Here is a 213,979-nt window from a genome sequence, read left to right on the forward strand (position 1 = left end):
GCTGCCAGTGCCTGCACTGAGCTGTGCCCATCATCTCCCCGAGAGGGAAACTTCCAGCCTGAGCTAATGGCTTCAACTTTCACCAGGACATGCAGTCCAGCATTTCAACATTTCCATCCAGAAACGTGGTTGAAATGCATTTCCTTGAGGTGTCCAGTGCTCTGGGGGACTTGGCTTTACTCCTAAAACCTTACTTGGCTCTTACTCTTCCAACAGTCTTGTTTAGTAACCCTTTTTCTGTACCCCCTGCAGAGCCCCATAAATTGGAGTGGCCATCTCCGTGAAGAGGTTGAGCACCTTCTGTGGTATCCCCAGTGTAGTCAGTATCAGACCCCCATGGGATGGAGGGGAGTGGACATTTTTCTCTGGATGGAAGTGAAGGGATAATTTCTGCATGTACCCATTAAGATAAAGAGGCTATTGACTTACAAATAAAGTGGCTGGTCTGGGTGCCTAAGGCAGTCTCTGATCAGGTAACTTAGATTGGGTACAAACTTCTCAGCACCCTTTGTTCCCTCACTTCTCTCTATGCATCCTATCCTAAAATCCAGGTCATAAAGCTGAAAGTAGTTCTAGGTCCTACTTCCTGTTTCAAACCCCTTGTGTTTTATGCAATTGCAAAGCCATACATTGGTCTCCCTATCTCTGCAGGTCAAGGCCTGCAGGATTGTTTGACATCTTTGTCAGCAACATGGACAGTGGGATTGAGTGCTCTCACCAACCCCTATTGTGCAGTTGACATGCTGGAGGGAAGTGAACACATCCAGAGGGAGCTGAGCAGGCTTAAGAGCTGGGCCTGTGCAAACCTCATGAAGTTCAACAAAGCCAAGTGCAAGATCCTGCATGTGGGTCAAGAAAGGCACAAGCAGAAATACAGATTGGAGGAGGAACAGATCAAGAGCACCCCTGAGGAGAAGGACTTGGGGCCGCTGCTGGATGCAGAGTTCAGCGTGAAATGACAAAGGGCACCTCCAGCCGAGAAGGCCACTTGTGTCCTGGACTGTATCAAAAAAAGTGTGGGCAGCAGGGTGAGGGAGGGGATTCTCTCCCTCTGCTCTGCCCTGCTCTGCCCTGCTCTGCTCTGCTCTCCTCTCCTCTGCTTTAGTGAGACTCCACCTGGAGTGCTGTGTCCAGGTCTGGGGCTCCCAATTCAAGAAAGATGGGAACCTATTAGAGCATGTTCAGAGGAGGGTCACTAATTTCTCAACAGGGCTGCATGCCCCTCCTATGAAAACAGACTGAGAGATTTGGGTCTGGAAGAGAAGGCCCTGGTGAGACCATATAGCACCTTCCAGTACCTAGAGGAAGCTGCAATAGAGCTGGAGAGGGACTTTCACAAGTGCATGAAGTACAGGACAAGGGGGATTGGCTCTAAGCTAAAGGAGGGCAGGTTTACATTAGATATCAGGAAGAATTTTTTTTTACTGTGAGGGTGGTGAGGCACAGAGTGACAGAGTGCCCAGAGAAGCTGTGGACTCCCCATCCCTGGAAGTGTTCCAGGTCAGGTTGGATGGGGCTCTTAGAAACCTGGTCTAGTGGAAGATGCCCCTGCCCATGGCAGGGAGATAGGAGCTAAATGATCTTTAAGGTTCCTTCCAAACCAAACCATTCTGTGATTCTATGGTTATGAAGAAAAGATTTTGTATTTATGTAACTATATACTTCAGCTGGTGCTGTCTCACTTTCATGATGACCTCGGTCACACTGTTACTCTAACATGCCAAATTTATGCAGAAGTGGAAGTCAGATGCAGTTCTAAAAGCATTTTAGGACCACTTAATTAATTGAGCCTCTCAGCACTCTTTATATAAGAGGCAGAGGTTAAGTGAATTTCTAGAGGTCAATTAGCAAGTGAGCTGCATAGCAAGGATCAGAACAGAAACTCCTGCTTTAGCAGGAACCATTTAGTTGCAAGTCAGAAGTATGTCCCTTCCCCATACAAGCTGGAGAGGTGAACTGCAGACAAAGTATAGGGCAAGGCAAGAGGCAAATGAACTGTGAAATGCACTGTGTTCCATCTTTTGTATTGCCATACATTTCAATCTAGAAAAAAGTCTAGTGATTTCTTTGAAGATGGGAGGCTGGAAGAGTGATGGCACAGGTCCTTTCTACCTAGAAAGTATTTTCTTCCTCTGAGGTTTTACTATATCCTCTATGTAGGATCAGTCATATGAAGATATGAAATTTAGTGTAGTGCCTTGATGTATAATGGTGTGTGGTCCATCCATTCAGCCTGCCAGCTCTTCCAAATCTCACAGGAGCTTCTGGCCTTTGCTATTGGGTGCATTTCCAAAACCAGACAACTGAAAAACCCTGGACTGTGCATAGGTGCTTGTCAGAGGCCAGTCACAGACAAGGCTCTGACTAGCTACAGTCAAGCTTAACTGCTTTGGGGTGATACAAATATCCCTGTGCCCCATTCATCCTTCTGCCCCTCGCAGCCACCCCTCCACTCCCCAGTCATGCAGGAAAACATCAGCACCAAGGCTCCTTCCCCCATTACCATCCATCAGGACACGGAGCAGAGCTGCCTGTGGCACTTTTAGGGCTGGGAGAGCTGTGTGTTAACATGTTGCAAACTGCATCCAGGGCCTGGAAATGCTTCAGCTTTCAGTGTTGGTGTTAGCAAGACGAGCTGTGATGGCTGCTGGGGAGCCCTTGTGTCCCTGGTGCTGCGTGTGCAGTGCCTCCAGGGAGGCTGCTATACCATGCTGGTCCCACAGCTTGGCTGCTGAGGAAGTGCCTCAAGCTCCGTGGATCTTCTCAATAGAGCTTGCCTTGACTGTTCAGCATTACGAGAACCACCCAGTGATTTCTTACTAAGAAAATGTGTCCCTAGACCAGTTTGTGGATAGGCAAAAATCCTACCCATGGATGAGGAGGTGGGAGGGAAGCAAGGGAGTGCTGGTGTATAGCAATCATCTCAGCAGATGGGAATTGGTCTTTTCTACATCTCTGTAGACTTCATACTGTTGGTTAGCGGAGCAGCTTTCAGACTTGCCAGAAGAGTTTATTTCCCTGACAGCTATTATTTGTCTCTACATACAGGAATAAAACAAGGCAGAAACATCTGCTCTCACAAATGAATGTGATGAATTGCACAGCCATCCAAAGGCTTTTCTCATGTGTTTGGTCACACCTCATTTGTTTTTAGTCTTATCTGTACTCCCGCCCTGCACAGCGAGCATTCACCTCTGTGCCCACAGGAATAAGGTGAGGACAGGAGGGGCAGACAGGCTGCCTCAGTGGCACAGCCTTTATGCCCCTCCTCTCTTCCCTGAGACCATTCAAGTTCTGATGCTGTGAATCTTTGGGATGGATGCATAGATTGTTAGAAAACAGGGAAAAGGCCGATGGTGCCTGCCAGGTTTGTTCTAGAGGTGTGTGGGAAGGCAAACCAAAGCCATCCCTCAAGAGCTCCCCACAACCCTCCCTCATGGGAGCTGGGGGGGCTGCAGTTCCCACCTAGACTGTGTTGGGCATCGGCTCCTGGGCTGAGGCAGGGTCATGAACCTTAGTAATTGGGCTGTCATCCCAGCAAGATGGGTCCATCATCAGCATGCCCCAAATTCCTTGGGTGCTAAACACGCACTGGAGGTTGGGCCATGGAGATCAAACAATTAAGAAGAGTGAGTCCCTGTATCTGTGCCCAAACACCCACAGAGAGCAAAGTGCTGGGGTCCCCAAAATGTGTCAGTGCAAAAACAGAGAGGATGCAGAGAGGGTTTGTTCACCTGGTGCTCAAGGCACCAATGTCTGTCCCAAAACCAGCTCAGGCCTGAAGGTTCCTGACACAAGCAAACATGAGGTGATTTGAGAGTGTGACATTCAGATGGGGGCCTTTGTACCAGGGACAGGCCAGACCTGGCCCCGATCCGGCTCGGGGCATGAGGGTGAGGTGTCTGTCCTGGCATTTACCTGCTAATCCAAGCCCTGCCTTTGGACCCCATCTGTATGTATTTCAGTGTTCACAGCACATAGTGATGACCGTTTCCCCAACCTAACACCCAGGGCCAGAAGCACTGCATCTCACAGGATCCAAGCCCCGAACCTTCCTCTTCCCCAGCGTGTGTCCCACAACTCCCCATCAGCTGTATCACCAGGCACGGGGTGAAGTAACATTTTATTCAAGCCAGCCCTTCCCTTTGCAGGCTGGGCGTTTACACGGCAGGAGAGGCGGCGGGGCGAGGCAGGACAGGCGGGCAGACACCCAGGGAGCCCCTCCGGGCTCAGCCGCACTTGCCCAGGCACTCGAGGAGCTCCATGCGGATGGCGATGCGCACATGCCAGCCCAGCGGGATCAGGCGGATGTAGCGCGCCACGATGGGCGGCCGCAGCAGGTTCTGCACCGAGGACGAGCGGTCAGAGTTGCCATAGAAAACCTGTGAAAGGAGGGGTGGGGGGTTAGGGAGCTGGAAGTCCTGTCCCATGAGTTTGGGGTGCCGGTGGAGAGCAGAGGAGGAGGCCCCTTCCCCTCCACCCTCAAAAGATTTTAAGATTAGCCAGACGTAGACAAATTTTGTCACACTGATGCAGTTTTCTAAGTAGGCCATTTCCCCCATCTGTCCTGCACTTTTTATGGCTAGACCAGAAAATCTTATCCCATTCTCATCCCATTCTCTCTCATTTGCCTTCCTGTACCAAGGCACTGCTTGTTTGGAATGAGCATGGTTGACTGGCTCTTTGAAGTTCATGAGCCAGGCTCCTACACAAGCCAATATAGATGAAAAAATATATTTGAGGGCCCTTTCCCCATTCCTTGGCCTGGTTGTCACATCTGCTACCATGACCTGTTTTTTTGGGAAAGCTCAGCATCTCCCCAGAGCTGCAGGAACTTCAGCAAAGCCAGCAGAGCCTCCTATGCTAGAACAGGGCCATTCCCACAGATGGGCATTGAGGATATCTGGGAGGCAGCAGCTGTGACATCTCCCAGCCCAGCTGGATTGCACAAGGATCAGAGGCCACTCTGTAGTATCTCCCCAGTGCAATTTTTTGTTTCAAATCAACCAGTAAGAAGTGCAGCATGAGAATGGTTTGGTGGGTTATGACTTAACTAGTTGCAGATTTGGTGTGAGGAGTTTTTCTGCACCGGGATCACGCACTATCCCTGGACATGGCAATAAAAGAAGTCCCCATGCAGTGCTGAAGCATGGCTGGGGCTGTGAGGCCACAGCTCAGAAAGGGGTTTTGTCATGGAGATGCTGCCTCCTCTGCAATGCCAGCTAATGCCTCTGAGCTTAATCTGGACTCCAGTATGACCTTTAGAAAATATAAGTAATGCATTTTGTCCTTCTGCACTGGTCAGCATGACACACTCTCACCTCAGGGGGACTGGCCCCTCTCTGTGCTGCTTCCTGACGCAGAGTGAGCACCAAGACCCATCCACCCTGCCGCTCCCACAGGATCCCCCTTTAGATGCACCTTCCTCTGAGACCTGTTGTCACCGAACATGCCACCCTTCCACCAGGGGCCAAAGAGCAAAGGTCACTGACCCGGTTGTTCCCGGTTTGGTCCTTGTAGTACACCCAGTTGAGGTTTTCGTCGGTGCGGTACTGTACACTGTACTTGGTCATCCACTCGTCAGCGTCACAGCGCCCTTGTGTCAGGATCCCCGAAATCACCTTCACCTCCTTCAGGTCGATCTGCAGCCACTGGGCAGTGTCCTGGTACTTGGAGAGCCACGCACACCTGGGGGGACACCACCAGCCCCGCTCTGTCCTCCACCGTGCCCTCCCAGGCCGAGCCTCCTGCCCCCACATGGCCAGGGATCCCCAGCCCCACACCCACAGCCCCCAGGACTCCTCAGGGAGGCATTTTTGAACTCACCCAAAGCCTTGGCCGTTGAGGCGGGCCTTGCTGGCTGTCCAGGAGGAGTACCAGCCCGTGTACTGCTCAGGGTTGGAGCAGCTGATCTGGTCTGGGGAGACGGCACCAGACTCAAAGCCCAGGGGCTTGTGGTAGGGACACTCTGCAGAACAAGGGAAAAAACACTTAACGGACAGAAGTGGCTCTGTTTTCTAGGTGTGTTTGCACACATACTGTGAACACCTCCTGGGCTTTCATTGCTCTCTCTTCTCCTGATTAGGATGCTGGGAATGCTCTTACCCCAGACCATAACCTCCCCTGGGACCATAGGGTCTTCATTTCTAACCTTCACTTGTGTTAATTTCTAGATCATCTTTCTCTCTCAAACTTACTAGACTTGTTCTGACAGCAAAATTTTGGGGGAAAGGCTTTATTCAGATGTTGCAGTCTGAATCTCCCTTTTATAAGCATGTGGAAGAAGAGCCTGACTGGATGCATCAACCTGGATCCAGCCTCCAGGCTATCAGCTTTTGCCTGGTTCTTGAGTAATGCTGGGCACTTCTTTTCTTCCTGGGCTTTACCTCCTTCTGCCTCTCCAAGGGCTGTCTTGATTTATGGCTCTGCTTGCATGGCAGAATTGCTGAACTAGCTCTGGGTTATCCCTCCACAAGCATTTTCTGCCATGGGAACCATCTTTGTGTCTGGAGGTGGCCTTCCCTTGTGGAAAACTTGCAGGTGCTCTGGTGCCAGTGAGGTGTCATGCTCAGCCCTGCTGAGGGCTCAGGGATTCCCATCTCAGTTTTTGACTGCAGATGTTCAGGGTAACAATCCTGCCCCCACAACTGTCTTCTGCAATAATGAGAAATTCAACACGACTACCACTGGCTCCAAAACTACTGGAGAAAGAAACACTCATTCATCATTAAAACTTTCTGTGGTGGGTCACCACACAGTGCTCTGGAAGGCAAGGCTTCAGTGATGCTGAGCACCTTCATGCTACCTGGACCTAGTTGCAGGTCTTTTTGTTATCATCTTTTTTCTATGTGAGCAGGCTATCATTGCGTATCAGGCTACACAGAATGAAGGCATTCAAGTGTCACATAGGGATTGCCTAGGCAATCATTTATAGTCAAACATGGGCAGCATTTTCTGATTTGCAGCCTGTGGAACCTCTGGAGTCCCCAAAGGTAATTTTGTCTCTTTCTCCACTTCAGTGTAGTCTGTTTCATGGGTCTCAGCAATAAAGGAGCAAGCAAAACTCTGTGCAGCTTCACTCGTGGGCAAGAGGTTTCCTTGCCTTATCCATGCGTGAGCAACCACCGTGGTGCCTCGTGTTAAAAACAATCAACATATGGGGAGCATCAGTGGATGCCCAGAACCTGGCATGACTTGTGGCCTCCCCAGTGCAACTCCCCAGCACTGCAGCCATGTGGTCAATGTCTCATTAGCAAGCCATACTAGGTCAATATTGCATGCATCAATATCTCATTAACATATCTTGCTCAGCTGGAACCTCATTAACATGTTTTTCCCCATGAAAACATATAGCCACTGTCCCGCCTTCCTCCAGGCATGGAAACATCATGCTTTTCCACCATGTTAAAAGCCTTGCTTCCCTTGTGCAAGAGTGTGGCCCTGTGTGTTTACTATTTGTCAGGCTTATCTCAAACACCACCCAACTTTACTTTTAGCAACACTAATCCGCAGACCACACAACCGTAATGCAATTAGCAGGTCACCTTCTGGTGAGTCCGTTTGTGCCATGCACAGGGACCTGCCGAAACAGACGCCTGGTGCCTGCCCAGCCAAAGCACTTGAACCACTGAACGCTGTTACTGCCAAGCCACAGAAAAGTCATGCAGTGTTTGTGAGGGTAGCTGCTCCCTTTGGCCATGCCAGCTCTGCATGGCTGCTTTGCAAACTGTCTGGGGGCAGCAAGGAATGCCAGACCACACCACATTGGCTGGGCTGGGCTGGGCAAGGGGAATGCAAAGCCCCTCTCTGGGGACAGTGACAGCTGGGAGATACAGTGGAAATGTTCCTCATTCAGGAGAACAAGGGAACTGTCTTCATTACTCAGCTACATAATGTAAATGTGAGAAACACCCCCTCATACCTGGCCTGGCCAGGAAACCCAGTACCACTCCTTGCCCACATGTTCCTTGGCCATGGACAAATCAACCAAACCGGCCACCTTCCCTTCCCTTCCCTTCCCTTCCCTTCCCTTCCCTTCCCTTCCCTTCCCTTCCCTTCCCTTCCCTTCCCTTCCCTTCCCTTCCCTTCCCTTCCCTTCCCTTCCCTTCCCTTCCCTTCCCTTCCCTTCCCTTCCCTTCCCTTCCCTTCCCTTCCCTTCCCTTCCCTTCCCTTCCCTTCCCTTCCCTTCCCTTCCCTTCCCTTCCCTTCCCTTCCCTTCCCATTCTGCAAAGAAAGAATAAACTGTTTTTCTTGATCCCTGGAGAGTCTAGAAGATGTCACAGGCTAAACTGCAGCAAGGGAGAATGAGCCTACGTGGTACAAAAGGTTTCCTGCAGCAAATCCTACATATGGCAGTAGCTGCTCCAGCCAGTTTCTGGCAGCACCAGCAGCAAGAGCTCCAGGGGGAGAGAGACAAATGCCCACTGTCACTGACCAGCATGGGCCACCCTAGGTGACCTCCCCAGGCAGGGGGGCTGCCTCTGCCTGATGGTGCAGGGTCATCCCCTCACCTCACAGTGGTTCAGCTCCACCAGCCCCATCAGCAGCTGGATTTGGAATGTGCCAGCTCTGCAATGCCAGGTGCAAAGGGGAAGTTCCCAAAGGGCACCCGACAAACACAGCTCAAGGCTCCCTCCATTACCTGGCATGCACTCTAAGCCGTTAGTCTCGCTGGACCACACTGAATTAGGGCCTCCTTGGCAATCACATTTGCAAGCCTTGCTGTGCCACAGCTCCAGTCTCTCATCCTAAAGGAAAGGTAAAAAACAAGTGATAAATCAACATAGTCATCAACAATAGTGTCACAAGGCCAAATCTGAATTCTGAACCTTAGACAAATGCTTGTGCCTGTCTGGACTGCTGCACCTTGTCTGAGCCACTTTCCTGTTGCCACCTTAGCATGAAGCACAGAACAACCTGGATCCCTTTGGATTCAGAAGTCAGAGCATGTGCCTGAGCTTGAAGGCCCAGGTGCCATCCCTCCTTCTGCCCCAAGGCACCAGGTCTGGGCAGTGTCAGACCCCAAACATTTACCTGGCAGCTGAACTATCCAGAGAGACTTACCTCTCCTGGGGAGAGGGCCATCACAGCTGGGCAGTGGGCGTGGAGGCAAGGAGAGAGAGAGAGAAATCAGAAACAAAGATGCTGTAGGCAAACATCAGGAAATACAATCAACATTTACTCTTGAGATAGAGACAAGTAAATAGAGGAAGGACTGATGAATCTACCACATTTCCACAAGCTGATTGCTAGGAGAAGGCAGGAGAACATGGGCAGGAGCAGGGCACTGCATGTGCTCACGTCTGTGCTACTCCTCCACTGGGTTTTCCTTCAGACACCTTTGGCATCTCTTCTTCCTGATCAGATACACCTCAATCACCCTGAGGCAAAACACATGGTGGACCCCTCAGTCTGCTTTACAGCTAATTTTGCCCATATCCATTTTTTCTGTCCTTCTGCTCCACACTTTCCCTGTCACATCTTCCCCTTAAAACATTTAAGCCGATGAACTTCAAGGGTGAAATCCTAGCCTGGTGCCGCTGCAGATCCCAAGTGTCTTTGGAGGACATAGGGCACCTCACAAGGTTCTTGGCCTGAGATCACTCCCTCTGGATGTGATGAAGAAAAAAGAAATGTAAATAGGCCTTCCTAATCTGTTTTACAGATGAGATTCCCTTTTTTCTTTCTTAGGGAAAACCAGTAATTGTGGCTAAGGAGGAAGAGACGCTATTTTTGCAACATCTGACCTGTTTTATCTCCTGCCTTTTACTGAGCAATGGATTTTTTATGAGGCTTTTTCCTTAATGAAAAGGCTCTTCTTGCTTAAGTCCAAAGCAGAGTATGTTAATAGCTTTTAGACTGGTAGAATATCTCCCAAACAGCTATGAAAATAAAATAATAAAAAAATAATCCCATGACTGCTGATAACTCATCAACACAAGTCCAATGTCAAACATCAGGTTTTCAAAGATGTAGGGAATCTACAAGTCAGTAAGGAAAAAGTGATTGAGCAGGTAAAAGCAGGAGCCATGAGAAACCTGCCATCCCCAGAGGTTTTGTGAATACGAAAAGACAATTTTTTCACCAAATGAATTAGACTCTGAATTATTCACTGAAATCTAGTTATGATTTATTCATTCATACAGTGCCACTTTGCTGAGCCTAGGAAGCTCCAACTAATGCTGGGAATTTACATCTTACATTACTATAGCAAGTTCCATCTCAAAAGACTCACAAACACAGAGCGATTATAATCAGCTGAAATATAAACTATATACAAAGCTCTGTTTATTACTGAAATGCAACTTCTCCTTGGGTGTGAAAATGAGTCCAAATGTATCAAGAGTCTAAAAGAAAAACCTCCAAAATCAAAATTATAAAGATTTTTTTTAAATTCCTCTCTCTAGCACAGGGATTGTCTCCTGTGCTTCATTGTCCCAGAGTAGCATTTCTGGCATCAGAAACTTACCACATTAACCCACAGCACTGGCCCTGGCAGGAGAATTAAATGCCAATCTACAATAAAAAAATTGTGGCTTCTAGTCAGGCCCAAGAGGGAGGGAGGGATCACCCAGAGCCCAGCATGATCAGGAGGAAAACATGCTTGTACATCTCCGGACATCTTGGAAAGTGTAGACTGGGGGCCCCACACAGCATTGCACTACAGCTTTCCCAGCACAAAATTACCAAGGCAAGCCCTGGGACCCCATTTTGCAATCAGAAAACTAAGGAAGAGGGGCAAACCCAAAGCCACCCCTGTGCTGTGCCACGTGGGGCAAAGAGGTTTGACTTAAACTTGTATGAAGGTGATTTAAGTTAATGCTGTCTGTCAATACAAGAGAAATCAGGATTTTATCACTTACCAAAACCGGACCATCTTTGCCAATATAAGTAATGCAGTGCCTGCCTCTCCTGCCTGCCCTGTGCTGTTTGATGCCAATGCTGGAGAGGCATTGGTATCTGGGGCATGACACCCAGGCTGGCAGGTGTCTCTTCTGCCACCCTGGCCCACAGAGTGGTGTCCTTTCCCAGCAGGACAGGCGCCCTGCTCCAGGACCGCCAGCTGCAAGGGCTTCCTTTTCCTGACATCTGGGGTGGTCCCCCAGCCATCACAGCCTGCTATGTGTTCCCATTGCCCAGCAGTCCCTGGCTCACAGGGCTGCAGCCTTGCCTCCTTCCATCTGCTTAACCACTTTATTTTCATGTTTAGAAAACTGATTTTTGTGGAGAAAACTTTTGTGGGTTTTTGGGTTTTTCTTACGGTGGTTTAATGTACTTTAGCCTGGAAAAGGGGCTGAAAAGGCTTCTTCTGGATCATCAAGTCCAGCCATTAACCTAAGGAAGTTATGTTCCATGACTGTAGTGTGGTAAGGCCTGTTCTTGAGCCACTGCATGCCTGGGGTGGGGAAAGGGGATGTGAGTTACCAGGATGGTGTAGGATATTGTTTTGTGACCATGCTGAGCCCTTCAATAGACCTCCTGACTCCCTCCCTTTGAAAGCCAAGATCCAAACTTAATATGCCCTTGACACATGCAGCTGGAAACTCAACAGCTGTGAATGAAACAACAGGCAAAAAATGAATAGATTTCAGGTGGGTGGATGTATGTTAGCAACAATTCAAGCACCAGGAATAAATCCTCTTCCCCAGGTGACCCAGCATTTTGTGGGTGGCTGCATTCAGCCAGTGGTGCCTGCTCCTGAGCTTCGAGAGTGGCTTTGAGAGCTTTTAGCCTCATCTGCCAGGGGACACCACTGCAAATCTAGAAAGGGTGTGAATTTCAGGCACAAACCTCCTTTTTTCAATGCAATGTTTTATTAGGTCAGTCCCACAGCACACAGTGGTGCAAAGGCAGTGCCAGGGCACAGGTGCTGGCATGCTGCCCCTCTGGCTGTCACAGTTGGGCTGGGCACCTCCACTCCTCACTGCATAACTTGCTGATTTAAACACCTCAAACAGGAGTTCAGCTTCCCCTTTTCCAGCCAGGAGAGGTGAACTGCTGAGGGCTCCCTCCCACAAGGGGCTCAGCCATCCAACTACGGTACAGGGGAGCAGCAGGCTTGGCATGGGGTAAGCATAGCAGTGGGTGGCCAAATGCCCTGCCTGGGCAGTGTAGCCTGATAACCCCTGGCCCTGGGAGAGGCAAGCAAATGAAAGATGCCCTTGCCTGCAGTTGGCCACAAAACATAGTAATTGACATATTGGTGTGTTTACAGCTGTGACAGACCCTGTCCTACAAAGGAAATGAAGAGGAAAGCTGGCTGCCAATAGTCTAAAAATGTGATGGGCAGCATGCTTTCATAGCGAGCATGTTTGCCTTCAAGGAAGGTTACAAAGATAAATGGTAATTGCAGGTCAGACAGAACGAATTGCTGCAATTCAAGGGAGAGTCATAAGGCCTGCGTGGCTGCCAGGGGCTGTTGTTTTAAAAGCACAGGACTGACAAAAACCCCAAAACATTAAAAAGGAAAGAGCTCTATTTACAGCCCCCCCCGGACTTTCAGCAAATCATCAGTTCAGTGAAATAAATTATTATCTGGGTTTGCAAGAGGCAGGGAGATAAGGCATACACCTTTCCTGTCCCTTCATCCCACCTGCAGTGTGGTGTGTCCAGAACACTGCCATGCACAAATGCTATCCCACAGCACAGGATTTAGGGACCAGCGCTTGGGACAAGATCCAGGGGATGATTTTGTTCCAGGGAACCTGTGCCGGTGAGGTTGGGCTGGAGCCCAGGTCCTGAGATGTCTCCACTTGGCACTTGCTGCTGAGCAGGATGAAGGGGAATGATACTCCAGGAACTGGTCCAGGTTTGGGGCAGAAAGAAAAGAGCTGGCAGAGGTAGCCCTGGGGTGCCAGGATGGGGTGTCCTGAGATGGAAGTTGGATAAAGCAGCAGCCACAGCTTAGGGCTACTTGGGAAAAGGGGCAATCAATAGCATGGAAACTCAGCTGCTGGCATTTTAATGACAGGAACAGGTAGCTGTGTTTCTCAGAAAAATTGTAATCATTAGGAATGTGGTTAAACAAGAGAAAGAAAGGAGGAAGACAAGTGTGGGCAGAAGTAACACTGCCAAAGGCTCTGAACAATACAGTAGCCCTGAGGAATCACATTCACTATCCTGACCATAAAGTCACAGCAGCAAGTCATCTTTTAGTGTAGGAATTAATGACAGATATACAAGTATGAGAAAGCACATTTTAAATATGAAAAGAAAGAAATAAAATATAACACAGAATAAATGTCAGTTGTTCAATTTACTGGAGTAAGTTCACATAAACTTGATCATTGCAGGAAAACTATGTGGAAAATGTTAATCTCTTTATTTATTTACTTTATTATACTGGTGTCCTAGAAGCTTCAGCTAAAAAATAGTTGATTTTTTTGTCTCATCTCTGTAAGCAACATCTCAGTTTAACAGTGCTCAGAGAGGTAAAATTACTTTCTCTCCTACCAGTGGAGAGCAATGCCTCCATGATGCAGCAGTGCACAACAAGCAGTCCTGGGCACAGTGGCTCCTTTTGCAGATAGTCACCTGCTTCCCTTCTGGACCTGTGGGCTATGGGGTAGGAGAAAGGAAAACATCTGAAACCCCCCAAAAATACGACTGGAACTGCAGAAAAGCTCCAAAAGGTCACAAACCCGAAAAGCATGGCTGGAATGGGTGGCACTGGTTTTATCATGCTTTCTGAAAGGCTCTCTTTTCCCTGAGCCCCACATTAGGTAGCATCAGGAAGCAGAGTTAGGTAACATCCTCTAAGCAATACAGAGGGTTGAGACACTGAAAAAAGCATTGCAGTGCCTCTGTGCCCATTGGGTGCTAGTTTGTATCTTGCTGTATTATTAACTTAGGCTATTTTTACATCCCAGCCCTGAAAGTCGTGCCAGGCGACTGAGGTGACTCACATCAGGTTGCACCAGCCTCTGGAAGAAGGTGCATTTCGGGAAGCTGCCACATTTGTAGCATTCTCCCCATCTCTCCTTGCCCCTGTGCCAGAGGCAATGGTCCCAGGGGTCCCTGCTGCAGCTGTGGCCGGTCCCCAGGTCCCCTTGGCAAGCACAGCCCCCCTGCCCACACGCTTCGTGATTGCCTTTGTTGATTTTCCCCCGGGGCTTTTTCCATGGCCATGCTAGGCAGGCTCCATGGAGCCGTGTGTTGTGCAAACAGCACCTCTATTTCTAAAAAGCGTGGGCTTTAAATGGCCCGTGGGAGCTGTGCCAGCAGGCAGAGACCTCCAGGACAGTGCAGATCTGTGTCCACCCAAAGACAACGGGAAGCCAGGCTGGTCTGGTGAAAGCAGGGTGCCCATCCAACACCTAAAGTCACACTGGGCCAAATGCTCAGCCTGTTTCTCCTGTAGACTGTGGGCGGTAGATTATTTCTCCTGTAGATGACATTGTGGCCCCAGCAGCAGCCAGCAGGGCACCACCACCCCGGCACACATCAGCCTGCGAGCACTGATCTCTGCTGATCGCTGGCAGCCTCGGTCAGAGCCAGAAAATGAGGGCAAGAGGACATCAAGCTGCAAAGGGGAGGTCTCATGCTTCGTGTTAAGCTTCTCTCTCAGGCTTTTAATTGGCTGTTCTTTTCCTCCCTAGTTTCGTGGGGGATTCTTCACAGTTGTATTATTTTAATTTCTGTTTCATTTTCTTTATTTGAATGATTTTCATTAGGTTTTCCTTTTCATTCTTTTGTATTGTTGTTCATTTAATATTTACTGGTATTTATTTGAAGGCAATAAAAAACATACTGAGGTAATCACAATTGCATCTGTTTAATTAATAAATCCATAATTCGTAATTTCTCTTTTTTCATAATGTTTCCACTATTTTTAAAATGTTGTGACAATATTTGAAAAAAGCAAAATTAATTTGAAAAAACCCCCACAAATCTACCTTTCCTCCTTTTTTTCTTAAGAGATGTGTAATTAATTGTCTTTTTTCCCAAAGCACTCCTTAGAAACGTTCGGCATTTTCTGACCTTATTGACATGTTTGTTCCCTCCTGCTTGGAACTACGCAGAACATTGCCTGCATAGTAATTTCATTAGATGCACTGATTACGCCAAAGGGCAGCACTACTAAATATGTTATTTACTGTGATCCAAAGGCATGTTTTCGCCTTTAATTTTTTTTTTTTTTTTTGGGGGGGGGGGGGTGATGGAGGGGGGCTCTTGATTTTTTTTTTTTTTTCAAAGCTAAAAAAAAAACAGGTGAAAAAAGAGAAATGGCCTGTCTTGAATCGCTGAGGTGTGCTTGTCCCTGCAGGTGCAGCGAGCGCGGCCGGAGCAGCGCGGGGCGGGCGCGTCCGTGTCACCCCTGGCCACCTGCGGGGGCCCGGCAGCTGCCGCGGCTCTGGCGGCAGGAGCCCTCCTGCTGCACCATATGCTGCTGCTGCCGCCGCTGTGCCGTGTCCCCAGCGAACACAAGCCCGGCCAAGGCGCGGGTGCTCCTCTAAGCCACTTGCTCTGCCAGGGAAAATAAGCTAAGCAGCTTATCATGGCATCAGTGCACGTAGCTCCCAGGGCTGACCTGGCGGCACCTTCCTGCTGGGAGAGGCAGCAGTGTGAGGGGAAACCTGGGCTGCTCTCTTTTTATCCTCAAGAGAACACTTAGACCGCGAGGCAGAGAAAGCCAGTAAATTAAGAAATACAATAAATTACGAAAATAAATTAAATACCGAAGGAGTGATGCCTGGAAAGTGATCTTGCAACCCATTTTTCACTGCAAGCTCTCCAAAAATATCCTGATGTGTGGGTGTCTATTAAAAGCAAACTGTGTCTGGAATTCAGAGCAAGGTAGATGAACTTATTCCAAGGACTAATTGCAATTATGCCACCCATAGGGGAAAAAATGCTGGAGTCTGTATAAAAAACACTCTTCCTAGAAGCTCAGGCACCAGTAACCTTCTGAAGTGAAACAAAGGAGAGTGAAGAGATAAGGTACAAGGAGAACGTACAAATATTTGCTGGGAGATTAAAAGAAAGACCTATTAATTAGGCAGAGCTGGGTACAGCCAAACATAACAAGATGAAATGAAGGCATGGCTAGTTGAGGAGCACTTATTTTCCTACCCATGAAATTTGGTAGAGCAAATTATTCAATGGAAACAGAGAAAGATAGAAAAAAACAGACATACAAAAACACTGGGAATTCAACACCCACAGGAGAAAAGCTGGACTGTCTGATTAATCTGTTCCTCACCCTGACAGATCATACTTGATTCACACATTCATGTCGGTAGACACTGCCCACCACTTACCAAGAGCAACCCTCAGCCTCATTTAAGAAAAAAGTAGCTTTACCATTGGCTTTGATGAAGCCAGAAATTTAAATATGAACCAGGAAATTATCTCCTTGTTCTCCACAGTTGCGTAAATTAAAATAGAAGAAGATTATGACCCTAAATTTTCTGGCTCCTTCTAGCTCCTTCTTACCTACTTTTGTTTTCTGAAAAATGAATATGAGAAAGCCTCAAAATTGGTAAATACCTTTCCCATTTTCTAGACTTATGAATTGCTTTTTGTTCCAAAAATATCTTTGGAAGTCTTTTCCAGGCCAAAATACCTTGAAAGGCCTTTTTAAAAAAGGCAATCTTCATCAGCAAGGTCTTGCTGCTAGAGAAAATGATCAGTTTTTGATTAATCAGGAGTTTTGATTAATGAAGAACCATTCTTTCATGTTATACTGTACCTCATTTTTCAAATCAGCATTATTATCTACACACTGGCTCAGCTGCACTACAATTTTCTTTGCAAATTCATATTTTGACAAATTATATGGCAATTTTTTTACACTGCAATTATTTTTTTTTTGAAACAGAGTTTTACTACTGAATATTCATAGAGCTGTAAGAATGCTGCTCCCTCATGTACATAAATTACACATCTCCTCCACATTTTGCCTTCCCCCGAATTATGATGTTTCCATGAGAATGTAGAGAAGAGCTTGCTCTGTACCCCACAGCCCCTGGCAGAAGAAAGTGTGGCTGAAACAGGGAACACAAAGAAGGATAACTGAAAGCGCCTCTCAGGAGGCAAAGTGCGTACCTTTGTACCAGAAAAGAAGAGACAGCAGGACGCTCCCCATCTTGAACTGCATCTTTTCCTTCCTCTGTTGTGAATAGCTCCTTAGTGTGCTGCTTGGCTTGATGGGAAGGCATGAGATTAACCTAAGCGCTGCCTAAGCACCTTACTCTCCTCCATTCCCATGATTTTATCAAGCACCATCAAGCCAACCACACAATTGTTACTGTCAAACTCCATCCTAGGGGCTGTGCCATCTGTAACAGTTTTTCAAAGGACACAGGTACTGAGGTACTGATACTCTGAGTGTGAATCTGATTGTACATGCAGACATATGTTCAAATAAACCAGGATATACCTATATATAAACCACATATACTCACCCTACAGAAATGCAGATGCCTAATGCTTGTAGAAGATGTATAGTATATATTGTCTGTTGTATATAGCATGTATTCATTATCTTCCACCCCAAATATATACCTCAACGCTAGCAATGTCTTTCCTAGCAATAGTTGTGTGTAGAAATCTGCCCTGGCCTTACTGCTCTTCCAGTCACCTAATTGCACAGGGCTGAAAACTGCAATTAGTAGATAAAAAAAGCCCAGCATTTTTCAGTTGTTTACTTGCTAGGCTGCAAAAATCTCTAACCAAAAATGTAAACCTCTCTTTGCTAACAGATCTACCTGCAGTATTCTCTCAACTAGCCTACATCAAAGATTTGATTTTAGAATGACTGATTCAAGACAAAAACAGACTGCTAGCGATTCCAGGGGATCTTGCACCTGTTCCTCCAATCTCTGTTGATTATGTGAAATTAGCAGTGAATTTTTAATGGAGGTTTTTGAAAGCAATTGCTTCAGAAGCAGCTTGCTTTGTTTCAAGAGATCTCAGATTTTATGCACTGGGAATAGATTAAGGCACTGCTTAGACTGCATAGGCTGCTGTTGAGTTAAGCCAGTCGTGGCTCTACTCTTCTGGTTTATATTCATTCAAAAATGCTGTGCAAACAAGGATGATGGCTTTTCAAAAACAGCCCCCTGGACAGGATTTATCTCACTTGCTTTTGGATACCCACAAATTTGGAATGCCCTGTAAATTTGCTGTCATCCCACAGCAATCCCACTGCAGTCACACCTCCAGCATCAACACATCCCAGACTCACCAGGATATGTGACATGGATGAGAAGAGTCTCCTGCCAGGGGGGCTCACTGCTTTGCTCAGCCTCAAGGAGTTTAGCCTCCTCAGCCCAACAATTTTCCCACTTCACCCTACCTACATGGAGAGGAGGGCTGTCACAGGCAGACCCCTGTGGCACGGACACGTGCCACAGGCAGAGATATGGCCATTCTGCTTCATGGACCAGGGCCATCTCACCCCAAACACTGGGGGAAAATCAAAGCATGGTAGGGCGAGCAGGTGGGGCAGCTCATCCCAGGCACCAGGAAGGGGGTCATTTTTCTAAGGGCAGGGGGCTGCTCCTGATTTTTTTGCCAGAGGCCTCATGCTCATATGCTCTTCCCATCTTGGGGCAGTGGGACCCACCAGAAAGTCCAGCCAGGAAGTAAAGAAATATGAGACCCATTAAGGGTACCAGGGCAGGCTCTGCGCATCTGCTGCAGAGCAGCTTCTCCCTTCATGCTCTACACGGTATCCTCTTTATCTTGTTCAGTCTAAAATGGACTGCCACAGAGACAGAGACTTCCAGAGCTGTTGAAGACACTATTCCCTATCTATTCCCTCTGCACTGATGAGCAGTTGGTATCTAAATCTCATGGGTTTGAAAATCCCAGCTTAAAAATCCTGAAATACCTTCATCCACATATCTCTTGGAAAACCAGGCCTAAGCTTCAGCCTCTCACCTTATGGTCTTGTAAGGACAGGTCACAGGGAAGGAGAGCTACTCACACAAAGAGAAATCACCTACCATGTTTTAAAGAAAAACAAAACCAAATTCTCTCCCATCACCACATGCAGTTTTAAATTAGCTTGGTTTATGGTCAACCCCACCCTTCACATTTTGATTTTGTGTAAGAAATGCACAGTAGCTCAGGGAACGTGTTCAGAAATAGCACAGCTCTTATCAAAGAATATTTTGTCCAAAGGGATACTCTTAAGACTGGTGGCTGCCCAGTTATAAAACTACCTCCACACAGAAGGAACGGCAGCTTTTGTTTAAAAAATTGTCTGTAGCATTCAAAAAACCAAACTGTTTCACATGAAGATTAGAAGAGCATTAAAGTCTCTATATAAATAACATGCCGTTCAGACAATCTATGTCTAATGGTGTTGATAGTCCTTAATTTTAATAACTGTAAACAGCAAAACCACGCTGCCACTGCAGACAGCATTGCTAAATGAATCAACTAGTTAATTCCTAGCAAGCACAGAAATATTTTCAGGTACAGAAGAAAAAGAAAAAAAAAAAAAGGCCAGTACATAACACAGCACCAGAAATTGCTACATTTGCCCTGTATAAAAAAGAAAAATACCATTTCAAAAAGGATAGAGATTAATTTGGCATTGATTGCAGAACCAAACTGAGACTAGTAAAAATGGCCCAAATTAAGACAGTTTGGTAACATTCCCACTGCTATGTAAAAGAGGAACTGCCTGGGCTCTTTTATCCATATGTTTTCTCCAGCTCTAGCTCATGTCCCATTGGCCCTAAAACATTTGGCTATGTTTTCATAGCCCTCAGGAATCTTGGTGTGTTTTCTTCTGCCAGATTGTGGGAAAAAACACAGAGATCACCCTGCACGGTGGAGATGCTTTTAGTCTGACTGGCAGCATGTGTGTGTGGCCTCGGAGGGGAAGCAGGAGGCAAAGGTACTCGTGTGAGAGAGAAGTGCAACTCCACGTAGCAGTGTCATGTTTCTCCCCAAGTCAGAGTGCCAGACGGCTCAATCGGAGCAGCACGCACAGATCCATGTGTCTGGAAGCGGAACACACACGACGAGCAGTGTCTCAGCAGCAATGTGTGACTGGCACACTTCTGTTCTAGCACAGTAAGAAAATGTAGAAAAAACACATTTATACATGTTTGTGTGAACCACGGACATCTCTCAGAAGCAGGACACTGATGTGCAGAAAGGGCAAGACTGTTGATGTTTTTAGAGCCTGAGTCAGGAGCTGTATCCCCTTCTAATGGACGGAGCTGCAGCAGACTACACACACATTTAAGATATGGCTCTCAGAATAAAACATTCTTTCTACAAGTCTGAAGCGTGATCTTAAGTCATCTTCTGAAAAGGAGATTTTTTCCTAAATGTAAGAAAACATGAGGCAGACCCAGTGCTGGCCACTAGGCCCAGGCCCATCCCCTGTGACTCATGCACTTGGGGGTGCTGTGGCTGTTGACGGCAGGATAGCCATCATGGAATCACCATCCCTATTAGATGGGATGTACCTACACCAAAGGCTTGCATATACCACATTAGGAAAAGTCTAGCTGTGTCTGACTCAGCTTTGAGCCTGTATCCTGGGAGCAGCCAGTCTGAGGAAGACAGCTTACCCCAGATGGGGACCACATTGCTTTGGCTTCACCTCCTGTGGGCTGCGCACACACTGCTGAGCAAACAGGCAGAGGGAGGCCAGACCTGAGTACTTCTGCACAGGCCCTTAGTATCTGTATGGAATTAACGTTACAGCTTTAGCCTGCCAGGTCTCACTGTGGGATGTACGGCTGCTTTCCACCCAGAAAAGCTTTTGCAACCTGGCCCAGGTATCCTTGCATTGGTATGCAATCTCCATCTGCAATCTCTAACTGCAGCTTGCCCATACCCCAGAGTGTTTTTTTAGCGAGTCCAAGCACTGACAAAGATTAATAGTTTTCTCAATATGATGATGATTAAGGTAAGTTTCTTCATAAGTCTCTGATTAAAGTAAGTTAAGCCAATGTTTTCTCTTTAATCTTTAAGATAGGTAAATCACACCTTCCCACTCTCATCCTTCAAAGATACTCAAGAGCTGACTCCGGGTCAGTGGAGCTTAGGGACTATTCTCCTCCTCCGGCAGAGACGTCTTAGCCCCAGCACTCGGCAGGGCTCCCACGCACAGACATGCCGTGCCAGCAGCCATGCCCAGAGGTTACCCTTTTCTAAAGCGTTGCATGTGCAAAATGAGACAACATGTTATAATTCAAAAGTTAAACTGCTCCGAGGCAAGCTGAGATGGCTTTTTCTTTCCCAGTTAATAAATACGATATGCACACTTCAGGGAAAAACAAGAATGCAGTTAACTGTGCTTGCTAGCTGTGTGCTGTGAAAACCGCCGGGCTTTCCCCAGCGCTCAAACACCTCTCCAAACAGAGATGAAAGGACCCATGCTCCAGTCTATCCCGGTAAGATTCCTTGGGGATGCATGGGGCTGCAGACTTCGCCACTGCCTTTGTTCCGCTCCGCTTGGGAGGAGGGACGGGCTGCTGCTTCTCCCCTCTGCTCTCTGTGGTCTCCTCGGTTACCCCTCCGACGGACCATGGTAAGGTGGGGATTCCCCTCCTGCGCTGGCAGGGAAAGGCTCCTCTTGCAGGCGGGCGCTCCCAGGCAAGGCTGCAGCCCGTGGAAGGGATCCCGTGTGACAGGGTCTCCCACTTGAGGCGCCTTTCCGCTTCCCTGGAAACAGTGCTCCGCCCCTGCCGCACGCAGGGCCCGCGCCTTCCGTAACTGCTTATGAGGTTCCCCGTCTTGTGGGCGAAGCAGCTAAACCGAAACTCATCGCGGTAAAAGAAATCATGAAAACCTCAGCGTGAGCCGAGGAAAGAAAAAGACTATTTTGGCGCTGGTTCCACTGGGGCTCGAACCCAGGACCTTCTGCGTGTAAAGCAGACGTGATAACCACTACACTATGGAACCGCCACACTCACCTCCTCGCGCTGTAATGCCCCTATTGACGAGATCTGACCGCGCCTCCCTCCCTGGCTGAGGAGGGAAATCTGGTATTTTCTCTTTAATTGCTGGTTGATTAAAATCAAGTGTAGTAATTAAAAATTACCCTAATGCGTTTTCAGCCCTTCTGATAACTACAGAGGGGCGTGACGGGGGTAAATCAGGTCCAGGTAAGGCTCCTGTGCCGCGGTGTGTTGGGGCAGCGCGGGGCCCCGCTCTGCCCGGCCGCACACGGCGCACAGGAGTGGGTAACGACCCTGGGCGGTGCGGGCCATGGTACAGGGGAGCGCTCCCTTCCCCTGCAAGCACTGAGCCCACGGAACGTGTTCGGTAAATCTTTGCATTCAGCTCCCAACGCCATTGCCACTAACCCCGCTTCGGGAAGGGCTGGCAGCCTTCCTGCGCATCCCACTGCTCCTGAGATAAGCTCGGCCGCTCTGTTCCCCCAGAGCTGGGCTGGAGTGTCACGTTAGGTTGGCCCAAGTGTGGGAAGGGCGGGCTGAGCTCCGGGAGAGCTGCAGCAACACCGCCGCTGCTCCGGGGGAGCCCGGCTGCGCGGATTTCCTCTAAACCGGCCATGGGAAGCGCCTCGCTGCTTACTGCGGGGCGCTTTACCTCTCTTCTTAGCGGGGGAGGGACGTGTAGGTGATTTCCTCGGTACAGGCGGCTGTTTGAAGAACATGAGGCAGTGAGAGGCGGCAGCGCCCGGCTCTTCCCGACCCCCGGAGAGGACGGACAGCTTCCCTCCCGTGTGAGGAGCCCGGGGGCGGCTCACGCTGCGGTCCGCGCCGCCGGCAGGGGGCGCCCCGCGCTCGCCCACCGCCTCAGGCCCCGCTCGGGCCGGGGGCCTGTGCGGGAAACACCTCCGTGAGTTTTGGGTATCCATCCATCCATCCATCCATCCATCCATCCATCCACCCACCCACCACACCCATCCATCCACCCATCCATCCATGGACCTTGTCACCCCTCACACCCCACAGTAATTGCCGTCTTCCCTCTGCTGTGCTTTACCCGCTGTTTGGCACTACTTGCTCTACCTCAGTCCTCACCATACTGCACTTCGCCTCACATCTCAAAGGGAGTGGCTTGTAGGATCACAAAATAAGGCACCTGTACTGTGTTTGCAAGGGAAAAGCTACAAACAGAAGTTATTATTTGGAATATAAAGGTAAGTTTGGGAGAGTTCAGAAGTGTGGTGCTTGTAAGCCAAACAGTGTATTGTTTGTAGCTAAATAGCATAGTTGACATGACTTTTGAAATTAATAATATTTTGCTGAAGCAGCAGATTTGTTTACTCTAAGTAGAAAATGTTGTCCTTTTTTCATTAAAATTAGTTTAACAAGTATTAGATGAAAATAGAGATGAAGATGATTATTTCCAAAGACTTGATGACCCCTTACCACGTATGTGGTTGCACTTAGTAGTTGGTAGATTCCATTATTTTAAAAACAATTTAAAACATTTTTCAAATCCTTTTACACACTGATCATTAGTGTGTGAGTCAAATCTGTGTGCTCTCCTGACCTGGAGAGCCTGATTTGTCCTGGAGAGCCTCATTTAGAGGCTTTACCCCTTTGGCACAGTCTGGTAGGCCTGAGGCATCAGGATGTAGGGTTTGCACTGTGTGCGGAGCTTCTGGCTCACCAGACCAACAAAATGCACATCAAGCTTTTGTTAGGCAATTCTTATGCCCATTCCTTTCTCCTCATACTGCTTTACTAAGATCTGTCAAACCCTGAGTGCTGTAGATAGATAGCTATCATTTCTATAAGCTGCAAGTGGAGGTTGAAGCTAGCGTCAGGGAGACTGAGTTGTGCAAATTAGGTCATTAGTCATTGCTTCCCAGAATAATCTGCATTCATCTGATAATTTGGGAAACTTTCTTTTAAAAAAATTGTTCTCATTTTTCACAGAGAGTATCCTGGTTGTTTCATAGTGTTCTGGTCTAGTTTCTTGGTCTTTGGGAGCTTTGAGGCCCTACCACTGCCTTTTTTTCATATTTCTGATTTGGTGTGCTTTTTGCCAAGGATGCTAGTTTTGATGTCTTTTATTCACCTTCTCACCCAGAATTGTCAGTGGGGGGACATTTCTTTTTGTGTTCACACAAATTAACCTACTTCTAATGTGTGAGCACAGATTTCTGTCATCTCACTGACTGAGTCAGAGTTTAAATTTGTTCTGGACATTAATTTCTCTCTTCATATTTTTGTATTAGTTTTGTTGGGGTTTGTTTTTTTTTTTTTTTTTTTTTTTTTTTTGTTTGTTTGTTTGTTTGGTGTTTGTTTGGGTTTTTTTTCTTTGATTTGCCATCCAAGTTTCTCAGTCAGGGATTTTTCCCCTGGCTAGTACTTTAAAATACTTTGCTGGGTCATATAAAAATACTTCTTCAAGCTTGGTAGGGCAAGAGGGAAACCATGGTCAGAGCTTAGAAGGAGCACATTCCCCTTCAACTATGATTATCGTCATCCTTTTTGAAAAATATCAGTTACATCACTTTGTAGTGGGTGCTTCTGAGAAATAAGCCTGAAGCAGAATTTGAATTATGTATGTGGAATGCCTGCATGAAGACTTGCTTGGGAGGTTAATGTTTCCAAAGTATTTGGAAAACAGACTATGTGCTATTACATCAAGAAGGGCTGCTTTTAGAGGGATGCCCTGATTTCTACACTAGCACCATCACTGGGTTTTTTCTTGTCATGCTAGACTGCTCAATCATATATTGTCAAGATTTTCTGGCCTACTTTCTGTTGCAGCTGTTGATGCGAAAAGTCTATTCAGCATATTAAGAGTGTGTGTGATACATGACTGCTGAGCAAAAAAGCAGTTGTATGTGTGACCTTGTTGATGGGGTTCTCTTTGCCCTTTGTAGAAAGGAAAATGGTGTTGTCTCCCTGGACTTGAACAGGAAAGGTTAATTTGGAAAGGACATTCGTGTTTCCTCAAGTTGCATGTTATTGTGATCCCCACAAGTAACTGGAGAGGTGGCTCAGTCCAGCAACACTGACTCTATCAGGCTGCTTGGTCATGTCAGATCACTGAGACAGAAAACATGTCCTAAAGAACCTAACTGCTAAGGTTATCCCTCTCCTACTGATCTTGGATGAGATGTTTCTGATGGATTTATTGGAAATTGGAGCAAACCTCTTGTTTTGCAGAGATCTTGGTAAATGCCAATATAGATGAGCTTATCAGGTACAGTAAATGTTTATAAATAATGTGTATCCCAAGAGTGCAGTGGAAAGAGGTTGTGATGTATTTTTGCTTGCATGCATTTTGGCAGAGCAGTGTGATCATACATAAAAGATTAGCCGCTGTAACTCAGATCAGGGAGAGTGCATCCTGCCAGAAAAAACAAACATCAAAACTGTTCTGGGTCATGCAGAGTAATTGTGCTTGGTATGCTTTCCATTTACTGTCTTGTCTCGCAGGACAGGAACAACTTTGAAAGTGGAAGCTTGTGTCTGGGACTCCAGAATCTCAGAGGACTAGCTCAGTCAATCAAATGCCTTCTGCTTTGCTGGTTTGGCATTTTAAATATCTTTTGCACCTTAATAAAAGTCTGTTTCAAAAGGGAATTTGATCACTCTGTCCTTCAGAAGGATGGTTGATGCCTTCAGAACTGTCACCACACTGATGGCAAAAAATTTCTGAAAATAGCATGTTGTGGTATTATTAGACCTTTGGGGAGGGGCAGGAGGATGAAGATATTACTTTGTCTCTATTCTCAGAAATCTTTTTGTTTCTATCCAGTCCTGGTGGGGCTCCATCACCTGGAGAGGCTTCAGAGCAAGGGCGCAGTGATCTTCACCCTGTGCATGTGCACATGGAGCTTTCTCCCAGCTCATTTCACACAGCTTTATGGCCTGTGTCCTCTTCATTCCCGCAGGCCCTGCCCTGACCCCACAGAAATGGCTGCCGTGCTCTGTTCCATCACTGCACAGCAGCAAGCGACACCTCCCTGGCTTTTGGAGTGGGGCAAAGGTGGCCTGATGAGCATAATGTGCTGATGAGGACTGGGCCCAAGGCTGTAGTGGTGATATGACACTATCATGCTTCTACAGACACCTCCTAGTTTCCAGTGGTTTGGCAGGGAGTATGTTCGCGTCTCTGTGCTATCCATACACTGCCAGTGGAGCAGATTCCTCAGGGGCTGTTGTGTGAGCAGTGGGCAGTAACAAATCACCATGATGGCTCTGCCCCTTCCCTGGGCATCCTGTGCAGTTCCTGAGGGTCGGCATGGCCAGGAGTTGGGTCAGAGCTGTGGGACATGCTGCTGGGGGTCAAGATTTGATTTCAAATCATGGCTTTCTGACTGCAGCAAGGCTGCCGTGTTCTCAGCTTCTCCAGTCCCTCCCCAGCAGTCACAAAGATGAGCCAAAACATGAACTGAGCCCCCGGAATTCCAGTCACACATTTATGGGGAGAACATTGGCATGTATGAAGAAATGAAGGCATCAGCACAGTGCTTCCCAACACAAGATCTGAGTGTTTCATACTTGTGCCATTATCTGGGTTTGACTGAGTGATTTGGAGGGCACTTATATCACTTGCATGCAGGTGAAATGCCTTGTAGTAAATTCAGTATTTCTTTCCTTAAGGGCTTTCATAACCATGCCAGTCACGTCAGATAACCAAATAACCTGGACAGCCTTCTGTTTTTTTCTGGTGTGCTAGATCTGCTAAAATGCAAATCATTGCCTCAACACAGCAGAAAGGCCAAAAGAGATCATGTGACTTCAGATGCGAGGCAGATAACTTCAGCCCATCCCTTCCTCTGCCTGAGATTCAGGAGGCATGGTGACAAAACAGCTCTTCAACACGGAAACAGCACAGCTGGAGGGCTGCAGCCATGAGCTTTCACATCAGGCTGGACGATGAAAGCAGCATTTCCCCCTGACTGTTTCTGAAGAGCAGCATTCAAGAAATTTCCCCTCGGGAAGCTGTATAAATAGGTGGAGAGCAAGTGCATTGCAGCTCCTGAGCTCCAGCGCCCCAGAGAGAATTGGAGCACCTGTTCTGCAGAGCTGCGCCCCTCAGGGGTTGCTTTCTCTTAAAAAAAAAGAATCTCCTAAAGGTACTTATGTACAAAAAATCTCGGTATTGCTGAAGCAGAAGGAAAAAAAGGTAATATCTTTTGGTGGGATATATGTGTGTGTATATATATATATTTAGCTCAGTTTTAAAGAGCAGATTGACAAAATGACAGATGTATGTGGCATTATTTATGATTTTACCATGAGTAGAATCACTGTGCTTCAAACTTCAATGTTTGACCTGGACAGAATCGGTTATCCAGAACTTCTGAGTACAGATGAGATCAAATAGGTTTGAGACTACTGTATTTCATGTATTTTTTGTTTTAGGAAATATAATTTTTATTATATTTTGAACCTTGTTCTGATGCTTAAATTTTATGAAAACCACACTGAAGCATGAATTTACTTTTAAACTGGCTCAGATTTCAACACATTTATTCCGAAGATTTACTTTTTCAGGATGTCATTAAGACCCTGCTCGTTAACTGCAGGACAGTATCTGATACAGCTTTTTGCTTAAAGGGTGTTAACTTTTATGTTTCAATTGGGTTCAGTTCACTAGAACCAAAATTGCTTCAGGATTTTCAGTTTTCCCCGTGTTGCCTAAAGGAATCTCCCCCTAGAGGCGTTTAACATTTCTGGAAAGTGATATGATGGGTTTGCTTATTCTACAAGGTGAAGAAGAATGTGTACCCCATTTGTCCACTTGTATTTGCTACTCTTCCTCTTTTTTAAAAAAATCTGCCTAAAGTCTTGCTGCACAAAAAAAAGAGGTTGCTTGCTTTGTTTGTTTATTTTCTAAACAACAACAACAAAATCAAAATGTAAATTACCTTTTATTGATTATAAATAACATGAACTGGTATTCTCCCACCATTTTTTCTACAGATTCTCTTTGGGTTTTCTTTCAGTTCCTGAGCTCAGGGATTGCTTGAATTATCTACATGTTCACACCTTTGCTACTCTTGCTTTTATTTCTTTTTGCAGTGCATTTTTTAGCTCAGGCATATGAGTCCACCTTAAATCTTCATCCTATTCTCTTTCATATTTTGCTGGCTTTCTGGTATCTTGCTAACATTTGGCCAGCACTCAACCCACCACATGCATCCTATTCCTTATTGATTCCTGGCCCCAACAGAGGTCTATCAATATGGCCACTTAGAGCAATCATTCCATCAGCTCTATACTGAGCTTAGCCTTGCTTCTCTGAGCAGGATGAAGAAATTATCTGTTGAGAAAAAGCCTTTCTCATTTCTGACTTTCACATATCACTGAAAATCACTTAATAGAAATGTTAGTTTGTTCCATGGATGTAAAATGATGGAGACCTAATCACATATTGATTTGTCTATGTTTGATGTTCTCATATCAACGCCGTGGCAGATCAGATTCGGTGTTGGTGTCAAAATTACAGCTCCAGTGCCATAGCCAGGTTCCATTTCACTCTGCTAGTTGACAGTAACCGCTTCATCCTATTTTCTGCAGGGTGGGTCTTTTAGCTAATGAAATCTTCAACTCATCTCCAGATTCCCATCCTTGACAACCCCAACAAGACAGTTCGGGACACCTGTCCTTCTGCAGGTCCTGGCCTGAGTGTTGTGATTTAATGTCTGGGTTCTCTTCTCTAGGGTATTTTAGTCTTTCCAGCTTCATTCCCTCAGCAATGCACAGAAGCAAATCCCTCACAAAAGCATGTTATGGCATTTCTACATTCTCTGCAGTCCTAGTTTCCAAAGGTAAACAATTCTAAAGGAAATCTGTGAGTCACAGTAAAATAAAAAAAAATTATAGCAAGATGGCATCAATAGAAAGCCTCTGTCTTTAGAAGCATTCATCCATCCATCTGATCTTTATAAAGAAAACTGTCTCTATCTCATCACCTCTCCATGTACATGTGCCTCCTAAGACATGTTATGGAAGGAGATCATAGCTACCTGTTCACAAATATGGTTGAGAGAAGGGGTGAGTAGCGAAAGGAGACACATTGCTCATCAACAGCAAAGGAGAGAGCTGTTGAAACAACTTCTAGGGGAAGTAGCATGATTATGGAAACCCCATCCCAACAAAAATAAAAGGAGGAGCCTTTCTTATTAAAGGTAGGAAACAAATGTAAAGACAGAGGAGTAAGAACTTAAATCCTAGTGGGTCTTATTCGTATGGCTCCCATATCCTCAGGTTTAACTTAGTTTACGCTTGTCTGCCAGTAGCACAGCTCAAATAATTTTAAAAGATAAGGTGTGCTTTAAAGGATGGCTCTCTGCCCAAAGACCCCGTTGTCTGATTTCATTAAAAATCAGCCATAAATCTTTACAAGATTCCCATTTTTCTTGAGGCTGAGGCAGCCTGGTCTTTATGTGACTAACCAACTGGAGACATGATTGATTTGGGGCAGCAACTATTACATCCGGACCAAACGATGCTGAGCCATATTCTCAGCAAATCAGGCTCTTAACAGTTCGGGTTCTCAGCCCTAAATTTCGGAGCACTTGCTGTGTGTAACCTTCAGTGACTCCTGTCCAGGAAAGCGCAGTATGTGCCACTCTGACTTAGCTTTGTGCACGTCCATTGGCATGATTGCAAAGACATATTATTTTGCTTCAGTGGATGGGTTGTGTTTTCAGTGCCTGTCTATCACAAAACTGCCTTTTTTGCTAAACTGAGAGAAATCTAGCAATTTTTTGAAGTTATGTCTAAACGTGGGGGAGATCACTGACTTGTAGAACTTGAATGCCTGCTTTTTATTCAACATGACAGATTCTCTCTTAAAGGTGAATCAGTGGTATAATATCCAGAATATTAACACAGCATTATATTTCAAATTCTCAGCAAGCCACCTTGTGTCTCTTGCAATACCTTGGTAAAAGCCCGGCTTTTCATTTCAGCAGCCAACTTTTGGGTGGAATTTTGTAATGGCAAATGATTCTTCACCAGATACTGCTACACTGTGTAATAAGTAGGTCACAGAAAAAACTCACCTGGCCTGGAGTCTGGGCATGCAGGTTGGCAGTGAGGATGGCTCCATGGCCACTTGAGAAGTTGTCATGAAAAGGTAGTTGAATGTTTGCTCTGTCCATTTTAGAATGCACATATTTGGGACTGAAGTTGATGATTATTCCCCTGGACTTGCTCTTTGATGGCCAGATTTGGCCTTTTTCAGAGGTTTAATGATAGGATATACCTATACAAGTTTTCCTTCAAGCTCTGAATGTATGTTTGAATCTTCATTTACTGCTGTAACAATAACATTTCTGTCCCTAAGCCTCTATCTTTTAATTTCTTTTCTCAAGGAGGTTCTAGAAGTCCATGAGTTTAGAGGTATGTGGAGGAGATTGGTCATGACTGGGAGGAAAGCTGAAGTCGTGGAAAGCAGGGTATGCTCACAATTCAGCCCCCCATTTCTTGGGTCAGCCCGTTGTTTGCTGTGGTTTGGAGGGAGCCCTGAGAGGTGTGATGGTTGTGTTTGGGGCTCCCATTGCCCACTTGCTGGGCACAGGCTGACCTGCCCTTTAATCGAGAGTCGTGCTGCAGTAGAACTAGATTGTAAGATCTATCTTGCCCTTAGTGCCAGTCTTCAGATCACAATTCAAGTAATGGCTGACTTGTTTGAGATGGAGTAATGAAGGCTTGAGATTTTCTTAAGAGGGAAAGTGAGGAGCTCGTAACTAGGAGTGCAAGAATTGTTTGGAGAGAAGACAAATTTGAACTGTTAGCAATATCAATGCTGTATTTGATGCTGCCAAAACCAGTGATTGGCTAAAACTAATGTAAGAGCACTTTTTTTGGATTTCATAACTCCTTCAGAAGGAAGTAAAGCAGTCCATTGTGGGGAAAAAATCTTAAAATCTTTCTATCCTGAAATAATTACTGACTCATAAGGAGTCACCCAGCTCAAGTGTAGGATACCCTTGTTTTGTGGGACCCTGAAAAAAAGCCCCAGAACTGCAGAGTTGTGTTATATTAACATGACAGGACAGGATATAATATATAATAATAAATGTCGAAATCTGCACATACAGACCCACAACTATAAGTGTTTTCTAATTATTGAATTGGAAAATAACCTAGTTATGCATTCATGGGGTTTTTTTTCTTTTGTATCCTTCATTTATTTTGATTTCTCTAGTAAAGCCAAAGGAAAATAATAACTAAGCATTCATTTTATGCTGATGAATTTCTTCTTTGTTTTAAAACTCAAGTTAAAAGAAAAGGAATATCAATGAAACAAAACAACAGATAAAATAATTTAGATGTCAGATGTATCCCTGGAGACAGAGAGAGAGGGGTCAGCGTGATCATGTAAGAAATCTTTAGCTAAAACAAAGTTCAGTATCTAAGAGCATCAGTGAATTTCTTGTTGCTTAGAAATGGATCCATTTTGTGTCTCAGAGGAATCGTATTCATTTGAATTTGTTGATTAGGGAGTGTATTGCATTAGCAAATTATACTATTTAGTGAAGAGCTGAGCACGTGCTAGGAGAAAAACCCAAAAGAAAAACCCTTCACTTCAAAATGTGTTTTGTTCATCAACAAAATATTTTCCTTGGATTTTTTTTCAGTAGAAATGCAACAGAAAATTGGATGTTTTATTTAAATGAAATCTGATAATGAAGTGATTTGTTATGGTACTGTCCTGGTAAATTTGGTGGTGGTGATATTGAGCAATAGTGACAAATGGGGTGGTAAGGCAACTTTTCAAATCAATGTAGTGTTAGGAGGATTGAGGGTTGGGGTTTTTTAGCAGTACTCTCACATGTAATTTAAAATCTTTAAAATTCTGCAGTTCCAATTTACAAATCATAAGAATGAAGAGTAATGTTTCTCAACACTCCCTTGTCCCTAGTAGTAAGGCTTTAAATAGTTACTCTTCATATAGGAAATCACTGCTGCATGTTAACATTAAGCTAACATGTAAGAGTAGGCTGTATTAATTACTAAGTTAATTTCTCTTGAGTGTAAGTTGATAGTAATCAGATGTGGGAAAAAAACCCCTAATGTGGTCTAGTTTAGGTAGGATATGCTGTACAATAATTTGTTATGTGCTGAGGGTACTTCAGATTCTGTGTTGTCAAGCACCATTTTTTCCTCGCAATCTCATCCCTGTTAGGAGTACTAGGAAGAGCCCAGGAGCCCAAAGAAGTACAGCCCTCATCACTGAAGGAAGAACACAGGAAATGTGTGTAATGCAAACAGCTGAGAGAAACATGCTTTGTACCAGCAGCAATTAAAACGGATGGGCAGCATCATTGCAACCATGGGGTGCAGCAGCTCTGTAGCTGACAGAAGGTCAGAGAATGGTGAGTGTTGCCTTTGTCTTCAGGGCAAGTGGTTGTTCTCTCTCTAACACCAGAAGAGGATTGCAAGGTAATGTTTCCCACTGCCCTCTCCTCCCCCACCAGTCCTGTTGTCAAAATACTTGTTCAGGGAAAATTATGTTCTACTTATTTTCTTTATAAAACTGTGCATAGCTTTTAGATGAGGTCTAAAAGCTGAGGTCAGGAAGCAGCTTTAGACCACTTCGAACATTGACAGATTGGGTTGTAAAAGATTGACAGCATCTGGGACAGAAGCTAAATTTCAGAGGTGTCTGCTTGCTCTGTCAGTGGCAAAGCTTAGGGGGTAAGGTATTGAGTGGGACCTTTTATGGCTTTTCACACGATTCCTGGGCAAACCGCCCCAATTTCCCTGCTGTTGTGTGACCCCAATTATGAAACAAGTGTAATAAAGCAGAGCTATTACTATTGCTTCAAAATCAGTTTTCTGGCCTACCAAGTGCCTGGCCAGACACTTACTGAGGCTGTCAGCTGAAAGTCTCCACAGGACCTGGTTAAATGTTCAGTTAAACTAATGGATCATCACTGTCCTTTTAATCGCACCCCACCTTGGTATGAACTCTTTGCATGGGCAGGTGGGTTCCCAGACCTTTGTTCAGACCCTTTGTGTTCTCTTTCAAGATTTTTCATTAAAGCACAGTTTATTGGTCAGCAGAGTGCCATTTTACATGGTACTGTGCATAGTCTTAGGACATTATTATGCTGAACAGCCATGGTTGTAAAGGAAGGCTCTTTTTGGCTACCAAGCCAGGTCGGGAGTCACAGGAAGCTGGTGACTAAGAAGCAGGAGCACTTAGTCATGGCTACAGGAATGCCAGCTGTCTGGTTTGAGAGCTCTGTGTATGCTGCTACACAGCAGCATCAGTGCTGTATCAGAGCAGTGAAAGTAGAATGGAATCATCTGGAGTCCCAGACCTACCTGTAACTGGGAGGCAGCTCTTCCTCTTTGGGTTTGCATGCTATGCCTACATGTGCTTTGCAGGACCTTGGGGATGTGCTGCTTGGGAATATTTCTGAGTGTGTAAAAGCTTGGAGTGGGCATGAGGAGCTGTACTCTTTCTTGATCAACAACTATCAACACACATTGATGTGGGGCTTAGGATTTTGTGTGCTTGCTGGACTGTGTTTTGTCTTCTGGAGTTGCTGGGTAGTTTCCCTTCTGCTCTTCAACAGTAGTCAAGTGATGCTGAACCATCATTCTATCTGCAGCCTGAGGCTGTCCATTTCTCTAATGCATTAATAACATGAAATTAACAGATACTTGGTGTAGAGACCTTCTGGAACCGATAACAATTTCTTTTAGAGGTGCAGTTTAGCCTAGTGTGAAAATCATGTTCTGATTCAGTCCTGAGAATAACAGTGCTGTAATAAGTACAATTTTAAAAAACATAAGACAGGAAACATTCTGTTAGATTTGCAACATTAACCACAGTGATTGATATGTATCTGTCTTATGTGATAGCAATGGAGCTGTGCCATGTTAAGTGCTCAGGACCATTAAGCAACCCAGGGGGCTTTAATGAGAAGTTTAATGGCTCTGATGCTGGAAATCCGTTTCTGTGCTGGTGATTGTGCTTTGCCCCTTAGGTACTCTTCTAAACAGAAATGTTGGTGATAGCCTGGCTGTAATGTCTCAGGCTTTCAGGTCTGTAGTGGTGAGGACTTCCAGAAAGGACAGAAAATAAGAGAGATCTCAGAGTTTTTGTGGGGTCTGAAGGATGCTGTTAGTCATATAAGGATTGCATTTCCTTCAGGCAGAAGGATTTTCTAGGATGGAAGCAATATTTATAGAATGGCAGCCTTTCTGGATTTTGGTCTTGCCTAGACTTGAAAATTTTACCACTTTAACTATACTGTATACTCATTAATGGTAAATTAAGCAAACAATATATTGTTATGGCATCTGTAAGCATTTTTATGAAAATGTTTCCTTAATGTTATACTCTTTTAATAGAATCACTTTCCCATTAATATTTGTCCTTACCTGCATAACTATCAGTAAGAAAAAAATCATTCTCACTCAGGTTCTACTCATCCTAGTATAAAAATTCCTGGTATTTGCGATGAGTTGCAATAATTGACTGGTGTAAACTGTTGTCCCTGTAGGACAGAGCTTTTCTTTACTGTTCTGCTGTGCAGGACAGTGCCCACCCCAGGATCTCTTTCTGCCACCTGATGTTTCTCTGCTTAACAGATTTTATCTGAGCAGTTAAAGGAATGTGATCTCTTTGTGCTATGAATGAGGCCTACAGGCAGCAGGCTCTTTCCTCCAGGCTGCAGTCTTGATGATTTGTCCTTCAGTGAAGTTTCCGGCAGTTTTCCAGACCATAGTAGACACAACTTCCTAAAGTGCTGAGTGGAATGCATATTCAGCACATAGTCTAATATGGTCTTCTGGCATGTTCTGTTGAGTTTTTGGGGTAAGTGTTCTTTTGTTAACCAAGCTAGCTAAAACTATACCTCCTTGCCTTTTGGCTTGTCTATTTAAGCAACATGTTCTACCCTTCAATACCATTTGTTAAATTTTAATTCTAGGATTTGAGTTTTGCTGGCTTGCTGATGCAGCTCTGCAGGTAAAAACTTTCTGGTAGAAGAGGCTGTTGCAAATACTATTATGCAGTTGTTCATATCACAGTTGCAAAATCAAGTCCTTTTTACTGCAGCTTGATAAAGAAATACATTGTTGATAGGCCAAACTCTTCTTCCTTTCTTTACCTTCCCAAAACCCATATAGTGCGCATCAGCTGAACATGACTGACTTCTTACCTGGGTACTGTCTTCAAGACAATTGAATGGGGAAGGCTACTAACTACTTAGGCCTGAGCAAGTCAGCTAGCTTGGAATCTGTGTTGGAAGACAGAAACAGTGAAGACATGTATTTTTTTCAGTCTGGGTTTCATCTTATTGTTGACTGTGCACAACGGACTGAATTTATCATCTGATTGCAAAATTCTGCAAAGGCAGCATGCACATTTCCCTTGTAGATTACCCTGCACCCAAGTGTACTCCACTGCTTTCTGTTTTGACAGTCATTAGAGCTGCAATCCTGATCCAGAAGTGGTACCGCTTCACCATGGCCCGGCTGGAGATGAGGCGCCGCTATTCTCTCAGTATCTTCCAGTCAATTGAATATGCTGATGAGCAGGATCAGCTACAGGTTCGTAACCTTCCATCCTTCCTGCACAAGCAGTTATGTTATCCCCAGGAATGTGGTTGCACAAACAGAATGGGTGTGTGGTGATTACTTCTACAAAGCTGGGTCTTGATTAATAAAAGTGTTTCCCTGCCTGACACATGAACTAAGTTGTGTGTACTCATACACAGACATACAGATGAATGTAACTACACAGGCATCAGGACACCATTCTACCCATACAGCATTTCTAGGGTATAGATTTCTGTATAGCAGCTCTGTTAGCCAGGAATTGCAGGTCTTTTACAGATCACGATGGGTAATCTTAACTGTCTGTGAGGCAATATATGTGCAACAGAGATATCAGTGTTTCAGCGTGTCAGCTCAGGCTTCCTTTAGGGTCAATATAGGAAACTTGGAACTTAAAGGCCTGTTGGCCTTTGTGTTCATCCTAGCATCTGTGTCTAAAGTCAGTTCACTGCATTGTAGCAGTTGTTTCTATTGACTATGAAGTCTAGGCAAATAGTCTGGGTGGTAGGCAAGATGAATTACATCCAGAAACATCAGCAGCACTGAAACAGCCCTGGAACATTTTATGTTTTTATGAAGTGTCAGCTGTGAATTCATAGCAAAAAAGGAAAGGGAGGTATTTTTGTAGTAGGATGCAAATTGTGTCACTATTGCATGTTCATACTATGGGAATATACAGTAGTGACTTATATCCCCCTAAATGTGAAATTGCAAATAATTAAGGAAAAAAGATGTTAATGCTTGTTGGATTACCTAAACTGATCAGTGTGTTTGTTCTTTTCTTTTTCTTACTCAGCTGTCCAACTTTTTTACATTCATGCTGGATCATTGTAATCATCCTGACTCAGGTAACAATAAAAATAAAAGTAATGTGGAGATTGTGCTTGAAAAACTCGATGTGAGGAAAATTAATCTTCAATGTGATATTTGCAGCCTTTGCCACATGCTGAGGTTTGATGTCCCAAATACTGTAATATGAATTTGATCCTCTAAGTGCTGACACTGCTCACTATCTACTTAGTGAGTCAGAGCAGTCAGTAAGTCCGAACAGGTGTCTGTTGTCCTTATGAGAATATTCTGAGGTGCTCAGAGTGCCTTCTTGTATATTACTGCCCTTCCTACAGAATCCAATTTTCACAGCTTTCTGTGCATGTTTTCTTAAACTATGAGATGTGATTATTCGGAAAGATTGTGTTGGTTTAAGGCAGGTATAATCAAGGAGGTTGCTCTTTCTCCCCCACCAACTACCACCTCTGGCAGTTCTGGACCACTTTTTCATTTAATTTGTCTCAGATTTCACTGCAACATTATCAGTATGTGAATGATAAAAAAGGAAATAAATTTAAACTGCTGGAGATAAGTCTTTAGAAACCATCTCAATTAAGCTTCAGTTATTCAAGGAATAACCTTTAATTTTTGAAGTATTTTGGGATCCTTGGACATACCTTACTTTTGAGGTCAAGCTCAACAGAAGGACAGACAGAAAGTGATTCCTAAGTCCAGAAAACAAACATGACTTCCCTGAACAATTTCAGAATAGATCTAATCCCAGCAGAGTTAAAAATGAGGCTGTCCCCTTCTTATTGCATTACAAGAGAATGCCTTTTCTCTTTCATCTGCTCTAGCCATGGGTTATTCCAATTAAAATTTGCACAAGATACTTTGATAGCAAGATAAAACCACCATCAAAACCTAAAGTGGTTCAGTGTTCTAATGACAACCGGTAGAAATTGCAGTTTTTCTCTCTTAAATACTTTAGAGTGCCTAATGCTCTCTGTGCTCTGCAGAAAAATAAATTACATTTGAGCCTTGCTCCAAAGTCAAGGCAGATGATACAGTAGTCCTCCCTTTGATTTTCTCTTCCCATTACTGCCATACTCTGTGAAAAAAACCTGCTTTAGTCATTTAACTTCCTGGGAAGGAACTGGCAAACTCAAAGAAAATCAGATACTGCTCACTTCATCTACTTCTTCATGCTGATAGTGCACCTCTGTTCAGCTTTTCCACCTGAATGGGAAAGAGAACAGTAGGGCTAGGTCTGAGATTTGGCAAAATATCTTTAATCTCTATTTTTATTATACTAATAAAATGGAATTTTACAGCTGCTTGTTGTAGATATGATTTATCCACCTGTAGTAACTGTGCCTACTGACAGAAGGAATAAAGGTGAGGTGTCTCAAGTGACTTCCTAGGGCTCAGGACATTGCAGAGCTGTTCATGTGCAGGTGGAGATCCCAGCCTCAGCTGTGCACAGGTAGGGAGATGGAGGGTCCTGTGGGCTGGCCCTCATCACCACTGCACAAGTGACCTGTTTCTTCGTCTTGTAGATATTAGGATTTGCAGATGTGGTTAAGGCTGAAACACATGATAAAGTGTAATGGTTTATGGTTAAGTGTCCCTTTGTCTTCCTGGATTAAATCTTCCGTCTTTTAGGACTGACATTGTTAAGACTTGATAATTGCACCAAAGGCTTTATTTTTGTCTGGGTTTGTTCCTCTATTCTAACACCATGTGTTACAGATGTAACACCATGTTTACAAATGAAACAGAATAATTCTGGTGTATGTTTAATAAAGAGATGGCCAAGGCTGCCTATGCAAAGGAGCTGACTTAGATTTTTTTTTCAGGAATTGCATATCAAATGTGTATTGTGTGGGTTGTAGTTATTTTGTCCAGCTGCTGGCTGTGTGCATTCTTTAAAGTTGATTGCTTGCCCCTGGAAGTGACCTTTGCAGCAATCATGTTAGCCCCACTGATGTAAGTAAAATCAGTGCTGAATAGAGGGATTCTTAAAAAACTGCTCCCACTTCTGCTGAATCACCATCTTAAGATGTGAACCACAGTGAATGTAAACATAACAACCGGAGACTTCAAACTGACTTTGCTATTCTCAAGCATTTTCTAAAACCTGCAATTCTCTGGCTTTTTCTTTTTTTTTTTTCCATCAGTGTGTGCTCACTTAAATTAGAATGATAGCACATGGTTCAAAAGCTGCCTCCAAGAAGACAGTAGATAATATTCTTACCAAAGAATAGGTTGACTGTTCTCCTCAGTATGTGATAAGAAAGTTACCTGAAAATTTTGTGATCCGTGGTTTTCCTTACATTATAAACTATTCAGCCTCCACATTAATCTTGTTACTTTCCTCTTTTTAATGTTTTTTACAGATTATGTTTTTCAAAGAAAGAAAGCAGCTGCCATCTCATTAACACAGTAGTGCTTTTGATGTGATTGTTTATCTGTTACACCCTAAAGCTTTTTTCATCCTCTCATTCTCCTTAAGATGTCAGTGTAGTTTGTGATTGGGATATTACATAGCTGAGTGTCTTGTTCTGCTTCTTATTAAAAGCTACTTTGCAAGGGTTTGTGGAAAATAAGAATAAAGCCCTTTTCTACCTTACACTTTTCTCCCTCATTTCCTGAAAATATCTTCCTACCTTCTCAGCTTTCAATGGAAAGTTCTCTGGTCAGAGAAAGCTGGAAACTGCTTTTCCAGCAGAAGATGACCCATTTACTCACTCTTTTATGGGCACATTGAGGGTGAGAAGACTGCAGACACATGCTGAGAAAAGTGGTGGGACTAGGAATCTAAACCTGTTCCTCTCAAGGTCACCAGGGCACCTCCTGGAGCCTTCCTTCAAAGGGGAACAAAAAAAAAAAGTGTTGTTTTCTGCAGTTTCACTCCCCATGATGCCTCCCTTACAGCTTTAACACCCTTCCAAGATGTTTTGCACAGAGTGATTCTTGCAGTGGGGAATAAGTTATAGCTGCTTGCAGTTTGTAGGACCAGGAATGGGGTGAAGAAAGAAATGTTTGAAGCATTTTAGAAACCTTCTTCCTCTTTGTAGACTCAATGTCCATTTGGCTTTGACCTGAGGGCTGTGGATCAGTATCTGGCTTATGTAAGAGCATTTCTGAGGAGTCAGAGATGTTCTCAAGTACCCCAGTGGTCAGGCTGAAGGCACACAGATGGTGGCAGAACAGAGAAGTGATTTCAGAGCTGCAGAAGTAGCTGATTCCCAATTACCCCAATAGTGAGTGCATCCTTGGCAGTGGCAGCTTTGACTTGCCATGAAAAACTCCCATGACAAGGTGATCTAGGCAGAAGAATCAGGTCTTTGGGCTTTCTATGGCCAAATTGACTCCACTGAGCTCTGGGTGTTTGTGTTTAACATGGAATATGGCTGTTGGGTAATTGTTTGGGTTTTGTTAATAGTGAAGGCTCAACTCCCTGAACCTGGGCTAGACATCTGGTGTCAGAGTACAAAGCAGGTCATTGCCTGTGCTCCCTCTAGTGAGTGAAGAGATGCAGATGCTGGCAGAGGATGTTTCATTCTGTTTTGACACGTGTGCCTGAACCAGGCATGCCAAGACTTTTCATCCCTGTCTTTCATTATGAACTCAAAGAGCTTTGACAGCTTCGACTAGAACAGCAAAATGTGAGGGGGTGCTGCATCCTTCAGAATCAGTCCTGCATGGGGCATGTGGTGAGCTGGGGTACTTGCTGGACAGTGTGGCGATTCCCCAGGCTGCATTTGGTCATCCATTACTGACTGTTCAGAGATGGAACAGTCATGCTGTGCAGGAAGAAGCCTTAAAATCCAGCTGAATGACAGTCTGAGGAGCCATAAGCACACTTCAAGGGTAATGGCCGTGACTGCTTTTGCCAACTCATCCAGAAGTAGAAAATGGAGTGTACTTTGCAGAGATATGCCCTACAGGAGAGGATTGGGTTTCCTGACCTGAACATGTGCCAAAATGGAAGTGAGTCTGTGAGGAAGGCAAGTTCATGTTGAGAGGTAAAGTGATGGATGGATGGGCTACTGCGTGCTGGAAGGGAAGGCAGGAGTAGGAGCAGGCATGGGCAGGTGTCTGCCTGCCTTGACACGCCGAGAAGATCACAGAGTCTGAAGGAGTCAAGTCAGATGGGGACAGCTGGTTAGAACAGGCAAGAAAGGAGGCATTTGGGTGGTCTGAGGAGTTGGTTCTGCAGTTGCCCACTTCTTGGGAAGCAAGGTGCCGAGGGAGATACTGTCCAGAGGCCAGCTGCTGAGCTGGAGCAAGAATTGGTGCAAATGTTCTTGTCTGATCACTATGTGAGAATCAGCAACTTCACTCCATGGTGACACTCTGGTGTCCAGACAGACAAAGCTGTAACTGTGGTGGAAGACTGCAAATCAAACTGCACTTGGTGAAAACAGTGAACCCTGAGCACCTTGCTGTTACTTGATGCCTTAATCCATTTAAATGGCTGAGTATAACGTTGCATTAGCACTGAATGTGCTAATCAGCTCACAGCTGAAGTGCTGATAGTAAAAGGGGCTTTTTAAAATCCAGATTACTTTTTTATCTATTTATTTCATTAATACGTATTTTATCCAGTTGCAGGACAAGTTGGCCTTTATGAATCTCGTAATTTATGAGGCCATGTGCTGGTTTTGGCTACTGTTAGTTTTGAGTCACAGCTACAGGTCAGCTGTAAATCAGCAATATATAATACAGCTCCACAGCTGTAAATAATACATTTTTATTTGCAGTTGCAGGAAATCATAGTTACAGAAAACTTAACTGTAGCCCAGCAAAAAGTGTTTACAACAAACATCTCCCAAGAGCAGCTCTTCAACAGCATCTGCTAGAACACTTTCATTTAGGGCCTGGTTCTCTCTTTTAGAATAATATATGACCAAGACAATCTGCAAGGAAAAAAAACCCACTGAAATCTGCTGATCAGTCACTTACATTTCGAATATTGGATTGAAGCAATTAGCAGTGCTCCTGCTTTCTCCATGTTCCAGGAAAATTAGAAGCTATGCTCTACTTTCACCACTCTGCTTTTGTTTACTTTATTTCATCCAGTAGTTTTATGGCAGCCACCCAAGAGCTGGCATTGTTTCCTAGCTCTATCAGAAAGGAGTGAATAAATGGAATTTTGTTGGTCACTTTTAAAATAATCACTGAGGCCTGCTGGTATTTAGGCAAAAAATTTTAAGTAGAAAATAAAAGCAATAGAGTGAATCTTCAGAACCTGTGTTAAAAGTGTAATATCAAACTTTAAACAGATGGTTAAATGAACACCATGATCATTAAATGATCAGACATGACTTTTGTGTCTCCTTGTATCTGGGGGAAGGAGAAGGAAATTTGTACCAGGTGATGGTTCTCGTTACCTGTGAGAGATTGCTCCATAACTTCAGTGGAAAATGTTTTGCACCCTGACCACACTACCAGCAGCTGGCAAAGAGTTTTTGCCTGGTTTTAACTTTGGTTTGGTCTTTTTTTCCTTGTTCTGGTTGATTAGTTGATTTGTTTTAATATTGTGGAACAATCTGGGAAGACCTGGTGCTTTTCCACTTTAGGAGGCAGGAGTCAGCCACTGTAATACCGCAGCAGTTGAAGCAGTTATGTTCAACCAGTTTTGGCCATGCTGTTACAGCTCTATGGGGGGCTGGTGGAGTTTCCACACTTTTGTTTTCCTTCTATCTTGTTCCAGTTTCTCAAATTTTCACCAGCCCTAGTGCTCCTCAGGTGGTGGATGAAGACTTATGTTTAAAAGAACTTGAAAAGAAGATTGATGTTCCAGACTCCTATTATGGACCACGACTCTCCTTCCCCCTTACTGTTGAAGATGCCAATGCTCTCCTTCATGCTTTCAGGAATGAACAGGTAATTTGCAACCAGGTTTGTTTTTTGTTTTTTTTTTTTCCTTTTTTTAACTTTTTTTACATCTGTCAAGTTGTAGTTCCACAATCCAATGTAAGGTTAAACTGGTGCCCAAAGAGATATTTCACCCTTCTTTTACATCTCATTACTTTTTCCTGCTAGCCCAGTGTGATCATAAATGTGCATGGTAAGCTGCCTTGGGAAATTGATCTGGCTGTAAGCTAACACAGTAAAATCAAAAGCAGACAGTTCTCAGACAGATGAGTTCCCACATTTGATTCACTACTTTGCTGCACGACCACCAGGCCCGGCACTGGGAAGGAGGCAGGACTAATGAAATGAAATGGGAGCCCTTAGCAGCTGCAAGGCAGGGGTTCTCAGTGAGAGTGCAGGACTGGGGAAAGTGTACTGAGCTAAAACAGAAACTAATTATCATATTTTTATGGGTTCAAAGTGTTCATTGTTTTGTCCTCTGTCTTTTCTCCCCCACCTCATTCTTTTAGAGGAATTGAGGTGTAAGGGTTAATCACCTCATTGCAGGGTGCAAGACTCCACCATAACAGTGGAGTGACTATAAAGCATTGGTAATGTAGCAGAACAGCATGATGGCACAAAGCTCTGGAGCTCAGGCTGCAGCTTCCAAGGCACTGAAGAGGCTGTTCCTCATTCTCTATATTCCTGAGCAAGCCCTTTTGTTGCCCACAAGATGAGGGTGGAGCAGGGAGGCATTAAATGGCACAGCTTTGTTTGAACTTGTGCTTAACAATATGCTGTATAAAAGGGGCAAGGGTCGACGTGCTTTTTAATTTACTAAATAGGAATATTTTTCTCCAGTAATTTTCTGTGGAGGCTGATTGTAAAAGTACCAAATATAAAGCACATGATAAATGAGCCAACCCAGACTTCACCTTACTGTCCACTCTCCCTTCATTTACTATGACTGGCATTTTATTAGGGAAATGGTTATATGTAATTGGCCTTTTTGTTTGCTTAAAAACATGAATCTTGAAAAAGTCATTCTGTAGCCCATCTATCTCCTCTAGCAAAATTCCTCAAATCTCTGTTGGAATTCAAAGTTTTAAAAATCACCAACTGACAAAACTGTCGTAAAAAACATTAGGAGAGAAGACCAGAAGCTTCAATGTTGCATTGTTACAACTTCTTCACTGTGAACAGGAAGATAATCCTTACCAAGGCAGCCCTTACTGGAGTTTTCTTGTCACTGTTTTTTGCAATTTGCTGAAATGTCATTTATGGCCTTTGGGGTTGTTTTGCTATTTTTTGTTGACTTTTGTTTTGGAGGTTGTGGGATTTATTTTTTTTGTTGTTGTTGTTGTTTGTTTTTTACTCACACCTAGAACGACATCCTTTTTATTATTTTTCCCAGTTACTTTAAACAGATGGCCTTATGCAAGGATTCTGAGTGCTGTATCTTATCTCTTCTGAAAAAACAGGGAGAGTAGAAACAGTACAGTATAAATAAAGTGGGAAAATCTGTAAAACAAGTTCAGTGAGGGCTCCACGTCCATTCACTGGGAAACAAATGCAAAGCCATGAACACTCCTAATTCTCAGCACTAGGCCATACAGCCTGTACTCATGTCTGGAGCTCTGCAGTATAAATAACCTTGACAGTACATATCTGATATTAATAAAGCAGACAGACCTATTGCTAATTTAAAGAAGTCTTCCTTTTCTTCCTGCTATTTCTTCTCACAGCTGCTTCATGCCCGCTATGTACTGCAGCTGCTAAGTGAAACCAGGAGGGTTCTCAAGGAGATGCCAAATATCACCCATCTTTCAACTTCCTACTCCAAGGACATAACTGTCTGTGGTAAGGTGCTAGAGAAGATAACTGCTTTGGGCTATGGGTTGATATTCTAAGTGGCTAGAGAATGATGCTGACATTTCCAAATTTTGCCATTAGAAGAAAGTTCTCCATGCCCTTTAAATTTTATTTATTTTTATTTATTTTATCCCACAAATGCATAAAATGGAGCAAACAAAAAATAAAGTCCCTGAGTCATAGTAAGTATATTTTAAGAAATTCCCTCACCTCCTCCTTCCTGTTCTTGTTTAACATTTCTGAATGAGTCAGTATTAATTCAGCTAACACTACAGTGCAGCTTAAATACTCCTGCACTTCCACCTCTAAAATGCCACCAAGTATTTTGATCACTGGCTGTTTCTCCTCTCACTGAGAAAAAGACCTTACTCAGTAATGATTTTAATCATAATTTACTTCATAATGATTTTAATGAGGGTTTAATATGGGTTCCAAAAAAGACCTTTCATTGACAGCATGACTATCTAGAATAAACTGAAATGATAAAACCCCTCATTTCTAGGGAGACCCAAGAGGATGGATAAATCTTTATACAACCAACAAATTAGTCTCACAGAATGATCTGTCACACAATAAAGAACTAAAAGCTCTTTGCCCATCTATTTTGTTATACTTTTGTAAATTATGGATAATGGGATGCAATATCCTGACTTGACACAGAATGCAGTAGCTGCAAAACAGAACAATAACGGTGACATAACTCTTGACATCTATCAGTGTGTGCTGTGTGTAATGGTAAAGTGGTATAAGGGAAGTACTGTGAGACATGCAAAATAAATAATGTTTTTTTGAGGAGTGGTTATGGACTTACTTTGATTGCTAGGAAAGGCTTTGTTTAAATGAGGTTTTGTTTAAACAAAAATTCATTAACCAAGCCAACAAGACCCCTTTCTAAACCAAGGAAACACAGATTCATGCTTGTTCACAGCACAACATTTTCTCATTAAATAAACATTCCTCTTCATGTTTGTGTTGCATTTGCACTATGTAAGCAGCATCAAAAGGGATCCCTCTCCTGTACTGAAACTAAAAGCTTTTGTTACCAGAAGGAGCCTCTGCAGAAGACTGATAACCCATTTTAAAGCATGATCAGTCCAAAATGTTGATTTCTTTAAGGTATCACTCTCCATTTCTTAGAATTCCAAATTCATAATGCAGATTAAATATACACCTGAAATGTTTGCATCCACATATGTGATAAATATTTGTCATAGTTTGAAAGGTCCCTTAGAACAAAGTCAGCAGGCTCTTAATTAATCAAAAGTTGCACAGAAAACATACACATACAAAAGTCACTTCTCTTTTCCTAGTCATTGGTGGTAAAAGCATATTATCACAAGATGGGTTTTGAAACTATTCTGCAGCTTTGTCTCACAGACATGAGAAGGTTGGCTCTCCATGAAATGCAGCCAGGTGCACAGGGGATTTGTGCTGCACTGATGCTTTGTGTTGGGGTGAAATCCTCCTGCCTGTTCCAAACAAACCTCTCAAAAAGAGCCCAGTCAGTCATTCCTGTGGCCTTAGCATTGAGGCACACAGGTGTGGACAGTTCTTGAAACTCTCCATCACTTCCTGCTGGTAGTAATTAAAACCTGTCCCTGTTCAGTTGTGCAGTATAAAAAGGGCTACTTTGGTAAATTTAAGTCCATTAGTATGTAGAAGTCTATTATATTTCAAAATGTCTTTTAGTGGCATTTTCTAAATTTATGTACATAAGGAAAACATGGGCAAAAACTTGTTAGGTCCAACTAATTCCAGTTTTATAATTCCAGTTTTTTCCTCCTCTGTGAGAAATTTTTTTTTAAAATATGTTTTTGTTTCCTGTAGGAGATTTGCATGGAAACCTGGATGATCTTTTGCTGATATTCTATAAGGTAAGTGGGTACTCTGTGATGTAGCTTTTTCACCTTATGAATTTTTATTAAGAACAAATATTACGTGTGACAGATTTATCACCTTTAGAACTGCTCATGTGCTGTGCATAGACCACACACACAAATCCTGGAACAATCTGATGTCTTTGTCAGAGCTTTTCCTTCTTCATAGCCTCCTGCTTACTGTGAAGGAGAAAGAAGAGATGATTATTTTTCTGAATGCTGAACTGCGGCATGAGACAAAACTTAAGAGGACTCCTTACAAAGTCTCCAAAGCTCTGCCACTGTTTAAAGTTCCACACTGACTGAAGTCTGCTAAAATCAGGAGCTAGATGAGTTCCTGATGTAACACTACACCATGGATAATTTTTACACTCAAGAAAAAATGTGGAAGCTTTCATTTATGCCTTCCACTGATACCTGCAGGTTTTTTGGTTTGTTTTGGGTTGGTTTGGGGTTTTTTGTTGTTTGGTTTGGGTTGTGTTTTGTTTTGTTTTGTTTGCGTTTGTTGTTGGGGTTGTTTTTGTTTTTAACAGGAAACAAGAAAGAGTGGTGCTTAAAAGCTTTTTAAGCCTTGGAAGCAATCACATGGTCTGCACAAAATAGAAGTACTTTAGGCACCCTTTATATATCCTTTTTATCATGCTAAAAAAGCATAACTCTGTTTTACTGATGTGTAAAACAAATTAAGCTCCAGGCTATCTTTTCCACAATTGTATGTTTAACTGAAGATGCAGGAAATGTTGTGTGTTTAGTTTCACATTTATCTTCAGGATGAATCACCACCTTTGACTGAGCAGGTACACTCTTTGATTTGAGCTTTCCGGGGGGAAAGGGTTTGTCTCAGATCCTTACACATTCGTCTGCACTGAATGGAGACTGAAGTGAGCTAAACCAGGTGTTTAAATGATGTCATTCTCCCCCTGCTTCCAGCTTTGTTACACTTCATCTGACACTTGTTGAATGTAAATGTGGTTGTTTTGCCCAAGTGCACACCTGAAGTCTGTTGAAGTACAGTTAAAGTATAATAAACCTTTTTATAGGAGTCCTACTTTTCTTACTAATCAACTGTCTTTAACTAGTCCTTGGCTTGCAGTCTTTTAGTTGTTTAGCTCTCTTTTTAAAGCTGGAATAAGAGTATGATACATATTGGTTTCCTACACAGAACCTGGAATGGGAAATATAACTATTTGGGAGATAAATGCTCAGACATAATTATATTTACAACTGCAGTCAGCCTGCATTTTATTTTTTTGGAGTAAACAGATGCCAATTCTTACCTCCACCCCCACTCTAATGGATGCTATAAAGAAAAAAAAAAAAGCAACTCTCATCCTGACTTCAGTAAATTCAGAGCCAAAACTCCCACTGACTTCAGACTAGAGATACCATCCAGTTGTTCAGTTGTTCTCTGTTAAACTTCTAGGGGAGTCCCTTCCATCAAACCAAATAAAATGGGCAAATGTTTTGTCATTTCAAAGTAGTTGAGAATATAGAGAGCATATGATAGAGCTGATTAGTTATTTAGAAGCAAATTAAATGACACTATTTTCTGTCTCCTCTGAGCAGTTTACCCAGTTGAGCAGTGAATCCATTTGGCTTCTGGGATCCATTTGTTTTCTCCTTCCCAAACTCTGTTTCAGTTGGAAGGGATTTCATCCTCCGAGTTGGTACAAACTACTTTGAACGAGAGGATGCAGTCCTAAACAATGCTATGGGAGTGATCTCGGTCTGCACAGGGCTGTGCAGAGCTGAAATGGGTTCTGGAGGCCTGCAAGCAGACCAGGCTCGTCACTTCCACAAACCACTCTCAGCAAACACACAGAACTGGCAATCTGCAGCATATTGATACACTGATACGGCTGGTTTATAATCCTTACACCTGGTTTGGCTGAAGCTAAGACACTTTTTTTTCCTCAATAACCAGTTTGTAAGCCAGTCCCTGCATTAATCTTTATTAAATTACAGCGTTTCCTGATATTCCTTGAAACACTTGAATTTTAAATTATGTGTTGCTAAGTTAGATTGTTAAAGGGATGCTATAGATAGAAATAGCCTGAAGCAGTAGAAAATGCCAAAAACAAACGGAAGTTAATTAATCACTAACCCAGGAGATACAGTAATGATGCCCAGCAGCAAGTTGCTAATCATTAGAGGGCCTTGTTTGCCTCTCTGACATGTCAGAGGCTGCAACAGCCTTTAATTTAGTTTTGCTCCCATTGTTGGTTGAAACCACAGAGGAGCAAAGTGGATGAGTGTGGAACAAAACTATAATGTCACATTGAAGTTGGAAGTCCAAAACAAACTTGTTTAAAACTCAACTGGTGTGTAACCTTTTCCAAAAGAAGGGTGGTAGAATCTGGAGTGCTCCAATAGATGTGTCTTTCCATGAGGACTGCAGTTAGAGTGGTTGTGTGTACACTCACAATCTGCTGGTGAATTCACATGCCCATTGGTTTTAAGGCAAAGCTTTTATCTATCTATCTATCTATCTATCTATCTATCTATCTATCTATCTATCTATCTATCTATCTTTTCCAGAAACTGCTGCTGAGTTTCTGCTGTCTGTTCCACTACTGAAATCCCTCCTCTCCTTTTTAAAGTCACTTCAACCCACTCCATTAGAAGAGTCTCATACATTGCCACTCCTGTGAGCACAGAGCGAGCACAGGCCCCTTCTAAGTTAGCTTGGAAAAGGGTTCAGGACAGGCTGTAGCAAAATCCAAGGAAGCTGAATTTACAGCAGCCAGGCTGGAGAGACCAGGGTTCAGTACTGCATCCTAACATGAAAGCATGGGACACTGATTGGGACAAAAAAAGGTATTCTCATAAGGATTCAAATTATACATGTCATCGAGTCCCTGGCCACATTTATTGCATCCTGCAATAAACCCACTAAGGCAGAATAGCAGCAATGCCATAGGAACACAAGAAAGGCTTGACACTGACACCGTGGATATATTCAAGAAGTGGAATGTCTTGCAATGCTGCCAAACTTTTTAAGAGTGGCTTCCACAGGTATAATGTAATTTTATAGATGTTCTATTGATATTTCTTGTGCATATCAATTGAGAAAACAGAGGTTTCCCTTTTCTGGCAAGTCAAAGTTGAAATACTATTTCTGATACTCATGACTGGAAATGATGAAGCTACATATAGGTGGTGCTATATTATCTGTAAGCTGATAGCACCCGTTGATGTGTTGGTAATTAATCAAATAAAACATACCATCAGTTCAAAATACTTGTTTTCAGTAAGTCACAATTTATAATAAAGCATTTCTCTGTATCTTCAGAAAAAAAAAAAGGGTAAGAAATACTTGTATATATAACCTCTCAGGTTTGTGAGCTTTCAAGTATATCTTGGCTTTTCATGAGTAAAATTCAAGTAGTGCTTTCAGGATTAAAGCAACTGAAATCAAACTCTTCCAAGTTCTGTCTTAAAGATTTTATATTCTCTGGACTCTAGTCCTTCTCAGGAGTTTTGGAAGCATACACTGCAAACGATGTAAATATATGAAATCCATACAAAGTTGCATCTGAAGATAATTTTTCATGTATTTCTTATCTTCCATTCAAACTGAATTATTCCCTTCTGTTTGCAAGTGCATAATTTCCTGGCAACAGTTGCAATAACAAGAACATATATTTTACTACAAGACTGATGTTCCTTTTGGTATCTTTCAATTTAATTGAATAGGTAGAGGAAAGGATTAGAGATGGCATTGTAAGAACAGCCAGAGAGGTCCTCTTTTCTCTAATGGCTTAGGTTGTCTCATAGGAAGGGTTTTAGTCTAAGCAGTGGAAATAAAGAAATGCTGCATTTTAGATCTCTGTATTATGCAGGATTTTTTTCAGAATTTCTAGCAATGGGATCTCATTTAAATGCTATTTCCTTTATTACAGTAGCATAGTAGCCTCTCTAAATGCCCCCCCCCCCTTTTTTTTTTCTTTCTGCAGAATGGTCTGCCTTCAGAACAAAACCGCTATGTCTTTAATGGTGATTTTGTCGACAGAGGGAAAAATTCTATGGAAATACTTATAATCCTATTTGCATTTCTTCTTATCTATCCCAATGATTTACACTTGAATAGAGGAAACCATGAAGACTACATCATGAACCTGAGGTAGATTTTGGGGGTGGGACAGATAATATCTGGCTTATCACTAGAAATATTTGAGCTTTTGAATGCTACTTTAGCCACTGTGACACCCTAAAACACAAATAATGTTTTATTAAGTAGTCAAGTGTGGCCTTGCCTTTTCAGTGTGTGTGGGGGGGGAAGGAACATCCTCACTACAGACACACAATTGAATGAGAATCATGTCTTGTCTCTGATCTAATCATAATCCAGTGAAGTCAGAGGGTTTAGTGCAGCTTCAAGAGTATCAAAACTGGGGAAGGATGGATAGACGTATGATATTTTAGTTAAAGCACATATATAGCAAAATCTGATTAGTTAACTTTGAACTAAGATTTCACTTCTCTAACACAAGGGGCCTGTCAATATCCTACCTTCTACTCAGAGGAGCTTATTTATTTGGAGGTGACAGTGCAGGAAAGGAGACACCCTGTTCTCTAACATTGACATTTGCACTCAGCTGTGCAGTGCAGCGCTGGCTGTAGTCAAAGTGTGACTTGGAGACAAAAAGCATCTCAGAGATGTGATCCTCAGTCCTACTCCCTACAATTCTAAGCTGCCCCAGAAAATCTTTGTGTGACTGACTGGTGGGTAACCTGCTGTAACCTTGGATCATTTGATGTGTGCACACAGGATGTATTGTTGTTTTCACACAGCCTCTGTGTTACCACCTGGGTCAGAGGCCCATAGGCAAGTCCTACTAATGATCCACAAAAGAGAATCAGTTCACATAATAGTTACTTTTTCAGCACTTAATTGAAAGAACCCCAACAAACAACAAATGTAAACCAAGATCAGTTACTTAATCTACAAGGTAGGAAAATTCCTCCCCAAAGTAGCAGAAAATTTTAACTAAGTCTGTGATGGTATGGAGTATACAGATGTATTCCTGTCTATCACTCTTGGCTTTGCATTTTGAATAGCAGTGCTGCACATCAGTAAATTTGAAAGCTGAGTTGTGAAAATGATGCTTGATGAAGGATATCTTGATGTTAAAAGAATGAGGTATAAAATCCTTGTCCCTTGTGGGGGAAAAGACATGACAGTTGGATGAGGCTCTGAGCAATCTGATCTAGTGGAAGGTGTCCCTGCCCATGGCAGGGGGCTGAAATGAGATGATCTTTAAGGCCTCTTCCAAACCATACCATTCTATGATATGATTCTCTGATGATATGATATTTAAGACAAAAACTCTCTGAAGGTTTTGTGGGAATTTTTGCCCATCGTTTGGTTCCTTTGGAGTCTCTCTCTCTGGTATCTAAAAGGTAGAGCTGGCAAAAAGGCCTCCTATTAGGAGTACCTCCAGTATTGGGCTGGATTCTGTTCCCTCTGTTATTTACAAGAAACCTGTTTAACTCAATTGTCAAGAGAGAGTGGAGAAAAGCACATTTCAGCTGAGGTGAGATGGAATGACAGGTGAGAAAGGGGGTAGAAAACTCCAGGAAAACACCATAGCACAGGAAACCATGCAGAAGGGGCACAGTGAAAACCAGTTCATGATGCTGTCCTGTTTTCAGATACGGCTTCACAAAAGAAGTTTCGAAAAAGTACAAGGTAAGATTTCTCCTCCTTCTCCTATTTTTTTTGTAGTCTTGCACATGTAAAATTAAACCTGTGTAAACAAGAAAACTTCAAACCAGTTTATTTAGGTGTAGCAGGTATTTATTTAGTGATGTAGGTGAAATGATTTTGGCCTATCAGTAGAATAACTGACAAAACAATTTTAAGTGCTAGTATCTTATGCCCAGAGATCTATGGGATGAAATAAGTAACATCCATAAGACCAATCAAGAACACAAAAGAGGTGAACATGAAAGAAAAAACTAAACACTATAGAGACAATCAAACGGCCCTAAAGTCAGAACATGGTTGTCAGGGCTGCAGTTCAGGATATCACCTGAACAAAACTGTTCTTAAAAACTGTGCCAGACAATTCAGCAAAATCTTGAACTTAGAACCAACAGAATCTTCCAGAAATAGAATCTAATGTAAGGGTATATTTTACAGGACCATTGGAAACAGATTTTGTGTCTTCTGCGAGATGTTTTTAGCTGGCTTCCCCTTGCCACTATAATTGATAGCAAAGTTCTTATCCTACATGGGGGGATTTCAGACACCACAGATTTGGATTTCCTGAATGCACTTGAGAGAAATAAGGTAAGAGATCATATTCATATGAGGGTAATTTTGTTTTCTTTTTAAAATTTTGTGGTATAAATGCTACAATCAGGTTGTTTGCATTAGGAAAGGACATGGCAGCAGTATAAGGCATGTAAGAAAAATAATAGTCCAATTTTTCTTCAGAATAAGGGCTTAGGAAGGAAGATTGCAGAAGGTGTTGAGAGCCAGTTGTCTGGCTCTCTGCATAACTTGAGTCTTTTGACCTTAAAATAGCTAAAGCCACTTTAGATGCCTCCTCCTGCAGTGATGACACATTAGCCAGAAAGTAGGAAAACTACTTGATTCTTGGACATTTCCTTTAAACACTTTAGAATTCAATCTAGCCACATATTTCCAGCACTGCCTTTTTTCCTGGGGCTGTGCTTCTGCCATCTGTTGTGTGGGGGAAGTTCTCCACCTGTGAGGTGCTCCCTTGGCAGCAGCTGAGAGTTGTACATGTGGGAGAGCCTTTCCAGAAGGATCAAAATTCAAGAACTGGTCTTGATAAAACAGAATCTATTGCTTTTGGGGGATTTAGAAGACAGAAATGTTCATGTTTTTTTTCTGAAATGATGAGCAAACACAGATTTTTCAAATCAGCGGAAAATGGTGTGGGATTTGGTCTCAATTTGGATAACTAAATCAAGATGTCTGTTTGTGATCAGGGTGCTAAGACTCCTTACAGGCAATGGAGATCCAGGAGATCAGGTGAAGATCATCACTTAGGTACATGTCTCCAGGGCTGTTCAAGGAAGTGCCCCATTGGCCAGGCATGTCCCCTCTGGCCTTTGCCTGCCTCCAAAGAGTCTTCTCTTTAGGTGCCCTCCACCAGTCCCCTTTAGGCCAAATATGTGTCTGCCCCCCTCCACTAATTCACAGACATAGTGGAGCATCTCAGATGGCATAGGAGACCAATGTTAGAGCAACTTAGTGTAGCCTGTCATCAATGTCTATGGAATTTAGAGCTATTTTTGTCATCCTCATATTTTCTAAAGCAAAAATAAATGCTTTGCAGGACAGTCAGTTGTGTTTCTTTTTTAAAAGTATGAAAAAGAGCATGATAACTTCTGATGATTGGAGTCTGGGCTCTGTTGGCTGCACCACTGCACACTAAAACTGAGTGCCTGATCACTGATACAGGTGTCCTAACCATGAGCTGAGTTCTGCCCGTCCTTTCAACAGGGCTCAGCTCTGCGTGTTTCTGATGCAGCATCTGTGAAATGCAGAGTTCACAGGCCAAAGTTGCTGCCACAGGAGAATGTTGCTAATGAGACATGTGTGGGCCACAACCCAGGGCAGTGTCACTCAAGGCCAAGTGATGTATCTTAATTGGTACAGCTGGCAGCTGACAGGTTTGAAATACTGGTCAGTGCACTGGTGAATAACCCCGTGTTGTGCATTTTGTTTTGAATTAGTCCTTTTCTTTGTTAAAGAATAAAATCTGGGGATCTGTGGGCAGTATATGTTTTATTGGTGGGTGGTTTTTGGTTTTTTTTTTGGTCTGGGTTTTTTTGTTTTGCTTTGGGTTTTTTGGATTGGTTGGTTGGTTTGGTTTTGAGGTTTATTTTGGCTTTGTTCTGGAAATAAGCTAGTATGAGATAATTTCAAATGAGAAGACATTCCCTGGAGAAGAATCCACATTAATGGTCATTCATGGAACCATGGTGTACCGCTCCAAAAAAGCAAATGCCCATGCATGTTGGAGGAGTTTGATTTAACAGTGTAAGGCCTGATGTAATATTCCATCAGTTTCAGTACTGTCTTCCTGATTCTTGGTTTAATTTAGCCAAACTAACCAACAGCGTGGTGCTGTGTCAGAGAAGAAGTGAATGGAGTCTCACCTTCAGTACAATATGAATATATAGTTTGTTTCCAGGGAAGCTGGACACTGAAGTTTCTTCCCTGAGCCCAGGCTCTACTTCCTGCATAGTGAGACCTAAAGACTGACTATGTTTGGAATGATCATGTGTGTCTGGATAAGAATATGAAAGAGTGTGGTTACTGATAGGTATAAAGCAAAATTTCTGCAAGCGCCAAATACCTGCAGCTTCTCCCAAACCTGTGAATTCAGGACATTATGAGAGTTAACATTAGTTGAACTCTCAAGGAATTTTCCTGAGTACGGGAAACATGAGCTGATGTGCTTTTCAGCCAATATCTCTGTATCAACTTCTGTTCTTGTGATGGTAACTTTTTTTTTTTTAAGTTGAAATCTTTGATGCGGCCACCGAAGTCAGTGAGAGACAGACAGGACCAAACGAAGAAGAAAATTCCCACAACCAAACCCAGTAAACACATTGCCAACCAGCATGTTGCAGGGAAGACTCAACACATCTCTTCATCGGGCTTCACTGAGCCTTCAGGCTCAAATTTGCCTCCAGACCCCGCCCTGAAGGAATGGAAACAAGTAGGTGAAACCAAAGATGCATTGATAACAACCCCTCCGGCGCAAACTCAGCAGATGTTCTGTTCAGGCACTGTGTTTATGAGTCTGAGGGAACTGTCTCTTGACAGGAAAACAGTCACTCTAAGGAATATATTAGATACCTATTCGTTTTGTTGGATGCATTTTGTAGACCTGGTAACAAAAGCTTGGGATTTTCTACCTTCCAAGTAAAATTCACCCAGTATTTTCTTGCCTTAGCCCTTAGGAGGAGGAAACTGCTCAGTAGGAAATGGGTTTGCCTGCCCTCATGTGGTTGGATCTGTTGGTACATAAATGCTTGTTGGTTTAAACAGGTCAGACTGCAATTGTTGGTGAGATAAAGCCTTTTTTTGGCTGTGCTTTTGGCAGCTGAATGCTGATATAGCCCAAAAAAGCCACCCAGCTCCTGAGACCTACAGGCAGATTACTCAGAAGTGTGAATATTTTGTCCTCTGGCTGTTCATCTTGAATATCAGAGCCAATATAGAGCCTTTGTTATACTGTCATTTAATAAATTGTGACAATTTGGAAAGCTTAATTTCTCTGAAAATCTGATGTCCCAAGATACCTATCTGACCTACTAACTAACATAATGGGCACAAGCAAGGCTCCTCTTTCACCCCCAAATCTGACACTGCCCCAGCTAATCAAGCATCCACTAAGCCATGCTCACAAACATAAAGTGGAATGTGTTAGTGCAAAACTTTCCCAGAAAAGTTTAAACAAACACATTTTGAATAATTTCTGCTACTGACTAGAATGAAACCATGATAATTCATCTTCATGTCTGAACTCTGCTAAAATGCTAATATGTAAAATGTTGATTTGAAACACAATCTAACTGAAAACAATAAATCCAAAGGCAACTCTTGTCATGTTTAGAGCTGGTACTCCCAAGCTTAGGTAAAACCACTGACCAGTATGGTTATCCAGTCTGTGCTGGGAAATAGAAATTGCCTCTCCTACCTACATGTGAAGAAGGCTGCTTTTATTCTCTTTGAAATAGTCCAGGTACTGTTCCTGATGCACCTGCCCAAGTCTGAAAACCTCAGCTGTGAAAGGAGGTACATTGCTGAAATGATATTTATTCTGAAACAAAAATTTTCATCCGAAATCTAGATTATGTTTCTTAAAAAGTAGAACAAAAGTCTCAAGGCAAAAAAATACACTCCTGAAAGGAAGGAAAAACCCCAAGATCTACGTGTTAGCTCAGATGTGTTTTCTCCCTGTCCTGTGGGGCTTTTGCTGGGCCCAGGACTTTACACAGCCATAGCCTATCAGTCTTCCCCTACTATCAGTCCTCACTTGCTTGAGTTTGCTATTTATAGATCCTTGACATTCTGTGGAGTGATCCAAGAAGCCAAAATGGCTGTACACCAAACAAGTCTCGAGGAGGAGGCTGTTACTTTGGTCCTGATGTCACTGCCAAGCTGTTTGAGAGGTATAATCTGAAGATGCTCATCAGGTCTCATGAATTTAAGCCAGAAGGTTATGAGATCAGTCATGATGGGAAGGTAAGATGCTTCCATGTACAGTAGAATTCTCCTGTGAATTTCACAGGAACATCCACAGTAGATTCGTCTGCAAAATTTCTTGTAAAAAAAAGAGTCACTTTGTTAAACTGGGTTTGGGGGAATTTTGTCCTAGATAGGTGTTACAACAAATTACTGAGTTCCGAGTAACAAAATTCTTTACAGCTTTAGGGAGTGGGGACCAATTTATTACTTACATGAAAACAAATGGACATCAACAAAATCCCTGACAAGAATTGTGTGTAAATACTGTTCAAGAGATGCTCTCAGGCTCTGGAAACCTTTAACTTACTGATTTCTCTTCTGGCCCTGATTTCTAACATGCTCTATTAGGAAGCCGACAAGAATCCTGAAAACCAGGTCTCTCTTAAAAAGCGGTTTCTGTTAAACCTCACTGCTCTCTGAAGTCTGACAGGTCAAAACTAAAGGTCCAGAGCTCTGACTCAAAAGGCAAGAGCAATTTGGTGAATGACACAGTTCAATTTGGTGAATGACACAGTTTTACATGTAGACACATAATTTTGTAACCTGGAATTTTTTTCTCATATAAGTTTCAGAAATAAGTGTCAAGAAGAGCTGTTCTGGCCCATGCAGTTTCTTTGTTTCCTATGGCAGGTTATCACCATATTCTCTGCCTCTAACTATTACGAAGAGGGCAGTAACCGGGGCGCTTACATCAAGCTGAATCCCGAGCTGACCCCTCGGTTTGTGCAGTACCAGGTCAGCAAGTTCACACGCAGGCAGAATCTCCGCGAGAGGTAAAGCTCTGTGCTGCATGCAGTGAGCGTGGGCTCACCTCACATGTACCTGCAAATCTAGAGCTTGATTGAGTAACTGAATAGGCATCCATTTTCATTGATTCTCACTGGTTTTCTATTTTACAGTTTAAAAATTAATGCAGTAGACAGAACATGTTCTAAGTGCTTAACTTGGTTTCCTGAGAAACTCCCAAAGGTAATGAGGTGAGGTAAGCAGGTAGAACAGACTATTGTCAGGGACTCATAAGTGGCCTGCACCTGTCTGCTTGAAGGCTGCAGTGTTAATCTGGACAAATCCTGTTATGAATTGAGTCTCAAAGTTTATCATGACAGCTTTGCCATGCCTACTAGTGTGGTCAGATTACTAAAGGAAAGCAGCTTAGAATTACCTGCATAAACTCAATTATCTCATAAACTCAGATTATTCTTATTGAGCATTGTTGGTTTGGTTTGGGGTTTTTTTCCCCCTGAATGTTGTCTTACATGTTTTAGTGCATTTTTGGTCATCCTACTTAAACATACTTGACCCTAAACATACTACATGTTAAAGGATATAAGAATTTTATAATGAGTGTTGAAAAGCATAAAATGCTAGAGGATTTTAATCCTTTAATAATCTGCTGATTTTTTTTTTTCCTCCTAGGGTGGGTACAATTGAATCATCTGCCTTAAAGTCCTTACGAGAGAAGATTTATGCTCACAGGTCTGAACTCACCAGTGCTTTTGCACAATATGATGTAAATGGCACAGGTACTACTTCCTCTCCCCAGTTGCCACCACGGGAAAAACAGTTTCCATGTGTGTGGGAGGCAAAGGGGACAAACCCCACGGAGGTGAGGCCTGCCTGCCCGCCAGTGTCAGGCTGAGGGCAGCAGAGGCTGGTTCACCTTGCTCTTCATGCCTGCAGGGGAGGATAGGCCTTGGGAAGGGCTTAGCTCCAAACAACTTGAGGGGATGAAGCTTGAAGTAGGAAAAAGAAAACTGAAAGACAGGGGCAAATTAAGAATGATGTTTGCTGTTGGGTAGAGAGTTTGAGCAGGCAAGTCCAGTTTCAGAAGCTCAAAGGTCACCACCACCTTCATGTAGGAGCATCTTAGGAATGTGTCGGACAGGGAACTGGGGTCTCAGGTGAGGAGGGGGGAATGGGTCTCCTTCTGAGTCTGGGAGGTACCTCCAGCAGACACAGACTCACCCCTCAGCTGAAGAGAAGTCAGTGCTAAGTTAATATATTTATGTAGATGCAAGAAGTTGATTTCTGCCACAAATACAACTTTTCCTTGTGATGACTCCTCACTTGACTATGTCCTTACAAGGGCACTCAATAACATGATGTTGTTTCTTTGGCCACTGAACAGCTGTTTCACATATTTCTGTCTGGCTGAGTTTTCAGCCACATGTCACTCTAATTGCAGCTCAGCTGAAACCTGAAGTGGCATAAAACTCTTCATGGCATAATCTGGCTTTCTCAAAAGGTGTTAAAACATCCTGAACATCATAACAGCATCACAACTTTGTGGCTGGAAGGGACCCGTGGTAATGCCTAGTCCAACCCCATTTTGTTATGAGGGCTTTTATCCCAGGGTTCAGAGAAAATCCTTGTGTTTTGTAACCCTTTGTGCTGGTGACTGATGTGTGCTGTGTCCTGTACTTTTAACCATGACCTGACCCCTTCTGGCAGGCAGGATTTCTGTCAATGACTGGGCTGCAGCAATGGAGTCTGTCCTGCAGCTGGAACTGCCCTGGAGGATGCTGCGCTCCCAGTTAGCACAGATGAACCCAGATGGAGAAGTTGACTTCATGTCATGTTTTTATGATTTGAAAATGGATCAACCTATAAAAGAGGTAAAGAGGAAAACACCTCCTTGCAATTCTTGGAGGACCAACTTTTGGTGCTAATTGAAGCCCAAGACAGTGGTTTGGCCCATCAAGTAGACATCTACATCTGAACTAGTTGCTGAGCTTCCTTTTATAGTCACTGGAGGAAAATGAGCACTGCTAGGGTACGAATCATCATTCCCTGCTAAGGTAGATGCTTAAAATAGGTTGGATGAATCACATGCTAGAACTGCTTCTTACTTTCTCTTGGCTCTCGAGGGCGTTTAGATAACGGAGCTGAGGAGATGTGACAAATCCTGCCCAGAGCACTCAACCCTTACTATTTGAAATGAGCTTTTCAAACAAGATCCAGAGGCAGTTAAGGCCTCTGTGGGAGGAAGTCACATTTGTAGAGGGACTTTTAGATGTTTATAATGGTATCTGAGGTCACTTCTACAGAGCGGAGTTGTTGTTACCAAATAGCTGCACAGTGCTTTGGTACGGAGGTATCCAAAACTTTCCTGAACAGCAGGATCCATTCCCATCTGCACAGTGAGTGCTTTGTATGAGTGTATGGTCTGCACCATCTTCCCTAGGTTGTCCAAGACTATTTTCACAAATAATTACTGAAGGTAGGAGGTGTGAAGGGCTCCTTTCCCCCTTGCCCTGCCATCTGAAAGTAACAGGTTTTATCTGATTATTCCTTAGGGCAAGACACAGAAGTGTCATTCCAGAGAACTTAAGGATAAAGCTTTTTTTTTTTTTTTAACATTTGACGACTTAAACTGGGAAAATGGAAATTCGATAGTAGATATTCTGTAGGTTAAATTAGCTCCAACCAAGGTCTGAATAGCTTCTTGTATGTGATTTCAAAACCAGGCTCAGCCAGCTTTGACAGAAACACTGTGCAGATACAGAAAGGACCTGGAGATCATCTTTAACATCATTGACAAAGATCACTCAGGTAAGTCCAGGTAGCTTCACTGTGTCAGCTCTAGGGAGACTATACCAGTTATCTTTTCCCCACTGTCTTTCCTCCTTAAGGCTTCTAAATATAGAGGAACCAGAGGTGATGTCATTTCTCCAGTTTAGTGGAAACTATTTTAAGCAGTCAGGCTGCAACCATATAAGGGACGGTGCACAGAGCTTAAGAAAAGATTCTCGCACATCCCAGCTCCAGTATTGGCTTCACTCTTTGGGGTCTTTTTCTCCCTTTAACTCTGTCTTACTCTTTACTGCTTTCTCAATTCCACTGTCAAAAGCATTCAATCATTACCTGAAGTAAGTATGTGCTTCAATCATGAAAGCACTAACCCCATGGTAGGCAGGTAACTTTGTTGCAGTGAAGGAGTGTGCATGTGTGTGTTTATGCAGGAAAGGGAAACAACACTGCAAAAAGCCGTCTATTGTCTGTCTCCTTTAGGTTTGATTTCTCTTGAGGAATTCAGCCAGACATGGAGACTCTTTACTTCTCACCTGGGCATTGATGTACAGGATGACTCCATTGACAAGTTAGTCCTCAGCATAGACTACAACAAAGATGGCCACATTGACTTCAATGAATTTTTAGAGGCCTTTCACGTTGTTCACAGACTTGAGAAAAAGGCAACCTCATGAAAAGGCAGAACTTCTTGTGGGTTGTCTTGGAAGCTCAGCTTGCTGTCATTAGTCATAAAAGGGCTGCTGGATAGGGTCACTGTGCAAGCCTTTATTTAGCCCTTCCTGGATGATCTGTACCTGCTAATAATGGGACAGAGATGAAAACCCACTCTTACAGTATTACTGTGTCACTGCCACACACTGCCAGGACCTTACAATTCACCCCCTCCTCTTGGCGGCATCTCCCCCATCAATCTAATCCCTGAACATTGCCAAGGTCATGCCTACAGCTGTGCAGGAAGAGAGACTTTGGTATGTGTCTGTCAGCAGTCCTAGGTGACAGCTGAGAGCATTGATAACCACAAGGAACATATCAGACCCACCCTGATGGAACAGGCACAAGAGAGGCTGGCTGTGGGGTGTCCATTGCAGGAGAGGAAAACAGGGAAGAAGCATCTTGTTAAAACAGGTAGTCCTGCATTTAATCTTGCTCTTTGCATGATGCAGAGAAATTAAATCATTCCAGGTCAATCTCTTATCCTTCCAAAAGTTTACAGGCACAACTTAGAGGATCTTGGTTGAAAGGTTTTTACACTTGCACTAGATTTCCTCTTGCCTCTGGTTACTTTTCTCCACATTTGTTGGGATTTGGAGCTCTGAAACAATCATAACTGTTTCTGAGATGGAGCCAGGCTCTTCACAGTGGTTCCCAACAATAGGACAAGAGGCAATGGGCAGAAACTGATGCACAGGAAGTCCCACCTGAAAATGAGGAAGAACTTTTTTCCTGTGCAGTGACCGAGCACTGGAACAGAATGCTCACAGAGGGTGTGGAGTCTCCCTCACTGGAAATATTCAAGAACCATCTGGATGTAGTCCAGATGTGTGATGCTGTGTGTTATGGGATGACCCTCTCTGAGCAGGGGGGTTGGACCAGATGATTCATTGTGGTCTCTTCCGACATGACCCACTCTGGGATTCGGTGATTCCATGATAACCCACCACTTTAATGAAGGCTAAATCCACAGCATGTTAATGCAACACATGATAGATCACAAAATAAAGCTTTAGCTTTCTGAGCAATGCCTAAGTGGAGTGTCTCTCTGCCTGTGTTTTGGTACCCTGCCCTGATCACCATAGAACACTCTTCCTGAAGATGAACTGGGTTTCTTAAAAACAGAGATGAGTAAGAATACAAGAGTAAACATATTTTGATACTATCAAATCTAAATATTCTTGCATATAGTTAAACATAAATTCTTTACCAAGAAAAGGAAACTTGAGATATTCTGAAATTGAGTTTTTGGAAGGCAGCAAGATGGAAGACTTGTACTCACATTCCTGTCTCCTTTCCCTGACTGCAAGTCAGTATTCCCATTCCTGCCAGCATTACCCTGTCAATTCCCAAGGGGGAGAAGTCAGGAGATCTGGACCTAATTCTCTTGCATCTTACACTCTGAAAGCAACATCATGTCAGGAGCTTTTTGGTAACTGTATTACCTCATTCAGCCTCAGTAAATCCAATGCACATAAAGTGCTTTTTTCAGTAGAAAAAGTTCCAACCTACTCCCTCTTTAAATTTTAATAGCTGAAGATGAGCTAAGTAAAGCAGCTCGGTTTCATTTAATAGAAGTGTTGAAAATACAAAAAAAGCATCCTTCCAAGTTTATCATCCCAGAATGCAACAGCAGCCCAAGCTTAAGGCACTGTTGTCTCTCTTAAATCTTATTTTTTACTATTAAATACAGAACACTTTTCCAGAAGTATTTTGTAACTTGACAGATGAATGAACAAACATGCACATTCTTATTGCTACTGCCTTGGAGGAGGGGAAAGAAAAATCTTTAATAGTACAAACAAAATTTACAGTAACACTTTAATGGCACTGGTAATACATAATGTATATTTTTAGCATGCAGTTATTCTGATCTATGCACTGTGATGATCAGGCCCACCTTATTCCAGTGGAGTGACAAAAAGGCTCCACTTACAATGGCCAAACACCGCTGTGTGCTGGGATCTTGCTTCCCACTGTTGGCTTCCATGTGGTGGGTGTGAAGTGACAAGGTGGAATACTGCAGCTCTGGAGTCCCCCTTTGCCACCTGCCCCAGGAAAGAGGACAAAGCCAGGCTGTACAATGAGACACAGGAGCTCTGAAGGATGGCTGGCAGCCTCCAGCGTGGATGGCCCTCACTAAGGACACATCCCTGAACGTGGCATGAAGGGGACTGGCCTCGAGGCATCACTTCCTGGGAGGGGATGCCAAGGTACAGTCACAGCACAGCTTCACTTGGCAGGCAGTGAGAGCCTTTTGGGGGATGCAGGACTGAGGTATGAGAGGAGCTGAATCCTTGAGCCAAAAAAGCAAACACCATCCTGTCAGCTGCTGGTGGCACAAAGTACCCCCTGACCCCTGACAGAAGGAGGGTGGCACAGGGAGTAACTGTGAAACATTAATGCTGGGAATAAATGCCACTTGAGACTGAAACTGGGAGTGGGAAAAAGCCCTGCTGCTTGTACTTAAATCCAAACAGTTCGAGCTGAAGCTCTTCTGTAACCCCCATCCTCAATCCCTTTTTTTTCAGTTATGATTCTATGCAGTAGCTACTTAATATTCCAGATGTGAGTGGTCCTTTAAGCAGCACCTGAATCATTCTGCAGACGACTGCCAAACTCTCACCCTTACAGCTACAGATGCTACCACTGGTATCATCTCTCTCCTGCTTTCTGGGCAACTCTGCTCCTACCTGCTGACCACTCCAAAAAGTGTCCAAGGCTGGACTTGGACTGACTCCAGCTCCTGCTTCACTGAAGGCCCTGGCTACTGCCAGAGGGTGACAAATTCCCACAGTGTCCTATGCCCACAGGGGGCAGGCCAGCTGTTTCACTACCCCACAGAAAGTGGCTGCCCCTTTGCAGGGCAGCTAAGGACTCTGTGGCTCACCTGCACCTTCCAGGAACAAGCAGGACCCTTTCCTTGAGAAAGGAGACTACAATTAGCAGGAGAGAAGCCAGACAAACTTTGTACTCCACCCATTCAGTTTTCACAGCTACCTGTGGGACCAGCAGCTGAGGGAGATCAATGCTGCTTTTGATCTGTTTGACAAACCCTTCCCTGTTGGCAGGAGGGAGAAGGCAACAGTGTGAGCAGGGGGGACACTGGCCTGGGGGAGCAGGGTTGGGGCCAGCATGTGCCATGAGCTCTGAGCTGGACACAGATCCTTGTTCTGCCACTTCCTGCCCCCAGTCCCTTGCCTGTCTCCAGGCGCACCCAACTGCCCCCAGCACTGTGTAGGTGCTTCTGACCCCACAGCTGCAAACTGCTTGGGGCAGCAGGGCCCATCAGGCTGGCATGAGCAGCTCCCAGATGAGTCTATTTTAAATCACTAATGCCCTTGTTTCTGAGGCACAGGACCGGTCTGTTCACCTTTGCTTTCCATAAATGATTTTCCAGGGACTGGGAGCTGGCAGAGTCATCCTCTGCTGGTTCCCCAGGGAGGCTGCACAGCCAAGGAGAGCCTCTGCCCATTAGCTCAGCCCTGCACGAACTGCAGAGTCGTCCTGTATTTTATCTGGGAACACACCCTGGCCACTGCCAGCGCCAGCTCTGCTTTGCAGCAGCCTCACACACACAGGGGATCCTCAACAAAGCAGGGGGTCTGTGTAAAACCTTATTTGCATAATTGGGTTTGCATTGCAAGGCAGCTCTCCAGTTGCAATGGTTCTTCACTCCGACAGTAACACAGCAGCAAGGTGCAGCTGTGCCTGACCCTGCAAGTAACACAAGTTTGCCTTCCACTGGCCTTGTGTTTGGGTACCACCCTTCACCACCAGATACCTAAACTGTTCAAATTACCACATAAATACTTTCCAATTGCCTGCATTCCACGTGGTAATCCATTGTGACATCCTGAATATACCATAACCTAGGTCATACTATGAACTCGATATTAAAGATACCAATGACACTCCCATTTAAAAACAAAGAAGTGTTAAGGGGTGTCCAGGTATGTTAGGCCACACATTTCATTGCTTTAGACTTCAATGCAGACGCTGCATGGAAAACCAGCATCAGCTTTCTTGATTCTGAAAACAAATTCTCACAGTAGGTAAAAAAAAATATATATATTAAAAGTCTGAGCAAAAAGTCATCTTGCATCTCTCTCAATCTAGGATTCAAGAAGAAAAGCAAAAATAACTGCTACTACGTATTGTATGATACTGGGTAGAATAAAAAAAAATCACCTTGCTCTTGTGCTTATGCTCTGCACTGTAACATCTGCTTAAACTAGACAAAGGGTTTTACTTCCTTTTACTGGGAAACAAGCCAAGTGAGCTCTCACAATACATATGAAAAGTTAAAAAACCCAAACCAAACCAACCAACCAAAGGCAAACCCTTACAAAACAGGCACCATGCCAATAAAATAACTTTCACACCCAAGTGCTAATTGTACCTGAACTGTCACTTTATATTGGCCCTTGCACAGGCCCACAGTTCCCATGGTGGTTAACACAGAGCTCCTGGTCCTCTGGACTACCAAACTCCTCTGGTCTCTGAAAAACCATTAAATCACCTCACATTAAGGCCTCCCACACCTACACTCTCTTGAGCCAGGTCCCAGATGCTGCTACAGCAGCAGTGACTGTGCAGAGGGAGAGCAGGCAGGGTGTCATGGCCTTTGGAGCTCAGACCTTCTGGGACCATGAGGGCTGGCAAGTGAGACAGGACAATACTTCTACTGGAAGCAAAAACCTCACTCTCAAAAGCACCACACACTGTTGTTAAAATAAACCAAAACAAACCAAAACAAATTCTATACAAATGGCACCGTTGTTTTGAAAGAGTGGAGGGGAGGCTCACAGAAACAGCTTATCAGGCTTATATATAACTGAGAAAGTACTTATTTTTACAGGCCTATCTGCTCTTTTCCCCTCTACCTGGAAAGCCTAAATTGCTCTGATCCTTTCTGCTCACATGGCAGCAGTGCTACTCAGGCAGCCTGTCTGTGGCCATGGGATGCTGAAGCTACTGCCACTTTCCTAAGCTGTTAGCCAGATGCTGACATGTGGCTGGTGGCAATGCCAGCAGCACAGGCACAAGGAAAACTACAGCCAATGCCTGGGGTAAGGCAGGGTTTTCCTCTCCAGAGGCTGCCTACCTCTGTTTTCAGTTTCAGGCAATGGAGTCATTTCCATGCAGGATGTGCCTACTCCCTACAGCATCTCAGAGCTTCCAACTGACAGCATTAACCTGGGAACTGTCTGCAGGGATATTTCCAGGCAGCCCAACCCCTAATTACATAAGACCAGTGTGACTTCAAACTAAAAAGAAGAAAAAGAAGAAATGGAAAAGAAAAAAAGAAAAAAAAAAACCCACACCAAAACAAAACAAAGAGAAACATCAAAGCCTTCCATAAACTCATGCTACATTGGAAAAGCCACAATTATGTGATTCTTAATTCTGAGGCTGTTTGCAAGGGAAATGATCAGGAGACTTAGAAAGGGTGCTCAAGTGGAAGAGGTTTATCTTGCTCCATTCAGAGGAAAGGATTACAGGCATAAAACTGTCAGTCACACTGGAGAAGCTAGAGTCTTGAGATTTTGCCTCCAATGTCTTGGGGATGCAGGGAAGGAAGCTATTCAGATTAAAGACAGACACGGCTTCCTGACAGAGGCTATCCTCTCAAATTAGTGGATATTGTAGGACGTTTGTTCCTACTGGCATTAGCCCTGCACTGACTAGGTGCAAATGAGAAGAGATTCAGCAAAAAAGTGAATTAAAAATATCACTACGTTATTTCCAGTTATTCTTACTCCTCCAATTTACATTTCCCTGGATGTTTCACACTGTGCATTAGTGATTCACAATGATGTACATTTACACACAGCAGGAGAAAAATTAATGAATTCCATCACTTCCCTTATTTGTGAGACTCTGAGCCTGAGATGCAGTTCCCTCATTTTATTATGCCTTTTGATCACCACAGAGTAATCTGTTTTCCCCTTGGCAGAACTGTATAATTCTTGCTAATTTAATATGAATTACATTTATGCACTTTGGGCAGGATAACCCTCATTATTTTTTATTTCTTGCACACTCTCCTAAAACCAGGCCAAACTCCAGCTCCCTGTCCCCAGCAGGACGTGTGCACGAAGCACCCCTAGCAGTGCCAGGTGTTGAGGGAGTGCATGACACACACACAGGCAGCAACCAACCAAGGAGTTTGTGACAGGGAACTGGGGAGGAAGAGCCTCTGAGCCTTCCCTCCCGTGTGAGGCATCACCTACTGCATTGCACAGCCTGTGCTGGGCAGGAAATCATGTAAATAAATAATTATGGCTTTTGTTAGGTAAGTCATGGTGCCATAGGCTCCGCTGGGAGCACTGTCATAAAAAAAGTGGCAAATTCCTGTGGCCGCATCTTTCTCCAAGATACTACCAGTAGCTCCAAATGATTTCTGTAAAGACACAAGCAAAGATGTAGAGCAAGTTAGGCATGCATGCTTATTTATTGGAAAAAACCCACCATACTACGACTTTTTATTTGTGCTTAATACTGAAAGCAATTCTCTTGCCCCTCATGAAAACCTTAATCAGGATTACTATAGGGCCCACATGACTTAGCTGGATCAGTGCAAGTAAAAGAAGAACATATGGGTTTCTGTCCTTTGGGGCGAATGGGTGGGATTACTCAAATAGTGGTAATAGAAATGCCTTGATAAAGCAGGACTTCACTTCAATCTGCCCTTGTATTTCAGGGCTTGTTAGCCACTACAGTTTTATTCCCTTTAAATCCCCCATGATTCTTACATTAGTTTTCCTAAATATATTTCCAGAAGATACTTAAGGGATTTGGTCTGTCTTTGTTGGAGAAAGAGACAGGACAAAATTAAGTTCATCACACACATTAGAAAAAGAACAGGGGATAATTTTTAAAGTAGGAGGTTTTTCCCCACTGCCCTTTGAGCTCACCAGCTCCTGCAGAAACAGGTCATTGGCCATGTGCACGATTCTGTCCACGTGGATGATGCCCCCGATGCTGTTCACCTCGATGTCGGAGAGGAACGTCAGGACGAGAATAGCTTCCACCAGGAGCTGCCGGTACTCGGGCTGGGGGACGTGGTTCAGCACCGACTCCACGTGCACTGCAAACTTGATTTCGCACGGGGTCATCTGGCAAGTTGGAGTGGAAATGGAAAGACAAACTGACAAATCCAAAAGACTAGCTCCTCACATCCTGCCAGCACTGAGACATATGCTCCTCTCCGCACGTGGGGGCAGACTGAGTGAAGCGAACAAAACGTTTGCGCAGCTTTAGCACTCACAGAAAGTTTTCGTGTTGCTAGACCTGATTCTGCAAACCGTTACACAACATCCAGAAGCCTGCTCCAGCCCTGTCACACACACATCTCACTGACATACAGTGCTGCTGATGCTTAGCTGGCACATTAACTCTTCGCTCCTCAGGCTGTGGTCTCACACACTCTGCCTTGTACATCTCTTTCTGGCATTGCAGGTGAGTTGCAAAGCCAAACTTACTGCTGAGATTTAAAAACAACCACCTGCTTAAAGGGGTGATTTTTAAATAACCCCTGAGCTTTGCCATGCAGGAATATCACTATTCTGTTTGCAGAGCAGCTTAATTTGCACTGACAAAGCTCTGTGGATGTTATGCTGCCTTAGGAAGTTTGTGCTTATTTTATTCAATTGCTTTAAACAGAAAAATTAGATACTGTCCAGGTCTGACAGGCTAAAAATAGAAGTCTCTTTATCTACACAACAGAGATAAATAAAGCTCTCCTTTCTGAATCCGACCCCCCCACAAACCCCAATATTTAAATTTGGCAGAAAATTCCAGCTCCTCTCTTCAGCTATTACCACAGTGCCTCAGAAAAGAAGGAAGCCAGAGACAAATCTGAGGGAAACAGTCAGGAAAACAGTCTTGGGCACACAAGCACCACCCTTGCACTGATGGATTACTGTTCACAAGAGTTGGTTTTATATAGATGTGAATTCAGAATTTGCCAGAGCACCTAAAGACAGAATCCAGCTAAGAAAAAAGTGCAAGAAAATATTACGGATTTAAAGTGTCAAAGCTTTGGTTAGAAACAATCATCCTCAACTGGTATTTACTTTTGAGATTGTGAAGCCAAAATGCTGTTGCAGCATATTAAAAAAAGTAAGTGGCAAGCAACATGTCTGCTTTATTCCAGTAAGTCTGTGCTGCCTCACCTTCTCCCCAAAGGGAAAACCTGTCCCAGGCCCGCCTAGCAGGAATTCACCTCCACAGACCCAGGAAAGCAGGCAGAGGTGCTGGGGCAAGGTCAAGATGTTCTAAAAGTAAAACCAAGGATCTGTAACAGAGGCCCTGCTGCATCTTACACTGTCAAACCAAACATTCAGACATGTGGCTAGAAAATCGTGGGCATTTTACTGTACCTCTCTGGTGGTTGAAGAAGGAAGGACATACCCATCAATGGACAGACCATGGCACTGAAACATTTCAAGAGTGAACAGAAATTACAGTTCTTGCAAGTCAATCTGAGGGTTCTCTGCTCTAAGCCAATATGTAACAACTTTCAGTTAGGGGGAAAAAAAAGCAAAGCAAAACCCCCCAAATGACACAAAAAGCCCTGTTCAAAAATATTATTTTATCCTTCCTGAAGAAGTTATTATGTAACTGGCAAAGATTAGAAATAGCCTGACATGACACACCAGTGCATGCTGTGCTCCAGCCCAGCTAACGAAGCAGAGCACTTCAGGAGCCACTACAGAAAAGGCACACAAAGGAGGGAAACAAATCAATGGGAGCATTCTTCTGGAAGGGATTTGGAAATAAAAGATAACACAAAAGCAAGACAACAGACCACAAAAGCAAAAATCTTTTTTTCATTTTTGCTAGAACAACATTTCGTTATGTGTTTCAGATCCAGGACACCACACCTCAGGATGTCAACCACTGGGGGAGAGAAATAACAAGTGGTATAAAGAAAACAGAGACAAAACCTAAATGGTGAGAAAGCAGGTTAAGGAGGGACACATCTGGGTACGTGAGGTATAGAATAGAAACACACCAAGAAGTGGAGACAGATTTTATGAACAGTCCAAAGAGATTTTAAGAATTAAATATTGAAGACAAGCACAATTCATTTTAACGGCCAGAAAAAACACACAATTACTTCCAGCTATTACATTAGGTTAGAAGTGATCCTCACTCGACTGGAAGATCCTATTAGTAAATAGCCAAGAGGTCATATATGATTTGTCTTGGCTGACATCAACACTAACAGCTTCAGTGTAAGGGATTTTAGAAGGACAAACCAGCCTAAATTGGTGATGCACTCTTTTCCTAACTAAGCAAGCATGAACAGCTCAGTGCTGCAAAGTGCCAGATGCTGGCCTGTATCCAGCAAAGCAGAAAAACAGGTGCATAATCACTTTGAAATAAGTTAAAATTTTTAATTCCCCTCTCCTTCTTCCTGGAGAGTTGCGCTTTATTTTTTTTTTTTTTCATACCCCTGATATCCAAGGTGCTGGCAAGGACATACTTTTCACTTAAAACCAAACTAAGAAACAAAAAAGGTTACAAATACCATACAGCTCAGAAGAGCCAGCAAGAGGTCTCAAAGCATTCTGGAAGAGTTAGAGCAGTTTCCTACTTCATTTCTCACAGTCTTTTTGACCTGGAGCACAGAACTGCATTGCACTGCAGTGCCCTTTAGGTGCACTGACAATGTGCATTAGGCCAGAGGATGCACAACAGGCAGTGGTGGAACAGAATCATTCAGCCAAAATTCAGCATTGGTGGTTTCAGAGAAAAACACACTCTCAAAGAAACACATAAACTTGTGTTACTGGAGCCCTTTTATGTCCAAGAGACACCCTTCTTCCAGTGACTCTGGTTTCCACCTGTCTGCCAACTTCCACTCCTGGCAAGATGCCACCCCTGGACCACCACCTGCCTGAGTTCCAGCTTGCTTCTTCCTCCACAGCGGTCAGCTTACCTTCTGAAGGATCTTCCACACTTTCTCATAAAAGCCAACAGGAACTCTGTTGATAGCACCATCCAGCCTCCTCCTGCGCAGCCACTGTCCCTTCCTGTCACCCCAGCTCATGTCTCCGCTGGAGCCAGTCGGAGAAGTACTGGTGGGAGATGATGGAGTACTGCCTCTCTGTGAGGACATTAAAGCTTTGGTTAGTTACTTTCTACCACCCCAAGTGCCACTCCTGGCCAATACATTTCTGTTATAATGCTACCTCAGAACCAGGGAAAAAATACAGGCCTTGGTGTCATACAGGATGATGGGATAGGCTTGATCCTTCATCCCCAACAAGCTTTGCAACAAGCTTCATTTCTCAAGTACTTCCATCACTTCTCAACAAAACTAGCAAGCAGTTCACCATGGCATAACCCAGTGAACCTCACTGCTTGCTTTAAGGCAACACTCGACTATTTTAAGAAGCACGAGCTGCTTCCAGGGCAATGTCACTGGTGTGCAAGGTGGGGGGATCTGAAGGTAGGTCTGACTCACTTGGACATGGGGCTCAGTCTTGTACAAGTATCAAAGGGTTCATAAGTCTAGCAAGAGAGTCCCTCATGCAAAAGCTCCACTGAAGTAGAGTAGATTAAAAATTGACTTAATGAAGCCACGAAATCATCATGCCTGCCTCTCTGTAAGTATTAGTGTTATTTCCTTTATCACCCTTGTCGCTCTATTATTTTACTCTACCAGGTCTGGATACTAAATTAAGCAGCAAATCATTTTCAAAATTGGGGCAATACCACCATATTGCTGTTGTGATTCCCACACGTGCAGTCTGCCCATCCCTTGCACTCCCAGACTCTGCTTTTCTGTGTTCTCCTTCCTTTTTGATACCTGTTACTTTCAGCCCAGGAAGGACTTCACTAAAAGTGCCATCTTAAATCCCCTTATCTCCAAGTAAGAAACCACCTGAGCAGTGTAATGGGGCAGGAGGAAAATGACTGCAAACTGCATGTTTGGAAAGCACAGGCCTATAGACTCTACATAGCCAAGCTCTGCAAAAAAAATCCCCAGCAAACAGTCCATTTCCACTGCTACTAGTGTTCATGAGGCACACGTGGTGTTCCAATGCTTGCTGTTCCTTTCCACTGCAAACTCACCATGACAGACAGAACTTCATGCTCTGCAGCTGCTTTTAGGGCATTTGGGAGGTGTGCCATTGACAGTAAGATGCAGACAGTGAGAGCTTAACAAGAGCTACAGTTCTGTCTTGAAAGAAGATGACTTCTTGAAAAGATACCCATGCAACCCCTATCTCATCAACTGGAAGCTATTCTGGGTTCCTCACTGTCAAGAGGCATTACTACATTACTTTTACATGCTGAAGACACCTGTAACAATCCACTATCAAGTAGCTACATCTGCTACAGCTGTTTATCTGCTACAACTGCTTAGGTTCAAAAGAACTAAGTGGATCAAAATACGAGATTCAACTTCTACTATGACATTACTAATGAGAATTGATTCCCAATGGAGACATGGCAAAGAGGAAGGGTTTCAAAACAAGGTTTTAGGCAGGAGAAGACAGAGGAGGTGTCTAGAGCCAAGACCCTTGCACACAAACACACAGAAGGTGAAGCGCATGTGCAGAGCTACAGACAGTGTTTTACCGTGGAAGCAAACATGCTGCTGGACATGGAGTGCCCTTCATGAAAGAACTAGGAAACAAAACCAAACACCAAGGTCAGACAGCCAGGAGAACAGAACACAGATATCATTAGGTAACACAATGGTGCAAAGACAAGAAATATGGAATAACCTCAGGTATTCAGGGAAAAACTGCAGCAACCCCTGGCCTCTTGCAGTGTTGCACTTCAGCTGATACCAGCTCAGCTGCTGCTGATTCCCAGGGTCACCATGAGGTAGAGCCTGCCGTGCCTGGAGCCTGTTTGGCAGCCCATACAATCCATAGAGCTCCCAGCATGGCCAGCACAAGCCACCAGATTAAGATGCAGGCAAAAGCTTCCCTGTGACTCGGGGCTGAGGTGAACACTGCTTCCATTCCCCATTTGTTGCAATGCCACCAGCTTCTCTTTGCATGAGGTCACCTTGCTGGAGAGACAGCAGGCTGCCAACTGGATGGGCAGCACTAAACAAAAAGCTGCGAGGCAAATTTTTTGCTGAACTGTGGATGCAGCATCTCAGACTTTAGGCACTTTCCTCTAACTGCCCACCCCAAATCATGCCTTCACAATCAGTGTTAATGGTTCTGACTCAAGAAAGAACAGCCACAAAAGAGGGACCTGTAGCTGCTCAACACTCCAGATGCTAGTACCAGTAGTTGAAATATTCCTTGTAACAACAAAGTGTATCCTGCACCGCACCACCCCACCCAACCCCCTGCAAAGTGACATTACATTAGCTGCCAGTCAATTATTTAGAGAATGCAGTGAGATGTGGCAGGAAGCAGCAGGAAAGACCAAGGGGGAGGGGGGTACAAAAATAAACTCAGGCAAGTCCTCCTCTGTGCAAACCACCAAGTTTCCGTGGAATGTGAAAGCAACAAAAGAACTATGTTTCTAATGTCAAGAGGTCCAAGTACTCCAGCTCAGGCCCACCTCTGTATTTCAAACAAAATAATGCTGCCATCTAGTGCCTTGTCTCTCCTCCTTCCTGGAAAGGCCCCGAATCCAGACATCCCAGTTTGACTGGGAGCCCTGCTCAGACTGACCTCCAAGGCCACCTCAGGGCCAGTGCAGGACAGTCGGCAGCACCTTCACAGCCTCCCCCTCACCCACCATGATGCTCTGGCAGTGGCACAGCTCAAACACAGCAGCCAGGTCTCACAAGAGGCATCATGTGTTCCTCAGGGATCTCTGCTTCCTTGCCTTACCATGTCCCACGAAGAATCATTAACCGATCTTTACTGCCACAAGCAAATGCTTCATGTTAAGACCACGTAAAAATGCCACTCCTTTCTGAAGGTTTATTCAATCTGTTTCATCAATCAAAGGAAAACATCAAATATTTCCTTACATGAGGCTGCTCAAAGCCCCATCCAATCTGACCTTATACATTTCCAGGGACAGGGCATCCGCAGCTTCACTGGGCAATCTGTTCCACTGCCTCTCCCCCTTTATGGTAAAAAAAGTCTCCTTGTATCTAACCTAAACCCACCCTTCCAGTTTAAAACTTTTGTCCCTTATCCTGTCACTACAGGCCTTGGAAAAAAGCATCTCTTCATCTTTCCTTTAAGCCTCCTTTATATATTGCAAGGCTGCAAAGAGGTCTCTTGGAGCCCTCTCTCTCTAGTTTGAATAACCCATGAGGAAAAATAGAACCAATCTTACAAATGTATTTTATTTGACCACTACCTTCCTATTTATTTAAAGCAAAAAAAAAAATTACTAATAGAAACACGAAGTAGAGAAATCAAACCTCTCATAACAAAACCATCAGTCACATTCATTCAGAGTATTTTGGTTGTGTTTTCTGTGATGTCTCCATATACTCAGTTAAAATTAATTTAAAGTATTGAACTTGAATATATATGTATAAATTCTAGCAGTAATCATCCTCCATTCCTGAAGAAACAGAACTGGAAGAAAACAAAACAAGATTCCTTTTCCACATGTACCTTTTCCAAAAGGCATGTGGTCCGGTTTTGCAACTTGGGCCAAGTACAAGAACAAACACTGCATAAGAGCTTCTCTTTGTACATCTGACTTTTCCTTAGCTAAACATGATAGAAGAGCTGTTTTTACAGTGGACGCCATGAATGCATTACAGTTTGTTTAAGTTCTTCTGCATTCAGCATGTAAAACTAGAACAAAAGAGGAAGAACGCTTTTGGAGGAAACATCCCTTAACTGCCTTCTATTTAGTGATCTGTTTTAAAATCAAATCAACTTTGGAAATTTCTGTTATTTAGCAAGAATAAAATGTAACATAACACAGTTCCAGAACAGCTGTACTTTCTGGTGAGCATTGACAGAAAACCCTCACCTGCTTCATCTCACTCTTCAATTTAGTAATACCACTTCTTTCTGTTTTGGTTGCTCCAGAATGCCCCATCTCATGAATAGAAATTGCAGGGCTGGATGAAGAGGAATCTACAGGTCGCACTGGACAGAAGCAAATGGACATTTTTAACATTCTAGGGGTAAAAAAATAGATGAAATTGTATCTAAGAAGCTAAACACAAATCATTTCAGAAATGTGCAATGCTCTTGGTGACAGCATCCTTTCACAGGATCACATCAAGAGTTCAAACCTGGTTATATCAATTAAGGGGCTTAAATCCATTCTTGGCTATCAGAAACTGATTTTCCAAGACAGTGAGCAATTGTAAATTTAGTAAGAATTGCAAAGAGACTCTGAGGGTCTACAGAGGAGCCCAGGAGACAGCTGATGTGCCAGTGAGGAATATGTGGGCATCAAAGACATGCTTCTTGAAGGCAGGTTAGATATGACCTTTTAATGGCTTTTGTTCCGGTTCCATAAAAATTCTTCATTTTAAAAGTTTGCCTTCATATTACTGAACACTTGATACAATCTTATTTCAGTGCAGGATAGCTTCCATCATATGTTTTTTGTTTATTTCACAGCAGACATACACATGTACTGGTCACCCATGATTAATACATTATCTAGACCTTAATTTCACATGCAGAAAGAATAGATCCCCACTTATAAGACAATCTAACTTAACACATAAAAGTGAACAACTTACAGCTTCTTTCCACTCCAAACTCTTTCCCACTCAGAATATGATGTAGGAGACTTTTCATATCAAAGGGGCTTAGATTCATCAAGCTCTCTGAAGCTTCTTCACCTAGTTAAACAAAATAAACCAAAACACAATGACAAATGTCTCTGGGAAGACAACAAACTATAAAGCCAGCTAAGGAAACTGTGAATGAAGTCCAATCACATTTAACTCCTTGGTTAGCCCTTCCTTTAAAAAAATTAATATGTAATCACATTTCAAAGAAAATGTATTTCAGGACAAAACAACAAACACTCCATGGAAACAACACTATTTGCATTAATCTTTGTTATGTCATAGGTTATGCAAAATTTCACTGAAGCTCATGATAAGAAAGCAGTTGATCCCTTATAGAACAAGATCACTTGCAAAGATATTACAGCCATCTCCCAACAGGAAATGACATGAGGATCTAAATTCCCGAGACAGAGTTATTCTGTAAAGAATATCCTCTGATATTCTTTGAATAACTGGGTGCTGGGGGGAGAGAAATCTTTAATTAAGTCCAAAAAAAGTGATTTTCCAGGTTTGTAACTGCACATATAAACTAAGAGGTAATAAAAGGATTTTACACACATAACTGAGAAGATGAAGGGTGAAGGAGAAATGATACCATAAGTACCCTTACAATAAAACTGCTTCCTACCTGAGCATTTCAGGCTTCGTGCCAGCTCCGTGGCCATCACCTGGATTATCAGACCAATGCGGAGCCGGAGCATCTCCACAAACAGACTGGGCTGTGACCGGACGTACATGGCCAAGTACATAATGATTTCCTGCAAGGACAAATCCATTAAGGCACCCATCAGACTGGGTCTTCATGGCTTTGAAGCAATCTCAGAGCAAACACTGGCACAGCACCAGGCACAGTCCAAGAAGCCTTTTTGCACAGGCTGCATACCTGTGTCAGGACTGCAATACTGATGTCTTGGCCACTGGCTTCATAAATGAGATCTGTGAGCTCCTCAGGTGGCAGTGGGCTGCAAGAAGACAAAGGCAGCAGTGACTCACCACAACCAGCTACTAAATTCTTCAGCAAGCACTGGCATCAAATCACCCAGAAGAAAGGCACCTACAATTCTACCCGGGTGGCTGCAAATGCTTTTGAGGGCAAGGAGTAAGGTTTAAAAGAAGATTATAGCAGCAGAATGGTACCAGCAGGAAGATGAAGGGCAGCCTGTGCCTGAGGCACAGCTCCAACTTACGTGGTAATGATTTTCTCGCGGGGTTCTGGTGGCAAGCCCACTGTAAGCTGTTTGTGGTGTGACAGAAGGTCTGTGCATGCCTATCATAAGGGGACAAAAAGCAAGAGACCTTTCTCTGAGTCACGTGGAAATGAATTAAATTAATTCAATTTCTTTAGCAATTTTAAATGCATTTCTATTAATTACCAGACATAAAAATCCAGCAGAAGGTTGTTAAATAGTTTCCAAAGATCTCCTGAGGTCAACAGGGCTATGAGAGTTTGCCCAGGCTGAAAGTGGCCTGTTTTCCTGCTCAGTGAAGTCAGCAGCATAATGATTAGATCAGGAACTCTAGTGGGGCTGGCAGATCAACAAAGGCTTTCATCCTTTCTCATACGATAAACTTTTGTTCTTTATTTAAGACAACCCTATTTTTAATCAATGAAAAGTTTGGCAACATTAGTTTAAAAAATCCTGTGTACTAATATATGTCCTAAAACAAACACTCAGCATACTGCAACACAGTCCTGATACATTCTGAAATAGCTACTGTCCTCAGTACCACAGTGTTTACTCTTTTGTATCGACCTCCTTTAAATGTGGGTGTTCAGTTTACCTGTTTTAGTGTCCTGAATAAAAAAAAAAGTCACAGAACAGCGTTTCTCTGGTTTTGAAGAGTCTATTTTCACTCCCTTAACATGGAAGAAAACAGATCATCCCTATTCTCCTCCTCCCTAATTCTTTGTCAACCTTCTCAAGTTAACATCCATGGCTTTTTGTGAGCATGTCTGTACTGCTTGTCCATGGTGTCTTGAGAAGGGAAGTTGTGCTAAATAATGTACCATGCACAATGACTATCACAAACTGCTCCCCACAGACAGGATTGTCACTAAAATAAGGCATTCTTATTTATGTCTCTATCCAGAGAGCCTTGAAAGTGGCCAGGAATTACAGAAAGAGCTCCTCAGAAATATGTAGGGGATTACTAAAAAATGAAACAAATACTTTTAGAGTCCTAGAGAGGAAACCTTTTTGTAATGATGAAAATCATATCTGTACTCTTAACAGTGGATTTTTCTTGTTACCACTTAATGGTCATGGATATTTAAATGGTTCCAAACATCCATTCACAAGGCAGACTGTCCACCCAAGGGGACGGAAATGGGCAGAACATGTTTTTTTCATCATCACCAGCACCCTGACATAGCAGTACTCCAAAAGTGCTCATACCATCACAACAGCAACAATACCAGTGACAACTGCAGCTTTCAAAGCACACAATTAAACTTCTCCATTTAAAAGAGATGAAATGAAGCCTTCACAACTATTTACAGTGTGACATTCTCCGTCCAAGCCAGCATTAGCACAGTTTGCAGCACAGATGAAAGATAAAGACGTAGTAAGACTCTAGATCAGAAAAACAACTATTATTAAATTAAAAACGCTGCACTATGTATGTTGTAAAGTAAAACCAGAAGAAGGGCAAGCACAAACCCCAACAGAAAACTGGTAGCTTTATCTCTGTTTCCAGGCAGGAAGTTGAACCAGGATTATTTGTATTTCATACCTCAGCCAGGACTTCAACTCTCTTTTTGAGTATGCCAGAAATGTAACGGATTAAGCCCCACTCCTGATTGAGGCCTGCCTTTCTGTAGAGCTCATTGAGGAGGCAGTGAACAGTGACACCATACTGTCCATCCAGCTCTGTGTCCCAGTCAGCACCTCTGCCACAAAACAAACAGGAGGTAATTGTCATCAGGCAAGACGCTAAACTTTACCACATGGCTAGATTTTGACTGCCTTGCTCACATTGGTGACGTTTGGTCCCATACCAAATGGGACATCTGTGCCTTCACCACAGATGGATTATATGTGGACAAAATCCTCTTGATACCAGAAACTTTCACACTAATTTGAGCACTCACTCAGCTGCGAGCCAGTGACTTGAAAAGGAACAACCTGAAGGATTTCCCACTAGACTTTAAATTGAGCGAGTGCTCATCCAGCAAACATGGACAGTTTACTGGAGGAACACTCCATGTGGTGCTTTTTCAGAGCAGAGTTCAACAATATCTTCAGTACTGCTGAAGACTTCACCCATTTTTCAGATCCTTCAGGGGAATTTTTTAGCCTTTTCTCTTTCTTAGGTTTAACTAAACTTCTGTGTTGCTTATGCCATTACTGAAAAAAGCAAAGGGGATTTCTGTTCCTCTCCTGGTTTTGAAATTCACTGCACTATGGCTTCTCTTTGGTAATGTTTTGAAGTGTCACAGAATGACTTTTCAACTCCTGCTGACAAGAATCCACCAGAAGTCCACCTGCCTGCCCAACTGAGTCTCCCTCGGTGAAATTACTGGTGTTAGATGCAGTTAAACAACAAAACATTTTTTTTAATAGGATTTCCTTTACTCTTTAAGAGAGGAGGCTAAACATATTGCTTGGGAAATCAAGAAGATCAAAGAAGAGGTCCTCACAGGACACAGACTAAAATAAACAAAAATGCAGTCTTCGTAGCAGTAGGGAAGACCATCTGTGACTAACACACACTTGTCTTTGCACCAAAAGCTAACTGCCTGACAGGTTCCAGCAGTATTGTCCTACACAGGAAAAAAAAAAAAACAACTCAATAAACACACTTCAGAAGATGATTCTGTTGTTTGTATTTGCATTTTGTTCCCATCAAACCAATTTAAAAAGCAGGAGGTGGGTCTAGACTGCTTTCAAGAATGTTTTAAAAAGTACCAAATTTTAGCCAGTTTTATAATTAAATATGCAAAGGGATTAGAGGAAAAATAGCGAACACTCATTAAAATTGCATTTTGCCTTTAGTTTAAAAATGACAAGATGAATTTTCCCTCTACTTTCATTCTTGTGTATGAAAATCACACCAAATCTTTGTGAACTTTGGAGTGCCACAAATAGAGCAGGGTGTTTTTTCATTCATGGAAAGGATTTTTGCATCTAATTTGTGAGCCCTGGAGACTTCATGTATTTGCAGCTGTGTGCCAATCAACTCTAAAATTTGTACAAGTCTTCTTGTGTATCCAAATAATTCCTGTAATCAAACTAACCAAAAGTATGCTTATTAAAGCACAAAATAATTCCACTGTCCTCTCAAAACACAACCTGACCAATGGAAGAATAATCAGATAGCTGTGACCAAACTTAAACATGCTGAAGTTCATACTCAGGCAACTTACTTGAGTATATGCAAGATATACAAGATATCTGCTTGATCATGGAGTGTCGGACATTCCTTAAGCTGATGAACGAGCTTCCTGCAATCCAAATCACCATGAGCATCTTTAGGTAAGTGCAAAACATTTTCACAGTCCTGATAACAAAGATGGATGAAAAATCAAAAGACATGACCTTGAAAAAAGTAGAACTGTAACTCCCTGCAACTTCAAACTTCCCATTAAAAAATCACAACAGACTTGCAACAAAGCTCTGCACTTGAAATACAGACACATCACTTAGTTCTTGCCAGGATACTGCAGGCACAGAAAGGAGACTAGTCCCAAGAAACACAAACCCCAGAATGGAACCTTATATCTACTTTTTTTTTTTTTTTTGACAAAACAAAGAAATTGAATTATCTGCATGCTTCTCCTGTCGCATCTTATATTACTTGTAAAGAGAAAAGCAGAGAGATACTATCCTTTATTTCATTGAAATAATTTAGAGCTTTTTGAGTTCCATCTCTAACCTGTATATAAGTGGCGCTTTATGAATGCAAATATTGCCATTATAAATTTTCCAAGCTTATGAAAGTAAAATGATAACTAATCAGATGATGTAACCCTATGGTGAATTCTTGGATGAAAAAAAGTTTTGTTTAACAAGATGTTCAGCAATTTATATAATCCTAAAATACCATTTCCACAAACAGAGCCTTCTGCAGAGCAGAATCCTTCAGGAGGCTGGATACAAACTCCTTTAGCCATTCTCAGCAGCTGGTCATATATACCAAGACAAAACAACCCCATCTTTATGGGACACGATTTATCCCATCTTGAGACGGGATTTGGCTGGTGCCTTAAAGGACATTCACACATTCCCTCTTTCCCCAGATGTTACTATAAATAGCATTTCTTGGAAAACATCTCTAAAGGCTTTGAACATCCCGTCCCTCTCCTTGTGTTCAGCTAGAACTAAAGATGATGACTTAACTTTTGGCTTTCAAAAATAAAGCAACTTTTATGTTCTTTTCTGTTTTGCGCATGCAATTAAAAACGTTCCACTTGATAGTGTCTCTTTGAGTAAAAAACCTTCATCCAGCCAAAAAAATAATTTCCAAAACAAGGGAGTGCCTTAGACAGAATGGCTTGTCTCTGAAGAAAAATGAGACCTGGCATAGCGTTTGGAAGGAAAACACGAGGAAAGGCTACAAGCATTGCATCCTAAAACCACAAACAGCATAAAAATTCCCACACCTTACCTTTGTCTCAAAGAAATGAGGATTATCGACGAGATTCAAAGACTTTCGGTGTGTGTTCAGAACTTTAGTGGGAAGAGACATAGACATGGCTGGAAAGCAAAGTCACCAGGACAGAAAGAAAAAAAAAGTCTGTTTCAGTAACATGACAATCAAAAACGCCTCCATGAACCAGCTTGACAAGGTAAAAACAACAGAAATACCTCCAAGAGTCAAAATACAGAGGCAGGATTCTGAGATGGCTGTGCACAGAACTCTGAGACAAGCTCATGGTCTGAACCTTATCTCCTTGCAGGTTTGCTCTAAGAGTTTCTGAGATCAGCATGTCAAAGGTTCAGGGGCTACATGCTCAACTGATACCTCTTATTTGGCCCATTACTCCAAAATCCTGCAGCCCAGTGACCTGACCCTGCCAAGTGTTTTAAACATTTCAACAGGAAGTGAGTGGAGGAAATGGCCTAACTGGTAAGATTTCATAATTAAAATTATAATGCTAAATGCAGGTTAATGCTCTGTTAACTTCATAGGCTGAATTCAGCGGAGGATCAGAAGATGTGGCACGTGAAAGACGGCAGGAAAGACTAACAGAAAAGCTTGGAAGTTACTTTACACTGAAGTTAAGGGAAGTCTTCCATGGACCAGGGCATTTAATACTACATATCTACATATAAAACAATTCATATGTTGGAACCTATTTACAAATTCAGCCAAAGTCTTATTTTGGTGTATATCCTCCAATCAGGCTATCAGGAATGTAGCATGATTAGAAAGACAGTACTCCCTCTCTACTCCATTTGTTCTTACAAATTTAGAAAGTACATGTGAATATTTACGCTTTTCTTGTATTGAAACATTTCATTTCACAGCAAATTTATTAAAATAAAAAAGAACATTTTGCCTGCCTATATACAAGCAAAGACAAAACAATTAATTAACTAATTTGGGTTCTCAAATTCTATCCAACTAAGCATCTGTAGCAGCTTCCAAAACATTAACGTTGATTAAATGTTACATTTCATTGCAGGTTTTCTGTGTATACACCATGACATTCGATACAGTGGGAATATGACAGCAACAGCTTCAGTCATTCTTACTTGTTAAGAAATTTCTTATTTTTTCTCTATAGAGAAATAACTATGGCATAAGTATGTCAAAAGGTACAATTTTTAAATACTTGAACTTACCCCTGGTAGCAGCCAAACCAGGTTTTGTAATTATGATCAGCAAATAAACAATAGGGAGAAATACCTGGAACTTCCAAGCCCTTTGTCTTGGCCATTATTGACAGTATCTCTTCTGTGGAATGGTTTGCACTGAACACAGGTGGTTGACTCGTTGTCTTTGAAGTTGGAGGCAGGTATGACTTCAGTGCTGTGCTCTGCAGGACATCATTTATATACTGATCCAGCTCATCCTGGCTATCTAGTGCAACATACATTAAAAAAAAAAAAAAGGTTTCTTAAAGGTAAAAATTACTATTTCTCATCATCACTTTCTTATTCAAACACACCACCATATTCTTGCTTATTTATAACGGCACTTTTGGTGTCACAGAAACTGACACCAAAAAGGCTTAAAAATCTCTTCCTTACACTATTCTTGCATATTTTGTTTTGGAAACCAAAGAAAAAAAAATTTTTGACGCTGAAAACAGATTTAGAAGCTAGCTTTGCCTTTGAAGGAATCAAAAGGGCTTTTATCTTGCTGGTAGATCATAGAACACAGCTGGACTTAATGTTTGTAAAAGTCTCTTCCAATATCATTCTAAGACTCTATCATCTCTTCCACCCAAGTTCTTGTCCAAGACTTTTCACACTCCTCTTCCCTCTAACCTCTTCCACACCTCCCACCTGCTGACTCTCTAGACTCAGCTTTGTTGTAGCAGTACCAGTCAATACCATACTACAAATGCAGGAAGAACACACATGAATTCATTCTCCAAACTGATTCATGCAGGTCCTGTCCTCAGGTGGATGCAGGAGAAAACCAAATGACCATCAGCTGTGCACAGAACAGACAGACTGCACTGTAGGCAAACCCTGGCTCTGCTAATACAACTTGAGAGAGAAAAAAATACCAAGTGAAAAAACACTACTACCTTTTTCACAGAAATCTGCTGGGTAGTCTCCATATTCACTGTCAGGACTATTACACTCGTCATTACGGTCATCAAACAGTTTCAGGTCACAGTCTGGATCCAGGAAGCTCAGATATGTATGGAAAGAGGTGGTAAGAAATTCTGATAGCTTGCCTATCTTCACCCTGCAAAAGGGGACATGGGCCAAAGAGCATTAACATCCACTATTCTGATACTGATCAGTGCTCGCTTAGCTTTCAACACCTCCTCCGAAATTTATGAAACCTGCTGTTCAATCCACCTTTGGTAACTATAAAGTCACAGAAACTGACACCAAAAAATAAAAACAACAGTTGCAGATCCATTTGGGTACTTACTGCTCTAGGTACTAATTGATTTTAACTGTGTTATGGTAACAGGCCTAGGTCAAAGCCTAATTATGCAAGGTGTTGTATGTTCATGTGAAGAGAGAACCTGAACAAAGACCTGTGCTCCAAGGATAAGGTATAAGAAACTGGGGGCCCATGGGGCTATGCTTTGGATTTGTGCTAGAAACAGTGCTGACAACACAGGGATGTATTAGTTACTGTTAAGCAGGGCTTACACAGCATCCCAGCCTTTTCTGCTTCTCACCTCACCCCACCAGCACAGGCTGGGGGTGCACAAAGAGCTGGGAGAGGACACAGCTGACCCCTGCTGACCACAGGGACATTCCATACCACAGGGTGTCATGCTCAGCATATAAAGCTGGGGGAAGAAGGTTAAATAGGAAGATGTTCAGGGATACAGGGATTTGTCTTCCCAAGCCTCAGTTACATTTGATGGAGTCCAGCTTTCTTGAAGACAGATGAACTGCCTGCCCATGGAAAGTGGTGAATGAATTTCCCATTTTGCTTTGCCTGCATGTGAGGTTTTTGCTCTACTTACTAAACTCTCTTTGTCACAACCCATGAGTTTTCCCACTTGTATTCTTCCAATTCTCTCCCCGATCCCACAAAGGGGAGGGTGGGTGAGTGGCCATGTGGGACTGAGTTGTTGACTGGAGTTAAACCACGACAATATTTGATTGTCAAAGGAAGATACTGATTGAGAGAGTAAGTAGAAAAAGAATAGGGAGGTACTGCGGCATCCTACTTTACACATAGATGAACAGAACACACCAGCTTACAAGTACTACATGCAATCAATGTTTAAATCAGGTCCAGCAACTGTGAAAGTAATTTATTTTTTAATAACAGAAGCTCAGCCAGAGTCAGGATTTCATATTTCCCAAGATTTGATGTTTGTTTTCTTTATCCATTAATGGCAGTCAGTGATGGTCAATTTTTGGGAGACAGATCTTTTCTGTTGCACCTGAGGTCCAGTCACTGTACGACTGCCACAAAATAATTAAAGCTGAAACTTCCTTCTCTGCAGAATTCTAGTACAATGTCTGCGCACTACCACAAGTTCAAAACTGAGACTTTTATAGGATTTAATTTTAAAAATCATGGAGATAATAATGTGGTGATTCTGACATTACCTCGCACCTCCAAAATAACCATCTTCCAATTTTCTTATTGTGGCAAGAACTGCTGGATGAATGTCAGTACCATCATCAACTAAAAAAGAATAATGAAAGAATTGAAGCTCACCAACACATTCTTAAATTATCACATCCAAATACAGTGAATTACTGGGTATTGTCTACAATGTAAATCAGGCAAATTTAAAGCAGAACCCACAACTGCTATCAATATTTGCTTATTCAAAAATCCCAGACAAATAAAAAAAACACAACCCCTAGACAATTCTAAGGACAACACCAACCTGCCCAAGACAAGTTCCAAAGGGATTTCTATGAAATCTCTCTAGACAGAAATAGCATGGAGATGATGGGGTGATGGAAGCATATGAACAGGGAGTAAAACCAAAATTAAATATTACCATGCCATTGAAATCCAGCATACACATGAGAAAAATACTTGTACTTCTGATGTTAGGAAGTCCTGCTACCTGTTTCCTCCCAAAGCAACGTTACCTATTCTCCTGCAGTGATCTACTCTGCTTGAAACTGAGAAAATTAAGTTTACCAAGCATTGTGTGGGTGATGGGAAATGTCAAGGTTGGTCTCCCTGTCATCCTCCAGCAAGAAGTGAGGTAAGCCAGCTCTGTCTTGAGCATCTCCACAATCATCTGATTGTCTAGAGCCAGATAGAAGTGATGCTGGTCAGTAAACTAGAGAAGAGAAAAACACAACATAGGGGGAGTTGTCAGTGCTTTTCTATTTTCTATTTCTTCCCTTAAATCATTCACAAAAGCCATATGAGCTAGTCCTGACAACAACACAAACAACCTGAATTAACCTAACAAGGCCTCAGACTGTGAAAAAAAAAATCCCTCCTTGTGCAAGAGTCCATTTTCTTATGCCTGTAAACTGACCATCAAAGCTATACAAACAAAACCTAGACAATCACAGCCATGAAGCAGAATCTTCCCAACAACCAATTACACTGATCTATGATCTGGAAGATGGACGTACTCTAAATGTGGGAAAAAAAGCTAACAGCAGTAACAAAAGCAATAAACAGGTTTAAGTGCACACTGGGGACCAGAAGCCATTTACTGTATGTCTCTTGGGAAAGCCAAGCAGAATACAGAAAAGCTGGCAGTTACTGAGGAAAAAAGGTACGTGAAATGTGCAATGGCAAAGTGCTGCTCCCACTGAGCAGGAAGCCAAGAACCACAGTATTATGGCTACTTAGGAGCTGGAACCAAAGCTGTTCAAATAATAGAAAGTTTGTCTAAGCAGCCACAATAAAAGTTAAGGAAGCCTTGGGGAGGGTAAGTGCATAAAGAACATGGAAGTTCAAGCTGACAAATTCCAGAGAAATTTCTTTACAGAAGGAATCATGAACTTGCCAAAACAACCCTTGAGCCACTTGCAATTAGCTTCGGTAATTCAAGAAGAACAAGTCCCAGAAACCCAGAGACAAGGAAACACACTGCCTGTCTTTAAAAAGGAAGAGCCACTTAAAAAGTCAGGCCAATATCAGTGCATGAAAGCAATGCAAAACTAAGCCTATTTGAGACAGCCAAGGTAATTACAAAATTATAAAGTAAGGTGGTCAAAAACCAATCTCAACAGATTAGTCCAATTTCCTTCTTTGGAGCAACCAGATGGTAAGTATAAGAAAATGGCTGACACCTGCCAGCTTCTGCAAATTTTCGCACTAGTGAACTGAACAAAAACATCCTAGGAAGCAGAACTAGTTTAAAAATTGTTGTCAAAAGGTAGTTACTAACGATTTTTCAGAATTACTGTATCTGAATGAAATCAGCTTTTGCCCCACACCTAATCAATGTTTTCACTAGAAAAGAGAATGAAATACAAATGACAAAATCTCAAAATTTGTGGACACTAGTCAAGATCAACAAGATGACTTAACTGCTAACCTTAGAAAGGTGACATTAAATATTAACTCCATCCACCCCCCCACCCCCCCCCCCCAAAAAAAAAGTCAGGGGAAGTGTCTGGCTTCAAAGTACAATGGAAAGTGTTATGCAGGCCTTAGTAAAACATGAAATAAGCAGGAACTGTCACTGTGTAGCTAATATAAATACAAATGCCATTTTGGAATATCCTAATAAGTAAGTCCTTATTTGATACATGACAAGATTTTAGCGGGAATACTGGGTCCTACTTACATAGTAAGATGTGAACTAAGAGGTATTTTGAAAAAAATCACATCTCTAAGGAATTTTTCCCTTATTTGCAAAAGTGAAGCAACACAACTAACATTTCATAAAGCTGCTCGTGATCGACTGACATGGGGAAGAACAAGAAAGGGTCTACATTTTTTGCAGTAAATCTGGTTTGTTTGGACATTATGAAGCAGTGCAGAGGCCTTCTACAGAGTCCACTGAATGGCTTCAGCTGGAGTTTAAAAACTTCATTAGTCTAACATCTGTTTAGAAGGGTGGATGCATGCTTTATCCTGCATCAGCAGTACATGATTGGAGCAGGTGACCCCCTGGCCATCTAAGTACCAACTGCTAGAATAATTCTATTGAAGTAAGTGTGTTGCATTTCATTAAATGTATAAATAGGAGCCATTGATTCTGTGAGGATCCAAACTTCAAGCAACACTGAAAAAACATGCTAAAGAGAAAGGAAAGAAAAGAAAGAAAAGACATCCATTTCTACTGACCCTTTGAACAATAATATGAAAAGATCACACCTTTACCTCCTAGAGGTTACAGTATTTACCACTCTTACATGGTACTCATTTTTTCATCAAAGCAATCAGTAGAAAGATATATTAAGTGATCCATTTCTGCAGAAACTATTTCATTAATTAGAATGTTGGTGTGGGCAGAGATCAGTAACAGCTTTGCACTATTGATTTGCTGTGTCCTCCTAAGCCAGAAGCCAAAGAAACTGGACTCTGTATGACTGAAAAGAGATTTATCAGCAGTTCTACCATGCTGATCATTCCATGTTCCTAAAAACCCTACAAAGTAAAGCACATCTGCTGTGTCAGCCCTGTTCTACCTAAGGTACAATGACAGCAGGGAAAAGCAAAGTGCTTCACTAATGATTCACCATTAAGAAAGGAGTGATTTTCCTGCCAGCTTTACATGCTTACCTGAGGGGTAAAAGCAAATATTTGATTTCTGATCACATAGAGCTTGGAGGTGCCCAACACTCCAATGTGCCGGTGTGGCCGGCCACTCAATTTCATCTTCTTGTTCCGGCCTGGAAAGGAAAGAGAAAGAAAAGAATCTCAGCTAACATTTTCTGTGTTGTAGTCCAAAATGACCACTTTTAGACAGGAAAATTTACACTGCTAATACCAGTAAGGCAGAAAACCAGTAACAGAGTGTGAGGCTACAAACTCGTTTTGTAGCAAGGAGCAATATGATACCCAGAGTCCTTCAAAGGCCTGATTAAAAATTAAAATTATGGCTTCACTGACCATGGATTTGGTCTTGTAATTATAGTAATTGCTCAGCACCCAAAGCTTCCACACCAAGAAGGGCAGGAGATGTGATATTACAAAAACAAGGCTAACAACATAACCCAGAAATTCCAGTGTTTTCAAATATAAGATCTTAAAAACTCACGCCTGCAGGCTAAATCAACACACAAAATATATCCAAATACAAAGACAGATTTTCACCAGGCTTTAATAAGCTTCACTTTTTTCAGTGGAGCTTATTAGCAAATGATCCACACTACAACCTTTGCACCAGCAGCCAGGAGCTGACTTGAATCTTCCTGACAAGGACTAAGAACCAAACAACCATGTGCCTGAAAAAATACTACTGTGAACATTCCCAAAGAAGTCACTGTTAAAAACAATCTACAAATCATCCTACTCACAGCCCCCACTAGTGAAAGAATGCTATTATGAATTATAATAAAATAAATGTAAGCCTCAGCAGAGGCCTGCAAATGTTTCATTTTCTTAAAGAACTTTGAAATGAAGAGCCAGATACTTTCACAGAAGCAATACTTACAATTTCTCTGTGTAAAGGGTCTACTTTCTAAAATTTATCTGAAGGCCCCATCACTTTGAAGGATTCAAAAAAAAAAAAAAAGCTCCCTTATTAAAACAAAAAAACAAGCCTTACAAACAAAAACCACCACAACAAAAAAATCTACACCCCCATGAGCAGCCTCAGCATTTTGTGTAACCAAATTGCCATGGGAACATGATCCAGACAGACAGAGAAGCAGGATACAGCTTCCCTTGTCCACACAGCAAAGGAATCTACCAGTGCTGAGTCATCCCATCTCAATTTTACTTTATAGCAGTATCCACAATTTTGAATCATGAGTTGCTGGCATGCCTGAAGAAGTAAAACTAAGTTAAATTAGGAATACGTGTAACAAACTTTCCACCAAGGCCCAAATAATTCCAGCAAGGATCATCAAGAACCAGTTATAAAAAGACTTAACAACTAGAACCAGTCAGAGCTTTGGGGTATTTACTTCAGTCAGTTCAGGCTGAGGAAAACAGGATTTGAGAGCCATTGCTAGGGAACTTCAATGTATTTAAAATCCTGTGTTTAGAAAAGCCCTAAAGGCTTCTGGGTTTGCAACAGAGACAGAGAACTTCAGCAGCTTATCTCAGCTCCAGCTTGGAAGGAACTTTAGCAGGAACCTGACAGCCCAAAGATGCTCTGATAGCAGCAGAGTTTCCCCGATTTGGAGCAGAAAACTTCCCAGACTGCCTGCTGGGAAGATAAAAATCATACTGCCCAGTTTCCAGACTCAAATGACTTCTTGAAGGGAAAATATTCGCTTTTTTTTCTTCTGTGTTTTTCCAGGCATTTTTTTTCAAAAACCAGTTTCTCTGTGGGAGTAGTTTCTGGAGGACAAAAGAAGAGTCAGTTTTCGTCCAGCTCCAAGGGCACAGGGAAACTTGTATTTTTGCCACCATTTCTAACGAGGTAGTTTTTCCTCCCCGTTTGAGTCCCTTATTCAAGACAAAAGTTCTAAGTTGGTTAAACTTCTTAAAAAACTACCTTGCCTGGCAGTAGAGAGGCTTCCATGTTGAAATACTTACCCAGCATGGTGTAGAGGTTGCTGAGGATGCGAGCTGGCTGCACTCTGAGTGGATGGATGTCAGTAATGCTCTGAACATTGATTCCACGGTCTTGCAAGAGATTCTTAATTTGATTCGATTCTGCCAAGACAGTTACTGTGTAACAGAAAACAAAAACACAAGTAAAAATCAATAATCTACTCTTTTTAACTGATTATCTACTGTCACCTCTCAGCAAATGCATTTAGCTACCTAAAAAGACACAAAGTCCTTTTTTCTTAATTTATGGATTCATGACATCAAAAGGGATTGTAACAGGGCACCTGACGGATTAATTCTCTGTTTCTCAGTATTTCTTGCCATTCCTGTCCACTTTGGACAACAGCGGTGGCCAGAGGAGTCCTCTGAGGTCTCTACTCAAACCTCCTGCTCAAAGCAGGGTCAGAGCTGCTGAGGTTAAAGCAGGTTCTTGGGGACTTCATCAGTTGCTTCTGATTTCTTTGAGTACCACTAGTTTGGATCACAGAGTCTCTTTAGCAGAGAGTCTCTTTTAGGGCTTTCCCCCCATAGAACAAAGTGAACATGACTTGAAAATCTTTGGTATTTGAACACAGCACGCTGTAACAATGCAGCCAAGTCACTGGAGAACAGCAGCTGTCACTTGTATAGCAACAAAAGTTTCAGAGGACACAGAATGGCAGAGGTAGGGAGAAAAAAAAATCCCTAATGAGAGGAATTTACAATCCAGGCCCAGAACCCATCTCTTGTCCCACTTGAGGTTTTGCCCATGATAAATGGCTTATTGATTTGGAACTAATAAATCAGTATTCTTTGTACTGTGAATGCTTGCCAAAGAATGCCAAAAATAAGCAAGCACTTCTATTTCTACTGGAAATGAAACACTTCAGAATAATGAAATGCTACTCCCACAAGGCACCAACAGGGGGTAAACAAGCACCAGCCCAGGTCACAGGATCCTTGACAAAGGCTGCTACTGATATATGAGCTGGTTGCTCCATCAGAGCAGCCCAGGCCCTGGAAAAGTCTTTAAGACCTGATCTGTGGTGTTTGCTCTCTACTTAATTTCTGGTTTTGGCTGTTCTTGCACGAACTAAAGAGGCCAATCCCTGCAGCAGCCAAAAGCTGGTAACTCTGGCTGCCTCACTTCTGTGTACAGGGATCCTCTGCACTCAGTGCTCCCTGGTTCCTCTGAAAAGGGACTACATGAAACCTGATTAACCTGATCCATCTCCTGTCAGTCCTGCTTCTGCTTTCTAGAAGCCGCCAAGATTTTCCTTTTCACTACAAGATTAAGTTTGCCACCCTCCAATTCCAGACAAGTCTTAAAATTTTAACATTTTTTTTAAGTGTCTTAAACCTGATCTTCCCTCCTGAAAAATGGCAGTTAGGCAAACAAGCACTTTCTCCTTCTCACAGTGTCATCAAAGCATCTGTGTCCCATGCAAAAAAAAATCCACATTATTTTTAAACACATCTTTCATCTCTCCTGAAGGGAGAAGGGACTTTGCCACTACATGATTCAATCCACACAGAATGTCCACAAAATTCCCTCACCTTGTACCACAACATCAGGTTTAAATCCAGTGGAAAATCTCCTGTTTAGGGGATCGATTTCACCTGCAGCAAGAAATCCCTAGAACAAATGCAAAAGAAAGAAAAAAGTAAGGAAACAAAGAGAATTTAAGCTAAAGGTTTCCGACATATAGAATAAATCCTAACCAATTTTCACAGTTTTTTCAGGACAGCAGGACTTAAAGCCTGGTTTATCTACCCTTTCCACTAAGTAGTACATTCAGTAAAAACAATGGCTGCAATAGTTTTTGGAACAACAAGAAAATGGTTCTGAATGACAATCTGTGTTCAGAATTCCTATTTCAGCGTTACAGCAACTGACATAATTTCACTAGGAAAGCAACTTTTTCTGTAGCTCTACAGAGATATTTGTGCTTCCTTTAACTAGTCTGACTTTAATGTGTCTGACTAGTAGATACATCATGTCATAGAGCAAAGAATAGCCTAGTAAAGCTGAAATGGCCCAAAATCCTGGCTCTGGAACAGCCAAGTCAGCCTGGGCATACTCCTCTATTCTAACCATATATCCAGACCATGTTACAACTTAGCTTGATTAGAAACAGACAACTGCATAGCTATATTTAAAAAAAAAAAAAAAAAAGGTCCTGAAAGCTCAGAGTCAGCCTTTCACGGTTCATGTACGTGTTTCTACTGGAAAACACACTGTCCTCTACCTGTCAACCAAACTGTACTTTAAACCCAAGCCATCTCAAACAAAATGAAATACAAGTTTATCTACTATGCAAGAAATAATTACCTCTGCTAACAGGCAGCTCAGGACATACAATGATTGGCCCCAAAGATGTGGCAACTTTCCCACTGGGACACGATCCACTGAATGAGGATTTTCATACTCCTCATCCACCTGAAAACAAATACGTAAGGAAGAAAATTTACCCTAAAGTTGTGAAGAACAATCAATAACATGTGAGTATTTGAAGACACACAGTCTAACACCAACCCTTTCAAGCCTGCCTTTACTACTGACACAGAGATGTCGTGGTTTCACTTTTAAGGCTACACATTTTCTGGGACAAGAACTATACTTTCTTTTTGTATCTCTTCCCACCCCTTCAAAGCTGGAGCATGGATGGGGACTCCACATGCAGTTATAGCTTTAGTATTAGCTCTTCCACTTTCTCACCATGCCTTTGCTGCCTTCCCTCTGGGCTGCTCCCAGGTAACTGGGTGTCTGCTGTCCAACCCTTTCCAAGATGACACTTTAACTTCATTGATGTCTACCCAGCTTTCTGGAGCAAAGGTGCTTTCTAATATTAAGATTATTCCACCTTTCCTTCGTTAGCAAGGATGGTCAATAGAAAAATTAAGAGTAGACTTACTAATTTAGAGAAACTGCCTTAGTTTTGCAGTGTACACATCCACTTGAGGGCAGGGCAAAAACCCTCCCTGATTACATCATCAGGCAGCCATTTCATATTTCTTTTATAGACAGACAAAATCTACCCTGTTTATGTGGCATGTTTTTCAGATCATTATCATCATATCAAAATTCACAAGAAGGCTCTGGACTCTTACACGCTTGTTCCCACTAGGAAGGCAATTCAGTTTCCACCTCAGATCTGCGAGCAAGGCATCAGCTGTCGGCTGAGCAACTCAGACCAACCCAGGAGGCTCCACACCCTTAGGGAGTGAGGGCTGAGAAGTCTGGAGTGGGAGAAGAAGTTGGCAGGAAGGGATACAAAGGCAAATAGCATGGAAGAGCACATAAGCTCGTCTGAATTTCTCTGTCACAATGGGAGAATGAGATAAACAGTAACAGCAAAGGTGGGGAAAAAAGAAAATACCCAAACAAACCGAACAGAAATCCCAGCCCAAACCCTAATCCATTTGAAACATGTCTCCCATACATGCTCTTGAAAAGGGCAGCACAATCAACCAACAGATCGGACAGGCAGGACAGTCAATGCTTTATTTCTTCTTTGAGCTTCAGTTCCTAAGTCAGTATCAACACTTCTTAAATATATGTCTTACTCTAAGGATGTAAAGTTTTAGATCTGCTGTAATATTTCCACAGACACTCAAATTTACAAGTAAAAAATGTGCCCATTTGGAAGCCTAAAGTTTACCATTTCTCAGCAGGAGCTGTGAGAGGTCTCCTACTTTTTAAAATAATGTGCTATAGTCTTTTTTATTGTTGGTTTAGATTCATCAGACACAGGAAAATTGCAAGACTGACATTCCTCTCGCTCTCTCTGCTTTGCATACTGAAGTGGATGCTGCATTTTCCCAATACCTTTTCTGGAGGGACTGCGTAGAGTTCAGGCATTAGCACCAATCCATTCTTCTCTCTAATGAGTATTCCTTCCAGAGCCTCTCTGTATTCTTGTACCTGGAATTATTTTTAAAAGAGAGTGAGAATTCACACTACAGTCAGCAAAACTGAAAGAATAAAGTACTTTTGAATGGTACTTTTTACTAAAAGTTCATATATTTTAAAAAAAAAAAAAAAAGGTGGAGGGATCATGATTTGCTGATGGAAGAACACTGTGTAAATTATCAGAGACTGTTCCAGCATCTCAGTGTTATCCGAAACATGAACCCTTGTCTTCAATCTGTAACACACTGCTGCAGTACAAAACTTCCAATATATTCCTATTGAGAAGTCACTGGAACAGATCCTACAGAGAGTTTTCAATGGATGACGGTGCAGTGACACAGACATCAGACAGCCAGTATCTGTCAGAGTGTAAGGTGTTTAAATTGTTAGCTGTATGCCATGAACATTTGTCTGTGGCTTGCTGAATTCTGCTTTGCAGGATTGGGAAATCAGTTTCTCTTAACTGATTTGATTAAAATATTGTCACATAGAAAGGTTAAAATAGATTTAAATGTTTAAAAAAACCTACGTTCACTGAACAGCAAATCCTCTTGTTCTTGTGGTATTAGCCAACGTATTAGGAATAGGAATAGCAGACTCATAAGAACATGTAATCCTTTTTTTTTCTTTTTTTTTTTTTAACCAGATTCCCTAGTTTGTTCCATTTATTAACTATCCATTCCAAGTTTTTACTTAGAGGGAGACTTTTCAAGCACTACCAGCATCTGCCTCAGAGATTTTTTTTTGCTATTCTGCTATTCTGAATACAGTGGACCACTCAAAGTAAGGTACCCACAGGTTCACATACACTGACATTTTCAGTATCCTGTCACGTTCCACTTTTTTTGAGTCCTCAGAGTGCTTATTTTTCTAGCAAAACCATTTGTTGTCAGCAGTAATTGGGGCTAGACACTCACCTGAGTGTCTCAGTGACTCATTCAGCTATGTTTAAACAGTGGAAACTGGGATCAATTGCCCTGACTACGCCCTAGAACAGTCCATCTGCATACCATAAAAAACAATCAGGTACATAATGTCCCAGATAATCCAACTAAGGTCTAGAGATTGCTTCAGGAGGTGGTTATTTTATTGGCAGGATGAAGTTTCAGTAAACTTTCTGCTATTCCCCCTCACAAAATAATGGTATTTCTCTCTTCACCAGACTACTTTAACTGTGTTCAAGAAAACATTTCATGTGTGTAGTGTCAGGAGGAATTTTCACTTGGTTTACAACATCTGATACAGAAAGAGGGCTCTTTGGTCTGAAATTCTCTGAATTGTTTCTGATGACATTTCAATTTTTTATCGAGTTTAGCAATCTCCTATCCGTCTGCGTATTAGGCATTTTTAAAACGCTTATTTTTTAATTAATTTCTTTCAAGCTACCAATCTGCAGAACTTCCGGTATGAATGCATTTAGTTCTGGCTACTTGCTGCTCTTTAATTCACCAACACTCCCCAGGTGCCACCATAACCTTTGGAGGGCTACAGTCAATTTTGTTCCACTGACCACTGGATGTCTGGCACAGTAATGATATGAAATGACTTAGGGAATCACTGAAAATTAAACTGCCCCACATAAGCCAATCCCAAATCTCTCTGAATGTACAAAAACACTGAAAGTACTACGAATCTTGCTCTCAGCAGCCAAGCCAGAGAGGTTGGGAAAAAGAAGCTTGTCTCATCCTGAAGTGATTGTGAAAGGGGCATCAAGGTTGGTGAAAAGACAAAACCAGGTAAATACCCTGTTCAGCCCAGTTTTACCACCCCAGCTAACAGAGCCACTCAACCTGGCAGGGAGAGGGCAGCCAGGCCCCAGTGTGCACAACCCTGCTGCCTCTACCACGTCATGAACTGCCCAGGAAGGTGAAATTGGCTGAAGAGTATTCCACTCTGCTAATGGGGTATCCAAATAAAACCCAAAACAAACACAGAACAAAGTTACAAAATACTGTGGGTAAATGGTTTTGCAATTTGAAAGCAATTTCTTCTTTCCTCACCTGGATTTTGTCCTCATTGAATACTCCATCAATTAGGAAGTATGTCCAGAATACTGGCCACTCACATTCAATATTCTCAAAGAGCTTGAGCTCAGCAGGATCATAGTGCAACCTGCTTGGATCCTAAAAAATTCAAACACACTCAGTCACAGTGCTAAATTAGTCACTTATATTCCAATCATAATGGTAACCTATTTTATACAAATTAAAACATGGAAACCAGTAAACCCACCAGAAACAGTTTCCATGCAGTCTCCTGACTTCTTTACAGCATTCACTCTCAAACTCATTTAAAGGCTCTCTAGACAAATCGATCCTTCCTAGTCTCAAGAGCTAAGTTTCACCCAAATGATTTTGGCTCTGCCTCAGTTGTAAGATATTTTGGGATGTTACAGAGATACCACTTCATCTTAGACACTAAAAGAATACCTAAGGGTTCTTACAGAATTATGAATTAAATTCTGTCCTTAATAACTGTTTTTAAAACCTTTAGCCTCCCTTTCCAGGGTGGATACCTGGATTACCCCCAAATCCATTAACATGTCTTAGCAGTGATGGAGAACTTCACCCCTTCATAAATAAATTTAAAAAATTTTAAAAATTTTGTAAATAAAACAAAATATGTCTATAAAGAAGAGATAAAATTCTTCCCATGTGCTTACTGAAAAGATACATCATAAATATCCATCAGAAGTACCTCTCTGGGTGTCTTGTAACCATCTCGGAGAAAGCGACAGCAGCCATAGCGGCCCTGTAAAAACACACAACGTTGTAGGAAATTTCCCATACACTTCTTCCTCACAGACTAACATCAGCATAAAGGCATAAAGTGCTGAGTTTTACAGGTACCTAGGGACCTTCCTCCCTCTCTTCATGCACAAGTCTCGCAACCCTCGTTTAATTAGGATTTTTGGATTTGAAAGAGGTTCTGCTTCTCTCTTTGGAAAACAAAGTAAATCCTTACCTGCAATTTGGATATGATCTCACTCTTGGTTACATTAACAAGGTTTACATCCTCTACTGCAAAAGCTGGGTAAGAAATAATAGACAGGAGGCCAGCATCTATCTCCTTTGATGTGGATGCCCTTGGCAACATGGAGTACAGAATAGACTGAGCAAAACAAGAACAGGAGAGAGGGATGTAAAACAATTTGCCTACTTCAAAAAACTATATCAAGTGCAAATGAGACTACCCTATTTGCAAACTGAGAAGCCTGTGCAGCTATTTTTAACTGAGTCTGAATGAGAATGCTTCACACTGCTCAGTTTCACATGATCCACTAGAAACAGGGTGAGCAGTATAGCCTGAAGCATCCTTATTACTTTACATTCTTGGCTTAGTTAATCAACATTTAATTTAAAAACACAGGAGAGAGGGTGTTAGGTTTTCCCCTAGTAAAGCAAAGGGCAGACTAATTTTTACCTGACAGTGTTCCACTTCATCAGGAAGAACATGGATCACTGATTTGTGTCCTCCATGAGCTCCAAAAAGATCTAGTTCATCAATTGCTTCCAAAGCAGCCTTCGAAGAAAACCAAACCACAACCCGAAATCAATAAATACATTTTAAACCAAGTATACACCCTAGCACCTGTGCTCAACCTCTGAAAGAAATTACACAAGACAGCAGTTTGCCCCACCGATATTTTTTTCATTTTTAAAGGGAAGCTTGAAAATTTTAGAAAAAGTACCTATTTCTGGTTTTCAACTAGTAGGATTGAGGATTGATGTACTGGTGGTCCTTCCTACAATTTAAAGGCAATGCAAAAAAATTGGGAGCTGGGTTTCCACCGAGACATCATCTAAAGATTGACGTACTTAGTAAAAAATGCTTGACCTGTCCTATATTCCAAAATAGCCTCTTATATCAGTGTGGGACCAAGACCAGCAGTCTCTCCCTCTTGCAGTGCACACAAGATCTAACAAATCCTGCTGAAAGGCAAATACACCTTTGACCTTAATGATATTTGTCCTCTGTCTGTCTCTCAGATACCATGTAGTGAGGTAATTGTCAATGGCACATTTACATTTATGGCCTTCTGAGCTTCATTTAGTATCTCTGTGGCCTCGTGCTATGAGGGAATCAGAAATATCCACTTTCTTTTAAGTATATCTTCATTTATTTTTTTCTCTAAAAAATTTTCTCTAAACTAATTGTAGAAAATTTCTTAAACTGATGTTCTGCTTTTTTTTAGAATTTACATCTGACTTAATCTTACCATGACAACATCACATATGACACAGAGGCTGAAGAATTAAGGAGGAGGGAAAGAAAACCAGAGGCCACTTTTTAAGACTGCATCTCACTGAAACTGTCAGATTCATGGTTCAATTAACCTGGTATCCTCCCTGCAATCCCTGGAACAACTGTGCTGAGGTCCTTCAATGAGAGCCATTATCTCAAAGATTTTACACTAAAAAATACTCACACCTAAACAAAAATGCTTATACCATCAGCTAACTATTGCAGTGGCCAAGAAGACCATACAAAGGAAGCCATCAGGTTTGTCAGTGCCCTTAAGCGTAACACAGCAGCCATGAAGGAGGTGTCAGGAAGACATTCTCACTTTGGCCATCCCTACGGAGCTCGCGTTCAGTTCAGGGATTCCTTGGTTTGTCTTATCACCACGTTCCCAAATTCCATAATCCTGCAACAACATCATCAACAAAAAAAAGGCATGATTATATACAAAGCAATGTTTTTCCCCTGTGTCACAACAAACCCCCACCCCTACATGAAATTAATTATTTGCCTTCAGAAAAAAAAAAGGGGGGGGGGGGGGGGGGGACAGGCTCCAAGTCTAAAAAGAGACCCTTCCCATGTTTGGAAAGTAGTACATAAAATACACCCCAGCAGGATCATGTATACGGTCACGAAACACTGCCTTCACAGAACACACAAAGGCCTTTATCCCTCCTCCTGTGCATGTTTCTACCCATGTCCCTTCAACTGGGTTTGCTAACAACCTGGCCTTTCTAGAAAGGCCCACATGGCTTATAATTAGACCAAGAAATATTACTGATTATCAATAAAAGCCCCCCATTATTATGATAGAACAAGTATACCTCACCCATGCAGCAGTAAATCCTCCACAGCCCTCTCAACATCTCCAAAGATACTGCTTGCAATGTAAAGTACTGACAGGTTCTGATATCTTCTCGTGATAAAAACAAGTCCTTGTTTTGCTTCTCCAGCAATAAATAATTTTCCACCCACACGTGGGCAGTGTTCACATGATTTACATATAAGTAACTACTTACAGCAACTTTGTAGGCAGCTTCTATGTAAAAAACAAGATTCTGGATAAAGGTAACTTCATCAAGAGTAAAGATAATACGTAGCCCTGATCAAAGGAAGGAAAGAGAATAATTATATTGTATCAGAACCGCAAAATTTACCCTTCAGTGAGTTTCATGGTTTTGTTTATTTGCTACCAACCCCTGCCCACTGAAATCCCAGGAAAAACTCATACTGATTTCCAAAGGTCAGGCAGGAAGCCTCAATACTTGCTACTGACAAAATACTTCAGACCCCACCAATACAGGCTGTTTCAAAGACCAACCAAAAACCACCTCTGTGAGAGTGACACTCAGACCATGGGTAGGAAGCAGAGGCACCTGAGCCAGCTCTGGCTCTCCAGGGCACTGCATACCAATTCCTGCAGCTCCCCAGCCCTCTGCCTGCTTAGTGCTCTACCTAGGAACCTTTAAGATGAACAAGCGCCCGCTCTGCAGGGATCAATTGCAAGGAGCTTCAAGGATAGAAAAACATGTAAGGAAACAAATCTTTATCCTCACAGGAGGGGTACAATTAAGAAGAACACAAGATAAAATAGCATCAGTAAGAGAAGAAACACTGATGGCACAAGTGCACCTGACCTGACGCTGCCACTCTTTGAAGAAACGTGGTTGTCCCCTATGATGTCCTTAAACATGAGACTTCTCTGACATGACTCTAAATATCTCATGTATTTGATGCCTTGATTTTTGGCATAGACACTGACAGTTACTATAAACATGAAATTCCAAGTAAGGCATATCTCTTTTCCAGAGAAACATGACTTGTTTCCGACTAATAATTATGTAAAGACCTTTGAAGCTGGTTACAACTTATTTTTGATTTTTAAATAAAAGTTGGAATAGAAAAGGCTGCAACAAAAGGCAAAAAATACCTTCTGCTTACCTGATGCAGTCATCTGTGCCAAGAAGAGCAGGTAGAGGGAAGTTGCGTCCACTTGTAGATGCCCCCACTGGTCATCCCCAACCACGGTGGCACAAGTTGCAGAGTTGTACTTGGCATGAAGGCAGTCTTTGGTACTCTGAGTGCATTTGAACTTCTCTACCTTATCTACCTAAAAAAACATCACAAATCTCAAATCTGAGACATTTTGGAAGAAATTCTCCAAGCGATTTCAGAATTAACAACTTTTCCTAGGTGAGGAGAATCTTGAGGTCTTAATCCTGTTACCTCACTCAGTTTTGATTGGTCAGAGGGCTTAAACACAACCCTAACTTTAGACTCCAGTTAAATCCACATCTCTACAGGAAAGAATACGATTAAATTACATTGTTGAGTTCAGATCTAAACTACAGCCACACATCTTAATGAAAATCAGTCTGCAAAGATTTTCACATCTTAGTGAAAATCAACTCTGATTTGCTACAAGCACAATCTCAAAATGTTACTTGGACAAGAAGTGGAAGAAAGGTCACTGTTTTGCTCAAGAGTTGAGAAGACTCCCCACACCATCATCTGTACACACACAAAGTAAGTCACAGAAGACACAAGAACTATACATTTCAATGAAATGCTTTGCAAGTACAACATCTACTAATGCAACTCAGATCTACGGCATTACCTGTCTCATCATGCACTGCAAGAGTCCCCGCATCAGCTTCACAACATTCTGCAGAAACAAAACAGACCAGTGACACTTTCAGCCTCATCAGCTCTTGCAAACATTCAAAAGTGGTAAATTTCACACCCTCTACTAATGTCCTGCCAAAGGTAAAAAAGAATGTGTATTTGTCCAAAATGTTTTGCATGCTTTTTTTTTTTTAAATACACTGATCAGATTTTATTCCTTCATCCCTGTCTAGGAGAAGTCTTTTCCCAAAGGTCCTCTCTAAACAGTGGAACAACTCTCTGTTGTTCTTCTACCCAGCCAAAGGAAGTAAGAAGAATGTCTTGTAAGAATATTAATACTAATAATAATTTTTTGAGTGACAGATCTAGGGAACATCGTTAAGTGACTTCAAGACATTGACATGACTACAAAACCTGTAGAGCCTCTTCCACTCTTTATACAGTACAACAAAAATCAAGTGACTAGTAGAGAAAGGGCCATAAGTGTGAACGTAGAGAAGTGCAAGCTTGTGCATTAAATAATCAACCCCACCTTTTCACCCCAAAAGTATAGCCTCAAAATATGACCACCCAAACTGAGCCAAGGTTATTGTGTCACCATGGACCTCCCTGGTTTGAGCAGGACATACCAGCAGAAAATTTACCCAGTGATTCAAAACAACAGCAGAACAACAACAGTCCCTCCCTTCCCATTTAACCCACCTCTGTCTACACTCTCATTTCTCATACTCACATTCCCAGCTGCAGATTTTAGTATTTAACTGTGTGAGCTATGTCCCAATTCTCCAATACACATTGTATCAGTCTGGAGATCATTACCTTTTCTGCTATGACCAAACATGCCTATACATCATGTACAACCTCCATGCACATTCCAAAAACTTCTACTTTAAGTGGCTTACTTCTCTTTACAGGGAAGAATGATCTAGCTGCAAGATCCAAGCAGCCTAGGCCTGATTTTCTGCTCCGTAACACACCTCAGGAGAGACCTCAAGGTTTAATCAGAGAGAGGTTCGTAAATCAGGGCATAAAATCTCTCAGAAGCCTAATTTTCAATAATTAGCCAACCAATGAAAGTTTAACTTCTACAAATTTTTGTTTCGTATGTAGTTAAATTCAGATGTTAGTCTCTCTGCCACCCAGCTCTTCAAATCCTCCTTACTAGGAGGTTGCCTGGGATACTGCACACCACACTCTGCATGGATATTGCTGTCTTTGGAACAAGACACATCCTCCAAGCTGGGACAACCCTGCCAGACCCCAGACACAGCAGCAGTGCCAATGCACTCTCCAAAAACACTACAGTAAAGAAAACCCAAACAGTGAAAGTGGTTTGTGCTGAGCCTTGACTCACCTGCTCGAGCTCGTAGGCTTTGGCTTTATCCTCGTCCCGGTCCGCATTCTTCCGATACGCCATTCCCAGCCCCCACACGGCCAGGATGCTGTAGATGTTGTCCCGGACCCAGGCATCCTTATGGTTCACCCCAGCAGAGAGCAGCCCTGTCACTGGGTTCTACCCACGACACAAGGAATAAAAAACAAACATCACCACTAAAGATGGTTTCTAAGATGGTTTCATCTAAACTAAAGATGATTTCATGCTAAGTGCACGCTGTGGCTGCTCGTGATTTCACAACAGAAGTGAGATTCCATCCTTCCTTCCCAGACTCATGCAAGTGAAATGCAAAATTTATTTGAATGCTTCAGGTTGTAAAGGTTACAGCATCCAGCTGGACATCCTCATCCACACAGGATTAGTAGCCAAGTCACTGAGTGAAATTCAGAATACATCAAGGAAATGGAAATTTAAATTTTACATATTTATGAGGAAAAGAAGGTACTGAGTTAACACTAGAAATTGAGTGTGGGATATATGCTCCTTTATGTAACTGGTCTGTGGCATAACCATGAGAAAGTAAAAAACTACTAGTGATCTTCTAGCAGATTAAAAGAAGTATTTCTATATATCTGCCCACTGGGTTTATGACAGGTAAATGAATGCAATGCCTTTTTTATACCCTCCTTAGGAAAATGTACAGGAAAAAAAATCTGAAGGTGTTGAAAAGCAGCACTGTCTAAAAAGCAGAGCACTGAGTAGTCTCCTGCATCCCAAATACTCCAATAATTTTTCACTGCATTATTAATTCCCATCACTTGACTATCCTTAATTTTTTTTAGACCATCTTTCTTGGCTGTACACTCCTGACTAACAAAAAAATGAGACAAAGAAGTAAAATGCCAATAGAACTTTCAATCCAATCAAGCCTTTACAGAAATTTCAGTCAATGAAGACCAGCTGGTGGGGCTGGTGTGACAAGTGGCAAAAATTACAATAGTAAAGACTATACTTTTACAAAAGTTTAAGAGGATACATCCACCAATTCTTCATTTCTCCCACACACTGGTTCGCTCAACTCACTATTTTTAAAAAAGTTCTTTTGAGGGGGAGGGGCTTTAGTTACAATCTCCTGGTCTCTGCATGTGACCACTGAGCAGCACAGGGGTGGCAGCCTGACAGACATGACCCGGCACAGTCAGCCCTATTGTTATGGTTTAATACAGCAATGCTTAGTGGCTCACTCAGAGCAGAAATGAAGTTCTGCTGCACAAGCCCCGCCTCAGCAAGGTCTTCACAAACCAAGTAACAGCTGAAGGACCCCTACTCACCTGTTTGATGGGGAAAGTAGCACATATGAATGCCAACAGCTTAAAAAACTTATAGATCTTGATCTTTTGATCTTGAAAAGTCAAACAAGGAGTAACAGAAGTCCCAATTCAGCACTGTTCCCACATGTCAAAACCCAGGGTCTTAAAATGCAGACTGCGTGCTCCCAGCATTTGTAGAGGACACTTTGTCTCCCTCCCTCCAATGCAGGACAACAAATGTCTACTCACCTGTAGCCCTGGCTTGATATAGATCACTCTGCTGTCTAAGAAATGATCATTTTGGTTTATTTTTCCCTACTCTCCATTCTGGGCTAGCTGCCATTTGAAAAATAAAAATGTCTCTGTGTACCAAAATGGAAATCCCAGAGAAATGGCCCATCCAAGACCTTAAAATTCAGTTCCCTATTCAGTTCCCAGGGAAGGACTTGCCAACCTCAAGACATTTTATTCAACACATCCACAGGCAGCTATCACCATTTCACCACCTTTCATTCCTCTACAAGTTGGTCCCAGCTTTTGGAGCGCACCGGGGCTGACTCTCATGGACTGAAAACACATTAATGTCTTTCCTCATGCACATTCAGGATGTCAGCAGAACAATGTAATAAACTATTTCAAGTGGTTTTGTTTCAGCTTTCTTAGAAGTGTTTTCTCTTAAAAACTACAATTACTTTCTTCTCTTACCTGCTGACACCATATGAAACCTACAACACTAACAAGGCGCTAAAGAACCCACAGAAACACTGAGTACACTTAATCCCACTGATGTCAAAGGGATTTCAGCTAAGCTAAAACATTCCATCTATGCAGTGATGGCTAATTAGACTAGCAGGTCTCATCCTGCAAATCACACTGCACATAAGATCCACGGAGCAAGTATTTTATCAGCACCATGGGCTGCCAGCTGAGAGCACTGCAACAGAAAGCTGATTGCTGGAGTAAGACTTTGAACTGTTGTATCATGCCCAAACCTATTCCTAAATATATAGGTCAATCTGGAGACAAAAAAGGCCCCCTAACAACCCAAACTACAAAACACACCAGTTCCTACAGGGCAGCAGGTGTCAATAAGAACTTCAGCAGGACCGGCACAAAACCAGTGGGGCTCTAACAAGAGCAGCAAAGCAAGCAATTTAGCATCTTGCTGAAATGTGCAAATTAAACAGATTGTCTCATAGATCTGTCAAGTGAAAACTGAGGTAAGCTCTAGCAAAGCTTGTAGATTTGCTTGTGGAACCAGATGTAACATGATGTGAGTGAGTCTTGGGGACAGTCTCGTACAGGGCCAGGAGTTGGACTTGATGATTCTTGTGAGTCCCTTCCAATGTGATTCTATAATACAGTTGGGGTTACCCATAAACGTATGAGCTTTCCTTATCAGTTCCACATGCTTTTCACTCATACTACCACAGCAATCCTTAAAATGTACATAGATGTTAAGTTTTACTCTTCCCAATCTTAAGATTCATATTTTTTCTTACGTCATTCAATGTGACAGGTGTAATAAACACCTGAGAAATCTTCCTGGTGGTGCTTTTCAATGTCTCCTCTGCTTCAGCACAAAAGCATCCCTCTGACCCCTGTCTCTGGGGTGCATGCAACAGATGGCAGGCCCCCACAGACAGGAGCCAGTAGTCTGGTCTTATCCTCCTTTTACAACAGGATGGTAACTATCACTGCGCATGCTACAAGGACTGGCAAGGACAACACAGCATCTGCAAAACAGGAAAAGATTTGCTACTGGCCTGATCCTGCAAGGTGCCACAGAGAAAACTGTCAGCCCTGGTGCAGTCGAACCTGCCCTTTGCACACATCTGCCGGTAGCACAGATTCCCTGCATTAAAAATTGCCTCTAAAAATCACATTGACTTAGAGTGATTGGAATGAGCACAAGCTCAATTGCTGCTACTGAGAAACCTAGCTGCTGGTGTGTTAAGCACCTGATGAAAGCCCAGTGCTCTGCACACACTCGGTGCTGCCCTTGCTGCACCTCACAGAGGTGAGGGTGTCACTGCCCTCTGTCAGAGCATAGCAGATGATGTGACAAGGCTGCATTTCTGCAGCTGTGCCTGTGAGGTGCAGGGTCACAGTCACACATCACCCCTCTGCTGTGCAGAGGCACCTCAGAAGCATTTTGAACACCCTCGTGGTTCTTCTGCCAGGCTGCTCCTGGGCAAACCCATGGCTAAAATCCACCTCCCTGGCTCCTTCCTGAGGGCACTAAGAAGGCACCAGCAGCAGTGAAGCAGCCCCATCCAAACCCATCCAGCCACCGACCTTCTGCTCCCAAGAAAGACACAGCTGCATGTGGCCAAAAGACAACCTTCCTAACTTGCCCAAGTAAGCACTCTTCACCTGGCTGAACACAACATTTTCAATCTATTGCAGTGAAAAAAACCAGAAAGACTATAAATATAGAAAAAAAATCTAGAAACGTGCCTTCAGCATCTCTCTGGGTCCTCTTGAGATACCACTGATTACCTGCCTTGCCACTAGGCTGTGACTTGCTTTCCACACAAAAAAGAAAACTTACCTCCTTTCCCCACACCTCTGAATTTCCCCAGACATTGAGCCCTTAGTGGAAAAGGCAATACACAGTCATGAACACTCAATCCATTGCTTTAAATACCAACTACAAAATTCTGGGTCACCATCATGAGTCCCTGTATTACCATTTACTCTACCCTTTTCTACTATTGTTAAATATTAATTTCATCAAGGCTTTAATGGGGCATGTTTGAGCTCTGAATCTTGAGAGGTTCCATGTCTCTCCTAATGGACGCTGCGATCAGCATCCTCATCTTATAAACAAGGAAATTAAGGCAGGCAGTGGAAGCCAAAGTGACTTGCCCAAGGTCATCTTGCTGACAAAAGACAGAGATAGGAACACAACTAAAAGCTTCTCCTGTGCCCTAGCACAGCAAGAGCCTAAAATTACCTTCTCACACCACATATACCAGTTCTTGAATTTGTTTCTACTGAGTCTACAATAATTAGTACACAAACACCAATTTACAGGTGTTTGGACCGTGTGCTCAAAACAATGGCTAGTGACAAAAATCTTACTGACAAAGTGCATTTGGGTCCCAGCCTCTTCTTTCACTACTTACCCGTTTCTCCCAACTCTCACCAACAAAGCATATTTGGTAACCGATCTGCAAAAAAGCCCTACTGCTCATCTTTATATACTGTACTGTTTTAACCAAACCATCACACTGCTGAACACCTTCCGAGTCCTCAGTGCCCACCTGGGTGAAGCAACCACACTAAGCAGAGAGCACTGCGCTGTCGAAAAAAACAACAAACCCTGCTATTTTCGGTCTTTCTCTGCTCTCCCGTGCAGGCAGCCCCGCCTGACGCCCCGGGGCCTCAGCAGTGCGGACAGCGGGAGAACAGACTGGAAGCTCTGGGACGTGCCCCGCCGCACACAGGGACCCGCACCGCGCTGTGCTGACAGACACGGCACAAAGTCCTGCCCGGAGCTCTTATGTCACCGCGGCGGAATGCTGCTGTCACCATGAACGTGTGTATATAGTGTGCATATATACAGTGTGCGCACGACGCGTGGGTGTGTACCGTATGGCCATGAAGACACTGTATACACACTATTGTGATTTACAAGCTCAGACTCGCTGTGTTTTCCACACGATCTCCAAGGTGCACTTCCACAAGCGCACCCAGGACCCGCACCGCCTCAGCACTCCCCGCGCTGCCCCGCAGCCGGGGACATGCGGACAGGAGGCCGTGCGCCGGCCGGAGGAGGGATGTTCGAGTTCCTCCTGCAGCCCCCGGCCCCGGCAGGCGCCCCACGGCCCCGGCACGGCCCCACCGCGCCCGGCGCCCTCAGCCCCGAGCAGACGTCCCGGGGCGGCGGCAGCTCCTCACCTGGTGGCAGAGGATGGTCCGCTGGACCAGGCGGGCGTAGCCGTCCAGGCGCACCCCCGAGTTGCTGCGGCTCCTCATGGCCCCGAGGCCGGCCCGGCTACCCAGCCCAGCCGCGCTCGGGGCGGCGGCATCCGGAGATGGCGGCGGCCTCTCCCCGCCCTCACGGCGGGGCGGGGCGGGGCGGGGCGGGCAGCGGCCTCCGCCCTCAGGCACCGCCGCGACACGGGGACGCCGGAGCACGGGGAGCTGCCTAACGTGACAAAAGCCCGGCTGCATTTGAAAACAATAGTGTCGATTTTTTACAACCTCTTCGTAAAATAAAGCTGAGAATGCCAGAATACTTGTTGGAAGCTTTTCTTTCCCCCAGCCTTAAAAAAACCCACCGTTTTGAGATCTGGTCAAATAAAAGCAGGGAGCAGATGTTGCGGAGTAGCTGAAGGTGCGGTACTCACTCTAAATTCGGAAAGAATTTTTTTCCCTTTTTTTTTTGTTTGCTTGTTTGGGATTTTTCGTTTGTTTGATTGTTTGTTTCTAAATTGTAGCATTATCAGAGTTAGTGTTTTAACTTTGCCTTGCTGCTCTTCCTTCACTGACTGTAACTGACAGTCGTGGTTGACAAAGCAGCCTTCACAGACCTGTTCGTTCCTTCGGGGCGGTCGGACAACACCTCCGTGGGTCCTGCACAGCAGTGGAAAAAGACAGAGCTCGGAGATTCATCATCTCCCTCTGCCAGAGCCGTGCGCTGCAATCTGCGCCGTGCCAAAACAGGGACCAGCTCACTCCTCCCGGAACTCCGCACCGGCCTCCCCCTCCAGGACACTGCTTTTTAGAGACACTGCACTTAGGGACCAAGTTTGCTGAGCGGGGTGGTGCCAGCTGAACAAGGTAGGTTGCTGTGTATCTTTGACTAAGCCTAAAACCTCCTTATAGATTTCCTAGAGTTAGCTTCGCACCACAAACTAATGCACAGAATTTTAGGTTGTGCTCTGGGAAGGTGTTGCAGCTTTCCCCGAGCTCTGGGTGTCCTGGCTAAACAAAATCCAAGAGACCGAAAAGGGTACTGGAACCAATTTTACTGTTTTAACCAATCTAAAAACACGTTTTCAGCTAGTCTGAGGATGAGCTAAAATATTATGCTGGTGTAAGTGCAAACTTTTACTACGGTATGTGCATGCTGTTAAGTGGCAAAGTCAGAAAGGATTCCTCTCCCCTAGGAATGTATAAAATAAAAACTATTTCAACAATCCTAACATATTTTAGTGTGCAAAAATAAAAACAAAAATAAAACTCCAAGCAGGTCAGTGGAGTATGTGTATTCATAAGGAATTTAATTACTGAAGCCAAACTCAGCTATGTGTTTTTGCTTACAGCATTCCTGCGGGACCAGCGTCAGCAGACTAGAGGGCAGGCATTGACTAGACTAACTTACCATCAGGGTTTTCTCTGCTAAAATCCAGACCTGTTAGAACCATGCAAGGTAAAATATGCAGCAGACAATAAATGCAAAAGCTGAGTCAGCTTTTTCTCCAAGAGGTTAGGTACTGTTGATTCTGTAATCTGAAGAATTGTAACACAGCCCAGTATTACCGACACATTTATCTAAAAGGCAAAGTTTACATATTTGTGTTGTACTTGCTGCAAATTTATTACTTTTTTTTACAGTTGAAAATATAAATATAAGAACATTAAATAAATTTACAAGAAACACTGTAAAGGCAATTAGCCAAATAGTTAAAGCATTCACAGAAATGTATTCCAGCTACTAGCATTCCATGATGGGCTTTTACCAACATACAGCTAAAACCCTGTGGATAAACACAACGAATACTTTAAATTCCCACCTTAAAAGCATAGTCAAGAGTAATCTTGGATGTAAGTGACTGAAAGAACCCACAGAACCATGGAATACAGAACCACAATGGGGTTTGAGTACTGAAGAGGTTCAATTGCTAACTCCAACAGAGCCCCAAGATAAGAGGCATGTAACTCATGCTTTTTGTTAAAAAGAGTGTTTTCAGGGTGCCCCACTGAGCCCTCCCCACTGGGAAGGCAAAGCCCTTGCTCCCCCTCAGCATGCACCTGCTTCATGCAGCCCTCTTTACAGGGCCTGGTACGCTGCAGTCTGGCACCAGTTTGCCCTATTTTGCTTTGGGAGTGTCCAGCTTTTGCCCAAGAATGCAAATTGGAAATCAGTGGCCACAGCTGCACGTGTGTGCGGAAGAAGAGGTAAAACCAGGGCTTAGGCCAATTTCCATCCAGGAGGAACAGCTGTTCAGCTGTTGTACATGGAGAGCCAAAATCCATTCTTTTCAGGTAATTATCACAAGAGGAATGAAATTTTGCTTCAGCAATTACTAAGCTAGTGCCTCAGTATTTGGTTTGCTAACCAAGAGCCAAAGCACAAGCAGAAATACTCATTAGAATAGCTCAAAAGCTGCCCCTTAAAAACAGCCATGCAATGAAACAAGCAATTACTCAGCTACTAAATATAGCAGCTATCATTTATTATTTCTATTTTTTCTTCCACTTGCCTCCCCCCCCCTCCTTCCAAACTTCTCTGCTTTCATCATTGCAAATGAGAAATGGCAGTCTCTCACCCACTCAAGATAAATACTGACCCTGGTGAAATCAATGGCAAAAACTGATGAGTTCGCTCAAGCCACCAACACAACTTAGTTGTACTTAATAACCTACTGACTACTTTATTTAATATTCCATTCACAGCACTCTACTTGAATTGTACCAAATTTCTATCCCTCTATGGTGTACTAAAAGGTAGCTAAAGGTTCAAGACCAATTGTGTTTGTTATTTACAGTTCTGCATCTAGTGGATATATTCAAACCACTCTAAGTAATCCACTTACTGGACAAATTAACTTTTGTATCATTCTATGTTGAAGGTAATTAATTAAAGAAAAAAGCAAACTTACAATAGATGTTACAAAAATACCAATTATTTTTCTATACATAAGTATATTTAAATTTATATTACAAGAAATAAATATAAAAGTATCATTGAGATGCTTAAAGGTTGATATTTTCTGCTTATGTACATCACTGCAGAGTTTGCTACTAAAACGTACAAAAAGATGAAGACAGTGTAGCTAACATTTTTAAAGTTAACATCGTTTGTATGCACAAGTTGCAACTTTCTACATTTTTACAATACTACTAAGAATTATATCCAGATAAACTTAATTGTAATGAAAAAAGTCTAAATAAAAATTTGTTTAAATGTAAAAAAAACCTTAAAAAACTTCACTCTGATGAAGAAACAAAATGGAAGTGTGCCAGCTGTTATCTGACATCCAAGACCTTGTCAAAATAGTAGCTTCCTGTTCTTTTTTTTTTTTTTTTTTTTTTTTTTTTTTTTTTTTTTTAATAATTGTCTTTGTCAATCCATTGCATGGCTGCCTTGAAGTTCCAGTACCATATATTAAATAAAACCAGTTCTTGGTCTGCTCACATTATGTAAAACTGCTAAAGTAAAACTCTACTTCACACTGTAAACCAGTGTGCTGTTTAAAAGGAAATCACATTTTCTCCATAGAATTTAGGCTTCCTCTCTTTGAAGTCCTTCTGAGCGAGATTTGGTTTTCTTGGCTGCCAGTATCATCCTTGTCTTGCAAAACAAGTTGTTTGCCTGAAAAGTCATGGAGACACACATCACCATTCTGTACACTGAAACAAACACCATTCTTCTCACTGGAAAGATGGCCTGTTGAAAGAAAAAAGTGCATCCGCTATCAGAATGGTTCAGAATCAAGCCTCTCATGCTTTTTAGGTCACTGTAGGAAGTTCACACACTCTCACTTTTCCCGTGCAACAATTATAAAATGTGTATTTTTGGTAAATATTCTATATAGATTTCTTTTTCTGTGTAAAATCCTAATACTTGAGAGATGTTAATCACCTTCCAGTCCTGAATTTGGAATAGCATTTCAGTAGAAGCAGTGAGGCTAAAACCATAAAATGTTTACAGCTCAGTTTATTTATGACATAGGTCTTAATTTCGGGAGCATTTTTTCTTTTGGACGTCACTTTTTAAAATGAAGTGTTGCAATGTTATTTTCAAGTTCCAGCTTTGAGCGGAGAACAATGAGATGCAGCAAATTAGAAGGTCCCATGTTCCTATCTAACAGCAGTCCTTTGGAGGCATTAGCTCAGGTCTTCTGGGATTCCAAACTGCCCCATGTTTGGAAGATTAGGTGTAAGGAATTGCCTCCAAGACCTTTGCTGGGAGTTATCCAAGCATAGGTTTAGCCTCTACTTATGGAAGTCCTAAGGACCCAAAAGAATTATTTAGTCAAATTATGCAGGCAAGGTATCATACAACCCTCTTGACAGGAATGGAGGATGTGGTATGAGGTTCACAACATTCAAAACAGACAATGAAATAGGAAATGAGGTGGGTCACCCAAGATATCCATGTTTGTAAGCGCACGGGAACCAGGTTTTAGGGAAGTTCTTTCAGCTGCTTTTGTCTGAGAAGCTTTTGGCACAGGACACACAGACACTCACACTGGAAAGGTCTGATTAGTTGAATACAGTAGGACAGAACTGGAGCACATCCAACAGAATCGGAATCACTCAATGGTTTGGATTATCAATTTAGCATCTCATTCTAAAATACCCAAAATAACAAAACTTCTTCCAGAAAGCCACAACAGGCTCATTCACTCGGTTGCTACAACAAACAAGTTCAATAGAACATTTCTGCTATCTTTCTTTCTCTTGAGAAAAGCAGTCAAAATGCTTTTGTAGCTATGTATAAGCATGTCAGATGTTGCCGGGAGAGATGGCTTGTTCATCAGAGCAATTAACATAATAGGGAAAAAAGAACCCTACAAGAGATGCAGGCTTTTGTGCCTGAAAATTTCTCTCTTCTACCTAAAAATATTGCCTTACTTTGTATTTAATGATAGTGAGTGTTACTGGATTCTGGTTCTCAACTGATCTGTTAGATAAAATGTATGTTAATTATTACATTATGTGGTGTCCAAACAGGGAGATTTTACAAAGGAATGTAAAAAACCCACAAAAACTCAATTTGGAAAGCTGTTCAGGGCATGTCCAAATGCCATCTCCTGAAGTGTTGTGATTTCTCTCCAATATGCAGTTAGTACACTCAAAGGAACACTAACCTCTAACCCACATATGAATTCCATAGCTTTTACACTGTACATCTGAGAGGTTATCTGCTGATATAATCCCGTTGATTATGTGCTGTCTTCTGACAGCACAGGCCAAGAAATGAGGACAACACAGCCTCTCCAAGCATGTTCAACAACTATATAATAAGCATTCTAGTTGATGATATGATGTCTTAGCCTCAACTCTTGATCAGTTGGGAAAAATACCTCAGGCACACAGGAGTAATGTCTTCTGAGTTTTTCTGGACTTAGGGTTTTATATATTACAGATTTGTAAGTTATTTTTCCTTGAAAAGTTGACTGTTTTTACTGAGAGCTCAAATCAGCAGCATGACATGTGCCCTGCCAGAGTGTGAAGAATTAGATTATGTTCAATGAAAAAAGAACAGTTTTCAATCAGTACATTCATTCAATGGTGATTCATATCTAGTTTTCTGAATGGACAAATAAGCCACAGCAAATTGCAACTCAAATTGAGTGCAGTGCTACTTACACCTGCATTTCAGCTTCTCAGAACAGAGCAGAGGCCAGCAGTGCAGAGGACAGTACTACATTAGAACAGGAACGATGGAGAATTTTACTTCTGAAGAAATACTATTTTGCATTATACTTACCATTTCCATTTGCATGGACTGAATAATCGTTATTCATTAGCAGTGTTGTAGAGTTAGTGGAGTTACTGTTTGATTGTAAGGAATTGGAAGAACTGGATACTCCTTGATTTACAGTTTGCTTCTTTAAACCATTGGTAGCAGTTCTGCTCCAGTCTAAAACAGAAAATAACACAACTCATACAAGCACTATATAAAAATATAGTTAATAATGCAACTGGATTGATATAAAACCAAGGCTTTACACACTTCTTGCAATATTCTAGACACAATTATATTCTCCTAAGAATTTAATGACCCTTGATGTTTGAAATTATTTAAATCTAGTTCCTTTTCTTTTGTCCCTTTTTAAAACACAAGCAGCCAACTGTCATAGTTTTTACAGCTGCAGACCAGAAAAATAACTGAAGTCCAGTTGATTTTCTGAGTGAAAGTGTATAAAAAGAATTTCGCTTTAGGAGAGGACAACTACTTAGTAACAAAATAGCGAAGTAATTAATGTCTTTTTTGGTTTAAACCATGCTTCGCTTTGTTTTTTTGGAAGTCACTGGTAAAACTATGGCTGACCCAGAAGCTGGAACAAATCTTACCGTTTCTAACTGACCAAAAGTCCTCTGCAAAGACATGCCTTTACCCTGCAGTGGAAGAGGTCATCTCTTAGCAGATAACAGCTTAAGGCAACAGCATGTAAACATGCAAGAGCTGCATCAGCTACCACCTTTAAAGAGCATAATGGAGGTTTACTGTATCTTGGATAATAAATTAGAACTGTAACTACAGCAACATGAGCAATTGCTTTTTTTTTTCTTGTAATTATTACAAAATACCAGGAACTTAACACTAAATATAAATATTCAGAAGTTAAAAAAAAAAAAATTACCAGAGTTTTCAGCCAGCCTGAATTTCCCACAACAAAGATACCTTCTCCACTGTTTACGGACATTCTCCTTTGTTACACAATAGAAGATGAAAATGAAGAACCCTGCAAAACAGTAACATAAAAGACTGTTGCAAAATTCACTTTTACTACTTCCTAATGAACAATGTCTTGGTTTTCTTTCACGTCTTTTAAATTTCTAATAAAAAGTAGTGACACCTTTCTTTGCGGAAAAAGTTAACAACTCTGAACACTGCAGAGCACTTTTTCCTTAGATTAGAGGAATCATACGCACAAAAGAAAAAACAACAAATACAAACAAATGCACAAAGTGCATAAAGTTTCCTTCTATCAAATAGAAAGGGGAAAATTCTGTTGATATTGAAATTTACTTAATGCTTTTAGAAAAGAATTCAAAGCAATGTCTAGAGAGAGGTGTGATACCACACTGTCAGACCATGAAGGTTTTTAGCACACTGTGTGACATTGTTACATCTTTTATTAGCAGCTAACCTGTTGCCACCAATGCTTCAGAGTTTTGAGCACTCATACAAAGAGAAAAAACTCATATCTAAAATAATAACAATAATTTTACCACAATTTCAAGTATTTTCTAAAAGGAATGGTGCTCATCCCATCTCCTACCAGTGCCACATTACAGTTTCTTTGTCTACTTCTCATTTACTACTAAGTGACACAGGGTGGCATCTAACTTTTCATCACAGCTGCCCCCCTTTAAGAGAAAGTGGCACTCAGTCTTTGCACAGTTTCCAATTGCAATGGGAAACAGTTGTATTAGGCTTAGAATGAAGAGTAAATAATAGTAAATCAACACAGCAAATAGGGGAGAGCTGCATACACTGAGCTGCAATTTTCATTGCGTTACTCTCTCTGAGAAAACAGCCAACCAGTCATCTTAAGTGCCATTTAAGCAGAAGTTTGGATCCAAAATTCAAAATCCCCTTCAGAAGGGGAATTCAGGTATATTTAGGACACTGTGGACAGTTACAATTGTTCCTGTTTATATAAAAGTCTTTGAAGCAATTCTGCTTTTGGATATGTCCAGTAGCACCCTGGCCTTTATAAAACTTTGTTTTCATATCTACTTCCCATATGTTCTTAAGTATTATGTAGGCCATGCTTAAGGGTTGGGTCACTAACTTATAGATGTTGCAGCCTTGCCTGTCTCAATGACCGCTTGCTGAATGTCAAACCTCCCCAGAACCCTTAGGGGAACTGAAGAAATGATACAGTTTTCACTACATTAATTGCCTTATAACATGAACACTTAGAATAACTGCCTATTCAAAACTCATCTGTTTTTTGTTAGGAAAACAGTCACTTTCAGGGATATCTGGTCAGCATACACTTTTAAAATGACAGTATTTATAAATATACTATACCTATATAAATAGTATCTAGTTTTTCCTGTACCTTATCATACAAAACTTCAATTTAAGATTACTGTAAAGCAGTATCATCTTATCTCTAATATAATTAACATGTTACTGCACATATCAAAGTTAAATTTTTATTGCTGAATCCAGAAAATGACATTTCAAAATGTTTGATTTGTTACATTATACACAGGGAGCTGTAACACGGAGGACAAACTTACCCTGCAAAGTGTTGAAAATGGTAAAGAGGTAAGTAAATACCTCATTTACTGTGAAGAAAGCAAACCCCCAAGTAATTCCCAACAAGAATGTGAGGCCAGCAACACTCCTAAGGTCTTGGATACTGGTTTTCCTTTGAGCACCGAGTTGCTTCTTCTTTTTGATACGACAGAGCTGGATCAGCACAACAATGAACATGCTGATATTGATCAGGAATATCAGGCAAAAGTATCCCACAGCAGTAATATAGAAGACAATTCTATTTTTGATCCAGCAGCTAAAACAAAAGAACAGTCTGTCAACCATTATCAGAAACACAAAATTAAGTGAAATAAACATGAGACAAACTTGTAGTTTGTTGCACATGTACACCATTTTTGCCTTTTTGCAAAAAAAGTTGGGGTTTTTTAGTCAAAGGATGTGAGCCTTCATATATGCAATAACCCTAAAACACATGAGGTGCTGTAGAGTTATACTATTTCAAAGCACTACTATAGCTTCCTTCCCTTTCCCCTTTTTACTTTAAATAAAAGCTACTTGTAGGACCTCCCTCCACCCCCCACCCTCATCTCCCTGCAAAGCACCTCCCTTTAACTCACAATTCATCAGGTCCATTTATTGAAACCTTTCCCGTAGTTATAAGTCCATAATTATCCGGTGATACTGCCAACACAATGGACACAACTACTGCTGGTAACCCTAAAAGATTATGAGCAAACACATACATAAAAATCCTAACATAGACAGTATTATGAGGACTTGAAATTATTATATCTTTTTACACTATCTACAACTTGTTTCTGAAATTTGGCTGTTGAATTCTGCTGACTACTAGCTGTCTGAAAAATTGCAGCGTTCAAACTGCTCAGGAGTACAACTTGCAAAGAAACAAGAGGAGTCCTCCACAGCCAGCTCCAAAACTTTCTGAATAAACCAACAAATACCATCAGTCTTCAAACTGATTCAAAATATCTCTTACAAGATAACTGATTTTCTTTCTTACATATGTTTTAAGAAACAAATGGGAGATAAAAATCAGAATCTCTTCGCCTTCTATTCAGTTAGATATGTTTTTGCTGCTTTTTGTTAGCAGCAGTGCTAGTCCAGAACTGGAATATATATACTTACTGGCATTCAATCTCAAAATAATGGAAGCATGGACATTCAAAATTGGTTCTATTGTACTAGCACAAGAAAAATTTATTATCCCTTTGCATTGCAGAAACTTCAGTTCTGCAGCTGGGAGGACTCCATGCCTCAGTAAGGTGGAACATATAACATTTAATGATTGCCTGATTTTCCTTTCTGACCTGTGTCACATTCACTGAAATACTTGATAAGAGGAATTATCTATTTAGCATAAAAAAGGAAAAAAAAATACATACCCCAGCCAACAACACAAAATTTAAGAATGTATTTCCGTACATAGGTGTTAAAGACTTTCACGAGGGCCAGATACATGTGGAAAGCCTCCAGGCCCATCCAGGTGAAGGAAACCAAGAGGAAATAGTGAAGAAATACTGCAACTGCAATGCATAGGCCTCGTGTATCATACAGCGCAATCCATGAGTCAAGGAGAAAAACTAGGTTGAGTAGAAGTAATGCAGCACACAGCTGAATGAGTATTTTGGAGGGGTAATCTCTCCGGATTTTCCTAAGAAAAAAGCAAATTCATGAGATGACATCAGCTGTCTGTGGATCCCTGGCTTCCTCTCTTGCAGTCCTTGGCATTTAGAAATGCCAATAAAACAGAATTTTATGTTTTCATTCATATACAATGCTTCCAGTGTTGCATTCATACATGGACAGAATAATTTACAACATACTTCCAAATTAACCATCTGTATATATAAAGTCTTTTAGAAAAGGCTACATAAATACAAACAGTAACTTGGAAGTGTTTAGTACCACATTTTCGGGTTTTTTTACATTGGATGTTGGACTTCTTGTTACATTGCTACCCAAACCCAAAATGGGTCTGTTCTTTATTGCTAAATTAGATCAAGCTTTTCACTGGGCGTCTAAAGCCTTGATAGAGACAAGTCACAGTCTTAGAATAATGAGAGAATAAAGAAAGAATACAAATGCTTTTGAAAATGTTAGAATTCTATACTGCTTTTTTGTATGTTGTATCTTAAATGCATTCCTTCACACCTCTATTATGATAATCCATTATAAAATACTTCACAGTGCTACTTCTTCACTTCTTACTGCCCAGAGCCTCATGATAATTAACTTGTTCATAAGATTAACATTTCTGAAGACTGAATCAACACCCTCCTGTTCAATTGGCCAAATCTGTGCCTTATTTGTGGAAACAGAATCCGTAACTGTTGAAAAGGATTTCTCAGTGAAGACTGTAATCAATCAAAATGAGTAATAACGGGAGCTCAGCTGAATGGGTACTTACTCAAAGGCTATGTAGGTTACAAGAGTAACAGAAAGAAAAATTGCAGAGAGGCCACAGCCTATATATGATATAAAAGTCAGTACCAATTCTTGTGTGGGATTCAAAGGAGTATTTCCATACAAGTCCTAAACAGAAACAGAAGTTATTTTCAGAGAACAGGTTTATTTAACGGAAAAACATAAAAGACCCACCAAAATAAATCAAAATGCATCTTTCTCTCTATGCTTATAACCAAAAAAAAAGGACTCCATTCTTCGTATCATGGTTTTATAAAAGTTAAGATAAAAAAAAAAGCCAATCTAGTCTTGTAAAGAGCAGGGACCTGGGAACCATGATCCTTATGGGTCCTTCCAACTTGAGATATTATTTTATAATTGTATTACTCTAATTGCGAAAACCCACTTGATTAAAAACCTGTTTTAAATATGATTTTCTAAATTTTATTTCCTAGGGTATAAACAGCTGCCTAAATGTAAAAGCTGCACTTAAAGAATGTTTTTTTCCTCCAGTGGAACCCAGGGACTCCCATTCAACAAGGAGTTTAAGCATGTGACTAATTGTATGGCTATCTGCACTAACACTAAAGCAAATAGAACCTGAGTATTACTTATTAGGTTCTGTGAGCTTATTGGGTCTTCACTTGCTTAAGACAATTTAAGATTAAATGTGTTCTTGAACAAGGATAAGATTGCATAATTTTTAAAATAATTACCATCAAAACTGCAAAACTCGTGAGATGGTTGCATGAACAGACTGTTTCATTTACTCTACTTTCTTTAACCATGCAACCTTCGTATGACCAGCCTCCATGTCCACCTGTCAAAAAAAGCAGCTTTGTTATTCATAAAAGGCTTCATTTATATTAGCTGAATTAACATAGCATCTTGGGTGTTCTCAAGTACTTACCATTTTTATTAAAGTCCCAAAAAACACATCTAACAGTTGAATTATCCTGTTTAGGAGTAAAAAGAAAAAAAAAAAAAACTTACTAAACTGTGAGTTTAAGATCAAATGATTTATGAATGATCAACAAAATTCAGGCAAGAATAAACACTGTATACAGAAAATATGCCTGTTTTACATTAGACAAAATTAATTTAGGTGCATAAAAGGGCTAATATTGCAAACCTCATGCAAAAATACACTGAACAAATTTGAAGTCACCAGACAGGAGCTAGCTCTTGTGCTAATGCAAAGATTCTGTTCCTGGTATCCTGATAGAACCTTTTGAATTCTCATTCTGTGTCTTCCCACACCATACAAATTCTTGGGATTTCTCTTTCTTCCAGACTCTGTAACTTTTGAAGTCATGACCACACAGAAAAGGAAAAATCTTTTCATCTGCAACTATTTGATCACTTCCTACATCACAATGTTAAACATTTACACATAGACTTCCTCACACACATGCAAATTCTATAAATACCAGCAGCAATGCACTATGTTGTTATAAATACTAATACTTCTACAGTTATATCTCAAAACAAGTAAAGATGCCACCAAGCCAGCTCCTGAAAAAAGCTCCAGGTGCCTTAGTGGAATCCCTAAATTTCTCAGGTTATAATTGTTCAGTATTTTAAACTCTCTTAAGATACGAGATAGAAGACTTTAATCCTTGATGTTTGTTTCAGAAAGAGATAGTGTATAAGAATCCTAATACTTCCAGATGTTTCAGTTCCCGTAAGAAAAGACATTATTTTCTGGCCATGCAACACCCACAAAAGTCGTAACTGCACCATCCACCATAGCAACCCACACTGTCAGTCATCCCTCTAAGAGTTTTTATTCTTTGTAGAATAAAACAGAAAGGTAAGTAGGAAAGATAAAAACTGGATGAATTTCTGATAAAGCAAAAATACCTTACACTACTTGAGAACCAAAATTTATACCAGTGGTAAATAAGCAAACAGGAGTGTTTTTTAATGTCTGGGTGGAGGCGAAATGTCCACCCCAATAAAGCAGAACAAGCTGAGCTGTATTCTTATTAAAAGTTTCCACTACAACAACTTCAGTGGAGGCAGCAAAACTGTACTTTAAGTCTGCCAAAATATAAATTTTACCTGATTAGGCTTGATATTCTGCAAAATCACAGTAACATTTGCCGTTAAGTTGCTAATTGTGAGGTTAGCAACGCTAGATGATATAACACTGCTGATTAAAGATGCATTCTTCAAGGACAGATCCTGGAATGATAAAAAAAGCACCAGATTTTTAAATCCTAAAGGAAACAATACTAGAGTATAGCACCCACAAGTGCTATTGTGGGTGCTATACTTTGTGTAATACGTGCTACACATTTATTATGTGGCGCATGCACTGGACAAAAACAATTACTTTTTAATTCAGAAGTTTTAAAACGTGTTTTGTGGGGAAAAAATCTATTCATATTTTGCTCCAAGTTTGAACTTAAAATCCTTATGAACACTGGGACAAAAAAGTACCTGGAACACAGTGGTCTTTTTAAAGAAGTTGAATATAATTCTAGAAGCCAAGTCCAACTCTTCAGTGGGTACATTTTTCAGCAATGATGAAGGAAGTGTAATTGATCCAAGATTATTTAAATTCTGAATTGTCTGAACTCCTAGAGAGATCTGAAAAATAAACACCAGGATTATGCTTTGTTTCAGTTTCCAAATAAATAAATTATGTCTTATTTTCAGTTTAAAACTTCAAAATAAATACCTTTTTAATTACTGTCACAAACCCACTGCTGCTCTCATTCCTCTCCTGCTCCAATGCATAAATACAGGTCTGCCTACCATTGAAAATAATCTGGCTATAACCATTTCCTTACAGGGACATAACACACCACTGTGTGTTTTGTTTTGATTTAGAAAAGGTGAGGAGCGAAAACCCAGATAGCCCTATGTAACTGTAACTGTGTAGAGAGATCAACATTTCACAGCATGAAAGCCTGCACAGGCAAAAAATTTTTAGACCCTGTACGAAGTATGTCAGAATTCAGAAAAGTGTAAATAGCCATTATTTGTCAGTACATTTTTAAGTTCAGTAGGCTAAGTTTATGTTCTTAGATAAGAACTTTTTGATCATCTAGCAAAAATTACAAAAATAAACCGGATAAGCTACAATTCAGGTACCTCAAGAGCTTAGTGACCTAATATTGTACAAAAAGGGATCTGAACTTTCACCCATTTTATGCGCTGAACATCTTATGTGCTGTGCTCACAGACCAGGGAGATTTGTTTAGTACAAAATCTCTCAACATTCCTGTTGTACATTAGTCCTTTACATACAAATATCATCACTTCAGAGTTCCTGGGCGATGTGAAACATTAGCAGTGCTGCAGTAAGAAATTATCTGAGTATTGAAAGAATGGCTGTAATAAGAATAGCAGTGTGAACTCCCCAAAGTGCCCTAACATTGTGGTTTAACTCATCTGCTTAGACCAGCGCACTCCAAAATATTTTGCTCATGCATCCCCTGAAAGTTTTCGAGCATGAATCGCAATATATACCTACCCATACGTTACATGTATGAATGAGTGTACTAATATATTATGCAAATTATAAAATATTTTAAAAATTAAGGAGATTAAAAATTATTTTTAAAATGTATTTTTATTTATTAATCATATAAATAACATTTTCCTAAACTGCAATGGACTGTCACATGCACACCCTGGGGTACTCAAACCCCACTTTGGAGATCATGGGTGTAGACAGCCATTAAAGGAATCCCAAATCATTCCACAAAAGCAGTCCTGTTGCTCTAGTTTGAAGGAGATGATACTTATTGAAAATTTTCAGTGTTTCATTGCCAGTGCCATGAAATAAAAAAACATTCCTTGGCAAATATCTGTATGTCAGCACTACCACCTCCTAGTCATCTCACATTCATGCACTATATATTGCCAAGAAATAGAAAATGTTAAACATTTATATAATTTTCAGTAACACAGAAAAGTTCCAGTACTACGTATGGCTTACGATACATTAAGCTATTTTCTTTGAGGAGGCAGAATGTGTCAAAATTGGTCCAAAACTTTCCATCTCTCCTTGCTTAAGCCTCCAAGGCTGGTATTGTCCATTATTTTCTCTGTCAGGAGGGAGGTTTTGAATGAGATAAAGGGGATCCAACCAAACTTTCTAAGCACTTCTTTCTTGGTGAGATGCCATTAGTGACAAATGGCTGAACATCATTATCCAAGCAAAATACGTAATAGTTCTTTCCTGGAACCCTCTACAATTATTTCCTTTTAACAGACGATGTCATCTGGCAAAACTCCTTGAAAAATTTCAGCACTGTCATGGTGGTTGAATAAGTGACTCATAATTCAGGGGGCTTGAGGGAAAGTTATTCTGCCAAGCACTTTGTCCATTCTAATGTTCTAGCTGTACCCTCTCCAACAGCTTATTAGTTCTGCCAGTTTCTGCTAAATCAGCTCTCCTATTTACACCTATTTACACAGTTGAAAATTAAAGGAAAAACTGTGAAGGGCTTAAAGAAAAGTCTGAAACTAACATGAAGTAAAGATCCTAAAACTGACATAAAGAAAAAAACTCATGTTCCTATAAATATAAAACCATAAACACTTTAAAATACATGCTTGACAATTTGTAGGTATTGTAAGTATTTTGTAACCTGGAGATCAGGTGAGTCCCGGACAGCAAAGGACATTTCGCTGGAGCGGATTCTGTTGGTTTTGACAACTGCCAGAGCCAAGGAAGGGGAGGCAAATACAGCAGGTGATGTTGATAAGTTTAGTTTTAAGCCAATATAGTCCACCAGCTTTATAATTCTGTAAGGAAAAAGTGTATTTAGTATTACCAAGCACATACATCCAAAATGCTCAAGCAAGTTATGGTTATGAAGCAATAATCCAAGTTTAGTGCAAAATGCTCGTTCATTATGGTGTCAACAAAAATACCCCAACGTTTTCCATGGCATTATATTGTATTATAGTAGAGTTGGTAACATTAGAATGACAGTCCTTCCATTTTGAATAACTACATTAAAGAACAAGAAATATTCTTCTGAATTATGATTATGAGAAAGTGAAATTTGCTGAAGCCAATTTATCAAAACAGTAAATACAACACTTCAGTAATCAATTGCCAAAATGACCTACCTGTTAGAAATACGTGGTGATAATGGCTGAGAAGCAGTGAGGATACTGCTCACCTCACTAACCATCCTTTTTACATCTTTTGGCTCTATTTTTCCAGCTGCTAAATCTTTTTCTATTTTGGACACAATTTGCTCAGCTGTGGCGATACTAATGGTGGTGTGTACAGAAGTTATATTTGTGGTAGCTGAAAGGGTTTTTCCTGTGACAAATGAAAAATTAAACATTGTGTTCAACAAATGATGTAAGCTTGAAAAAGCAGAAAAATTAAACAGCTGTCTTGATTAAAAACTTGTATCACTACTCATAAAGTTTCTCAACAAGTTATGTAATTCCTCCCTATCAGCTACTTTGCAGATCGGTAATTTAAATCTCATGAAAACATAAAGCAAGGTTTCAAACTGCCAACACTAATTTCACATTTTACTGATTTCAAGGTTCTCACATCAGACCATTAATATATCAAATAACCTATAATTTTGAATTTTTAGCCACTGAATGCCTGAATATAGAGTAAAATCAAGATAGTGTCAGAAATTTGAGAAGAAGCTTGTCAAGACATTTACAAGTTTCATAAGAAAATACCTAGCCACTAAGAATATTCCCAGTCAATAACAATATTTTAAGGATGATTCAACAATTACTGTGCAATATTTTAAATATTAAGTTAGTTTTAAAAAAAAATCTACCTTGCTGCCTGACTGGATTTTTTTCTGTCCAAAAGACATTTGTTCTAATGAGGATTGCGCACTGTATCTACCTAGGACAGTTATAAACAACGGTGTAGGGTGAGGTATCACTCACCATGCCCAAAGGCATCAGAATGTATTTTAAAATACATGCACATCAAGTGAAAGTTGTCTCAGGGTTTTCACACAGAATAAAAACACAAAATCATTTAGCCTGGAAAAGCTCTAAGATCATCAAGTTCAGCCTTTGACTAAATATCACCTTGTAAACTAGACCAGAGCAACGAGTGCCATGTCCAGTCGTTTCTTGAACATCTCTGGAGATGGTGACTCCACCACATCCCTGGGCAGCCCATTCCAATGCTTAACAACGTTTTCAGATCAGAAATTCTTCCTGACGTCCAACAACCTCCCCGGCACAGCCTGTGGCCATTCACTCCTACCTTGTCACTAGCTGCCTGGGAAAAGAGTCCAACCCCCACCTGGCTACAATCTCCTTTCAGGGAGCTGTATAGAGTGATAAGGTCACCTCTGAGACTCCTCTTCTCCAGACCCTTCCCCAGTTCCATTGCCCTTCTCTGGACTCACTCCAGCACCTCAATGTCTTTCTTGTAGTAAGGGGTCCAGAAATGGACACAAGGTGTGAGATGTGGCCTCACCAGTACCAAGTACAGGGAACAATCACTGCCCTGGTCCTGCTGGCCACACTATTGCTGATCCAGACCAGGTTACCACTGGCCTTCTTGGACACCTCGGCACACCCTAGCTCATGTTAGGCCACTGTCAGCCAGCACTACCAGGTCCTTTTCCTTCAGACAGTTTTCAGACACTATTCCCTAAGCCTGGACTGTTCCGCGGGGTTGCTGTGACCCAAGTGCAGGACTCAGCACTTGGCCTTGTTGAGCCTCTTACACAGTTGGCCTTGGTCCACAGATCCAGCCTGTCCAGATCCCTCTGCACAACCTTCTTACCCTCCAGCAGATCAACACTCCCATCCAAAGTAAGTCACAATAATTCCAAGGTCACCTCTCATATAGATAACATTGTTTAATGAAGTTTAAAAGCAAATCCAATATATAGAATTCAAACAAAACAAATTATTTACTTATCATATTTACCTGGGGCCCCATGGCCATCAGCAGTAGAATGAGGACGAGAAGCTGAGACAGAATGGTTGACAGGACTAACAGTGGGGGTCAAAGATATTGTGAAAGGAGTAAGGGGAACAATAGGTACTGTACTAACATTTTTGAGACCAGCTATAGGTTGGCTTGCAGCAGGGGGAATTTGTGCAGCAGATTCGGTGATAGCCTCAAAGTGGCGATTTACAATTGGAAGCTTGTGAGGCTCAGAAGAAGAAAGTGAAGAATGTTTAGTGAAACCTACAGAAGGAGAAAGTATCGTGGAAGTCTTGTTAAGGTGTGCAGCATCAGATTTAATTGAGAAAGCAGCATTAGTGACAGATTTTGTAACAAGTATGGGAACAGTGATGGATTTATTGGAAGTTATGGAAGAAAAAGTTGGCATGGTAGGCTGAGCAACAGACTCGGAAGAGGAATGTGTAGTGGTAACACTGGTGGAAGGCATAGAATTTTCTGAGAGAGGGTTTGTAAGGAGAGATGTGGAAAGAGTTCCAGAAAAATAAATTTCTGTTAATGGTGGGCTCAGTGGTCTGATTGTGGGGCTTTGTTTAGCAGAAAGTATAGTGGGGGTAATTAAAGAACTAGATTTGAGGGAAGTCTTTTTAGGGAGAGAAGGAGAATGAGAGGAAGGAACCCATATAAGATGAGGTGGCACTTGTATAGAACTGTAAAAGAAAAAGTACAAAAATCCATGTTAAGTTTAACATTTTTTTCTATTTTAAAGAAAACAAGTTATAATAGAAGAATATATATAAATTATATGTACATACTACTAATAACGTATATTTTAAAATCAATCAGATTGGATGCTGGAATATTTAGACAGTTCTTACATTCTATTTTGCTGTAGTTGTTAACTAGCAAGTCCATAAACAAATATTACTAATGCCTTTGCTTCCTGTTCTGAAGGTGAGCTGTTGTTGAACACAAAAGCTAGATGCATCATGGAAAAAATGAAAAAAAAAAAAAAAAAAGGATAAGAAGGGAGGGAAGGGAAAGAGGGAGGAAAGAGGAGGGAGCTACATGGGGAAAATGCCTGTCAGCTTTTTCTTGTGGAGTCCTTTCCGGCTACTACACTGAAGCATGGAAGTTGACTCTAGCCACGTATTAAAAAATTCAAGAAATAAGCAAGTCAAATTTTGTATTTATACTTACTACATTTGTAATTCTTCAGCAGTCAAGGAACAATACTTCAGTGATGAACAGCAGCACCGATCTGAGATGACAAAGCAGCATTATCCTTAAGCATAACAACAGCTAATACCATTAAGTAGAATATTTAACCATGTGTATTATGTCTTTAAACAACAGTATATACTGCATAATTTATTTTGAAGTTTGCTCTCAAATTAGTTTTGCAAAACCAAGTAACTCTTGACCAGTCAGAATATTGTCATACCCCCAGATTTTTGTTCAATGCCTGACAAGTTCAGATTTTTTTTTTTAATTTTTTTTTTTTTTTTTTTTAAATTTTAAACAAACCAAAATGCAACACTACAGCTTTGGAGACAGAGACAAAATGGTATGAGCCAGTACTCCATCCTGTCACAATATCACTAAGAAAGCTTGGCTGCTTAACAACCCTTTCAATTCAGATTAACATTTCAGCAAGACATTTATGCTCTCAGCTTATTTTACAGCTAGTCCTTTCAAAGTGTGCTCTATTAAGGTAGCCAGCAATTTTATACCAAAATGTTTTTAAAAGTTATTTCTATCACATACATCCCCAAAAATCAGAAGGCTGCATTTTAATGTATTTATATTGCTCAAAACTGAAAATATTTTGATCTAAAAGCAATTATCTTGTCTTTTTAGCTACTTGAAGACCACATGTAAAGACAAAAAATTTTGATGAGACTGCGTTTAAGACATAACTTACCAAGTTGACTTAATTTTGCTTTTTCTGTTAAACTGCTTATATTCTCTCTCTCAGCCAGCTTCATTATGAAATTGCAGCGTGTACTATAATAAGAAGAAAAAAACTTAAGACTCAAGAAACAGAGCTGCCGCATCTTTATAACACATGGAACTAACATCAAATGCTAAAAGAAAGCACATTAAAACAACTGTTAAATGTGAAAGCCCATTTTTCCTAGGCTCTGTCAGATTTGGGCATATTTTTAATGCATGTAAACCACTATGCCAGGTTGATTAGAAGCATCAGTTCATGGCACTTACCGTCCCTTATCTCTACTATGTCAATTCTTAAATGGGGTCCTCCCTGATCACCAGTCTCCACTGTTAGTGTAAATATGCCAGTGTTTATGGAACCTCCATCATCTGAGGAAGCCAGCATTCTCTCTTGAAGAGAGAACTTGAGTGACCCATTCAAGCCTGTAACTCCATCTTTACAACTACAGTTTGCAGACTTGAAGCCCTGCCTAAACTAGGGAACCTCCAGTAAAAATTTTTCATATTCAGCAAATGCAAACATACAGATGAATGAAAAAGTTTCTTTCCAGCTTATAAGAATGAAAAGATTACCCTAGTGACTGCCAGTATATGACGTGAAGGTGTGATCTGACTACTTTCTGTCTATTTTATTTGAGTGTTTTGGACTTTTCTTTCATTCTAATCTAGTAAGATAAAGTCCAGATTCAAGTACTTGGTGAAATGAAGTTTCACATTTTGTTTTACAATAGTGTTTCCAAGCTGATAATTTTAAAGGACAATTTAATGGTGAGTAGCAATTAAACTGAGAGACATCATCAATGTTTCAGGGTTTCCAGGAGCACCTGTCTGGAGGAGCTTTGCCATTCTGATAATCCATGGTTTCCAGACTGAACTGGTTACTTCCTCAGGCTCCCCCTACCCCAAGGATAGTTGGTTTCCCAAGCTGAAGAACAACAGCCTGGGATGTCTCAAGCAAATCCCTCATAGAGACTGCATTGCATTCACAAGTTCTGGAATTCTGGTGCTCCCAGTTACGTGACTCAGGTAATACCAAGATGCAGAAGGAATATGGCAGAGAAGCCTGGGCTACAGCATTAGACTAATGAGAAGCAATACATTTGGGTTAAATGAAACCAACAAATTCTAGAACTTTTTTTTCAAAATCACTAATGCCAGGACAATAAAGAAATCAGCATTCCTTTGTTAACCTATATATATTTCTCCAGCCCGTTTCTTGAACTTCTGAGCTTCCTAGAGAATTTGTCTTTTTCTTCTGTTACACAGCCATGCATACGTCACATATCACAAGACAATATATGTATGAGCTTTTAAATATTTTGTCTTTAAAATTTTAAAAACAAACCTCTGGTTTTCTGCACTGCATTCCATAACAGACGACTGCAATGAGAAATGAAAACAGAAAAAATTGGTTCATAAGGAGAAATCAGGACTGACGCTTTATTACAAGCAAGTTGGAAGAAGGTCTTCCAAACAGTAAAACAGTCAATAATCTTACCTCACTTATTGCTCGCAAGGTTTTGTTGAACTCTGAAATGCTTTAAAATAGAGTATTACTGTTATGTAGGATTTTTAGTTATGTTTCTAAAAACAATTACAACAATTTAATAAAAAAATCACAGAGAAAAAATATTTTTCCAGTTAATCATTGAATTTTTTAAGTCAGGCCAGTTCTAATACTGTAAAACTTCAGAGCATTAAACATTTGAAGAGCTGACTCACTACACAAACTAAAATTAAACCTCTGCCATCACATTTGAACATCAACCCCATTGTAAATGTTATTTAAAAGAGCAAAAGATAAATCTTAATGTTGCCTTTTGCCAAGCATTACTTGGAATAGAATTCTAAATTTATACTCAAAGCCACAGAAATAGAACGAGTAAGAAATACAGATTTATTCTACAAACAAGATTTTTTTGGCCAACCACATCTTTTTGATTTTCAGGGCAAGTTTGGGAAATATTCACTCTTTCAAACCTCTCCTTAAAAAGACCAGGAAAGAAAAAAACTACACCAAAATAAAACCATAGATATGACTTCAAGAATATTTATTGAAGAACATGCAGCTAGGAAAGTCCTGCCAGACAGGCTGAATAATTTCCCACCAGACAGGCTGAATCCTTAAATTATAGCAAACATTTGGTGTACCATTTTTTAAAAGAAACTCCAGTAGTACATTAACTAACAGTACTCTAACCAGTATGAACTTTATGTTAAAGAGCAAGAACTTACAACTTGTGAAATTTTTAATGTGCAGGAATAACACAAAGTCTGCTCAACACATGGAAAGTTTTGCTTCATCTTTTTCAAATATAAAAAAATTTCCAAGCCTTATTCAGAATTACTTACCTCAGTTCTTGTGGGGTATGTGCTGGAATTTCAATTAACTTTTTGACTTGATTGTGGGTGGTTATGTTATTAATCTGTTAGGAAAAAAGATCCCCCAGCTAAGTACAACCAGTAATTTTTAGCCTTTAAAGAAAATTGTTCATTTCACACATTTTATTAGGCTGAAATTACAAAGATAAGAAGCACGTTTTCTCATTAATACACTGCAACAAGTATTTACCATCACATTGTTGTCACAATTTATGGAAGGAACTGTTGATCTAGTATAGACCAAACCCCAAAATCTTTGTGAAAGATAGGGGCAAAAGCACAGTGAACTCACCATGTCCTACACTGGAAAAAGAGGAACTTGGCTTAGTTTGCAACAAAGACAGCTTAGTCCAGACACGGAATGAATTTTTTAACTCTAAGTGCAACTATGGGACAAGCTCCATAAATGACATAAATAATAGATGGCAGAATACTGGCAGTGAGAAGTCAAGAACTGTAGTGAAAGACATGACAGAACTGAGCAAAGTAAGTATGATCCAGCATTAGGGTCTGGGGATACACTGAGGTTTATCTAAGGACCCTTTCTCTATATATATTCTTATGCTCTTCTGGTTACTAGCATTACTGGTTATTTTTACATTTTGTGCAAGCAGCAAGGGCCACAAAGAAAAACATCAGCAGTAGCTCTTCTCTGTGGTTACACTGCTGACTACTCTCATGCTTTCAGGGACTAGCATGTGAAATCTCAGGCTGAGGACTGACAGGGATGTGTCGGATAAAGATACAAAGTCCTTCTTTTTTTCCTCCCCTCAGTTTCCATCTGTAACAATTAAATATTCTCAGCCTCATAGTGTTATCTAGGTATTGGATAATCTACGTGGTCCTTGCCATGCATGACACTGTCCTCCTAAACCTCTCTTGTTGTATAAATGGACACACTCATGTCACATAAGCCTACTGCAAAATTAATAACTCAGTAACCACAAGCCAAAAAAAGATAAAATGATCGTGCAAAAGCATAATTGAAAAAATACACAAAAAAGCATAGAATTATTTATGAGAATCTCAACATGAATTATTCCAGGACATAATCCAACTTTAATTATGCCCAAATAGTTGCCATCTAATGATGCTCATCTTCCAAAGGCAAGTGCCTAAATTAATCTCTAAAGGAAGATCCTGTGTGCCTTAATGTAAATTTTTGAGATTACCCAGGGCTTCCCCCTCCTTTCCGTGGCTGTGTAGAGAATTCAGGTCCTTACTGTAGGAATTTTAATTAGCTGGAATTTTAAAATTTAGCTGGGAAGCAGCTGTTTAAAACAGAGCTGTTCCATCCACTGCAAACAGTATCGTGTACTGCAAACACAGTAAGACTCATGTTATTTATTTTAAGTGTAGACAATGAAACTCACTTCAATCTTCGTTACAATAAAGTTTTAAAAGAGAGAATACTTACTATTTCTACATTTAGTGATGCATTACTTTCTTCACTTGCCCGAAGTTTTACCTTGCCCACATAGAACACTAAAACCAAAAGTAAAAAAAGTTAGGAAAATCAATGCTGAAACACAGAATGTAAAATTTTTTGAGAATTGAAAAATGTACTGCCTTGTGTTTTGATACAAGGGAAATAAGAACACTTGCACTAGCTTATCTAGTTTTGCAATTCTTCTTCCATCTTTTCACCTCTTTCAACAAATGAACCAGTCCAATAGCTTCATTATTTTTTATATATTTAATTTTGATGGCCATCCCTAAATTCCTTCTAGGTAATCTTTTCCCAAAACAGAAAAACTGTACTTCACATAACTATAAATAGAACTCCATAGCTTACTTGTTTCTTGGGCTTTTTTTACAACTCTTATTCGCAATTGTGTGCCTTTGATGAGAAACCAAAGATCAAAAGTACAAGAGTCGAAACACTTCTTAACCTCCCCACTTTTAATATTTATTGAATTCATATAAAGTCTTCCTAAATTTACAAGGAAATTTATTACAGACCTAGCTTTTACATGGCAACTAAACACTGCTTCATTACTCAGAGTATAAAATAGTTGAACAAGATTTTTATTTTAAAAAAGGGAAAAGAAAACCACTAACCTGAATAATTACAGGTGTGTGTTACGTTGCATACAATGGTTTCTCCTGCTATAGATTTTTTGGGGAAAAAACCAAACAACTACTGAGTAAAAAAGTTAAACTTAAATCCAATATTATCATATGCATTTACAATCATGCCAGTGTTTGAAATGTAAATGTCTATACATTCTGGAAGTATTCGACATACTGTCCAGGCTTCACCTCTCTACAGCACTTACCATGACATTTTCCAAGACTTAGCATTCAGGAATATGCTGCCTTTGATTAATTAATTTCTCCAACTGTTTTGACAGAAGACTTACAATGCAAGTGGTCTCAATTATTTTTTTTTAAATTTAAACAGAAACAGAAATCAGCATATAATTGATAAGATCTTTAATTATCACAGAATTCAATCACTAGGCAGCATATTATCTGCTTCTGAGGATCCTACTATGGCTCCATATGATAGCATGAAGCTAAAACTGTTCTACCTGATGGAATTCAAGCTATGATGACAGCAACCATGTACATATTTATCTAGTACAACATGCCTTCATTTAGTCACAGCAAGCTTTTGGCTGCTCCATATTTTCCATATTTTTAACACAACATACACTCCGGAGAAATAACATTGATCTTAAATTAGTGTACTTCAAACAGATGACTCTGTTGTATAAATTCAAAATAAAGCACTGGAAAGGTATTTGCATCCAAGACAAAACTCCTACACTTGTTCATTAAAACAACTTTCCTCACTTAAGCAGATGGATTGGTCTCCATTAACAGAAAAAAAGCAAATCCTATTTTTTCTGCTGTTATCATTAGTTAGTACCAAATGAGAAGGGGATTTTTTTTTTTAACTTTCTCTGTGGTGCAAACATTTGACTGTAAAAGTTTGATGCTTTATTGATTTTATCACTATCAACAAACAACCCACCAGATATTACAGATGATAAGCTGGTGGCAATATTCAAATTATTAGGAAAAAAAATTCAGACAGCAGTTTAGAATCAAATAAATTTGATGGTTGGACTTGATTATCTTAGAGCTCTTTTCCAACCTTAACAATTCTATAACCCTAAATTTGCCTTCCCTTTCGTTGGCAGTGAAATAGTTACAAACCTTGTATATACTGCTTTTTTAAAACAATCCTTAAAAAACAAAATGCTCATAAGTACCTGATAAACAATAATCAAATGTCAATATAACAATAAAATGTCAAAATTATTTACTACATAGACAGCAACTTATAAAAACCCAACAGAAAATCCGAAAGTGCCATAAAAGATTAATATCAGCTCCTTTTATCTTACAGAGCACCCATTTGTGTGCCCCCTAGTCTTAAGATCTCTGCATGCCGTCAAAATGCACAAAATAGATTAGCAGTGTGGAGGATATAAGACTGATCAAAAATCACTAGGGCTTCCAGCCCCCCAAGGGCATCAGATAACACAGCTGCAATGTTTCTGCAGGTCATGTTCACAGTCAAATTATACTTGTCATTAAGGCTTCAAGCCAGTTTTTCTTCCACTTGCATTAACTCAGGGCCAATGTATTACAACGGGGCTACTGAGCTTCTATAATAATTTATAATATTTAAAAATAAGTAACTTATAATTTAAAAATAAAATTCAGTCTATTCCTGGTCCTACTGGACCTGTCCTGAGGTCAAATACAATGACTGCATTCAGTTTGCTGCAATCTACTAAAAGGCATGAAGATTTTTTTTTTTAAGCAAACATGGTCCCCGAGACTGTGTTTCTTACATTTTTGTGGTAACCTACTGTTCTGACTTACAAAATAACCAAACTGTTCTGTATGTTGCCATCTAGAAAAGCACTGCAGAATTAGTCCTTCTACCAGACCTCACCTTAATGTCAGGTAAGGCAGACTGTTAATATAACACACCACAATACCAAGTAAAAAGCATATTAAAAAAATTTGGGAGAAGACTTCCCTAAACACTTAAAATTTGAGATGCACAAAAATGTATCAATGGTGATAGATGAAACCTACCTGGTGTCATGGTGGAGTAATAATCAGTTGTTGTAAGGGCTTCTGTTAAAAAAAAAAAAAAAGTCAAAAGTTTTTACATTTTAACTTAAAAAACCCCATGAAATACATGTCACAAAAAATTTTTCTTATTTCTATTTCAGACTCTGTCTTTCCAGAAAAAGTGTAAACACCTGACACTTTATAAGAAAATGAAGTTACTTGCAGTGTGGGAAATGCAAAGGCAGCAAGTGGAGTAAGATCCATCCAATGTTTGTACCCCCACCTGGACCAGAGACTCCTGGCTCCCTATTGTTCAGAGGAGAAAGTGGTGCTTCTAAGGTGATTCCTATTTATCCTATTCTACATAGGCAGTTCAGCATAGGAGGAATCCTGTTCTAAAAATGTGTTTTTCAATCAACAGTGAAGAACAGCAGGACGTCCAGCTCCTATACAGGCATGGAGGAATCCATACTCATATGGAATGAACCTACTCCTTGTTTCATATAGGAAAATTAGGAAAGGAAGGGTTAACAAGTTCTTCTGACTGAGTCTTTTCTGATCCTATTTGACAAGTCCTTGCAAGAACATATGTGTCTTCAAGAAATGGGGTGTAGATTTTAGTTCTGTAAAATAGCTTAAACAGTATCAGAAAGCACGGAAAACATTCTATATACAAATCCCCCTATATACTTCTAAAAAATATATCGGCCCTATTTGGGCTTCAGTAAGCGATACAATATTTTGAATGAAAAAGAAAGGTTTACAGCTAAGTTAAGTGCACCTCAGAGCCCTAATCATGCAGGCTTAAAATACAGATTGCAGATAAATACAGATTTAAAAACCATGTAAGAAAATAATTTGGAATAAACATATCTCAGTTACTAAAAAAAAAACCAAAAGACCAACAAACATGAATGCAACAAACATCACCCTTGAAACCTTTCTCTCTTCATGCAAATTCTCACCTGTACTTAGTGTAGTCTCCTCTGAAGACATATCTGAAATAGAAAAATTCATAACAGTAAAATCTATAAAAACAAAATAAAACAAAAAAGTCCAAAAGTCTAAAGGCAGCAGAATCTAAATAAAAGAAACATTAATAACATCTTGCCCAAAGAATTAATAGGATAGGTGATAAAAGTAACAACAGATAATTCTAGGGATAAAAAAGATAAAAGAAGTTAAAATTGTATTAATAAAGTATTTTACTTCTGTGAATTTTTGAGAAAAAAATATCAAGCCTGCAAGATTTTACACATGAACTGAATATTAATTTTCTAAATTTCATTTTAAGAATAACTGCAAAGCTTGTTAGGAGTGTTCACATTATTTCAATACTAATAATTGAAATAACATTCACATTATTTCAAAAATCTGAGTATCTGAATACAATCAGCTGGGAAATCAGATTTTCCTCAGATAAGTTCCTTTTGCTGGTTTCATTCTTTCAGGAGATGCAGATGAATTTTTGCATATCCAACTGCAATAACTGCTTAACCCCAAGGACCTTTTCCTGCATGAACTCACAACATTCATAATCACAGATGACACACTGGGTTTGGCAAACTGTCTCTCCAAAAAAGCTGGTTTTGTCAATAACCATATATAAATAAAATAGAGTAATGATGCTAAGTTTTTTTCAGCTACATCAAAAGGAAAAAAACATAAAATTAAATTAACACAATAGATGAAAATTTAAAGGGCTGTTCTTAGTAAGAATATTTTAGGTGTCAGCAGAGGAAAACAAAATGGTTAGAAGACCACTTTGTATCACTTCAATATGACAACTTAGTGACTTATTTTAAATGGACCAGAGCAGATTCACAGTAGAGGAAGAAATTTTGTGAGGCAACTAACAAAGAGTCAAAATATGAGCAGAGTGAAATAATACAAATTGGAAAAATCAGTAAAGTCCTGATTTTCTTACTAAAAATTGTTGTTGCAGCTGATTCTTCTGAATCTGTGAATTTTATTTCAGATTAAAAAAAACAAACCAAAAGACCATTATGAAGTTTCAGACACATACATTATCATCCTCAGCACGTTTTTCCTACATTATAAAAAGTTTACTGCATTGACCAGAAGAGGGCAACACCTGCTCTTTCAGAACAACAATTCCAGGTTGACAAAAAAGGCAGATGTAACAATCTCTGGTTAAAAAACAAACAAAAAAATGATCACAATTTTTATGCACTCAAATAGAATTCGATGCAAGACAATTTTTTCGAGACATATTGTACAGTTTGAATTGTATAATGTTACAAAACCACAACTTTATTATGTTAAAAATCCAAGATATGTGCCACACTAGCCTCAAAGCTACAAGCTTATCCTGAGTGTTTTGCTAATTCTGAGAATGGGAATCAAGCATAAACAACAAGATCGCTCTAGCTGGGTATGAAGAACTCTTCTCAGACTTTTTATAATAACAGTGAAACTTGCCACTTAAAATTTATCCCATTCATATGTATTCTCTTTTCTATGCTGTAAAAAGCAGCAACAAATAAAAACCTAATTAATTTCAAGCCTGAACCTCTGATCCTAACAGGAACTAGCCAACTACTTATATAGAAAACACTATCTATTAGATTTTTACATTGTTACAGTCAGTATTTTGATCAAAAAGAAAATAGGAAAATTGATATCTTGTTCACATAGCAACTTTAAAGTTGACCCTTTCAGTCACTGGGTGGTTTTTGATACTGTCAGAGACAAGACAAGTTATAGGTCACACTTATCACAGAAATATAATCTAAAGAACAGCTGGATGTAAACATGAAGCACTATAGAAAAAATATACTTAAGGTATTTCAACATAAAAGGTCAAAAGTCATCCTATAATGTTACTTACAATACACTAATTTTACTGTAAAGCCTTTCCTACTGCTGCAGAAGACTTAAATCAGAGATACCAAAAGTCCCTGAAGAAAAACGGATTTTTTTATTACAAGTAGTAAACAAGAATTTTCTGAAATGCTAAACACTCATGAATTCCTTGCTCCAGAAAGACTATTTTGCTTGCCTTACTGAAAACTAGCAATAGCTTCTTTCCAAAGGATAAATGTGAATATGATTTCTGTAAAGAAGGGAGAATCCGAATCATCTCAGTGACTTTATTTTCATTTTCTCCAGAAAATTACTGATGCTACTTGCACCACAAACTTAGCTAATAAGCTACAAGGATGATATGGAAAATTAATTTGCAAATGTTTGCATATGCTTAACTATCTCCAAGAATTAAAAAGTAACAGCAGCAACAATCTTACTACACACTTTCTAAAACAGAAGAACAATGGGGCAAAATCCCACAGAATCCCAACATACCTGTTATTTTTCTGCTAGGCAGCGTAGCAGTAGTTTCAACTGAAAAATAAGAAAATTTTTTAGGACCAGAAGATTTTATATATATTTGTACACACGCATATGCATACACAACACTTTTTTAAACATGACCATTTTAGATGTGGTACTCACCTCACTTCAAAATGGTTTGCAAAACTACTTTGCATTCATTGAGAAATATGTGTTGAGACTTTTTGAAAGCTGGAAGTTGAACTCTTTTGAGTTCAGTTTTTTCCTCAGTTTATCGTTTTTTACTTATGGAAGATACAGATTAGGCCATGAGCTTTGCCACTTCTCTTCCATTGCCAGTGTCTTCAGAAGCCTATTCAGCACATTTGCTTGAGTGAAGATGAAGAGGACTAAAATAGCAGCAACTAAAATGTAACATGTATATGAACATCATGATGTGCATGCACATGTCCAAGAGCTGCACCACCAAAGAACATCTAAACAGTGAAAGATCAGGCCACCAGAAATGAAGCAGCTCAGGGGAACATGGGCTGGGATGAAAAGATGAGCTATTTCCAGCTCAATGGGCCCGTGAAACATCTCCAGGGACACCCAGGGAGAGATGCAACACACAGATGGGCTCTTGATCAAGAGGTGGATCTGACAATAGAAGCCATCACACTCATGAAACGTGACATCATCAAGTGAGCCAAGTGACTAAAGCCTCCCTGGAATAAAGATAGTGGTTGGGCTATCAATGAGGAGGCCCAGCAGATCGATTAAATCACACCACTGCAGTGAACCTGCAAGTTTAAGGCAAGTGCTTCCTGTGGTGGGGGAAAAGTAGCAGACAGCTCCAAATGTTCACTGCGGCCTGTCATCATTCAAAACACTATCCTGGACCTTGAAAAACAAGCAGCAACACAGCATCACCTATACTTAAAGCACTGTTACTATTTCACCACCTTTAATAGATGAGACCCTATCTGGGCAAGGAGAAAGAAAAACTCTTTTTAAGTCAGTGAACCTGTGGTGGGACACTATGCATAATCATGATTCAAGCCCAAGGGTAGCAGAAGAAGAGAGAGATTCTCGCCAAATGGCTGGAGTAGGTGGGACAGTTTCTCCACAGGTAATGCCTTGTTATCTGGCCAGTCCATCACTGCCATGTCACACTGGTGGGTACTAAACTGTGCCAGACACCCAGACCCTTGGAGACCTTGTTGTTGTCCAGGTTGCTGTAGATTACCTCCACCACTGCCAGTGCCCTCAGATACTGACACCTTCCTTCTTCCATCACTGGTGGTCCACTTGCACCTGTAGTCTACACCATCATCCTCAGACTGAATCCAGTCATGCAAGCTCAAATCTCTGTGGGACCTCCAGTAACCAATCACTTGGAGACAACACAGAGGAAAGTGGTCTGAGGGAACAAATTCCTAGGTAGCAAGGTATGCAGGAGAATTTGGGCAGGTGCCTAGAGCAGTATTCACCTCTGATGGTATGGGAGTTTACACGCAAACAGCCAAGGAATCCAGGTGAGAAGGCAGACCTTGTAGGAAGGATGTCTTGCTTACACCCAGACAGAGACTTTTGGTACTGTGTTGGGTCCTGGCATACACCTACCAGACCTGTGTCCCACACCCTGGAAGGGGCAACAGGATCTCTGGATCTAAGGAAAAACAAATGCATGCTGCAGCTGAAACAGAGACTCATGGGGGAGCTATGGAAGTAGAGGTTGACCCAGTAAGGGAACGAGGAAGAAGATGCTTCGGAGAGCGTGCAGGAAGACAACTCAGAAGAGGCAGCCTTGTTCTGCAGGAGGACAGCCACAAGAATAGGAGAGGGAAATGATAGAAATCATAAATGAGACAGAAATTAACCGGTCCTTGTTCCTGAACAAGGTATGAGATGCACAAAGATGACTGCTGCCAGCCAGGTAAGCAGACTGCTGCCTGGATATCCCAATGCTGGGATACTGGGACCAATGATCTGAAGTCAGAGACAACATGAGAGCTTGACAAGATGAAAAGTGTCAATTCATTTTTGAGGAATGTCATACACTGCATCAAGCTAAAAGCAGCAACTCTGAAATATGGCAGGATGAATACATGGAAATCGGATTAATTGCACTACAATTTTTTTAGGAGATTTCCATGAAACTGTTAGTTTTAGTTAATTTACATCCTGGGTAGAAATTTTGTTATGTAGAAGAAAGAGAGAACCAATATTCTAGTAAAAAATATTTATAATACATATCCATTAAGTTAAAGCATAAGTAAAAATCCACACCTTTATACATATCAGCCTACTGAATTTAAACTCCCTCAGTAAAGATAAAATAAAGTTACATCAAACATCTCTTTTGAGACAACTAGGATTCTGCCTACAGAGAAATAAAATTGCTCTTTCTGACCAATTAGAACTGTATGAACTTGATAGATCATGAAAATATGGATATAACCCTAATTTTTATAGTAATGTTTCAGGAAAATTAGAACTTCTCACTGTGTGTTAAGTCCAGATAAAACATATATTTACATATTCCTGTAAGGCACGTGTTCTGGAGCTCTTATGTAAAAGTGCTGTTACTTTAACATTGTAAAGTGATTACGAATTACAGATGCTATAAAATTATTTTCTTACCACCTAGTTTAGGCTGGGGAAGACCCTTAATATAATACCAAGACAATACCAACTTTAATATGCAGAACTGAAGCAGTAGTCAGATAAAACTATTCTGTATTGTTTAAACAGTACATAAATTTTAAGGCAGAATAGGGTGAATAAAGATAATTGATTGAACTTCTGGTTAGAGAAGGAAGCATCCTTCCACAGGTGGGCAATCTGACTTGCCTACCACAGAAAGTGAATTCTATCTTCAAAAGTTTAGCTCTTACTAATCCTGTCTTAATCAGTGCAAAAGCCCTTACCTCCAAAAAAAGCTCTGGAGGAAATTAAAATCTCAAAAGGAACTCACCTGAATATGCAGCATCTCAGAGCAAACACTACCACACTGCTTCTTCTGCCCATTTAAAAAATAAAATCTGTACAGGGAATCTAACTTTAAGATCTTTCTCACAAACTCTTGTGGATTCAGTGGAGAAAGTCTTGCTGCATGCAAGCTGCCTTTTGCATCCTCCATATCTCTTCAAGCACATAGTGAATTTTTGAGAATACAAGTAGTACCCTGAGGTAGGTACAAAAATTGTTCATTAACATACTTAGTTTTGTAGGTTAGTAAAAAGACAGTGACCCGTAAAAATGCCAAATGCTTTTAATAGCACACCTAGCAGTACAGGGAGTAAACCAAGCTAAACATGAGCCGTGATCATGGAGCTGGCAAATGCAGCAACTGATGATGGCATGCATAATCTGAGAGGTACTTTTTTTATGGACACCAGTCTAACCATGACTTCTCTTACAGCACAATAGTCATATACCTACAGTTGCTAGAAATTATCGATGAATATGAGATTTGTCATTTGTCAAGATCCACCTTTAAGTTCATTAACCAAGTCTTTAATCTGAATCACCTTTGCATACAGAAAGGAGGAATGAGGAGAAATATATAATTTATTTGTTAACCCTCCTCCTTTGTTGTGTTTAAGAACAAGAATAAAAAGTGAATAGATTTATTTGGAGAAGGATTAGAGTTCAATCTAAAATATCCCTAAAGTTGGCATGTAAAAAGAAAAGTAAAGTAACTGAAGATGTAATAGTTTCAAGCTAACAGAAAATATATTGCCTTAGGTTGTTTATTATTGATAAGAGCATGAAAACCCTTACATATATGAAACATTCATTTATTTGCTCTATGGATTTTCATTTGCACATTTGCAACACTGTTAGTTTAGGATCACCAAATCAATATACCTAACCTAACATAATACATATCCTATTCCAAAACAAAGGATTACACATTGTAGTAACCCTTTGCTACATTTTCTCTAATAGAAAACACTCTTGGAGATTCAAACAGTAATTAAATAGGCAGTAATATTCTTTGCTTTTGTTGCAAGGGAGGTAGAATAGGCCCCCACATGATTTCTTTTCTGAGGGAAAAGACAACTTGATTAAATGAGATAAGGACTGGTTTCTGTTACTAACATGCATCATTAGAAACAAAAGCAGCAAGTCCCTTACTGTCTTCATATCACTTTGCACTGTTCTGACACAAATAGCTGGCTAAGCCACAACCTGGGTGTAGGAAAACAGAGAAGAGATGAAGCAGGGGGCACAGTGGAACTTGGGAATCAAGATATCTCAGCCTTGGCTGGATACAGGCCATGGTGCAGAGAATGCAGATATGAAAAATAACTAGGAAGAGAGTTGTATATGTTAACTATAAAGGTCTTTAAAACCGTGTAATTTTGTAAAAGCTGCCAAAATAATGCAAACCATAAGCTGTCTGCAGTTTGTGGGAAAAATCTTGTGACTGTTTAGGGCTGTGGCCCATTTTGAGCTGTAACAAGTATTAACACTGTACTGTGAGAATAGCTGACTTCAATTCCTTTTACCCTGACTTCAATGACTTCAATAGCTTCAACTTAGACTTCAATAAACTTTAACTTCAACTCCAACTCCAACCTATTTTCACTTAAGCTTTGACTTAAGGCTCTCTGCTTGGATTACTTTTGCGGCCCCTCTTTGAAGTCCCGTCCCTCAGTTACGTGCCACTTGGGAATCCCATCTGTATTCCACAGGTATGAAACCTGTTTAGCAGCTCTCACCACAGCCCCATACCACAGCTGCAAAAATTGTGACAATCTTCATTCCCCAATGACTTTGTCTGACAATGGGAACCAGGGTAACTTCAGCAGCTCTAGACTGGCAGGAACCTAAACCTACTAATACTGCTTAAGGTTAGGTGCACAAGCTGATCTAGTTCTGAGAGAGACTAGTACTTGGCCCTGTCTAAAAAAATAGCCTTGTGCTTACAGCATTCCTTAGCATAACAGCTTTTAAATCTCAGGCTACTGAATCTTTTAGGATGGGATGATCTCCACATGTCCTGCTGAAGCTGTTGCACCAAGCAAAGCAGAATTGAAAATTAATTCAGTGAAAGGGAAAGAAAGGCAGAAAGTGGCTTTGTAACACAGTGGTCAAGATGGGACACATGGTTCTGCTGCCTGCAGCAAAAGCACTGTCACTTAAAGTATGCCATTTGTACAGTAGTTCAGGCACAGGATAGAGAAAAAGCCCTTAAAGCATGAGAGGTGCACAGTGTTCTATCTCCAAGTGTGATAATGATAAAAGATCCTTTTCTTCTCCCTACCTTCAATCTAACTTATGAGCAGTACACTCTTTCTTAATTTTTTTGGAAAGGCAACACCCTGTCTGATTCACCTGTCTTCAGGCAACCTGATCCGTGAGAAGCAGTTCAGTTTTTCCAGGGTGGAGAAGTGAGAAGCATCTGGAACCTGGCTGCTTGTCCAATAACAATTTGGTGCAAGAACGACATTACTGGCAGCAGTTTCTTGTCCCTCTGTCTCAGGGGAATAGTGCTGCTGCTAATTCTGTTTTACCTAACACTTCATGATCTCCTTTAAATCTTTGCAGAAAGCATCCCCTGAGCAAGCCTGAGACTGGGCAAGCAACTATTGGGCTTTCTTAGGAGGAGAAAGAGTCTGAAATTTAGTGAACTCGAGTCTCCCCATAGACACTCACCCTGCCCAGCCTGTGCCCTTGGTGAGGAGGGGCAGGGGACAGCACAGAGAAAAGGGCTGTGCCAGCTGGCCCCTGTCTCAGGAAACACCTGAGAGAAGGCAAAGGCATCTGCCTTCTAGTCAGCTCCAGACACCAGACAGGCACGGAATGCTAAGGAGCAGAAACAGCCCTGCTAATCTGTAGAAGTACAGAACAGCATTCCTGGCAGAGAAACATACATTTATGGACTTACATGTGTAGGGCCTAGAGGAGAGATTTATGGAATGAAGTGACTAAAATTTTACTTACATTAATTGAGAAACATGCCAAAAATAAAAAGTTTGTATTAACACCCAGGACTCTTCTTTCAAAGCACAGGTAGTCTTGACTGTGTTCAGCTCTCACAAACAGATCAACAGCAAATGGAAGGATCCCAAGGGACATGGCTATGATATTTGGTCTCCTGAAGTCACAGTACTTGGCTGCCACCACAGAATGACAAGAGACAACCACAACCACATATTGCTGCTAAGATCAGTTTTGACTTACACATAAAAAAAAATACAAAGACATTTATAAAAATTAGATTTTCTAAATAAGAAATTACAGCACACTTACAGTCCTGAAAGTTTTTTTACCAAAAATTCAACTGATTCAGTCAGCGGAAATGATTTGTATTAAGAATTCCCACAAGAAAAGCCAAATCCAATCTTTTAATTCCAAACAGATACCCAGTATCACTTTCCGGTTTATGTAATTGCAAGCATTTAAGACTTAAAAAGTCTATTCCACATTGCAATTTTTAAGTCTATGCATATCCTCATCTAAACATTTTTACAGGCAACTGTTACCTGTTTGTTACAGCAGTCAGCAGAACTGTGCAGCAACCACTGCACTCCATCTGCATTCAGTGAAATAAAGATGCCCAGCAGTGATGCCTTTTACAAGACTTGCTCATGAGCAAAACTGAGTAGCTCAAACACCAAAATTTCAAAATGGTGTTGTTCTACAACCAAATTATTTGCAGAAACAGGGACTGAAAATATGACATTCATTCTCCTAATCAAATTAAATCCATAGTTTCCATGGAGAGATTGGGTCCCTTTAACATTTGACGAACCTTTAAGCTGAATAAATGTTCTGCCAAAATGAACCATTCTGTCACACAAGGCATTAAAAACAATAACACATAAAAATCCTCCACAAGTTAACAGTTGTTAGTTAATTGCACACTGAAAACATTAGCCTACCTTGACTTTCTACATAAGGTAGATTTTGAGGCACATTGTATGTAAGTTTAGAGGATAAAACTCAACTGCAATCTTAGTTTTATGTTTTGGTGTCCCCTGTATCTGCTCTGACTCCCTGTGGCAGCACCATGGAAGAAAGGATGAATTATCACTGGCCACTAGACAGAAACAAATGTCAGAACTTGTTCACATCAGCTCAGTCACTTGGGCCAGTTCATTTTAGTATCCTTAACAAAAAAATTTAGTCTCAGTATTTTTTAGCTCAGCTTTGACGTTTCACTCTTTGTAAGAAATTAGGTTATTAATACAGTTTTTATCTGTTTGTGGAAGGCTGTACATTACATACAGAGGTGAATCTAATTACCACTTCTCTGGAAGGCTGATTTCCAAAAAGCCACTTTGTTTGGTATCACAGGAGAGGGAGGGAACAAGAGCAAAGAAAGGGAAGGTCAAACACATATTCTGGTAATAGGTACAAAGTAAAGAGGCACATGACTCATCAAGAAGGCACTCCAGAGTTAGGTATTTTTTCCCATCACATTTCCTTCAAGAGCTTCCAGAGGTCTCTTTAGTAGTCTGTCCTTACAGTTTTAGGGAAAAAAAATGGCATTGGGGCAATTAATTTACTTTTTCATCTTCTGCTTTCATGATCCACTCAGTCAACAAAGTAACACATACCAAGGCTTGGTACCAACAGACTGGGATGCAGACTGGATGAGTGGATGAGTGACAGCTGCATTTCCACTTCCTGAGGATGTAAAGCCTTGAGACTCCACCCTCCCTCCCAGGAAAGGTGATCCTGCCATCTGAGGGAAATCTTTAAATGGGATTACATGGGCCTAAAACCTACCTTCTGCTGTCCACATCTGCACACTAGAATAAAACCCCAAACTGAAGTTCTCCTCTTCCTTGAGAATGCAGAGGCAAAATAGTCACTCTGAGCAGGGCACTTCCCATTTTCCCCATCAGCATTAAATCGCTCTATACCCAGAAGTGTGGAAATCCCCTCCAGTAACACCAGTAGCAGGGGCTCAGCACTATTCAAAGTCAAAAGAGTATGTGAAAAAGAGAAGGCAACATCTTAATCTTGAAGGTTGGACAGGACAGTTTATAGAAATCAAAAATGCCACAATATACTGACTGAATTTTAATTAGGATAAAAAGCAACTAAAAGCAACAGGCCAGAAGTTACAGCACCAGTATCACAAATGAGACAGCAGTGCTTTATCATCAGTGATACTACTTACAGTTATGCCCCTTACAGTTAAATCATCTATTTATTCATTGAAATTTGTTAAAGATATCCCATCATATCTATGCTCCTTGTATAAGTGCACAGCGTAACAGTTTGGATATTTGTATTTGGATTAAGAAAGTTACTGTTTAATGTGTAACTGAAATGATTAATGTTTAAACAGTGCATTTCACTGTGAAGTTATTACTGAAGTCAACTTTAAAAAATCACACGTAAAAATGACAGCTGAAGAGCTGGTGCTTAAAAGTGAATAAAGTTTCTTTTCAAGGATTTAGTGCTTTAAACTCATTTACTTTCTTGTGTATTTGTTCTCTTAAATCACCCCAAACTTTAGATTACTTAGTAGACTTTTTTCTTGGATTATACAGAGACAAGAGTGATATCATTCATATTGTCCACATTAAAGTAGCTACAGAGGAATCATTCATCAAGGAGCAAGATAAAAAAACTTTCCAAGGTTAGAATATGGAATAGTAAGCACATCTTTCTTCACTTACGTATTTTGAAACACCAGGAGGTGATCTGTAAAGTGAGAGACATTCAACCCGCACTCTTCTCTCTGTATCATAGCTGTTATGCTACTTCTCACTCTTAGCAAGAGGGGAATTATCAAAGAAACATGAAGAATGTACAAGGAAGGCCAGCAATGCACCAAGTGCATGGCCTCCTTCCCTCTCTGGCCCTGCCTGCAGTATTTACACCTGCTCAGCATGCACTGGCCACACCAAGCAGGAGGACAAGAAGACTGTCACTGGAAGAAGCAAGGTTTTCATCTTTAACTCAGATCTAAAAGTTCACTACTGAGTGTAGCCCTGATTTTTCAGTCTTCTGATGTTTACATTTTGTACTGGAGTTTTCACACCCATTGTAACATAAACAAAGAGTGATGTTTTGTAAATTATGCATTCCTTCCTGGGGGAAGGACAAATTGATGGATTTCTAGGTTGACCAGTGAGGTCAAAGAGATGTCAACCTAGTCCCCCAAACCCTGATCAAACTCCAAAGACTACATAAGTCAAAAACCCAAATGAACTTCCTTCTTTCTTGTTCTCACAACTTGACAGTGTGAGTGTGATCTTTTCATGTCCGTCTGGCAACAACTGAGAACTATTAGTCCAAGAAATGTGATCAGCCTCATCACAAAGTGAGAAGCAGTCAGATATGTGCTTTTTTGCACTTATGCAAATCTTCAGATGCATGAAATATGTAACTACTGCAAAGGTAATCCCAGCCACTTCTGGGGACTGAGCCACTCAGTTAAGTTGAGCAGCATACCTTTAAATGCTGTGCATGTGTGGGAATCTTACCCCAATCAGGATTTTGATCCTCATTAGACCTCAAATGGTTAAGGAAAAAAAAATTTGTTAATTCAAAAAATTTTCTCAGAAATAAATTATAAAACCTAAAGTAAAAGAATCAGAAGAGTCAACAAAAAGAAAGGCAGGAAAAGAGATGCTAAGTAAATCTAGACTTATTAATACAACGAATCACTGCCAATGAGACACCAATTGGACAACAGCTACAGGGTATTCTCTTGCTTGAACTCAATTTCTCTGAAAAGAAAATCTTGGTTTGGTTTGATTCAAAGGTTTCTATGGATCTTTTTCAGGTCAGAGGGGAATTTTGAGAAATGTGTGAGAAACCATTTCATCATTTTAATAAACGTGACATTACTGATACTCTCAAAGAAGAAATTGGATCCTCCTATAATTTTTGCAGATGTAGACCCTACCAGCTGAACATGTTGTCTTGCACCAGCAAAGCAGTGAAAAGTTGCACTCATTGAAATTCTGGCCCAGCAAATGTGCAGAATGAAAACCAGCAGTGCTTTCCTCTGATTTATTCCCTGAATAGGAGAGGTGTAAATAAATTATTTTAAAATGACATTGATACATGCTTTAATACTCCAAGGAGTTTCAGTTGGATGCATCCCGCTCTCATATTACAAAAGTTGATAGAAAAGTTGAAGTAAGTTGAAAGTCTTTAAAGGACTGATGCTATACCTTTTTATTTGGATAAAAACTGGGAAAAGCTCCAGGTCCTCACATGAGCTCATCAAGAATTTATCCAGAAATGATTAATAGACTAAGACTTTGTAAAATCTGGAAGAGAAATGCTAGACACACTCAGATCAACTTTTTGACTGAATTACTATTTCAAAAGCAATGCAGCGCAACTTACCACACTGTAAAGAGTTATCCTCTTCTACTGTTGTGTTATAGGTCCAATCCTCCTTTCTCCAGCGTATAACACCACTATCCTGGCAGTCCTTAGATTGTGTTATGTTTGCCTTGTCCCACATTCTGAACAGGTACAGCTCCCCAGTCATACCCTGGCGAGGTGACGCAGCTGGACCTTGCAGCTTTGAACATCCAAGTAAAAACTGGCCTTTTCCAGGCAAATTAACTTTCCCATTTAGTTTCTTGCGTAATTTTTCTGTTCCATTTATGAATACCTTCATCTCCTCATTGTCACTTTTCCACTGGATACATATTTGGTTCCAAATGTTTTTACGAAGTCTTATTGTAGAATTTAATTGTTTTCCAAACAACCATATCTTCAATTTACCATGATCTCCTGTAAGTCCAAGATCATACTTATTTGCAGAGAGATTGGTGTGAAGAGTTTTTTCAGCATATACGTATGCTGTCCATGGACTATTTGAGGAATACAGCTTGAGGTGCACACAGACAAGGAATTCTCTCAAAGGATGCAGAGAAATTCTTGAAGACATACTCCAAGGATCTTGACATGGAGTCCTAAAGACAGCTTTGTATCGCCCTAGGAAATCCTCCTGATCTAAATAAAGAAAAGATGATTAGTAAAACGATTTAGTCTTAAAATAGATCTTTTATACAAAAGTTACCCTTCCATATAGTACTGTTTCTAGGCATTTTCTGAGGAGATTTCAAAACAACACATTAAGAAACAATCTTGCAACCTACTTCTTTGGATTTATTTTTGTGGTGAGGAAGTGACAAATTTGGAGGCAGTCAATAAATCCTAGCTGCTCATGAAAGCTTTGACATGAAACTTATGCACAAGACCAAGGATGACCATGTAGAATCACAAAATCAATCAGGCTGGAAAAGACCTCCAAGATCATCAAGCCCAACTGTCAACCCAGCACTGCCAAGTCCACCACTAAATCATGTCCCCAAGTGCCACATCTACACATCTTTTGAGCACCTTCAGGGATGGACTCAACCACTTCCCTCCACAGCTTGGCACAATACTTAGCAACCCTTTCCACAAAGAAATGTTTCCTACTATCCAATCCAAACCTCCCTCAATGCAACTTGAGACCATTTCCTCTTGTTCTGTCCCTGGTTACTTGGGAGAAGAGGCTGAGCCCCATTTTGCTAGAACCTCCCTTAAGGTAGAGAGCAATGGGGTCTCCCACAAGCCTTCTTTTCTCCTGGCTAAACAATCCCAGGTCCCTCAGCTGCTTGTCAGAGGACTTGTACTCCAGACCCTTCACCAGCTCTGTTGCCCTTCTCTGGACTCGCTGCAGCACCTCAATGTCTTTCTTGAAATGAGGAGCCCAAAACAGAACACTAGATTTGAGATGTGCCCTCACCAGTGCTGAGCACAGGGGGACAATCACTGCCCTGCTCCTGCTGGCCACACTATTGCGGACACAGGCCAGGTGCCATTGGCCTCCTTGGCCACCTGGGCACACCCTGGCTCAGGTTCAGCAGCTGTCAATCAACACCTCCAGATCCTTTTCTGCCATGCAGTTTTCCAGCCACTTTTCCCCAGGCCTTTAGTACTGCATGGGGTTGTTGTGACCCAAGTGCAGGACACAGCACTTGGTGTTGCTGAACCTCGTACAATTGAGGCTTCATTCTGCTCCTCATCCCTGTCTTCCAGCTCAGGGGCCTGGGTATTCTGAGACTAAGGCAAAGAAAGCATGAAGTGCACCAGCCTTTTCCTCACCCTTTGTCACTGCATTTCCCACTTCATCCAATAAAGGCTGGAGATTCTCCTTAGCCGTTTTGATGCTAATGTATTTATAGAAACATTTTTGACTTTTATGGCAGTTGCCAGATTAAATTTTAGTTGGGTTTTGGCCCTTCTGATTTTCTCCCTGCCTAAACTTAAGGCATCCTTGTAATCCTCCTGAGTTTCCTGCCCCTTCTTCCAAAGGTCATAAACTCTTCTTTCCTGAGTTCCAGCCAAAGATCTCTCTTCAGCCAGGCTGGTCATCTTCCCCATTGGCTCATTTTTCAGCAGGGGATGACCTGCTCCTGCCCCTTTAAGAATTCTTCCTTGAAGAAGAATGTCCGGCCTTCCTGGACTCCTTTGCCCTTCAGGGCTGCTTCTCAAGGGACGCCATCAACCAGTGCCCTAAACATGCCGAAGTTTTCCTTCCAGAAGTCCAAGGTAGCAGCTCTGCTGACTCCCCTCCTAAAGTCTCAAAAAAATCGAAAGCTAATCATTTTGTGATTGCTGAGGCCTCCAACCACCACATCATCCACCAACCCTCTCTGTTCCTAAACAGCAGGTCCAACAGGCACCTTCCCTATAAAACAAGTCGCTCCAGACAATGCCCCAAACACTGAACCTTGATCATAACTGTTCAGTTCTTGTAGATGCCTCGTTTCCTTCCTTGTCCCGGTACAGAAAAGGACAGGCATTTGTAGTTATAGATGTAAACTGTTAAGAGCTGACTCTTATTTTGTGGAATTTTGCACACTTCAATCACATAATCATTATCATGGTTGCTTGCTTTATGGTGCACACAGCAGCAACAAAATAAGAAAAAGTTCCTTTGGAACATGAAATGGAACAACAGAAAAATGAAACAGCCTGTCAGATGTTCAGCCGGTGCAAGAGAACACATTACTGACACCTTTAAGGAGGTAATTATGTATCAATATATGCAGAGCTTTTACGTAGGCTCCAGAGGATGTATGGGATTAATCATGTTTGGTCAAGGTTGGAAAGCAGGAAAAGATCGCTCAACATAGGAAAAAAACCTTTTCCATTAGCTCCTCTGTAAGAAGACAAACTTCCAGGCAACTTGGATCAGGATTTTTTTTCCAGGGTAGGTTATGCTCATAGTCCTAGTTAGCTGTCAAGATCACAGCCAGTTCTTTAGTAATGTTCTCATGCAACCGGAGAACCAGCTTTCAATCAGGCCAGTTCTGACAAATTTTCTGTCTTTTGACCCCCAGGCTCTCAAATTTTTTGTTGCTATTTTTCAATAGCAACAAGGAAAAACAAGGTGAATGTTCCTAACTTCCATGCGCAACTTGATAGGAACAAGCCACCAGAAATGTTTGAAACAGGAAATACATCAATCCAGTTTCATGGAAAGTCATTGATACCTATTCTTGTTGCATCCTATAAATTCCAGACTCTTTGTGATGCTTACTAGCAGAAGCTTGCAGGCATTTTTCACAGCCTGGAATCACTACTGAAGTTCAGCATATGTGATAGAAGTGCCATGCAAGGCCACAGACAAAACAAAACCTCTCTGGGTACAGGCTAAAATTAGTTGAAAATCCTAACTAGCAGACAGTGGATTTTGAATGGTGAGTTAATACTTAGATTGGTTCTAAATAACAAAGGAGAAGAAAGAAATACTTAACCCAACAGCAAGCCTCCCCTGCTTAAGCCTGCAGCATAAATTCTCTCATTCAGTTTGGCCACTTGTCAGAGTCTGAAAGCAAAATCTGGGATACTCAGCTATGAACACATCAGCATGGAAAACTAATTTTTAAAATTACTTAAAAGATGGATGAGGAAGACTGGATGGGAGGGGAAAGTGTCACAGAATAGGAGATTTTTCAAAATGGTAAGCTCATACTTACCTTTTAAAGTAAAATTAAAACAGATCTCCACCTTACAGCATGGACAGATCACAAGGAAACTAATTTTATAGGGGAAATAGCCAGCTAGTTACATGCCAACACTGGTGACACAGTCTTACCAAACAAAAAAAAAAAAATTGCTCAAGTCTTTCATTATTAAGTAGAATTTTTGCTGAAAGTTTTGAAAGACTTGATGGAGCAGCTGTTCCTCAGACAGTATATGTCAGAAGTATACTTATGTGACTCATATAGACTCCAAAATTCCTGTAAGCAATCTTGAGCATGCAGAGATGGCCAGTTGACTGGTAAAGGAAGTTTCCTGACACAGCTTCAGAATTGGAAGTCACTGTTAACTACCCAAATTGACAGACTGGAATTCCACTCCTGAGCAAAAATACTAATCAAAACTTCAAGTATCATCAGCAGACTTGGTTTTGGAAATGAACAAATTCTGAGAGAGGCTTGATTTCATGTTAAGCATTAAATCAGTGTTGATATGCCAATAGTGGATTAAAGGGGTGCTAAAGTCTATTACATTCTTAATGGGAGTTATCACTTCAAGGGAGCCAGAGTGGACACAAACTTATAGATGAAAACAATTGTAAAACAGGTAGCCAACAGGTAGAAATTATGCAAAATGAAATGAATCTGTTGATGATTCTCCTGGTCTTTATATAATCCAAAAAGACTGCTGTTGATCAATATGCAAGGCCTGAAGAATTAATTTAAACTAAGAAAAGTTTTTCCACTTTTCCAAGGTCTAGCCTTCTGGAAACTGGAAAGCTGGCCCACTTTGCTCTAAACATAAAAAATGCCAAAAAGGGATGCCAAAATTAAAAGAATAGATACCAATACTATCTGAATTGTTACAAGAAAGGCTGGAGATTTTAATATGCTTTATCTACCCAGAGAATGCTGAAAAAGCAGAAAGAAAATCATAATCATTGTCAGAAAATGCACTTTGTTGTTCCAAGTGAGTGCAGTACAGCATTACGTTAGAAATTAATTATCAGTATTAGCTTGACTAAGTCTCCTTGACATGTGGGTGGATACACTGTAAGCAGAAGATGACATTACAGTAAAGCCTTTGGAAGATCTGTTAGGGTTTTCTCCAGCAATGGTGGCTGGGACCCACATTGGACCATGGAACTGAGGAGCTGGAACTGCCTGTGCTCTAACAGAGGCATTCCTGTAGTCTCCTTGCATCCAGACAATACAACACATTCAGAAAAGTAGCCATGAACACACCTTTATCACCACAGCACAGAAAAGGGACCATAGTGGAAAGTGCTTCCAACAGCTCCAGAGTAAGAAAAAAACAGGAAAAAATAAATAACTAATTTAAAAAATCAAAAACCCCCAAAATTTGGAGTGAAGGAAATTCCATTCAATAGTAATATGGGCCAACTTTTCAATGTTTTTTGCTCTACTTGGGCACATAAACCTTTTCGGAAATGCAAATTTTTTCTTCTTACTACACTTATCACTAAGAGATGCAAAACCTGGGGGTTTTTCCCTCACTAAAACTAAAAGCATGTACTTAATAAGCATGTTCTCTTAAGCCCTAAAAGAAATTCTGAAATGTGTGCACATACTTCCAAATGTTTAAAATCAACTTTCTTAGAATGACAACATAAACCAAAAATGCATCTCTTTCTTTTTTCTACACATTTTTAGACAGAATTAATTGGTATCTTTACAAGAGATAGCAACTGTAGGTACTAAGAATTAGACCTACAGGAACAGATTCTCTCAGTACATAACCAGCGTTATTTTCCTTATATTACTAACAACCACTGGATCAGTACAGTTGAGCATTAATACAGTCAAGTATTCTCTTGAAAAAAAATAGTCACAAACTTACGGGTCTGCACAATCTGGCTTTTAACTAGTAACAATAGTTATTAACTTCCTTGCAAGTGTTTGCCCCCTGTCACACATTTGGCTGGCTACAGTCCATTCAAATGACATCAAAAGACTCTCATACACTCACATATTCCATCTAGAGCTCATGACTGTTTTTTATAGAAGTCTAAAACTCTAAACCTTCTACATGTGGGTCACTTGATTCTGTTGAATATTTTGAAAATCTGAAGCTAAGAACTGTTTCCCCAAAATCAATTTCATCCCTCCTGTTCATTCATAGTTCTATTTGTTTAGCTGGAGATAAACAACATCACATTATCCAGAATCCTGAGCATCAAAAAGAACACGGGAAATTCTTTTCTCTTCATATTTTTTGGAGAGCACAAACATACTTTGGCACCTCAGATGAGGAGAGAACTGAGTAGAGATGCTGCTGTCAGTACTAACTGCTGACAGCCTAAAATCAAAGAACCTCAATAAAACAGGGGGAAAATGTAAACACACTCTTGTGTCAGTTTAGCTTTCCTTGATGATTATTGACAGTTGTAAGTAATACAAAGGTGAAAAGTGAAATCCCTCTTTGCTTGCTTCCTCAGAACTTTAGATACAGTTGAATTTTCCCTGGAAAAACTCTTCCATGGCGTCTGTCCATCTGCTGAGCAGCTCTGTCCTTTTCACTATTTAAAGTACAAGCGGTTAACACCACTCCATCTTAGTAGCAGGTTTATCACCTGAATCTCAGATTCTGTCCCAATAGAAACATTTTGTAAAAGTTACTGTATCTAGAGAATTGGAGTCAAAACTAGCCTAGTCTGTAACCTATGAAACCTCACTGGCTGTACAACGTCGTTAAGCAGGCATACTTAAATTTAAAAAAAATCAGGCAGTAAATCTGAACTGCAAGAAGTTCTCACCTTGAGTAAAATAACATGCCATGACACAGAAAGCAGCTTCTGAAACTAGCCATTAAGTATACAGCAAAAAAACCTCCACATTTTTAATACACTAAGCACACTATTAACACAATAAATGCATTACACACTATTGACATAAGGAAGCTTTATGAATGACAAGCACTATTATCTTTATTAGCTGAGGTCCAGAGCAGGAACAGACTAACCATCAGTTTACAGAACAGCCATGAAAAAACAGAAGTTGTTTTACCTCACTTTATTCTACTTAACCTCACACAGAAGTTATCATCATGTCAGTTTATCCACAAGAACCTTATGAATTTATTTTTCATTTACTGTTACATAAAGTGCATAAACTGCCAAGTTCAAATATCTCATTTCTGTTACATGTTTTGGACCTTACTACCTTTTCCTTAGGCATACTCAGATCCATAACCAAGATCAATGCAGGAGATGTTCTACACACACAAGCCCTAAATAGAGCAAAGCTCAAAGGATCTTGTGGTGTTTTTGTAAGAGCAGTGTAAAGGATGTAACAGCATGCTCTGAAAATAGTAACACCTCCAGCTCAAAAAAACCCCAGCAATAAAATAATTTGTCTTGTTATTAAAAACTGTGTTTTGGTTCTCTCCTCATCCACAGCCTAGAAGAAGTTACTACCAAAGACTTTTATGAAATCATAAAAAGCATCCAAAATGGAAAGCACCAACTGTTTCATTTCTTGTTAATGAGTTTTTCCTCTTGATTTCAAGAGGCAAAAACTTGCCTGTTTGAATATATTCAAAAGTCCTATTCATCAAGACTAATGTTATTTATTTGGAATACCAACACTAGACAAATTGGGAAAAAATTCTCTTACCTTTGCTAGCTGTAGCCAAGAACAACTGAAGTAGAAGGACTGCTTGAACAATCCTGAATCTCAAGAAAATGTCCTGTATTCTGCCAACACAGCAGTGCTGTTTTCCCCAGGCAACCATTCTAGAAGAAACAGATAAATAAATAAACCACAACGACTAGAAAATGTGTAGGTGTGTGAACACTATGACAAAATATGTTTCCAACATGAACATAAATCTTCTCAACCCTTTTATACTATTGGGTATATATTGCACAGAAATGCAATATGGATACTCTGTTTATTGCCAAGACACAAGTAAGAAAGATATCTGCTGAAAGGAAAAAAAAATAACCCAAAACCAAAAAAACCCCTATCCAAGCTCTAATTCTCCAAAGACTGCAAATACATCAGACCATGGCCATGACTCCTTGCACAAATAAGACTTTCAGCATTGGAAAAACAAACAAACAACCCTCCTCCAAAAGATTTGCACACAACAACAACAAAAAACCCAATCAAAATCTGACACAGCAAGCATGGAGAGGTTATCCAAAAGCTTTAATAATCTCAGTAAGTACACAAGAAAGCATCTCTTCAGTCCACTGCTCACACATTCTCTCATGTGACACTTTAACAGCAACACTGTGAACTAAGTAAGAAGCAAGATTTTGATTCCCAATCTTCATCTCATTATCAAAGCAAGAAGCTACTGGGGAAAAAAAAAAGACAAATGCCACAAATCACTGTGGGCAGCAAGTTCATAAACATAATGAAAACCTGGTTTGCCCACCTTTCTTCCTAGTGATGATTGTTTAATGTGAACAATAGGACAAAAAGAAAATGTGTAGGAAAAAGAATTTGCCTCCTATTGTAAGAGATATCATTCTGTGAAGTAATTCTTTTAAGATCTTTCCAAAAAAAGGTGCATCTGAGTATTTTGCACGCTGAAAGAAACAGGTGCTTTTTGCACACAATTATTCTTACATAAAAAAGTTTAGATACATAGTGGCAAGTGATTCTGTAGCTGACTCTTGAAACATGCAAAGCAGTAAACTTTACATATTGAATATTTTCCACGTATCAGCTTTAGGGTAGTTCAGAGCATTCTGTCTGACACCGGAAGTTTAACTTGGCCATCACAAGTTGGGTGCATTGGTTAGCACTCACACTGCTTACAAACTGCATTGTACTCCTGCTCCTGCTGTGTCAGGCTGCAGTAGCTTCCCTTCTTTTCAGGCATCATTAAATGGTGAACTCTTCACAGAGTTTTAAATGTTTTCAAGGTTAGGGCTAAAACCTAATTTGTCTGAAAGCATTCACACAAATCTAAATATTTTTTAATTAACAATGGTTACTATGGGCTGAACTCTGCAAGGGAAGTGCCACAGGAATAAACTAAGAAACAGTGAAGTTGTTGAGTAATTGTAACTTCAGAAACTGATTAAACATACACGCAAATAAATTATAACCATAAAACAACACAGAAAGGATAAAGCAAAGGCTTTTTAAAAGTTAATAGCACTGCAACATTGTTGCCTGTGTCTTCAAGAATTATGCAACATGCAATATTTCTAAGAAATAAAAAAAGCTGTCAAAATAAATCATATTCTAAAACAAAGGTCGTATCTAATATACAAAATCCTATGCAGGCACAGATCAAAACCAAACAAAAACAAGTTTAAAAAGGCAAGAAATATCAGTGGTGGGCTAGCTTTCTAAAGATCTCCAGGAAACAGGTTCAAACCTCAGCTCGCTTCTGTGAACACCTAAAAATTATGTATTAATAAAGTTGTTCCATCAGCAACCTAAGTAGCAGAATTAAATTAATTAACCTAAGAACCTGATAATGAAAATTGTTGTGCTTAAATATATCTGACAACTTCAAGGACTGTGCATTTACAATGTCATTTCCTAGGGTTAAAAGAAACACTCATCCAAGAACTTTTCCTTTCTTTGCTTACTTACGTTTCCCAGTCTAGTCTCAAATTAGGTCACCTCCCAGCAAAACCAAGCTGTAGATTATATCTATAATATATCTATAATATCTATTCTTCCCTTTTATGGGGAAATCTTTTGTACACTAAACCATCCATCCATAGTGATCTACTTAGACAACAAAACAAACACAGCTTCCAGCATCCCTTTTCTCTACTACCTAGACACCAAGATTTGAAATGTGAATGGGATGGAGACCAAAAATACTCAGTGGCATCCACAAGTGTAGCCATTGATGCTGGCAAGGAACGAGGCAAGCTGCTTGCTTTGTGTCACAGATGATGGTGATTCAGAACACTCCTACATTCCCTGCTTTTGGTTTTCTCCTTAAGCCTCAGTCCTGCAAACACATAGACACGAAATGAGCTGACTAGGACAGATGTTTACTCCTGAACCACCAAGCATGCCTTCTATTTTGTTTGGCAGAGCTCATTAGACAATGATGTTAGTGTCCCATCCCCCAGAAATAAAAATGCATTACAAAAGTCTAAATTTGAGTACAGGAGCCAAGAAATTCCTGGTACTGACTGCAGCCCTGTCTGAGCACTCTGTAGCCCTGAGGAGTTTGAATGGACCTTCCTCCAACTCTGGCATTTCAGAGTGAGCTTTGCTAATATTTGTCCAGTGTTTAAACAAAAGGCTGTAATAAATACTTTCTGTACATTCAGGTTTTTATCTCATGTGGGTTTTTTTGACATTGCTCTCACTTCCACAGATGGGCCTAGCAAGACGAGTAGGGACAGAGTCAAAGCTTCTTGTTGACTGAACACAGTCACATCAAGAACTCAAAAACTATTCAAAGCTATGAATGAAAATTAATGATCCCAGGAAAAGCAATAAAATCCAGATAGCAGAAAACTGAGTAAATGTATAAAGTGAAATACTGACATGGTCACAGCTCAACAGACTTTTTGCAAGACTTTGGACAGTTACACTAGTTCAAGATTTGTTCCCATGTCCAGATAAAATATACAATTAAAAGAGCTGGGAAAATAACATTTGTGTTCCTTTTTGTAACAATGTTGTTTAGACACTACCAAAGAAAAACATGCTGCTATCTTTGGTATATATATATATATATAAAACATTTGGCCATTATGTTCTACTTAAACTTATTTAAGCCCTTTTCTGTATTAGAATCCTAAATCTTTACTCTTAATGATCCTGAACAGTAATATAATTGCAGATATATAGCTGTGGACATTACAGAATTAGGCATAAGGGATTCTTTCTGTTTGTTATTCATTTGCTCATGTGTTCAAATGAACATTTGTATTGTTCTTCATAATAGATGAATACGGCGTGACTCAGGGAGCCCAGCAAAATTATGCACAGTTTTTGCAGCAGGATGAAAAATTTTCACATGAATATCAAGCAAATCTAATGAGTTACAACAGCTACTGAGCCACCCAAGTGTGGAAAAGAATTCTATGCACAGACTACAGGTAAAGATGTAACCAGCTGACTTCACTCTCTCAGTTACAACTAAATGGGTTCTATTCACAAAGAGCTAAGTGTCTGAAATAGATGACAATATAAAATATTTCTTTATGGTCAGCAGAAAAAAATAAAATCCAGAAAACAGAAATTAAAAGCTCAGTCATAAATCTGTTATGTCCTGTTTGAAGACATGTCCATGAAGACCGTCTTATTTTGACCAACGACAACCTTGTACCCAGGTCTCACAACACTTGACACTATCTTATTAATTTGAAAGTCAAATTATAATTGACAGTGCTTTTCTTAAAACAAATAAACAAACATACTTTGAAAAACTGGATTTTTTTTTTGTCTGTTGTGTTATACATGTTGCAGTTCTGCATTAATATCGCACTCTTTGCAAATTAAAGAATTAGTGGAAACAAAGACAGGAAGATGGTATAAAAAAGGAGTCTGTATTCCTATCATTGATAATAATTAGCTCATGCCCTACTATTTTACTTTACAACTTTCCAAGTGTGCACTCATAGGTGACATACCAAGACAATTAGCACTTACCTTCAGCAACTGCTTGCCTTGTAGTACAGCAGATATATTTTCATAGGATTAAAGATGAAGAAAGTGCAAAACATAAGTACAGCAGCTGGGTTCTGTAACGTATTTTGCTAAATCACTTTAGGAAAAATTTCACATCCAAATTTCACAACTCCTGTTGAAAATACATATTTACTGGCAGTCTCTAACATTTAATAAACTATTAGTTCTTTTACGCTAAGTTTTAGCCAGAGCAGGTTCTCACTGCCAATGCATGAACAGCTGGTAACAGAAACTTATGTTGGAAACCACGGCCCAAAGCAATCATTCATTTACTTCCAACCATGCTGTCTACTGCTGCACCTCAAACTGCTTTGTTCAAGCCACACTTATTTCATCCATAGTCTTTGGGTCTCATTCTGTCTGCTGTATTCATCCCCGGCTAAGATTTTGGATTTCAATAAAAATATTTCCCAAATTTATAGAAGCTACTGCTGAAGAGGAAGATAATAATGCATAGGAAGCTTCTGGCTGCACTTCTGTGACTTTCTGCTTTATTCAAGTCTATACCAGGTGATAAAATGCTGAAATGAGGAAGAGAAACACATCATACTGCCCAGGTATGAAAACTTTTTGATGTCTTTCCTTTCAGAAATATAAGACTGTAGACTTCTTCCATCAATTCCTTATATTTTCCAGACTAGAACCAAAACACAGTAAAGTTTCAACGTTATTTTTAAATTTTGGCTGAAGCAACTTAGATGTAATAGGGAGGACGCTTATGTTGGAAACTCTTGTGTCACAGTAAATCTTGGCACATACAGAATTTACTGACTTAACAGCAGAAGTAGCACCATTGAGTTTAAAATGTTGTTCCATGGGGGGTTTTTAATGTGTTTTTCCAGAGGACAGTAATAGGATTATTACTGTCTGATAATAATTTGTTTTTCATTAATTTTCTCCAATGTTAATCATATCTGTAAAAACTACATTCTATATAGTCACCATGTTCATATATGTCACTTTATGTGAAATACCAGCTTTTTCTAAGACTGTAATTGTAGTGTGTTCAAGTTCAAGGACCTTCCTCCTGACATAAATCTTCACTGCTTTCAAAGATACTAAATATTTTTCTTTTTAATAAGTTGGCTTACAGAGAGCAACAAGCCACTTAAGCACAGACATCAGTCATCTGCAAAATTCATAGCTGGTTGATTGAGTTCTTCAGAGAACTGGAGGATGAACTCTCTGAGAAATCCATTCTTTTGTTTAGCATTAGAAGGACTTTTTAATACATTTCATTTTATAAAGGCACAGGTGTGCAAGCCAAGGTCTGCCTTCAGTTCAACTCACAGATTTCCCCTTAGATTCATGTAAAAGTGCACACTTAATCACTTAGTCCTGTGTAAGTGGATTCTGCAGTGGAACATGCTATTGGATGGCCCTCCATTATGGACCTCAAGGACAAAAAAACCTGCACTTTGGTACTTAATTCTCTTGTACAGCAACTTGGGCTCTATCTAGTGCAAAAACAGGACAGGGGACAACCACAAGCAAGTTTTGAACCCTCTTACCCAGACTGGAAACGTTTCACCTCCTCATATCCAACTGCCACCTGGGACATAAGCAAGAGGTCTTTCTCCAGCTCTCGCAAAAGTTTTACACTATCCAGGAAATCCTTTTCTGCATGGTGTATTCCCTCAAGAGCACAGTTTTACCCACACTCTCTATTAATTCTAGAGCAAACTAAAAAGCCCTTCACTGACAATGCCTGAGCAGGTTTCCTCTTAAAAGAGTTTACAAAGTACTGATGAAGCACGACAAGCAGAGATGCAATAAAAGTAGTTATGTTTGCCACAAGTCTGATTATTTCAACTTCAGACAAGTTGTTCACATTTTCCTTAATATTTTTGGGGGGTATGGAAGTATGTAGGTTTAATGGAGGGGGGGTGGGGGGAACAACAAGATGTGTTCTGCAGAGTAGAAGACCACACAAAGGTTGGCACATCAGAAAAGATTAAAAGAACACTACACGTGCACCTTGAGCCATATAAAACCATGAGAAAGGGTATACAGAGATATAAGCACAAAAAAGTACACAAAAAGTTTTCAAAAACCATTGTATTCAGCTATAGGATTGAATTTGACACAGAGAGAAAGAGGGAAGGACAAAGACTTTTCAAAACCTCGAATATTCATATCAGTAAACAATGTAAGCAAGCTGTGAGGAGTCAGGTGAGCACCAGCCACGCCAAAAGAAGATTGTCCAGCTCATGCTTTCAATTTTCCTACTTTTCAAAAAATAAATAAAAAAAGGAAAGTTCTGAAAGTTTCATCTTACTGTAAGTGGAGGAAAATAGAAAATAAATACTTGTTTCTGCTCAGTTTACACTTTTCTTCCCCACTCTCCTTTCCAAGCTCTCTTGGCTTGAATAGCAACACCCTAAAAAAGAAATTATACTGTGATTTCATCGTAAGCTTCACTTGATGGACTTAACAGGTCTCTTGGATCTTGCACTTGGACCTGTTAAAATTTCTCTGGAAGCTAAGAAGCACAATATTTGGTGGAGGTTTTAGGTTGAAAGAGGAGGGATGGGGGGTGGGGCTGGTTTATAACAGTCCCTCAGACTCTTTCAGTCAACAGCCCAGCGACCAAAACGAATAGTTTGTACCACAGAAACAAAACTCATCAGTTTGGAAAGATGGCTCCACTGAAGGAAGCTTCTTCCAAAGTCCCACTAAAACTCTGATAAAGAACACAGCATCACCACCCTACACAGCCTAAGGAAATACAGTCCTGTGGGCACTTCAGTCTCCACATGGGGTAAATTTAGAGAACTTCTATTAAGACATTCTAGGAAACAGCGTTATGCCCAAACAGCATTCTGGGCCTCCTTTAGCACTTCTCCTCCTCAGGGTACACTGTAAGTGTCTGCAGAGGAGCAGATCCCATGTTAGACTACTACAACTGAAACAAGAGAGTCAATAGCAAACGCTCATAAACACTTGAAAGCCATCACACAGGTGAGTAGGTGACTTGAAAGAAACTTCAGAAAAGTTTATTTAAATATGAAACATTCCTGTGTGCATTCCCACAAATGTATCAGCTCAAAAACTCTACTTTGTACAGCTACACTCCACATGGCTTTTTTCACCAACACCACCTCTATAAAAGAGCGATTGCCCTTCACAGAAATAAACCACAATCACCACGTTGCTGACTTGCTGAAATATAATTGAGGGTGAAAAAAGAACACATTTTTAATTCAGCTTATGTGAACACATGGACTATGCTATGACTGAGTAATGGAGGAACAAAGTCACTTCAAAACATGAAGCCCATCAGAAACCCATTCAGTCAGCTTGTCCATAATTAATTTGGTGTAAAAGAAACAAAGGTGTTTGAAGTCTGGTTGGGAACTTTGAACTTAAACATGGAATTTAGCAGTATTCACAATCAGGCATGCCCAGATGTCTAATAAATCCAGGCAGAGAGCACAGTCCATTTTTTTCCTAAAGAAACGGACTTACTAAGAGAATATTTTGACCACTAAAAGCATCAGTAAAAGATGATGAGTTTTGTTGTGTGTGTGCACAATAACATTTCCAAAATTATCATAATCACATCACTCCTTGTCTTTGTAATTCTGCCATTTCTAAAAGTGTCACATCTTGTCAAACATGACAATTTCTGGCAAACCTTCTGATGGATCTCTGAGACCTTTACTCCTCAATGATTCCTTTAAGGAACACCATAAATGAGAAGACAGTGCTTAACTTATGAGGGGTTGTTCTTTTTTGGAAACCAAGACATCACTCGAGATACTCATGCAAATTTCAGAAAACAGAAATACTGTGATAAATTCTAGTAATTTCCTATAAATTCTACAGATTGAAAAAGTATTTTTTGTAGATTGAGGAACTTTATGAAGTATTTATTTTCTATGTACTGTCTCAGTTAAGTATAACTGACATTCTACAGTTTTCTCTTAAAATAAACAAAAATAAGCTAATCATGCCACTAACTATACTTTTTCAATGACTGTTAAGAACACCATATTTAAGCAGCCAGCAGAAGAGGACCCAGAGCAGAACAATAAAATCACATTTTTGTAAGGCACTAGCTGAAAAACAGCTGTTGTGGCAAACACTACTTATATTTCTGTGCTACAGAACTCATCAATAAAAGAAAGACAGAAAACACCAGGTCTGGGACTTGAACTGCCAGACACACTTCTAAAATCTCATATCAGTTCCACTGCATAACACCTGCAATAAAACTGTCCTCAATCTGATGTAGGTAGTACTCACAGGTTGAATACCTGTGGCATACAAAATATTCAGCTCACAGCGGAAGACAAATCCATGTGACTCATGCAGGGAGGAGTTTGAGATGGATTTTTTTTGTCTTTGGTTTTGTCAGCTACAAAAGACCCTTTGTCCATCCTGGACAACAATACATTTCAAAGGTATTTTGACACAAAAGGAATTCAAGACTCCCAGGTAATTGAGTCCTATTAACTACCATACAGTTATGCAAGCCTATCTTTTTCACAGAGCAATTATAGAGCCTTTCCAAATTGTACCTCCACCAGGAATTCATGACTGGAAAGAGTAAGACCCTCGTAATCATGAGCACCTGTCCACCAAATGAAACTATCAACTCCATTCATGTTCACAAGCTGAGTAGCACTAACAACAAATTAATATTCTCTAAATCCTTGCATCTAGAAAAGAGCAAAGCTTTTAACTGAACCTAGATGTATGAAACCACTAGTAGACTTACCATTTATCATAAAGCTAACATTTCAGGCCAAGTAACATGACTTACTAATGCTAATTCTTACGTTGAAGTCTATGAGATTACTTGCATGAGCTACCCTTACTTTGGCCTTCAAATAATCTAATCTAATATTCCACTAAAAAACATAAAACTCAAATGTAGTGGTCAGTGTTAAAGTTAAACTGCATGTGCCAAGGCCAGTGATCATGTTACATACTAAGAACTAAAAATTGTCCAAATTTAACAAGAGTTATACTCCCATGAACTCCCAAACTTTCCCAATCTGCCAACACTCTACAGTTACTAGTGGAAGACCTGACTAAAAGCACTCACAGCACAAAAACTGTATAAACTGAGTAACTAATTTGAGATTGGGAATTCAGTCCTTCATCTCTCTCCAACTGGCCCTAATATGAGCCAGTTTCTGTTGGTGTATTAGAAACAGAAGTTTAACATTAAATTTGGAAGGCACTGAGGAAAAAAGAGCATGCTAACAAACTCCATTTGATCTACAGAATTACCTTAAGATACAAAAGTAATATTAATAAAGACACCAACAACACTAGTTCACTCGGTACCATAGTAGAAATGACATAACATTATCTTAGGGTAAGCAGACAATTTTGTGGCCCCAGTTTGTTATCTGAGCAAATTTTGTTTATGTGCAATTTCTTTCCTGCATCTTCTTTCACAGCATTCCGCTTCAGAGATTTGTCTTCATCATTAAATTATAAGTGTGCGTCCTCAGTGAGGACAAGTACTTGAAAATCCTCCTAAGCAAAGACATGTTTTTTGTTCTTTAGTTTAATTCAACAAACACACTACTGGTCACTTAGCAGAGCAACAAATTTTGCTTGTTTCCCCCATGGAAACAGTTACAGAAGTCTGCTTTCCACTTGGGAATACTCTTAAGGTAGAAAGCTTATGAACAGGAATATCAGCTTGTGCAGCTCTCTTCTAGTGATGATGTACACTGTTTGCCTATGCAAGCAAAAGGGAGGAACATGTACCGAGCAGACACACATAACACCAGATTTACTTTTTCAGTACAAGTGACAGAACTGAAGACACAACTAATGTGCTTTGGGATTGATATGTCTTAGATCTGGAGGTTGTAAACTCTATTTTGGTTCGTGTTGAAGCCCATTCCAACACACCTCCAGCATTACTCTAACTGATTTGAGCAGGGAGGTTGGCCCAGATGACCCACTGTGGTTCCTCCCAACTTTACCAATTCTGTGACTTCATGTAAGTCAAAACCAGCCTAGGCTCGTACAGTCACACATTTAATTTGCTGGATAAGCACACCTTGAGTTAGTTTACAAACGTTTATTCCCTGCTTCCACATAAATCGATGCAAGAAAATAACACAGTAAAAGCAACAGAGTTCAGTTCTGTTACAAACACTACCCATGAATGACGAAAACTATGTACTTCCAAAGCAAAAATAAATCCAGTCAAGAAAGGATGCTTCCAGTACACTTAGCCAGGGAACATGACCAAAAAACCCAAACAAACAAAAAACCCCAAAAACAAAAACAAACAAACAAAAAACCTCTACTCGAAATAATTATTGTGCACAAAAGGTGACTCTAAAGACATCACTTTCAGCGATACAAATTTTCTTGCAGAATGTATGTGAAAGAAGCAGGGTAAACTTTTATCAGCACCCGTTCCCACAGAAAACGGGTGTGAGAACAAACCCCGACCCGCTTTAGCAAGACTGTCCCAACGGGACACCACCCTGTCTCTTGGTCTAAACTGCATTCAAACCCCACCAACGCCTCTACCAGAATCAGTCACTTTTTGGGCCAATTTAAGCACGTTACTAAATGTTTCTCGCCGTGGACTGATGAAGCACTTGACGCTGGAAAGCTGAAGGAGAGCTCTCCACCCGCAGCCCCGAGAGCGGTACCTGGTGCGCAGCGCGGCGCCGCTCAGGACGCAGCCCGGCCGCGCTGCCCGAGCCCCTCACGGCGGCCTCGCCCCGCACCGGCCCGGCTCGAGTCCCAACGGGCCCGGCCCCGCCGCGGGACCTCCGCCTCGGCCCCCCGGGCCGCGCTCCCCCGGCAGGGCGAGATCCGCAGGGCCGCTCCAGGGGAGGGGATCCGTGACTAAGCGGGAGCCGCGGGACTCGCCCGCGGAGGTCAGAGCTCCCTGACCGGCGCTCCTCCGCCCGCCCCCGCGGGACCTTCCCGCCCCAACCTCCCTCGTCCCTGCAGGAAGAGTCGGCGGGAAAGCCCATCTCGAGGGAGCCGCGCACCTCTGCCGCCCGGCCCCGCGGAGCCGCTCACCTCCACCCGGCTCAGAGCGACTACCATTCCCGCAGCTGCCGGGATGCCGGTCCCTCCCGCCCTCCGGAATCCCCCGCCTCCAGCCGCCTCTGCTCCCGCGGGCCCGCAGCCGCTCACCTGGCGCCGGGCGGCCGCCCGTCCCGTCCGTGCTGTCCCGGCCGTCTGCCCCGTCCGTGCTGTCCCGGCCGTCTGCCCCGTCCGTGCTGTCCCCGCCGTCTGCCCCGTCCGTGCTGTCCCCGCCGTCTAGCCCCGTCCGTCCCACCCCGCCGCGCCGCTCGCTCAGCACTGGGCACAGCAGGCGCGCCGGCGGCCCCGGCAGCTGGGATGGGCAGGGGCCGGGGGGCGGAGGCAGGCGAGGGAGGTGCTGCGAAAAGCCGAGGGAAGCCGGCGCGGGGCCCCAGCCCCTCCCGCCCGGCGGCCCCGCGGGTGCGGGCGCGGTCCCGGGGCTGCGGCAGCGCCCGCGGCGTGAGGCGGGCCCGGCGCGGGCTGCAGGCGGCGAGCAGCGCCGGCTGCGCTGGGACGAGGCTTGGGGACACTTGGTGGCTGCACGCAACCGACTCGGGGGAAGGAGCTATCGCTGCGAATAAACTGTTTCACGTTCCTTGGAGAGCAACGTGTTCAGAGTTAAACCAGCCTTCTCTCTTGTAAAGTTTACCTCACCTTTAAAACAGACTTAACTACATTAAGCCCTAATGTTAACACAGACTTTGCACATTTAGCAGCCCTCATTGCATTTCGATGAGATTCATACCTTCAGTCCGTTCAGATTATTGGTAGTGTAAATGAGCTTCACTATTACCACGGCAGAAAGCTGAAGCTGTGGCACTCCTCTAACACTTTTCAATAGCTTGGAATGAAGCACGTTCTGAAACGGCAGGATTTTCAATGACTCATTTTATACGAAACGTTTAAGAACTGTTCCTTGCATGTAGGCTGGAGGTTTGGTACCTAGGCACTGCTGAAAAGACAAAAAAGCCTGGCTCCAGGGCATAGCTGGGGAAAGCACATCCAGAGGGAAAGGCTGGAGCTTTAAGCAACAACTCTTCTCAGTATAACTGAAAAGATAAGACAGGGACAAATTGTAGGAATTCCACAAACAGCAGGTCGTCCTGAGGATGCAAGGTGTGATGAGTGCACTTGATGAGCATAGTTTTGTAGAGAAATACTTGCAAAGAATTGCGAAGAAATGGGGGTAGATGAAGAGGCTTGTTTCGTTTTGCTTAGACCAGTGGTGTCTTCGGATACTTTGGAGCTGGCATCTAGTCGAACACCAGGCCAGTGCTTTTAAAATTCTTCACACAGAAAAAAAAAAAACAAACAAACAACAAAACAGGAGGCATTTGTCTTTCTCTGCCTTGCTTAGTGGAATATCTTTCACTTCCTCAAAGGCTTAAGGACCACAAACTCTGTTCTCTTCCTAGCTTAAATTATGGTGAGAATTACAACCACTTCTGATCTGGATGTCTGAGGTCAATGAGGAAGAAAAGAAAAATTGTCCTGAAGTTAGTGTGATGCATCACCTAAGGGTGTGATGCATAAGAATATCATTTGCCTATGAAAAAGACTTGCCTAGTGATTCTACACAGCAGTGCTCTTTTGACACATCCACAGAGAGTGCACTTTACCAATGTGACTTAGTGAGGTCTCCTCAGAAAGCTTAAAAGGTTCAACGAGGCTGGAAATTGAACCCCAGCTTACTCCTGGATACCTTACCCATTGGTAGTGCAGAGTTAGGAAGCTTTCTGTGTTGCTTGTTGTGTGAATAGTTACTGGTGTACAGACAAACGGAAGTCTGTCTCTGTCTATCCAACACCTCTGACAAATGATGCAATGTTTTGGGTAAAAATCAGCCAGCTGCTGAATTTTCAAGCACTAAAATGTAATTGCAAGCAAGGGATTTACCTCAAAATACTTATTCTCTTTCCACTCAGACCAAGTTAATTAACTAGGAGAAATTATTGTGCAATTTATGAAAGGAAAACACTCAATTTATATTTCTGTTTATTTATACTGTGTACTGCATACAGCTGGGTGGTGTCCAGTAACACACAGAGAAACTAAACCAAATTGATTTGTCATGACCTAAAAACTAAGTAAAGAACTTAATTCCCAGTGTATTTGTATTGCTCTGCTTAACTGCCATCTATGCCATCTATGCAGTTCTAGGACAGCATTGGATCTGGGCAGTGTTGCATGGAAGCCAAAGGCCAAAGCCAAAGGAAGCCAAAGGGAAACTCCTATGTTCTTATGAAGAAAACAGAGATTTGAGCTGGTCTGAGGAGCAAGCATGGATAATTGAGTAACAAAGAACTTTTCAATCCCACTAGTTTTTTCATGTTTTTGAGAAAATGGAAAAAAAAAAAAAAGGTTACGTTAATTTAGATTGCTCAATGCCTCGTTTATTGTGCTTGTGCAATACTGAACACTGGTTTAGTATGAACAGCAGGTGATAAATGCAGGTTTAAGAAAATGATACTTCCTTGACGAGAAGGAGTCTAATCTTCCCTCCTCAAACAAAATGATCATATGAAAGCATCTTAAATATTTTTTTTTTCTGGATCTGGAAGACCACAAACTGGTGTTGATATCCAGTTTGGCCGTGCATTCTTCTAGTGGGAAAATACTGGATTTCAAGGGTTTAACAAATTGAAGCATTTTATTTTCACCTATGTTCAACAAGACTGAACGTAGAAACCCCAACAACAACTCCAACAAGTCAGTGACGAAATTCCAATTAACTCAATCTTTACCAGAATTTCACATTATTCTTTCTAAATGGTTTGGGACTTATTATTATTATTATTATTATTATTATTATTATTATTATTACTACTACTACTACTACTACTGCTGCTGCTGCTTTCAACTCTTTCTCTGTTTATGTTTGTGAATGTATACATGTTTCCTAGGGAAACAAGACATTACTGTGACAGGTTGCAGCATAAATTTCATGTTTATAATTTACATATCCAAATGGAATTTGTTCTAATAATATAATTCATGTCTTGGTAGGAAAAAAAATATGTAACTGACAAGAGAAAGAGGAGAAGGGAGGTAGTGGGAGAAGTGAGTAAGTTTTCATTTATGCTGTGAAAGTTTGAAGCTGTTGTTTGACAAAGATGCTTGACAGGGCTTCACTATTTTTTTAGTGGGCAGGATTGGGAGGTTGCTTTACCCTGTGATGTGTATATGCCTGAGCCCAGGGAGCATAAATTTAGGGGACTGACTATTTCAATGAATCACATAATATAATACCTCTTACGTCAAATCTAATTGGCCTAAAAACAAAGCAAAAGAGACAATTTCCATGGCTTTTGATTTTGTGGGGTTCTGTCTTCTTCTCTACCATGTGATACGTTTCTGTGAACTCCAGAAACTGATTTGAGGTACAAATAGTGGTTAAAATGGTTACATTTCTCTGTTTCATATAAATAAATATAGTCCTTCCCAAAAATCACTATTCTATAAAATCATGTACTAGTTATGAATCACATAAATTACAGATCTTTAGATAAAAAATATGTTAGGGTTTTTGTTTTAACTGATGTTAGCACTGGAGATTGAATAAAATTACCTATGAGTCCTTTGGTCTATTTTTTGCATCCAGCATTACAAAGATATAAACAAGTGAGCAATTTTAGGGTAAGGAAGTGATACAGACTAGCTGTGATGCTGAAAGGATTTAAATGTATCAAGGGAGGAGGATCTAAAGCCTAATCTTAAAACTGCACCTATTAGGCACAAAGTTGAGAGCTTGATTTGTGAAAAACAGCTGCCTCTCACAGAAGTTTGTGCCTGACCAATAAATCTGTATCCTACAAAGGAGTCCTTGGAGTAGATACACTTATCTAACATTCTAATAGAATAACTACTTATTAATATTCTTTTGTCAGAAAGTAGCATATAGGTGTGGGTACCATGAGCACAGTGTTTGCTGAATGTTAACTGAGCCAATATATATAAGAAATCTCTTAGATATGTAATCAGTAAATAAGGAGGTTTAGTCTATCCAGCTGTAATTTTACATATGTTGTCAAATACTAAGTACAAAACCTAGGGTAAGATTTCCTCTTGACTGTAGTAGTTTCTTCATTAGAAAAGGGGAAAAAAAAAAAAACAACAACAACAACAAAAAAAAAAAAAACCAACCAAAAAACCAAATAAACACCCAAACCAAACAGAAGAAACAACAACAACAACAAAAATCTAGTATCTTCCTTACTGAAGGTCCAGGAAGGGTTTTAAAATGGTAATAATAGAAACAACTGTGTCTCTGATTAACTTCTAGGCCTCAACTCTCCCATGAAATATGCATTTCTCTACTTGTGTCATTACTGATGACAAGTGATATTTATGTTCACCATGTTACTTGGCACTGCTGAATTCCATGTTGCAGGCTGTCCTGCTTGCAAACACACAGCCATGTCCTGCCAGACTGTATTCCAGCTAAGTGTCCCTATTGCATTTACATTCCAAAATAGGGCAAAGGTGGAGGAAATTTGTTAGGTATGGAGGCCAAAAGAAATGAGAAATCTTTGATACTGTTTTCTTTGACAGAATTTCATGTACCTTACATGACGAGGGAATGATTATATGTAGCAGCAGGATGAACATTCTGTTCTGTTGGGTGATGAGGCCTTCAATACTTCTCCCTCTACAAATGTTATCATGCAACACTCCATTCTGTGGAATTGAGAGCCTTCATTATTACCTGCTGGACTAAAAAGTGAAAAGTGCACAAACTGAAGTGCAAGAAATGCCATTTAAACATAAGAAAGATATTTTATGGTGAGAGTTATTTAACACTGAAGCAGGTTGCCCAGAGAGTGGAGTCTCTACCCTTGGAGATGATCAGAAGTCCGAATATGGTCCTTGGCAACTGCTGCAGTAGCCCCTGCTCTGAGCAAGAGTTTGGACTGGACCATCTCCAGAGGTCCCCTCCAGCCTCAGCTGGTCTGTCACACTGTGAGAAGAACTTCTGCTAACGCTCTGCTTTCCCTTGGAATAAAATACACTTTTGGCCAAGCAAAAGACAATGATCCTCAAATTGTGAAAAACTTGAGAGTGATGAAAGGCTCACATACCCAAAAGCCCAGTCCAAGGTGCTAATCAGCATTATGGGAAACTACAAGGAAGGGTTGCCAAGGAAAGCAATTCTGAAGAGAACACCTGGAAAGGACAATTAAACCTTTCAATTCTCTATTTATGGCACTCACTCTCTTTAAATTGTACTGACATTTATATTTCCATTAAATAAACATTTTAAAGGAGTTGTAACTTGTCCATAAAAAGTAAGTCTATGTGGATCTTGGCAGGCAAATTCTCATTCTGGGAACATTTCATATTTTTGCTTTTCTTTTTTTTTTTTAACTTATAAAAAAAAAAAAAGCTCTGTTAACCTCTGAAAATTGACACTGACTCTAATGGTTCCACATTAAATGGTCTTGTGTAGAGACTTTTATCATAGCATGAACTGTTAAAATAAAGCCAAGGAGGTTACTATACCCTGTTGATTCCTACATCTGTATAACTGGTAAAGCAACATAGAAGGATCTTTTCTTTGGTCACGGAACACTTTTCCAGTGTATGGTCTGCAGTGTGTATCTTTCACGTACTAGGGAAGGGATTTTAGCTTTCATGCCAAGTCCTTTCACCCCTGACAACACTTTTTTTTCTTCTTTTCCTGAGAGGAAAATTTGTGTTCATAGTTGTCCTGTCTTAACTCTGTTCTTGGCTTTGCTATATCTTTTAAACAAAGTATGTATATCTCAGCTGCAAAATAAGAGATGGATGGTGTAAGATGCCATCATGTTTTGAGGGACACAATCTGCTTTTGGTGTATCAAAGGAGAGATTTCCTTCTCCAGTTTAACTCTATAATTCACTCCCTTGTTTTGCAGTGTTGATCTCTGCCCACTTCACTGTAAGTGACTGAATCAGAGAGTGTGGGGAGACCTTTGGAAACTGTTTCAGTACTTCTCAAAAACCTTTCTGCTGAATTTTCAACTTCCTTTTCAACGTTGTCCATTTCTCAATCTTTTGCTAGTTTGGAAGAAAGTCGTTCTTAAAAGGTCAGCTAATCCACCCTGCCTTTGATTTTACACCAGCATAGATCTGTTTAACGAAGTTTCTTTTTAATAATGCTAAAATTCTTGGGAGGAAAAACAGAGCTTGAAAAACCTTTTTCAGAAGAGACCTTCCTCCCTCGCTCTGTCTCGCTCGCTCGCTCGCTCTGCAGTGCAGGATTATTTACACATGGAAGTCACAAACCTGACTGTTAATACTGGAATTCTGCAGAGGATTAAGACAAAAGAAAAATCTAATTTTCCAAACACTTCAGTGTATGCAGATTTTGCAATTAATGATTTCTGAGTTGAAGACTGGAATTTCAAGTTCTATTAAGTGGCAGCCTCTGGGACAGGCTATATGCAGCTAGACAAACTACTACAGGCAGACTGTTTCAACAAGCCTTGCATGTGTTTGGAGGCAGATGCTCTGTATGGTAGGAGCCATCACATAGCAAATGGCTTGTCTTCACCTGGGATGCATTGAAAACACTCGTGGTGTGTCTGATGGAAATGGACAGTAAAATGGTAGACGGCAATTAGATTCTTCATCTATAGAAGAGAGGTAGTATTCAACATTTTTCTGTATATATCTGTTGTTTGATACTAAAATTCTTTTTATGTAGTCTTTTAAAGTGTTAACAGTGATGCTAACATGTGGTGGTGTCAGAAATCTTTGTCTAAGTGTACCATTAGAGTTATAATAAACCTTAGCACTGCCATTAGTTGTGATTTGACTGACATCCTGAATGCTCTGTGCAGAAAATCCACTTCTACTTAAGTAATATAATTATCAATATTAAATATTAAACAAACTATAATTGAGATAAAAAAGAAGATAATAAAGCCTCAAGTACCAGAAAATTAATGGTTTTCTTAGTCTTCTATGCCTGTCTCATCAAATAGTTTGGAATGTATTTTTATAAGTTGTAAGTCTTTCACAAAACTTGTTTTTATTTTTTAAAAAATAGATTTTCCAACTGGAATTACTCAATTGAAAAAAACATGTTTTTATAATAGAAGTATTACATTTTGTGTCATTGGGTAACCTTGTTTTGCCAGGGTTACCTTTCTGTAGTCCCTAAACTTGTCTGTGAGGTTTATTTTGGGGGAAGGAAAGTTGTTTCCTTGGTGTTTTTTTTTTTCTTGTGAATTATCTTTTATCAACTTCAGACTTAGGCTGGCTCTGCCACAAGTTTGGATGTTACATAATTTTCTAAAATATATTACCTCCAGTATTAAATTAAAATTTATCAAGGTCCTGAATGTTTACATTATTCAGTGTAAACAGTTCCCAAATAATAGCATTTGTATTTCAAGTATAGTTCATTCCTGTTCAAAAGGTCTGAAGAAAGTTTACACAATGTTTGTTTTGAGGACATAGGTATTATTTGAGTGATTAATTGGTCCTGTGGAAATCTTCTGAACATAGATGAAACATATTCTTTGTATTTGTCTTTTGGATGTCGAATTGGACCTAGCCCTGTCTTTTGGAAAGACCATGACTTTATTTTTAGCATCTTCTCTGTGTGATAAATTATTTTCTCTTAATTATCTCATCCTTTGGTCACTGTACTGATTATGGGTTAATTTTTGCAAATACACAAAATGCCCATTACTAATGTTGACCGAAATTTGTCCTGCCTTTCAGTAAAGGCCCTATGATGGACCCTTCTACCTCCAGCAAAGTATTTAGCAGAGACTTCTTAATTCCAATTTTTATTAATCTCTTTGCCAAAGAATCACTAAGGTCTTGAGAGGAGCTTTATTTAGTACTCTTTTTTTTTCAGAAAGGTCTATTCAAATGGAAATGGATTGGAGATGCAGCTGATTATATTGGGTTCTTGGGTCAGAAAATGATCATGGCCATGGCCACAAAAGTAAATAAACAAATAAAAGGGACAAAAGACAACTATGTTACATGTCAGAAAATAATATTGCCAAGCAAAGTCAATGACCAGCTGAGATCATTATGTCAGCTGACACCTGGAACTTGCTTCAGTAAGAAGTAGTTTTGCTGAGCTTGGCAAGGGAAAGTTGCTTGAAGCAGACCAGGATGGATCTAACAATGGTCCTCAGTTCTCCACAAATACTGTGGAATAAAAGGATAGTATAATGAAAAAATATGCAAGAATATGGATGTCTGTATTCATACCATAGAATCTAATTTTTTTTCCTCAATCATTGTGTTTGGCCTTACATTTCCAATTATTTTTAAATTCATTGCACACTGAGATTCATATACAGTCTTTGGGGACCACATATGACATTTCATGAGGCCTGGTCTTGGCAGTTTTCCACAGGTAGTATAAGGGCTAGCCTTATACCTTCTGATGACTTCAGGAAAATTGTATTTGCAGTCTTTGGGCAATGCAGTCTTGGGTACCTTGCATCTTTTTTATCTTCTAAATTTTTACTTAGCCACTTATTAGCTGTGGTTTCTTTGTGTGCTGGTTTGTACATTTTTCATTTTATTCAATGATTTAGTACATTAAAATATTAACCCACAGAAATATTTTAATTTCAAAATAATTAGTCATATTAAATTAATGACTGGTTCTCCAAAATATTCTCAGCTTTATGATATCTTCAAAGACTTGTCTTCAAGATTTGTCTTTCATGGTATTAAAATATTTCAAGCTGAACAGATTGACTGCAAATGTATGACATCTGTGAGGTAATTTCTGGATCTCTTGGTTCCAGACATTGTATCAGGCATAGGAAGTGTAATAATGACTAAAGTCACTAAGGACAAGATAAACCAGAAGCCACAGAGAGCATCTGGCACATGTTTCTCTCTGCCCCGTCTGCAGAGTTCTCAAGTTCCATATTTTGCGGCAGTGTAGAATTAGAGCATTGTCTGAGCTGCACTAAAAACATTTAAGAAGTGGCAGTATATTGTAAAGAAAAACAGTTATTGTTGCTTATAAAATGGAACAGAAACTGTCCTGGAGCACATGGTGGGTTGGCCTTCTCCAGCTGCCAGGCATCCACACAGCTGCTTTCTCGTTCTGCCCCCCCCGCGGCAGGACAGGAGGAGAAATACCATGGAAAAGCTCATGGTCAAGATAAAGGCAAAGACATCGGTTACCAATTACCATCACAGGCAAAACAGACTCAACTTGTGCTGGGAAAATTGAGTTTATTGCCAAGTAACATTGAGTTGGATGGTGAGAAACAAAGGAAAAAACTGAAATATCTTCCTCCCGCCCCCAGTTTTTTCCAGGCTCAAATTCACTTCTTCATTCCTGATTCATCTCCATTTTCCTCCCAAGTAGTGCTTGGAATAGGGCATGGGACTCATGGGCTCTTCAGGACAGTTCTTTGCTGATGCATCCTCCTCACACCTTTCTCTGCTCCAGTGTGGGTCCTCTCCTTGGGCTACAGTCCTTCAGGATAAACCTGCTTCAACACTGGTCCACCAAAGGATGCAGTTCCCATCAGAACCCTCTCCAGTCTGGGCTTCCATGGATATTCCTGCCTCCACTGGTGGCAGTGTGGATATCTGCTCCACCATGACATTCTCCATGGGCTGCAGGGGCAGGCTGCAGATCGTCATGATCCTCACCGGGGCTGCAGGGCAATCTCATCTTCAGCGCCTAGAGCACCTCCTCTCCTCCTTTTTTGCAGTCCTTTGCTGTCTGCCGAGCTGTTGTCTCACTGGTTTTCCTCATTCCTCACAGTGCTGTGTGGCATTTTGCCCTTTCTTACACACTTTTCCCCAGAACTGCCACCACATTGGCTGTGGGGTCAGCCTTGCCTTGTGGTGGGTTGGTTGGAGCTCTCTGGAACTGTCGAGGTCTGGCACGGGGCAACTCTGGCTCCTCCTCACACAGGCCATCCACGGCCCCCTTTGCCACTAAAACCTCTCCACCAACACACAAAGCATTGCGTTAAAGTTTAGTGTTGTTTTTCAGACTGTGGTAAATCAGAGTTTTCTGACTTACCCTGTGGAGTTAAGTTGTGACAGTTTGAAAACAGCTTTAAATGAGCACAGACCCCCAGAAGTTGTCTAGTGAGAGACTGACACTTTGGAGTACAGACTGTCTCCCAATGCCACAAGATGTTGCTGAGACAACAGATTTATTTGTGGCTCATGTGGCAGTTGCGCACTGCCCTGGTAATAAAGTTCCACCATTGACTAATGAAGTATTTTCACAAATTATGTAAGTTAAAAAAGCATGATTGGCACATCGTAACTTGATTATTTTGCCAAGAAAATATGTCAAATTCCTGTAGTTACATTTTGTATGAAGAAAAATACAAAATAAAGTTTTACACAGAGCCAGAAAAAATGGCCATTTTGCAGCAAATCTGATAAAAATGTATTTCTCAATTTAGTCAGCTATCTCAAATTCCATTTACTTTAAATATGCTGAGACTTCAAATTTCTTTTATGCGTGCTGATTCCCCAACGTTCCGTTAAAGATATAATTATGGCTTAAAAGATACAGCCATTGAAATATGAAGATGTTGTAAGAATACAGGAAATGTAGATTCCTTAAGCCTTGGTAACTCATCTAATCCTGGTAGCAGATGTTTCAGTTCTGTCTTCAAGCTATTGTGATGTTCCTGGTGGGACAAAAGGAGACTTCAAGACTTCCTGTATGACTGGAATTTATTTTCACAGTCGAAAGCTGGAAACCAAAAATCTTGAAAGTGCTTATCTGAAGATACAAATAACATGAAAACAGAAAAGTAATTTTCTGAGAAAAAATGGAACTTGCTGCCTGGATTCTTTTTCTGACTTGTTTTGCAATATTGTTGCTCTTGACTTGTAAATACCTCTCCATTTATAATGTATATTTATATAATATATAGCGTGTAATATGTAATTAATGTATGAAAATATGATAATATAGCAAAATGTCTCTATCAGTCTGAAGAATATGTTTTTAATGCCTAATTCTCTTCTCAGTTTGCTTTTATAAAAATGTAAATTTATTCTGAGTTGAAACCATGAAGCATCTATCATTCCTTCTGTGAGGTATGTATGGTATTTAATATCTATACGAATTTATCTTATCTTTTAATCATGTGTATATGTGAATAATAAATTATAATCATCAATGTGATTAAAAATCCATTTTGGCTTTATTTAGCACCATAAAAGCAGAAATTCATCAACTTTTTCTGAAATGTAAAAATAAATTTAGTTTGATTACATATGTAGCCAACAGTGTATTCACCAAACTTGAATTGAGAAGTACCCTTGAGTGATTGTTCTCAGCAATAAATTTTTCTGAAAACATTTACTTTGGTATGAAAAGGACTTTTTAATTTGCTTTTGAATTCTTTTCAATTATTAACTCACTATGATTCAAAGGATGTAAAGGAGAGTGTCTGATTGTTGAGTAATGGTATTCAGTCTGTTTGGACAAATCCATTATCCTTGCAGCAGTTTTAAATATTGCTGGTGAAAGAAGGAAGCAAATTCATCTGCCTATTATCACTGTGTGGGCTAAACATCCAAGTCTTCACTAGCTGAGATCCATTGAACTTTCATATCTTTGCTGACTTCATTGTCAGTGTAAACTGGATTACCATGCCAAATACTTACATGCATTGATACTTTCAGGTACACTATTAACAGAGACCTTAAGGGCCAGAGCAGGAAAATGAAAATTATTTTATGGATCTCAGTAAAGTATTTAACTGTTCATGGTTCATTTTATTTTCAGGTAGAACAGGTATATGATGCTCAGTCCTTTGTTAGGCAAATCAGGGCCTGATGATTCTTCTCAAAAACTGAAGCAAATCTGGCATGACGCTTGGCTAGATGTTATGCTCACCCCTCTTCATCCTCATCCACTGAAAAACGAGCTAAAGATTTGGAATTTGCTATCAGACATGACTGAGTGAAAGCTTTTTCACAGCTGCTGGTTTCTTGCAGGCTCTAGATATTTTCCAACAGTGTTCTCCTCAAGGAAAAGGCAGCAGCTACTCTGCAGTCCATAACACAGGTTATAGCATGGGTACAGTAAGTGATTTTATCAGCATTACTAGGAACCGCTCTGCTCAAACAATTTTAATCTGAAAGATGCTCACATTTCCTTATAATTTACAACCCCAGTGTATTTTACTCTATCCTTGAAACATGAAAAATATTTCCTTGCTGTTTGCATACATTGATAACCAACTACCATATGAGTTTCAACTGCTCTGCACCTTAGTCAGGCCCCACATTTTTTGACTGACTGCAGTTTGGAGAGGAAGATGAAGCATTTCCTAGAGTTGCATAAATATCCCTTTGACACACATGATTTTCAGAAATTCTGTTGGAGATTGAATTACAACAGTTTGAATTGCAAGTGAAATGGGTGGAGCTGGGATAGGAGTAAAGATGACCTGGTTTCTTTCTAGCGACTTGCTCACAGTAGATTAATGTATCTTGGCATCATTCAAAGTGTAGAAGAGAAAAATCTCCTCTTTTTGGTTCTGGCAGGTTCAGACAAGATCTTGTAACAGAGGCACAAGAGAGCAAAAAGCTGAATGAGAAGCTGCCCAAGATACTTCCTGGACATAAAGAGATGTGGGAAATGCAGTACCTACAGGTATTGTTGCTCAGAATTTATTTCAGTTTAGGACTAGAAAAGGACATGAAATATGTCATAATGTCAAATCACCAGAACAAAAAAGGAAAGGATGATTCTTACTCCAAAGACACAGAGCTACATGGAAGCAGGATTTACAGAAAATTCACGAGGGTAACAGAGGGATCATTTCTTCCTCCTGTCTCCTAGCCCTGTGTTTTGGTGCAAGAGAATTATTCTTCATCTATCAAATGTATTTCTGAGTGAACAAACCGAGTTTTCCTAAAAAAAAAAAAAAAAAAAAAAAGTACTTATTTGGTTTTTGTTCATTAAAAATCTGCTGCTGTCCTATGCCAAAATTTGTCATAGATTGAGTCAGAAGTTTGGCAGCTCTTTCTGATCTGTCCCCCTGAATATTCTCTCCATTGTTAAATTATTTGAGCAATAATGAAATAGAGAGGTGGGAGCTAATACTGTTGCTTTCAACAACACTTTGAATGAGAATCAGAGATAATGGCATTTTTACAGATAACTGAATAAATGAGGATTAATAGAAACATAGGTGTAAGAATTAAATAATTGAGAATCTCAACTGGTTTGGATGGAGAACACTCTCATAAAATGCACTACAAAAATGTAATAACCATTTAAAATAATGATTGTCAAAGATAAAACACATTTTTAACTACAATGACTGGAAATTCATCCAGGTTTATTGAGTTATTCCAGATGCCCAACTTAGGTACTGTGGTCTCCCAAAAGAGCAGTGGGAAAGTGTAAAGGGTGAAGGTTCTCACAAAGTCTTTTACAGGGAAAAGTAAGCAATGAGAAGCCATTACCATTAAGGACTGTATAGGAAATCTCTGGGGGTAAATTCATTAAGAAGGGCAGGCGTAAATTCCCCAGGCATAGCTGCTCCCTATTCATGGATATTCAGGCTGATCATGCTTGCTGTAGAGTCCTTTGTCAATGGATGCTAACCAAAAACTACAGGATTTTCAAATGCAAAATTGAATTTTGAATGGCCCCAATGTTATTGCTCCACAACAAATAACTGTGAAAGTGTCAAATATACCTGAGCTTCCTCAGCAATAAATAGAAATATCTGATAATAAAGAAGGCAATTATAAAGCAATTCAGTCACATCATGTGTGAAGCAGAAGCCAGTGTTTGCTGCTGCAGTTTCCTGTGACATCTTAGACAGACTATAGCAAGTGTACCACATCCTCCACTTTTCTCAGTGGATCCTCCTCCCCTTTTCAGGCCATGTCCTGCTTTGTACCAGCACAGCTACTAATGTGTCCACCCAGCCAGCTGGTGTTGTCTGCAAGGGTAGCTCTGACCCAGGTTTGTGCCTCAGCCCACGGCATGAGAGACCACTCAGGATACTCCTGTGTGAAGAGTGGGGAATGGCTCTGGGGTAGGAGCTGGGAGCAGCAGGGATGGGTGTGATGCAGGGTCACTCCTTTCAGAGGCAGTCTCAGCCTGAAATGTTCATGGCAGCGCTGTGTCAGTTAACGCAAAAATTTCCTGTTCTAAATTTAGTGAAAGGGGTGATGCCCGATACCGCTGTGTGGTAACTGCTAGCAAATATTTAACACCAAACGTCAGCCAGTTAGGTGTTTGTTGTTATAGATTCAAATTTTTTTGAGGGTTCAGTCATAGAAACAGACATTCTTTGCAAGCTAATGGCACTTGTTTTCATCTTGTTGTTTTTGAAACTGTATTATGTCTTTCTCAGGACCTGGTGTTTATTTCCCAATATTCAGAATACAGACTTTTTGTATGGAGATTCAGGAGTCATTGAAAGGTGACAAAATTCCCACTCTCATCTGTATGCCATGTATTTTTATCCCAAAGAGACAGCGCCCAAGCTGCAAACCCTGTAAATCACTATTGGGTGCTTAGAAACTTTGCCATCTGCATGGGAGGAGAAGTTGGGCAGGACCTGGTGCCTGAGTAGAACAAGTTTACTAATATCTGGACATCCAAAAAATAGAACAAGAGTACATTTTGTGCACAGTGTCTAGATCATGGGTAGTTAAAAAGAAGCTGCTTACCACATCACAGTTTTTTTAATCACATCTCTTTCTGCTTAACATATTTTTTTTCTGTGACAAGGTGGCATCTGAGAGGGTTTTCATTCATTTGACTTCCGTAAAACAAAAGGGGAAGGAGAAAATACATGTTGTTCAGGCTTCCTGCCTGAAGACATTTGGGTCTTTATTTGATTCCTTAAGTCAGTGGCCCACAGTAAGGTTACAAATCAGTTACAACCTTCCATGTCACAATAAGAGGCTGGAACTATATATTGTTAGGTTAGTAGGTAGAATAGATAAAATTTAAAATTATTTGTGATAAAAGCATGGGAAAATTCATGATAATCTGAGTCTGTCTTTCAGTTTGTGGACATGGACATAAGAAAAATGTTGTCTCCCATTTCTAACGGATCTATTGAATTTTAGTTTAGTTTCTTAGGGATCTGTTGAAAATGTTTTAATTAATTCACGGTAAAATCCCTTCAAATCACACATGTTTGTCTATACATGTTAGTGCCCTCTTTTCTTTACGTATCACAATGCACTTTTTGTCCTTTACAAGACAGAGACTGTTTCCAGGAGCTCATTGTATGTGTTGATGCCTTGAATCCTGATAAATCTGGTCTGTACCCATAGAACTCTCCCCACTGTATTCGGGTGGGGATTTTAATTCTGTGTGGATTCTGCTTCTTGCTAAAGTGAGACATGACTGGTTAGGAAACTTCCGTGAAGCCTATTTTTATAGTATCTGAATCATCCCATGTACTTGGGAAGGTAAAGAGCAATGTTAGTAATGTATTTTCTCATGTACAGCCCTGCCCATGCAGTATGTACACAAGAAATCAAAAGCAGAAAGGATTAAAGACAAAGAGCCACTGGGATAAGAAAAACAGGTTTGGGCAAATCAGGGGCAAGGAGGCTACTGGAGATAAGAAGGTTCTGGAAGAAAGTTCCCCTTTACTCCCATGTTTGCTGTCCATAAAGTACTGAATGTTGTGAGAAAAAGTACTGCAACCTAGTGTATTTTTCCATGGGCATCTATTGTCTGTTTAGGCAGAAGCACAGCACTGGGAAGCCACTCAGTCCCCTCTGAGAAGAGGTACACATCCAAGATGAGGTTGTCAGCACACGGATTGATGCCAAGTTCCAGGAGCAACAAGATCTTACCTACATGTTTTAAGACCATGGTCAAGGGTGGCGGGCCTGAACACAGTAATCCAACGAGCGCCTCGTGAAGGAAGATTTACCATGGGACTGGAACTGTTTCCAAAGTTTCACCAAAATCATATCAAACTTCAGCATAAGGCCATGTAAATACCTATTCTTACACAGAAGGATTCTTACACAGAAGATCTACAGTCACTATAAACTCGACTATTCTTAAATAATGGGATCTTAATATTTTGATGATTTCCTCGCCTTCTAAATTAAAGTTTTTAAAAAGTCCAATTTTCAAGCTTTTTTTTAAAATAACTAGTGACTGTTCCGAAGGATTGTGAAACTAACTGCGATCTGCACAAAATACCAGTCAGTTTATTTCCAGTGTATTCCAATTATGACATCTTCTTGGCTTAGTGATATCTAATGGTGCCAAGATAACTGCTAACATTTTTTGAATAATTGGATGATTTCACAGTAGTATCTAAAGTCATCTGATTTTTCTTGGACAGCAGCCCAAGATTTTTCAAGTGACAAAATAATGACTTAACTGCAGATGTAATGTATATTGCCTGCTTAGAGATTGTATTCAAAAAAACGTATTAAACCCCACCATCTTTAATTACTTACAGAGTTTTTAGGAGACTGAGGAAGTTGCGTTACACAGAAGATAAGGTCCACTCCATCCCCCAGTAGAATTAATTTCTTAAACAATAGGTCCCAGGTATTTCTGTGATCACTTGTGCTCCCTTGTGATCACTATTACTTAAGGAAAAGGACTATGATTCTGATCCACAGATGAAGCAGAACTGGTTTTCAGTGTAAGAGTTGTGAGAATGTTGAACAAGTCAAGTTCTTTTGGCATTTTTGCCTGGTAGACCAGATAGTCTTCTAAAATAAAATGGGCAAGGTAAGCACCACGGCAATTCTTGCAGGGGCAAATAACATATTCTGCTGAATACTGATCTGACTTTTCAGCTCTGTGTGCCTGATTTCAGGCATCTGTACAAAGGTGGGTCTTTGAAATAGCAAATGCTCACTCTTACCAATGACCTTCTCCCACACAAAAACCCCAGGCTGTTTGACTTAGACATTTAAACCAGATGTGAATGCCGAAGTCTATTCTGTTTTAGGAATATAACTTTGGAAATTCTGAAAATTGATTTTTTTTCACCCTTGGTTTTAGGATTTTCATGATTTTAGGACTGAAAGGAGTTAAATTATCCAGCCCATAGAAGGACATTTTATTTCCATCACCTCATCAGGTACACATGAGAGGGGGATAAGTCATGTGAGCTACCTGGATGTTATTTAAAGTCAGCAATAAATAATGGTGAAACCATTAGATATTTTAAAGGCCTCTATTTGATGTGGCATTGTAACGAAAGCTTTAGGAAAAAAAAAGGAAACTTTTTTTAACCTCTTCAATCAATAAAAAAATAAAGGATGGTAAGGTTGGACCTATGCTTCCTGTAAGATAGAGTACTCCAAAATAATTGTTTCAGTTACCTAACTACATGTACACATTGTTTAATAAATCAATCATCTTCAATATAAAATAATAGTTTTATAAGATTTTTATTTACTTCACTATTTTAAGAAATCACTCAATTATCATAGTATTTAAAATTATTTTTTGGCACGTTAATTGTATTTAAATTTTTGTCTAAATGCACCTTGACATAATTCAACATTAATGAAAATAGCAGAAGAAACTTAATAAAAGATCTTTGATACTTTCTCTTCTGAGCACCACCAGCAGTTCCAGGTTCAGAGGGGCCTACTAAAGATGGGGTGGTTCAGAACAGGCAATTCTTTTAAGAGTTTTAAATTGTATCTTTGCTTTCTATAATTTAGGAATAATAGCCATAATTTCATGTGATTGACATTTTGGTAAAATAAGAAAATCATATAATTCCTTTTGGAAATATTACATGTAGTGCATCTTTCTTGATGTCCGCAAAAGTTCCCAAGAACATAAAAGCAAGGGAAGTATTTCATGGCTTGTTATGATCACATTGGTGAAGTAGTAGGGAAAGTGATTGTCTGATTTGGAAGTTATGTAATTTAACCTAGATCCCAGCATGCCAGAATGTCTGAATTCTAAGGGCTGCAGCTTTCTACTCAATAAAACAGGAGTTGCTAAAATACAGTTTATATTTCCTAATGAGTTACCAGCAGCATCCATTATGAACAGTAAAAAGTTTATAGAAAGAACTTTCCATTCCTGAAACTAAGCAAATTGGGTTTGCAATCTAATTCGGTTAAAGTAAAGCATCCCATAATTACCAAAGGAAAATATTTTCAGAGACTTTGTAGTGTTTTCTGGTTACATCAGAATACGGAAATAAAAGCTGTGAGCCAACATAAAAATATTGATACAAAAATGTTGCAATATGAAGGAGAAACTATTATGAGATCACAGACACTATAATTATCAAATCATATTTACAACTCAAATGTGTCAACTTCAGTTCTTGTTTCTCTAAAGCTATTAAAATTTCCACGTCACAAACGCAGCTGCAAAACTCTAGCCCTTCAATGATTTTAGGAGAGTGAGACTCCAGCTGCTCTGTTAAACTGGATATTTTACCCCACAACTTTGGAAATAAAATATATAGTCAATGTTCAACTTCAATTATCTTGATGAAACCATTTCGTTTGGAAAGAGAAACTGTATAAGAGCAGAGCTCCTGAAATTTTTAGCATTGGTGTATCCATCTTTCCATTATAAATCCTTACTTTGAAGTGTTTTTTTAGTATACTGTAACATTTGGCAGAGAAACTTTAAGAGCTGAGGAGAGGGGTTTTTTAATAAAAAAAATGTAAAATTAATTTGACTGTTCTATGTTACAGGACACAGTAAAAGAAATTAAGTCTGTCATTTCTGTATCCCCCAAGCTGATCACCTTAAAAAGAGCCCTGTTTTCAATATGTTATAAATCTCTGTCATATGGGCTAAGATATTTAAGGTTTATAGACAATGAAGAAGGATAAATGACAAGACTAAAAGAGAATTACATTTGTAATAAGCAGCTATTTCCTGTATTTGTAATGAATAAATGGACGAATTTATTCAACATGTAGCCGTGATTCAAAGTGAATCAACATTTGATAAGGGCCCAGAGTCAGTGTATCATATCTCAGCTAGGAACATGTTTTCCAAAGCTGCAGCAGTCTCTGGGATGCATTAAGGAGTGGCAGAGCAGAGCTTGCCACTGGACGCAGCAGCTGCATCTCATTCCGTTTTCCTTGGCGGGCGCAGCTGCTGCCTTCGCGAAGGCAGCCTGAGGGTGTGGTGTCCCAGGCCCTGACACTGCGGCCAGCCCACACGCTCCCCAAACAAATGAGGCCTTTTCAACACCTACTTAGCATCAGCCAGAGCCCTCCCTGGTGGCCTCGTGGCCAGAATCCCACACATTCATCGCTGGGTCTGGGCTTCACTTCTGCTCCGGGACAGGTCACAAAGACTCACCAACCAGTGTCCAGCCACAGGGAGAGATGGACCAGCTCTGGAGCAAAGCTGAAAATTGGTTCATAAAACACTACACAGCTGTAGAGTGGCACTCAGGAGTGGCTGGAAGCCAGTCCACCATGTGCTGCATGATTGCTGCTGCCAACACCAGCACAACAGTAGGAAACCACAGCCAAGGCAACGGGGAAGGAAGGGACAGCGCATCAGCCACAGCATGGCCACAGGTCGGCTGGATGAATGGGAAACAGCCAGCTTCTCATCCCACCTTTCCAGATAGCCTCAGGAAAGAAACTTGGTGTACTTTTGTCTGTATTAACTGCAAAAAAAAGCCTGTGGAAATGAGAATGGAATAATCATCAATGGTATTTGTTTGGTTGAAGAAATCTGAAGACTAGACTTTTTGCTTTTAAGCCTTTTAAGTTGTTACTCTAAGTTATTATGTGACAGAGCATTGTTATCAGCACAGTGTAAACATATAAACAATGAGATATCCTGTGGCTAAGTAGACAGCAACAATAGATTACTGCAATGAAAAATTACTTGTAATAAAGAAGTCAAAGCCCAAACTCACCACTATTCAAGAAGTTTCAAATCCATAATGGATCAGAAACTGAGTGTTGAGAAAAATTGTCAAAAGTAAACAATTTGTGCCAAGATCTGAGGATCAGTCCTTTCTACAGATTTATTTTTTCTCTTTACCAGATTGGCCAAAAATGGAAGAGGATAGCCCTCAAAAACGTTGTGTAAACAAATTCTTCCAGTGTTTCTTCAGGAACATACATAAATGTGACATTTCAGGAAGAAATATTGTAAGAAACCCAATACTTCAACCTAAAGTATCCCAAGTCTACAACACTTTTATTCCATTAAGACAGGCATTTAGCTTACAATTTTAAAGAAACGAATCACCTCTGTTTTTAGGCCAGCACAAGGAAATGAAAAGCTAACATAGTGTAAGCGAGTTGGGGATATAGGAAATTAAATACCATTCTGGTTCCAAGAAAACCCAAACACCATTCCAGCTTAGTACTGGCAGATTTATTTTAAAATTCTCTCTGGAGAGGTGGTGGGAAATCCTTTCACCTTGGGCAGGCCACCCAGTAACTGGCTTTGTGCTATCACTGGTCTTATCATGTGACCTTAACCTATATCTTTCTGGTCTTTCTTTGCCAGTTTTGCTTACCTTTCATGCTTTCTTATCTAAAGTTACAGCTCAAATGTTTCCCTGGCACTGTTCTCATTCACCAGGCAGTATCTTTTGTTAATCACTAGTTAAACTGAGGGTAGGTGGTCATCAGCTGGTGCTTGAACTTGGGGACGATGTTTAGTCCAGCAGACTTTAGGCAGTCAGCTGCACTCCTGGTCAGACCAGAATGTAGCTCCTTCCCCAGCTGGGATGGCTCACACTCCCACTGTACTAAGCCAACTGGGTTGAGATAACTGCTGAACACACAGGATGCTGCTCTTACTGTTGGGTCCACCTGGGAGGTTCTCACTCTTATGAGATTTATGAGGCCACATTTATGGCCAAAAAACCTTCTTCCTACTGTGAATAATTCACAAAGGTAGGAAGGCACCTACCTACAGGTTCACCACGATCACCACAAACGTATTTTGCTCTCTTTAATCCTGTGCCAAAGAGCTTAGGAAATAAATTTCAGGTTGTTCTGGGGGTTTTTTTCAAAGTATATCTCATTTGACTATTGGCTCTTCACTATTAATGGTGATTAATGATTAGTCACATATGTGTAACAGCCTTTTCCAGTTGACTGCCCAGATGTCTGAGAGCTTTAAAGCAGTAGAAAAAATGGAGGAGGATTATTAAATACTGATTAATCAAGAAAAGTGCATTCTCAAGTTTCTTGTTGCTATGTGTTAGATTATATTTGAACAGGTACTCTGTAAAACAGGACACTGTGAATCAGAATATACCTGCAGTCACATTCTACTGTAAAAGAAGTTTTGGTGACAGCTGAAGTTACTTAAAAGTGTATTTTCAGAATTTTACTCTATGTAAAAATTGTGTGTGTTTTGTAACACACCAAAACCCGTGCTCTTTGTCTTTCCATCTGAGTGTGCACAGCTTCTTTGGGTGTTCCCAATTTTGACTAAATGACTTGCTCATGTTGATTATATAATGACACATATTTCCAAGGCTGTGTTTGGGTGCAGGTGCTACGGTCAACTCCTTGTGTTTTGATTCTCAAGAGGATCTTCAGAAAATGAAGCATCTGTGGCTACATTTATAATTATAAATCATGCAATGAGATCATTGCAGACCTCTTTGTTTTCATAATAACATCATGTAACATTTTAAAGCACACAGATTGTATACTGGAAACAATATTTAACAGGAAACATCCAAAGGTAAAGTGCTCAGAACATTTCTAAGGCACTTATTTTTATATACTTGGAGGTAGTTCTAAAGCCCTCACTTCTTTTTTAAAGCAAGCGCTTCAGAGATTTTTTCCAACACTCTTGAAAAAAGTATACAAACTGTACTGTGAACAAAAGCAATGCCTAAACTATGCAGTTGTAGAAGAGTCCTTATACAATAAGCAAAGCTAAAGCATGAAAAACATGCACCCTATTCTGTAATAAAAATCACCTTTTATTAGCATTACTAGCTTTTTTCCTTATGAAGGAAGTGGCAGTTGGTACACAGTCTGTTTGCTCTACATGATATGAATGGAAATAATAAGCCAGTGGCTAAATATTTACTTATTACATTCTTCTCCTATATGCTATTCACCAAGTCATGCGACTTGCAGTTTTGCATAGGAAGATGATCAATGATTAACTACAGGTTGCAACAAATTCCCTGGGCAATCCCACAGAGATTTCTGCAAAATGGCTACTGTTTATTAAGGTGGATACACACAAAATATTATGTCCTCCTTTTTAGGTGAATTCATATGTATCCAGATTATTGGGGGTTCTTGCATGTTTTTTTCTGTTCTGTATTATTTGGTAGATATTGTGAAAGAAACTTGGTGGTCAGTGTGTCAGAACATCCAAAATATTCACAAAATCATTTAAAAAGTAGAAATACCTTTTCATTATCCCCAAAATATTTCAGTCAAAACAAGTAATTGTTTAGGCTTGCAGTATCCTGAAAAATATCTGATTTTCTTGAGCAAACATTTCCCACAAATACTTCACTCATCCATACTATTTTGTATGGAAAACAAACAAACAGCAGTTTTAGCTCATATTTCATGCCCTAGAGGGTGGGAACAGCTGATAAAGGAAAAGGTGTGACTCTGCAGCATGACTCACGTTGTAGGGAGTCCTGAGTGCCGCGCAGTGATCACCTCGATTGAATTTCTGTATGCGAGGACTGTTCTGCCACTAACTGCACCTCTGGGAGGCATGGCGGTGGTGAGAGCGAAGGGGAAAGGACGGAAACATGTCTTAAGATAATTTGGAGAGGAATGGGAGTCCAGCACAGGCAGGTGACAGTGTTGCCCAGAACAGGGACAGAATTTTGTCCTCTGCATTCTTTGCATTCTAGCTGGCTTCACTGTGCCGCTCAGCCTGTGGGGAAAAGATGAATGTGTTCTGCATTATCAGGCAGGGAAAAGGTCTCTGCTGAGCCAGAAAGGAATAGAATAGAATCATAGAGTATCCTGAGTTGAGAAGTTTGGCCACATCTTTTCCTGACTACATCCTGTCCAGAACTTCATTTGCTATTAAGGATATGCAGGCCAAAAACTTATCGCAATGAATCTCTCAGCTACCCGAACTCAGTGTCATGGTCTGTGGACCACTTTCCCTTGGCACATCTAGGAGTAAATCATCGTCATCTTTTTCAGAAAGTGATCCGTGGGAAAGCTGAAACTTTTATTTGCTTCATGTCTGCATGCATGCTTCACTCACTGATGCCCGTGTAACTCTTTATATGTGACTGTACTGTACCATGTATACCAGAGAACATTCCTTCTGAAACCCAACTAACTCCTTCTTTTCTTAATTTTGCCTTTATTTAAAAGTCAAGGTAAAATGCAGCAACATGTTTGCAGACATTTTTCATATGAAAATGAAACACCTTTCATCTACTTCTTTACATGCCTCCACATTTTAATATACCACACTAAAGCACCTCTGATCTTATTTCTGAAGAGATTGTTCCATGTCTACTCTCATCACAGCAGTCCCTGTGCCACAACCGCAAATCAGCTAGTGATGGCAAAGGTGAATCTGAAAGGAGTATTTTGCTTCCTCATTGATTTCTGCATTACTTGTCATATCACTCTCAGGAAAGAAAGGATGCTAAAAATACCTTGAGTTAAAAAATAATTATTTTAAAGGCTACAGGAAGAAAGCAAGTCACTGACTGTCATGTAGAGTTCTAGGTATTTATCTGGTTCACTGAGTCACGGAGTTAATGGACGTAAAAGATAGCTCATCACGTCTGCACTGCTGCAAGTGTGAAACTATTTTTATACTACTTTCTTCAGTGCTTAAATCCACTCTTATATTAGTATTTTCTATTTATACTTACTTTCTTTAAGTACATTGATTTTTGCATTTCAGCACACCACAAAGACCCCTATCATTATTATGGTACTGACTAAGCATGAAAAAAAGCCTCAGAGTTCCAAGTTTAGAGGTTATGAAGTAAAGCCTCAAAATGCCATGTAGAATTGTAGATAATTATCTGAGAGATTCACTGAGTCATAGACTTATTAATGCATTTAGCCCCCCTCAGTATACTGAGAATGCTGTTGGTGTTTAAAATACTGTTTTACTTTCATTGATTATAAAATCACACAAAACATCCACCTTCTGGCAATCAGTACCTACACTCCCCTGTGAAATTATCTGCCTCTTCAGATTATGAAACTGCTGCCATGAATTTTCTAGTAAGCTCTAACAACTGAATTTCTTTTATCAGTAGTTTTTCTTCCATGATGTTTCCAGTTCAGTTACCGAGAACAATAAGGGTATGCAGTCTGTGTGTTTTTTCTAATGTTTGCATTGGATGATTCCAAAAACAATTTACAAATTGCTTGACACCAACTGAAAAGTTAGGCCTTAAAGATGACTCAGTTTGCAATCACAACTCATTAGTAGGATTCCAGGGAGACAAACTATCGTAGGAAAATATTTGTGTGTCCACATGAAGTTTTCCACTTGGAAAATATTGAATTTTTAGTGTTTTGCAGAATAGCTCCTCAAGGTTTCTGCTGACAGCTCCAGCCCTCACTGAGGTGTGTTATGCAGTCATTGTGCTGTTCTAATTAGAAGTCATCACAGTTTGTAAAGAATAAATTTTTCATTTTTATTCACATTATATCTGTATTTTTTCTTCTTAAATAAAAACATTTGGTTCATAACCTCATAGTGACTAGTTAAACATCTGGGCTGTGTTTCTAATAACACAACTTATTTGAAGTTGATGCATAGTACACCAGATTTAGTCAGTGAAAAACAGGATTAGCACTTGCTGGAGTTAAGTTAGTCTATAATTTCAACTGGTGTTTTCCTCAAGATCAAAATTAGATAGTCCTTAATTCTTTCATATCTGTGCAAAGAATTAAACTGCACAGAAGTCTCTGAAGTAATTAATTTTGTCCTGTAATGGTCAAGAGGTTCAGTCTATCAGAAAGGTGACTTTAACTTCATCATTTGTTTTGTAACTACGCACAGAAGGGGCACGAGGCTGAAGGACAAACACGCCGAGTGCTTATCTGGGAAATAACTGCACCCTTGAATGACCTCCTCTCCAGCTAAACCTTGTGCTGGGAAGCATTGTCCCATCTTCTTATGAGTGCAAGTGTCCCTGCCATGGGCATCTGTTGTACAAGCTGGCAGTGAAGTCTTGCAGATGTGCATTTCTGCTGAGAACATCTAAGTTTAGAATGGAGCAGTGGAACACCAGTCAGGAGGTAAGCTCAGGGTTACTTCTCCTTACTTATTCCCCTTTCCTGCAATCCAAGGCCTGTGAACAATCAAAGGGATATCTCATCTTCCAGAGAGGACTTCCCATCTCCTGTTCCTCGTCTTGCTGGAGAAATCTCCAGTATTCGGCAAAGATATATCCTTGCAGCTCACAGATGCACAACCTTGCACCTAGGATATATTTACACAGTGTGCCTTTCCTTGGGAACTGGAATATAGAAAAGGTGTCCCTAGAATAATGCATATTAGTTTCTCCTTTTTCCCTTTATAGTTTCTCCCTATATTACTAAACCCAGGAAGATAAATTACTGTATAATGATTTGCAAATGGGTTGGTGTATTCATTCTCATACTTTATTCTGTTTTTAAACCCCAAATTTAAAAAAGAAAAAGGAAAAAAAAAAAGAAAAAAACCCCCCCAAAACCAAAGAATAAGTAGCATTTTCTAAACAATTGGGGAAATCAGATAAATACTAATATTTTGGTGGATACATTGTCAGAAACATACAGACTACTATTTGGTCAATAGCTACTGCTACTTAGTTTTAGCAATAGCACATTTAAATCAATAGCTCCTTTTTAATATTTTATGTCCTCCTACCATTAGCCTGTTCTCGTGTCCCTTTTTCATTGCTAATCAAAGCTATTGGCAATGACCTTGACATTTTTCTAGGTTTTTAGTGGCTCAGGTTTCACTTAAATTAACAATCATGGGATCACTTTTTTGTTGATTTACAACTCACCTACATTTTAAGAACTTCGGTTGCATTTTGTTATTCCACTTGCAAGCAATTCTATGACTTTTTATTTGAGAAACAAGGCTTAAATTAAAATGCTTTTGACATTTCTGTTTTCATTTTATATAGTATCCAGGATGCATCAAACTGACTTCTTATACATACCTGACTACATTTTATGACTGCAGATTGCCAAAAAAATTATTTCAATATTCCATTATAATAATCCACCCAGTCTATTGTCCCTTTGGGGCCCCAATTTGGGTTTGCAGGGGGTTTTTAAAGGATATTTGGAACATTTTCTTGTTTCACAGTTATTCTGTAGCTGTTGTAGAAGGTATAGAAATTCAGTGATAAGTTTTTCTGTGTTTCATTAAAAGTGGAACATGCTTTTAGCTCAAAAATTCTAATTTTTAAGAGCAGAGTTACTGCACAGTAAACTACATCTCAAGCATTTCCTTCTGTATTGAGAGCAGCACCTGGTCATATTCTCTGTGACACAGAAAAGCACACAGCATGCCATTATTTAAATTAGGCAGGTGAGGTTAATAAACAAGGGTCTAAAACTGAAGTCACACAGCAATTAAATAAGCATCAATCCAACACTGGTTTTTCACACAGACTACTTTCCTGTAAATGGTGTTTTAGCAATTATCTTATCAGTTGCTACTAGCTCAGCAGTGATTTATATAATTCTGCCTGTGTAGTTGGGCTGGTGTGAGATTATATCCATTGAAATGAACGTAGCAGTTGCATTAAATAGCTCATTTACTTTTCAATGAGTCACAGGAAATACTTAAACCAGTTTACCTTGTACTAGCAAAAGCTTTGTACCCAAAGTTAAAAGAAGAGTCTGATCTGATCCAAAGCTTGCTGAAGTCCTTTAAATCTTTCCATTAACTACAATCAGTTTCTTATATATATGTATAATATGTATATAATATGTGCAAGTCCTCTCCTTCTGTAATTTCTCCTGTCTGCAATAACTCCTGAAGTTTTTAATGTGTGTCTCTCTCATTGGGGTTTTCAGCTCCTACACGGATCTTGGCTGAGAGCTCAAGGTATACATGTGGTCAATCTTCCTGTGTGCTCGGGGCTGCACCTGTGCAAACGAAGTCCAGAGGGGTCTTTCAAAGGAGGCTTGGCTGGAGGAAATCTCCCTAATATTATGCAGTGCTTTAGCAAGACACTGAACAAAGCAGAGGGAAACATGGGTACTGTTTGCATGAAGTTTGTGTAGGCTCAGGAGGGACAGACCAAGTACCTGGATAGGAGATCCTGGGGGTTTCTAAGTAAATCACAAAGCAAACCACTTGATTTCAAATTATTTCAAAGCTCAAGAAAACAGCTGAGATGCAAATGGTGGCTATGAGAGCATTGCTGCAGGAGAGAACAGGAAGTTTGCTTTGACCCATTTTTCAAAGGGATCTACTTCAGGTTTTGATATGAGCCACAAGGCCCATCAATATTTCCTCTTTTATGGAAGCTGCTGTACAGCAGTACACTTTCTCCTGCAACTCTCTGCCTCAAAGCAGAGTCTTCCTCATGTCAGAGTTCATCTCCTTCACTTCTGCTGGGAAATGGGTGGAAGGCTCTGGGCAGTGCCTGACCAGCTGCAGCTATTGCAGCCCAAGAGATACAGGGGTTACAGAGCTAGACAAGTGCCTGGACTCTCAGTGGGGAGACCCAGTTGTTGCTGTGTGTCAGACTGAGGAGACCCTGAAGAAAAAGTCAGCACAGAAGCCTTCTGGATCTTTTGCAGCTAGAATATCGATGAGCAATACCTGGTCTGTGCCTCAGTAATGAGACTGGTAGCAATCCAGAAATGTTCCCACCAGGTGTGATCACACTGTCTATGCAATGCTCTCCCTCAGCTGTCCCAAACTTCAAACTTCAAAGGGCACTCTTCCTCTCTTTTCTTCACCTCTGTCTTTCGTAAACCTTTTAGGCTGCATGGTCTGCTTGGTTTCGATGAACGGATGCTTTTATTTGCATCTTTGGTTAACTTAACATGTATTTAGAGTGATTTCAAAATGACTGAATAAAAACAAAGCATTCTCCACCCAAATACTCTGTGAAAATATGAACCGCAGCACCTTAACAGTGCTGTAATATGCACCTCCTGTGCATCAGAGAATAACAGCATGTTCTACACAGGGGCCAGGGCATGAGGAAATGCCTAGTGATTATTGAGTAACAGGGAAGGTGCTCTGCCAGGCTAGAGACATTGGGAGCCATGGCTGACTCCACAGAGCAATCAAACCACGTCTTCTAGAGGCACTTCTGAGACAGGATTCATAACGGCTCCCAATTAGCAGAAACCTGTGTTTGACCTTGGCAACAGCAATAGAAGTTTCAGTGTTAAAAAGACACTTTGTTTCATGGAGGACAGGGGTGAGGAGTGTTTTTTATTTGCTGGTTGTTTTTTATAATTTGAGTATAACAAATTGTGGAACCAGGGAGAGGACATTTCCAGTGAGAGTGTTTTTGGAGGCTGGACTGTAATTTTATACTGGTTCAGAAGAATATTGGTGTAGAAACAAATGATTGTAGGGAAACAAACAAACAAAAAATTTAGCAACAACAGCAACAAAAACCAGCAACAACAAAAAAACACCCAAAACCAAAAACCCCTAACACTCAACAAAACAAACAAACAAACAAAAAAGCGCCTTTCCCTGGTGGTTTTTTTACCTGTTTTTTTTTTTGCATTTGAAGTTCAATGTATGCATAGGTGTTTAGATTTTCTGGGGAGAGGCTCAAGAAATATAATACTATGTCCATTCAGCACTCTGAGGATCACATAGGTAGAGTAAGGTTATTCCCAGAAGATCAGCTCTGTTCTAGGAAAATCAGGGGTACTCTTGAAGCATAAGTACAACTTACTCTTTGCTGAGACAGTTGAGAAAGATACAGAAGAATGGAGGTAGAAGAAAGGAAAAAGCAGCTGGAAGAGGGACTTCATGGCCATGGTATGAGAATTTAATGACCCAAGAACCCAGGGGGTCATTTGACTTTGGAAGATTCTGCCTCTAGACTTTCCATAAGGGCTGTTTGTGTTAAGGCATATCTTGTAGTCTTTGACAGTTTATTGAAAAGCATAAAGTAGCAAAAGAGCACCAGATGTCTGCTTCACTATCATGCTGCTGGAGAATGACCTTCTATTTTCAACACTCACATCAAGAATGAGTTTCAGATTACAGCCAGACTGAGGAAGATCTATTACAAAAAAAAAAAAAAAGAGAGAGAGAGAGAGAGAGAGAGAAAAGACTTGCAAGGAAAGGAAAACTGATTTATTCATGGATGTGGTTGAACCACTGAAAAACCTGCATTAGATTAACCACAGATGTTAAGAAATTTACCCCATCTGTTTCAATTTTGTTAGTATCAAATATTTGACTGTAAATAAGTTCTGTAAAGCTGCCTCTGTAAGGATTGCAGACCTCAGCTCTGCCTTCGGTATGCCTGGAGGTTTTACATCACCTCCGGTTTACTCTGCAGCCACAGACCTGAACGAAGAGATTCCTCAATGCTATATGCCACTGTTCTCTTTCCTATGAAACAAGTGCTTAGTTGTTTGGTGTGAACGCTGAGATGGTTGGGTTGAGCAGTCTCAGTCCCTTAAAAGGGGGATGTCACCAAAGTTCTACTGCATTGGTAATATTTTGGTTGATGTTGAAAATTTCCTTGGATACTACATCAGTGGGCTCTACAGAACATGCTCCAGAAAAAGAAAGAAACCAAATATTTGCACATGCTGGAAAGAGAGTGAGTCAGCAACTGAGTGAGAACATTAATCAAAACTCAACAATGAGCAACATTGTGATGAGTCTTGCTTCATTCACCAGAAATTTCTCCCAAAATTTAAGAAGTGGATTTACCAGGAAATTCTTTTGCTCAAAAGAAGCGCAAAAAATAGGTGGTATAAAATTGTTATTATATTAAACTGTAGTTTTATTCAAAAGACTAGAAGGAAAACTCCTCATTCACTCCTGCGACCTCACTTGGCTGTATGATGCTACGGAGGGAGGTTAATTAGCTAAAAAGACTCTTGGGCCATGTTATAACTCCTGCCTGGAAAACTGTTGCTGTCCATAAAAACAGAAAGAAGGCAGTGAATGGAATTAGGGACAGACAAGCCAGGAGAATTATTTTTTAAAGAATTTCAAGAGTTTAGACTAATCAAACAACTCAGCTTTCATGGTTATCTGGGTAGTCATTTTGATACCCTGCCACGTTGCACATGCAAACTAGTAAAACTGATATATTCTGTTGATAAAATAAAGCCATCAGTCACACAGTTGTGTGTCCAAAAAACAGACAAACAACATTGTTTGAAAATTAGCCGGTGTCAGAAATTACACAGCCTTCTGTATCAATAGCATTCTGGAAGAAGTCCAGACCTGTCAACACGGAAACATGCAATATGATTTAATAACTGCAGCAAAAAAAGTTTGTGTCCAAACCATCTGTAATGAAGATGGAAAACTGTTGGTGTTCCCATACAGAATATAACATGTTTAGTTTGCATGTGATTTTATCCTGAAAACATGTATTGTTATTGCGAAATCCATTAGCAAATGTTTGCTAAAGAGGGAGAACATTGTTAATATTTTTACTGTTTATTCACTGAAAATTTCTGGACAATGGTCCTACTTGACTGACCTGATCTCCTTCTCTGACAAGGTGATGAGCTTTGCAGAGAAGGGAGAAGCTGAGAACGTTGTCTACCTGGACGTTAGCAAAGCCTTCGACACAATTTCCCACAGCAATCTCCAGAGGAAACTGACTGCTCATGGCCTGGTTGTGTTCTTGGCTGGGTAAAAAACTGGCTGGATGGTGGAGCCCAGATTGGTGGTGTATGGAACAAAATCCAGCTGGTGGTCGGGCACTAGTGGTGTTCCCCAGGGCTCAGTACTGGGGCCAGTCCTGTTTAATATCTTCATTGATGACCTGGATGAGAGGATCAAGGGCACCCTCAGTCAGTTTGCAGATGACACCAAGCTGGTTGTATGTGTTGATCTGCTGGAGGGTAGAAAGGCTCTGCAGAGGGATCTGGACAGCCTGGATTGATGGGATGAGGAAAATTGTGTGAGGTAAAACAAGGCCAGGTTCTGAGTCCTGCACTTGGATCACAACAACCCCAGGCAGTGCTACAGGGAGACAAGAGAGGCTGGAAAGCTGCCCTGGAAGAAAGGGGTTGGGGGTGCTGAACATGAGCCAGCTGTGCCCAGGTGGCCAAGAAGGCCAAAGGTACCTGGCCTGTGTCAGCAAAAGTGTGGCCAGCAGGACCGGGGCAGTGATTGTCCCGCTGTACTGGGTACACCAGTACAGGGCCACACCTAGAGAACTGTGTTCAGTTCTGGACCTCTCATTTCAGAAAGGACATTAGGGGCTGGAGCATGTCCAGAGAAGGGCAAAAGAGCTGGGGAAGGGTCTGGAGCACAAGTCCTGTGAGGAACAGCCGATGGAGCTGGGATTGTTTAGCCTGGAGAAGAGGGTTGGGATGAGGCTTTGTCTCTCTCTACAACTGCCTGAAAGGAGGTTCTAGCAAAGTGGAGGTCGGCCTCTTCTCCCAGGTAACATGCCTTGGAGTGAGAAGAAATAGACTCAAGTTGTGCCATGGGAGATTTAGATTGGATATTAGGAAAAATTTCTGCATGGAAAGGTTTGTCAAGCATGGGACCAGGTTGTACAGGGAAGTGGTTGAGTCACCATCCCTAGAGGTATTTAAAGGATATGTAGATGTGGCACCTGGAGACTTGGTTTAGGGGTGGAACTGGAAGTGCTGAGTGCTCAATGATCACGTTTTCATTCAGCGGCTTAAAAGTGCTTGTTTTATATTTGAGAAAAATAAGAGTCTTCTTCTAGAGTGGGCAATTGTTTTTGCAGCTTATGGGTGAACTTTGCACAAAATCAAGTCTGGAATGGCCCCACACACATCAGAGTAAGCACTCGGTGCTACAGTACTTACTTAGTTTATCTGGAACAGTATCAGTCTTTCTTGTACTTAATTCATTGACTTAAACCCAACTAAAGTGTTTTATCTGAATTAGTATATTGTGTCTGATCAAATGTCACTACTGGTGCCTTCTAGTTAACAAGAAATAAATGGAATTATATTCCAAAATTATTGTGAGGAAATGTTTCAGATAAAGGAAATAAAAAGTTGGGAAATAATTGCTATTTCCTATATTAATTTAGCATCTTTTGGAAGCCCCAGCTATGTGGTAATGATGTAAAGTGACTATTGATCCATCCTATATTTCTGGCAAACTTGACCATTATACAACATTTGGAGAACTACTTCATTATAATAAGGAGATTTTTGCCCTAGCACCTCTCTTTCACAGACATTTCCAAACACAAGACAGATTTTTGTTGTTTTTGTTGTTATTTTGTTTTGTTTTATTTTGAAGCATGGATAGTTTTTTATTGTTATGTTGTGTTTTGGTTCGGTTTGGAGAGGCTATGTTTGGCTGTTCCTCCTTTTCATCAAAACCAGAGCAGCCAAAATGACTCGTTCAAACTTGTAAAAGCAAAATGTACAGCATAGACAATTTTTGGTGTCCTGTTACTTTTGATCTAAAGGGGGAGATTAGAGGCTTGTAACAGAGTAAATCAGATGTCACCAACCTTTTGCAAGCAGCTGAAATGCTGTTACCTAAATCCCCGTCTCCAGGAGAAACCATCAGAGGCTGTGGCATATTTTCCTGGGGCTTCCATCCATGCTCCTGGGATGAGCTGCTCCCTGCACTCACCCACACTCACTCACTGCCATTCCTGGGAGCCACAGGAGACTTCTGCTCATGACTCATGCGCAAAGCCTCCTTTCCCCTCCACCTTATGTGGTACATGGAATTCTTCTCACAGGAGGATTTCTGATGCACAGCTAAGAAGGGACAGCTGCTCCTGATGAATTTCACCTCCTCCAGCACCTTCTCTCCTCTGAAACATCAGAGGAGGACTCTGACGATCTCTGGAAGTCTTCTTTGCACATTTCCAGAAATTTGATACAGTTTATTTTCTTACAAGAAAAGGGAAGGGAAGGGAAGGGAAGGGAAGGGAAGGGAAGGGAAGGGAAGGGAAGGGAAGGGAAGGGAAGGGAAGGGAAGGGAAGGGAAGGGAAGGGAAGGGAAGGGAAGGGAAGGGAAGGGAAGGGAAGGGAAGGGAAGGGAAGGGAAGGGAAGGGAAGGGAAGGGAAGGGAAGGGAAGGGAAGGGAAGGGAAGGGAAGGGAAGGGAAGGGAAGGGAAGGGAAGGGAAGGGAAGGGAAGGGAACACAGAAGGGTGGGTGTGAACATGTAACTTCAGAAAACCCTGTTAAATTTGCTGCTATTAATGGGCTTTGAACCCTATGGGACTGGAACATCAACAGCCAAATAATTTTGTGAAGTGCATCTTTAATAAGAAGTTGTTGTTGCAATGGCTTTATAGGGGGAAAAATAAGTGATTTGGAAAATAAGAGTGACACTGTTTCAAGTTGTTTGTTCCACCAACTGTTTTATTTTACCCAAGGAACTCTCCAAATATTTCAGCCTTGGCTAGTAAAAGTAGCTGTTGAAAAAATACTAGCAGAGCTTTGGGGAACAATGAACCGAGCTTTTTGGCACAGCAGAGAATGGATAGCATTCTGGGAGGTGTTTTCTGCTTCCCTTTATGGAGTTCATCACTATGGTAATTATGCTTGTTGATACCAGTAAAGGGTGGCAGCTCTGATGAGGGAATAGTTTGTATTTGGTTATTTAGGCTGTGCCTTCCAGTGAGAGAACACAGTGAACTAAAAGGAGAGCAATAAAGCAAGAGAAGACATAAAAACTATGTAAGGGGGGAAAAAATTCCACAAATATTTCACTGTGTAAGGAAGTAGCAAAAAATTCCCATATTCTCATCAGAATAGATAGATCTTTATGTTGAGTATTATCAAAATGGGATACAAAATTTAAAAAGAAACTACAAGCAAACAGTTTTTAGTAATGGCAAAATCAGATATGTTATCTTTAGATATAGCTAGTATTTTGCTTCCCCATCATAGGTGCTACTACATTTTCATTTTGATCCTCTGAAAATATGTATGAATGAAATAGAGATCCACAACATATCTAGTACTGATTTTTTCCAGCCTTTTTCAGGCATTTGTAGATGTGAAACTCTGTTAGCCTAAAGCTATGTTGGAGGTTTATGGAGCAGAAATAACCAAGAAGCTAAGAGGACTTTTCTCCGTGGTAACCCAGATATTAAAATGGAATGATTTAGACCATTTGTATGTGGAATGTGCCCTCTGCCACAAGCCAATATGCATTAACACGGTGAAAAAGCACTGATAGAACTTTTGTTGGTGTTGCAAAGAAAAGCGTGTGAGAATTAATGGGACAGTATTTTCAGCAGACACAGAACTGACAAGGTAAAAACACTTCTTCTTTCCTCTGATAAGCACAGCCCTGTCTGTAACCCCTTAATGGAAATCAAATTGCACACTCCAAGACCCTTTGAATCCTGAGATGAGGACCACCACAGACTTCTCAGTATCTCCATAAATGCACCTTTCTGACAGTCATGTCTTATTCTGTGCTCTGGATTACAATGCCAGACATAACAACTGAAAAAATTCTGTAATGGTTCCAAAATGCCAATTTCTGTCTTCTTTTAGTAGCATGACAAATGTAAAAATTAGGCAACACTATAAATAATTGCATGGAAGCCTTTTCCACGCCAATCTCATAAGCCCTGTCGTAAGTATCCTCCCAGGATTTTCCTTTCCACACTTGCCTTCTCCATTAATTCACAAATTCATAAACAGCAGGGAAGAGAGGACTTATGAAGAAATCATCTGGTGTACTTTGGCCCAAAGTAATATCAAAAACACCTAAATCATTCTAAATGGATATTTGTCTGACATCTGTTGTAGATTTTTATACTATCCAAGCAAAATATTCCAGTTCTTCAGTATTCTATTGCAAAGATTCTCAGTGTCTCTGACTTATACTTCCCTCTCTGAAAGTCCATTGCTCTTACATAGAAGAATGTGTAGAATATGCTATAGATGCTATAGAATTTTTCTTTTTTATATTTATATATTTTTATTTTGTGTATTCCATCTCCCTCTCTCTAAACTGAGTCTTTTTCTCTCCTGTAAGTCTCCTAGAATTCACCTCATCCAGCTGCCAAACCAAGGAAGGCTCTCCTATATTTGTTGTTTATCTGATCAGTGTTTGTCTGGTCTCTTAATAGTACAGATTTCATGTCAAGTGAAGTAATAGTTGCATTGGTTTTGGTTTATGTCTGTTGTTTCCCTAGTAATGTACATTCTGACTTACCCAATGTCCAGCAAACACTTCCTGAGTCTGTAGTGAAATGTCTCTGCCCAGATCCTTCTCAATGTGCTTTACACAAGGAGGTGTGAAGCTCCTTTATGGCCAAATAAGATAGAACAGGTGCCAGTCACTTTTAATATAATTTATAAACACTTCCAAAGTGAATATGGTATTTTATCTACTTCACTTCAGAAGCAATTCAGACTATGGGTTTCCCTCCCTCACAGAGCTCTGCCACATTACACTGCGTTTATTAAAGAAAAGTGAGTTTTACCTTTAGTGATACAAACCCAATTTCAATGCTTTCAAAAAGACTCCTCAAAGAATTTTGCTGTAATATGTGATGATGGAAAAAGCAGGATAGTGATATGTGACATACATGGTGCCTTTTGTAGGATGGAGTTGGCAGATGGCTTTGCCATTCTTCCTATATATGCAGCCCTAAAACAGAGACACTCACACAACATTCCTAAAAACTGCATAGCACCTCTAGTGCCCTTCTGGTAAGTGGGGATAATTAATAAAGAATAAGGACATGGACACACACTGTCCTCTAGTAAGCAGTTGTAAGAAAATAAGCATTGTTAACATTGAGTCACCTACAGTAACAAACCATAAAATAATACAGGCTAGAGAGGAAAAGACCGATTAGGTCATCCACTCCATCTCCTGCCAAGGCAGGCTTCTTTTCTGCCATATATTATTAAGTGCTTTGTCCAGCCTAGTTTTAAATTATTCAAGCAATTTGATATCCACTATTTCCTTTGGGAGATTACTCTCCAATTCAATTAAATTCAGAGGTATGTTTATTTATTCTTTGCTCTATAAATAAAATGTTCTTTGCCTATCTGCACTGCTTCAAAATTTTGTTTTCAAATTTTTTTTTTTACCTTTATTTTATTTCTAGGAGCTGAGATGTAAAATAGGAGACGTAGAGGACTTCAGATGAAACAAAGACATTAAGTTCTCCTAGAAAAGTAAATAAAGGGAAAGTGTTTTCTTTGGGTTTGTTTGTTTGTTTAATCTTGCATTGTATCTTTATACACCTCACAAACCAGAGTCAAAAAATATATAGCAGCCCTTGCATACTGTTGAATAACTTCTCGTCCTGCCAGCAACCATCCTGAGGCAGTAAGCATCCCAAGCAGCAGTGGGGGAGATATTTTGGGAGCCATGCAAGAGACAAGGAGGCAGGAAGGCAGGGAGGGACATCTGCCCAGCATGCTGACAGGTGAGCACACTGCCCATGGACTGTCATGGGCAGCAGCAGCTTCCTGCAGAGCTGTGAATGCTGTGGTTCTGACTCAAGTATGCCAAGGGTTTCTAAACATTTAAGCTACTCAGAAATGTAAAATCTGCTCAGGAAAGCCCTGCAGATCTTGCTGGGTCCTGTGAATTGCTGGGCGAGTTGTCGCAACGGGAACGACCAAGCACTAAATGTGCAGGACAGCAGAAAACATAGGTAAATGATTACAAGGAATGATTAAAAGGCATGTGCATGGCATAAAAAGATAAATAGCAAAATAAGAAATTTTTAATCCCAGGTGTTCATCTGTGCCTTGTCACTTGTTCCAGCAAGCTCGTCCCCAGCCTTATGCTCCAGTACACTTTACAAGAAGTTTTCAGGTAATGGGAGTTTAAAAATTAACTGGTGCACCCTGTGCTGCACGCTCATGAGCCAGGGCCCTTTGAAGTGGGTAGAAAAATCCCCACAATTTCAAAGGGCTTTGTAGCTGGCCCTGGGCACACAGAGACAGTGGTTAATTTTACACTGGGACGCAGAAGAGCCCTGCAAGCGAGTGGCACGGTGGCTGGGACAGCGACGGGCGTCACCCCAGCAGGGAGCGGCTGCTGGGACACTGCAGGGACAGAGCCCAGGCAGGAATGTGGGGCAGTCAGCCAGCACAGCATCCATCCTGCAGCCATCCATCCTGCCTCTGGCTGGCACCTACCTCCTGCTAGCCAGATTTAAGCAATGCAGAAGGACACGGGAAAAGTAATCTACCCTTCCTCTAAGTGGTACAAGGTTGGGTCTTGGGATAAGCAACAACTGCAAAGCACTCCCCTGGGAAGCCAGCTTTCAGTTGGCAGTGGGAATGAAGAACAAGTTTAGCATGGACTAGCTGAAAGCATGGTGAATACTCAGAAACACATTAAAGGATAAACCAGAACAGGAGCAAAGAGGACACAATGTGGCATGGAGCTGCTGCCCTCTCTGCAACTGCAGAAGAAAATGGCTTCTTTCAAGCAATCATGCAGAAAACTCTGAGGTCTGTCAGCAGCCAACAGCAGCAGCTCCTTTATCCCGATCTCCTCCAATCTTCTGACAAAAGATGAAGAGATCAACCCATGCCTGGTGGCACAAAAGTACAAAGTCTTGCTCCTGAGCACCCGGAGGGCACTGCAGAGGGAAAAGGCAGTTTCTCAGCCAGCACTGAGGTGCAGACCCAGCGAGGCATCACCCAATGTGGCCATCAGCCCGTCACATCCTCCTGCCACACCAGGTCCTGCCTTGCCCAGCAGCTCCTGCTGGGGACAAGCCAGGGAGCCTCCCAGTTGCTGAGATGCCCCAGCCTCCCCCTGTGGCTCTTGGGGAGCAGGACAAGAAGGGCTCCATTCACATTTGCCCACTTGGACCTCCCTTCCCATGCTGCTGGATCTCAGCCCCAGCCTTGCATCCCTGGGGTGGCCTCACTCCAACGTGGTGGCACTGCTGAGATGCACAATAGCTTCAAGGCACTGCTGAGGCATCACCAAGACCAGGGGGTAAAACCTCAGCGTCACCATATGGATAACTTATTTGGACTCCATTGTCAGAAAGTATTCCTTGTAGACTCCTTCTGGTCCCCTTGCACAACAACAAGGCTGCCCTGGAGTTTGAGCACACCCACCTTGAGCTTGAGACTCAAGGCTTTCTGTAAGCTCTTTTTCTTCATTTGGAATCACTTACACTGTTATAACAAGGTCATTTGCATTGTGTTGTGCTGTTGTTAGTGTCTGATTGTACTCCTTAGACTAGTTTTAGAAGAAAAAAACATGTAAGATATAACACATTTAAAAATTAATTCATAGCATAAAATTCAAAGACACATGAAGTATTATGCCATCTATCTTCAAAATATTCATATGTGCTACAAGTTTCCAGTCGGTAAGAAACCACAGCTATTTTTAAGGAACATGGTCATTTTTCCAATTTTGTGCCTGAGCACATTAATCACAATGGTGGATTCTACTCAAACAATATCTGCTTCTTCTTCTAACTGCATGAGATCTCTTTAGCATTATCCACATGGATCTACACAATTAGGACTGTGATTCTACAAGGACAGGCACACCACACGAACAGCTGCATTTAAACAATCCTGTTTGGGATTCAGGAAAGTAAAATTCCCTGAACAAGGCGTTTCCCATTCCAGCACCTGAGTTGAAGATTAATAAACACTTCAGGCTGTTTTAACTATAGTCTCTTCTTGCTTCCTTGGCAACTATTTTAACTCCATTTATGTGAAAAACACACAGCACAGTATAAAATGGTGGAAAAAATTATTTGGTAAACTGAGAATGGGACTGGAAATAAGAACTCCATAGAAAGCTCACACATGACATGTAATATTTTCCATTATTAAAGAATATATTCAAAGTAGTCCCTCAGAAATAATTTGAGACTAGCTCATCCTGTCCTGGAAGAGGAAGATGGACAACAGTGGTGCCTTCTTGGCACCTTGGGCTCTCTATGGGGCACACAACCTGGCAGCAGAACAGTGTTCAAGGGAGGGAGAGTGCAGTGGTTGACGGGCTTTAGGAAAAACAGCAGAGTTCTTTGCAAAAGATATTTCTACTTGATCATTGAACTTCTCTACTCATATGTGTTTTGCTCAGTTCAAATATGTTTAATCATTTCATCAAAAGAATTACAGGAAATGTATTCCTGGATTGGTTAGTGATTTTATATTACTGACAGGCTATCCATAACTTGCTTTGCATTTTAAATATGTAAAGTAAGCACCCCTTAGATAACATAAAAGGCATTTTCAGCTACCATTTGAAAAAGAAATCATATTTGCAGCACTGTGTTTCAAAAGAAAAAAAAACATTTCGTTCCCAAATAGTCAAAATGTTCATTACTTTGTCTTTTATGGTTGGATAAATATTTAGTTGTTGTAATTAAAGATTTACCTCACTGTATCAAACTTATAACTCTGTGAAGCACCTTTGTATCAGCTTCAATGATTTCCTGTGCTATACAAATGTGGGAAATAGTCACTTTTTTTTTAATGGTGTCTGAAGTCAAATTAAGCTAGAAGTTGAATATTTTTTTTTAATTATTGCCATTCAATACATATCTATGTTAGAACTATGAAAACCTGAAAATATATTTTCCGAAGCCACTTGCACATTCCTTGACATCTCTCATGGCAACAAAAAGAGAAGAAAACAGCATTTTACCCTTGAGTGGAGTCTGCCACAGAGCTGAGTAACATCTTGCCCCTGGCACAGGAAGTGCTTGTATGTGGAGCAATATTTAATATAATCATTACAAAATCCAGCTCTGAGACTGAGGAGGTGAAGGTATACAAATGACTTGGCCATTTGAATCCTTCAAGGTATCCCTGCACATCACTGTGCACTCTTTGGGCCTGAAGGGCAATGTCTGTGCTGTGCCATATGGTATGGAGCTAAAGCCTCTAAACTCCCTCCCAGCATTTCTAATGCAGGGCCATGGCATCACAGGCTCCATAAAGCTCAGTAGCTTGCAGCACTGCCCCTGAGCTAAATCAGCCCTACTTCTCAGCACAGTTAATTAACCTGAGCCCACATTGACACAACACTTTGATCCCAAAGCCAGCTGGGTTGCTGCTGGCCTGAGGATGTCCAACAGTCATGCTCCATTGTAGAGTTTATTTGGACCTGGATGTGGATGTTTTCAAATGTGAATATCTAAACCCAGTGCCAGTGGAATTTAGCTGGTGGGTTGGGAGATGGAGCTGAGAGGCTCCCATCAGGCCAGGAGCAGCTGTAGCCTGGGATTCCAGATGAAGGCAAATAGTTGCAATGTTATATCCAGTCACAATAGAATGTGTTGGGGTTTTTTTGGTTTGTTTGTTTGTTTGTTTTTTCCTACAAAGCAATTTATTTTCACCTGGTCCAATGTTTTTGTGGAGAGCGAAACAACTCAAGTCTACTGGGCAATGGCTCTCCCTAACCCAGAACTGCACTGACAACAGGGCTCAGGCAACAGTGGGAACTCCTCTGAGCAGGAGGGGCCAGCCACCAGGTGGGATCTGAGTACCACCTCCAGACTAACACATTTCTTTTCCTTCCATTATTCCTCCTGAGTGGGGCAGCTGTCCTGAGTATCCAGAAGAAGACAAACCCAGGCGAGTGGCTCACTTGTGTACTCCAAGGCCAACCTCATCTGCTAAGTTACATGGATGGAAGAACACAGTTAAAGAAAATATACATACTTTGTTCCTGGAACAGAGATGCAAATAATTTTAAATGGAAAACATGAGCTGTTGGGTTCCACTGAAGAAAGAGTCTTTTCCTTTACAGGAAAGTTTCCAGTTAAATCTAATTCCACCCTCTTTTGTTTATTAAACTGCATTTTCAGTGATTTTGCAGGGATGATTTATGTCCTAAAATATCTTGCTCCCCCTTAACCTCCATTGTAGTCAAATTTGAGACATCATATTTTGCTATAGCAACAGTTCGCTTTCAGAAAAACAAAATTTCTCAGGGATATTTCAGTTCCCTACAGAATTAAGGGTTTGGTAAAGACTGAAACAGGAACATCTCAAATCACAGGTTAGGGAATACAGAAGCATGATGTACTGCAAACTCCAGAGCATTGCCAACTGTTACAATTATTTAATATCTGAAATCTCCAACACTTGACATCCTTCTAGTTGAACTTTGCTTATTATTTTTTTTAAAAATCAAAAAACTGTTTAAGGAGAAGATAAATACATGGTCCTTTGAAATGGAATTTGCTGTTTATAGGGAAATATTTGCCTTGTTAAACTACCTGAACCATCTCCTTTGAAGTACCAGTATGCAATGATGACTACCAAATAAAGGATAAATATAATATAAATACGTTTAAAAAAACTGAGGGCTTGACTGGGAAGTTGATAGATGACATGAGAGAAACTCTCATAATGAATTCCAGTGGTTTATACAAAAACACACAACTGGAAACATGATTCATGCATATAAAATACTTGATACGTTACTTATGAAGAGTTAGTGGGCGTCACATACCTAAAACGCATGCCACAGAGTTGAATACCTCAACCTTATGCACCTTTCTCACCCAAAAAATAAACAGTCTCTATATCACCTAGCAACACCTGTTTTTTTTTTTTTCAATTACAAATGTCCATAAACTGAGAAAAGTATTGGTGTTAGAAAGCTGGAGTGTATAGAGACACAGTTCAGGCACTAACACAGAGAACAAAGCACATTTTGACTATAATATGGTAATTATGGTCACCTGGTAATCAGTTCTAAAAAGCCAGCAGTGAAAAAAACCTTCCCTGAGAAAATGCAGACTGTGAGTGCCAGAGCTACTGAGGAGGATGTGACACAGTAGCAAGGGATGGAGCAAACACTGGCAGAACAAGGAGCTCACACAGTGCCTCCGCAGACCCCTGTCAGACAGAGGAGGAACAGCCAGTCCCAGCTGGAATCCCAGCTAAAAGCACCACGGTGGTGATGACTCATCGCTGCAATATGAAAACATCCACAACCATGGTTGAGGGGAAAAAAAGCACAGCTGAGAATGGCCATGTGTACCCCTACATACACCTGTCCACATGTGTGCTAGGTTTCATAGAAGCACTGTGAACATCTTCTGTCATGTTAAAAAAAGTAAGGAGTGAGGTAAAGGAACTCAGAGAATTCAGTGTCTCTGATTACCTTTGGATACATTTTACCCCAGCATGCACGGGCACTGTGAACAATCCTGTATTTAGTTGCATTTGCAAATTGGTTAGTAGCTTTGTTTTTGGGTTACATGTGTTCTGTGGTTTGCTGACTGACAGTGTATTCTCTAACTTCAAAATCAAGTCCAAAAAAAATAGATCATTTTAAGCCCCGTGCTCCAGGCTGTCAAACAGTCTCCAAATTGCCATAGATTCTCCCTTCTAGTAAAGCCAGGGAAAAGACTTTTCATAATCTGGGTCATGATAGAGTTTTATGTTTTTGAGAAAAGTATTCCTGGCTTCCAGAGCGAAATGCATCTTTAAACTTTCTAACAATACAGCATATGTAATGTGAGAGCTTTCTCCAAGCTCCCCTCTTCTGTTTCATTCTGTCTTCTATGTTTCTTTTCACTTGTTATATATATCACTTCTTTAATTTATGTTTTCTATATGAAAATAAATGGGCAATAAAAATTTGGTATTTAGTCTTCTAAATTCTTCCTATTTTTGGTTTGCACTTCATTCTTTTCTCTGCTGGAAAATATAAAGATGAGCAGATTTTCAAAGCCAAGCAACATTTATTTTTCCTTCATTGTCCTCACATTTTAGGACATGTAACCAATCATGAAGGAAAGTGTAGCAGTCAGAGTAACAGACGAGGCTCATCTGCCCATGTGGTACTAGAATGAGGTATGTAGTGGGAACAACAAGATATTGCCAAAACCCCTGTCAAATGTAGAGACAGAGCCAGGCTGTGACACAGCAGAGATTGAAGCTTCCCACAAAGCAATGTGGGATCTTCTAAACTGGGATTGACAGTGAGAGAGATGAAGCAGGTATCTTCACACCAGAAAGGAGGGAATAGGATGGCAATAGCAAGGAACAGATCTTGTTGGAAATGTGTGAGGGTTTTCTTGGGTTTTCTCTTTAATTTTAATTAAGCTGTTCTACCAAAACACCTCCTTCAAAGTCCTGGAGAGAGCAGAGTAATTCTCTCTCAGAGAACAGAGAGAACACAATAGTGAACCAACACGGAATATCTTGACAAAGTAACTTGTTGGTGACTCAGACGAGTTTCACTCAGCTCAATCTTCACAACTATGGAAACTTTTCAAAACCTCTTTATCTACTGATACATATCCATACATGTATATATATCTCTTTTCTACCTCACTCCCTCCTGGACTTCTTCACTAATAAATCCTTTCTTTTTTCTTTGAACTGCCCTTTAATCTTCTATTCTTCCTTTCTCTTGATGTTTTCCCATGAAAATCTTCTGACTTAACCAGACTTCCTTCACAAATCTCAGATCTTCTTCACAGAAGACACCTTGATGTAAATAGCTTTAAAGATGTGGGAGAGTAAAAATCAAGACACAAGTCTGAAAAGAGAGCTGTCAGCACTCCTCCCTTTAATTCTCTTGTTGGAGTAGTTATGATGGGAGGGATGCAGCAGGATGTTTTGTCTGGTGGTTTGGTAGGAACCCGGACAAGACTTTTACTATAATGGTTGTTCTCTGACCTAGAATTTATGCATCTCTGGATCTTCTCTGGATTATGTTGCCCACACAGAGATAATCCAAGTTTTTGCTTTGTTCTTTTTTGGCTGTTCAAAGAGTGGGTTTACCTTCTCTTCCTTTCAAAATACTGTAGGATTTTCATAGCACCAGTCTAACTGATGGGATTTTTTTTCATTTGCAATGAAAATTCCTAGAGACTTAACACTCCTAGTTTAGTTTCAAATCCACAATATTAAATTGGCTTTGGTGTTAGGCAGGGAGAGTCTGCCCAGCCAACTGTAAATACATGTAAAATGCTTACACTTATTCCATTACAGCACACATTTGTTATTATATTAAATCGTTAATAGAGTTACATTAAAAGGCTTCTAAGAGTGAGACGGAAACTTCCCACAGAAGGAAAATATTGAGTAAGTATTTCTGCTGTCTTTAATTCCTTTTGTCTAGACATCACAACAGCCATCAGGCTTATCCTGCCAATGTCAATATAGTCCCTTGAGGATAAGTGGCAAATTAACAAATTTAGCAATAAAAGTAATGGGCTGAGAATTATCTAACTATAGCAATGATACAGCATCTATTAAGGAAATACACTGACACACACATGCATACAAATATACATCCTTGCAGGCACAAACATACACATGTAACACTTCTGAGCCAAATTCCCCAACTCATCCCATAGGAATTCCACATTGATTTTTACATGCACAGTTTATCATGACAGATGGATCTGATAGTTAGGCCATTAAAGTGGCAATGGATGAGAATAACAACATGGATGTATAGTGTCAGATCTATGCACAACCATAAAAGTGCCCACACGCTGCAATAGCCACTCTCCTCTGAAGTGAGTGAGCCCAGGCATCCCCTAACTCTCAGTGAGTCAAATGGTACCCATATTCCTATGGTGGTATGAAGGTACCCCATATTCCTATTTTTGTATTGTGTCCCACTTCTGTCTGAGCTCAGGTGGCCCACAGGACATCCCAGATGTCCTGGCTCAGAACATCCCAGATATCCTCCTTGCAGATGGAGCAGACTGGCACAGGAAGAGCCCTCTGCTGTCTCTGTGGGGCTGGCAGTGACACAGCAGGACATTCGGATGAGCCTCTGAGCAGTCTGGGACCACATGTTGCTGGCTGCTGTGGTGGGGTTACCTAAAGCTCCCTCCACAGGTGCTCCTGCAAGCAGGCAGGACCCAAAGAGCCTCTCTGAATGCTTCAGTACTGGGTTGATGAAATGAAGGAATTGCACCATTTGAGGCTGAACATTTTCCTGTTGGAAACAGGACAGTGGCTCTCACTTCACAAGGAGATACATGGAAAAGATGGGCGTGGTGGGAAGGGATGGGACACACAAGTTGGTCCAGCAGAGGTTCCATCTTCAATTAGGAAAAAATTCAACTTTTTATAGTGAGAACTATCAGCCACTAGAACAGCCTCTCCAGGGACAGGATGAAGTACCCATAAATGGAGGGTTTTAAGATGCAATTGGACAGGGTGCTAGATAACCTCATCTGGGCTCCTTCTCCCATGAAAGACTGGGCCAGATGATCTTTCAAGATCCTTTTTAGCCTGGGCTGTGCTGTGGTTCTGTAGTTTGGCTGGAAATCTACTTCAGTTCTTCTGACACTTCCAGGAGATCTAGGAGTCCCACAGCCAGAAAAAGTTTGTCATGAACAGCTTTAACTATGACATTCTTCTAAACCAAAATGCATTAAGAGAAGAAGAGAAACTATGTTCTGTCCCAGTGCAATGGACAAAACCGTATTCCCAGATTTTAGCAGTTCCTGTAGTTGGTGAGTGGATTGAACAAAAAGACCAAACTCACCTGTAGTGAGATCTTTCCCTTGGTTCTTCATTCCTCAAACTGAACAAAGTAATCTGAGGGAAGAGAACATAATAATCTCCTCCTGATACTCAAATTCCTCCTTTTCTACAAGAGCCCTAAATAACCTTTTCCCCCAAGCTCCATCTCCTTTGACACAGAGCACGTAACAACTCAGCATCCTTGCAGTAACATTAATTGTTTATGGGTAACATCTCATTGTTGGTCAAGGTCAAAATTGAATAATGGACTTGTAAAATATTTTTTCCTCTTTAAAATAAGAAATCTCCACTTTTCATAGACAGCATCCCAAGCCATGCCTTTCTTGAAATTGTTAATAAGACCAAATATTAGAGCAATAATGAAGTTAGTTATGGCTTTTATTTTTTGTGAATATTTGGTGAGTTTGTACCTCTCTGAACATATTGTAATGCCATATTTATCCTACATTATTTTTTCAAACACCCTCATTGACTGTTATAGTAAATTTCAGGTTACAAAAGTATTGTAAGATTTCAGCACTAGATGAGTATTATCCACACCAACAAGCTCAGATTCTGTCTTCACATACCTCTCCAAAAGACAGTGGGATTTCACTGGGTTTAACTGTGGGCCAGTTTGTTATTAGGGAGATAAACTCCATATTTTCTTGAAAGAATGGCTATAGATTACAGTCTCTATGGCTTCAAAAATTTAATAGCACAGGAGGAAACATAAATGACCTTAGGATGATACTATACCTTAAATCTCCCTTTAAACCAGAAAGTTTTACACTTTTAAGCATGGATGCTGTCATTAAGCTGTTCTGACCAGTCCTGAAAGAGTTCATGATTTTTTTTCTGTTTGTTGGTTGCTGTCACCACAGCAACTAACTGGTTCTACATGAAGTTACAGTGCAAGCCAGCAAAGCTGTAATGGAATACATTCCTTAGCATGAGTCAATGCCTGCCCTGGAGAAAAAGTACACTGCTTTGGAAATAGGCTCTAAAATGGTGTGTCGTGGTCAGACTGGAAATAAGACACTGTCCAAAATCAGACTTCTACCTCTTCCATGTATTTTTAGTTATAAGTTTTGCTTTGTGGTAGATCGGGAACCCTGTTTTTTCAGTGTGACTGCAGCAATGGGCAGGAGGGAGCTGAAGCTGAGGCTGTTTAGTGCCCTGCAGGACACATACACACACACACACACACACACACACACACAGATCTCTATCGCACACAGTGGAGGCTGGCAAATATTTCCTTTGGTTCAGTGTTTTACGCACTGTGTCCCACAGCTGTGTCTCACAGACCCCTGGAGATTTGCTGACTGCTTCTGAAAGGCCTCTCAAATGAGACTAAAAGACACAAGACTACTGGCATTATAATTTAAATTCACTGTCTTAGGATCTGTCTTTCCCTTGGAAAATTATAGAAGGTCAACAGCTCATAAAACATTGAAATGTACTGATATGTATGATGGAATAATGCCTACTGTGTGAAGTGAGTCTCCTTCAGCCAATATAAAAACAGCATCAGAGAAATTCTGATTGCACTGAGAATTATATTGCTGCAGATGCAGAAGGTCAAAACTTTTCTATGGATAAGCTGTTTCTGTTCAGGTTGTATGGAAAACAGTAGACATTGATTAATAAAGAATCAAATACATTTTGTCACGTGATTTTCAGTGGAGAGCTGTGTATCAAATCATTGATTATAAAGGCAAATTCAATGAGAAGTAAATTCAAATTATATTCCAAACAGCAAGTCACAGTAATGATTAAAATTAAATGAATTTTTAACCCAGGGCATTTAATAAGATGCATTTGAGGTTACCAGTCTGTGAAAGAAGTAGCATGAATTTTAGATTTTTGTTTTAAAGCAATATTGCATTGTCCAAGTTCATAGATCAGCAACCAGAGAAAACCTAAGAGTGGATTATTTTTTCACCAGTGTAATTCTCTGTGGAGTCAAAGCTGCTTTGGACATTTTTTTTTTTCTGAGAACAGAATGAGAGCTCACTTTGCATCATAGCTATATGTCATCTGCTTTAAAAAACGTTTTTCTAGAGCTCCAACCACAGGCTAGTAATCCCAAATGTAACCTGTCACATTTGCCCTAATAAACACAACACATTAATTATCAGCAATTTAATAATTCTTTCTTCTTGGAATTCCTGTCTGTAATATGATTTAATGTTACTTTTTTTCAATGTTTCCTGAAAAACATTTTTATAGATGTCTTAAAATTAAGATGTAACTTCATTATAATTAATCCAAATGACTAATCCTTAACAGCGAAGATTATTAAAGGTTTATGTGAGATATTGGAATTAGAAATAAATTGGTCAGGAAATATTTTTGTCCTCAGTGTAAAGTAACTGCTTGATCTCATTTTCTGATGCCCTCTTTTCTCCCCAGATATATTTTCACATACAGCTATAAATCTTGACAGCTGTGAAGTTTATTTTTATCCTGCCACTAATGGGCAAATTGAAACCACGAAAGTCTCATGAATATTTTCAAGCAGACTTATAGGGGCCACCCTAACAAATTAAGATTCATCAACACTCACAGGTAGAACAGTTCCTCAGAACATGAAATGCAGTGATCACTTTGCCTTGTCTCTTACGACAGAGAACACATAATTCTAAAGAGAAGAAAATAATGTGTGATTTATTCCTGTCACTTGATAAATATTAATAATGGTATTGAAATCTGCAAGGTACACAGAAATAGCAGAGTTCAGCCAATAAAACCTTGTAGATTCATAGATTAGTAAAATTATTACACCACCAGCAGGATTTCCTGTATAATGTCACTTGGGGAATGGCATCCAGCAATTCATATACTGAGTTTAACAACTTGTGCTCAGCTCTGGAATCACTTCAGACAATTTCAGTTTACTGATGGATGCCCCATACTTCTCTCGGTAATTTTGAGTATCATTATCACCACTATTAAGCATATGTGATATTTTTCTAGTAGCTCAAATTTTCTGGCCATTATTCTTATTATGTTTTTCTCTATGAGATGTCCTGGAGTAAAAGTATCAAGGATGATATTTTATGTATGAAAAGCTTATTTTGTGTATATTAAAAGGTCGTACACTTTAAATCTATGACTTTATTTTAACCATTTTGAGATACATGTGTTTTCACTTTCTACAAAAGGATTTCAGAACAGTACACAGTATTGCAGAATCTACACTATAAACAAAGATAAAATAAATTTCCTGATTCTTCACACTACTTCCCAGTTTATACAAGCAAAGATTATCATAATTGTTTCATAATACTTACCTGTATTTCCACCTTGATAAATGAAACCTCGCTCAAGCCTTCAGGGTCACTGCCCCAAAGTACAAAATCTGCAAGAGTAACAATTTTCTAACACTACGTTAACAATAATTCCAAGTCTTGACATTGGTTTTGCATGTTTCTTTGCTTCTAGGGAGTGGTTTAAAAATCTGGACTCAAAGCTTCAACAAGCTATGAAATACTAGATATTCCCACAGTTCTGCTCAGTCATCCAAGATGTTGCTCGAGTCTGTTCTGTATCAGTTTTTCGATTTTCTCTTACAAAAGGCAGAATGTTCCCTGTTCAAAAGGACTGCTGGCTCTTCCATGTATCAGAAAGTGAACACTAAACCAAAACTAGATTGGAGCTCTCCAGTTGTACACAACTTCTTTTTTCAGGTAAGAACAGCAAATGCCAGGAGCTCCTTAGAGAATGTTATTGTGTGCCAATCCCCACATGTAGAACAAACAGGACTTCTTGAAGGTGTTGATGAAATTCATTCTCTTGCAAATTAGACCATATGACACATGAAAAGCTCCCTCCATCCCAATTTGTAAATTACACAGTAAAGGGGTCTGAACAAATTTAGGATTTCCTTTCATCCTGCCTCTCTCCTTCCCTGCAACTGTGCACTCACCAGACTTTGGTTTTGCTAAAATCACCAGGCCTGTAATGGGGTCTGCTTTGCTGTACGTAAAGCTTAACTACTGCAAAAGTATTTGCGGGATTGAGACCAGTTTGACTGGCAAGTAGAAAACTTTGCTCTGATTTCCTTTATA

The 213,979-nt window shown here is 40.7% G+C and overlaps 4 protein-coding genes and 1 non-coding gene across 8 annotated transcripts; 1 reads left to right on the forward strand and 4 right to left on the reverse strand.

Annotated features, from left to right (window-relative positions):
* Positions 1-4,229: 4,229 nt before the first annotated feature.
* On the reverse strand, positions 4,230-17,113 carry RS1 (retinoschisin 1). Of its 2 annotated transcripts, XM_066177509.1 has the most exons (7): positions 17,047-17,113; positions 9,531-9,539; positions 9,064-9,089; positions 8,642-8,747; positions 5,827-5,968; positions 5,493-5,688; positions 4,230-4,382 (listed from the first exon to the last, which is right to left on the reverse strand). In XM_066177509.1, exons 1-7 carry the CDS (start codon positions 17,096-17,098, stop codon positions 4,230-4,232), a joined length of 684 nt encoding a protein of 227 aa, XP_066033606.1. In that variant the 5' UTR covers positions 17,099-17,113. The 2 variants fall into 2 exon arrangements, with proteins under 2 accessions (XP_066033606.1, XP_066033605.1); XM_066177508.1 differs by lacking the exon at positions 9,531-9,539 and having other exon boundaries at positions 17,047-17,098.
* A 4,690-nt stretch (positions 17,114-21,803) lies between these two features.
* On the reverse strand, positions 21,804-21,876 carry TRNAV-UAC (transfer RNA valine (anticodon UAC)). Its single transcript has one exon. It is a non-coding gene; the product is annotated as a tRNA-Val (tRNA).
* Positions 21,877-23,067: 1,191 nt separating this feature from the next.
* PPEF1 (protein phosphatase with EF-hand domain 1) lies at positions 23,068-61,462 on the forward strand. 2 transcript variants are annotated; one of them, XM_066176900.1, is made up of 18 exons: positions 26,933-27,036; positions 30,236-30,319; positions 32,053-32,242; positions 35,308-35,435; positions 36,238-36,289; positions 41,932-42,104; positions 43,820-43,934; positions 45,774-45,820; positions 49,780-49,946; positions 51,479-51,515; positions 51,969-52,118; positions 54,328-54,528; positions 55,875-56,060; positions 56,694-56,836; positions 57,480-57,586; positions 58,515-58,678; positions 59,531-59,615; positions 60,075-61,462. In XM_066176900.1, the coding sequence occupies exons 3-18, from the start codon at positions 32,179-32,181 to the stop codon at positions 60,266-60,268; spliced, it is 2,013 nt and encodes a 670-aa protein (XP_066032997.1). In that variant the 5' UTR covers positions 26,933-27,036; positions 30,236-30,319; positions 32,053-32,178; the 3' UTR covers positions 60,269-61,462. The 2 variants fall into 2 exon arrangements, with proteins under 2 accessions (XP_066032998.1, XP_066032997.1); XM_066176901.1 differs by lacking the exons at positions 26,933-27,036; positions 30,236-30,319 and adding an exon at positions 23,068-23,080.
* Positions 61,463-62,070: 608 nt separating this feature from the next.
* On the reverse strand, positions 62,071-106,705 carry PHKA2 (phosphorylase kinase regulatory subunit alpha 2). 2 transcript variants are annotated; one of them, XM_066176898.1, is made up of 32 exons: positions 106,586-106,705; positions 101,388-101,546; positions 100,026-100,073; positions 99,350-99,518; positions 98,428-98,510; positions 97,734-97,814; positions 96,590-96,688; positions 96,131-96,277; positions 95,864-95,917; positions 95,167-95,289; positions 93,083-93,178; positions 91,586-91,693; positions 90,811-90,889; positions 89,257-89,391; positions 87,331-87,440; positions 84,775-84,919; positions 84,225-84,303; positions 82,724-82,887; positions 81,874-82,047; positions 80,629-80,717; positions 79,388-79,521; positions 77,755-77,911; positions 76,209-76,288; positions 75,905-75,983; positions 75,650-75,779; positions 74,968-75,069; positions 74,241-74,359; positions 70,258-70,425; positions 68,693-68,746; positions 68,486-68,587; positions 67,226-67,426; positions 62,071-66,711 (listed from the first exon to the last, which is right to left on the reverse strand). In XM_066176898.1, the coding sequence occupies exons 1-32, from the start codon at positions 106,661-106,663 to the stop codon at positions 66,538-66,540; spliced, it is 3,720 nt and encodes a 1,239-aa protein (XP_066032995.1). In that variant the 5' UTR covers positions 106,664-106,705; the 3' UTR covers positions 62,071-66,537. The 2 variants fall into 2 exon arrangements, with proteins under 2 accessions (XP_066032995.1, XP_066032996.1); XM_066176899.1 differs by lacking the exon at positions 68,486-68,587.
* Positions 106,706-109,917: 3,212 nt separating this feature from the next.
* ADGRG2 (adhesion G protein-coupled receptor G2) lies at positions 109,918-164,621 on the reverse strand. Its single transcript, XM_066176902.1, has 27 exons — positions 164,547-164,621; positions 153,405-153,523; positions 146,128-146,745; positions 135,826-135,864; positions 133,467-133,499; positions 132,523-132,564; positions 130,525-130,572; positions 129,881-129,948; positions 128,434-128,507; positions 127,580-127,619; positions 127,427-127,461; positions 126,050-126,132; positions 125,326-125,386; positions 124,147-124,835; positions 122,343-122,541; positions 121,856-122,012; positions 119,694-119,843; positions 119,313-119,435; positions 118,159-118,204; positions 117,965-118,068; positions 117,253-117,377; positions 116,228-116,496; positions 115,442-115,541; positions 114,845-115,119; positions 113,230-113,331; positions 112,353-112,505; positions 109,918-110,303 (listed from the first exon to the last, which is right to left on the reverse strand). Exons 2-27 carry the CDS (start codon positions 153,520-153,522, stop codon positions 110,119-110,121), a joined length of 3,936 nt encoding a protein of 1,311 aa, XP_066032999.1. The 5' UTR covers position 153,523; positions 164,547-164,621; the 3' UTR covers positions 109,918-110,118.
* Between the last annotated feature and the right edge of the window lie 49,358 nt (positions 164,622-213,979).

This window comes from Chamaea fasciata, unplaced genomic scaffold (assembly GCF_029207755.1).
Source record: "Chamaea fasciata isolate MVZ Bird 193981 ecotype frontalis unplaced genomic scaffold, bChaFas1.0.hap1 SCAF_2, whole genome shotgun sequence".
NCBI classification, from domain to species: Eukaryota; Metazoa; Chordata; class Aves; order Passeriformes; family Sylviidae; genus Chamaea; species Chamaea fasciata.

Coding starts and splice junctions, on each gene's coding strand:
- PPEF1 (XM_066176901.1), top strand. CDS start 32,179: ATGGGCAGCATCATTGCAACCATGGGGTGCAGCAGCTCTGTAGCTGAC. Junction 52,119..54,327: donor ATGCACTTGAGAGAAATAAG/GTAAGAGATCAT, acceptor TTTTTTTTTAAG/TTGAAATCTTTGATGCGGCC. Junction 56,837..57,479: donor AGGCAGAATCTCCGCGAGAG/GTAAAGCTCTGT, acceptor TTTTCCTCCTAG/GGTGGGTACAATTGAATCAT.
- RS1 (XM_066177509.1), bottom strand. CDS start 17,098: ATGCAGTTCAAGATGGGGAGCGTCCTGCTGTCTCTTCTTTTCTGGTAC. Junction 5,969..8,641: donor CGGCTTAGAGTGCATGCCAG/GTAATGGAGGGA, acceptor CTTGTTCTGCAG/AGTGTCCCTACCACAAGCCC. Junction 4,383..5,492: donor ACCAAACCGGGAACAACCGG/GTCAGTGACCTT, acceptor CTCCTTTCACAG/GTTTTCTATGGCAACTCTGA.
- ADGRG2 (XM_066176902.1), bottom strand. CDS start 153,522: ATGGTTGCCTGGGGAAAACAGCACTGCTGTGTTGGCAGAATACAGGAC. Junction 146,746..153,404: donor CTTGGCTACAGCTAGCAAAG/GTAAGAGAATTT, acceptor TTCTTTATTTAG/ATCAGGAGGATTTCCTAGGG. Junction 126,133..127,426: donor TGCAGTGCAGAAAACCAGAG/GTTTGTTTTTAA, acceptor TTCTTATTATAG/TACACGCTGCAATTTCATAA.
- PHKA2 (XM_066176898.1), bottom strand. CDS start 106,663: ATGAGGAGCCGCAGCAACTCGGGGGTGCGCCTGGACGGCTACGCCCGC. Junction 100,074..101,387: donor AAGCCTACGAGCTCGAGCAG/GTGAGTCAAGGC, acceptor TTGTTTCTGCAG/AATGTTGTGAAGCTGATGCG. Junction 87,441..89,256: donor CAACCTCTACACCATGCTGG/GTAAGTATTTCA, acceptor TTTCCTTTCCAG/GCCGGAACAAGAAGATGAAA.